At 46.0% G+C, this 209,146-nt stretch overlaps 32 protein-coding genes and 1 long non-coding RNA gene across 53 annotated transcripts in view; 10 read left to right on the top strand and 23 right to left on the bottom strand.

Moving 5' to 3' along the window:
* Positions 1-4,193: 4,193 nt before the first annotated feature.
* Positions 4,194-7,446, bottom strand: actb2 (actin, beta 2). 2 transcript variants are annotated; one of them, XM_061303872.1, is made up of 6 exons: positions 7,286-7,446; positions 6,004-6,133; positions 5,681-5,920; positions 4,924-5,362; positions 4,671-4,852; positions 4,194-4,588 (listed from the first exon to the last, which is right to left on the bottom strand). In XM_061303872.1, the coding sequence occupies exons 2-6, from the start codon at positions 6,124-6,126 to the stop codon at positions 4,445-4,447; spliced, it is 1,128 nt and encodes a 375-aa protein (XP_061159856.1). In that variant the 5' UTR covers positions 6,127-6,133; positions 7,286-7,446; the 3' UTR covers positions 4,194-4,444. The 2 variants fall into 2 exon arrangements, with proteins under 2 accessions (XP_061159856.1, XP_061159857.1); XM_061303873.1 differs by lacking the exons at positions 6,004-6,133; positions 7,286-7,446 and adding an exon at positions 5,568-5,599 and having other exon boundaries at positions 5,681-5,813.
* A 9,390-nt stretch (positions 7,447-16,836) lies between these two features.
* fscn1a (fascin actin-bundling protein 1a) lies at positions 16,837-25,780 on the top strand. The gene is made up of 5 exons (XM_061303871.1): positions 16,837-17,847; positions 22,047-22,203; positions 22,947-23,068; positions 23,475-23,642; positions 23,907-25,780. Exons 1-5 carry the CDS (start codon positions 17,007-17,009, stop codon positions 24,113-24,115), a joined length of 1,497 nt encoding a protein of 498 aa, XP_061159855.1. The 5' UTR covers positions 16,837-17,006; the 3' UTR covers positions 24,116-25,780.
* LOC133170744 (uncharacterized) lies at positions 20,025-22,949 on the bottom strand. The gene is made up of 4 exons (XR_009718620.1): positions 22,616-22,949; positions 22,322-22,431; positions 22,032-22,222; positions 20,025-20,625 (listed from the first exon to the last, which is right to left on the bottom strand). It is a non-coding gene; the product is annotated as an uncharacterized LOC133170744 (long non-coding RNA).
* A 2,213-nt stretch (positions 25,781-27,993) lies between the features above and the next one.
* Positions 27,994-36,991, bottom strand: rnf216 (ring finger protein 216). Of its 3 annotated transcripts, XM_061303869.1 has the most exons (19): positions 36,876-36,991; positions 36,413-36,445; positions 36,275-36,315; positions 35,436-35,605; positions 35,188-35,321; positions 33,932-35,098; positions 33,773-33,849; positions 33,573-33,684; positions 33,314-33,475; positions 33,043-33,154; positions 32,813-32,946; positions 32,688-32,738; positions 32,451-32,588; positions 32,108-32,256; positions 31,959-32,037; positions 29,795-29,892; positions 29,220-29,442; positions 28,840-28,909; positions 27,994-28,760 (listed from the first exon to the last, which is right to left on the bottom strand). In XM_061303869.1, the coding sequence occupies exons 4-19, from the start codon at positions 35,500-35,502 to the stop codon at positions 28,387-28,389; spliced, it is 3,147 nt and encodes a 1,048-aa protein (XP_061159853.1). In that variant the 5' UTR covers positions 35,503-35,605; positions 36,275-36,315; positions 36,413-36,445; positions 36,876-36,991; the 3' UTR covers positions 27,994-28,386. The 3 variants fall into 3 exon arrangements, with proteins under 3 accessions (XP_061159853.1, XP_061159852.1, XP_061159854.1); XM_061303868.1 differs by lacking the exon at positions 36,275-36,315 and having other exon boundaries at positions 35,436-35,607; XM_061303870.1 differs by lacking the exons at positions 36,275-36,315; positions 36,413-36,445 and having other exon boundaries at positions 35,436-35,607.
* A 260-nt stretch (positions 36,992-37,251) lies between these two features.
* smurf1 (SMAD specific E3 ubiquitin protein ligase 1) lies at positions 37,252-46,251 on the bottom strand. Of its 2 annotated transcripts, none has more exons than XM_061303657.1 (18): positions 45,959-46,251; positions 42,694-42,732; positions 42,200-42,308; positions 41,909-42,042; positions 41,734-41,799; positions 41,555-41,630; positions 41,258-41,469; positions 41,096-41,180; positions 40,860-41,006; positions 40,453-40,675; positions 40,217-40,320; positions 40,026-40,140; positions 39,778-39,956; positions 39,571-39,708; positions 39,366-39,486; positions 39,106-39,307; positions 38,817-38,901; positions 37,252-38,743 (listed from the first exon to the last, which is right to left on the bottom strand). In XM_061303657.1, the coding sequence occupies exons 1-18, from the start codon at positions 46,011-46,013 to the stop codon at positions 38,644-38,646; spliced, it is 2,190 nt and encodes a 729-aa protein (XP_061159641.1). In that variant the 5' UTR covers positions 46,014-46,251; the 3' UTR covers positions 37,252-38,643. The 2 variants fall into 2 exon arrangements, with proteins under 2 accessions (XP_061159641.1, XP_061159642.1); XM_061303658.1 differs by having other exon boundaries at positions 38,817-38,892.
* Positions 46,252-47,010: 759 nt separating this feature from the next.
* Positions 47,011-51,352, bottom strand: wipi2 (WD repeat domain, phosphoinositide interacting 2). 3 transcript variants are annotated; one of them, XM_061302977.1, is made up of 12 exons: positions 51,128-51,352; positions 50,542-50,624; positions 50,276-50,445; positions 50,085-50,181; positions 49,880-49,977; positions 49,601-49,693; positions 49,410-49,480; positions 49,210-49,323; positions 48,951-49,115; positions 48,668-48,775; positions 48,397-48,494; positions 47,011-48,259 (listed from the first exon to the last, which is right to left on the bottom strand). In XM_061302977.1, exons 1-12 carry the CDS (start codon positions 51,199-51,201, stop codon positions 48,147-48,149), a joined length of 1,284 nt encoding a protein of 427 aa, XP_061158961.1. In that variant the 5' UTR covers positions 51,202-51,352; the 3' UTR covers positions 47,011-48,146. The 3 variants fall into 3 exon arrangements, with proteins under 3 accessions (XP_061158961.1, XP_061158960.1, XP_061158962.1); XM_061302976.1 differs by having other exon boundaries at positions 48,951-49,130; positions 49,216-49,323; XM_061302978.1 differs by having other exon boundaries at positions 49,216-49,323; positions 51,128-51,351.
* Positions 51,353-51,955: 603 nt separating this feature from the next.
* On the top strand, positions 51,956-56,819 carry mmd2a (monocyte to macrophage differentiation-associated 2a). The gene is made up of 7 exons (XM_061302979.1): positions 51,956-52,314; positions 54,566-54,647; positions 55,184-55,344; positions 55,570-55,644; positions 55,740-55,841; positions 55,903-55,972; positions 56,051-56,819. The coding sequence occupies exons 1-7, from the start codon at positions 52,208-52,210 to the stop codon at positions 56,249-56,251; spliced, it is 798 nt and encodes a 265-aa protein (XP_061158963.1). The 5' UTR covers positions 51,956-52,207; the 3' UTR covers positions 56,252-56,819.
* On the bottom strand, positions 56,332-61,776 carry ap5z1 (adaptor related protein complex 5 subunit zeta 1). Of its 3 annotated transcripts, none has more exons than XM_061302972.1 (18): positions 61,617-61,776; positions 61,325-61,462; positions 61,019-61,199; positions 60,792-60,945; positions 60,569-60,681; positions 60,342-60,504; positions 60,172-60,219; positions 59,671-59,811; positions 59,568-59,605; positions 59,342-59,504; positions 58,693-58,871; positions 58,466-58,608; positions 58,249-58,367; positions 58,057-58,184; positions 57,891-57,988; positions 57,695-57,827; positions 57,252-57,466; positions 56,332-57,183 (listed from the first exon to the last, which is right to left on the bottom strand). In XM_061302972.1, the coding sequence occupies exons 1-18, from the start codon at positions 61,655-61,657 to the stop codon at positions 56,880-56,882; spliced, it is 2,499 nt and encodes an 832-aa protein (XP_061158956.1). In that variant the 5' UTR covers positions 61,658-61,776; the 3' UTR covers positions 56,332-56,879. The 3 variants fall into 3 exon arrangements, with proteins under 3 accessions (XP_061158956.1, XP_061158958.1, XP_061158959.1); XM_061302974.1 differs by having other exon boundaries at positions 60,792-60,906; XM_061302975.1 differs by lacking the exon at positions 60,172-60,219.
* A 445-nt stretch (positions 61,777-62,221) lies between these two features.
* slc29a4a (solute carrier family 29 member 4a) lies at positions 62,222-69,535 on the bottom strand. The gene is made up of 11 exons (XM_061302356.1): positions 67,445-69,535; positions 66,250-66,619; positions 65,963-66,094; positions 65,791-65,904; positions 65,337-65,465; positions 65,145-65,219; positions 64,800-65,068; positions 64,236-64,356; positions 63,968-64,155; positions 63,657-63,897; positions 62,222-63,593 (listed from the first exon to the last, which is right to left on the bottom strand). The coding sequence occupies exons 2-11, from the start codon at positions 66,485-66,487 to the stop codon at positions 63,457-63,459; spliced, it is 1,644 nt and encodes a 547-aa protein (XP_061158340.1). The 5' UTR covers positions 66,488-66,619; positions 67,445-69,535; the 3' UTR covers positions 62,222-63,456.
* Positions 69,504-70,689, top strand: atp5mf (ATP synthase membrane subunit f). The gene is made up of 4 exons (XM_061302362.1): positions 69,504-69,649; positions 70,036-70,143; positions 70,204-70,320; positions 70,558-70,689. Exons 1-4 carry the CDS (start codon positions 69,634-69,636, stop codon positions 70,584-70,586), a joined length of 270 nt encoding a protein of 89 aa, XP_061158346.1. The 5' UTR covers positions 69,504-69,633; the 3' UTR covers positions 70,587-70,689.
* Positions 70,379-73,048, bottom strand: cpsf4 (cleavage and polyadenylation specific factor 4). The gene is made up of 8 exons (XM_061302358.1): positions 72,614-73,048; positions 72,458-72,508; positions 72,179-72,331; positions 72,001-72,096; positions 71,790-71,883; positions 71,619-71,691; positions 71,390-71,548; positions 70,379-71,272 (listed from the first exon to the last, which is right to left on the bottom strand). Exons 1-8 carry the CDS (start codon positions 72,714-72,716, stop codon positions 71,204-71,206), a joined length of 798 nt encoding a protein of 265 aa, XP_061158342.1. The 5' UTR covers positions 72,717-73,048; the 3' UTR covers positions 70,379-71,203.
* Positions 73,049-73,334: 286 nt separating this feature from the next.
* Positions 73,335-76,958, bottom strand: shmt1 (serine hydroxymethyltransferase 1 (soluble)). Its single transcript, XM_061302357.1, has 12 exons — positions 76,476-76,958; positions 75,863-75,970; positions 75,647-75,792; positions 75,444-75,559; positions 75,103-75,263; positions 74,918-74,999; positions 74,604-74,816; positions 74,417-74,530; positions 74,181-74,303; positions 73,997-74,113; positions 73,815-73,925; positions 73,335-73,730 (listed from the first exon to the last, which is right to left on the bottom strand). Exons 2-12 carry the CDS (start codon positions 75,944-75,946, stop codon positions 73,558-73,560), a joined length of 1,440 nt encoding a protein of 479 aa, XP_061158341.1. The 5' UTR covers positions 75,947-75,970; positions 76,476-76,958; the 3' UTR covers positions 73,335-73,557.
* Positions 76,959-77,097: 139 nt separating this feature from the next.
* On the bottom strand, positions 77,098-78,874 carry pdap1b (pdgfa associated protein 1b). Its single transcript, XM_061302359.1, has 6 exons — positions 78,716-78,874; positions 78,349-78,440; positions 78,094-78,180; positions 77,909-78,030; positions 77,587-77,738; positions 77,098-77,504 (listed from the first exon to the last, which is right to left on the bottom strand). The coding sequence occupies exons 1-6, from the start codon at positions 78,726-78,728 to the stop codon at positions 77,440-77,442; spliced, it is 531 nt and encodes a 176-aa protein (XP_061158343.1). The 5' UTR covers positions 78,729-78,874; the 3' UTR covers positions 77,098-77,439.
* Positions 78,875-79,233: 359 nt separating this feature from the next.
* On the top strand, positions 79,234-80,401 carry bud31 (BUD31 homolog). The gene is made up of 4 exons (XM_061302361.1): positions 79,234-79,427; positions 79,569-79,691; positions 79,793-79,959; positions 80,026-80,401. Exons 1-4 carry the CDS (start codon positions 79,334-79,336, stop codon positions 80,074-80,076), a joined length of 435 nt encoding a protein of 144 aa, XP_061158345.1. The 5' UTR covers positions 79,234-79,333; the 3' UTR covers positions 80,077-80,401.
* A 158-nt stretch (positions 80,402-80,559) lies between these two features.
* On the bottom strand, positions 80,560-85,264 carry smcr8a (Smith-Magenis syndrome chromosome region, candidate 8a). Its single transcript, XM_061302355.1, has 3 exons — positions 84,136-85,264; positions 82,435-84,009; positions 80,560-82,367 (listed from the first exon to the last, which is right to left on the bottom strand). Exons 1-3 carry the CDS (start codon positions 84,738-84,740, stop codon positions 81,908-81,910), a joined length of 2,640 nt encoding a protein of 879 aa, XP_061158339.1. The 5' UTR covers positions 84,741-85,264; the 3' UTR covers positions 80,560-81,907.
* A 318-nt stretch (positions 85,265-85,582) lies between these two features.
* top3a (DNA topoisomerase III alpha) lies at positions 85,583-91,523 on the top strand. The gene is made up of 19 exons (XM_061302354.1): positions 85,583-86,064; positions 86,296-86,355; positions 86,437-86,510; positions 86,578-86,653; positions 86,793-86,901; positions 87,015-87,158; positions 87,241-87,411; positions 87,500-87,600; positions 87,670-87,744; positions 87,840-87,922; positions 88,014-88,224; positions 88,298-88,483; positions 88,546-88,675; positions 88,758-88,871; positions 88,946-89,111; positions 89,205-89,351; positions 89,438-89,560; positions 90,348-91,024; positions 91,123-91,523. Exons 1-19 carry the CDS (start codon positions 85,852-85,854, stop codon positions 91,275-91,277), a joined length of 3,015 nt encoding a protein of 1,004 aa, XP_061158338.1. The 5' UTR covers positions 85,583-85,851; the 3' UTR covers positions 91,278-91,523.
* Positions 91,524-94,063: 2,540 nt separating this feature from the next.
* On the top strand, positions 94,064-99,226 carry cbx7a (chromobox homolog 7a). Its single transcript, XM_061303921.1, has 6 exons — positions 94,064-94,363; positions 96,948-96,991; positions 97,133-97,198; positions 97,283-97,349; positions 97,504-97,795; positions 97,885-99,226. The coding sequence occupies exons 1-6, from the start codon at positions 94,295-94,297 to the stop codon at positions 98,328-98,330; spliced, it is 984 nt and encodes a 327-aa protein (XP_061159905.1). The 5' UTR covers positions 94,064-94,294; the 3' UTR covers positions 98,331-99,226.
* Positions 99,227-101,045: 1,819 nt separating this feature from the next.
* On the bottom strand, positions 101,046-103,130 carry zgc:55558 (GTPase KRas). Its single transcript, XM_061303956.1, has 5 exons — positions 102,828-103,130; positions 102,508-102,620; positions 102,106-102,284; positions 101,430-101,589; positions 101,046-101,346 (listed from the first exon to the last, which is right to left on the bottom strand). The coding sequence occupies exons 2-5, from the start codon at positions 102,616-102,618 to the stop codon at positions 101,233-101,235; spliced, it is 564 nt and encodes a 187-aa protein (XP_061159940.1). The 5' UTR covers positions 102,619-102,620; positions 102,828-103,130; the 3' UTR covers positions 101,046-101,232.
* Positions 103,131-104,581: 1,451 nt separating this feature from the next.
* On the bottom strand, positions 104,582-111,649 carry slc17a7a (solute carrier family 17 member 7a). The gene is made up of 13 exons (XM_061303957.1): positions 111,549-111,649; positions 107,396-107,648; positions 107,188-107,306; positions 107,004-107,118; positions 106,840-106,927; positions 106,680-106,766; positions 106,395-106,537; positions 106,169-106,318; positions 105,972-106,104; positions 105,795-105,905; positions 105,599-105,726; positions 105,457-105,526; positions 104,582-105,390 (listed from the first exon to the last, which is right to left on the bottom strand). Exons 1-13 carry the CDS (start codon positions 111,608-111,610, stop codon positions 105,092-105,094), a joined length of 1,758 nt encoding a protein of 585 aa, XP_061159941.1. The 5' UTR covers positions 111,611-111,649; the 3' UTR covers positions 104,582-105,091.
* A 419-nt stretch (positions 111,650-112,068) lies between these two features.
* On the bottom strand, positions 112,069-118,222 carry slc6a16a (solute carrier family 6 member 16a). Its single transcript, XM_061303899.1, has 12 exons — positions 117,950-118,222; positions 116,112-116,325; positions 115,770-115,927; positions 115,232-115,358; positions 114,986-115,161; positions 114,776-114,886; positions 114,462-114,703; positions 114,211-114,388; positions 113,649-113,850; positions 113,413-113,572; positions 112,954-113,116; positions 112,069-112,854 (listed from the first exon to the last, which is right to left on the bottom strand). Exons 1-12 carry the CDS (start codon positions 117,950-117,952, stop codon positions 112,504-112,506), a joined length of 2,085 nt encoding a protein of 694 aa, XP_061159883.1. The 5' UTR covers positions 117,953-118,222; the 3' UTR covers positions 112,069-112,503.
* Positions 118,223-119,028: 806 nt separating this feature from the next.
* Positions 119,029-122,959, top strand: eps8l1a (EPS8 signaling adaptor L1a). Of its 3 annotated transcripts, XM_061303244.1 has the most exons (14): positions 119,029-119,122; positions 119,748-119,865; positions 119,949-120,007; positions 120,231-120,357; positions 120,504-120,592; positions 120,663-120,752; positions 120,815-120,963; positions 121,022-121,192; positions 121,279-121,387; positions 121,458-121,571; positions 121,657-121,783; positions 122,009-122,177; positions 122,327-122,459; positions 122,654-122,959. In XM_061303244.1, exons 2-14 carry the CDS (start codon positions 119,748-119,750, stop codon positions 122,723-122,725), a joined length of 1,527 nt encoding a protein of 508 aa, XP_061159228.1. In that variant the 5' UTR covers positions 119,029-119,122; the 3' UTR covers positions 122,726-122,959. The 3 variants fall into 3 exon arrangements, with proteins under 3 accessions (XP_061159228.1, XP_061159229.1, XP_061159227.1); XM_061303245.1 differs by lacking the exon at positions 119,029-119,122 and having other exon boundaries at positions 119,727-119,865; positions 120,663-120,737; XM_061303243.1 differs by lacking the exon at positions 119,029-119,122 and having other exon boundaries at positions 119,727-119,865.
* A 198-nt stretch (positions 122,960-123,157) lies between these two features.
* Positions 123,158-124,905, bottom strand: nme4 (NME/NM23 nucleoside diphosphate kinase 4). Of its 2 annotated transcripts, none has more exons than XM_061303246.1 (5): positions 124,398-124,618; positions 124,019-124,149; positions 123,852-123,953; positions 123,536-123,648; positions 123,158-123,455 (listed from the first exon to the last, which is right to left on the bottom strand). In XM_061303246.1, the coding sequence occupies exons 1-5, from the start codon at positions 124,570-124,572 to the stop codon at positions 123,335-123,337; spliced, it is 642 nt and encodes a 213-aa protein (XP_061159230.1). In that variant the 5' UTR covers positions 124,573-124,618; the 3' UTR covers positions 123,158-123,334. The 2 variants fall into 2 exon arrangements, with proteins under 2 accessions (XP_061159230.1, XP_061159231.1); XM_061303247.1 differs by lacking the exon at positions 124,398-124,618 and adding an exon at positions 124,647-124,905 and having other exon boundaries at positions 123,167-123,455.
* A 150-nt stretch (positions 124,906-125,055) lies between these two features.
* On the bottom strand, positions 125,056-132,645 carry xpo6 (exportin 6). Its single transcript, XM_061303242.1, has 24 exons — positions 131,884-132,645; positions 131,225-131,315; positions 130,851-130,963; positions 130,470-130,667; positions 130,232-130,391; positions 130,052-130,129; positions 129,460-129,970; positions 129,188-129,314; positions 128,971-129,080; positions 128,786-128,894; positions 128,618-128,710; positions 128,474-128,543; positions 128,238-128,397; positions 128,044-128,136; positions 127,773-127,917; positions 127,525-127,671; positions 127,257-127,446; positions 127,020-127,175; positions 126,818-126,932; positions 126,547-126,718; positions 126,318-126,479; positions 126,095-126,193; positions 125,777-126,007; positions 125,056-125,697 (listed from the first exon to the last, which is right to left on the bottom strand). The coding sequence occupies exons 1-24, from the start codon at positions 131,884-131,886 to the stop codon at positions 125,596-125,598; spliced, it is 3,435 nt and encodes a 1,144-aa protein (XP_061159226.1). The 5' UTR covers positions 131,887-132,645; the 3' UTR covers positions 125,056-125,595.
* Positions 132,646-133,501: 856 nt separating this feature from the next.
* Positions 133,502-135,175, bottom strand: antkmt (adenine nucleotide translocase lysine methyltransferase). The gene is made up of 5 exons (XM_061303496.1): positions 134,577-135,175; positions 134,397-134,501; positions 134,122-134,262; positions 133,999-134,049; positions 133,502-133,925 (listed from the first exon to the last, which is right to left on the bottom strand). Exons 1-5 carry the CDS (start codon positions 134,736-134,738, stop codon positions 133,701-133,703), a joined length of 684 nt encoding a protein of 227 aa, XP_061159480.1. The 5' UTR covers positions 134,739-135,175; the 3' UTR covers positions 133,502-133,700.
* Positions 135,176-135,430: 255 nt separating this feature from the next.
* On the bottom strand, positions 135,431-137,429 carry hirip3 (HIRA interacting protein 3). Of its 3 annotated transcripts, none has more exons than XM_061303492.1 (6): positions 137,284-137,429; positions 136,846-136,904; positions 136,466-136,774; positions 136,105-136,252; positions 135,931-136,029; positions 135,431-135,822 (listed from the first exon to the last, which is right to left on the bottom strand). In XM_061303492.1, the coding sequence occupies exons 2-6, from the start codon at positions 136,849-136,851 to the stop codon at positions 135,647-135,649; spliced, it is 738 nt and encodes a 245-aa protein (XP_061159476.1). In that variant the 5' UTR covers positions 136,852-136,904; positions 137,284-137,429; the 3' UTR covers positions 135,431-135,646. The 3 variants fall into 3 exon arrangements, with proteins under 3 accessions (XP_061159476.1, XP_061159477.1, XP_061159478.1); XM_061303493.1 differs by having other exon boundaries at positions 136,466-136,771; XM_061303494.1 differs by lacking the exon at positions 136,466-136,774.
* Positions 137,430-137,556: 127 nt separating this feature from the next.
* On the bottom strand, positions 137,557-140,667 carry kctd13 (potassium channel tetramerization domain containing 13). 2 transcript variants are annotated; one of them, XM_061303491.1, is made up of 7 exons: positions 140,271-140,667; positions 139,756-140,012; positions 139,508-139,677; positions 139,267-139,356; positions 139,125-139,177; positions 138,829-139,024; positions 137,557-138,755 (listed from the first exon to the last, which is right to left on the bottom strand). In XM_061303491.1, exons 2-7 carry the CDS (start codon positions 139,991-139,993, stop codon positions 138,513-138,515), a joined length of 990 nt encoding a protein of 329 aa, XP_061159475.1. In that variant the 5' UTR covers positions 139,994-140,012; positions 140,271-140,667; the 3' UTR covers positions 137,557-138,512. The 2 variants fall into 2 exon arrangements, with proteins under 2 accessions (XP_061159475.1, XP_061159474.1); XM_061303490.1 differs by having other exon boundaries at positions 139,756-140,016; positions 140,271-140,666.
* Positions 140,668-140,849: 182 nt separating this feature from the next.
* On the bottom strand, positions 140,850-147,942 carry sez6l2 (seizure related 6 homolog (mouse)-like 2). The gene is made up of 19 exons (XM_061303497.1): positions 147,861-147,942; positions 147,010-147,089; positions 146,822-146,942; positions 146,542-146,768; positions 145,338-145,471; positions 145,076-145,268; positions 144,831-145,016; positions 144,566-144,749; positions 144,256-144,419; positions 143,995-144,189; positions 143,760-143,898; positions 143,469-143,665; positions 143,196-143,390; positions 142,882-143,076; positions 142,621-142,812; positions 142,466-142,504; positions 142,228-142,345; positions 142,019-142,130; positions 140,850-141,946 (listed from the first exon to the last, which is right to left on the bottom strand). The coding sequence occupies exons 2-19, from the start codon at positions 147,065-147,067 to the stop codon at positions 141,917-141,919; spliced, it is 2,679 nt and encodes an 892-aa protein (XP_061159481.1). The 5' UTR covers positions 147,068-147,089; positions 147,861-147,942; the 3' UTR covers positions 140,850-141,916.
* Positions 147,943-148,092: 150 nt separating this feature from the next.
* asphd1 (aspartate beta-hydroxylase domain containing 1) lies at positions 148,093-150,912 on the top strand. The gene is made up of 6 exons (XM_061303088.1): positions 148,093-148,165; positions 148,760-149,229; positions 149,300-149,503; positions 149,566-149,773; positions 150,179-150,292; positions 150,368-150,912. Exons 2-6 carry the CDS (start codon positions 148,774-148,776, stop codon positions 150,475-150,477), a joined length of 1,092 nt encoding a protein of 363 aa, XP_061159072.1. The 5' UTR covers positions 148,093-148,165; positions 148,760-148,773; the 3' UTR covers positions 150,478-150,912.
* A 265-nt stretch (positions 150,913-151,177) lies between these two features.
* cabp5b (calcium binding protein 5b) lies at positions 151,178-155,209 on the bottom strand. The gene is made up of 7 exons (XM_061303087.1): positions 153,991-155,209; positions 153,000-153,215; positions 152,306-152,333; positions 152,080-152,223; positions 151,909-152,018; positions 151,681-151,828; positions 151,178-151,594 (listed from the first exon to the last, which is right to left on the bottom strand). Exons 2-7 carry the CDS (start codon positions 153,048-153,050, stop codon positions 151,566-151,568), a joined length of 510 nt encoding a protein of 169 aa, XP_061159071.1. The 5' UTR covers positions 153,051-153,215; positions 153,991-155,209; the 3' UTR covers positions 151,178-151,565.
* Positions 155,210-155,485: 276 nt separating this feature from the next.
* On the top strand, positions 155,486-162,865 carry nacc1a (nucleus accumbens associated 1, BEN and BTB (POZ) domain containing a). 4 transcript variants are annotated; one of them, XM_061303085.1, is made up of 8 exons: positions 155,486-155,755; positions 157,450-157,603; positions 157,740-158,000; positions 158,079-158,664; positions 158,741-158,911; positions 158,992-159,097; positions 159,172-159,269; positions 159,344-162,865. In XM_061303085.1, the coding sequence occupies exons 2-8, from the start codon at positions 157,478-157,480 to the stop codon at positions 159,646-159,648; spliced, it is 1,653 nt and encodes a 550-aa protein (XP_061159069.1). In that variant the 5' UTR covers positions 155,486-155,755; positions 157,450-157,477; the 3' UTR covers positions 159,649-162,865. The 4 variants fall into 4 exon arrangements, with proteins under 4 accessions (XP_061159069.1, XP_061159067.1, XP_061159070.1 ...); XM_061303083.1 differs by having other exon boundaries at positions 158,079-158,670; XM_061303086.1 differs by having other exon boundaries at positions 158,079-158,670; positions 159,369-159,523.
* A 3,295-nt stretch (positions 162,866-166,160) lies between these two features.
* On the bottom strand, positions 166,161-197,618 carry cacna1aa (calcium channel, voltage-dependent, P/Q type, alpha 1A subunit, a). Its single transcript, XM_061303859.1, has 47 exons — positions 197,141-197,618; positions 196,923-197,062; positions 194,186-194,277; positions 193,591-193,743; positions 193,340-193,527; positions 192,616-192,719; positions 192,434-192,549; positions 191,949-191,993; positions 191,569-191,652; positions 191,172-191,378; positions 190,787-190,899; positions 190,573-190,685; positions 190,359-190,490; positions 190,192-190,264; positions 189,961-190,078; positions 189,764-189,831; positions 189,537-189,643; positions 188,854-188,904; positions 188,325-188,493; positions 187,515-188,092; positions 187,146-187,444; positions 186,925-187,060; positions 186,579-186,708; positions 186,463-186,522; positions 186,287-186,393; positions 183,824-183,923; positions 183,585-183,745; positions 183,288-183,428; positions 183,013-183,214; positions 182,769-182,933; positions 182,576-182,686; positions 181,713-181,796; positions 179,795-179,911; positions 179,642-179,707; positions 179,473-179,570; positions 179,248-179,398; positions 179,049-179,176; positions 177,908-178,004; positions 173,900-174,014; positions 173,572-173,679; positions 172,496-172,596; positions 171,524-171,615; positions 171,337-171,457; positions 170,922-171,035; positions 168,327-168,546; positions 167,938-168,197; positions 166,161-166,922 (listed from the first exon to the last, which is right to left on the bottom strand). The coding sequence occupies exons 1-47, from the start codon at positions 197,231-197,233 to the stop codon at positions 166,161-166,163; spliced, it is 6,990 nt and encodes a 2,329-aa protein (XP_061159843.1). The 5' UTR covers positions 197,234-197,618.
* An 8,571-nt stretch (positions 197,619-206,189) lies between these two features.
* alkbh7 (alkB homolog 7) lies at positions 206,190-207,323 on the top strand. Its single transcript, XM_061303945.1, has 4 exons — positions 206,190-206,538; positions 206,592-206,765; positions 206,829-206,953; positions 207,026-207,323. The coding sequence occupies exons 1-4, from the start codon at positions 206,272-206,274 to the stop codon at positions 207,144-207,146; spliced, it is 687 nt and encodes a 228-aa protein (XP_061159929.1). The 5' UTR covers positions 206,190-206,271; the 3' UTR covers positions 207,147-207,323.
* Positions 207,324-207,426: 103 nt separating this feature from the next.
* gtf2f1 (general transcription factor IIF, polypeptide 1) overlaps positions 207,427-209,146 on the bottom strand; it is a 3,733-nt gene continuing 2,013 nt past the window's right edge. Inside the window, exons 7-14 of one of the 4 annotated variants that reach the window (XM_061303940.1) lie at positions 209,028-209,146; positions 208,821-208,962; positions 208,687-208,745; positions 208,467-208,598; positions 208,318-208,391; positions 208,069-208,210; positions 207,855-207,993; positions 207,427-207,788 (exon numbers count right to left, since the gene is read on the bottom strand). The exon at positions 209,028-209,146 is cut by the window's right edge and continues 81 nt beyond it. In XM_061303940.1, coding sequence (XP_061159924.1) covers positions 207,584-207,788; positions 207,855-207,993; positions 208,069-208,210; positions 208,318-208,391; positions 208,467-208,598; positions 208,687-208,745; positions 208,821-208,962; positions 209,028-209,146 — 1,012 coding nt within the window. In that variant the 3' untranslated portion in view covers positions 207,427-207,583. The remainder of the gene's footprint in view (positions 207,789-207,854; positions 207,994-208,068; positions 208,211-208,317; positions 208,392-208,466; positions 208,599-208,686; positions 208,746-208,820; positions 208,963-209,027) is intronic. The other 3 variants (XM_061303942.1, XM_061303941.1, XM_061303943.1) reach the window with 3 other exon arrangements.

Below are 209,146 nucleotides of genomic sequence, written 5' to 3'. Positions count from 1 at the left end.
GTTGTTGGTGGTGGGGTTTGCAAGACGACCCCCACGCTCACTATTTCCACGCTGATTAGAATGCAGAAGGGTCAAAAGGCTGCTGCAGTGCTTTGATTGTCATTTACAGCATCTGCAATATATTAACTTGCGTTTTCAAACGGTTATATGACCGCTTTTCACCTTTTACTGGAGCCTTCACATGCAAATGGAAGGTGACGCAGCGCCGCCGCATGTCGCAGTCAGTGCTTCCTCAAATTTGCACCCAGAGAGGTGGAAAATGTTGTTTTATTTTTGCTTATGCACGAGCCAATCCCGAAACTTGTCACTGCGCGCGCTCCCCACCCTCTCCATCTTTCCACTGCCACTGAAGCTCCGCGAGTGCTCGCGTAATGCAGTTCCAACAAATGTTGATTAAAAAATCCGACACGGTTTCAAGCTCCCCCTGTCACTCCTCCCTTGGCGACTCCTCCAACCCCTCCTCTCTTGGCAGTGTCGGTTTCAAGGCGATCCTCCCTCCCTCCGGTAGCGGGATGCTGCGAGTCCACCAAGAGAGAACCGCATCCTGCTTCGCCAATAAACCGAGGGATAACCAACGCGACGAGATCACGCCTCGTCGCAAAAAAAGGACAACCTATCCTGGATGAGGTAGAACTAGAGGCTGATCAAGCGGAGCCCTCGCGGCGGGGACGATCACCGTCAACATGCAGGAACCGGGGAGGCTGGGATCAGATGTGTGGCGATGTCCTGCGCTGAGCCCTCCGAGGGGGGCTTTTGTTCTGCTCCCTCCAGCCGAGAATCCAGACAATGGGTGCAGATTAGGGTCCCATTGTTGCTCTCTTCACCCCACAAACACTTGGCAGGTTTCATCTTCTCCTTGTTTTCTTGTCAAACATTGCAGCGATGGTCTTAGCTCCACTTTGGAGGTGCATGGGTGCAGCTTTATGCAACGGTTTAGACATGATGCATCCTATTTATTGTGACTCTTGGGAACACATGAATCTGCAGTGTAGAACCGCAACCATTGTGTAACCTTCTCACAGCAAGCGTGCCAAGGAAACCAAACCGTCACTTTTGTAAGATGATGTAAGGCTCTCATATTACACTCAAGGTTATACAGTGGAACATAGGATAGCCTTCCTCTTTTCTGCATTTTTCTTTTCTTCTTTCACACCCCTTACACAAATTCTTCTCGAGTATTAATCGTGCACAAATGCTTTTTCATGTCGGTAAGTAAAAGTCACAAGCAGCACTTGTAAAAGTAACACTTTAATGAAACCCCCTCTCAGAATAATATTGTGTTGGGTTGGTCAATACATGGTAAATGATTAGAGTCGGTGACAAGAATATCTGATTGGGCATGTGGCTGCATGAAGCCACAGGGGACAGAGCACAGAGGCAGCATTGATTCATTCGGTTCGGTTGGGGGGGGGGGGGGTCGCTGCTCTCTGGAAAGGACGTGTAAATAAATAAATACAGGAAGATGTGTCCCCTGCATAAGCACCCACCCCGTAGTTCATAATAAAGCCAGAGGAGACACATTTGCACTTCTTTTTTTTTTACAAGCACGGGAGCAGCAATAAATAACACATCTTATAAGTGACCCCACCCATTCTGCTCACACACTTCCTTCACCATGCATCTCATGCTCCAGTCCGTACCGTTATTGTTATTGAAGCAAGTACCACTGCATTGCAGCACGACTAATCTGAGGAAGCACGGCGTTTTTCTTTCCAAATGGGCTGAAAGATACAAAACACATGAATTGAATAAACAGGAGGGACACCAACCCCCCCATATGAAGCAATTCAACATTCATATACTGGTCTCATGGGGTAGCTGTCAATCACCAGATGGTGCCTTGCAGGGTTTTACTGGAGGTGGGTGCGGTGCGGTGCGGTGCGGTGGTGCTGGAGAACTAACACACACACACACGGTCGCACTGAGTAGTCATGTAATAAAAATATATAGCGATACTTCATTTGTATCAAGTGTAGAAAATTGACAGTTGCATGTTTGGTCTTGTGTTCCTGTCGGTGCACCGTCACAGCTCTGAGAAAGCACAGGGGGGTTCCTGAAAAAGCGACAATCGGCAAACCGCAACACATATCGTGCTGCGGTGCGGTGCGCTACAGTCGTCAAAAGCTTTACTTCCTGATATTCTTTCCATTTTCTTTTATTTGCTCCCAATTTCCCATTAGGTTTGTGTTTCTTCTAATCCTCATTGCTGCTGTAATTATCTTCAACACGCTGCTTCCATGACTGTCTTATCGTTGCCAGGCAACAGATAGATATTAGACTTTCCAGCTCACTGCTTTTAGCTTTGAAAGCTGCGAGAATCAAGACACTCAATCGGGAATCATCAGTACCAAATAACTAAGGCCCATAAGCAATCTATTTGTTCCAATTTAACATTCTCTAGTAGTGATGGCTCTCATGCAGTGTGCAGTGGATTAATAGACTGTTTTTGGTCACTTAACATAGATCGGCCGGCAGGCAGGTCACTCTGTCAAACAAAACCACTGCTGCTACTTTGCATGAGGCAGACGACTATTTACGCTCATTTAGCCCAAATCGTCAATGAAAGGAATATGCGTGTTTTGGGAATGTGGAAGAGTGCAGCAAAAACCTACCCAAGTACATGCAGGTCAAACACAGCAACTCCAAAATTGGGACATACAATGGAGGAGCCCAGGGCAAAAAAAGTGGAGCAAGGCTAAGCAAGTTTACTATTCTTGGAGCTTCACATCTGCTTGCTAGCATTTAATCCAATTAGTGTTTAGAAACACTTCACTGAGGAGGGTGCAATTTCTACATTGAATATATAGCCTTGAGACAAACTTGAGGAAAAGCAACAGCATTATTGTTCGGCCTTCTTCTACCAAAACACGGTCCGTGTGGTGCATTAGCGCCATCTGGTGGTGGAAAGGAGTACTGCATGTTCATCGATTTTGCAGATGAAACAAATAAATCGACGACCACACCAAATTGTCATTGCGTTTTAAAAAAAAAATTATAGGTGGAGCACACCAGAAACGTACACTACACGCCCCAGCAAGCACCGTTCCCCCCACTCGTGAGTGTTTTGCTGGCGGGGCAGTAAAAGGATATGAGGGGGGGGGAAGCAGTCTCAGCACAATCATAGGGCGGTGGGGGGGGGCTGCAGTGGAATAGAATCCATTTCCAATAGTGAAAGCCACTTCACACACAGGCTAAGTGAATGCAGACGCCATCCTGCATGGATGAACTCCGAAAAGCAACACACAAAGCTCTAGCTGCTATATAAATGCGCGGCCACGTCCTTTTGGGTTTGCTCATCAGCCATCTGGGATGATCATATAGCATCAGGGTTACTGCAGCGGTACCGTTCTTCATAAGATGTGTTATTCGAGCTATTGTTGGATGCGATGAGGGTGTGGGTATGGTCATCCATCTTTGTAAAATGTCATTTGCCACCGTTCGTGTTGTGCCGTTTTCTACTGAATGCATTGATGCTTTAAGTCAGAACCATTCACGGACATTAGGTTTCGATTTTTATAATTGCACCTCGTCTGACAGTAGGGTACTTAATACTGTATTGAGCAGGGATATAATCTATAGCGCTACCGGGTGGTCAAATTATGCAACTACATGCATCACGTGACCGCTGAAGTGAGAGTCTAATAGAATTCGGGTGTAGTCCTCCAGTTTAATCTATGTTCTCCAGTATAGCTTTACTCTGTACTGGCCTAAGGTGTGTATTGTATTTTTTAAGAGTTGCCTGTTTGCAAAGATGAGTTTGACCAATTAAAATTGCATGAAATGTTTTGCACACAAATTAGAATAAAAACAGCAAGACAGTTTCTGGTCTGAACACATGTGCACTTTATTGGGATAGTCAGTGTATTCGTCTGGCACCCCACCACCTCTGGACCCCTTGCCCCACCACCCTGGGGATGAAACTGCCAACAGGGGGAAGAACAGGTCACAACTGGGTTTTGCATAACAAAAAGAAAAAAAAAAAAAAAACAGGACTAAGATATTTTTAAGGCTGAAAGTACAAAAACCCAGACATAATTTACATACAAGCGATACTACCACCATGTTAAGTATGCACCAACCCACTGGGCAGCCTTCACAGAGGCGAATACGTGTCTGGACAACGCAGTTACCATTTTGAAAACATGTCGTAATGCAGTTAAACAGACATTTGGAATGACTCAAAGAAATACATGTACATTTAAGTCCCCAGATGCAACCGGGGTGCTTTATTGAACCTTGCCAAAACACATTACTGTCACCATCGTTCCAGTTTCGTTTTTTTTTTTTTAATCCTGAGTCAAGCGCCAAAAACTAACAGAAGCCATGCCAGTGAATTGGTCAACAGGCTCTGCGCTTGAATATGTATGAGAATGTTGTGGTCGTTTTGCACAGAGCTGAAAATGTTGGGCATTTGGTCGGGGGGAGGGGAGGAGGAACAGTCTCTTTAGAAGCATTTGCGGTGGACGATGGAGGGGCCGGACTCGTCGTACTCCTGCTTGCTGATCCACATCTGCTGGAAGGTGGACAGAGAGGCCAGGATGGAGCCTCCGATCCAGACGGAGTATTTGCGCTCAGGTGGGGCAATGATCTGCGCAGAGGAAGACGCAAAATGACAGTTAGCCTCCGGCAAATTTTCAATTGCATTTTGACTACAAGAGCAATGTCCTCACCTTGATCTTCATGGTGGATGGGGCCAGGGCTGTGATCTCCTTCTGCATCCTGTCGGCAATGCCGGGGTACATGGTGGTACCGCCGGACAGCACAGTGTTGGCGTACAGGTCCTTACGGATATCGACATCGCACTTCATGATGCTGTTGTAGGTGGTCTCGTGGATGCCACAGGACTCCATACCTAAGAGCGCAAGCAATGGTTAGTGGGAGAACCCACTCGAGATGCAAGTCAGGCTTCGACTGTGAACATACCAAGGAAGGAAGGCTGGAAGAGCGCCTCGGGGCAACGGAACCTCTCATTGCCGATGGTGATGACCTGTCCGTCGGGCAGCTCGTAGCTCTTCTCCAGGGAGGAGGAGGCGGCGGCAGTGCCCATCTCCTGCTCGAAGTCCAGGGCGACGTAGCACAGCTTCTCCTTGATGTCACGCACGATTTCCCTCTCGGCCGTGGTGGTGAAGGAGTAGCCGCGCTCGGTCAGGATCTTCATGAGGTAGTCTGTGAGGTCGCGGCCAGCCAAGTCCAGACGCAGGATGGCGTGGGGCAGGGCGTAACCCTCGTAGATGGGCACTGTGTGGGTCACACCATCACCGGAGTCCATGACGATACCGGTGGTACGACCGGAAGCGTACAGGGACAGCACGGCCTGGATGGCGACGTACATGGCAGGGGTGTTGAAGGTCTCGAACATGATCTGCAGGGGTAGAAGAGGACAAGTTGAGAATGGCGCTCATTATCCTTTCGTTAACCTTTGGTGACCACTGCATTTCTACATGCAATAAAAAAGTGAGGATCAGACTCTAGTTAGTAGAAACAAGGTGCAGAAAAGATCATTCCGTCACACTTGTGCATGTCACGCTACAACAACATGTTCAGCTAAAGAAAGACATTCAAGAGACCTGTTGATGACAGATCATCTCATAGAAAGATCCTGGAGAGAAGGAAGGTCAATTAAGATCAAATTGGAGGGAGAGGAAATGTGGTGAATTCCTAACGTGTCTTGCGTTCATACCTGGGTCATCTTCTCCCTGTTGGCTTTGGGGTTCAGGGGGGCCTCTGTGAGCAGGACGGGGTGCTCCTCAGGGGCAACTCTCAGCTCGTTGTAGAAGGTGTGATGCCAGATCTTCTCCATGTCATCCCAGTTGGTCACAATACCGTGCTCAATGGGGTACTTCAGGGTGAGGATACCCCTCTTGCTCTGGGCCTCGTCACCAACGTAGCTGTCCTTCTGTCCCATGCCGACCATGACTCCCTGAAAACAAAAAGCCAAACATTACTACCGATGCCATAAACATTTTGGATTATTCTTCATCTAGACAAATTCGTGTCGCTCACCTGATGCCTGGGGCGGCCGACAATGGAGGGGAAGACAGCACGAGGAGCGTCATCGCCAGCGAATCCGGCTTTGCACATTCCGGATCCGTTGTCAACAACCAGTGCGGCAATTTCATCTTCCATGGCTGAACTGCAAAGAAGGGGGGAAAAAAAACAAAAAGCCATTAGCACCCAAGCAGATCCCGAGCTCCTTCCTGATTTGTCACCCCTGCCACTTCCTGCTTGCGTAAGAACGTGACACACAAACTGCCACTAGGGGGAGCGCACGAGCCAAATTCTTGTGGCCAGACAAAAGGAAGTGGCGCTGTGTGCTCTTGTTACCATATAAGGGCATGGCTCGGGTTTTGAGCTGCTTTGCCGCTACCGCCGCCATGGCGCAAAGCCAGGGCGTACTGAGATCACTCAACTGGTACTGCGGCGACCACTCCCTCAATCCATTGTTACGTCGTCCCTCTCTCGTTGCCCCTTTTTTGGGGGGAGGGGGATTATCTAGTAACTCAATAACCTGTCATCACTCATTGCTACGCTTAGGAAATATTTTTGGGAAGTTGACGCCATCTAACTGTAGCCGAGTCATGCTCTTGAATTAAGTCAAGACCATGCCATTTCCCCGAAAGCCACGCCTTAAAACAATTGACTTGAAATGTTACCTTATTTTTGCAGTCTGAATCACAAATTACACGGTGAACGCACAGACGTTGATTAAAACGGCCAAGAAGTAGCAGGAAGCGAAACTCTTTGAACTGATGACGACTAAAGGGCGGTGGCAGGTAGCACGATGGCGGCGCGCTAAGCTAAAAATGCTAAAGTAGGTCACACCCCGCTGCAACGCGCACAAAGGAGCAGCCGGGGTCCAGACACCCAATTAATAAGCACGACGACAACCATTAAGCCGGAAAACCCCCAGACCGGATACTTGCAAGGTTACGACGTTAAATACACGTTAAGCCACCGCTTAACGCAACTCACAAGGTTGCATTCATCATAAGCCGGTTACAAAGCTGATTCAAAAGTGCAGCCAAGCCAAGGCCGGCTAGAGCTAGCTGTTGGCCTTGAAGATCAGTTGGAAATTTTCAAATTAAAGATAAAAGCGAAAAATAGGCACTAAACACTGGCTTGACTAATTCAAACTTTGATCTGCCTTAAGTTATATAGTGTGCAGACAATAGAGCCTCGTGGTACCAAACAGTTGTCAAACTCGTTATACGACTTAAAATATTTGGCACAAGATAAGCATAGCATCGTAAGTAGACAGAAAACAAACAACATTGTGTTTCTTTACCTTTAGGTGGGGGGGTTTTCGCTTTAAGGAAAGATGTTTCAGGCAAATGATATCCCGCACAAGCTGCGTGTGACGGTGCTCAGAGTGAATGAGCTAGGGCTGGGATCGCGGCTTTTATACCGCCTTCGCGGCCCGGCTCATGCCATATAAGGTAAACTTTGGGAATCGCGCTTTCTCATTGGTCCAGCGTCATGCACCGGGCACGTCGCGTGCACGTCGCGCTGCACTGGGCGCTAGCGATTTGAGGGCGACGAGAAAGAGGGAGGCGATCATGGCTGAAGGCTTGAAGAAAAACCAAGTGGCAATGGATTGATGTGGACAACATAGCTAGCATAATCCCGCCATTAGAGCATTTGACACGTTTCACAAGCATGAAGGGGTCATTTTCACATCAAGTGGACAAGACTGCAAAGTCTCAATCAGATTGATCATGAGCTGATGCTGGTTACTGTGCGCTCTTGCAAAGCTGGCATGGGGTCACTGTGGTCGGTCTCACAGTGAGACAGCATCTCCGTCCGGGTGACTCCATTAGAGGGTGACTCGGGAATGACCACATTTGGAGGCCACCCCCTTTCACCTCTATGCCAAGGCCAGCCTGCCTCTCTGCCTCCCTGCCTGCTTGCTTGCTTGCGGCTAATTCTCAATGAAAGCTATCTGCATGATATTTCCATTTCAAGCCGTTTGAAATCATTGCTAGACACAGCCCTTCGATCTGGTACCCCAAGTGCAATCACAGCCAGGCAACAAAGCATCGACTTTACGACCTCCATCTTTTTAACACTTCCTCTTCCTCTCACTGCATTGCAACCATTTCAATGCCTTGTCCAACACTATTTCTCTTTGCGTCAAGCTAGTTTTAAATTGATATGATAATTGGACCATGAAGCTTCCTTCGAATCAGCAACAGTACAAGCCAAGGGAAAACCGCACACAGACAATCTTTGGCACAATAATGACCAATCTCGAGTTAACCCTGTAGGCCGCAGACTAGCGTTAAGTTTAGGGGTAGAAAGAGACATGTTTAAGATGGCCAGAGGTCTACGGGGAGCACATATTGATTTACAGGCCTTCAAGTCGCTAGTTGACCCACTACTGCAATAATCCTATAATGTTATGGGGATGCTATTAATGTGACTTGTGATCATGACAAACGCTGAGAAGAGGATTCCTCCTCTGAGTAAAAAGGATTGGCTGGCAAATGTTTAACCAGGCAAGAGGGAGTGCCCCCGAGGTTTCCACGGATATGTGCGTGACTCATTCGAGCCCACTTTGATAATAATATTAGAGTCCCTGAAAAAAAGGACATTTTGTTACTCGGTGAGTGTTAGCAATAAGGCCTGGGTGCTATTTATACATGAAAGTGGTGTGCTATCAGCTCCTCTTCAAGAGAATTTGATCCATCCAAGTGTTGGGCCCAAGTGGACTCTTCTCGCGTGTCATAACAGTGTGTGAGAATATTTACAAGCTGACTGCCCGCTGACGTCCCTTGCCCCCAACCTGCTCTGGGTAAAGCAGCAGAATATTTCAGCAGTTTACACAAGCCAGCCAGTCAAATGTGTTGAATGGCCACTTGTTGGTGATTGCAATGAAATGAACTGGGGCTCTGGTACATACATTTATTTCATGACAGGTGATTTGTCACGTTAATGTGTAACAAAACACGTGTATTGATACGTGTGCGCCGCAACTCAAAGGGCAACAGCCAATAATAAGCACAAGCCCATTCTGATGACAGTGCACGTGTTTGGATTCTGACAGCAAAGTGAGCCTCGCTTTGTCAGCCAAACAATATATAACCAACGACAAGAGCCGCAGACGCCCGCACAAACAAATATGCGGTGCGGCTCCAATACCGAAACAGTTTCACAGTGATTTATTGAAATGGATGTTGCGACACCCTCGTGCCGGGTCATCAGCTTGAGTCAAGCAAACTAACCAGCTTGGCAGCCAGTACATTCATTCACTGCCACTCCCTGCCTCACGTCACGCACTTGGTCGTAGTTTGCTGTTCTTCTGCAATGGCAGCCGGCTCTTTGATATCAGTATTTTTATAATATAAAAGAAAATATAATGTATAAGAAAATTTATTTACACAATGTTCTATGCTACTAGTCAATAACAAAACATTCGGATTAATATTGCCTTTGTGATATGAATTAAGTGGAAATCCACCTTGGGGGGGCGGCCATTTTGCCACTTGCTGTTGACTGAAAATGTCATCACAGCTCGTGAACGTCACGGCCAAACCCAGAAAACAGGTGAGTCGTGATTGCTCATTACGCTGAGCCCTTGGGCACCGTGATGTCATTTTCAGTCCACAGCAAGTTGTAAAATGAGATATGACTTGCTTGTGCAAACAAAAAAAAATCCCAATTTGTGACAGATTTTATGAGTCTGATTTGAACCCAATTGCACCAATCTCAGGACTTTTTTTTCTTTCCTCATTCAAAGTACTGACTCAATTTCAACACTTGAATGTTGCAAAGCAAGCAAGGAAGTTGCTGCAGGCCTGCCTTATGCAAAGTAACCAAGTCACCTATTGTTTGCCATCTGTGGCTGGTCACAGAGAAATGCCGCCTCACTCGCCCCCTTCCTCCCTCCCTCTTTGTGAAACAAGCCAATAGATCGGTTCTCTGCAGCGTCATTGATCCGTGGGGTCACCACGGCAATAGTCTTACACCAAAGCATGGGCCAGTTACCAGCTGTGCGTACGTGTCTGCCAGCTGGCTTGGAGTTGCTTTCTACAATAGGATTAGCTCCCCATTTACAGCCCAAATTGATCGACCACCACCACCACCACCTCTTTACGCCAAAGACATCAAAGCTGTATCAAGGAAATCAGTCAGCGTATTTCTTTGAATCAAAGCATAAACGTATAAACTTTCATCACATGAATTAGGCCAAATCTGCTTTAACCTTTGATTTTTTTAAAAACAATATTATATAATCATATGACTTGTAGTATGTGACCCGCTTTTGTGAACCAAACTAATGTAAGCGCTTAACGCCTTGGTTCCGCATAAAGTCACAATTCTTGCTCTTGTGTTCCTTATTCCTCAATGTCCACTTGACTTCCTCCCACTGCTCAAGAGCTCCGATTGGCTAAAAGCGAAGCCTTTGGGTACCTTTTAAGGCTCACAAGTAAACCTGATGACAGAACAACTTAATCTATCGCAACCCCAAGCAAACTCAAATGCATTGAGCCGTGTTGAAAAGAACACCGTTTTTTATCATATGTACACATGTAACGGAGAACATAGTAATGTTATGGATGAGTGAGCACACACACACACACACACACACACAGCATGGTGTGGCGAACAAGATGCCTATGTATTCTCTGCCATCTGTCTCCATTGGAAATACTTTTTTTTTTTTCACATGCTAGCATTCCTTCTTGATCTTGATCAACATGTCATCATCAGCATGCCTTGTTCAGCAGCACCAATCAGCAAGTGACACCATCCAGTGTGCTGTTCACTTTTCAAAGCATCATAGGCCCTGGCTTTGTATGAAAGCAATCAAACACATCACTAACAACCAAAGTTCCTTGACATAACTTCAGCTTGATGGGCCGTCATAAATAAATAAACAAAATGTATATTTGAACTTTCATCTATTCAATTTGTTCACTAATAGTCACAATGTACATATAATGTGTTGCATAATATCCAGCTTCTGCAAAACCCAGGGCGTAAACGCTAAGCTCAGAAAGTCCCGATTTCCGAGGCACATTGAATGCATCATAAAAAGTAACGCTTTGCGGTTCTCAATTTTTGCAGTTTGAATGAACAGGACGCTGTGCTCTGATTGGCTGACTGTGCCTGCCATATAAGGAAATGGCAGCAGCGGTCCTAAAGCGGAAGTGGAGAACTGGCGCCCTGCCTCCAAGCAAAGCGTGTCATTCCAGCATTTTCGACATCTTTTTCTGCGCAAATGCTAAGCTTGTCTAATTAAAAAAAATAAAAATAAAAAATCTCCCCATGACATTCATCCTTTATGTGATTCAAAGTCACGTGTTGATTTAATAACAGCAGCCATTTTAGTTGAGTGGATTACACAAAAGCTACATTTTTACAGCTGAGGAGGAGACAAAGTCTGAATTGAGCAATAGAACATTGTGATTGGAGTAACTACTGTAATTGCCTGTGGAAGTTGTGACCATGGAAGAAAAAAAGATCAAATTAAAGTTGGCATCTAAAAAAAAAGTCACGTTAACTTGGTTATAGTGGCTGAGATTATATTGTGAGAAAGTACAAGGGGTCAATTTGGGCTGCCTGACAGTAATGCAAGGCCAGCGTAACCATTTTGAAACAATGCCGCATGTGATCATATTCATGCTGTCTTGTGCTTTTCAATCTTGACTCGTGCTTAATTTGAAATTCTTTCTGCGTGAGACAGTCTTGACCTCAATGAAAAAAAAAACAGGGCAAAGATCATGGCGCTTTTATGCTTGCAAGTTGCGAGCGAGGAGGACGATGTGATGTCACTTTGTCTTTGTTTATTTGTGCTTGGATTAGCAAAGATGTGCGAAACCTTGCAGTGTGCGTCTCTGCAACTTTGCACTATGTTGTCTATTCATTTGTCGACCCGGATGTGAATCAGCGAGGCCACGCCCTTTTGTTCAATCTGACATCCATAAAAGGAAATCTTTAGGTTTGTCACATGACAACAGTGTGAAGAATGCAAGACTTGCCCAAATGGGATGCAATTGCAAGTCCCTTCAGGACTATGAAATGACTCGCACGTCATTTTGTTGCTTGCGAGTTTTCCCGTGTACCTTGAGTGGTGCCTTGAGGGTCCTGCAGCGAGCGGCGTCTTGAGTGCGATTGTAGGCGTGTGAGAGCTCAAGGCTTTCACTTCTCTTTGAGTTGTTGTTCCATCTATGGAAATAGCAGAAGAGGACCTTGCTCATTTCATAACACCATGAGTAATTTTTGCACTTGGCTGTCAGCAAGTAAAGTCATATTAATAGTGTTACCCCCCCCCCCCCCTAATTAAACCAGAGAGAGTTTTGGGTTTGCTCAATGCCGTCCCCTTCAGTTGCTCTAGTGCGGAGCCATGAGCTTGTTGTCATCACGACAGAAGGGGGGCACTTCCTCCTGTGCCTGCATGAGGAGGCACCATATAAGGTTGAAAAGTCAGCAGGTATGGTTTTTACCGCAGGGCAACAGCGACATAGGTGGATCCGGATAAAGTCAGGATGGTCTTCGCTTTTAACCGCTGCGGTGTCAGCGTGCGCGTTAGTCATGAGGAAGGAAGTTTTAGGCAACAACTCTTGACTCAGATCACACTTTTCACCCTTGCTTACACTTTTGTCTTCTTTTTTTTTTCTAGAGTGCTTTCCGTGTTATACGCCAACACCTGTATTTAGGTCAAGAGTAGCTGACAAGTGCATTAAAGCAAAGCACCACTCCCTCCTTGCCTGCCTACCTGCCTGCCTGCCTCCTCTGTTTCGATCTCAAGACATTTGCTTCTCCCCCGGCATAGTTCCCGACAAGTTGGTTTGCACAAGCTGCGGTATTCACTTCCTCTTCGGGGGGGGGGGGTAAAGTGGAAAGTCTTGTTCTACAAAACAGGCACGGCATGTTCTTTTTTCATATGCGTACAAGCGTAGGTATACAGTGAATGTTATTGCGCCATTTAAGGGGGATTTCTCCGGAGGCCCCACAATAGAGGTCAAAGGTCACTTCCCTCGGTTTGTTACATAATATGCAGCGCAATGAAAAACGCGTGTAACTTTAATTTCTGGTATGCTCAGTATGTCTTCTTCAACGTGTCTTATCAAGAGCGGTAAAACAAACCTCCGCAGTGATTGGCTGTTAGCTACAGGTAATCCTGGGCTGGTTTACCTTGTAAGGACAGGTAGTGCTGTAAATCCCGCCTCACACATTTTTTCCTGAGTTTATGACCCTCACCTCAGGCCGCCTGTTGTTTTTTTAATTCATTTGTAACTCCCCTGCTGCTTTTACACACTCTTCTCTCATAAAGAATGCAAACAGGAGGAAGAATATGAGGAGGAGAAAAGTGGGAAGGACGTCAAAATCCAACATGGAGTTTCTTGGCTCATCAGAATGTCAATTGATCATTTGGAACATACCAAGGCTGCTTGTTATATAAGCAGAGCCAGTGTGTGTGTGAGAGAGAGCGAGAGAAAGTGAAAAAGCATGTGTCACCATATTTTGTTTTGTTTGCCTTCCGTTTCTTTGGAAACAAAAGTAAAACTGGGTCAGTGGATTTTATTTTATGTAAAAACTTACACTGCTTTTCATTTATGAGAGCTGAAATTCTCTTTTTAGTCCTGATTTGTATACATTTCAATTGAAACACAGGCCACGCTCATCTACATGCAAATCAGTGATGCGACACTGAAATGAATTATTAACGTTTTGCCTCCCCTACCAACTTCATTGAAAAGTCTCTGCACAAGCAGCTCCGTGTGTTTTAAATTCTCAACCGAGCAATCAAGAATACGCCCAGATCAGGACCGCATCCGCCCCAGAATTTAGATATTTTCCTATATTACAGACAATTGACTCTAATTATAATACAGCTATTTTCTCCGCTTGTGTTTGTGTTGAAATGTGTGTGTTGGCACATGTGACAGCAGTTGGTGTGTGTCTGTCACACATATGCTGTTTTCCATTAAAGATTCACAGTCATCAGTTATTCACACTGTAAGAAAGAAATACACAGACATTTTTGGGGGGGTGGGGGGCAAAAGGGATTGTGTAATAACAAGCCGACGGAGCCCGCAAGCGCTGTGATATTTGCAAAGCTCTCAAGGGGAGACCCCATCAGCTCTTTGTAGCACAAGGGCCCCAAATTCAAGTCCCGATTGCCACTGATGAGAAAGATGAAAAGAATGCAAGGGAGGGGGAAAGAAAGAGGATGAGGGGGGATTCCAAAAGGGGAGGAGGAAGGGAAGTGGTGTGAATGCGATAGCCAACCAACAACACCTGCTCGTGTTTGTCCATTCACAGATGTGCTGTGAAATCTATTCTCAACAGATGCTGTGCGTGGTGCAATGTTCCCTTGTCGCCAGTGGGCGGCACACTAGAGCTCATTTTCAGTAAAAGCAAGCAGACGGTGATGTCTCTTGAATGATCCTAAGTCATGCAGGCAGGATGTGAAAACTATCTTCATGCCTGAACCCTCTGGAGGGTCTTGAATTTAAATTACCTGAAGTCCAGGTAAGACTTACATAAACATTTTAATCCTGGCGCACAAATGGGTTGTTCTGCAGCAGTCCATACATAAGACAAGTAAGGAAATACAAAAGGAAGTGGGAATACTTGGCACTGTTCATTCATGCGGGCAGGATGTGTCAAGAGGAGGAAAAGGGTATTTTTAGAGGCTTCCGATGGGAAGGAAAAGCCATGTGACAGTCCACCTGCATCGTGCTCGGTCACACGCACGTTTTGTTTACGTCAACATATTTAGATGAGTACTATACATGCACTAGTGACCCAGTCATGCCTCGCATTTCTGTTAACTGACCTACATTTCGTTGTCAGCTGCAGGCCCTCCCTTCTATATGCACACGCACACACTAATAATGTGTTAAACAGAGGGGAAAAGCAATGCTTGCTGTTGCCATGACAATAAGCGAAGCTGGCCGAGAGGTAGGGGGGAGGCAAGGCCAAAGCGCACACACACACACGGCTCCATTGTGACCTTTGACCTGACTCCTGTTGGGAGAATGGCCAGTGTGCGGGGTAACCCAGTTGCTCCGGCTTCCAGCTCTTTGTTGGAGGGCCTTGGTTGGGCTGCAGCTGTGCGCACACACACACACACACACACACACACACACACACACACACACACACACACTAAATGCACATTCCTTTGTGATTGCACCGTGAAACACACACACACATATATGGCCCCCTCAACTTTAACCATCTCCTTATACAACACATTTCTCAATGGGTATTATATATTGGTGATGATCCGATTTGATATTGGGAGTTTCACTTGGGGGCGGAGTCACTTTTCTTGCCAGCGGTTTAGAAATAAACGGCTGCGTGTTAAGTTATACACGCTGTACATTGACGACTCGGACAAAATACGAGAGGCGTGCTCACTTTAGCGATTCGAGGTCGATAAAGTTAGACAGCTGCAACTTGGTTATGCTTTGACATTGAACCGGTGCCTCTCGTTTATCCCCGCGGGTCATAAAATGTCCGATGCTAATGAAAGCTGTCTGTTTTGTCTCGTCTTTGGTTATGAGTTCCTGTTGGGGGGGGGTTCTTGCTCGTGAGGAAACATGACCCGCCCGGCCGGCCACATGACACAGGGAAAATAAGGGGGCAGAGGGCTTAGTGGCACCATTAATAAGATCAATACAATCAATCATAAAAACAGCAGCTGTGATTATGGAGTTTCTTTTGGAGGGGGCAAAAATCTTGTGTGTGAGGAAAAAAAGGATGCTAATTGGTCAGCTATGTGTTTTGCTGCAGCAATGCGCCATCTGCGGGTGTAGTGAGTGCAGCAAGTGTGCCACTGGGTCAGTATGTGTACACTATGTGTTTGGCTTGATGACTGCAAATGCATATTTGTCTACAATGATCAGTTCCTACGATGAAAACCAGCCGTCCTCCTATTTTTGAACATAAAATGTTTGATTTACGAGGGCCACTAAGGAAGTCGACAGAAGTCTTCATTGGAATTTCCTCTGGGTTTGCGTGGAATCCTCTAGATGGAGGGGATTTTTTTTTCTTCAGCCCATCACAGAATTTGGAGACTAAATCCAGTTAATGACGGTGTAATACCATTTCGCTCTCGTTAAAGATTGATTTGTTACTGTAGGTGGCGTTCGCTGTGTTTAGGATAGGTCAAAGGTCATGGACCACCGCTGACTTAAAGCAAGTTTTCGCCTTGAGTCTTCTGCATAGCAACAAGGAACATCAATGAGCTGCAGAGTGCCAATCAGCTTTCGAAAACTCCTTCGCTGCACGCAAAGCAAAGCTGAGGAGCATCTGTACTTTTCCTTGGAATGAAATATGGCTCGAAATGCTTCTCGCATGTGTGCGTTTGATTGCAAAATGGCGCACACACGCACGGGAAGGATGCACGCCGGGATCTGTTTGGCCTCTTTGTTTACAGAGCCAGCTCTCGGCTTCTCTCTGATGTGCGTGCCCAAGCCGTGAATGGAGCTTTGTGTGAGGATGCACATCCTCATGACTTGGGAGTCCATCTGATCGGTAAGAAAAGGCGCTGTGATATTATTCAAGGCTGCAGGAAAGCTTATATAGGACCAAAACAAAATTGGCAGCAAAATCGACCCATTTTGATCCCCCTCAGCATTTGAGAAGAAAATCGACCTGGAAGAAAATTCGACCGATTCGAGTAAGCCAAGCTTTATATACTGTGACACGGTAAAGATGAGAAACCCAAAAAAGGAAGCATGATGAAAGGAGCATAAAGGAGCAAGCAGCTGATCAAGCAGTCCCAACAGGAGAACTCTGGTCAAGTGAAACTGCAGTTGTCCATGTACCACAAGGGGCGTGGTCCGTGGCTGACGTCACTGCGCGTATATAAGCTGCAGCTGTGGCGTCGCTCCTGCGCTCATGAGGCAGGCAGAGGAGCGGGGGCGCGCGTTCACGGACACATTCCTCAAACAAAGAGAAGCAAGCAAGCAAGCACGCGAGCGAGCCACCTCAGCATCCCACTCCCCCTCCATCAACTTGCAGACCGAAGCGGACGGAGCGAAGCCACCATGACAACTAACGGCGCTAGCAACGGATCCAGCGACATGCTGCAGATCCAATTCGGGCTCATCAACTGCGGCAACAAATATCTCACCGCCGAGACGTTCGGCTTCAAAATCAACGCCTCGGCCTCGAGCATGAAGAAGAAGCAGATTTGGACCCTGGAGCAGAGCGGCGACGACTCCAGCGGCAACGTCTTCCTCCTCAAATCCCATCTGGGCCGTTACATGGCCACCGACAAGGACGGCAACGTGAGCGGTGATAGCGAGGCTCCGGGCCCCGAGTGCCGCTTCATCATCACGGCGCACGACGACGGCCGCTGGTCCCTGCAATCCGAGCCCTTCGGCCGCTACCTGGGCGGAACCGAGGACCGCATCATCTGCTTCGCCCAGACCGCGTCCGTGGCGGAGAAATGGAGCGTGCACATCGCCATGCACCCGCAGGTGAACCTCTTCAGCCTGACGCGCAAACGCTACGCGCACCTCAGCTCCAAGGTGGACGAGATCGCCATCGACAGGGACATCCCCTGGGGCGTGGACTCCACCATCACACTGGTGTTCCGAGAGCAGCGTTACCACCTGCAGACCTCCGACAACCGCTTCCTGAGGAACGATGGCGCGCTGGTGGCCGCCACGGACAAGAGCACCGGCTACACGCTGGAGTTTCGCTCCGGCAAGGTGGCCTTCAGGGACTGCGGAGGCAAGTACCTGGCGCCGTCCGGCCCCTCCGGCACCATGAAGTCCGGCAAGAGTGCGCGCGTGGGCAAGGACGAGCTCTTCCAGCTGGAGCAGAGCCACCCTCAGGTGGTCCTCACCGCGGCCAACGAGAGGAACGTCTCCACCCGCCAAGGTGTGTGATGGCATTTTTGACTGCCCCCCACCACACGCACCCTCACACACCCTTAGGCTGACCATCTTTGCCACACACACTGATTTGATCATCCTTTGCCACACACACACTGGTTTGCTCATCATTTCCACAGTGCCACCCCCCCTGCACACTGGTTTGATCATCCTTAGTACATAGTGCCACCGTGGCACACAAAAGCAGCAGCCAAATATTTTCTAGAATTCTCCAGTTTGCCAAACGACTGCAGCGGACAAAGGAAAGCTTTTTGTCTGTAGACTCAAGTGTCATTATTCACATGAAATTCCCTGTGGCACGCTCCCAGTTTGATCTTTCTGAAGCTCATTAATATTTTAAGCATATAGTCATACTGTCCTTACATCAATTCTTTTCCAATGATGCTTGTAGGAGCCAATCTGACCCAGTATTGGTTAGGCTAATGTGTGATGCTTGTGGTTACCTGCTGAAGTTGGAGACAAAAGGTGTTCTCCTTCCTTCCTTCTTGCATAATTTCCCTTGTGGTGCACCTCCTCCACCCTCTTCCAGCAGTCAGGCTTGTCTGCTGCGCCTCAAAGGTCATAATCAGGGCCAAGACTTCCTATGATGAACAGTCCCGCTGTATTAGTGTTGGTTTATATTCGGAGTAATAACTATTTGAATCATGCAGGCAATCCTTGAGCAAATAATTGATTAGCAATGGCTTAAAAGTACTATACAGCAAAAGCGGTCACTCCCTAAATGTATATTTGCTGTGTGGTCCGCTGCTGAGGGTTCTTTGTGCTCGGGGAGCTTCTTCAGCTCGTATCGTTTTGTGCCACTGTGAGCCCGTTTGTTCCATGTCGCCACTGTTTACTTGTCAATGGATCATTGATCCACTTTTCTCCTCCTCAGCACTTTTTGTTGTCTGCACAAAATGGAGGCCAGCAACCGCTCTGTCGAAACGACACGGCGGCCTTCTCTGTTCATGCCAGAACTGCGACTATTGCCGTTAACGTTAGGTTTCTGCATGTGACACCATCTTGTTTTTTAATGGCGATCCTAGGGAGGAAGCTAATGCTCAACGCCAAACGGCAGGATCCTTGTGATGGCGGATTAAAAGGCAGATTTGGAATTAAACTGGCTCCAGATGTTTGGGGGATTTAGAGCTGCTCCTAGCTTCCCTCTATTACAGACCGGAGCCAACATGGCGGTTGAAGTGGCCTGGCTTGCATTAGTGCAAGCCGGCAGGATGATGAGGTCACACCAAATGCTGCCTTAGTCTTATCAAAATGTAGATTCTTTTTTTTTTTTATCATCATCCTCACACACTAAAAAAAGGTCAAATACAGCAGAGTGAGTTTTTTGTCAGAAGTGCCCAAGTGTGACTCTCGACATCAGTGTCCCAAGAAACGACCAATCACAGCTCACCTGATTTGGTCATGTGACGTTCGCCACCTGCAAACCGAGACAAAACAATTCAACATTGCGCGTTCAAACGACAAAGCATATCATTTTGTTCAGTTTGCTATCATAATGCTAACTTGGTGAAAATCACAATTGAAATGAGCATACATGTTTGGGTAGTATGGTCAACAACTTTTATGACACTATTTTAGCAATATTGCATACAAACAATATTATTCGGCAGTTTAGTTGTGGACCTTCTCTGCTCATCTCTTGCATCTATTTCTGCATATTCTTTTGAATGCATGTCCGACCGTTTCCTCTCATTAGCAGCCTCCTTAATTGCTAAGAAATGCTCATCTCCATCCTTTGCTAAGCTATTCCCAGAGAGACTCTTTATGGAGTGGGATGGGACGTTTTGAGACCGTTAGCCTTCAACTCGATGGCCTTTTTAAGTGGGGATGATTGAAGGCAGAGAGCAGCTTTAAAGGGGGGGCCAGTCGTCATTTCCTGTTTGCTACTGTTTCTGCACTAACATAATCGCTTAAATGGGGAGGGGGGGGGGGTGAGGTCAGCTTTCTCAACAATGCGTTTTATTGCATTTTCAGAGGAGCGGACTAGACCTTTGAAGGTCTGAATTAATGTCGGTCGTTTAGAGGTAGGTCGTATTAGCTTACGGCGATTTGGCTTTAACGATGGCTTCAATGCGGCCTGGCAACTTGAAGGTTGGTGCGTGTAGCCATTAAAAATGCCAAACGGGAAGCATTTTTTCCTGTAATTGGCTGTAATTGGGCAGCTTTCCAAAATTTGCGAGGAATAATTCCTAATTGGACGTCCTAGTCTGCTGCTCACGCTTTGGAAGCCGCTAGCGCGCTTCGCCAAATGAGCCCTGACACCGGTTCTGTGTCCTTCACCTCCTCCGGCTGGCAGGAAACGAAACATGACACACACAACTCTGTAAAGCGTTAGCGTGCACACACACACACAATAAGGGAAAAAGAGGGCAAGCCATGGCTGTTATCACTTGCTTGTGTTTGCTGGCTGCAGAATGTGTAAAGTGATATGGTTAAAGACCATCTCTAGTTAATGTGTTTTGAGGGGGGGGGGGGGGGGGGATTTGCTCCATGATGACTACTTCATTATAGGTTTGGCTTCCTGCGTGGGTGTATCAGTGCAGAAATGCCCTTCACACTCGGTAGAAAATCAATGTCACTCTGCGTGACCTTACAGGAAGGGTGCGAGTATCACCCACCGTGTGCATGGGTTTCCTTCACTTGAGCTTCTTAGGCGAGACTGGAAGGAGGATGGGATGGGATGGGGGGTGCGAATCAGAACAAAAGGCTGGTGATCTGGCGGCTCCCCCGTTTGTGGCCCAGCTGTCCGCCTCCTCGGTCAGGCCTGCCGAACAATAGCGGGACACGCACGCACACACATTGGCGATTGAAGTGGGTCCAATCGCGTGCGTTCCTCTGCTACTGGCTTGAATGAAAGCTCGGCCAACCATTTGTGCCTTCATCAGGGATGAGGTGGGCAGAAGACCTGTGGTCACTGTTGTGGTGTGCACTTTCTGGATTTCTGGACACACACACGGACATCTGAGCTTTATATCTACAGGCGTCACTGTAATGTTTTGTCTGTGTCAATGTTGTGTGTTTTTTCCCTTCAAGGCTTCCCCCACACCCAAACATTGTTCCACTTCACTTTAGGCCGCAGTTGACTTGATTGTAGGGGGAGCCGTATTATGTTTTGGCTAAGTTGCGAAGAATGGAAAAAGGAAGGCGCGGTTGATGAGAGAAAAAAAAAAAAGCCGTTTTCCAAATGAAAGCAAACGTTGTAGCGCTCCTCTGCTACTGTGCTGTTAGCAAAAGACGTCTGGAGTGGAATTCTTCATTTTGTTCAATCTTCTCTCGGCATGTGCTTTCCATTAAGGTCCGCTATGTTTTCCCTCTCAATCATCTATGCGTGTGCGTCCGCATATCTGCAGAAACTTGATAAGTCTGCAGAGGTCAAAGGTCTCAAGTCTTGGACTTGCTTCTAGTGAGTGTCCAGCCAACAAAGACTAAGATGAGATTGTCTATTCGCCCGCCCACCTAAAAAAAAACATGAACAATAATTCACTGTTGCGTGTTACGCAAGTCAGCGGCGGCAGAAGCCTGTCTGGATTTTATTTTTTTTCTGTTGTAACGGTTTTACATTTGCTATTCGGATCTACGATGCCGTTTCCCGATGTATCGTGTCCAGCATTTGGTCTGTCGGAAGAGTTTTTGATGGAATGCAGCCGAACTAATAGCTTGCTGCCCCACATTTTTGTTCCATCAGTCACTTTTTGAGTTGGAAAGACAGATGTGCTCTTATTGCTACAGTTTAGAATCGTATTAATGACCTCAAATGGCATTCCTGATTTAAAAGAAAAAAAAAAAAAAAAAAGAAATGGAGTGGGAAGTTGTTGGACATCTGCAGGACAAGGTTCCTAATAACTCTTTCATTGTGCTGCTTCGCTTGTGGAATGTTCCGTTTCGATAAAAGTGGTCAAAAAAAAAAAGAGAAGCAAAAAGCACATGATTACATTGGCTTCCTCAGACACACATTTACACAAGAGGCCAACACAGTCCATGTTTCTCTCTGGGCTGGGGGCCTCCAGTCAACTCTGACCTCATAACGCACAATAGCATGTATTGTGCTCTATCAAGTGTGTGCCCGTACAGTTGTGTATACAATCCTGCAGACTGACATTGTTTACTTCTCCGTAGCTCATTGTGAGACTGATGAGGTCAGAGGTTGCGTACCTCCACCCCTGAACGTACCTCTTTTGTGTTCAGGTATGGACCTGTCCGCCAATCAAGATGAAGAAGGCGACCAGGAAGTCTTCCAAGTGGAGATTTGCCGTGAGAACAGGAAGTGTGCTTTCCGCACCGCCGCTGGCAAATACTGGACCCTCACTGCCAACGGAGGCCTGCAGTGCACCGCCTCCACCAAGTAAGGAGGACTTGATCACCTGTTTCAAAGTATCACAGGGAGAATAGACAGTCTTAGTTTGTAGCGCCAGATGGATAACTGAGATATGTGTGTCATGCGTGGGTGCAGGGGTCAAGACCTCTGCACGTCGAGGGGGGCTGCATTCATGTGGAGCCTCAACCTGTGCAGTGATTCTCTTTCACGTCTAGCCAGAGTGCTGCTAGTTAACCTTTGACCCGGATCTTGCGTCTGAGCAGAGAAAAAAAAGCCCGAGTCATCAATCCAAATGAAATTCCATTTCGGTTCCAATCCAGACAGTTTGGCTGGGTGGGATTCTGGAAAAGGAGTACTCCGCCAAATGCATTTGCTTTGTTTTTGAAATCGTGAAAATCACAGGACGGTCAGTGTTGGGGAACATTTTGACTTCACTAACCTTGGTGGCTTATCTCCAAGGCGTCGACTTGAGATAAGACAAAACGGAGACAATGCGGCCGCATTCCATGCGTGCACTCTCACTTTTCTTCTCTCCCGCATGAAACGGCATTTCATTTCCTTTTGCTTTCACCTCAGAAAAGGAAAAGTACACAAGTTTGCCTCTGCCATGTGAAACGGACAGCAGAATGTGCAGGGAACAAATGGGTCGGGTAACAGCGGAGCGTGTTTACACTTTGCCGCTCAATCATTCAGGTGGCGCGTGAATGCGAGAGCGTCCCGTCCTCCCTTCCCCCATCTGACGTTGCCTTTTTTAATTTGTCTGTCTGCAGGTCAGCTAATTGCTACTTTGACATCGAGTGGCGTGGGAAGAGGCTGACTCTGCGAGCCGCCAACGGGAAATATGTCGCCGCCAAGAAAAACGGACAGCTAGCAGCCACCATTGACTCAGCCGGTCAGTTGGATTTAGTTTCCAAAAATATATATTGTTTAATGGTGACGACTGGATTTTTTTGCCAATTATTTTGTTCATAAAATACATTTGGGTGCACACGTAGGTGTTGTACAAACAAATTTCTTTGAGCTCAAATTGACTGAAACTGTCAAAAAAAAATTAACTCGAGTCTGTGAATAAGACTCAGATCAGAAGCTTTTTTTGTTGTTGCCGTGTTTGATGCTATGACAGCAAAGTGTTTGATTTGGAAGGATGTTGGCTATTGTTAGAAACTTTGTTCCCAGATTGGAGATTTTTTTCTTTTTGCTCCGCTTTGTCATATCACATAAGGAGTGTGATGTTAACTCGGCTAAAGGAGGGCCGGCGACAGATCCTATCAATCGAACATAATCTATTACCTCCTCAGGTGAGTCCGAAGAGTTCATCATGAAGCTGATCAACCGCCCCATCATCGTTCTGCGCGGCGAGCACGGCTTCATCGGCTGCAGGAAGGTGACGGGGACCCTGGACTCCAATCGCTCCTCCTACGATTACTTCACGCTGGAGTTCAGAGATGGAGCCTACAGCCTGCAAGGTCAGAAAGCTTCAAAGTTAGCACGCGAGCGTACGGAATTGCGGCTCGTCGAGACGCTTGCGGGCACGAAGGATTACGGCTTTTGTGTCTCGTGCTCGTTATGGATTTACTTTAGAAAGAAGGATTTGATGTGGTTCATTATCTCCACCGAAGGCGGATGTTTTTGTTTGTTGGTAGGATTATGCAAAAACATTTTTTGGGGTGCGGGAAATTGGAGTACAGGTTTGGCCTCCCCCCCAATCATCCTGCTTCTCTTGCGTTTAGACTCCACCGGCAAGTACTGGATGGTGGGCAACGAGCAGGCGGTCGTGAGCAGCAGCGACGCGCCCGTCGACTTCTTCTTTGAGTTTTGCGACTACAACAAGCTCGCCGTCCGCCACGGCAGCGACGGCAAGTATGTCCGCGGCGACCACGCCGGCGTGCTCAAGGCCAACGCGGATGACCTCGAGACGGCCACCATGTGGGAGTATTAAATGGGGAGCGTCGACGCGGCACCCCTGCCCCCCCCCCCCCCCTTCAGTCTTTCCCACACCCGTCCTCATATATGACGTCTTGTATGACTTTATATTTTGAACTGCACAGAGAGAAGAGGAAGGATGGAAGAGGTGATTCTCCCTCCCTCCCTCCCCGTCCTTCCTTTCTATCCCTCCCTTTCCCAGCTGCCGACCTCTGTATGTTGCCATAGTTACCACGGGGCTGTGCACTTTTTCCCCTCCTCATTCCCAACCTGGTCCGCCGCTGCCCCCCCAAATCATCGCTCACCCTTTTCTCGCCTTAGCACCGACTGGTCTTCTTTCTACTCGTCTCTATTGTACATTGATGTTCTTCTACTTGAGCCTAAAAAAAACACACCCCAGATTCTGCTTCCAAGGCATGGGGTCTCTTTTGCTGGCTTGAGTAGAAACAGATTTATTTGTTAGTCTGGAAAGTTCTATCAAAACCAGATCAGGTGTGTGTGTGTGTATTTCCTGGGCTTGTTGGGTGATTGTAAGGCCTTCTCCTTAAGAAGAAATTGTTCTCCTGTAAACTAGCTTCCTGTGTTGTCCTCTAGCTGTGTTCCTATTGGTGGGTGGGGAGTCTTGATTGTTTGGGGACCAAACAGGAGGTAGGAAGTAAATGTACCATCCCCTCCTCCCTATTGTCCCCAGAACAATTTCCAATCAAACCTGGGTGCTATCACTGCATGCGCCTCACTAGAAAATAACATTCTGGGCTTGGAATGATGTAAAAAGCCAAAGTCCAAGGCACAGACATTATCATGACTATTTGAAAGCTGCTTTTTGGATCAGATGAGCACAACGTATGTATGTATGTAGATCAAGCCTCGATTGAAACTGGATTCAACTCTTGTCATCTCGCACAATAACTGGACCGCGGTGCTACTAATGTGTGTGTGTGTGTGCTGTTTGCACCAACTGCTAACATAATATTGATCAAGTTTTTCCTTTAGCCAAACCCAGTGAAGCATCTCATCCTTCACAAAGCACTTGAGAGCCTTGACTAGATCTGCTGCTTGTGTTCTTTTTTTTTTTTCTAACTTTGACTAGTGTCATATCTGCCTTTAAACTGAGGTATGACGAAATATTTTTTGAGTTAATGATTTTTTTGGGGGGGGGGCTTGTCAGTGATTTTGTAAGGTAAGAGATGGAAATAAAAAGAAAGTGCTGTTAAATGGGTTTTTTTTCGACAGTCATGCAGCAGCGAAGACATGTTAGCCTGCTTTCTCCATAGCAATCAATTAAGCGCCTCATTATTTCAATTACGACCATTATAAAAGGAAACCTGATTGTAGCCTGCGCCTCGTGAAGTTTCTTTTCTTTTTTTTTTTTTTTAAGAATCGCCAACAACTAAACGGTGCCCTTATCACCAGAGATACTGTCTCCATGGTAACCAAGGCTAAGACAAACGGATGTGGAATGGCAACTATGTGGTAATGACTGTGCCTTACGCTTACGTTTTGGGCAGTAGAAAATTAGAAGGGTTAAAAAGAAAAAAAAAAAATCCACATCTTTGCTTTGTATAACTGGAACTTCCTTTCGTATAATTTTTGTATAATTTGTTTGATATTGTGGATTCATCTCTCGTGCCATTGGTTCACCTGATATCCAACAACCAATAAAACTGGGATTTGGAAAAAATGTTTGGACTTAATTATTGCCGCAGTTTTAATGCTTATAGAATATTTAGCAACGATTTATCAATGCATTGGAAATCTGAGAAATGGTGATCGTATCACCGAGTAAATAATCCACCTCATTGTGGCTAAATATTCTGACCACATGGAGCAGTGGCGCTAACATGCGGTAAGGCGCTAACTCTCCCCCTTTCGTCTGAATAGAACCTTTGTGTTGAAACGTGAATCTAACACACACCAGTCAAGTTGGTAATGTAATGATGGAAAGCCTCCAGAGCAGCTCTCTAATCCATTTCCCTCCCATCATCTGGCCGATCCCTAAGGGATGCCCAACATGGCAAAACAAACATACATTCTCTCTCGCTCTGGCTCTACCCGACACCTTTCCTGCCCCCTTGCTTCCTTCCTGCCTTTTCTAACCATTCCAGACTATGCCGTCAAGTCATCACACCCGCTTGGTTCCTCAGCCTGAAAAGATGAGTCACACCAAATGTGACCCAAATCCCAGAAATGGGAGCAGTGGTTTGCGGGGAAAGCATCATGCTGGAGGCATGGCCTTTTTTTTTTTTTTTTGTTCTCCCCCCCCTGAGCAAATGTGAAAGGCTGGGGGGAGGGGACGGTAGGGTGTCTGGCTGTGTGAAATGGCCGCCATCTCCACTCCCCCCGTTCGGCAAAACTCATCGCCCTATCTCCACGGCAACCACAAGACAGCGGTGACAGAGCGAGCTGGGTGTCCAGAATGATTTTGGGATCAGGAAGTCAATTTGACATGAGAGTGAATTAAAGGGGCAGCTATGGCTCAGGGGAAACATTTTCTTTTTTCATTATATGCTGCCAGATTGTAAATCAATATTCAACGGTGTGGCACAAAGCCAGCACAGAGCACAAAATGGACTATTGCATATTATGGGTGAAAAAAAATACAAATTCTGTATAGCTACAAAACACACACTCATGATGGGAACAATAACACAGACGCACTCGCACTGAAATCTACACAATCCACAGGAACATGCTGCCAGACGTCCCTGTAAACGCACACACACACACACACACACACACAAATGGTGTAAAGGTCATCTGAAATGGGACATTATACAGTTTGAGTCGGGGGAAGTTGAACCAGGGCGACAGGAAGTGTCAGTTGTTTGTATGGGTCATGTCTGCGCCATTGATTGCTTTTTTTTTTTTTTTTTTGTACATGGGCGCTGTCATCAAATCTATAACATTGCCAACAAATGACCTTGGCAATTTTGCTCTTACGTTTAATTGGCATTTTGGGAAGGACGATTTGGGGGTCACCTACTTTAGAACATTTGTTGGGAAAGAATATCTCCATCAGAGTCCTATTGCACTTTTCAGTTGAATACATAGCGGTTGTCTACGAGTCATTTCCCCTCCTGCCATTTTGGCGTAATGAAGTTATTTGCGAGACACGGCCGGCCGGGCCCACATGCTGTTTTACGAGCTCCGCTGACCTTTGTGATGACCCTTCGCTTCATCTGGATGCCAAACATGGAAAATGCCCACAAGGCATTTGGGAAAGATCATGTGAGCATCCCACAAACTATTTAAATGGGCATAAAATGTTTCACTCAAGTATAATTATTTACTCAATAGCGCACTTTGTCTAAGACAATTCAACTGATAAGTGCAACAAAGTATTTGTACATGTTGGCAATGCTTGGGTCGAAACTACACTTACTAAAAACGTAGCTGCTTTTATTGTCCGCATGTAAAGACGCCGCCACGCTGGAGCGATTGGTCACAGTGGCAGCACACTTGCCTGAACAAAGAAGTCCAGTCATGGACTGTCGCCACGCCGCTTATTGGTTTAAAGCATCCTCTGTCGAGTGATTGGCCAACACCCTCGGGCTGGTTTATCATGACTCGGCGTTTTTTGGGGGGAGGCAGAAAAGAGGAAAGCCCAGGAAATTCATTCATATGTTGTTCTGTACTTGTCTAATTTGCATATTCATGATGGTAACATGTCAATTGGAGCCTACCTTAGCGGACTTGAAGCAACTTGGTCATCAGTGGAGCTAACATGCATGTTTTGAGGATGTGGGCGGGAGCTGGAGGACCTGGAGAAAATGGACATAAGCACAGGAAGAACATGCACACAGATTCAAATCCACGACATCTGAACAAAGAAAGAGAGAGAGAGGCACTTGTGCTCAGTGGGCTACGAAATCAAAGACGTGCATGACAATCATGAAAATGCAAACAGAGAACTTTATTCGAAAAACCGCACAGCTTGAACGCTTTGAACTTTTTTTTTTTGTCAGAAACGTTATAAACTGGATATTTAACAATGTTTTCAGATTTATTTTTCTTTTTTTACACGTGGAAAACACAAGCTGCCATCCAAGATTCAGTGTGAGAAGGCAGCAAAGTGTGCGTGTGTGTGTGTACCTCTACAGATGTAGTTACTTGTGTTTCTTCAGTCAAACTGAAAATGACTGACAGCAGATGAAAGTTGGCTGAAAGCGGGTGCACCGAGAAAATGTTATAAAAAAAATAAAATAAAAGGAAGCTCTGAAAACAAGAAGTGGATCTGTCGAGCGTGTATGCGTGGGCTGCAGCAGACAGTTAACTCACATGCGTGTGCTATAAATGCCTTAAGTAGGGGTGGACGGGGCCATAGTGCATGGGCATGTCAATCATGTTCAGGTTTAGAGGATTCCGCTCGCCGTGCCGATTGTTGTGGTGATGATGGTGGTGGTGGTGGTGGTGGTTATTGTTCAAAGGGAGCAGGTTTGGCAGCGGGGGTACGTAGGGCGCCGGGGGCAGCCGGTTGATCATGTACATCTGGCCTTGAGCTAGGCCGGGAGGGTAATGGGCGCGAGGGGGCACAAAGAGGGGAGCCTGCACCGCTTGGGGATGACGGGGACCCGGAGGGTTTTCAGGGGGCGGACCCACACGAGGACGCTTTGTCTCTTGGACGGCCTCCAGAGGCGGGCCCACTCTCTTTCCCGATGGATCTGAGTCGAGGAGGAGGAGGGGGGGGGAGAGTAAGCCACCGAGCGTGTTGGTCAGTCTCGCGAAATCAGACAAACTCACCTGCAAACTTCTTATTCAGCTCCACTTCTCCCTCCTTCTGGATCTCCTGTATGTTTCGCTCGTCATCTAGCTACGGGTGCACAACAGATACGAACGAGCAAGTTAGCGACATGTGGCGATGAATAAAAAGGATGGAAGGGGGGGGGGGGGGATGGAAAAACTTGGTCAAGTTAGGACTCCAAAACCACAAGCCTCTCTCGCCAGGCCTTGTTGAAAGTATTTCGCCATTTCTTGGCTCCGCCTTAACGACTCGCTTATGAGCCACACGGGCGCTAATTGCTACCGACGGTTGCCAGCGGGACTCCCGCCAGGTCACTGTGGGCCTCTGCAGGGACCAGATGGTCCGGGTCAAGGTGAGTGGGGAGTTAGGTGCCGCATACCGTGGGATCCGTCCAGAGGGAACACTTGCGGCAGTGGCGGCAGGGCGCGCCCGGCGAGCGAGCGTGCTGGCAGAAGTGGCTGTATCCGGTGATGGCCTCTCGACAGAGGTAGCACATAAAGCCGCCGCAGCGACACGACATGCGGTTGCAGCCCTCGGACTTGACCAGGCCCGTGCCGCACTTGATGCACTTCCTCACCCGGGCGGCCGTCATGCGCTCCTCACTGACGAGCACAGAAGGACACGAGTGAGAAGAGACAGAGATCCCAATAGAATGCTCTTCCTGGCTTTACGTGTCTACGAAAACTAGGTGTGCATAAAGATATAGATCTTGTACTAATGATCAAGTCCATCCACTGATCTTTCTACCAGGCTGCTTCCTGTCTCTGTCATCACCAGGAAGAAGGAAGACCTTCTCAATGGCTCAAAACAGGAAGTACGGCCTCGCAGGCCCACGGGAAGCAGCCGGCCCATTTGCTTCCCATAGCGTTGTCCGGGAAACACAGCATGGAGGATTAAAGAGACGGGAGTTTTTTTTTTCCCCGTCTTCATACGTTTCGATGGGCTCCAACTTACATGAGCACCCGCATGCGGATCTCGTCTTTCTCCAGGACTTGCTCGCACGTCTTCCCCGCATGCTGCTTCCACTGCACGTGGCATTTTCGACAGCTTTCCTGCACGTCGAGACAAACACAATCGTTGAATGGATTCATTTGAACTGGAGCCAGAGAAAAAAAATATTGGTCCGCACTGCAGATCCGGTAAGGTGTGGCCCTGCGGCGCGGCGCGCACACGTTGGGCGGGATTTGCCCTTTTACAAAGTGCTTGGTTGCCTAGAAACTGCAAATCCATCCTCTGCGCTTCGGCGTGTACAGCATCGGTCCTAGCGCACGCTGAGGCTGGTGCTAATCCATAGCTATCAATATTTGAGGCATCACTCATGTAACATTCAACACTGACTGGGACGAGAGACTTGCGTGCATGTGCTCTTTTAGCCAAGGTCAGATGGAGGACAAAAGAAAAAGGGAGGAAACTTAAGATGGCATGTGAAAGTTGCCCAAAAATAACATTGAATGTTTTTTTTTTTGTGACGTAGATTAAACAGTATTTGTATCCTGAATGCAAAGGTGACATGTTTCAAAAATGTACTTTCACACAAAAAAGGGTGGCTAACAAAAGAGTGGGGGGGGGGCAAGAGTGTGGTGAACTATCGCCCCCTACTGGCGACAAATGTTTTACCAGGAAACATGGCAGCTTGAAGGCAGACAGATCCAGACGCGTCCAACTCGCAATTTACAATGTCCGTTCTTTCAAGCCTCAGCTCGTGGCTCCGGAGCTTCCGTGCTAACGTATCATTACACGCCGTCCCCCTGGGGCCTTCATTCATAGCATGCCTTTCCTCTCTTCCTCCGTTTTGCACTCTTAGGACTGCACATGACCTTATAAGGTGGTGCAAGGTCTGTTGCAGCGGTGCCGGTGGGGGGTGGGGTCTGCATTGTGCTATGAAACGAGGTGCTTTTTGCCGCCGTCGGGACCGGACGAATGACGGCGAGGCGTAAAACTACCTTTGAATGCGCGGTGACGTTACTGCGTTCAAATGGCTGCCGTTGTGGGACAAAGGCAATTTTTCCACTGGCCTACATTTGTCATGGAGAACTCCTATGCGGGCCAGGAATAAGCTTGTTCAGATGTGCACATGTGGAATACATTAGGGGAGCGCGGGTGAAAGCGGGATGGAGGGGAGGGGAATGTGGGTCAAACTTGATGTGAAGCACATTTGAAACGGAGGAGGAAGTGCTCTCGGCCAATGGGAAAGCGGCGGAGGGGTGCGGGGCGAGCGGCCTGCCAATGATGAAACATCCGAAAAAGGGGCGGGGGGGGGGGGGGGGGAAGAGATGGGCGGGCTTGTGGAAGTGTGTCAATTACATAATAAGGCCCCACCCTGGAAACAGCCCAAGCAAGCCATAGGGGCTGCGACAGCAAAAAAAATATTTTTTAATCATACCCAACTAAGTAAACAAATCAACTTCAGCAATGGTTTAGGTCTAATTTGCATGTGTGGTTTTAGCAAAACTCCCTCAACAAAAAAGCCATCCTTTTTCAGCCAATCTGTTCCAAAGAGAAGTTTTAAAAACAAAAATCGAATACTACCGGACTACCGTTTGCGGCTGTTGGATATAAAGATGAAGAAGACATTACGAGGCGAGAAGGATCTTGGGTGTGCCATGAGCACACATTGTTCTCGAAAAGTAAAGGGCTCCACCTACGGCACCAAACGTTGAACTGCATATATATATATATAAAAAAAAGGAAGAAGAAATATTGCTCCACATACATGGGGGCTATGTGTGCCAAGATACGTTTCATCCTGATAAAGGTGATTTACAGAGTGCACTGCATTGCCCTCCACCTCGGCATTCCTCAAACAGTGGGAGGAGACGGTGATAAGAGGCAGCGACGTCTCCAGATGGAACCGTCTGCTTTGCTCCTCTTCAATAGCAAGCTCTGACACATTAGTTGACCTCTACCCCCATCGTTATTCTGGGTGGACATCTCACGGTCAATACGTTTGTTCACGATGGCCCAGTACATTCCTGTTGTCTCTTACTTCATTCCAAAAATGCCTCTGAAGAACTGAGACAATCTTAATCCAGGGGCCAGTGCAAATTTCTAATTTGATGCTTCAAACTGGTTCTGGCCTGAGCAGAACTTCCACATACGACACAAACACAGGACTGACCTTGCGGCAGCGGGGGTTGGGACAGCTAAAGAGTGACATGTCTTTGTCCAACAAGGCTGGAAAGTTGCAGAAGGGACACCTGGCGGACAGGTGAAAGAGAGCAAAAAGGTCACTTTTCACGTTCAAACCACATCAAACATCGCTCGTACCTGACTAACTCATCCGCGCAGGTGGCAGCAATGGCCTCCTCCGCCTGCCTCTCGTAATATTTGCAAAGTATGTTTTCTGGCAGGACCTTCTCCAGTTCGCAGACTGGGTACGAGCAAAGGCAGCCGGCCTCCATGCAGCTGAGCTCGGACTGCAAAGAGGATGCATAAACATACACAAAGTGGTTGAAGTCATTCCCAAAAAAAAAAAAAGATCCATGTTATAACAACAAACAAAGTCCATCCATTTCCACACTAAGCTTTTTTTTAAAAAAGATTTGAGCAAATCAATTCCAAGCAGTACCTCTCACCAATATCAGATCTGAACATAACACTATCCACATACCTTTCCAGAGCCAAAAACGGCCTCTTGAGCATATTTGATGAGGCACTCTTGGCAGAATAAGTGACCGTCCGAACACTGCGTCATTTTCTCAAAGGCAAACTCTCCGTAGCAGCAGGCGCACTCGATCAGCTGGCCGTCCTGAACGAACAAGAATCAAAAGCATCGTCGGGAAAAATACTTTTTACAAGAATTAAGGGGGGGGGGAGGGTCAATTTAAGGAGAGCGAAATAAACCTACTTTCTTGTATTCATCTTCATTCACTTGCAGCGCGAGGAGGAAGTCCTCATGCTGGAAAGAGAACAAGAAAGAAAGAAACATTTAAAACAAGTGTGTGTGTGGGGGGGGAGTGCTTAAGACAATACCTCTGCCCATTCCTTGGCTTTCTGTTGGAAGAATGTAAGCTCCTTTTGTAAAGAAGGTTCCAAATTGTTGTACATCCTGCAGTAGCGTCGGCCACTCTCCAAAAAGTACATCCTCTTTTCAAACTTCACCTGACCTGCAGCACAGATAAACAAAGGACAAATTCATCCTTCTATGCTTTGAAATCGAGTCGCATGCAGAAGTACAGAGAAAGCTTTTTCTTCCTCCTCACCGTGCTCAAAGCGGAAATCGATGTAGCAGCGCTCGGTGGGTATTCTGCTTCGTCGTCGCTTTCCTGAGGAGTCGCCTGATTCTCGAAACTTCTTCAGAGCTTCAAATAAGGCCTAAGAGAGAGACCGCTGATCAGACATAGATATATTCCTCATGAAAAGAAAAAAAAAGAAAAACAGTACACATAGCTTTCATAAAACCACCAAGCATCACGTCCTTGACAAGGAAAAAAAACAAAACACATTGAACTGAGCAAGAATAAGAATTTGCACCTTGCGTGTGATTGCATAGTGTCCTTTCAGGGCATTGAGCGCCCATTTGATGTCTTGGCAGCTGATCAAGCGGAAGTCCGACATGAGCAAGTCTGCAGCCTGCATCACTATCTCCTGATCAACCTGGCCCAGCTTGTCGTAGTCAAAAAGATCCTCGGTGACCTGAAAAGAGGATGAAAATACGCCATACTACCTCCAGAGACCCAATCCATGACTTGTAGACAACTAATACAATACGGCATGTTGCAGCTCTTTATACCTCTGTTTTATTGTCTCCGGACTCCAGTAAGACGCTGGTGGGCGCGTCTTTGGCTGCGGCAGCAGCCTCTGTCTTTGGATATTCCGGGTTCTCCAACAGTAGGTTACAGATACTTAAAAAGAGCACAGGAAAGGAAGGTGAATGAATGTTTACATGATTTGACTTGCCAAAAAAATAAAAATAAAAAAAGAGCTTCTTACACATTCAAGTCTTGCACATAATTCTTTCGGATCAGTTCTGCTACATAGGCTTCGTGGACATCTGGGAAGAGATCCAACTTTGGAGGGGGGCGATAGAGACAAAAAATATTAGGCCGGTATTTGAATGAGAGCCAAAATGAGGTGTCCGCGATGACTTACGACACCAGTAATGAGGTTTCGGATGTGCTGCTGTGGCTCCAACCTCTCTCGTGGCCGAGATGGACCGGGCCTTGCGTCCTCTATTCTGGGAAGGTCTTCTGGAACGAGAGGGACCCCAACCAGACCGGGAACTGGGTTCCCCCTTTCTGGGTTTTGGCCCACAGCTACATTCTGTTGCGCGGCTCCTCTGTTGTTGGGAACCGAAGGTGCGGGAGCTGGTCCAGCGGGATGGTTTACATTTGCGATGTGGGTTTGTGGAAAGGCATTGGCGGCGCCACCCTGCGGTCGGGGATCAAGAGCGGCGTTCCCAGCTGCCTGGCTCCCGAGCATGATTTGGTGGCCCGCCTCTGCAGGTCCCAACCTCTGAGGGGCCGCAGCTATTAGCACCGCAGACTGGTCCCTAGGCGCCGCTTGATGGGGCTGGGGGGCCTGGATCGGAGCCTGGGCCGGGGCCTGGGCGAGGGCCTGGGGTTCAATCTGACTGAGATTGGTATGCAAAACGGGTTGGAGCACGGTCCGGGGTTTGTGCTTTTGCTGCGTGATCAGAGCAAAGGCTCGGGTGGTCGGTCGCTGTGGAAGTATAACGGGGATCGACTTCGTCTTCTGGAGAAGCTGCGTTACTAATTTCGAAGACCCACTAGTCTGAAGTTCAGTAGATGTGCTCGCTTTAGGCTGCGGCTCTGCACAGGAAGCGCTCGCCTGAGGATTGCCGTCAACGCCGCCGGGCTTTTCTTGAGACGTGGTGGAGACGGGAAGTGTCTTTGAAACAACACTGCGAGACGTGCTTATCTGTGGCCGAGCTAATAATTGTCCTGCGGAGCGTGCCGGTCCAGACGTGCTAGGCCGAAGGTGCTCTGCACCTAGTCTGACGTTTAGAGCTGGTACGGAGGTAGATTGGGCTGGAGTCGAAGAATCGTCTCGGACTTCCACACTTATCTCTTGGGGCGTCCAAGCAGTTGGCTGCTGGGAATTTGTGGTTAGGTTCGGCTGTGTGAGTACCGCTGCGTTGACTGAGGATGCGTGTGCAATAGCATCTCGGGAGGTAGAGGGAGCACAGGGGTCCCTCGTAGCAGTCTCGGAATTTCCACCGACTTTAGTGAGGCCTTGTGAGGCCCCACTCCACTTTGCCGCCGGTCGTATGACATGTTTGCGTGCAGGGGCTATTGGCTAAGACAAAGACAACATTCAATGATTAAAATGATGAAGTAGTATGACATTGATATGATGGTTTCGCCTAGGAGAAAACAAATATTTACCTCTAATATGGTGACCTCGTCATCTTCAGGCGCATCGTCCGGAACTAAAGCATGACTGTGAGGTACCAACGTCACCGTCTCCTCATCAGAATCATCAGAAATGAAGATCAGCTCCCTTTGACGATTGTCAGAGCCTGAAAAAAAACATTCGTTGACATCCCGGGACGGCAATTTAGAAACAAAAGGTTACGGTGTATAAAACTATCAATTTGTTTCTTTTTCTTTTGCTTCCCTTGTATTGTTTTTACCTTGGCTTCGGTGGATGTTGAAGCTGGCCAGATGAATGACATCATCATCATTGCATCCATCTGCCATGATACACAGCTCATCAGCCCTCGAAATGGTCTTGGACACAGTCGCTGCTTGATTTACACCATCTTCAACATCGAAACCAGTTAAAGTACAGGTTCTCCAAAATCTCTGGAAAAGAAAAAGTACTCGCTAAAGGCTCGGAAGTGTTGATTGTACCATAATATGAAAGTAATGTAACTTGATGACTTTGTATTACTCAACTTCCAAATATGCTCATGAAAATATAATTGGTTAAACTTCACTCCTGAATATTTGCACGTGTCTGGTATTTTTGCTCTTATGAATATTTTACGCATAGTTTGGGAACAAAGGTGGAAAGTTGGGTGGATAAATAGTCGGCTAGTCAGACAGACACCATATTCATCCCTTGAGGGAAAAGTAAATTTGTTTGCCCCATGAAGTTGCCATTGATATAGACCGCACAAATGGTAACTATGCCGTGACGATGATGACAATATGTTACATCACTACCACATTGCGTTTTCATTCTTAACGTGGCTTCGTCTGTCCACATGGCAATTGAAAACGTTTTTTTATGTACCCCAATGAGTCACATTATAAATTGAAGAGAAGACTATTGGCACCGTTGGCTATTTTGGGGTGTTCTGTATTGGGGGGTGCTGGTTGGCCGCTGATTCTTTTTTCCTTTGCCTTATAGCTTTGATGGCTTTTATCTTGAGCACTTTTTGACTTTCTTTGTGGTGCCGTTGTGTGGCAGCCTTATGAGAGTTATTGAGTTGCGCTCATGCCATCTGTGTGTCTTTTGTATACCCACTCTGTGGTGTGGATACTGCTGGGGCCTGAATTTCCCCACCCCTGGGGATCAATAAATATTCAATCAATCAATCAATCAATCAATCAATCAATCAATCAATCAATCAATCACTCGCAAATATAGACTGGCGTCACTTACATGCAAAACTCCGAGCTTGACAACTTTTCAGTGCTAAAAGTAAACAAAAGAGAGCAGCGTTGCCGTCAAGGGTGGGACTTTGATTTAGGAAACAAAGACTGTACATCATGCATGATAAAAAGGAAATGACTATCAAAGCTATCCCCGACGTTTCGCTGACAAAATTGAAATTTAAGTCGAATTCTGAATCACGGTGACGTTAGCGCTAACGTCCTAATATTATTAGTGTATACAGAAGGCTTCGGTGGAACAGACATGAAGAAAAGCAAATAATTATTTCCGCGGAGATTTTAAAAAAGAGGAGAAAGCAACGCAGCTAGCTAAGCTAACGTTAACTAGCTCGGCTAGCCAGCGAGCTAGCCAGTAGGTTAACAAGTTAGGGGACTTCTAAGTTAGAGTCCAAAGCAGTGTCTCAAACCGTGTACAAGCAATAGAAAAGAAGAATAACAGAACATGACAATACCGCTGCTTCTTGTTAGAATGCCAGTACCGAACGTCTTGTGTGACTATTGATAAAACACGGAAAAGCCAAACAAGCAGCGAAAACAAACAGCAAAGGGGAAGTATGTGACGTCATCCATACAAAGCCCGCTGATAGCAATGGCGTCCTGGGAAATGTAGTTCTCAATAAATAATGGCCTAAATTAGGAAATTAAATTAGGAATGGACTAAATTCAAATACATTTGAAGGCTCGCGGAATTACTTAGTATTATAGTGGTAATAATATTCTTGAAAGCAATCGTCATTAGTTGGAGTAATAAAAATAAATTTGAAGGTGTTGCTGCGCTGAACAATAACTTTTAAAAAGTAGAATAATTAATCACACTACACAAGGACATTATTTTCAATTTATTTTCTTTTAATATAATCTTATTTACAAGGTATTTTTCCATAAATGTTTTAGTACATAGTAAGTTTCAATACTCTTGCATCCATTACACAGTGAACGCAGAACCTAAAAAAATGCAGATTGAAACTATCCTGCTTAACAGTCATCAATCTACAGTAAAGCCCAATATTTTCCACATTTCTCACTTGAGTTAGTTTTTCTTTTCTTTTATTTTAAATTCATTCATTCACCTCCGTGGCGGACGTAACGGTAAAGAGCGCTTGTTCATTCATGGCTGCCTTGAGGTTAATGAGTACTCGAAAAAGGGCTGGAGGAAAAAAAAACAGATGGGCAAAAAAACAGGGATACGTTGATATTAAAAGTGAAAGGCTTGAGCTTTTATTAAAGAGGTCACAAAAAACTTTCCTGAACCTGACACCTTCTTTGTATTTCCTCGGCTCATTTAGAAACCTGTCACACGGCTGACCTCTCAGTAGAGGGAAATTTTAAAATCAGGGCTTGTAAGATTGATCCCTTTCCCTTCAATGAACATACCATCGCATTCATTTATATACACATAAGGATATTTGCATCATTATGCATGTTAAAAAAAAGAAAAAAAGTATAGAAATGAATCAAAAACCACTTGGTGGATTACTTGAATCGGAAGTGAATTGAGCCGTCAGCGCGGCGACAGGGGATGAAAGGATGAGTGTGAGCTCTTTGCAGAGCATATAGCAGCTTGGTCAGTAATCACTTAGTAATAAATAATAAAACATTAGCGTGGATCAGAGTGGTCGCAGGTACGTACAAATGGGACAGACGTGATCAAACGGAGGCGCGGGCTCATTTGATCGTTTTGCAGCGTAAGCCGGGTGCCGTGCCACACCCACACCGTCTCGCGTGCACGCGTACGGAGACACGTTTGGAAACGCAACAGTGGTCAAAGGTGAACGCATGACAACGAGTCAGTCGATCGGGATGTGTCACACCCCCACCCACACACACACACACACACGTCACAGTCAGCCTCAGCTTTGTTCTCCGTCCAGACATCATTGCACCGCGTCTGTTTACCGGCTCAAGATTGGTGACGAGTTCGCTGTGCCTGTAGACATTCCCAGGAGTTGACATCATAGCTTGTTAAAACCGAAAAGGTAAAAATGCTTCTTCAAAACATTTGAAAAGATTTTAAAAGACTTTGTTCTCCCCCCCCCCCCATTTGACTTCCTTGCTGTGCTTGCGCCTTTAACTTGCCGTGCTTGGCCGCCGGCTGTACTCTGTGTGCATGTTCTGTGCATGTCGTGAACATTAAAAATAAAATTTAAAAAAAGTCAGAGTTGAATGCAAGTGCAAGCACACGTGTGACTGTGTACGTTGGTTTGGTGGGAGGGCCTTTCTTCACTCCACGGCAAAGCCGCAGGTCTCCTCCACAGCAGTCAGCAGTTTCTCATAAAGCTTTTCGTAAGACTCGTAGGGCGGGATGTCTATCCTGTTGAAACTACAACACACAGAGGGACAATTAACAAATATATAAAAAAAAAGGAACGCATCTGTTGGGTCAATGTCTTTACCACGTGTGCGCTTTGGGCAGGTTGTCAGTGTTGGCGTCTATCAAATGGATGGTGAAGAGTCTTGGTCCTGCAGAACCTGTAGAGCCTTACACACATACATTCTAGTTATCACTGCTCTATTCTGCTCCACGCAACATTTTGCCCATGACGTGCTCATCCACTAGATGGCGGAAAACCCGTTCAAGTGTATCCACCTGTTGCCATTCACGCAACAGCATACTACCGGCTTTGTATTCCGTGAAACGGGCCCGAATACGTGCGTGGCCTACTGAACCGGTGCATGACCCACCCTGCAGTGCTTTGAAGCCCTGCAACGGGACCCGGGTGGAGCCTGTGACAAACTGCAGCAGGCGTCCTCTCCTCTCCTCGCTGAAGGCCTCCACCGCCTGCCAGAACCACCGCACCACGTTGCTCTCGCTCGTGCAGTGCTTCAAGCGCGTGTTGCTCTTCCAGTCGGCCAGGTCGATTTTACCCAAACCGCCGATGATCAGCTGTCAAAATAATCAATTAAAAAGCGCTGCCAATTATCTTCAATATAAAGAAACTTACCTCAAGTTCTTTATGGTCGAAAGCTTTCAGGAGATGTTGGGGGATGAGCTCGCTAAATCCCTTCTGGAGAGCCAGAAACTGGGCTTCTATTCCTCGCATAAACCTCCAGTTCACGTAAAGCCTAAGGAGAACCATAAATGTATGTTCCTGAGTGCTCGGTCCTTCAATCTACCAAACAATGAGATGAGTTTCTAGTCTCTTTTACCTCACATATTCCTTCTTGTTTTCCTCCGTAACAGGAATGTTACGGCCGTTAGGTTTGAGTTCATGTTGTAGGAACTTCCCAAAGGCGTTATGCTCCACGCAGAAGGTGTGATCCAACACCGAAGTGATGTCGTTCTCTCTGCAAACATTCTTAGTTGTCAGGCCGGTCTATTTCTTCTTCTCTTCTGTCCTTGCTTCTCCAACTTACAATATCCAGACGAGACTCTTGTGCAACTCCGGGTCGGTTGTCTCCAGGTCATTGAGCTGAATGGGTTTGCCCAACAGCTGTTTGTAGAAGGGCAACGTGAAGCTCCCGTTGATGTAGTGGCCGTGAAAAACGGCCAGCCCCATTACACGGCCCACAAAGTGGAAATATGACAGGTGGTCCTGAAATATGGACAGACAGAAGCTATCAGGTCAATTGTAAAGCGTTGTAACGTGTCGGAGCGGACGCACGGGGTTAATGGAGGAGTCGGGGTTGATCTGTAACGTGTAGATATTGTCGGTGGAGTACTGGAATAGGCCGTAATAAGGGTTGAGCATTTCGTGGCACAGCAGGTACAGCCACTCCCTGCGGAGAACATCATTTGGACCACAAACATTAGTTGAGCAGGTCTTTAGGAATGAAAGATTGAGTGGAGGATCACCTCGCCACGCCGCCGTAGTCGAGGCCCTCCTCCCCTCTGAATTTAACCATCAGACGCTTCTTGAGGTCTTTTGGCCTCATCTTCATGATCTGCCGATACGACTCCTAAAGCGACAAGACGTGCGCAACCTTCATTAGCGACTCCCGTAACAGCGAGGAGGCAAACTTTTGGAGCAGCGCTTCACCTCGTTGCTATTATGCAGATTTTGAATCGCACTCACGAAAAGAGGTGCCCACCTCAAATATCTCTTCGCGGGAGACCTCGATGCGACAGTGTCCTGCTTGGGGCTGCTGCAGGGAGAGCTCGTGGCGCAGCAGCTTCAATTTGTGGACCAGGTCTCGCTCGTAGCGCGCCGCTACGTCCCCCTCGCCCCCGACCACGCCGCCCATTCCTCCGCCCTCGTCCACCCCCACGTCCATCTGGGGGGCCTGCGAGGATTCCTTCACTTGGGACTGCTGGCTGAAAGAGGGAAGACACCATATTAATGGATGCAATCAATCAAATCACACATTTAGTAGGTCAGATGAAGTGTGAGGTCCGCATTGCAGCGGTGAGATTAGCAACAGATTAGTGTGGAAACGATTTATAGCTCTAAATTCCATGCATGCAGCCAGATTGGGATGTATTTTCAGCCCGCCGGCACCTGATGATGGTGTGCAGCCGCGGGTCGGTGAACTGCGTGGTTCTGTTGTTGTGGTCGACAAAGTAAATGCGGCCCGACACCGTGCTTCGGACTTCCCAGCCCACGGGTAGCGGACCGAGCTCCTCGCAGCTTACGCTGGCCAGGTCCCTGCGATCACGCATTAGTCCAGAGAGTCGGGAAAAAAACTCAAAAACAGAGGCTACGTTGATAGCTAGCGACATAGATGGCTCGCTCACCTGGGGATCCGAGGGTCATGCCAGGTGCTGACGCCTGTCTGCGTGTGAAGGAAGTACACCTGGCCCTGCACCGTCGTTCGCTGCTCTGTACGAAAATCAACAAGCCAGAGAATACCATGAGCGGACCGGGCGAGGTGGTACGAGGGGAGATGCCGGACCGACCGTATCCCTCAGGCAGGTCGGGCGGCTGGTGACCGTGAGGTCTGTTCTGAGGGGTGTGGCCATGGCCTCGGGAATCCTGCCCCCGGATTCGCTGGGACTGAAGACGGTTTTCTTGACTCGGCGAGTCGAGACGGCAGTTGCCGCCACCCGCGGCACCGGTGGGGTCGGAATAAGGCAGGGGTTCTTCACTGAAGCATCCCTCTAACACGGGCCTGAACGGAGACAGCCACATAAACTCCTGGCAGAAGACGATATTTTCATCCCGCAGTGTCACTATTTGATGCTCCCAGCGCTCACCCATCATTTTCCAATAGACCTCGACAGTCCACCACAGGGCCTCCGCTACCTATGCGGTCTCGTGTCTGCAGGCTTACTAAAAAGGGAAGAGAGAGGGAAAAAAAAAAAATCAGAGCGTAAATGTCAGCCCATGAATTGGGGCGACTGTACACACGGAGAAAGCGAGAGAGAAGACTCACCTACAATCTGTCCCCGCACTGCGTCACTGTCTGAGGGGTTCAGTTTACAAAGATCTAGCCGCTGGTCTGGGGGGGAAGGGACATAAAAAGACCCTTTTTTATTAAAAGCCCTTTTCAAGATGCAGCAGAGGCTTTGTATACAAGCGGCATCCCCCAAAAAAACAAGAGCGCTTACATCCTGTGTCTTTTAGTCTGCTGATGGCATTTGAAAGAAGTCTAATGCACCCCAAGAAGCCCGCCCCCTGCCGTTTATGGATCTTCTTATGGTTCCATATACTGATGGTGATTGAGTCTGCCTTTCCAATGTAGCTGGAAAAAACAAAAACACAATGCTATTGTAACCAATAGGAGCTAACATGAACTCATTCACTGCCAGCAAAAATAAAATAGAACTTTGACGTCCATATGCGTCAATGGTAGTGAATGAGTTGAGTGACATCAACTGAAACATGATTTGTAAACTTACAGGTCATAGTGCTGATTCCATTTGGGGTCCAGTGTGCTCTTAACTGTGTCTGTCGAGTGGCATTGACCCGATCCGTCCACCACGACCTTGGCAAAAGGATCGGGTAGACCTGTGTGCCCACCATTCACGGCGGCGTTTAATTCAGTGCTTTTCAACATCACTCTGCTTAATCCAGAAAAAGAACCAATGCAAATGTATTCGACATAAAAGTGAAATAAAACTGAACTCTAATTAAAAAAAGAATGTCCTGGATTAATGAGAAAAAAATATGAAGCCACTGTAACATGAAGTTTAAATCTAAAAGTTAAATGTTCAAAGTCCAGCCTTTTGGAGTGGTAGCGCTGGTCCAACAGTGCCACACTGGCCCAGGGCCACCATTAATGTCGGACCCTGAGAATCATTGATCCAACCAAATAGTTGCCAGGGCAAAAACCACACAAAGGAACTCATTCAATCTATAGTCAAGCGTCATGCGAAACAAAAGAGCAACTTACGAAAGAAGTCTTTCTTTGCGAGGTTCTTGGCACATAATACTGCAGGGAAGGAGAGGACATCATTAATATGGAGCAAGTCAAATTGTGTAGGTTGCATGCTGCTATTCAGGGGGGCAGAAAAAGGACCCCTGTTGAAAAATGAAGATATAAATCATGCACAGTGGGAGGCCACCCACAGTCAGAGGAATAATACATTATTTTATTTCAATTGGATACAGTAATGGCATTTTTCTTGCCCCCTAAAGTCGACTGTGTGATGAGGAGGAAGAAAAAAAATAAAAAATAATGATGGCGGGGAGCGATCTGGCCATCTATTGATTGACAGACTAATTGATTTGTTCCACCACGCCCGCCCGCAACGTTATCCCGGGCGGGCTCCGTGTCGCAATTAAAATGGTCGTTTGGCCCAGACGGCCGTTAAGGAAGTCAGTCGGCCGCAGGTTTTTTTTCGGATGTGGTGACTGTGGTGGCGGAGATATGTCTGCCGTGTCCTCATCTGCTTCCTGTGAATAACCCGAGGAGAACGACTGGCTTCTCCCTTGACTCACACATTCCACAGCGAGACATCACCACACCAGAAGCCAGCACACGCAACCGGCAGACGAACGGAATCGCATTTCTTCATCTATCCTGAATCCACTTACATATTTTGTCACTGCTCAAGTAGTCCCCCCCCCCTTTTTACTCATCCATCCATCTCTTGCTAGGAAAACGATTTTTCCCCCCTCAGTCTCTCTCTTTCTCTCTTTTTGGGCTTTTGTCCATCTCTTTGGTGGCAGTAAATGTGTGACGGGGCCTTTCTCTGCATTTCAGGAAATTCCTCTTTCTGCCAAGGTCATGCCTGGTAGACACACACACACACATGGGTTCAGCTGGTTCCCCACTTCCCCACTGCTGCTTTTCCTTTTTGGCATTCAAGACTGGTCTTTTATAGAGAACCTGAGAACCGGTGGGAGCCAGCAGGGGAAGAATCCTTTTCATCCGGTCTTGCTGGGGGGAAACGAGTAGAAACATCACAAGGGTGACGCTGACCAAAGTGAACGTCTCGGGGAACGTAAAAAAAACCCCACAATGTGCTTTTTTTTGGGACTCGCTCTACGGCTATACGAGAGTTTTGCAGCTGAAATGATTTCGAATATATCAATCTTTTTTTTTTTTTAGGGCACCATGTGCAGTTTCCTGATCGATTTAAAGTGGCTTGAGTGAGACGAGAGGAAAACAAACAATCACTTGCGTGCAAACATGGACAGGATTTCATGCAACAAGAAATAAGTAGCTTGATTTCTCTTTCAAACTAGGAGACATGTTTGTGCACATGCTGCTGGCCAGAGGATTCGAGGGGCCAACTAAACATTGTCTCCCCTTCCCTCACTTGCAAGCTACTTGGCGTGATTTGGATTCCTTCCCTCGAGATTGTGTGTGGTCATATTTTTTCCTGATCTATTCCCTTCATCTCCACCCGATCTCGTGAGTGTCCCGTGTCCAAAGAGTCAAATCGGCGCACAATCCAAATACTTGGCAACCAAAGCCAAGCAGCACGTGTTGCCCGAGCCAGCAAACGTTCAGCCGCCAATGTTTTGCGCGGTGAGCCCACGAACATCCCACTCGCCTAGACAAAACAAGCCTTTGTATTACCTTTGACCGAACGACGCTGGAGTTTTTGGGCGGAAATATTCCCTGCATAGGAGGCACTTAAAAGGCAAGCAGATTATTTCATTAGAATTCCGTCCCATCTCGTATCACCTGATCGGATTGAATCAGCAGAAAAAATACAATTTTAGCATCCGACAAAGTGTGTTGCAATCACCGCTATTGAGATAAGAATAAACCCGTATAGGGCAATGAGGAAGAATATTTTATGGACACACTGTCAACGTTGCACGACCGCATTTGACAAAATCCCAACGACTCATCACATGATAATACGAATATCGCTCATTCAGTCAAATGTGTGACAACCAAATCAGAAGGACGGACGCCTTTGTGTGTGTTTGCCTGCCACTATGTAGGCCAAACATCCCCTCAGCATGACAGACTCAACAAAACCACAGCGGCCAGCCAGCCAGCCAGCCAAGCAGCAAAACCGCCATTGGTTCTTCGCTTCAACGCACATTCCTCAGCCAATTAGAATTCCCCTCATACCTGTAGGGGCGGGGCGGGGCATAACCTTTGTTTGCATTCAAGCAAAACTAATGAACGTCTGGGTCAGGCGCACACGCACGAGGGCTCATCTGGCTAATAATGCAAAAACACAACAGACTCTCATTGTCATTCAACAGATTTTTACACCAACAATATTGTTAAATTTCATTGCATTTATATACAATATTCTTAAATATACATTTACTGTAAAAATGCATATCTAATCCAGCAACATCAGGTGACAGGCAGAACGACAAAATGTTTTCCCGACTAGATTGCGGAGGTTTAATAATTAACCTGTATTTAGTTTGTGCCACATCCTTGTTTTAGTGGTACGCCCTGAGATTGTTTCTCCCGCAACATATGTGCATTAAACCCTTTTTAGCATCAGGTGACCAAGAAGTCTGGCCCTCGGCACAGAGTGACATTTCCATTTGAATAGAGGCCCCTGGGAGCCCTGTGGGGTCACAGCGGCTACAGTGAGAAGCCTTTGTTGCAGCTGAGACACAGGAGAGAAAGCAAACATCCTTAAATGGCTGAATTGAGCAGCCAAAAGACAAAAACAAAAAACGGATAAGGATTAGCATTAAGATGCCAATCAGTTACAATGATTCAAATAACTGTCAGATGCAATCGGCTGCGAAAATAAACACACTTTCTGTCCAAATCACTCTTCAATGATTGTGTTATGATGCGGTGAAGTATAAATGTTGTTTTTAGGGTTGGTGCTTGATTAGCCCCCCCGATGGGCGTAGCTAGTGAGCATTAGCGGTCAACGTTAACTACAGAGTAAGCTAACGCCGACTGGCTTGAGTTAATAATTCATCACGTATTCATGGTTTGGAAGAAAGGCTATGTTACCAATGACCCCAGTGGCTAAGAATGGCTCGGGTGCAAGTTCCACGGGACGGTGAATTATTTCTCCATAGTGGTCTGGTTTTGCATTGCGGCTAACAAGCTAGCACTTGTGCCGCTGTCTACGGCACAAAAACCGGATGTTTCGGCAAATAGCAGACCTGCAAAACTAATCCGGCTTGGCTAGCCTCACGATACACCGCAGTGCACCGAAGATCCAAATTGAAAGGTGCAGTTTGTGGTGTCTTACGGTCCCGATTCTTTTTACCTGTCAGTCGGATTTTGATGCTGGAACCGTTCCTCCGAGTCCCAGGATTCGACATCACTCCGAGGAAAAAACCGATCCCACAAACTTCTCCTTCGGGTCTCCTAAAAGAGACCGTTCCACGACTCGGACGGATGGTGAATGTCTTCAGATTACCAACACGCGGTTGCTTTTCCGGTTCTTCATGGATGCGAGTGTATTATTTCATGGCCAAGTCCTGCGCTTCGAGACCCGACAACACGGGAGAACATTTTCGGGCAGGCTCAAGCACGTCATGACGTCACACACTTGACTGTACAGCCGTACGTGCTCGCGTCCGGTGGGCGTGCCCGTGCGAGTCCCTGCACTAAATATATATATATATTTTCTAAATTACCGTCCTAACTGTGCCATTATATTTCTCATTATGAATGAAAATAAAATGAAATACACACCACGCCCTTTAAAAAAATACAAATGTCCTTATCAAATCATTAAACGTCAAGAGTTTCTCTCAACATGATGTATGTTGACCTCTGAAGTGGTTTTGCCTAGAATGCACACACATTTATACCAGTCTATTCATTTAGGGCCAAGACATTATTGAGCCCATCTGCATATAACTTATTCATATGTTTGTGTTCAGGACTGTACGTAGCCCCGAGGCCCATGACATTGATGGTCTATCATATGATGTGCTTCAAATGTTTTTCTGGAAGGAAAGTGCTTGATGTGCATGGACTTGGCTACTGGTATTTGGCTGCAGCAGCATTAGCGGGGGGAACAATGGAGCCTCTGATTAAACTGTTTTCAGGCCACAGGATTCAGTAAATCCACGTAGGATGAGACAAGTAATGCTCACATAAAAAAAGACAAACAAATGTACTGCTGCTCTCTTGCCGGTTGCGCTGAATTTTATAAAGCAGGATCGTATTGTTTCATTTATCTCCTTTTAACAATTTTCTCTTATTCTACTTGACATCAATTCTGTTCCAACTCTGCATCTGGCTAATGTCTGCTTATTTTCACGTCAGCAGTAAATTGATGTAGTAACAGTCATGGCACGACACCGCACGTCGACATGGCCTTTCTCTTTATTGTTGTTTCAAATAAATGTTTCACATTTTATACAAAAGTCAATAGAAAAAGCCCAACACTCCCAATCTCCACAGGTCATCTTTGTTGAGTGGCTTGAGTCATCAAAATGAAAACTGAAACTAACATCTAAGACCAGGAGACGGCCAATTGAATTGTCCAACTGGAGTCTACGGTAAGGGGCAGAACCATTTACAGTGTAAACCTGCCATGACAAGAAATGTACAGACGTGCGGGATTGTAGTTTTTAAGATCTGCATGAGTTCATGATCACCATCCATGAAATGTCTTCAGTGTACAAGGCACAGAACCACGGCAACATCATGCAGGCTCACACAGCATCATCGCGTACAAATGCCAATGTAGCGTTTTAAAAACAGCCAGAATATCAAAATTGGAATCTGACCATTGATTGGAGGGAAAGGAAAGCGAGGGTGTGCAGGTCCAACGAGCCGAGAAGTGATCGAGGATGAACGGAGGCTAATTCACACAAACACGCAACTGCGCCAGCGGAAAGCATCAAGTCACACGTGCTCGGCGTGTGTTTGTGCATGCGCGTGAGAAAGCAAAGCGTCAGAGAAGAGAGTACAGTACACACCCTCGGTTAACATCAGACAAATGAAAATAGATTTTATTAAGCCGATGCAGAGATCTCAAACAGAAAACATGATAGGGAGGCAAGAGGCACTTACACGATGTTGTTGTTTTTTTTTTACACACACAGCTAGAATTTGCACGTGTGTCCTTAGAAGAGCACGGCTACATTTTCTATTTTGATCAAAAGTCCAACGTGCACGCTCACAGACTCTCATTCACATTGGGGTTTTGTTGGAGCGGTTGGCACATGTACATGCAAAGCAGTCAGCTTGGTCCGCGCAGACTAAACTGAGGGGGGGGGAAAAGGAGAACAAGGAGGAGGAGGGAGGGCGATAAAACGCGGAGGTGTACGTAAAGAGACAAACGACAACAGATGGACTCCGGAGCGCTCGGTGTGTTTAGAAAAACGAAACGACAGAAAAATAACTCCCCTCGCTGATCCTGCCCTCCCCCCTCGTGTCACTTATCGATAGCAGCGCCAGAGGAGCCCTCTGATTGGTTGGTGCGGCCGTCAGTTTGGTCATTCGGTTTCCAGGATGAGCGGCGGCTGCTCGTTGTCATCCTCTAGCCGCAAGCTATTGAGATCCTCCTCTAGCCCCGCCCCTCCCACGGCGCCCTGCTCGTCACAGTAGCCTACGACGGTGAGAGTGAGTTCACAGGTCACGTCATGGGCCACACCAAGTACTAAGTTACCCCTTTTGTAAAAGCCTGCGAGGAATATTGCCAATGTACCTCGTCGATGAGCGGGAGCGTACCGCTCGGTGACATACCTTTAGCGACGGCGCCACTGTAGGTCTGCGCCACAAGTGGGCGATCATGTGACCCCTGCTCCAGGATCTCATTAAGCGGCTCGGCACTGCCGTCTAACCTGAGGTCAAGAGCAGAGGTTCCCTTTCACAAAGGCTGAAACGACGGCGGGTGCAAGCGACCCGTTCGGATTTATTCTCCGACATCAAATGAGATATGTGAAGCTTGTGTTTAGATTGACACAGGACATGGAAACCGATTTTTTATGCCACGCGACTCCCAATATGGTCTTACCTGTGCTGTTTCATCAGAGTGCACTCCCCTCCATCTTGAGGATCCAAGTTGTAGAGATACAAGTAACCATCGGCCGCGGCGACCAGCAACCTGGGAATCTTTTGAATCCTACGAATAAAGCAAAAAAGTAAGATTGTGTCCGGTACGTTATGTTGAATTCATCATGTCATCATTTTCATCACTTTCTCCTCCCTCTGAGATTTAAATAAAAATAAACTATAGAAACATTTCTCATCATACTTCTGAATTTACGCAAGAAACAAAAGCACAGAGAGGAACTCACATTGCTAAAGCGCAGATGTTCTTATGACCGCAAAAGGGCAGCCTCACGGTGGCGAAGGCTCGCCCTTGTGTAAACATTTCCGTGACCTGGGCGGGCAAATAGGTGGTTGATGCCATCAGAACCTTACCCAGGTATCCGCCCCATGTGGTGGGCTCCTCTGCTGGCCTAAACACACGCAATATACATGATACATAGAGAAGATACAAAGTGAATTACGATGATAGAGGCAACTTTGAGAGCAGAACCATCTTTTTGAAATACATACTTCTCCTTCTGTGTTTCTAGTTTGAAGATGTGAACCGTCTCTGTGTTGCTGGAGGCCGACAGGTACAAGCCTTCCACGCTGAAGGCCAAGGAGCAGATGCTCACACACCTACGACCGGGAACGCACACCCGCGGAGATAAGAGAACGACACATCGGTGCGGTGGGACATTTTTTTACTGTAGCGAGCGCATCACCTCTTCACTCCTCGTCGAAACTCGAAGAGTTTTTGCCCTTCTGGGATGGAAAAAACGCGGATGACTGTGCCCTGGGACGAGGAAGTGAAACATAAAAGACACGCGGATGAAAATAACAACTGATTTGATTTACTCCAGCGAGCAGTAAGAGAGAAAGAAAAAAACAGGCTAGGGCCTTGTTACACTCCTACCTTCTCTGAAGCTGTGGCCACTTTTGTTCCACTGGCATCGAAAGCTAGAGCCGCTAATGGGCTGTCGTGGGCTGGAATCATGTTTGCGGCTCGCTGAAACACACACACACACACACACACAAGTGTCAAGGGTGGAATGAGCTGTCAACTGAAGTGAAGTAAGCCAGCCTTTTTTAAATCGAAAAAGAAAAACTATTTCGCTACCAAAGCGCTCACAGAAAAGCGAGAAACATGAAGGAAGAAACATTCTGAGGCAGTGTTGTTTTTGTGTTCACCCACCAGGTTGACAGTGTCAAACACTTGAACTTCTCCGATCATGGCACTGCCAGGATATGCCAGGTAACAGTTGTCGTTACTAATGGACAGGGCACACAACCCTGGAGAAAGGTGCACAAACGCAAATTGGCATTCAAGTCGTTCGAAGAAAGAGATCCAGTCAAGGAGTTCTGTCCTAAATACTCAGGTTAAAGGACTTTTTACAAACCTGAAGGGTTGGGTGGAGTCTCTCTGATTGTATGCAGCACTTTCATGTCTCGGATATTGTGAATGTAAAGTGACTCCTCCAAACACACTATCAGCCTCTGTAGAAGAAACCACACACACACACAAAAAAACAACTTATCTTTTCTATTTTTGATCTTAAAACGAGACGGTTGAGTGCCTTTCTCTTCTTACCTGTCTGTTGAGTTTAACAGCCAGTATTGTGTTGGAGTACGAGTAGTTGCAGATTTCAGTTCCCTTCTTGAAGTGACAGACCTTGAGCTTCCTGGGGGCCTTGAGGCTGACGATGGCCACCAGGCTGCTGGAGAACAGACGCTCCACAATACACACATCCTCAGTGTCCGCTGTGTGACACAAACACACGTAGATGAGCTTTTACGTGGCATTTATGAACAGCGTTGGAAGTTTTTACTATAATCAAACAAATACAAGATACTCACGACATTCGTATATCTGCTCCAATTTTTCCACAGAAGACAAAGAAAAAAACTTGTATCCTGATTTGGTGCCAACAGCCAGGGACCTGAAAAATCAACACAATACAAACATGTCATCTGCGCAACAGAAGGATAATAAATAACGTTGTACCGTCCTAGTCTGAAACAAATGTATAAAACCCTGCGTGTCAATACAAAAAAAATGACAAAATGTTGTTTCAAACAGCAGGCAATAGACACGATTGTGTGAGTTTAATGAATGTACGAACCTATTCCGTAAGGTTAGCGTGCCAGAGCACATTACGTTAGCTTAGCAGCTAGCGGCTAACCTCCGACAATATTAGACGAGCTACAGTAATTAAATTAGACAACGGGTAATATTCGGACATTAGCTTCGGCATTCAGAAAATTAGCAGCCAGACCACGTCTCATTTAGCAGTGTCAGTGCGTCATAAAGTAGAAAAGCCCATTAAATGGATGCTAACGTTAGCTAGCTACATAGCACGGCCCACCGTAGCACGGAACATTCCCCGGAGCGTGCCTGTGTTATTCCCCGCCCTGCCCTACATTCGGCCCGGCCTTGGCTTACGTATTGTCCTGGTTAAAGTTGGCGAAGAGGAGCTGGCTTCCGCCCGCATCCCCGCTTAGGCTGGCCAGGTTCATGAGCCCGGCACCATCGACGTATAAAGGTCCAGGGGAAATAGATGGTGCTGGTCTGGTAATGTTTTAAAGGCCAGACACGTTCAGCTGAGCTTCAGGGAGCCATTGCGCTAGCATGTATATCGTAGCAATGCTAACAGGATTGTTGTTGTTTTTCACTGAGGGGAGGGGCAACTGATACATGCATCCACGCATGCGCGGCAACAAAAGCGTGGGTCGCTCTTAAAGGAACCGAGACACATTTTCTATCCTGTATACATGGAAAAAAAATCCTGCCACGGTTATGAATGCTGCACATGCTGCCGCTTAAATTGTTATTTTGGGACAAATATCCGCTCAAGTTTGTAATCATGCGCAAACACAAACCATGATTTCACGTCACAGCGCTATCTGCTGTCGATACATGGTAGTGCAGCAAGTGTACTTATTTGCATCTTTGTTCGGATGTGACATCTGTGTCCTTTGCTCCTGTTGAATGTTCTGCTTCCTCCAGACGTTTGTAAGCACTGGCAAACAAAAGTGTTTTGACGAGTTGGGTTGCACAGAACATCGTATTACAAAGCAACTTTTGCGGTTGATTTATGATGGTGCCACTTTGGATGGGCCCAGTTCCTCAGCTCTGTATTTGCAGTCCATTGGCCAGTGTTTCCTCTCCAAATATTTACAGCTAAAATACAGTACAGACTTGAGGGAGGAGAACATTGTGAGGGGAGGAGTGATGGTTGGTTGCTGGGTTATCATCGGCCAGGAGAGGAGGGGAGGAGGGATTACATGCCCAGTCCGGCGGAACATCCTCCCAGCACATCTGAGACTCTGCACAGAACTCTGCGCAGACCCACAAGACCACCAGCAGCCATGCTTGCGAAATGGAATGCAGCCTGGCTCCACTCTCACGCGGGTGGTGAAAAGTTGTGGTGAAGTGGAGTAGACGCCGCTTCTGTCGTTGTTGTGCAGTAGCATTGGCCGAACCGAACCGAACCTACAGGTTGTTGTTGGGCCGGCTGGACGTATGTGTTTAAGCGCACGGCTGTGGGACATCCGGAATGGCGAGTCTGTAGACGGAGACTCGCACGCACACGCGCAAAAGATGGACGTGAAGGGAACAACATTTGGAAGGTACCAGTCAATCATTCTGAATTCGTTGGTTTTAAAAATTGCAACTGCACCCGAGCGAGCGAGCGAGCTAGCGCGCGCACGGTCCGAACCGGAGATCGGGATGGATTCATCGCGAGCGTGCGTGGGAATGACAGCATCTCAATCTGAACTTTTTTTGCATTGCCTTTTCACTTTAAGATGCTGTTTAATTATTAATTATTATTATTATTATTATTATTATTATTATTATTATTATTATTATTATTATTATTATTATTACTATTATTACTATTATTACTATTATTACTATTATTACTATTATTACTATTATTACTATTATTACTATTACTAATATTACTAATATTACTATTATTATTACTATTATTATTTTATATTATTATTTTAACCTTTCCTGTAAGACGGACGTGTCTAAAGGACAGTTAATTTTGTTAAAAACAACAGAAACATAACGAAAAAGATTCGTTTTTCCACCATTGATGTGACGTACAATTCAAGCAGGGGAAAAAAACTTTTCCAATCAGGAAGTATAAACACTGTACAGGTTATAGAGAACATTAATGGTAGAAAAAGGTTTGAAACAATTTAACTTGGTCAGTTAAATGTTGGTTTTATAATAACACAGGTATATGACATTTGAAAGAGGTGTGTAGACTTTATATTCACCGTCGAAGTAAGATTTTAACGAGAAGAACGGAAACAACAGGTAGGAAAATAGAGATCAGGGCAGCTTCATACCAAATATAATCAAAACAAAACATGCACCATCACGTGCACATGCATGGGAGATTGTGATACTGTAATCGTGAGAATCAGAGTTGGAGTCCCAGTGGATTTGAACTTGAGCATTACTGGAAAAAGAAATCGCTCTCAACACACAAACACACACACACACACAGTTTAAATGTAACTGATCCTATTAATGTACGGAATGTGCTGAAATGGGCAAACATGGCCAAGCACTTAACTTTTTTTTTGTGAGAAGTACGCACATGTACACACATTCATGCACATAATCACACACACACACCTATGGGCATCGACAGTATATGTGTGAGTGTGTGTGTGTGTGTGCCCAAGCCAGAAAAGAGAATAGTTGCGCTGATGCTGACAACAATGTCTCCTCTGATCAGTCTTCCCCTCCCTCCAGTCCAACTACACAAACACACTCACGCACAATTCCGTCAGAAGCAATTAGAGGACATCGCAGTATAACACTCAGGTCCATTGATGGCGAAAAAAAAACACAACAGCGCAAAGTTAAGCGAGCTCCCGGGGCGAACCAAACGGTCACACATCAGTTGTCTTTATTTATTCTTTTTATGACACTGGTTAATATTTACTTTCCTTAACATAACACACACTCGTGTGTGAACCTCCAGGGAGTTTGTGTTGCGCTGACAAATAGGCAGGAAGTGCGGGAAAGGTCTCAGGGAAACATCCTAAACTTCCTTCCCTCGACGTCTTTTCGCCTCGTGTGAATTGTACTAAGAGGCGTTATACAAGAGGCGTTACACAAGAGGCCTTTTGTCTTCCGTACTCGCTCGGCGTCGTGTACCATAAATGGTTACGACAAACAGATGTAGCGGAGGTGTGCTGGGGGGGCCAGACGCAAGATCGGCGGCGTGTTTGCGGGCATGGACATGCTCGCCATGTGTAATTGAATAACACAGCTGAGCCACGCACCTGTGGCCCTGCTGTGTGTGTGTGTGCGAGTTCATCTCGCTGCATTAAGTGTGGTTTTGTAACATCTCCAGATGTGTTTCCTCTTCCTGGGGATTAATATCGGATTAAATGGCGCGCACACATGCAAAGCAAGACGAAGGCCCGGTTAGATAACGCAGCTTTTTCTGCTTCGATATGAAAATCTTGGGGGAGATTTTCTCAAAGGGATTTATGAGTTCACAAACGATCAGGTGATCTATTTGATAATAGTGATTTACAGCTATATTGTTTTTGAACTGTCGTTTGGTTATCTTTTTGAAACATGTGCGTGTAATTATGTTTTATTAAATGATCAGCAAAAAAAAAATAGAAATCATAGAATGTACAGTTTGAGATCAGATTAAATATGAGCTCACAGGTAACCATGGCAACATAGACTCCCAACTAAAAATGGGGCTTTTTAAAAATTCCCACAACGTGATGTGGATTAGCAGCATTTAGAAGAATGAGCCCACATGCCACACAAGTTCCGAAATCACAAGGGAACACCAATTCTCTCCTAATGACCAACTCCCGCGTTCTCTTTCAGGTTTATGAATTGCAGGGCGCCAGCCAATAAGAGATACCAACCGACCGAGTACGAACACGCTGCTAATTGCGCCACGCATGGGGTGAGTGAGGCGAAAAACACACAAATCAATTCTGGAATGGCTACAGTTGCGAGCCGGAGCCTTTTCTGCCGAGCAACTACTGTACATTTGCGCTGAGTGATGTCAGTTGAGGATTGAGGCGGAACAGTGAGGATTTGGGGCTCTCAGCTCGGGACAGTGGGCTGTAATCCGGCATTTGGCCTGTAGCGTTCCCTAATCTGCTGTAATCCCCCAACTCTTTTGGCCCTGGGAGTCACAACAAGATGGAAGAGAGCAGGGAGGAAAGCGCGGTCACACCGACACGACGATATCGCCAATGTTCACCTTGGCGGAGGAGGAGGAGAGGGGCAGGAATGTGAACAATGTCAGGAAAAGCAAGACACACAACTGAGCACAGTGAGAGAGAGAGAAAAAAAAAAAGGAAAACAATGACAAAATCCTTCTCAAGGTTTTTCTATTCAGTATTGTGTTTGTTTAAAAAAAAACTATACTACAGTATTAGTAGATTGCACATTGAGTTGCGGTATAAATTAAGTTTCCTTGCCTGGCTTTCACAGTTGTGGATCCTCCCGAGCCTGCTGGGTGGTTCGGTGCTGTATTTCCTGTCAGGGGACCAATGGCATCGTGTTGCTGCTTGGCTTTACGGCAGCGGACTCACTGGCCTCTTTGTCACCTCAACGCTCTTCCACGCTGCCGCCTGGAAAATCAGCCACCTCAGGTGTGTGTCGAGGTCATGTGCCATTTTACTATGTGCCGTCACACACACAGTTTATACTGTTAATTATGACATAGCCAGAGGTGTTAAGATGCACGCCAGATGTGACCTGGCTATGAACTATGATGAAAAATGAGGCCACTGAAATGTTGAGTCACATTACAGAATTTGAGTTTGATCATATTTGGTCGGACTCAAACTAATATGGAGTCTTCTGACTTTTTGCAGGAAGGTGGAGCAACTTTTCCACATGTGCGACCGCATGGCCATCTACTTCTTCATCGCAGCCTCCTACTCACCCTGGTAAGTCGGTTGACGAGACAAACGAAACGATGATGCGACGCGACGGCCGAGCGAGGTCACGGCGGAGGCGCTGTGACGTTTGACTGCGTGCACAGGTTGATGCTGAGGGAGCTGGGCCCGTGGGCATGCCACATGCGCTGGCTCATCTGGGTCATGGCTTGTTTGGGATCCATCTATGTCTTCTGCTTCCATGAGAGGTAACCACGTCGGTGTAACTCGACTCAATCGAAGGTGCTGACGAACCCGATCTACCTGCAGGTACAAGCTGCTGGAGTTGCTGGGATATGTGGCCATGGGAGCTGTTCCTGCTCTGGTCATTCTGTCAATGGTATCAGACACACAATGGGAAATAATCATTGAAGCTTAAAAATATGATTATGAAAGTATTATGTCACGAATGTTGCAGATGGACCACGCAGGAGTGTGTGAACTTGCCATGGGTGGGTTCTTCTACGCCGTGGGCGTGGTCTTCTTCAAGAGCGACGGCTTTGTCCCGTTCGCCCACGCTATTTGGCATCTTTTCGTGGCAGCCGGAGCAGGGATCCATTACTACGCCATCTGGAGGTACCTCTACTTGCCTCGGCCACTGCTGGAAACCTCCAGGTGATGCGGAGACGTTCTCGTAAGGAGAGAGTTACAGGTTGAGGAAGCACAAGCTCGGCGGTCTGAGATAAATGAATACATGAATCGGTAATCTTAGTTTTATTTCCGAAAGCCTAATCTTAGCTGGTGATCACGCAATCATTTTGTTTCATGACCTCAGTTACAGAATCTAAAGATGTTCAGATGACCAATATTTGGTCAAGTAGTTTTAAGACCAAAAGAAATATTTAGTTTGGTATCCTTTCCACTCATAATGTGCCAACTATTTCTGAAAGCAAATTTCTATTGATTTGTAACAATGTGCATTTGAAGAAGTGATGAGTCACAAAATACGAATAACAGTGAATTGATGACGAGCGTATCATAAATTGCATTTTTCTTTTCTGATGTTTTCGTCAAAGCCCTTTCTCCTAGTCAATGTCTGCATTTCCTGTACGCCTCGAAAATGCTTGACCCATTTTCTAACTGGGCTCTGGAGACTTCGGTTCTTTTTTTACACAAATCAGATGATCTATTTTGTAAATTTTTATTTCTGATATGTCGCAAGAAAGAATAAAGAGATAATATATTGATGGGAAGTATCGTTTTTGATTGCTGTGATGTATTTACAAAAAGTGTCCAAGTGTGAACGTTTACGTGCTTGTGCGGGGTGACGGCGAAGTCGGTGTGTGTTGAGCGTGTGACGCGTGCGCCTGCGCGAGTCTGGTGAGCGCTCGCAGTTGGAGCGGCATGGCCGCGTTGGTGTCTTGATGCCACCGGGGCGCGGTGACGTGCGGCGGTGGGTTTAGGACGCTCTGAGCCACGCCGGGCATCTTCAGGAGAGCGCACAGCTCCTCCCCGAGAGTCAATATGGAATCCAGGTCCTCGTCGTCCTCGCACCAGGAAACGAACCCTCCGCTGGATACGTTCCTCAACTTGGAGAGGAGCAGCGACACCCTACCGTGGACACAACAAAGATGTCCAATTAGGACGGATTCAAAAGGTGCAATCATCTCCAACGCCACCTGGGTATCAGATCGTGTGATCGGGACGCCAGTTTCGCCAGGGCGCTCATTAGAGTGGTGATGGCGCGAGGGGCGGGGCAGCCAGTTCCTGGGCGCGGGGCAGATGATGTGATTTCAAAAAGCACTGCCTCCAAAGTCTCAAAACAGGAAGTGATGAGCTTCGTGGAGCAGCGAGAGTCATATGACACGGAAAGGTATTCCCCGAGCACCAAAACCTGAAAACAGAGGTGGATGATTTTTATTTGGTACTGAAACTGAAAGTACAAAAGTATCGGGACAACTCATAGGAAGTGCAAAGAAGCAATATGGGAGCCCCGTGGTCTCCCCTTTTGCGGCTATGAGGGATTCCACTTTCCTCGTCTAAGAATGTCACAGCAACTTCAAAAAAGGTTGGAGCTGCAGCATCAGTCTGAAACTACACTGATCCATCTCATTCTTCTTACCACATGTGTGTAGACCTCTTGTTTGTTGTACACATTGGCGGTGGCCCCGGCAAACTCCAGCAGCTCGTGGGATTGGTCAATGACCAAAGAGGGGTGGAGTTTGCACAGATTGATCAGCTGACGGCTGAACACTCTGCAGATACAATGTGCAAATTTCCGGTGAGACAGACAGCGGATCGGCACGCTTATTGTCTACCTGTGGATCTCCGTGATGTATTTAGGGATGTTGAGGAGGAGGCTGCTTCTCTCCAGCATCACCAAAAGCACTTGGCCTAAAAGGCTTCTGTCTGCAACCTAAAACAAAGAACCCACCATCTCTGAGGCTTATTCGAACGCAGTTGGAGAACTTTTCTTTTCCTCACATTGACGACTGTGTTGAAAAAAATGTGCAGCAGAATCGGGACGGTCTGGGCGCACTGTACGACTCTCGGCCAATCGGCAGCTTCGGATAACAGCTCAAGGAGCGTGCTCAGTCGGTCTATTGTGTCACCTGTGGAAAACATCAACAATGGATTACACTCGTAATGTTTGGGGTCAAAATATGGTGCGCTCACCTGTGCCCGCTTCACCTCGAAGCAGAAAGAGGAAAAGCCCTCGGAACGTTGGGTTTCGGAATGCGTTCACTGATGCCTGGTTGCGCCCTCCCGGATCAGAAATGGGCAAACACATTGATCTGGGCACAAAGTAAAGAAAAAAGATTAAAAACTCAATTGCCATAACCTAGTACTATTTTTCTTAAATATAGGAAATGCTCATGTGTCAAATGGGCACCTGTGTTGCAAGAGCAGTGTAGCAGAAAGACAGGGGAGATCCAGCAAAGTATGCAGCAGCTCCAATGCAGTACCCGATGTCACCATAGAGGGCAGCAGATCAACAAAGTCATCAATCACTGCGGGGCTGTCCCACGCTAAAAACTGCAGAGACACAAATCAAAAGCTTGAAAACACAGGTATGTATTCACAAGTTGGGGCAGCGATTTTTTTTCTCCGGCATTTCACCTTGAGAAGATTCGGGAAGTGGCGTATGTACTGGGGAACCCGGAGTTGCACGTTCTCCAGGTTCAGTCGTAGAAAGCGCAGAAGCTCATGTGCCAGGAAAGGGTCGTTGAAAAGCTCGGCAGGGAACCGACCCAGAACTAGGTTCCATACACAATCACAGTCCACGGCGGCCATTTCACCTAAACAGAGCAACAACAACAACAACAACAAAAAAGAATTTAGTGCAAAAGAGTTCAACTTACCAGTAAAGCTTACAGTGCATTTAGGTTCATTTTGAAATTTCAAAGGAAAGCCAAATATCAAAAGAAAAACAAAATAATTGGCTGGAGAAGGAGAACAATCTTCCAGCATTTTTGTGTTCTTTCTTCTTGGAAGTGGCTGAAGGCAAGTTTCCTTTCTGACAAGCCACGTCCTGTTTTTGGTGTCACGCGAGGACTGTCTATCAGCTAATCAACACACTGCAGGCGCAAAGAGGGTCAAAAGAGTCATCTTCACTTTGGTCATGGAGATGTGGAGAAAAAAAAGGGACAAAAATATCAGCTCAATTATGAGAATATAATTGGGGGAAAAAAAGGAAATTTCAGAGTGTATTATAAATGACAGTAGTTGGGCCAACACATATGACCATAATGTGTGTGTGTGTACGTGCCATGATTGAGATAGAACTGCGCCACAGGCAGCAGGACTCTAGCGAATGACAAGTCGGAGCTGAGACGACCAAAAAGCGCCTTGATGCACGGGAACACTCGGTAGACAAAAGACGGATCCTCCACGCACACGGAGTCCAGGATACACACGGCTTCCACCAGACACTAAAAGACAGCAAAAACAATTGCAACGTGTCCACGACAGCGGCAAACCAAAGTTGAGCTCACGGCTTTCTGCAGATCGGCATCGGTCTTCTTCTGAGCCTCTGAAAGACACATTGAGAGCTGAAGAGAAGAAGCAATTTCCATTTTTAAGATGACAAACACATACTGCGATCACTCTGCTCGACCAGGCGCTGGCAGTACTGGAAGGCCTTCTCTCTTAGGCGCTCCTTGGGAGGCAGCAGGCGGCTGGACGACGACGTGACGGAAACCACGGAAACCACGGAGCCGTCCATCTCCGACCGATCGTCTGCAAAACAGCAGGTCGCAGGTGGAGGTGATGACGAGTGACTGAGTCGCGCCGTTGCCACGGTAACGGGTTCACTGAAACGACAAAGTGCAATCAGAAGAGGACTTTGCAATTAGAGGAAATGAGGTCTGCGTGGCTTACAGCTCAAAGAAGCAAGTTCTGCAACAATTGTCACTCATGTCGATATAAAAGCAAACTAGAGGCAGTGGGAAAAATAAAAAGTTCCATTTCAGGGTTTCTGGTGAGACCCAAGTGTCATCTTAATGATCAGACACAGAGGGCAGAAAGCTTCCAAGTGTATTATTGATCTGGCCTCATAGTGGCACATGCGGAGGAAGGAAAGTCAAACCCACTTCTTACCATTAGAAATGGAGTGAGAGAGGGAGAAACTTAGCTGTAATCTGTTTGCTGTAGAATCAGAAAAACACAGGTCATCCTGAATGATGTTGTTTTAGGAAAATAATAACGTGGGAATCTTCTATTTTCCTGCCTCGCTGTACAAGTGAACTGCTTTGAATGAAAGCTTTTACCAGTGTCTGCTATGGGCACAGAGTGGAATGTGAGGAGCCAATGTCGGAGCATGGAAAAAGAGTAAACGTTCATCCACTGGTCTTCGGTGAAGCCTTGACCAACACACAGCACGGTGAAGAAATCTCCCGACACCGTCCCGTCCAGCTCGGCAATAGGCAGCGGCTAACGAGACACGGAAAACAAAAGAAATTTGCGGCAAAAGTGCTACGTTGTTGATAATGCGTACCTGACGTGACCTGGACCCGGTGAAGAATCCTCCTGAGGAAGCCCCGCCCCCTTGCGTGGTACTCGCATAACGCAGCCAATCGACAAGCTTTTTACTAAGGAGGGTTACGTTATCTGAAAAGTGATTCACATGCAAGGGAAGAATGGCTCACTTCATTTGAAAAAGTGAACTTTCAACACTAACAATAAAAAAAAAAAAAAAGATATTCATGTGTTCCTGTTACCTTCGGTGAGGCTCTCCGGGCTGTGTGTGAGGATGGAGTTGACAATCGGCAGGGTGTGCGGGAGCAAGTGCGTCGTCGGTCCTTCTGAGGGTCTGCTGTCCAAACCGCGGAGGAGCTGAGTGCAGAGGGCTGACAGATCATCTCCAGATTGAGCCTATTTGGACCAGAATGTGGGCTACCCATTCATAGCGCTGTGACCATTTCAGCCGAATAAGACATGCCCGCACCTGAGCAAGCAGCACGGCAGCCGCGTGAGTGTTCAGTTGACTGTTTCCGTCCTGGTCGTAGTTCTCCGCCTGAGCAGCGAGGGGAAGTGTCTCTCTGAGAACAGCTGAGCTCAGCACTTGAAGTTGCTCCACAGGGGAAGAGAGAAGCCATAATAGGCTCTTGTGAAGCTCAGGGGGCAACCTAGAAAACATTTATCAAACAGGGTCTATTTGGGGAACTACGTAGACAATGCGGGTTTGGAAAGAAACCTTTTAGAAGTGTTCTAAAGTACACGAGTGACCGTTTTGGATAGTTGTCACACTTACGTTCTGGTGTATTTGGTGGCAAAGACGATGACACGGAGTCTTTGCAAGGAATCAATAGTCTCGTGACCATGCTCTTTCCCCTGGAGCAACTTGATTAAGCGACTGTAAAACTTCTGCAACTCAGACTCCTGGATCTCCCTGAAATGTTGACACCCTCACTAGTCAAATGAGCAATGACATTTTGGTTACATTTGAAGGTTTCAAAGATGGAGGCTTCTTTTCGATCACCTAAACAGGGGGCAACATCACGTCAAATAAGTGCATGTAACGAGTAGCTGTTAGGTCGCCTTACCTTGCTTGTTTAATCAAGCTTTCGGTGCCATTAGAATACATAATTCCTGAGTTCAAATTCACCAACTGCGTCTTCCGAAGGTCGGTTTTTCGACCGGTTGTTTATTTTTTAGCCTACATGATGTCATTTCCGGAGCGATTGGACAGCACGTCACGTGACAAACGAATGCAGTAGGAAAAAATATGAAAAAATGACCATGTCAAGCAAGGCTTAAAAAAGAATCCCATGAAATTAATAGGTGGGTTGTGTTCTGGCCGTATTCCCGTAACCTTAAGGCTGTAATGAATTTAAGGATTTCTTTGTCAGCCTGAGGTCATCACCATGGAAACTGTCGAAAGTCATTCGTAGTCCGATGCTGCCCCCTGCAGGTTAGAACGCGTCACAAGCAAGAAAGCGGTTTAACTTAAATTCATCTTTTTTGGTCTAGTTACTTTTTTGAGCACACCACTAAAACAATTAAAGCATCAAAAGTGTTCTTTTTTTTTTAACGGTTCTCAATATTCCTCCTAAAAAATAAAAATAAAATAAAAACACTGAGCCTGTGAGTAAACGAGTCTGGAATGAAATGACATGCTTTGATAATAGATTTTTATTTTTCCCATTCTTATATGCTCAGTTTCAATAAACGCCAGCTGTAGAGCTTAGCTGACATACAAAGTGCACGGCTATTCATCTTTCCACCACCAAATATTACTCAAATATTCCATAAACCCTCAAAACGACACCAAAAGAAAACAACCGAACCAAGACAGCTTGAATAACAGAACACGAAAGAAAAGGAAAAAGCCACAGGAGACAACTTTGGATTCAGCAATATATCATTTGAAATGTTCCTATGTCGACTAAAAGCTATTTGATTAACTTTGCAAACAATGGTGTCATGTTTTGCTCCTTCCGTTGCTCAAATATGGTTAAAATGGACTAAACAAGGCCAACCAGTTCTGAAACGCTTAACTGTTTTTGTCCCACTGCTCCACACGATTATTTAAAAGACAACAATAGGTAGGAAACACAAAGAAAGTTCCACATCTTTATACGTTATACAGAATTAATTACCTAGAAAAATGTCAGTAGCCCTGGCACATCGGCACTCTTTTAAATGTCATTCTTAAATATATTTACAAGGTTCTGACAGTGACACATTTGATTTTACATTCCCTCTTTTCTCAGTTAATAACATTACTTGGAAAAAGGTAGCTATTTTTGGCACATTGTTTTACCCCTCATAATGTAACATTGACCCAGGGGAACCTCCAAAGTTGAACATGAATGTTCTGCGGTGCGGATCGATTTCAAAACAATTTTTCAATAACACCGTGATTTCATTTTTTACAGTCTCAAACTATCGCCATCATTAATTCTTTATAACAGGGGTCACCGACCTTTTTGAAAGTGAGAACAACTTGGTTTGTTCCATCTTGGAGGTTCCACTCACATGGAGGACATTTTAGCTAAAAAAAAATAGATATATCACAAGATACAAGACAAAGAAGACTGAGCAGAAGCTGGTGGGGACAGATGAGCAATACTTCTCCATGAAGAATGGATATGGTTGATGTTAGCTAGTCAGATCAACATTACTTGACTATATAGTTGCTCAGCCTCCAACTTGAAAAATTCAACAAAACATAAGAATGTCATTTTGGATGAGAAAATGTCCCTTAAGACACTTTTTCATCCACTCACAGTGATACACTCCAAAAGGAGGACCAATGAAGATTCCCCGAACTCTTCACTCGCTCATCCTGGCTGGAGATTGGAAAGATATGAAATGTTATTTCCTTCAACTCAGAGAAGGCGACCCTCTCCACGTGTAAACACGGTTAGCATGTGAGGACATTCAAAAGCCGGTAGTGTTAGCCTGTAAGTGGAACGTGGCGAAGCCCGATCCGGGAGGAGCCGTGAAGCTGTAAGCCGCGTACGCCACAACCGAGCCCACCATCAAGCCGGTCATGTAGGAGACCGTCATCACGTTACCTGCGCAAAGAAATTCTTCATCAGGTCTGCAGTGGATTTCTCAGCTAGCGAAGCCTATCTTACCTGCAAGCTCCCTCTGTTCCGGCGCCACTTTGCCAGCGGCCTGAATCATAGGCACGGAACCAAAATAGCCGTTGGTGACGCCCATGAGCAGTGAGAAGAGACACGGCCAGGCGGGGTGGGCTAGGGTGGGCGCGTGTGCCGGGTACACGCACATGATGAAGAGAGGGATGAAGACAACTCTCAGGCAGGAGAAGAAGAGCAGGCGGCCTCCGGACCAGTCGTAGGGCAGCGCGGCCAGGATCTGAAAACACACCATGCTTCTTGAGCTTCTTGTTTTGGTTCCTCAACCTTATTCGTAGGGGTGCCGAGACCTTTCCGACAAAGTCGGACATGTTGAAGGTGGCCATGATGAGGATGGGCAGCCACTCCCCTAAGGTGTGGTTCCTCATCTCGGACTCCAGGCCGGGGAACAAGCACAGGGTGATGCTGTAGGTCACCGCGATGGAGAGCATGTAGGCCCAGATCACGCGGGACACCACGTAACGATGCAAAATCAGGTCTGCTCAGAGAAGACAAGATTAAATACTGAATTAAAAGTGGGTCGAGCACACATGGGAAAAAGAACTTGCCGATACGTACCTCGAACACCGGGCCAGGTTCTTCTGATCTTGATTTTGGGGGCGTCAAATCGCACGTACGTCCCACCGACGTAGTCCTCATTGCCGTCTTCTGTTGCGGGTGGTCCCGTTCCGCCGTTCCCCTGAGGAGGAACCAGCAACAACACTTGATGACAATCATCAGTAGGCTTGTAGGTCTTCTTCTTTTGTTATGTTTGTCCCCCTAATTTGGCTGCATGACTTCATCTTATTTATAATGGCTATTAGCATGTCACTCTGACTGACTGATGTTGATGTCAACACACACACACGCACGCACGCACACACTAATCCATTAGTTGATGAAAGGGTCTCAAGAGCCAGAAGGGAGCACTCGTCCTGATTATAGCCATGATGTGGAGCACTGCCTTGGTTTCCCCTGGCAACCGACAAAATGAAATCCGTGAATCATCCCCTTAAGTCTGTGTTAAACCAAAGTGGGATGCTCCTTTCACACAAAAGAACCAATGTGCCCAAAACAATTTTGGTTTGGAGGCGTCCAGTGAGAAGTGCCAAATCTGGCTGAAAACATCAGGCTCCAACTTACAAATTTAACCTCCTCCGCCGTGACGTCGTGATGAACCCTGTAGCCGGTGGAGTTTCCGTGGGGGTCATGACCCTTTCCCTGACCCCTGCCCTGGCCTTGGCTGGTGTAGTAACGGATGAAGCGGGAGCGGCGCACCAGCAAGTGAAGGAGGAAGCACAGCATTTCCATGCCGATGGAAATGAGGAAGAAGATGAGAGTGTTCCTCCTCTCGTCTGGGATCAGCAGCTTGGTGAAGATGCGCGATAAGGAGATGATGACACCGGCAGTGCCTAGATGAACATTTTGACATGTATGAGAGGAAGTCGGAGGTAAGATAGTGGGACCCTCGGATATTTTTGTACTCACTCTCTCCGGTCATCACCCCCTGTGTGTATCTTTTGGGCAGCATCCCCATGTAACCATAGAAACTGGACTGCTGAACTGGAAATGGATGAGGGAGTGATTAAAACAGTCAATCAAGGGTGAGGTGAGTAAATCTGATGATTTTAATTTTTATTTTATTCTATTAATAATAATGATTTCTTTGATTTCACTTACCTGTACATCCAAAGGCAACTACTCCCACTGAGACCAGGTTGGCGATATAAGCTTGACCGGTAGTGAACTTTGCCAACCAGACATCAAATATGCTGACAAACATCAGGGGTCCCAATGCTAAGATGTAGCCTGCACAAAGAACCAAAAAGCTTAGGTCAAGATCATCCATTCTTCAACCCAAACTTTATTAACCTCAGTGGTGAGTCAAGTGAAATGAACTTAGTTATCCTGCAGGGGGCGCTGTAGTGCCAGATTACTATTACGGGCTACTAATCTAATCTTGTAAATCAAATTCAGCCCAAATGTATTCTTCTATTGTATTCCTCATATGCTTACATATATGCCATTTTATGACCAACTAAATGTTTCATATTTGATATTCCAAAGATGCTGCAACTTTAGACTTATTCATTTTGTATTTTGACGCTCACGTTCGGTTTAATTTGCGACTCACCCACAGTGATTCTGGTGTGCATGCTGAGCCTCTCCACCAGCACGTTGTTGAGAAGGACGGCCAAAAGAGCAACCAGGATGTACGTCAGACTCATGTCGAACACGATGGACGTCCCTGTGTTCATACATTGTTGACGGGCCTTCGTAAAAGTTGCATGACCTTCACATGGTACCTCTGAACTTGTGGTGAAGGTAGTCGACGTCTGTGATGAAGCTGTTGTAGGGCAGCAGGAAGCCCACTCCAGCCAATAGCATGGCAAAGTAGATGCCATGGTAACGGTCGTCAGGGATCGGCTCCTCAAAGTCTGAGCGGGAAGGTAGGGAGAAAAAGAATAGCAAATCACACACTGGCTCCTCATTCAAGTGAATCAAAAGGAAAGACGTGCAGGTTCTTCTCTTCTTCCTTTTTAAACTGTGGAAAATGGCAGACTTGCAAATAACAGGTCCGATGGTTCCTCACCGGGCTCAGACAGCGCCAAGACGCCTCTCTCCGGAACGTCTTTGCTGATCTCCTCCTCCTCCAGCTGGTAGGAGTCAAAACTGTAGCTCTGCACCACTCCGCTCTCTCGTCCATCCCTCCATCCTCCCTCTCTCCCCGCATCCCTCCATCCGGCTCTGCCCCCATCCCTCCACACGTCCCTCTCCTCGGGCGTCTGCGCCGGGGTGGGCCTGCGACGCTCTGCTCCCATCACGTCCATCTTCTGCAGCCAAGTCGGACGCTCGCTAGGCGCTTCCGGGAGCGGGCATGTTGCACACGACTGTTACGGCGGCGGCGGCGGCGGAGAGGCGGGACACTATTGGATGATGCAAGGAGGCGGGAACCATGGGAACTAAATGGAAAAAGAGGTTGAGGGAGAAAAGAAGAGAGCCGTCATAAGTCTTAATAAACGGAGACAAGCCAAGGTTAGACGAGACGTGGGAGCTTTTGTGCGTCTTTGTGTGTCGCTGACAAGCAAAGTGACAAAGCAGCAAAGTCAAACACAAATTGGGTTAGGAATGAAATATTTAGCTACAAATTAACAGTGTGATGTCAGTCTCAGCACTTTTCTGACAGCTTATTTTTTCTTTTTCTTTATTTTTGACAGCTCTCAAATCAAACTACCATCAGAAAATAAACATAGCATGATAAGAATAATGACGTCATGTATAATTATAGCTGCCAGAGAATGAAAATGGACGCAGCTAATTAGTAAAGAGGTCATGTTAGGTTTATTCCCTGAGGCGCGCTGATTGGGTTAAAAGCTCCTGTTTATTTGCAGCTGGAAGCTATTCCAATGACAACCAAGTGTGGGCGCCCGCGAGCTCCTTGCTTTAAATAAAAAAAAAAAAGCATTAATTGAAGCGTAATCAAAGCTTTTGCATCTTTTTTAGAAGAAAACATCATTTGAACACACGCAGATCTATTTTTATTTTTTGTGCCTAATCCTGTGCATCTTGAACAACACCCATTTTTAAGAAGAAAACGCGCGTGCATTCATTCTAGAAAGAAAAGCAAACGCGACATCTGAACGACCAGTGCAAAAGACGATCGTTTGTTTCCTCATCGAACCCGACCAGCTGTGCTTTCTCCAATTATCCTCCCTTTAGTCAAGTTGCACCATCGGATTTTCTTTATTTTAAAGGCAACGACAATAACAACAAAAACAACAGGTTACCTCCGTGCCAAGGCAAGGCCGCTTCTCCCCTGCCCTGGTGGCTGCTCGCTCAGTCGGTCTCCATCCAGGCGGAGCCTCGCGCCTCCTGACGCAGCATCCAGCGGCTGAGGAGGAAGTGGATGAGAGAGAGAGAGAGAGACAGAGAGAGAGAGAGAGAGAGAGAGAGGAGGGGGGGGGGTCGCTGCTTAGTCTCGTCGTCGCTGCAGTTCTTGAAAGTCCTTTTACTGCAGCTTTAAATCATGCACTTTTGACATAGTTATGTAGTGGTGCCATAGTTTAATTCATACTTATGTATATAGTATTTTTTTATAGGAAATTAGTGATGCATTGGATTGGAAGTCACCAATCTAATGCATCACTAATTTCCTTCTTACAATGCTGTCACTGCAGCTTGTGTCACTTTAATCAATTCTTATTTGGACTCCTGCATGCAGTATGGGCTGGAATATGTATTGAAAGGAGAATAAAAAATAATAAGAGACTCCGCATCATTGCTAACAATTAAAAATCAAACAATATTAAAGTGAATGTTGAGTTAAATCATTCTATTCTTTTGGAAGAGGCGAGTTCCAGACACAGTAGCAGCAGGAGTCAACCAGGTGAAGAAGCCAGATGAAAGCCAAGAGAACAGGTGCAGATGTTCGAATGGATAGATAGATAGAGAGAGAGAGAGATCAAGGGTGGGCATGAGGGAGACAGATGGAGGGGAAAAGCAAGAGGTAGTGGAGCGCTAACTTGTGAGCTGATGAATATAAGGCTTGAAAAGATGGGCGAGAGAGGCAGCATGTGGTAGTATAGTCAACAATAGAACAATAATTCAAATCAATAAAATAATCAAAGCTGCACTACCTCACTTTCAAGAGTGTGAGTGAAAGAATTTGATGAAGTGGCCAAGACCATTAGCGCTATTCAGAACAAAATAGTCCCTCGAGAGCTTTCCCATGCGGGCCCCAGTATCTTCCCGTCCGTATCTCTCATGTGGTAAATTGCCTTTCACAGCAGGTTCCGCTGCTCTAATGAGATTGTCGAAGAACTAGGAGACGGTCCCATAGAGCTTCTCTGCGTGACTAATGTGTCCCATGTTGTTTGACCAAACAGAAGAAATTGACAGAAAGTGCTTGCGTATTAAAAAGCACCCCCCCCCCCGCCTTATTTATCGTTCCATCCTTTTTTTTTCATTCCTGTCTACTCTGCTCCCAAATGTCTTTCCTGTATTCTGACCAAGCGCTCCTCCCGCCTCCACCTCCATCTCTCTCCATCAGCTTCAAAGAGCTGTCTCTGTGGCAGACCTCCAGGGCACCTGCCTCTTCGAGTGGAATCAAATCATCCATCTCCCACTGCTTCCCTATGTATGTGTGTGTGTGTGTGTGTGTGTGTGTGTGTATAGCCAGTACAGTGCACTATGGCCCAAGGCGGAGTTGCAACAAACAAGCCAAACATAAAAATACTGGACAAACAAGTCAATCTGGAAAGCAGGGTTATTATTATTTTTGTTCTTATAGAATTAAAACATCTCGCTGCTTACGTTAACAAGCAAAATCAATCTTTTGATTGGTGTGTTTTGATTAGGGTGTAATGTTGTTGTTGTTTACAAATGTCCCATTTTTTAATGCTATTTTACGTGAAGAGTTATGCAATAGTTGAATTGATTTTCTATGCATATGACAGGTAACAATTTCCCATGTACAGCGACAAGCAACTACTTTCAATCAATTTGTGGCTAGTTCTCAGCTGAAAAGCCCAGGCAGACATAAAAAACAAAAGTACTTGTGTGTATAGGAAAATTGTCAAGCAAAAGTAGATTGACTTAAAAGCTGGCAGAGTGTAAGACATTCATAAGGCTTCCATCTAATTAAAGTCATTGCAGAGAAGCTGGCAAATCATTCTAATAAAGGGAAGCGAGAGTCTTGAGAGAAGGCCAAAAGTACGACTTTGCACAAAATGTGTGTGTGTGCATGTATGTGTAATGATCTATCCTTCCCTTGCGCCCAGCCTCCGCTCACACATGACCCAGAAGTTGTGTTTTTTCTTTCTGCATGTGTAGATTCTCAGTCAGACCTTCAATAGGTCGGATTCATCCATGTTGCTGTCCTCCGGTGGAAAAAAAACTACATTAGCTCCCAGAGTGCACCGCGGCTTAGTTTCCCAGCATCCTTTGCAGCTCAGCCAGCCGAACCGCACCGATCAAGATGGCGGACAGACCAGGTAGCTTAGCGTGTCCTCTGCACAAATAGCCACAATCGTGTTACTTTTATGCTTTTTATTAAGGAAACAATTCTGCATTGGTGCATAATTGACGTGATTTATGCGGTCAAACGAGCGTAAATGAATCGGTTTGATGTGGTCGTTAATTCAGAGGCCTTAGTGAATCCTTCGAGTCACGTCAAGGACTTTGCGCGTCTTGGCTAATTCTGTTTAAAAATAATGTAATATGGCCATTGATTAACAGTTTGATATACGTTTTTCATATTCCGATCATCTTGCCAGTGCGTGTATTGCTATTTTGGCTAAGCTGTCATTTAATCATATGTCTCGAATGTAACCTTTGCATTGTAAAATACTGACTTGCACTCCTAATTTTCTCTTAATAGTTCCCTTGGCTGAGAGGCGTCTGATGGATGTTAAACTGGGCGAGTTGGGAAGCTGGCTCGGAGGGCGAGACTTCACCCCCAATGGGATCATCTCCGCTGTCCGCAGAGGTGAGAACATCCACTTTGAACATCCTTAGAGCCTTGCTCCATTTTGCACATCTTTTTCAGGCCACGACAGATACTACAATAAGTACATTAATGTGAAGAAGGGAGGCATCGGCGGCATTGCTATGCTGCTCGTTGGCTACGTGACCATCAGCTACATTTGGGAATACGACCACATAAGTAAGTGACTCGTTTCCATTTTGCGGCTTAGCTGTCCACTTGCGAAAAGATAATACTGTTGAACATAAAATATGCACATTTATTATAGACATCACACAACAAATTCTTTGCCTGCTTGATTGAGAAAATACAGTAGTTGGCAGTGGACCTATGTTGTGATGGTGGCAACAAAACACAAAGCTATTATTATAATGAGTTTAGAAATGGTTTCCATTTGTTTTCGGTCTTCTTTTGTAGAACATGATCGCTGGAGGAAGTACCACTAAGGAGCCATCAGAGCTTCAGGGATGGACCTTCCAGCTCCTCCTACTCTTTGCTTTCTCAGCTCATTGTGTTCAATATTTGACCAATAAACAATATTAAGAGTTATTGTGGGGTTTGTCTTGATTGGGAAAAAAAAGATTGAGGATTTCCTACACATTTGAGAATGAACCATCTATTTACACACTGAGAATTTGTCCTCACACATCATATTAATATGAGCAACTTTTTACTGTATGGATTCGGCGATGAGTGGAGGTGCAGTCTCTTGTAAATTGATTTTTTTGGATTTTACCGGTTTGTGAACAATTCTGCAAGTTTTGAATAGACAAAGGCTAACATAAGCACACGTAATAGAAAACTAGAAATAAGACACTACGGATAAGTCCACACCGCAGGTCTTAATGCTCAATTCAGTGTCCACATATTCTCAGTCTGGCATCTTGATTTTTTCCCCCCCACACTGTATAAAAGACAAGAATACCAATTGAAGCAATGTGAATCTCTCTTTGTACGAGTAGATTGACCAGAAGTGGGAAAGAAAAAAGAAGAAAAAAAATCACAGGTTGTTCCAGGCCATTCTTCAGAGTGTCAACCTGTCAACTGTCCATCTTTCCCGTTGTCACTGGCCACTCAAGAAAGCGAGATGGCCTTTATTACACTTGTTGGCGTAATGGCCCTTTTCTCCGCACTGCAAACGGGACAAAAGTAACAACAGCAAGAATGAGTTTTTCTGTATTTGTGTTTTTAGACAACAAAAGCTCATTTTTCTAGACATGATCCCATTGAGAAAGAAAATCTTCATCACCTTGTAGCAGGTGACCTGGTCCAGTGGTCGAGGCCCTCTGTTGGAAATGAGATGATTCTGTTGAGTCACAGGATTGGAAGAGTTGTTCTGCAACCGCTGGCCCGGGCTGGCGTTGGTCAGGTGGATGACTGAGAATGACGAGCGGCCCATAGACGCCGTCTGGAGCATTATCCAAGCAAGGAGAAATGATGAAACACTCGAAGACCATCATCATTAGCACATGTCTCACCTTTGTCTGATTTTGGTTTTGTAGGGGCAGTGGAGGCTGCTCAGGGGCTCCCATTGGCAATTCAAAACGAGGGCTAGCAACAACAAAAAATATAAACAGAGCGGTGCACATTTGAATTTGTTTTGCTTGCAGAGGAGACATTTTGATATTCAATGCAAAGTGTATACATACTGCATAAATTTGCACGATTTTCCTTCTGGACAGAAGCCCACCAGATAGTTGACACAAATCACCCTTCTTGTGTGTCTGTGTCTACAGTCTGGACCTGAAACGGGAACATGAAGAATCCATTTTGTGCATTCTTTTCTTCTTCTTGTGATTTGACATTTGGTATGACAACATTTGGTACATCACTCAACAAGCGGCTGCATTAAGGACCTACCGTGTTTACAAAAGCCTCGGTCATACCAGGGACAATCCTTAATCTTGGATTCGGGATCGATGTGTAGAAACGGACATTCCTTGTTGCTACACTCACCTAAGGGAGGTGACACACATTGTGCACATCAAAAACACGCTCTCTTATGATGTGTTACAATCCTCAGATCCTGTCAACACACCAAACTTGGAGTAGAAATAGCATTCAGGCATCTTTGTCATGTCGTACTCGTGGAGGAACTCGCACTGGTCTCCTTTTTTGCAAAGTCCTCGGAGCCAGTGCTTGCAAACCACTGTCTTCTCTCCACTGATGTGACGGAAAGGACACATGCCACCTAGTGATGCGATGGAAACAAAACATGATCAATGCACCATTGCATCAGCAGATCATAAATTTAAAAGAATTGAGATATGCAATATTATTGGTTATTGTAGGGTGCGTGACGACGCTTTGTTTTTACCTTTCAAGCATGCAGCTCTCATGAAGAACTCACACACAGCAGACCCAGATTCTAAGGGGGCGGGGTGGGGGGCACATCGGTCAAAGCATCAGGTTTGAGTGGTCCTGATAGCAGATCTGCTGTCAGCAAACTAGCTGTTAGCATGTGAGCACTTACTGTCCATGCCGGGGAATGGCAGAGGCTGAGCCCCCAGCTGTTGCTCCACGGCAATCTCCAGGTCGAACTTGATGTGCTCCGCGCTAGCCAATAAATCCTGCATGGTTGAAGGCGATGATTTCGTCGAGTCCCGCTATGAAACTAAACGGTTAGCTAACTATTGATATTATTAGCCGGTCATTTTTTGTTCCTCCCCCCCCCCCCCTCCTCAGCCGCCAATAAAAAGCTAGCCAGGCTAGCCCTTGAGCTCAAAACGCCAGGTACGCTCACCAAGAAAACAGTCAGACACTGCTTTATTTTGTCGAACAAAAGATTCAAACTCGGGATTGGTTTAAAAGTTTGTTTTTGTCTCAGACCAGTTCTCCGAGTAGCACGAGAGGCGCGCTGAAACAACCTATGACCCAACAAACGCCACTTCCGTTTCCTTCGAGTGACTTTTTTGAGTTAGTTAGCAAGCAGTGTCTAAGCTCGTTACCGCCACCTAGCGGACTGGATGAAACAGAACGGCATCTTGTCCTCTTTTGGTGACAATACTAGTGTCATATTTTTATTTAGGTTTTTACATATATCTATAAATATTTGGACTAGCTCGTTCATATTTCAATTCCAGCAGGGGATTCATATTTCGAGGCCTCTTATAAATTTAACATTAAATGCAGCATGAACTGATTCAGAATAATAGTTCGCCAGATGCTAAAGACCAGATAATGTGCACGACTCATAAGATAAGGAGAACTTTAATGAATATTGAAGCTTAAATGTATCCGAAACATTGAAATCAGCAGCGGATGACGTCACATTAAAAAAAAACATTGTAAGGCTGCTCGTACTGAAATGTGTTTTGATCCGAAGACGTAAGGTGTGTATCAAAGAGATCGTATGCAGGAATTCCACCTGCAAGGTTGTGTGCATTAGTTTGCAAGTATCAGTTGAGTCAACATGATTTATAACTCAGGGAGGCCGGGCATGGGAAAATGACCAGCAAAAGCTTCAACTTCTGCCTTGATCTCAGTCACACGCAGCTGGAACTTTTCTTCCTTGGCCAATGCCTGAATGAACTCCTTTAGAGTGGCCTTAGGATCCAGATTTCTCTGCACCTCCAAGGTCAGCTCAATACCTGAGAGGTAAAACAAAGGGAAGATGTGGGGGCTCTCTCCATTGGAATTCTACTCCCTCCATGGTGGAGCTGCACATTCCTAACCTCTGTGAAGGAAGTCTGCCACTTTCCTAAAGTCATCTTCTACCAAGCCTCTGGAGGTCAGAGCTGGAGAGCCAAACCTCAGTCCACTGGGGCGCAAAGCACTTTTGTCTCCTGCAGGAAAAGATCACTCAGTATAAAAGCAAAGTTGCAACATCAGCCCTGACCTATAAAACAAACCTTACCTGGACAGGTGTTCTTATTACAAGCAATAGCGCAAGCTTCCAGAACCTTCTCAGCTCGTCCTCCATCGGTTCCTTTGTTGCGCAGGTCCAATAGGATCAGATGATTGTCCGAACCACCTTAATATGTAAATAAAATCATGAGGTTGAGAGATTTCTCGCCAAGCGATGTGTCAGTGGCACCTACCGGTGACAATCTTGTAGCCGTGCTTAACGAGGGCAGCGGAGAGAGCTTTGCAGTTGACAAGAACCTGCATCTGATAAGCTTTGAACTCTGGTGTCATGGCTTGTTTGAGAGCGACGGCGACACCTGGGAACAGAAAGACCCAGCGTTGATATGAGCACATTCTACACCTCATTCATTCTTTCTTTCTTTTCCAACATGGCTCAACATCTGGCATTTAGCTCGTGACGTAAATGGACCTGCGATGGCGTGGTTGTGCGGTCCACCCTGCAGCCCCGGAAAGACGGCCTGATTGATTAACGACTCAAGATTGTACAGAATCTCCTTCCCCTTGGCGTCCACGCTGCGCACACCTGAAGACAAACGGATGAAAATAAAACGACTTGCTCGGTAACTCAAAAGATTTGATGAGGGAAGAGATTCGACCTTTCCTGAAGAATATCAGTCCGGCTCTGCAGCCGCGCAGCGTCTTGTGCGTCGTCGTGGTAACCATGTCACAGCAGTCAAAGGGGGACGGCACGACTCCGGCGGCCACCAGTCCGCTGATGTGCGCCATGTCGCCCATCAGGTACGCGCCGTTCTCGTTGGCGATCTGCCTCATACGGGCGTAGTCGAGGTTACGGGAGTAGCAGCTTGTTCCTGTTAGCGGAAGGAAAGGAAACGTTTGTCCGAATTCTCATTTGCGGGTTCATGTTTTCATTCGTTATATGTATGACAAGTTTCCAAAGCAAACGAGAAACCTGCAATGATGAGTTTGGGATGGAAGAGGCGAGCATTTTCTTGCAGTCGATCATAATCGATGTAACCGGTTTCGGGATTCACCTGCAACCAAAACATCTAGTATGAGCAACAATAACTCTCTCTGACAATTCAGAACTTAATCAATGACCGAGGTGAGCGTAAACCACTTTGAGCAATCAATCACCTTGTACGGCATGGACTCAAAGAAGATGGACGTTGCGGAGATTTTTTTCTTTTCAGTCATGAAACCATGTGTCAGATGACCTCCATCAGGAAGGTCCAGGCCCATGATTCTCCCATGCGGTTCCACAATGGCGGTGTAAACAGCAAAATTGGCGGGAGAACCTACACGGAGAAGAATTGACATTTCTTATGATGCCATTTGAGAGCCATTCATTTTTTATATTGCTTATTCCCATAATTTGGTGGGCAACCTGGAGAAATAAGCGCAGGAAGAACAAGCAAACCCAGATTTGAAGCCACCTAATCAAAATATAAAACGTTACATCATATTTTTACGGTTACCTGAATATGGCTGCACGTTCACGCCCCATTTGTCAGAGTCCAGACCGTAGGCCTCAAGCGCCCTCTTCTGGCAGAGTCTCTCCAGCTCATCAACATGCTCAGTTCCACCATAGTATCTACATTGAGACCATTGTGAGCGTAAAAAACATTTTTTACTCTAAAATCTCACTCTACCCCTTCTTTAAATAATTTCACAAGTGTACCTCTGACCAGGATAGCCTTCAGAGTACTTGTTGTTCATACAAGACCCCAGAGCCTCCAGAACAGCTCTGCTGGTGAAGTTCTCGGAGGCAATCAGCTCCAGGCCATACGTCTGTCTGTGCTTCTCTTTTTTAATAATAGAGAAGACCTGAAACACACATGTGACAGGTTAATAGCATTTTTCGCAAGTAGTCAAAAATATTGACATAAACACTGACCTCGGCGTCATTGACAGACAGAGGTTCCAACATCATCTTGTTGTGCGAGTCCCACGCTTCATTGTCGCCATTTGTTAAAGACATGGTCGTTGTTGTTCTTGCACAGAGCTGATCCAAACAAGATGACATACATTCCATTTACTATCCATGAGTGTGAGAAGAGGCCGCAGCAATATCATGCAATATAAAAAAAATGCCTTTTTTTTGCATTTATTAGAGGTTCATTGAGGTTTGCAAGCTTCAGTTCACAGCTGACTGTTACAAAACTTGAAGTTGCGTTAGGTAAACTTTGGACCCTTGCAAGGGCAAAGCAAACATGAGCGTTCAAAATATTATGCGCAATCTGGTATCTTGTGTAACTTGTACTCATAACTTCTTTAAATCCCTAGATGTTGTTTACATTTGCAGGGAATCGTCAAATCCTATTAGGTTTAAATGTCATAAAAGGACAGCCATTGCAACATGAAAAAAATAAAAAAATAATCACATGGTCAGAGACGTTCAAAGTACAAAACCTGTCTGGTGTTTTTGTGCGTCAATCATGATCAGATTTATTTATTAACTTTCAAGATTACCCTGGCACTGAAATGTTCTAGTCAACGCTACAACTCACCCTCCAAGGAAAAAAAGTAGCGGCTGAAGTTGTCAAAAGCAAAAGTAGAATCACGGGGTGGGCGGAAGAGGGAGGGGAAATAATCCCACGCTGACGGAAGGTTAAAATCCGCCAAAATTTGGACCAATCAAATGCGTAGTTCTTCTTCGCTTGTTATATAATATATGCCCTTGAGCGCCACTATAGACCGGGAGTGAGATTACTTGCTGCTACAGCACTTAGTAACTGTGATTCGAATATGTCCTCCCTCAAATTTAGGTCAACAAGGTTACCAAAAAATAGAAAGCCCTTGGTCCGATTGCATACTATCGACATGATACTATTTTTGCTTATGCTAAATAATGAAAAGTATCAATATTAATATTCTAGAAGGACACTACTTACCTCACATTCAATTTAAGTTGACTTGATATCTATACTAGTCTACAATAATCATAAAAATATAAATGTTGTCATAAAAGTAATCAAGTCTTTTAAGGTGACCTTTTGACCACATCCCTGATCATAATTGTAGTGACAATTTAAGAATCAACCTGATTAAGGCAACAGTTACTGGAGAAACAAAACACACAAAAAAATGGCTGTATTATCCCATCAAATATTCATACCAGTTGACTCCAAATGAAATGAATGTTTCAACATTTTTATCGTATTAATCTGAAATATTTTCACGACTCAGTTATTTACAGTGTAAAACCCAAAGAAAACAGTGCCGATGCTCAATAAGCAAAATGATCATCGTAAAATGATACGTGTGATCCATTCCATGTAAAACCTCGTAGCTTCATTCTAACTGTGTGCAACCCAGCTGGAGCTTTACCAATATGGCCGTTATTCCATGCCATAATGCACCACCGGTAAGGTAAATACTGTTCATAGGACTTTTTCCCCCCTTTCAAAATAGTCTAATTCATATTGCGTCAGTCCACAAAAACGGGGAAATGGTTCTGATAAATACTCTGCATCATTTCAGTGAGAGGGAATTTAATCCTTTCGCCGCTGCTGCTGCAGCTTCTTTTGCCTCTTTAGCTGCAAGAAAGAAAACATGTGGTTAGTAATAATGTGGTATTTTAAATATACGAGGCACCACTGTGCGTAGATTCTTTTCTACCTTTTTTCTCTCCCTCTTTCTTTCTCGCTGCCTCCTCTCTCTGTTTCTTGACGATGGCGAGGCGGGCGAGGTCAGCTTTAGCCTGGTCTGTCTTTCCTGCGAGATGCATCTTCATGTAGCGCTCCTTTGCTTTCTGCTTCTCAATTTCCTCTCTGTGTGCACACAAGTGGAAAGAAAATCAAGGGAAGAAATCCCGACAGAACTAATGGGCAAACTTGTGACACTGCACTAGAGCAACACTTTGGTCCTTTTCTAAACACTTTAATTTTTTCAGTAGAATTTATGTGGACCAAAAAAAATTGGACTGAGAGTGTACACAGACCTTTCTCTCCTTGACAACTGCTTGGGCTCGTCTAACTCGATGTGTGTCACCTTCTTGGACTTCTGAGCAATTCTGTTGGGGTTCTCAATTTCTATCAAGCCCTCCACACCGACTCTCTTCCTCTGCAAACACATCACAACAGCTCAGAGCGCTTTCTTGAAATGTGACAAATATCGGCCACATACCTGTGAACCGTCATCATCACTATCATCTGACCCTGACGCTTGTAACTTCTCGGTCACGTCATTCTGAGCTGCGCCCTCTTCCTCATCCTGAAACAAAGAAGATCGAAAGTCATGCATTTCGAACACAAGTTAATATTGATACAACCACATTAGTCACTTATTGTAGCTATGCCTCAGAGCACCAACGTAAATAAACCTAAACTGGAACTATATATAATATAGATCCACTAATGGGTGATTTTTTTTTATAAGCACCGTCTTCCTCTCCTTCTCCGCCTTCATCTGGGCGTCAATCTCCTCTGGACTTGTGTAGGTCCTCATGCGACCCTTGTGGCTCCCTTTCCGACCTGCAGTGAAGATGACGTATGTGAACAGATTTATCCTGTTTACAATTCGCACAGTGACAAGGAAAACCATTACACCCGCATCGAAAGCAAACGTTTTCACACACATGACATCGGTGTAATGTTATAACGCAACTAAGCGAATAAAAGCGTAAACTGATTCCAGTCTATGTTTTCTTCCAAGACATTCGTTACCTGTCTTCAAGTGACCAACGTGTGCTAATACGGTAATATATGCAAATTCACTCAACAATTAACCTTATACACAATCATCTTACCTCCTTTTGGCATTTTGATCAATACTGTACGTGAATATCTAACAGTTAGTAAATAAAAGAAAAGACATTGGAGGCCGAAGGAAGCTGACAGCTGGCTAAACTCGGAGAGGAGCAACACAATCCAGGAGTTGTGCCCTAGGATATGCCTGTTCAAATATCCTCAAAATGAAAACACGGTCGGGGATATGTCAAACACCTGTCCCCGGAAAAACACATATTGCTCATTTTACACCATGGTTCGACTTTAGTGTCTGTATATTACGAGTCACAAACAAAAAAACAAATCAAACGGTATTTATGTCTTCTAAACGGCATTTAATTTGTGCCCTAAAGTGATGCAATATCGCGAAAACGATAGCAGGATAGTTGCTTCAATTTTGCCACAGAAGAGTTGGATAAATTACCTAACTCCACGCTTGGGAATAATTTGGTGCCCAGTTATTCCGAAACATAAAAATAAAATAGGTATCAATAAATTACGAAAACCTGATGTGACGTCAAACGTGTGCTGCGCTTGCAATGGACCCCAGTGACGCCCAATTCAAGGGTCAGAGACGATCGCGCTAGCCAAATAGGAAAACAGAAGGTTTTGTTCCGAGTTGGACAAAGTGTAAGAAAATGCCAAAAGTTAAGAGAAGTCGTAAGCCACCACCAGATGGCTGGGAACTCATCGAACCTACTTTGGATGAGCTGGATCAGAAAATGAGGGAAGGTAAGGCGAAACAAGATCATTTAGCTATCATCGACAACGGCCCCGCGGAGCAAATGTTTTCAAATGCGTCCAATCCGTCATTTGAAACAGTCGATTCCACAAATGTCTGACATTTCTATCCTCTTTTGTGCTTCCTCTCAGCTGAAACCGAACCTCATGAGGGTAAGAGGAAAGTGGAAGCTCTTTGGCCAATTTTCAGACTGCACCATCAGCGCAGTCGATACATCTACGACCTGTTTTTCAAAAGAAAAGCCATCAGCAGAGGTAAGGATGACCCTACGTATCTGTAATATTTTGCTAACTATGTAAATTGTGTTTGTAATATATATGAAATCGTGTTTGTTATCCTGTGTGTGTCCTCGCAGAGCTGTACGAGTATTGCATCAAGGAAGGCTACGCTGACAAAAACCTGATTGCAAAGTGGAAGAAGCAGGGCTACGAGAACCTGTGCTGCCTGCGATGCATCCAAACGCGTGACACCAACTTTGGGACAAACTGCATTTGCAGAGTTCCAAAAAGCAAGCTGGAAGTTGTAAGTCTTTTACAGAGTTTCAATATTCTTCATTTTCAAATGAATTTCTGACTTGTGTCTTTGTAGGGAAGGATCATCGAATGTACCCACTGTGGATGCAGAGGATGTTCCGGTTGAGTGGAGGACAGAAAGACGTGCCCGGCCTCCATCTTTGTTGTCATGCATCTCGTCACCTACTATCATTCCCTGCAGTCTTTCTAGGGCTCAGAAATACGCTGAAAGGGGCCTTCTTGTATTCATTACAATTGTTTTTCTGCAAAATGTACTGTCTGTAACCTTTCTTTAATACCTTCAAGACCTCTGAAGGGGAAGGTGTCTTTGAGTTAATTGCTTCAGGCGTGACGTGTTTCATTTCATTCATTAGAGGGCTAAGTGTGGGTTGATTTTGTTTTTAAAACCTCTTGGTGTTGTAATCATTTGAATAAAACAATTCTGATTGACATCCTTTGTCCCTACGTCCCACCTTCTTTAATTGAATATTCAGTCAATTAGCCACCGAGAGCAGCTTAGAAGATAATTAAGATGATTTAGTATTCATGCCACCTCAGAAGCTAGCACATATGTACGTCATCACGGAAACAAGGCACACAAACACAAGTCTCTTGGAGCACTTCATGTTTAATGAGCTGTCTGTTGAATTAGTTGTTCAGTATCAGGAGAAGGGTCCTCGACGACTCATTTATCTCCTTTGTGACCTAAACGTTAGTGCAAAAAATGTTAATGGAATTTCAATAATTTAATGGCAAAAAAGACTTCAAAGCTTGTAAATCAATATACACGATGTGATACAGACATGATGCAGATGTAACTTAAGGACACTGAGTGTTTACACGTTAAGCACACTGGTATGGCTTAGATTACATTCTTTTTGCATGACAGGGAGAAGTGGCAATAACAGCTGAAGTGTATTTAATAGGGCACATGCAGCAAATGGGGTTAAAAAGTGGCAAGTGAAATTCGACATTCTCAAAATGGAAATTAGTGTTTGAGACAGAAAAAAATGCATCCAAGATCAATTTGTTCAAAGTAAATGTGACAGAAACGCCGCCATGATATCTGAACCCATGCAGTCACATGTAGAGAACTATTAGTGGATACAGAATTATGGCAACACCACATAAAAACATGTATTAAAAAGATAGCTTTGCTTCAATGGCTGATTTCAGATTTCCACGATACATTTATGGACTAAATAAAAACAACAGATGAGTTTTGTGATGACATCCAACAAAGACCACTGATCAGGCAACAGTAAATTGGGTCTTTATAAATATGCAACAGTCATCCAAACCCGAGCATTCCGTCTCACTTTTCTTTCACGCACGATAAAGCCCAAAACATTACAATATTTCACTGGTGGCACAAAACGGTCTCATGCTGACAGCACAACACTCACACCTTAAGACAACAGTGAAATTCAATACATTAAGGTTAAATAACTTGGAAGTTTTGCTCAACAGCGGATCACGTCACCAAGTTTTTGGCGCTGTTGGGAGAATATTTGTGTAACCGCTTATTTTTCAGGACATGCACTATCACGTGGATTCAATTCTATATGGCTGAAACAGCCAATGGGAACGTTAGTGGACATGGTGCAAATGAAGTTTCATGGACACAATATCAGCAGAATGCACGTTTGTTTCGGACCAAAAAAGCTATTCTTGGACACAAACAGTGTGAATATCATCTAGAACAATAAAAAAAAAAATTGAGCTACTACTCACATATTGTGTGTGTTTGGGAAGGGAGTGATCCAGCATTGTAACCCCAATAATACCGTTTCCTTGCTTCCTACACACACACGAGACGGCTCTGCAGAGATAATACGATAAAAATCAGTGCAGTTTGATCTGAAACTAAAATGATCATCCTCAGGATCAGGATCATCTCTAGTCCATTAAAAATAAAAGGGTAGCGGTTCCCTGAAGAGAAAAAATAAATAAATAAATCAGATTTTGTATAAAACGCTGCTGGTGTAGTTGAAATTAAAAGAAGGCGCTGCTGCGGCGCGGCCATCAGCGGCGTGCAGGTAGTGCTGTGTGATCAGGTAGCTGAGGTAGAGCACTATCTGTCTGTCCTCCTCTCCCAGGCCCAGCTGCTCCTGCAGGAAGAAGGTGCGTCGGGCCAGAACGCCATCCATCCCCTCTGTGGTGTTGACCGGCAAGTGGAGGTGGTGGGTGAAGGTGAACAGAAAGGCCTTGGCCGCCAGGTGACACAGCGTGCTCTGGACGTGAAGGAAGTAGGTGGAGCCGCGCCGGACGTAGGTGCGGTGGTCAGCCATGTTGGCTAGCAGTTGGCCATGATAAGGTGGACAGCGTAAGGTCTTCTGGTCGGCGTCCAAGATGGAGATATAGCGACTGTAGCGGGACAATGAGTACAGCGTGCTGGAACCGGCAGGAGATGCCACTCTGAGGGACAACAGGAGAAATATTTGTCAATTGCCGTGGCCGTTAGGAAGTCAATAATTACTTGTACCTTTGCAATCCAATAAGTTTCCATCTGTGCAGGTCCGTAAGGCTGAAAGGGCAGGCCAGCCACGCCTGGACTCGCTCTCCACCCCTCCCTGGTGCAGGTACAAAGAGGGCTAGAGCAGAAACCAGCCGACGAACTCTGGCCTCGTCGGCGCCGAGCACCACCAGCGTCCTGCCGCTCAGCAAAGACCACAGAGCCTGTATAGCAAAGGGGTACTGTCGCACAAACCTCAAGGCCCCTTGTCCGGCCTTCTTCTTCTGACGCAAGGTCAGCATCCCCCCATTGCCGACAGGAGAAGCGGTCCAATCGGAACCGGTGGATGTACACGTGGTACAATCCGAGTTGTCCTCGGCCGATGTACGGGACACGGCATCTCCCAGGAGTCCGGCTGTGAGCTTTTCTGAGCATGGTGATCCTACAGCATAGTCATCCTGGAGTGGAAGTAAGGCCTGGGGCTCCTGGTTGACCACCAGGACTTGAGCATTCTGCAGGTGGGCGGTGAGACGAGGCACCGCATCAGGCGGATTATCCAGAAAACCTTCGTGAGTCATACAGCATGCGGCATCCATCGGAACAAAAGTAGAGTCCTTCTCGCATCCTTCCTTCCTTATTGGTTCCTCCAACAAAACCTTGGGTTCCCCGTCTTCATCAGTAGCATCATCATCCAGATCGGTTTTATGGTCACAGTCTGGGGTCGAGTCGGACTCAGGATCCAGAACTTCTGGCTTCAGGCTTGCCTGGTTGCCACGGTTTCCGGTAGGTTTCTCAGCGCACTTCTGGGTCTCCGATTCCTGGTCGAAACAGGAAGTCTTGAGATGGTCGTCTTCAAGCTTGAAGTCTCCAGTACGGCTAGTCTCAGAGGCAAGTTCCAAAAGCTTGGGAGGTTCCGGTCCAAGCACGACTGGATTGATGAGTTTGGAGTTGTCTACAGCATGATTCACAGCACAAAATGGTCGTAATGTCGCCCTTCCATCCAGGTCATCGTAGTCGTCTTCACAGAGGTCCTCCTCAAACAGAAAGTTCATAATTCTCTGCTTTCTGCGGAGGGCTAGGTCCAAGCGACGTGTGTGCAGGTAGCACAGGTCGCCTCGGAAACTCCTTTCCGTCTCCTTCAGGAGCTCCACGGTGGCCTGGTAGAAGGTGTCATCGCACAGCTCTTGGAGGGTCTTGAGGCGCTTGTCGAAACATTTGGCCGACTTCGCTTTGATCAGCTGCGGCGTGTAAGACGGCCTGCGTGCAACACGCTCGTCGTCTTCCTCGCCAACGTGCACTTGGGCCGCGTGACCATTTTGTTCCTCCCCTGCGTCAGCGCAGGTCGAAGGCAGAGCTAGCTCGGCGTACTTGCCGAAGAGCTCTTCGCACTCGCTCCTACACTTGTGACACGTAACGGCCTGAGGGTCTCGGCGGGGACGATGATGGTACGAGCTGATCTGTCTCAGAAGGTCTCTGTGTTCATAAATGCTCTTCTCCACGTTGGCGAGCTCGTTGGCCTTCTCCACGGCATGAGGCGAGTACATGCAGTGAGGCCCCGCCTCTCTCTGCAGGCCCTCCTCCCGCTGTAGAACAGAGCGAGTGTACCTAAGAAAAAAGAAAAAGCCTGGAATTAAGTTTTGCTCCACTGTCTTCTGGAATTCAATGATGAAGAAAGTGTCAATAATTTTCCATTTCAATTTATTGCTACTACAGACTCAAGAAGGCACCTACTCTAGGTCTCGAAGCTTCCTCTGGAGTTCTTTGGCGAAAGCTCTGCGGTTGCCGGCCTTCAGGCACTCCGAGGCCTTGGAGAAGCGGCCGGACATCTCCTGAAACTGCAACATGATCTTCCTCTCATCCGCTGAAACATACGCCATGCAGAAGGGACGCACAAAGCCCCTGGCCTCCAGGTCGTACAGTGTAAGGTGATGGACATAGGCAAAGGCGCCCTCTTTAGAGTCACCCAGGACAACCCTGGAGTCCTCCACAAAACTGAGCCGAGGGTATCCGCTGCCTGGGGGATGCCCCACGAAGGAGGCCTGGTAGTCCACTGACATGATGCGTAGGGAGAAGTAGTTGAGATCAAAAGTGCCACAGACTTTGGGGTCATCAGGAATGGTGAGGAGAGGCTGAGGACCCACTTGCTCGGAGAACTCCGAAATGAGGATGAAGTCTTTTGTGAACTTAGCGTACGAGGTTTTGGCCCAAGGGTTGGAGTCAGCCAGAGGGTGGAGGGGAATGGAGAACTCTTCTGGAATAGCCCATGGGTCAGGAGTGGACTGACCATCATCATCATCCTCTTTTGTGAAAGCCACCACGTCAGGTGAGCCTATCATAGTGCTGTTGTTGAACAAGACATGAGAGACACCACTCTGTGCAGCTCATCTATCAATTATGAAGAAGCAGCCAGGGAGCACCACTCAAATGCAAGATAGACAAGTCACACCTGATCACCGTGCTCTCATCGTCCATGCACTGGAGCTCCGCCAAAAAACATGATGTGGAGTTTGTGTCCCAGGGTCCAATTTTTCCATCGAGGTTTCAGTCCAGAAGATATGATGCTCGATGTTAATACTTCTCATGCACACAGGTCAGCGTCCAACGAACAAAAGCAGCAATCCGTGCATCCGGCTATCATCAGATCGTTCAAGCAAAGTCACGCATCGGCACAATGAAATTCCGCGACTCTCTCCGTCTTTTCTTCATGTCTTCATTTCCATCACGTTGGCGTGTTTGCTCTGCAGATGCGTCCAGCGATCACGCTGCTAGCAGGCAAGAACGACATCATCATGATTACACCGTGAGACTGACGCCATGTTTACCCAGCTGCTGGGAGTCGTGTCATGTGACTCAACCACCAATCCGATGCAAGAATTCCACACCAGCATAAATCGCGAAAAAATGTCATTGTTTTCACCACTGTACACAAAATAAAATCTCTAAAAATGATAACAACCTGGACGCAAATCATGGAGCAACGTTACCGTCGCGGTAAACTTGTTTATTTGTGACCATATTACCTTATTGTTATTTCTTGAAATCAATGTAAATATTATAATGTCATATATACAATCGGTTTTACCTAGATGGAAGTAAATATTTTTGCCACGTGAAACTTGTGTCCATAAGTTTGTTCAGTCGAATGAATTACGTCATTTTCTGATTTTACGACATCACGACAGAATACGGTAGAATTTGACGGGCGGGCGCGCGTTTTGTAAACATTGTGAAGTTGAACTTTTATTTCTAATAACTATGAAGAAAGAGTATGTCGGGAAGTGTATTTTGCCAACGGGAAACTTTATTTACTCGATGGAGTAGTTGATATGGTGACATGTTATGATTTCAAAATGGTTATAAAGTCTGTACTGGAACTACCTAGCAAACATGCTAATACAGACGAAGAACAGTGGAAAAGAAGCCGCTTTATGTGAATAGCAGCCAGGTATGCGAGTCGTGAACCTCCTCACAAAACATCTGCTTCGACTGGGACAACAAAGACGACGTATCCAGTTGAGGTGTTCCTCTACAGTGCACGATTCATTGGCAACATTAGACATGATGCGGAGGGGTCACATCAAGAGGGTCCTCTGCGTAGCCGAGAAGAATGATGCCGCCAAAGGCATCTCGGAAATTATGTCCAATGGCAGGTCCATGCGGGTTAGTTTCCGAACTTGTCAGTGTCATTTTTGTATGGATGCTGTCATCAAGTTCCTATTCCAAACTTGGGCTCCAGAGCAAGAGGGTTGTGCCTGTTTAAGCTTATAAATGGAATGGCAAGAAAATTGAGCTTCTTTCTGTGTTTGTCTTTATTATGCTTCAATGCGCTCTCATGTTTTTATTTCTACTTGGCTCGCAGAACTGTAATGCCCTTCCATTTGATTTTTTTAGAGGGAAGGACTGTCCAAATTTAACAAGATCTATGAGTATGAATATCATCTCTTTGGTCAGGTATGTATAAGCGATGAAACGGATAATACACCTGTTTCTTTTGCTTCCTCTAATTGCCTGTTTCTCTACGTTCACATCTAGAATGTGACGGTAGCAATGACATCAGTCTCGGGACATTTATTGGGTCTTGAGTTTAAAGCCCCTTATGATAAATGGTAAGCTTGGATACGATGTGGCTTTGCGTTCAGCAGCTGATTTCATGTTTACATTTTCTTTCCGAAGGCGCAGTTGCAATCCAGTGCTGTTATTTGACGCCGAAGTCGAGAAGTATTGCCCGGATGGCATGGTACAAATTAAGGTACGTCTCCTTACCTTTCTAAGCAATTACAAAAAGAAGGAAGATCCTTCTTTGCTTTGAAACATATTATCGAGCCTTCTACTGCAGCTTCCCTCTGTTATTGTGTTGTTACAAACTTCTTCCGTTGCTATCGTTCCAGCGTACACTGGAAAAGGAGGTGAGACAATGCCAGGCCTTAATTATCTGGACTGACTGTGACAGAGAAGGAGAGAACATTGGCTTTGAAGTAATCAACGTCTGTAAGGCAGGTAAGGTTAACCGAAAGTTTAACAATACAAAACATCTGAAAATAAATGAAGGTACAGTTGTGGATATGCACATATCCTGAATAAGTTGGTGTAAAAGATTTTTTTCTTTTTAGTGAAACCTAATTTGCAAGTGTTTCGGGCAAAGTTTTCTGAAATCACCCCCAACTCCATTCGGAGGGCTTGCGAGACACTAGCCGAGCCGGACGTGAACGTCAGTGATGCCGTTGATGTCCGCCAAGAGCTCGACTTGCGGATAGGTGAGGAAGCGCATACGCAGATACCGCGATGCCGCAGATGATACGTCGGTAGCCTTACGAACGTCTCTCTGAACACACACAGGTGCATCCTTCACAAGATTCCAGACCCTTCGCCTCCAGAAGATCTTCCCAGAGTCTCTGGCCAATCAGCTCATCTCTTATGGTAGCTGCCAGTTTCCCACTCTGGGTTTCGTGGTGGAGCGTTTCAAAGCCATCCAGGCTTTCATTCCTGAGACTTTCTACAAGATTAAAGGTGCATGCGAATCCAGTTTAGGTTTGGTGTTAGATTAGGGGAATATACATTTGATTTAAACCTGGGTCTTTCTGCTTCTTTGTTAAAGTGCTACACGAAGTTGAGGAGGACACTGTGGAATTTGGATGGAAACGATATCGGCTATTCAACCACACAGCTTGCCTAGTGCTCTACCAGATTTGCATGGAGGTACACTGGTTAATTAAGTACATGATGTTGATTCAGTGTGTCTACTCTCAGTTTTCACTTCTTTCCTAGGATCCCATAGCAACAGTCACCTCAGTAACCAGTAAGCCCAAGAGCAAATGGAGACCAATGCCTTTGGACACTGTGGTAAAGTCGAGCAGCCGCGAGTACCCTCGCCTCGACCGCTCTCGCTTCCCCGAGGCTGATCATGTGTATTTTCTCCCGCCACCTCCCCGCATCAGGAATTGGAAAAACTGGCATCTCGGAAGCTGAGAATCAGCGCGAAAGAGACAATGAAAATTGCAGAGAAACTTTACACACAAGGGTGAGTGTGAGTTAGTATTTTTTTCGCCTGCCCACCTATTTGCCATTTGGGCCGAAAGTTGACTTGAAATATTGCGGCTGTTTCTGTGAAGGTTTATCAGCTACCCTCGCACGGAAACCAACATTTTTCCAGCATCCCTCGCTCTCAGCCCCTTGGTGGAAGAGCAGATGCAAAGCCCTGAATGGGGGGCATTTGCTCAGCGGGTGCTTGAACAAGCAGGGGGTCCCAACCCACGGCAGGGCAAAAAGTCGGACCAAGCCCATCCCCCTATACACCCAACGAAATACACGGGCGCGCTACAGGTAGACACACTTCATTTCCTTTACACAAAATTATTTCACCACCATTGTTGTTGATTTTTTTTCCCCATTTCAGGGAAGTGAAGGACGTGTGTATGAGTTCATTGTCCGACACTTCCTGGCTTGCGTATCCCAGGATGCTTTGGGACAGGAGACCATTGTGGACATAGACATTGCTCAGGAGAGGTTTTCCACGTCGGGCCTCATGATCGTCGCGAGGAATTACCTAGATGTTTATCCTTATGACAAGTGGAGCACGAAGGTAAGGTGTTAGAGGGCGAGCATCAATGGTTGGAATCTGTCAAAATGAATTGTGTGTGTTAGGTGATTCCAGTATATGAACAAGGCTCCCAGTTCCAGCCGTCTGCTATAGAGATGGTGGACGGTGAGACGAGTCCTCCGCAGCTGCTCACTGAAGCTGACCTCATATCGTTGATGGAGAAGCACGGCATTGGTACATCACAAATGCACATTTGGTTGAGGGCAATATAGACATATATAATAATAATGCACTGATCCAATTTTTCTCATGACAGGCACCGACGCGACACACGCAGATCACATTGAAACCATAAAAAGTCGCAAGTATGTGGGCTTGACAGCTGATCAGAGGTTTCTCCCTGGGGAGCTTGGCATGGGACTTGTGGAAGGTGAATCACACTCTCGTGCTACAATATGAAGTTGTTTTTTTGACGCAAATAATTCTTGCCATCTCTTTGCTTAGGGTACAACGCCATGGGCTATGAAATGTCCAAACCACACCTACGGGCAGAATTGGAGGCAGACCTCAAGCTGGTATCAGAAGGAAGGAAGGACAAAAGGAGCGTGTTGCAGCACCACATCCAGAAATACAAGGCTGTTTTCATCGAGTCGGTCAGGAAGGCAAAAAAGTTCGTGCTGCGTTTATATTTAGACATCCCAGTCACTGTAGGCTGCTGCTTGTAAGCCAAACTATGAAGAAGTAAACGTCAATGCCTCCTTAGGTTAGATGAAGCTCTGTCGCCGTATTTGGGTGCTGCTCAGGAGATCCCTGAAACTGAGCAGCAAGATATGGAGATCCCGCTGCCCATCAGGAAGTGTCCCCACTGTGGACGGGACATGGTGCTCAAGAAGAGGAAGGAGGGAAACGGGTGAGAGGATCAATGCCGCGGAGCTCATCATAATGTGCCTTTTTTTTTTTATCCCTAATATTTTCTCTCCCATCTTCGTATCGTAGTAAGTTCCTGGCCTGCGTGGGCTTCCCAGCCTGCAAAACAGCCGTATGGTTTCCTGACACGGTGCTGGAGGTGGGTCGAGACGACAGCGTTTGCTCCATCTGCCGGCCGCGGCCTGTTCATATGTGAGTATTTTAAACGGATGAAGGTACAAAGAGTTCAAGAAAGGCAGGTGCATGCTGAGAAAAGAAATGTGAAAAGCAAGTGGCTGCCATCAGTAGAGATGTCATCAGAGCAATTAGACGACTTATAATTAGCTGAGTGACTTTTAGTGCTGTAGCAATGTGACAAAGGTGTCTGGGTTGCAGTTCTTTAGGGCATTTTAACACGGCAAGGTGTATGAAACGCCGGCGCATCTGGCAGAGAGCCTGGGAAACGATTCTTAGCCCATTGCGAACGACCATCTCTGAAGGTGAACCTATTTATAGCTCTCCGTGAAAGTCATTTGGACAACCAATAAGTTGTGACTTGTGGGTAATGATGCACACCTTTTGTCTCGCTTGTGTGATCAAATTCTTTGCATCAGTGGGCGTTGAACCCTCTGACCAAGTGCCGGAGCACGGTCCAAATATAGGACACATTTGGCAAGCAGTGAGATCGAGTCCTTCACACCAGTCAGTATCTGTTGCCACAGCAACTCTTCACATCTTAAAGCTCAATCACAACGCTTCAACGAAAACGCTTCACCCGGTAGTTTGTTCTGTAAATAACTATAAATGCAAAAACTTTTAACGTTGCGGTCTCCTGCGGAAGCTACTTTACTGATCACCATGGCAACCCGCTCTTAGGGTAACTTTTGTTTTTAGACATGCATTAAAAAAAGATCATCGCATCCATCCATTTTCTGAAGCACTTTATCGCAGGCGCGCTGAACTGATCATCGGCCAATCGCAGCTACTCTCTGTCCTTCAGGTTAAAGTTCAAATTCCGAAGGGGCAGTCTTCCCCCCATGATGCCTTTAGAGTTTGTCGGCTGCATCGGTGGATGTGACGAGACTCTCCGAGAGGTGCTGGACCTTAAATATCTTCGAGGAGGAGACGGGGGAGGAAGAGAGGGTCCCCCAAGGCCAGCGCCAGCCCGCGGATCAAATGCAAGGCCTTGTGCGCCACCCTCTGCCCCCTCTTGGACCGCACCGCCTCGTCCACCACCAGGGGGCGATAACATTGGCCCACCTAGCAATGATGTCATTGTGTGTAACTGCGGTCAGGATGCCATCTTGCTGACCGTGCGCAAAGACGGTCCCAACCAAGGACGGCAGTTCTACAAGTGCAATTCGGGATCTTGTCATTTCTTTCTGTGGGCGGATCCGCCCAGCCATCAGGGGGCGCAGCAGAATCATTGGCCTCCGCCGCCACCGCCGCCAAGGGCACCGACGCCGCCGCTGGGGTTTCGGAACACAGCTGGAGGAGGTGGCAGCAGGCCTAAAGGGGGCGCTGGAGATACCAAGTGCAACTGTAACTTGGCCACGGTGATGCGCACTGTGCAGAAGGACGGGCCCAACAAGGGACGGGTGTTTCACACCTGCGGGAAACCCAGAGACCAACAGTGTAACTTCTTCCAGTGGGCTGATGAAAACATGGAAGCACAAGGTAAGACACAAAAAGACAATCAAAATGTTTGGAGCAGACTCACAAGTTGTAGGCCGCAGTTCACGTCCAATGTTTTGAGCGCTTTTCCTCTCCGTCAGGTGGCTTCCAGGACGGCGGCTTGAATAGCAACAGAGACGGAGGGAAGAAGGGAAGGAAACAAAAAGAGGATAAACCCCCCGCTGCCAAGAAAGCTCGTTCCTGCGGCATATGCCACATGCCGGGACACACCCGCGTCACTTGTCCTCAACGGTGACAGCGGCACATTGATTGAGCCACCTCCTCTTGTGACAGCTAGTCCAAGTGGGCGGGGTCAAATGAAGTCAAGGGACTTGGACCAGATGAACACATAGGTGTCAAATTGTTTGCATTTAGTAGAATTCCCGTATGAATACCGGGTCTAAAAAGGAGGCCTTTTTATTCGACTTTTCTTTTGACACTGTGGATTCAAATTCTGTCCCTTTTTATAGTAAATGATTGATAATAAATTGGATGTTTTCTATATTCTGTTGTTCTTTACTGAGAGGTTTGCTTTTATTTCTTGGACCTTTCCGCTGAAATGATTCATCTCAAGTTGGGTTTCGTTGTGACTCATTTGTCTTCAACCGCAAGCTCACAGCGAAGCACAGTCAACTGGAAAATGACCTTTTAATCTTCTGCTACAATACTGATGAAACCTTAAAGACACTAAAGTCGATTTGGAGATTTGTTTGTAAATACTCATTTACAAGATATTTTTTTAATAAGTCAAAAGACAAAAAAAATCATGGCGAGATAGCGTTAATTATGGTTTAATTCGTTTTTCAACATTTCAGTTTCTCAGATTTTTGAGGCGTGGTTACTTTTTTTATTTTCAAGTCTTATATTCATGAAATTCTTTTTAATCAAAATACTTTTGACATTTTTGCTGCATGTGTTTGAGTGTTTGGGTATTCAGGAAGAGATTTTTGTGAGTGAGTTTTTTTGGTGTATGTAAGAGCAGCTAAGTGTGATCTCGAATGCTTTTTTTTTTTTTTCTTTCAGATTCACTAAGTGAACTATGGAAATGAATGTGCCTTCTTCTGCTATGACTTGAACGTAGAAATGACAAAGCACATAGTGGCGATGCTCCACAAAGTTTGTGCAGCTCACTGCAGGGACCCCCCCCCCCCCCCCCAGGGACCCCCCCCACCCGTTGCCCTCTCGCTCGATCCCGATTTAACGGGAAACGCATAGATTCCCGTATAGGGGAAATTGATGTGTTTTATTTTGTTGATCTTCCAAGGAAGTAAGTAGCGCGGATCTTACTGGCACGTTCGGTGAGTCACGCGTGACTCATCACGAGTGGGCGCAAATGGTCCTGCCGTGTTGTTTTTGCGCTCCTTACTACACGCGCACGCACGCACGCACGCACACACACTGTCGGTATCCGGGCAGATAACAAGTCATGTGATATCGTTTTTTTAATATTTTTTTCCCCGAACTGCAGTAATAACCGACTTTCGGGAAGTGTCACATCGCTACCTTGTAAATGTTCCTGCAGGAGGAAGGCTCTCGAAGCGCCGTAAGCGTGAACACGTCACCGAGTCCTCATAAAAGTCAATACCACAACTTATAGATGATGAAGGAGAGCACATTGGACCACGCACTTCCTAACCTAATGTATAATAAAAATGCCATTTAATATATAGGCAAAATACAGGCCTGCAAAAAAAAAACGCCCATTGCAATCAATTGGTTGGGGAACTGAGTCATACAATTATAATAAATATACTTTCCCCATGAAAAACAGTTGTTCACATAATCATAACTAACTAAAAAATCTTTACTTTCCAACTTTATTTCAAAACTTCTGTAGAAGCAGCTCTTTCAATTCTTTTTGCTGATGAGTGCTTTGCTTCCTGTCCTATTTGGCTCAGAATGTATTTTTGTGGCTATTCCAAATGATTGCGTTATTGGCTATGCTCAGTGTTTGTGCAATAGCACTGAACATTTATAGGTGGACACAAGAATTAGAGCAGACTTAAAATAGACTCCGTTGCAAATCCTTCATTTGTAATTACCCAATGACTCATTGTTATCACTCAATTTCTGCATTCACTTTTGTTTTGACTTACTAATGATTCTTTCCTTCCGGGTAGTTCAAATCACACTTTGCTGAGAGAGCGTAAGTGAAAAAGGATCATTTCCTGTGGCAACTGTCGTCGCTTGACTTCTATTCTAGACGTCACACCAGACCCTGATGGCGTCAATTATTATCTCATTTCATTTATGGGTCAAAGTTCACGGTCAACATGGATCACTGTTCATCCCCTGAGCTGCTTATCAACTCTTCCTGCTGGCTCATCATCATCATCATCCAGCTTTTCAGTGGTTGCTGTAGAAACAGTTGTCATGGCGACCAGTGCCAGTAAGTGATGCAAGCATTCCAGGTGCATGCAGACCATGACTGTAGACCCTGTGCATCCTATACAGCCTTGGTTTTAACTGTAAATGATCCAGCTTCCTAATGGGTTGCTTATCTGGGCCCTTAGCAAGTGTCCGCAAGATGAGAAAGAGGTGTTGAGCTTAAGATGCTCTTTTCCCATCCAAGTCAACACACTTTTGAAGCACAACTCTCCTCTTTGTGGACATATTGCTACGCTTTAGGATGTACAATTATTTCTATGTTGTCTTGCACTTCTATATTTGGACAGAACGTGGATGGGGAGGTGAACAATTCACCCAAGTGAGTGCCTCGAGGCTTCTTTTCAACCGCAGATTGTGATCTTTAGCGGACTCTGAGAAGTCCCTCCATTGATGCTAGAGAACTTAATGAGAGGGTAGAGTCATGTAAACAGTAGTTTGAAACTATCAACTTGATGATTAATGTTACCTGTACACAGAAGTATAAAATGTCACGGTATTTTCTATAACTAGCGATCAATATGCAGATTCTAAGAGATTTTTTAAAAGTTACATTTCTTAATTTGAACAGTGACCTTCTCGAAGTCTCTCTCTCGCGCGCGCTCGCTCGCACTCTTTCTCTCTTGCGTGCGCGGCCACGTACTTGGGGGCTCGGCCCTACGTAATGGCGTCGGGAGCGCGCGCGCCACTTAAAGCAACGCGTCGTCCCGTGTTGATGTGTCGCAGATTTGGAAAAAGTGAGCCAGGAGAACACTTTGTGCATCGAGAAACATCGGAGGCATTTTAGAAGCCCGAACGAACATTTTGATTTCATTTTGAGCCTCCTTCTTTTCGCTCCTTCCTTCTTCTCCTTCCTGCCGAAACAGAGGCTGCTTGCTTCGAGCGGCGATGGAGCTGTCATCCATTGGAGACCAAGTGTTCGCAGTGGAGTCCATCACAAAGAAGAGAGTGCGAAAGGTGAGCTCCGACACTTTAATCCACTCTACTCAACTTACATAAGTTATTTTTCCTGTGCTTTCCGGAGAACCGTGTGGTGTGTCCGTGAAAGAGAAACGAGGCCACGCACTTTCCATTCACTCTAAGACGCATTCAAACTCCATTTTCCTTTCGCTGTTGCGTTTTATTTCTGGTGGTCATATATTCATCATGATGCCATTATGGCGCTCTACTTTAATTTCTGGAAGTTGAGTGTTTGCTCGCTGCCGGAGCGTGCAACGATGCTGCAGCATGTTTGTGCACGAGCCCACGCAGATACGGTACACAACAAGAAGGGGGTGTGTACGTTTAGTCAGTGTGCTCGGTGCAAGGTGACCGACCGACCAAAGGCAAAACACATTTTTTACCTTCCCATGCAGGGCTTGTTTCCATTTAATACACACTTAAATAACAAAAAAAAAAAAAAAAAAAAAAGTAACGGTCTTACGTAAAGTTGATCGTAGTACGCAGCGAGGCTGCAATGAGACGTAAAGATTGCGCAACAGCACGTTGTTTACATGTTCCCGTGGCCCCACCTATCCTATCCGAGCCCTGCACGGTGTAGGGCAGGGGTCACCAAACTACGGCCCGCGGGCCGGACACGGCCCGCGGGACCGTTTAATCCGGCCCGCCAACCCTGAATAAATTGTATTATTAAACTTTTTTTTTTTTTTTTTTTGCTCATTTTGCCTGCAATGACTGCGTTTCCCCAGTAGATGGGGGAAGCGCTCGCCTGCGCATTTACTACCGGAAGCCGTGTCAGAAAGCTCGGTGCACACTCACAAGTGCGTGTACGGACATGGCGCACTCGCGCTCTATTTGTATCAGTCCCGAATTTAGAGCGTGGGCTGTGACGACAGCATTCTTGTAATTTGCGCGCTGAGCTTTCAGATGCAGTTTTGCCCTAAGGCCACCCACAAACCTTCCCCTGGAATCCTTCCGTTAAAATGTCGCCCAAGTAAAGCAGGGTGAACACAGTGCCGAGCGTTTAAAAGAGCCAATTTGGCTCGACGTACGCGACGTGACGTTCAGCCACATGAACGTCAACATCTACCCGTCACAGATCGAGGTAAACGGACCAACACCTCGGATCTCGCGTAAGAATTGCCACAACAAATTTTACTCCAGACTATGACGCACTATCAAACTTTAACAAAAAAGACAGCGGTGTCTACAAGCCTACTGGAACCTACAAAAGGATTATAAGGAAGGAACACAAGAACTTTAAGAGACTGCTCATATGTGTCAGAGAGGTTCTGCTCTGACAACTGAGCTGAACTTTTATCTGTTAAGATTGTGCATGGCACAACAGAAAGTTAATGTTCCATGGTTTTTTTTCTATGAAGAACCCAGAGAGAGTTATTTAGTTATTTATTTCCTGTTTTTTCTGTGAAGAACTCAGAGAGGGTTTAGTTATTATTTATTTCATTAATAGTGTTATTTGTTTCCTGACTTTTTTTCTGTAAAGAACCTGGAAAGGGTTATTAAATAACCGTTATTTGGTTATGTGTGGCTTTCTGGAAAACAATAATTTTTTTAAGCTCCCCTACGATCGTCACACTTTTTCTGTTACAAACTGCCACCGGCCCGCCATCAGAGAAGGGAAAGGTTATGTGGCCCTCACAGGAAAAAGTTTGGGGACCCCTGGTGTAGGGTTCTAGAAGAGTCGCTCGTGTTGTGTCCGTGCACCGTCACGTCACGCGCAACTCTACCGGGAGAGAGAGAGAGAGCGCGCGCGAGAGACTGAAAGGGGGCGCTCACTGACGTCACTCCTCCAGAAGAGCACCATTTGATAAGGAGACTAATACCCCCGCCTCTCCACATTTGCACACTTTAAAGTGGCAGACATCGCCTAACACACTAAAGTACACGTTGTACTTTTGCTGGTTTCATGTGTTGTTATACACTCAAGGGGAAGAATTTGGAATTGTACACTTGTGTACATGGAAAGCATGCTTCCTTCATTTGCATTGGCCACCATGTTTTATCTGTCTACATTTGTTAATTGTGTTTAATTGAAGTGGTCATAACACCACTACAATGATGCTATTTGTTAGCCTGTCCAGAGCATTTAGCTTTTTTTTTTAGCGTTAAGCTAAATAGACTTTGCGTGGTTGTTTTTAATCCACAATGTATACTTTTTAGTTTTATAGTAAAGGTTGAACTGGGAGTGACACTCAACATCTTGAAGCGTGTTTTTATAAATGTCATTTGAAGATGTCTGCCAGCTTTTGAGTTTACTGCCACCCTACAGATTTTGGCTCTCGAATTTTTACTCACAATACAGAGCAAAAAAATGGGGTCACTCATACCTCATGGCACATTGAAGTCCTACACTCACTTTTAAATGAACCACCAACAATCTTAAATGAACAAGAACACACTGTTACATCAGTCATGATTCATGCAGACATCCTAAAATGAAATACTGCATTTTTTTTTTCCTTTGCTGGAATTTTCCAAATGGATTATTTGGGATGACATAAGGCCAAAAAAATCATTTTTTCCCGTGAGGCTAATCGAAAAAAAAGTCCCTTTTGCCATTCTCTCCCTCTCTTGTCTGCAGGGTAATGTGGAGTACCTGCTTAAGTGGCAAGGATGGCCTCCAAAGTGAGTAATCACTGAGTCATCACCCAGTGACATCATCCCTTAAATAAACGCTCACATCCAGCTTGATAAGTGACCTGCTCTTCCATACAAAGATGGGCGGGCGTGACAAATGTTCATGTCTTCTTGTGTGGCCCTCGGCAGGTACAGCACTTGGGAGCCGGAGGACAACATTTTGGACCCTCGTCTGGTCCTGGCCTATGAGGAGAAGTGAGTCAAATCTCTTTTCGTTGCTTCCCCAGTTGTTGTTCTTTTGCTTATCTCTTTGTCTTTGTGTTTTGCTGACGTTACCAGTCAGCAGAAGCTAAGAGCTCTGGCCTATCGCAAGAAAGGGCTCAGACCCAGAAGCCTCGTCCTGCGGGTAAACTCATATTTCAAGTCTTGCCTGGCTTCCATAAATGTCAAATGTTGGATATGTGTCAACAGTCAGTTGCGGTGTCACTAATAATAAATGTATTCATGTATGCAGATGGTGAATCCAACCTAGTGTCCTCCAATCTTCTATGTCCTTGTAGAACATCTTTGCCATGGACCTCCGGAGCGCACACAAGGCCCCCGACAAGCCCCGGCTCCGCCTCTCGCTCACCCGCGCTATGAGCACCGACGTGGACCATGTCGAGCGTGGATCCGCGCACTCTCGCAAAGTGACGAGGAGGAGGAGGAGGAGCAAGCAGCTGGCGTCCAAGAGGAGCCGCTCCAACATAGCCGTCGGGGGCAAGAAAGGGCAGGACTGGGAAGACACCAGCGAAGAAGACAAGCAAGAGTCCGAAAGCAACACAGAGGAGAGACGGGCAGACAGCTTATATGGTTTGTTGAATGACCTTTGACCTCTTTGTCATGCTCAACTTCTCTTTAGGCAAGAAAAATAGTACTTAATTGAACTCTCTGCCTTCAAGGTCATTCCGAATGCAGCTCGCCTCCCCACATACTGGAGCGGCAAGATCTAGAGTTGGACGTGGAGGAGAGCGTCACCAAAATGTGGTTGGAGCCGCGAGACACAAGTGCGGAAACAGTCGTGTGTGACCAATCAAAGGACAGCGCCGCGGGGCTCCAAGATGGAGGAGAGGATGCGGTTACCAATGACAACAGGTCAGACGGTGACACGGGAGAGGAGGAGGAGGCGCTGTTGGGGCCAGAGAGTCCCGACATGTACCTGAGAAATGACCCGAGTCCGGAGGGAGCGGGCGGAGATGCGGCTTGCCACAATCAGAACGTTACCGCGGCCACAGCCGCTCAATCAAAGCATCCTGGGAAGGTGATCATGACCGAGGTGACCATCAATTCTCTGACGGTGACTTTTAAAGAGGCCACGGAAGCGGAGGGCTTCTTTAAGGACTGGTAGCTGAAGGCACGTTCATTCGACAAGAATAATCAGACTCGCCGCTCATTTTGTAACTCGTTGAAATAGTCATGTACGTATGTAACATGTTTACAAAGATCAATTCCTGCTGATTATTATGTTTGAATTGAAAAACAAATGGGTGGTGATATTCACGATTGAGGTTCTTTTATTGGGAACTTCTGAGACTCAAATAATGAGACAGTAGTCCCTTCTTCCATGGGTTACCCCTAAACCTAACTAACCCTAACCAACCCCAACCTCTTCCATGCAGCTACTTTTCGTTTTGATTCTTCAGGGTCTTTTTATTTTTTTTTAGAAATCCCAGAGTTCCATAACGAGGCAAAGGTCAAACCAACTCACTTCTTCCATGCAGCTACTTTTCTACTAAGAATTGAAGTGCTTTCCAGCAAGACATCACACTCGCATAGTGTGTGTTCTTATAGATGTCTCATTTCATGATTACAAATATGTTTGCTGAAGACATCGGCGCCTTTGCGAGGTTATTTCTGTCGCAACAGAAATAAAACAAAGAGATGTAATGACTGATGCTGACATGAAGAGGAATGCACAAAAAAAAAAAAAAAAAGTACTGTCGTGTTTGCCGTCTGTCCGTTCCAAGCACTATAAATGCTACTTGGTTCTATTTTTGTATTACCAGTTGATAGTCCATTCTTTACTCTACACTAACCTTTGTGCTTTTCAAAGGAAGTATCATTTTACACTGCTGCTGTTAGCTTTGTACAATAATGTACACTAAGCAGATGTTCATTAGATCACACAGTAAAGAGCTTTTGTTATTTATTGCATGTCATGTGCAGAAGCTAAACTAACTTACAGTCATGTCTTAGAAAAATGTTTTTATTTTGACTGTTTCCAATAAACATGAACTGAAATGACCTTGATTTTATTTCGCTCCATCAGTAGTAGTAACCACGGTGAAGATAAACAAGTACCGTTTTTTCCATGTATAATGCACCCCCATGTATAATACGCACCCCAAAAATGGCATGTTGATGCTGGAAAAAAGCCTGTACCCATGTATAATACGCACCCAAATTTTGACTCCTACTTAAGTCCGTAAACGTAAAATTATTTCAGAAAAAAGATCATCTTTGGGAACAACCGGATGTTATTCTGCCGGTCAGTATCACTGCGCATGCGCTAGCAAACTCGATAGCGAAGAAATGTTTCGGATTTGTGTAGGGTACATTGTGACAGCAAACGAGCAGGTGATCGAGCAAGCGTCTGATACGAGAGCATTGTGTTCGTATGGAGCGTGTTTGAAGTGAACGGCAGAGAAGAAAGCGCATCTGTAATGGCGGCCTCCGTATGATATTAGGATTAAAAAAAACAAAAAAATTGTGCCCATGTATAATGCCCACCCCAGATTTTAGGACAATAACTTAGTTAAATTTTGCCCATTATACATGGAAAAAAACGGTAAATTCAACGACCAAATGCACGTGTGTGAAGCTGCCACCCCACGCAAAATTCAAGGAAAATAGTTTGGGCTTCGTTTGCAGGTAGTGCACCTGCGTGAAATTTACAACGCGCAAAATTGAAGCACAATTGTTTCGTTTGTGCTCCGTTTGTGCCGTAAAAAAAATTCAAGTTATGAAAGATTATTTTATGGGTCATCCAGAGTTCACCCAGCACCCCAATCTGCTCCAAATGAACTCAAAATGGTACCGTTCGTTTGCGCTGCAAAAACCTTTGCTTGTGCTGCTACGGTTCCGTACATACGACACAAAACCGTAGCAGCCCAAACGACAGTTTTTGCAGCACAAGCGAAGCACAAACGAACGGTACTATTTTGGCTCCATTTGGAAGTAAATGGGGGCTTGGGTGAACTCCTATAAAAGAATCGTTCATAACTAAAACACAGCTGCAACACAAACGAACATTTCTTTACGGCCCACACCAATTTTGCGTGGGGCGGGGGGCCACTTTCACGCAGGTTTAAATACAAGACAGCTAACGAGAGGTAGGTGAGGATGATCCCACTGATCAGGGCAAAGGAGGGGAGGGGAGGGGAGGGGAGGGGAGGGGAGGGGAGGGGAGGGGAGGGGAGGGGAGGGGAGGGGAGGAAACGAACTGTGGCAGATCTTGACATCAATATTCCAGACATAATATTTACCATGTAGATTTTGACATAACCAGGTTTAAGTTGTAGATTTTTATATGTCCACTAGAGGGCGCGCTGTTCTTAGAAATACTGTAATGCTACCAAACGGTTGCCACCTCATAATTGGGAGCTCACTGTGTTTTATAAAAGTCAATAATGCTACTTTATCTGCAAGTAGTGACCACCAGAGATTCTGAAACAACTGTCTGTGGATCCCAGACCAAAGGATTAAAAGATTAACACCGCACAGCCGATTACTGTATTGCACAGTACAAGGTTACTGTTTGGCAAGGTATAGGGTTAGTGTTGGGGTTAGTGTTTCAAACTAGGGTTTGAAGCTAGTATGAAACCCTAACCCTATGCTATTTCATTGGCTTAAAAAAAGGAGGACACTACATGTGTTGATAACCACGGAATGAGGGACATGGAAGGAAATGATTTCAACAAACAACACAAGAGATGAAATCAGTAGGAAATAGTTGGATGTATTTGCGTCAAAAATGTCAGCAGGGCTGGACCGCAGCCTATTTGGCCCAAATGAGTCATCAGTGCAAAGTGTAGCGACACGGCGCATGAAGCACACGTACAAGTCAATCAGAGAAATGTTTATTTTCTTAAAAAAAAAAAAAAAAAAAAAAAAGATTGAATGCTGCTGGTAAAAACCTAGCGAACAATACAGTTTGGTCTGGACATTCACAGCATTGAACGGATAAACGCGGGAGAGCTGCTGGTCCACCTGACATATTGGAGGGGCTTGCTTGTGTGTATGAAGACGTGCTATAATATCATGCAACGCCTCGGAGTGTTCTTCTTGCTCTTCTTGTTGCTGCGGTTGGTCTCCTTGTATCTTCTGATCTCTCTTACTAGTGAATAGAATGCTTCCTCCACTCCCTACAGGGAGCACAAAAGCAAACCAGAGGTCAGGCTAATGTAGATGCATGAAAAACAACAACAACAAATTCACTGCCGCACACCTGTCTGGTTTTGGCCGAGGTCTCGACGAAGGGCACGCCGTAGCTTCGGGCCAGTTCCTGCGCTTGCCGCGTTTCCACAGAGCGTGAGCTCAAGTCACTTTTGTTGCCCACCAGCACCATGGGAACGCTATCGCTGTCCTTCACTCTGTTGATCTGCTCTCTGGAAGATAATGACATCATCTCAAATTTGCATCCCGACAGGCTCTTCCTCCTCGGCCAGTATTTTTGAGCCAACAGCCGAGTTAGCAGTAGTCTCATATTTCTCTCTATGATGAGCAACATTGTGATACTGAATCACAATCATCTAACAGTACGTGTTAGTGTCAGATCCTTTTGTTGCGTTTCCTTGGATGTTTAATAATGAAATGAATCACTGGTACAAATATAACCCAAAAAGCGACATTACATCCAAACCCGTCTATGACAGTTCAGACACTTTATATTAGCTTCATTTCAAGGATCACAAGACTGCATGGCTGCAAAAGTGTGAAGCTTTTGTTCTATTTTAGTGTCTTTGGTTTAGAACTAAAAAAGAAAAATCGGCCAGGAAACTTTCAAAGACTTATCGTTGCTCCTTTAGCACGTTAGCATACATAATGTCGCTGACGTGACATGGCGTGTGCACAGGGATGACAACTGGCCGTCTGGTTGAAAAGACTCTTGATGTCCCAAGTACCTGTATAGGTGAACGTCCTCAAATGACTTGATATTGTTGATGGCGTAGACGCAGAGGAAACCTTCGCCCGTCCTCATGTATTGGTCCCTCATGGCGCTGTACTCCTCCTGGCCCGCGGTGTCCAGGATGTCCAACAGACACGTCTCTCCATCGATCACCACCTGCTTCCTGTACGAGTCCTGCAGCACACAAGGACGCCATTGTGACTTTGTACCTTACAGAAGTGATTCTCAACTACTACTGTGACATCAGTTGATGGAACAGATAGCCAGGTGCATTTGTTTTTTGCCATATCGTCTAATAACCAAGACATGAAATGAGAACATTGAGCACGAAATCACACGCATGCAGCCGTGGAAGTGATTTCCCATGGAAAGGATGGCCCAGGTAGGGAAGTCCCACCTCGATGGTTGGATCGTATTCATCCACAAAGTGATTCTGGATGAGCTGGATGGTAAGAGCGCTCTTCCCCACGCCTCCTGCACCAACCACCACAAGCTTGTACTCGGTCATGTCTGCAAAGTGAGGCGAAAGCAAAGCAATTGAAAGCAGACAGCTTCTGCAAATAGCTGCTAACATCTGATACAGCGCCGTGACATGGCGACCCAGATTTAACTTGAACACTCATGTCCATACATGTCACCTCGAATTGACGTCACCACGCTAGCTGCCTAATGGAAGTAAATCCCCTCGCCCCCGTGTTATGCAAGAACGAGGCTTACCTTAGTAAATGATTTTTGAATAGCGTCCGGAGTTCCCGCATCGATGTATATGACATTAGCTTGCTACATAGCGATAGCTTGAGGACAATTTCCTTCCTCAAACTGCATGCAAAACCCCCCCGCTTTAAATCCTCGAGCGTTTTCCCAGATTGAGCATCAAAACGCAAAGTGAAGATTTATGACGACCGGCTAATGGTGAAGCACATCCGCAACTTGAAGTTGTAAATAAACGCCAACATCTGATGTAGACCTCATAAAACCTCCATTGCGAATCATTGGGAAAGTCACAATTATTGCGTCAATGCTCACGCTCAACGACCAATAGGACGAGGACTCTTTCATTACATCCAATCATCGTGGAGAGTTTAATATTAGTCCCGCCTACCCCAAAATGTCATTGGTATGTACAGTACAGTAATGCAACCATGGCAAGTAACAAAATAGAACTTTTTTTCCTGTTTGTAGACGCGTGTACTTTGTCAAAATTGGCTAATTCCTTTCTTTTTTAACCTGGAAAACAGCTGACAACGCAGTAAAGAAGATTTGCATGCTCCCGGTGCTTCCCAACTTTATAAATGTACATCACATGCAACTTTAGCCTTTACATGACTTACTTACAACTTTGACTACATTCCAATTCTTTTTTTTGGAAAAAGACCATGTATAGTAAGGCTTTGTTTCTTTGACAAAAAAGAATTAACCATACAAATAAACAAACAAGCAAAATCAAAAACGTGTTTAATTTCCTACGTCTACTGCCCTCTAGTGGGCATAATAAGGAACTAGCGCCCACGATATCCCGCATTGTGACGTTCATGTTACTGCCGCGTTCTCCCACTGAGTACATCTGCTATTTTATCTCATCTTTGCATGAAATCGCAGCAATAATCCCTTTTCCGTCTGCCCCGAGCGAAAGAGACAGAAACGAGACACTTATATTACCCTATATCTTTGAAAAAGATTGACTCATTAAAAAAAAAAAACATACTGTTGACACTTGGAAAACAGCTGCTAAGGTTTTATTATAGACAAGGATATTTCACATTATACATCCTCTGTACATCCATTTTTTTTGCATCTTAAAATAGTTAAGATTGAATTGTTTAGTTTCCATCACGTTTCAACACATTTCATTGAGATTGAGGAAAGCAACAATGGAACGGCCATAAACTGAGACAAAGAAGAAAAGTGGATTAAAAACACACCGATACAACACTGAAAATGTTCCCTGGAATAATCATTCATCTTTTTTGCAACATTTCAATTGGACAACGAAAGAAATCCTTGTAAATCCTTAACATTCCAAAATCACCATTTCAAGATCGGAAATTTGACAACAGACCTGAAAAAACAAACCCAAATGTCAAATAAAAAATGTTGCGTGCATGCAGAGTGCAGCTTTGTGCCTTTTGTGTCCTCCTGTCTTGGCTCTGTCTATGTGCTGGTGCTGTGACTCCAATACCCAGCTGCCACTGCGTCCAAATTCCTTTCACTTTGGACTTTGCCAAATGGTGCACACTGCATGGCATGGAAGTCTGCTCACATCATGAGACCATCACCTTGTGTGTTAAAGGAGTTGACGGGGGATTTGCACCGCATTACAACATGCTCACTGCACAACACATCAGCACCTGTACCCAACTGACGGAACAACACATTTCAAATGGCTGCCTTCCAGGAATCAGACAAAGAGCGCTGAATGACAAAGTGGAAGAGAACAAGAAGACTTAACAACACCCCCCCCCCCCCCACACACATTGTGTTTGGACAATTTTGCACATTCGATGACAAAACAGTTGACAACACTCTGTGCTTGTCCCCACATCAAATAAAGAGTCCCGAGTGTCGGCTGATTACTCATCGTATGAGTGACCCGTGAGACTAGATAGGCATGACCTAGTTAGGTCAGACACAGGTGAGCTTCATCTAGACTCCACATGGCAAATATGTATTGATTTCATGGAGGGGCGGGGGGGTCCACCATGAATATTATTCTTATTTCAAACCTCTACATGCGCTCCCTGGAGAAAAAAAAAATAGTGCAGCTTAAACATTAGACTCAAAATACAACACAAGGGAGATGTTGCCGTACTTCCTGGTCGAGAGAGAAATGGACCAATGGCAGCGAGCTGTGCGTCAGGGAGGATGAGCTGAGCATATGAATCGTGTAGGTGTTTATGTATATTGTCAAAAAATCTTTCTTCCCTTCCTTTTCCGGCTCTTTGTCAAGTTTGGTACACGCTCGTATTAGGTCCGTCTCTTTTCTACGTCACCTTCAGCTCCTCGACTCCGCTGCACTTGTACGAGTTGCGTCCAGGCGGCTGCACGTACTCTTCCGATTTATCCCAGTCCGACACCCATCCGGCCCCGCCTCCTGCGGCCCCGCCTCCTCCGTTTGAACCGACCACCTGCTGTTGGCTCATGGCCCCGTATTGGCCGGCGCCGGTGCGGTAGAGCTCCTCCGTCTCGTTGGCCAGCTCGTCTTCGTCCATGATGCCGCACTTCTCCTGGCTGGTGTCTTCGATGTCGGCCCAGGGTTGCTTTTCTCCAGATGCAAAGAGTCCTGAGAGGAACAAGAAATGCATATTTTGAAGAGCATTTTTAATTTTTTTATTTCCCAGGCACTTACCGTAGAAAACAACTCCTCCATAGTGAACCAGCGACGCTATAAGGAAGACGTACTGCCACTCGTCGCGTGTCTGAAATGAAGAAGAAAAAAAAATCCCTTTCCAATCTTGCTATTTTCCTTCCAAGCCTCGCATTTTCTTTACCTTATGTTTGGTCATGGCTCCCACGATAAGAGGACACACCATTCCGGACAATGTTCCCACCCCGTTTGAAATGCCCATCAATATGCTGGCGTATCGAGGAGCAATGTCCAAGTGATTGACGTTAAAACCTGAATGCCACGAAACAAAAGGAAAATTCAACACGAGCATTTACACAGAGGTCATCTCTCTCTCGTACCTGAGATAGCAAAGCCGCTAAAGCCAACGGCAAGCACCAGGAAGGAGATGGCGATGCCTTTTGTGTGAGAATATCCCACCACTAGTAGGAGGGTGGCCTCCATACCAAAACCTGTAACCATAGTAACAAAACATTCAACACTAAAAACATATCTGGAGACAAAATGTAAATGTTCACCTCCACAGTTCATGAGTTTCCTGACGTTGGTGGTGGTCATCAGGTTGTGGGTTCGAAGGTAGTCCGCCAGCTGGCCTCCCACTGGAACGATGATGGTCATTACTAGATGGGGCAAAGCTGACACCATGCCCACCTGATAAAAGGAAAAGGCACAAAAGTGACAATAATCATCAATTATGCTCAGGGCCCGTCCGTACCTTGCTGATCTCAAAGCCAAAGACTTCTTCGAAGTAGGCCGGCTGGCTAATGAGGAGCAGGTAGAAGGTCCAGCTCCTGCAGAAGTTGGCCACAATGATGGCGTAGACAGGCATGGAGGTGAAGAAATGTCTCCAGGGCGTCTTAAATTTCTGCCAATGAGAATAAACCACATGAGATTGTGTGGACCCGTATTGGTTTTCGACCAAAGTGTCGGCCCAGACACACGTGAAGTGGGTTGAGAAACGACGCCGACTCTCCAATGGCTTCTTCGATGTACTTCCTCTCCTCTGGTGTGATGGTGGGATGGGCAGCTGGACTCTCGTAGGACACCAGGACCCAGAACAAGTACCAGAATATTCCAAAGCTGCCTGGAAGAGTTCGAAAGGGATGTAAGAAATTGAAACGGATCAACTCCTTCCCTACCATTGACGGATATAGACGTCGAATGACTTATTAATCCTAACCAGGCCACCTTGGACAGACGTTAGCAGATCATTGTTTCTTGCTCACCATAGACGTAGAATACAGAAGGCCACCCAGTGTATTGCACCAGTATCCCAGCTAAAGGCATGGCCACGACAGCCCCGGCGTACGATCCTACAAGAGCAACAACGAGTTATTTTCAGACAGAGCTTACAAATGTAGCGAAGGTGAATTAAGAGAAACGTACCGCAAAAGGCCGTGGTGGCTAATCGACTTCTCTCCAGCGGAGGAGCCCACTTCGCCCAAATGCCGTGGCAAGCCGGGTACGACACGCCCTGCAGGATATAAAGCGGTCAGGGGAGGAAGCTCCACCCACCTTGGCAAGCTTCCACAGGATGGACCGGACGCTACCTCAACAAGGCCTTGACATATTCTGACCAGTATGACGCAGCTGTAATGGCAGCGAGCGGCAGATGGGATCAGCATGTTGAGGGTGGACGTGGCCACGATGGCAAAGCCGAACACTCTTGAAGAGAAAGAAACAATTATTTTGAACAGCTCATAGTCACGGATGGATGAAATGAAATGAAATCACCTGTTGGCTGCAAATTTCTGACATATAAAACCTCCGGGGATCTGCGTGACAATGTAGCCCCAGAAGAAGGAGCCGTGGATCATGCCCACCGTCTCTGGATCCCAAGTGAACTGCGCAGCCTGAGGAGAAGTCAAAATGACCTTTGACACTCAATGACTGAAGCTACTCAAGGCTTGTTGGGAAATGTCCAAAAATGAAAATAGCTTACCACGAGCACTTCCTTGTTGCCTTTGTAGACGGTGTGGTCGTTGACCATGCTCACAATGGCCACGCCCAGATTGCAGCGGATGCCGAAAGAGATGCAGAAGCCCAGGCCGGACAAGATGGCGATGATGTAGCGTCTGGGTAAGCCGAAGCAGGTGCAGTCCACCACCGGCAGCTCCTTCTCCTGAACCAGCTCGGGACGGCCCTCGGCGGACAGCTCGATGGTTTCTCCATTGAGCTGCTGCTTGTCAATCAACCTGATAGGTTGGACAGGAGAACATTGATTGGAAAGCTTATTCTTTTTTATTTTATTCTTTTCTTTCCTCCTTTTTCTTTTTGCTATACATTTGAAATAAAAAGAAATTTGTTGCTGACTTGGCAACTGATTCACCCTTGTGGAAATAAAAAGGACAATTTTATGTTATCCAAATCCTGAATTCTGCCTATACTGGTGTATTTTTCTTTTTTTTATGGCTGCATTTTCTTTTCTTTTTTTTATATATGTGCATCCATATTGAGCACACTTGTGTGTGTCACATGCCAACTCTCCGTGAAGCTTGATCCAGTTAGTCAGTGAGCTGGACGGCGATGTATAGAAACGAGTGCAGTCGTCACATTTTGGTCTTTATTCTTTACATGAGAAAAAAGAAATGGCGGAAGGTGATTCGGATCTTTTATGCACTCAGCACTGCCGCGTGATTCTCACACACACACACACACACACACACACACACACACACACACACACACACACAACATGGGGCTAGTCACACTGACGCTGGTTCATTATTGATGCGTTTTTGGATGAGATAAATAATTCAGTGTAGCTTTTTATACTGTAATGTGTCACTATGCATCCATCCTCCTGCATGGCTGTCTGTCCTGTTCTTACTAACATCTGCAGTTAATACCCCCCCCCCCCACCCCCCACCTCACTGCAGGCTCAGCATCACTTTTGCTTCAAATGTAACGTATACATAAAAATGAAAGAAGTGTGAATGATATTATACTTTGTAAAAGCAGCATTTTAGATTTGGTCGGAGATTATCTACATGTGCGTCCTCCCTCTTACTCGCTCTGGCCCTACCTCTTAATCTGTCACAACATTGAGATTAGGATTATAAAAATGATTTACTTCCGGAAATGAATATGGCGTTCTTACCCTATGACCACTGCATTGTGGCCTCACGTTTACAATTTGTGTGCAGCAAATATTTCAAATTTGATAACATTTTCTCTCATTGTTTTTTTTGGGGAAGTTTTTTTTCCCATCAAAAGCACTGACGTTATCGGTACTTAGTATCGGTGACAATTCATAATTCACACTGGTATTGGTCTGAAGAAAAGTGATATCGAACATCCCCAGTTTAATATATTTAATACTTAATATCCATTGTTTCTACAAATAGATTCTAATTGTATAAACAAGGAGCCGAGGGGTCTCCTGAAATCCGACTTAAGCGCAGCGAAAGCATTCTCATTAGACGCTGGGACAGATTGCAGCCTGACACTTCCACATATGCTACCAGCTAACGAGGCTAGCCCACAGCTAAAACTACTCTTAATTACAGCTGCTTCACACTAAAGTGTGATCAAGTGTGCTCAGAAAAATGTTCCAAAACAACCCGTGAAGACGGGAAACAATACGTCACATGTTGTGTACAGCTTTTACAATGTGAGAACATTTCCAAGGCCATAAGAACACAAAATGTTCCCGGATTGGAAAGGGTAAAAATAAATAAATAAATAGCTGCAGTCTTTACGTAGTCAAGTTAACAAAGAGGCAGGAGCTGCTTCTACTAGCTCTCAGCTGGTCGCAACTAATGAGCAAGGTAGGAGGCCTGCGACCTGGGGCCTTTTGGAATATCTTAATTACAACAACAGCAAAGTGCCTGGAGGGATTCCGCTCGTCCGCTGGTCCGCTCGTCCGCTGGCTGGCTGGCTGGCCACTCCAGCAGCGGCAGGAAGTCTTTCAAACTTCAACTTCTGACGACGTCATTGCGCTGCGACTGTCAGATCATTTTACAACGGCGACCATGACACACATGTTGGCCGATGACCTATGACCTTTGTTCTCCTGTATATTAAATCACAAATTTACTGAGTGTTCTCTGTAATCCTCTCATAAGAGGATGATGGGGAGAGAGAGAGAGAGAGAGAGAGAGAGAGAGAGAGAGAGAGAGAGTCAGGAAGGCTGACAGCAAATATATTATATAACAGCAGACGCCTTGCTCATTACTAGTTGCCCTGTGCTGCAATTGATTGTGCATTGTTCTCAATCTAAACTTGGTTTGGATTCACACTCAAAGCGCGTCTAGGAATTTATTTTGCCTTTTTTTCTTTTCCATAGTTGCCGTTTGACTGGCGCTCCTTCCGTGAGCCATGCGCGCTCCCTGAAGTGAACAGATTGGGTCTCGGTGGGGAAAGTGTCACCCAGGGAGACACCCTCCCCTTGCACATCCTGTCACACCACTCTTCCCTCCTGTCACTAGCCCACCAACATACACATATGGACTATTCTTCCATCCCAAATCTTCATTTCAGTTACACACCCATGCATCAAACAAACTTGCAAAATTCTGATTGAAAAATTTCAAAGTGAGCATCAAATGAACATTTGAGCAAAGCCACGATGGCTGGCGCCCATCCACTGTGCATCATAAAGGAAATGGTAGCACTCTGGCGGCTGTAAACTGGATTAAAAATGGATCACCTGCTACTTTCTGCATTGCCGTGACTAACCTCTCCTTGCGGACGCAGCCAATCCACAGGGCCTTGTTGGCAACTTTCCAAACACCATACGTGCCAAGCAAAAGCATTTTGGGCGCATGCTTGGTCATGTTATGTCCAAAGTGTGAAGTACATTTGACCTTACAGCGCTGCTGTTTGTGCTTACCCAGTGGAGTTGAATATAGAAACAGGAGATGCATTCTGATGGAGAAAATGTTTAAATAATAAATGAACTTCTGGCTGCTTTCATCATGGAGAGATCACGCTTTTGTCTGTGAGCTGGTGAGATTGCTCCAACTCCAGCAAGGCGGGCGGGCGGGCGGGCAGGCCCTCGTCACAAAACACACACATCCAGAAAGCGCGCAGACAAAGATTTGCCTTGCGTGTCGCCTATTTGGACCGAAAGATACGCCTTCAATGTCTGTTAATCTGCAAGTGCGATGGAATGAAAGTTGTCTCAATGGACGGACGGACGAGGAGGGAGCGGCCGGAGGAAGTGACATGGGCGAGGATGGCGCAAGTGGGAGGGGAGAGTTTAGGGATTTGCGGGGCGCAACATCTGGACCGAAAAACAGGCTATTTCAGGACAGGATTTATACGTTTGCTCGCTCGCTACCTCAAATCCGAAGAGAACGGAAGCTTAAAGCAAAGGTTATTGCACCAGACGCTATCATTGATTCTCATCTTTTTTTTTTTTTTTATCATGATTTAATATCTTCCAATATTGTCCATACAGCATCACAATTTTGTTTTGACACATATCAATGTTTCGGGGAGCTACTTTAATGTTTTTTATGAGTGACATACATTTCTGATGTCCGCAAAAATATGATCCACGCACCTGTCTGCATTATGGTGGAGTCGCAATTTGATAATGTGCTTTTAATATAATATGGTTTTGTTTTTTTTAGGAACAAGACCATTTTTTTAACATGACCAATTTATCTGTAATTTTTATTCGGTTTTTGATAGGACATGATCGTCTTAGCGAGAGTTCTTTCTTTTTTCTTTTTTTCTTCGTCTTAGCGAGAGGTAGAAGGCACGCACTATAAATACTTAAAAGTGGTGGGTGGAGGGGGCAATACCACTGAAAGTGTTTCTTGTAGAATTTCTCTCGGAATAAAGTCAATTTTGCACGCATTTTTGGACCAACCAAACCCAATTTTGCATCTTTCATTGACACTGTTGGCATTACATGCGCTGCACTAAATGAACTGGACTTTTTACCGTTATCTGCGTTATCCTTTCCCCACGAGGTATGCATCTTAAAAACTTCACCGTCTTCGCATTTTACTGGTTAAATGGGTCAGAAATGAACTTTTGTCGCCATTGCAAAGAAGAACTGGAGTGCTTGAAACTCAAATTTGCTCTTCATGAAGTCCAACACAAGGATTTACACAAATGGGTAAAAAAATGAAATAAAGTACCTGTTAATTCTGCCGAGAGTTTTGGCCGCGACCGCTTTGAATCTGTCAGGTCGGACCTCCATCCTTCTTGCTGCTCAGCCGGCCCGTGTGCTCCTCTCACGTGAACGCGCACAGAACACGCGCACATGGCCGCCTGCTCGCTCGCCCGCCCGCTCGCTCTCGTGGTGAGAAGGGAGGCACAATCATCGGAGTGGACTGTAGAGATTTAGACGTGGCTTATCATATGTATTAACACAGTATAGTATAAATTACGGCATTCATACAGCCATTTTGCAAAAAGAAAAAAAAAACGGGCTAGAAAAAGTCTAAAATTGCTCTTAAAATTAAAACATTTATTTTACAATACAATACCTACCCGGATGCAAGTGCTCATACTGACAATAAATAATGCGAAATTATCATATACTGAGGATAAATAAAGCTAAATGTAGTATAGGTCAATTCAAAATGATTAAATAAAAAAATATTGAAAATTTGTAGGGTTTTTTTCTTAATAGAAAAATAACAATTAGTATAAAAACAATTCAAAATTGTTTAATAAAATCTACATCTATACAACAGGAATAATTAAATTGACACTATCAACATAGGAGGAGAAACGTAAGAAGTTCATTTGCACTCCAGTTATTACGTCTACAAGTATAAACTGCCATGCACATCGGCCCAGACATGATCAAGATCACTCTTAGCAAATGAAAATGCTCAATAAAACTTCAACAAGAGGAATAGGAGGTGGCTTTGACCCAATATTGGTCATTTCACAGATGCAGGCCGCCAGACCTGAGAGAGGGAGTGCTGCGCTGTAGTGTGGGTGCTCACAATCATGGCCAGTCATAGCAGCTCCTTTAATTGTCTTTTAAGGCAGCATGCTAGTCATGCGCCCAGGTCTCGCTTCTTTGCTCGCCGAAGACCTACACTTGAAAACTATCTTCTACCCTGACGGGCCCTCATATCCTCACACTCCAGTGTCCTGCTCCTCCCCGTCCTCCTCCTCGTCCTCCTGCTGGGGCAAGAGGTGGTAGTGTTCGCTGCCCACCGGCAGGAACGCCGTCCTGGGACAGACGGCGTCTTCTTCTGTGGCCGCTTGGTGGGAGTTGAAATCCAGCTGTTCGACGGAACTGCACTTGACGTATAAGTCACGGTTGACCTCCTTGCCATCGCCCTCCACGAGGTCGGCGCCAAGAAGCCTGCGGTTCTGCAGTGTCGAATATATGTATCCGATGGGTACCGGCAGGCTGGCAAAGACGATGAGGAGCACGATCATAGCCAGAGCCCAGCTCGGGTATTCCAAAGTCATCTCAGAGGCCTGTCCAGAGAACGACACGTAATCCTTATTTATGGACCACATACGTAAATGCTGTCAATCCAAAAATAAAATGAACATTCAACTCAAATAAATTCTTACCGTGCTTTCATTCCAGGCGGTGTATGTGGGCCCTTTGAAGACCATTCTCAATAAACTGGCAGCCAGAAGACCAATCATGGCCAGTAAACACACATATTTCCAAAGATATTTGTACACCACTGGAGGGCGCCATTTCAGCATGTCTTCAATATCGTCAAGGAAGCTGCAATGCAGTGCCACCACAATTAGAAGATAATCTAAGTATGGACCTTTCATAAATAAATAAATAAATAAATAAATAAATAAATAAATAAATAAATAAATAAATAAATAAATAAATAAATAAATAAATAAATAAATAAATAAATAAATAAATAAATAAATAAATAAATAAATAAATAAATAAATAGTAGTTTTAAAATTGAAAAAAAAAGTCTATTTTTGGAAGGACTGACATCTGCAATGTTGATGCATTCAATCAGTGCATAGTTAGAAAAACAAAAGTTCTTCATCACTTACCGATCAGTGCCATAAACCCAGGAGACGCTGATGGTTTCAAAGATGACAACAATGACTAAAGGCAGCGTGGCCGAGTAGTCGTCAAACATGGCCACAAAGTAGTTCCCCGATCTCTGAGTGAACAGAAGTCCTAGCAGGAATCCCAAAGCACAGCTGCACACTGAAAAACAAAGGCAAACATTGACACCTGGACCGACCAAAACATGCCCTATTGTCATTCCGTTGGACCGGCGTACCAGTGAGTAAGGTGCGGTGGCGTCCCAGCAGCTGGAAATTGTCCATGAGAGGCGTGAGAATTCCCTGCATGGTCCCAAACATGGTGCTCATGCCCAAGTTGAGCAGCATGAGGAAGAATAGCGCTGACCAAAAGGGACTGGCTGGGAACAGAGCCATCACCTCAGTGAACGCGATGAAAGCCAAGCCTGTGCCTTCCACTCCCTGAGCCAGAACATTAGATCAAAGTCAAGTGATGTTCGGAAATGCAACAGAGGCACATGCTGAACTACATCGGAAAATACACTTTTCATATTTGGCCTCAGGACTACTCAGCGCAAAGTTTACATTTCGACATAAATGATAAAGGCTGAATGGAAAAGCCGCCGTTTATTTGGTTTCCCTGCTCGCTCGTCTAACACAGCTTGCTTCCATCTTTCCTGGAAACCTTCGCCCAAGAAAACATGTCAGGTTTCATCTTGCTACGCCAAACAACAATTTCTGGAAACTGCGATTCCTTGTTAGTTGTCGCAATCCACCAAGTCACTAATGAACTTTTTTTGTTCTTTGTAAATTCCCGCTCACCTTTTTCATCTCCTCCTCCAGATTGCAGTCGGTAACGTTGAGACCCATGGAGGATCCATAGTGGCCGTACCACTCTCTGTAGTCCGATACAGACACGGAGGTCGGCTCGCTCACGTTGAACCTCGGCCAGCCGTGATGGTCCTCCTGGATCCACGTGTTGCTTAGGAGGCCAACGTTTCTGAAAAAAAAACAGACTTCACATAAGATTGTTTTTTTTTTCCCCAACAATGCAATCAAACTTTGATCCATACTCAGCCACGCAGTCCTTGGCGATGTTCTTGGCCCGGAAACCCAGGATGACAAAAACAACCAGCGAGGCCAGGACGGACGTCATGAAGTTGATGGCCGACACCATCAGAGCGTCTCTGTGGCAGTTATTTTGGACCGGATTGTAGGAGGAATACGCAATGACGGAGCCGTAGCCCAACCCCAGGGCAAAAAACACTTGAGTAGCAGCCTGCCGCCATACTTGCATGTTCCCCCAAATCTCCAGCTGAGAAGAAAAAAAAACTCCTTCTCATTTCATTTCCAGTGAAGCAAACAGAAGATGAAAAAGCCTGCTTACCCTGGGATAAAACATATACGTGATTCCTTCTATTGCTCCATCCAATGTCACGCCTCTGATGAGGAAAATGAAGAGCACCACATAGGGAAAGACCGAGGAGAAGTACATCACCTGAAATTGGGAACGTTTTAATGTGATGATGCAGGGCAGGGCAGAAGAAAGCACATAAGATATATTTGGCGTCAACAAAATAAAATGTGTCCTCCTCACCTTTGCAGACGACTTGATGCCTTTAATCATGGCCAAGGAGACGATGGTCCACGCGGCCAATAAGCAGCCCGTCATGACGGAATTAAACTCTCCCGATTCCTCGATGGAATTTGTGATGTTCAGAGCTTTCCGAAACCAGAAATAGGATGTGGCCGAACTCTCTGCGCATTCTCTCACTGCGGACGAGAGCGCACGAGGCAAATATCAAATTGCATTTCTGGTCGGAGCAGACGCAATCAGGTCTACCTGTGTCATTAGTGGCCTCATCGATGGGACAGTTCTCCCACGGGAGAGGATACTGGAAGGAGTTGCCCATGTAGAAAAGGCTCCATGCAATAATCACATTGTAGTACAGAGCCACGTAAAAACAAACCTGAGGAGAAAATGATGTCATAGGTCACATGTAGGTACTTACAGCGGATATACAAATTCCACTCTGCTGGAAAAGCATATTTCAGGGGGGCAATGCCCCTGTGGCCCCCCTCTAGCTCTGCCAATGCTACGCCCCCCTTTTCCAAAGCCATGTTTTTGTGCTTTTGTGATATGTTCTTGTTCGCGCTCAGTGCCAGTGGGAGAAAGTGTTACGCAACACTTCTCATGTTACAACCACTCTTGACGTTTTCCTCACAGATTGTCCAAGAGAAAGCCTTGAGCGGAGGCTTTTCCAGGAAAAACCCCAAACAAAAACAGAAGTCCAACTCGTCAATATCGCTGAAGCCAAACATATTTTGCACGACGGGAAGAGGCCCACAGCGTGTGGGAACGCACTTCTAAAAATTCTCACCAAGCAGCTGGAGTAGCCGATGCCGGCCAGTTTGGGGGAAATGTGCTTCCACACGCCGATGCTTCCTTGCCGGATGCTCTGTCCGGCCGCCAACTCCATGAAGAAGAGGGGAACGCCAACCACAGCCAGAAGAAAAACATACAACAGCATAAAGGCCCCTTGCGAGGGAAGAAAAGAAAAGTGCCCATTACTTTTAGAGCTACCGAAGCGCATCGCTCTTCAAATCGAGACCATTGGCAGACATTTTAACCCAAGGCAAACAAACGGCAGGATGAGGCGGCCATTTTGCATTTGCACAATGGCAGACAGCAAAAGATAGGTTTGACAAAATGAAATACCCACCGCCACCGTTCTGATGGCACAGATAGGGGAACCTCCACACGTTCCCCAAGCCAACACTAAAGCCCACCTGGGCCAACACGTACTGGATCTTGGAATCCCAGGCTGGCCTGTCTCCATCGCCGGCTTGGTTGGCGTCGGAACTGAGGGCCACTTGAGACTGACTCTCAGTCAGCCATGCGCCGTCCTCGTCTTCATTCAGCGTGGCTTTCTCTGTCTTGGGATAGAAGTAGAATGTTTCTTTATTATCAGTAGCTCTGTTTGAATGCATTTCTTTACCTCAAGTGTGTAGCTGAGTCAAACTATATGAAAAAGGGTCTCTCTCTATAGTGCAAATTTGTTCGGAACGTATAGCCGTGATAAGTGGGGGTTCACTGCATTTGTTTAAAAGTCTGTCAGCTCATTTAAGGGGCCTTGTTTTGGTTATCACAGCATCACGTGTGCGTGTGCGGAGCTCTCGTTCTCGCCGCCCACCCGTCATCTGGCATGTGAAAAAAAAAAAGCACATAGACTCCGTTTGGTACACAAACAAGCTGGGAGGGAGGGGATTTGATTCGGAGGCCCATCTCAAATATCGCCTTTGCAGCAGATGGAAAACGTGCAGGATATTATTTGACTGGCGTACAGGAGCATGAAATGTGACTTTGCCATTCAAAATAAATAAACACCAAATTATATGAGCGTGTTGAGTGGTAAGAGTTCAAACACTTCACTTCCAGTAAGTAGAGGCTATTTGGAGAATGATGAGACCTCAACTCTTAAAATGGATGCTAGCATGACATTGGTCAAGCCCGTGGGTGTTGGCGAGGTGTAAAAGGCGAAGGGGTGCACGTGGCCAGGAACTAAACTAACCTTCAAATGACTGGATTGAGACATTATGGCAAGTTGTCATTGTGCTGCTCAGCACTGTCCAAATGAAAAATGATACAAATGTGCTTTTGCGTCATTTAAAGGCATTCCGACTGTTGCAGCCATTGTCACACCTATACTGACTTGTCAAGGGCACCCAGGAACAAAGAAGAGGGCAAATGACTTATGTCGTCCCCATGCAAAGTGCACAACATTGTGGAAGAACATAAAAATACAACGTGAATCCGGAGCTGGATTTTAAAGCACTGAAGAAAGTGATTGTGGTTTGCTCCGTTGAAGAGAAATTGCGCTGAATCATACCGAGGCTTGTTGCCAATGTTACTTTATTTAGAGTGGCACAATATTGGCACCTCTTTGTACGATGCAGTGCAGTTAGACACCAATAGAGTGGGGGGGGAAAAGAAACCCGAAAAATGAATAGATGCTAAATTGTACCTTCTAGTGGAAGAGCAATTTTTTTTTTGCTCTCACAGGTAGATGACAAATACGTAACGATTTTCAGGCCACTGGAGAGAATCACTGCTGGAATTCTCACAGGGATTTAAGCAAGTGTTCTCACTTTGTCGTCAAGTTTATTAATATTTACTTTTTTTTTTATTCAAAGAACAATTTGTTGAATACACTTTAAGTGCCATTTTTAAATTTAATTCATGAACAATATACTTATATTGATCATGACTGCGCATAATGTTAAGTGGCTTAATGATGAAAAGGTTAGAGTTTTAAAAGTGGTGCCAAAGTATTTCTAGAGGTAGTACCAAAAGAGAACCATTTCGTATGAACACGCTCCACGTATAATATTCCAAACATTATTGCACCAGTAGAACAGCATGTTCTATTCCCACAAATTGTATCTGGTAATGGTATGCAGCTTTGGTCGCGTGGTCAACCACAACAAGAACAACATGAGAGCAAGGCAGCAGCAGCAGCAGCATCATATTTTCAAGTGCGTATGAGTGTGTGGAAATTACCATGATTGACAGACAGCACGCTCCAACGACGCACTCAAGTGACAAAACGATCCTGATCTTGCTTTTCTTTCAATTCTTATTATTAGGACAATTCTACAGACGGTACTTCTCCTGAAAACTTGTCCTTCTGCCCCGAACTCGTTTTTTCTTGATAACTTGAGTTGCGTCTGGTCACTTTGGAATCGCCACGCGGTCACTCACGCGTTTGGAGCAAACCAAATAAGAGCAGGCGAGAGCAAGCCAGGGCAAGTGAGAGCTGACTTTTACTACAGCCAATGCCCACGTTGCAAGCTTTGGAGGCTGGACTACACTAAAATACACACAACTTCATTGTTGCGCAAAAGCAACAAAGAACAGCAGAGGGCGCTGTTGCACCATGTAAAGTACAGCAAGTCACAAATGGGCCTTCCCTTCTATAAAAACTAGAAAACGAGTACGTCATGAAAATAACACCTTTAGCAAGCCCTCAATAATAGAAGAAGGAAATATTTTCATCAAAACGAACCAGAAATATTAGGGGACAAAAGATGAATGAAAACAAAAGAATGTAAATAGAAACTAAACAATTGGCAATTTTGAGAAAAGGTTTGAAAATGTGAAGGGCTTTTTAGAGTATTTTCTCACAGCCAATCAAGAAAAAAAAATCTAAACAGCTATCAATATGACACACTTCCTCTACTACAATGTCTTCCACTGTTTACATTTTCAGATCAGGTCAGTTCGACAACATTCCTAGGAAATCACACTGTCCCATTCTTGGTGAGCTATTTTTAGACCAGGCCTGAGAGTTACTTATGTGCTTCCTATGTGGTACCTGGCACTTGTGGAAACCAGCATTTTGAAAAGGTAGTATGAAAAACAGCATTAAGTTATATTTGAGTTAATTGTCAGGCTCGGAGTGATTGATCACACTTCACTGATTAATACAGCACAATGTTTAAAAAATTGAAAAAAAGATATTTATGCCAGAATTTTGCCCATCCCTGTGGAGGTGGTCATCATCACGCAGTGAGGTGGGAGGAAGAGTAAAAGCGGCACTGATTTAAGTCTGACTGGTTTTTCTCGTTTGTGCATTTCTCGAGTAGGTGGGACGTGCTCGTGTAAACAGCCCGGCTCAGTGAGTGCAACTACATTTGTGTGACTTGGACTTAAAGACGCAGAGCACAACAAAAGGTACAGTAATGCTTTGTAAATATGTGTGTGTTGGGGTGTAATGAGTGAGTTTGGCTCAAATGTTCTCACTTTCATCAATAAAATGTGTGATGAGGGACTGCCTGATATGCTTTGACAATTCCTCCAGCTTGAGAGAAGGAAGAATTTGTCTTAATTGTCAAATACAAAGGCAGTGAGGATGAGCCAACGTTGGCATGATTCCAGGATGAGGTTTTTCCTCACTGAATTTGGAGAGGAACTCTCTGGAGGATTGTGTCATCCACATACTATGCAGCCAGTGTCGGTGGTTTTTCCTGTCGAGCGGAGCTGGCACTTTCGAGCAGCGGCGTTTTAAAATTCTCCACATTCTTCCAGATTGCCTCATCAATCTAATATCATATTGCAATGTTTTATTGGACTTATTATGTGGTTGCACAAAAAAAATCTGGATCCAGATGATTTTATTTTGTGCATAATAAAATTGAAAAATTGTCTCAGAGTTGAATAGGATTTTTTTCAGGTATATATTTCTTTTTCTAGGGGCTTTTTGTTTTTATAGTACCTATTATAATTTAATTTCAGAGTTTGTTCTGTTTTAGAGGCTCCCCCACGCTGCAATTTTTTTTATTTATTTCTAATGTATCAGATGTCGGCACGGCCTCCTCCAGTGATCCCTCGGAAGCATTCGGGTGTCCGAGTCATGCCCGTCCCTAAACGGCAAGCTGCCTTGGATGAGCTCCCTGAAAGCGCTGATTCCGATAAAGGTATTGTGGACTCATCTCTTTGAAAACAAATTGCATGTGTGACTGAATTTTTTACTGAGGCAAAGATGCTACTATGTGCTCAGGGAACCATGCCAAATTGGAGTCCAACTCTGCCTCACAAGTGAATGAAGAAAGAGAAGTGGTAAGTGCTAACCGGTGCGCTGCCGTCATTTGCATATTGAATTTCCACCTCAGCTGTCAAACTTGTTTGCCAAATCATACCAGTGAGGCCCTCTGGGCATGGATTTGACAGTGCACCAAATATGGTGGCTTAGGCTTCGAAACATCAACAAGAGAAATCAATCCTTCATTCCTTTTTGCTGCATCAATCAAATGAGCTGTCCCCCCTCTCAATCTCTCCCCAGGAAATTCTGAACCACTGCTTTGACGACATTGAGCGCTTCATGCTGCGTTTGCAGCAGACGGCCGATGCCCAGAGCATTCTCAACCAGAGGAAGAAAAGAAGCAGGAAGAGCAAGAAGCAAAGCCAAGGTAGGTAGCAAGCACACCTTTACCTCCTGCTGCTCCTGCTGATGTCGTCACTTTTTTTTTCTTTGCCACTGCAAGTACACAAAAAAGTTGTTTTTGTTGTACAAATTCAGAACGTAATCATTTTATTCGATTGTATCGGTTTATAGATGATTTGATTACCATGAAAGCGGTTCCTCCGTCCCAAGAAGAATTTGTAGACCTCTTTCAGAAAATCAAATACTCCTTCAGTCTGCTGGTGAGAAGCCACTTCTCTGATAAGTCGCTCTGGAAATATCACGCGTGTGACTATCACTTGGTTATTTCAGGATCGTCTCAAGTCAGCCATAAGGGAACCCAGCGCACCAGAGTTGCTCCATCACATCTTTTTCCCACTGGAGCTGGTGAATCCACGTCAGGTGTTGGATGGTGGGCTCGTCCGCTGGGGCGCTTTGACTGACTGCTGCTGCCTGTGTCGCAGATGATGAAAACCACAGGGGGGCCACAATTAGGGGGGTCTGTGGTCAGTCCTGCATTGACCACTGGAGCCGTTTCGCTGCTCCAGGAGCATCTGACTGCGAAGGAAAAACGGCTCTGGACTGAGTTAGGCCCCAACTGGACTTCCCCCTGGTACGTATGCTTCCCCTCTTTGTGTCTCACCACTCATTTGAATGAGCCTTTCCTCCAGTTCCGAGCTGGGTGTGTCCGTCCCTCCTTACTCGCCCGTCTTCCTGGACGGGTGGCAGCCGCAGGCGTTTGACTCGTCCGGTTTGCCTCTGGAAGATCCTGTCGAGTCGCAGCACAAACGAGACTCATACGTGCGGAGTGAACACGCGGCGGCAGACCCCGTCGATGAAGTGTGAGTACATAGCCAAGATGTTGCAGAAATCGTCCGAGACACGAGACCATCAGATGATAGATAGAAGAACCTGATTCTCATTCCAGTGAAGGAAATGGACTTCCGCCACCAGGGGAGAGAAATTACTACTGCACTTACGACTTTGTGGCAAGAAACAGCAGCGAGCTGTCGGTGCTGCGGGGAGAAACCCTGGAGGTACAACACATAATTAAAAAACGGAACGTACCTTCACCACAGAGGAATTCTTCAAATACAATCTCTGCAGGTCATCGAGTCATCAAAGAGATGGTGGAAGTGTCGCAATCGCTTTGACCAGATCGGATTTGTTCCAAGTAATATCTTGGAACCGCTAAACAACAACGGTGGAGAAAAAACAATGGCACGTGTCCAATTTTGCATCCACTTGTTCGGGTTCTCCCAAAGTTCTTCATGACTTACTTTATTGCTTCTTTTGTGCATTGGAGATGTCACCCGTTTTGTACGAACCCTTGAGTCCAGTTGGCACTTCTTCGATCGTGATGAGGCCGACGGCGAGGTCTCAGAGCATGTTGGCGCGTTCTTCGACCATACATGGAGAAAATGGAGATCGAGGTAACAGCTAAGATCGATGATGTTACATTGGCAACAAATATTTGAACGAATATACACAGATAACAGAACAACCACAAGCATATATTCTTTATCCTCTGGGAAGATTGACAAACATTACTGTGGCTTATATCCTTTGCCCATAGGGGGCGCATGCCAAAAGTAAAAAAAGATTTTTTACACTATAGAATTGAAAAGAACGGATGATGCAAATGCGTGTTTGTGCAGTACTGATCATGAACGACGAGTTTCTCCAACGAGTGGCGCAGAAAAGAGCCTCAGTCAGCCATCCTCCTCTCAGGACGTCTCGCTCGTTGGAAACTTCTCTGGTGCTGAACTACCAATCTCCAGCGTCAGAGGTGGAGGCCTGGCTCGTAGCAAAGGGCTTCAGTCAGCAGTAGGTGGCTGCTCACTTTTTAACACAGGGAAATCCCTCTGCACTGCCCTCTAGTGTCAAAACGTCTCAACACATCTTGAGCTTAATTGAACAGAAGGAAAGGAACGGCAGGAATGTGAAGACTTTGCTTCTCCTTCCTCCTCTGTTAGGACGGTGCAGAGTCTGGGCGTTTTAACCGGGGCGCAGCTTTTCTCCTTGAACAAGAGGGAACTCTGTGAAGTGGCTCAGAATGAAGGGAGCAGAGTGTACAGTCATGCTCTGATGCAGAAGGTCATGCTTGAGGTTGGTCAATTTCTTGGTATGGAATCTGTCACCGTTCCTTCCCATTTGGCAAATAGCGGGGTTAAGGTCCCAGAATGTCCGTCGGGACAACTCGGTATGTTTCCAAAGCCGCTTTGTTTGCCTAACCCTGACTTGCGCCTTTTGACCGAGCGAATTGTTAGCGACCTACTTACAGTGACATCCATTTCCCTCAGGATGCACGAAAGGTCTCCGAATTGGAGAAGGCCATGGAGAGGCAAAAGCTGAAGATTGGCACGACGGAATGAGTCGGCGTACGTGTTTAGACAACACGTCATAAATGTGAATCGTGTTTTACGAGCAGTTGATCCCGACTGCGGATTGGCTACATAGCTGGTTTGGATGTTAAGTATTTTCATGTGCAAGCAAAAGCAATTTTATTTTCGTGTTGTACGAATAGACTGAGATAGGTTGCTAGAAACCCATGAAATGTGCATTGTTAATTTCAAATGACTGCTGCAAATAAATACATTTGGTTTTAATTTAGTATTCATATTATAATTGCTATATTGACTGTAGCGGATGCATGAAAACAAGAAAATGGCTGATTTTAAAAGTCATTATAATTATTTATCAAGTTAAATTGCAATCATTGACCATATCAAATGTCATTTTACATCACTACTTGTATTTTAAAATGTTCACCGTTCCCTACTTGCATGCTGACCTGTGAAATTCCAAACTGATTTCCATCCAATAAGACAAAAGCTAAATGCAATTAAAAGAGAAAAAAAAAACTCCACTATTTTGTTTGTTTGAACCAACACATTTCCTGAGGTAAATTTATTATGTAAATACTGTACATCTTTTTCTAAAGACCTTTAAAGCAGCGAGCGGCGACAGAGGTAACGTTCTTTTTACTTCTCGCATGTTAACATCTGGTCCAGGCAATCCCACTTGACAAGATCCTTCCCCTGGAACCAGAGCTCAATCTCCCTTTGGGCTCCCTCCAGAGAATCGCTGGCATGGACCACATTCCTTTGCACAAAAAAACCCCAAAACACAATTAGGCCTCCAGAGATGAGAAGACACACCCAGAGATGAGAAGGATATTTTACCTGCTGACGTGAAGACTGAAATCTCCTCTAACGGTGCCTGCTGGGGCCGCAGCAGGGTTGGTGGGTCCCACCATCATTCGTGACGACTGGACCACATTGTGCCCTTCCCACACCTCGAGTTCAACCCAAAATGGATATTCATACAGTGGATCGTTTTAGAACAGCTCACAAAACTCAAAAATGAAATTTCAGGGAATAAATCCTCGGTCTTCTTTTTTGAACACGTGGGCCTACTATGCTACTGTATTCTTAATGTTGCATAACAAAGAACTTTTAACGTCTAGGAATCTTCAAGGATGTTGTTTTGGGCTCTTACCATGGCAACCACAGGCCCAGAAGTCATGTAGTCCACCAGACTGGAATAGAAAGGCTTCTGCGTCAACTGACAGTAGTGTTGAGACAGCAGCTCCTCGGACACCTTCGACACATCCAAAAGGCAAACTACAAATAGATCCAGTGAACACATGCAAGTGGAAGATGTACCTGCAGCATTTTCAGGCCCACCAGCTTGAAGCCCCTGCGTTCAAAACGCCGGATGATCTGCCCCACCAGACGACGCTGGACGCCGTCTGGTTTGACGGCAATGAGAGTCCGCTCCTGAACGTTGGCCGCACCTGCGATGGCATTACACGTTTCTCACTCCAATGTGGATTTTGGATTATGAATTGTGTGTTGAAATCAAGGGAAAGAGTGGCATCCATTTTAGGATCCATTTTTCATTGTCAGTTTATGATATTCTTGGCATGGCTCAAAACTAACAAAGACCAAAAAGTATTTGGGTTTAAAACAAACTTCCAATGTTTGCTTGTCGAGAAGAAGTGTTCCCATGAACGGAAAGCTGCATGCTGCCAATTAAACATACATGTGACAAGAAGACTGCACACCAACAGAATTTTGAGTCTGGCCTGGGAGTTTAGTCTGAATAGCAAAGGTTGGATTATTTTAGGAGGTGCTGTAGGTCTAGAAGGGGGCAGGAAAATGGGATGGTCTTGTTGGAGAAGAGAATGGAGAAGTGTGGGACAGTAGAAATTGATCATCTGTGAGAAAAATGATGTCACCAACACATGACACAACAGGAAAAAAAAAAAAAGAAAATAAATAAGCTACTTACTGGAGTTGCTCCGGAAGTGTGCCAGCTGCACAGCGGGGAAGCGAGCAATCACATTTCTGCTAGTTTGCCTGCTCCATGGAGACAACAGTGGGAGGAACATAACGCGCTGCAACAACATGCTCGTGCCTTAGAGTCAGCTGGCGCCAACGACAGACTGGCAATTTAAACTCAGGACCCCTCCCACCTCTCCTGACCCGCTTGGACTGTTGACGGTCTACAAACATTTAACTCAACTGATGCCAGGAGTACGTCCGCTGTTGGACAATTGGCTTGTTTCATTTATTTGTTGTGGGCTAAAGTTCTTCCAGTGCTCATAGACTGCCAGTGCTTGTGAGTTTTAGTTCCAAATCTCAGTTAATAATTAAACTAGCTGAAGGTTTTTGTACGAAAATCTATCACACGAATGGCATTTACAAAAAAAAAAGCACTTTATTAAATCAAGCAAGTTTTGTCTTTCAGAATGGAATGATGTCAAAGACTAAGTTGAGAGTCTGTCTCCTTTGGAGATGAAAAAACCTGAAGGCAAAAACGAACAGAAGCAGACAATTCAAGAACTCAAAATGAGTTAAAAGTGCTCAGTCCCAGCTCGGCGTCGCGGCCGAGACCAGGGAAAGAAGGCCTGGCTCAGAGTGGTCCGGGTCTGGGGCAAAAAGACCAAAAAAAAAAAAAAAAAATAGCCAACTGCAGACCAGGTGATCTACCAATTTTCTACCAATGAACCATTGGCGACATAAGGTGGAGGCTGCTTTGAACAACGACAAAAACAACAATGCGCCAAATGTCTACAGTAGAAGTCCAAAAAAAGAAAAAACAGCAGCATCCGCAACCTTCCCACAACTTTGAGCACGTGAGCGAGTCAAAGCCGTGTTTGGAGTGTTGGGCAAATTGGTCAGCGCGGGCAGGCGCTCCTTAATGAAAGAAACGTCCCGGGTCAAGTGGTTCAGTCGGGCTATAGCTTGATGGTGCCGCTGGGCAAGCTGCTGTTGCACAGTCGGTAGTAGCGGAGGTCGTTGACCAGCCGCTGCACGCTCTGAGTGAACGAAGGCAGGTCCTTTGGAAAGGGGGGAAGAGAGAGAGAAAGAAAAAAGATGTTCATTTCATTCAAGAAGTTTCAGGCTGGTTGTTCTTACCCGTTCTATCTTGAAGTTGCGTGCGAGGACGGCTCGCTGGTTGGTGTCCACACCCTGGCAACCGTTGAGGAACTCGGGCATGAAGGCCGAGTAGAAGGCATCAAAGTCCACGGAGGCCATGTTATAAACGGCCAGGGTGATTTCCTCCTGGAGTAGGTCGTGACTTTTGTGGAGGAGGACCTGCAGCAGCACGTTGATGAAGTGGAAGAGCATGGAGGTCCGGAACAGCTTCTGGAGGGACACCAAGCACCGGCACGTATCAGACGGATGAGTCGCGGCCTACGACTGCTATGCTATGCTATGACTGCTGTCCCTTACTCTGTGATACAATTTGTGCTTGCTGTTGAGGGACTCCAAATAGGAGAGATTCTGCTTGAAGATGTGGATGTCGGGCTGCAGGAAAGACTGGCCGAAAGCCTGACGGAGACAATAAGGCGCAAGTTGCGTCCCACTTGAAGATAAAAAAAGGCTACATTTGGCGTAGAAGCTATAAAACGGTCACGTGGCTAACGGCAGTCGCTAACAGCATCATAAAACGTACCTGCATGGCAGCTGTGAACTGGGCCTCGTTTTCCATGGCGTCCTCGGGCGCTCCTCTTTGGACGCTTGTCAGAATAGAAGTTTTGAAAAAGTACCTCCAGTTTTGGTGAAGTATTTGGTATAAAAGCTCAAACATCTCCGCTTTGACATCAGGAGAGGACCGCTGCCAAAAGATGAGAGTCTGTTAACAAACTAATGCTAGCTTTGAACCCATATTGCTTCCAACTGACCTCTGCCACAACTGGGTAGACCTGCTCCATGCATAGAGAGAGAATGCTAGGTAGAAACGGTTTGAAAGCCTGACCGGGTTCTTGTACCACCACCTGCAGGATTTTCAAGAACTTCTGTACCACTCGACACCCCGCGCTGCCCTCCTGCAAAATACTGGCTGCCAGCTGCTCCCTAAAACACACATCAATGAGTAACTTAAGTCCCTCAGCAATCAAGCCGTTTGACTTCCACGCCAGTCCTTCAATCTGGACAGCACACAAGAGAGCAAACCTGGTGAACAAGCTGAGGAATGTCTGGAGGATCTGTCCAGTGAAGGCGACGCCCATCTGGACTCGCAACGCCTGAAACAGCGTCAAGAAGAAGGCCAACATCTCATCCGTCACATCTGAAAGCAAGAAAGAAAGAAAGCGGGACCATCGATGAAACCATCTTTTTATAATTCAAAGGAGGAGAAAGAGAAGGAAACGCAAACCTGGTTGCTGAATGAACACGGGGAACAGGCTGAGGGACACTTGGACCGACTCCTGCAAACTCTGATAGCAGATCTGACGGGATTTGGTGGACTCTCCAGATATGCTGTCCACTACGTCTCGAAGGACGGGCAAGGTCTGCTGTATCACTGCTTTTACTGATTAAAAAAAAACAAAAACAAAAACATTAACAGGGCAGAAAAAAGTACATTGGGCAGTTAAAGAGAAAAAAGGCCTACAGTCGTGCATTTCTGGTCGTCGTGGAGTGATGTTGACTGTCCCTCTCAACATCCGATATTCCCTTGTGAGGGCCGCCAGCATGCTGGCGTGGCTGCTGGAGCGCGTCTGCCACTGCTGCTCGTTCTCTGCTAAATTTGGCCACGGGAGAAGCAGCATGTTGGACAAAGCCCGGCAAACCAGCAAGTGAGCCTGCAACCGTGCAAAAATGAGGAGCCAGCCCTTGCATTGAACCAGTGGGTCAAAGACGATCATGCAACACGTGGTCACCTCCGGGGGGAGCCTGTGAGTCTGATTCTCGGTTATGAGGTTAAAGATGTTCTGAACAGCAGGTAACGTCACCATGAACACGGGTCGCACCGTCAAGGTTATGGAAAGCATCAGATGGCATGCGCACATCCGTAACTTCTCCGGTACCTGCGCGCAACAACAACTGTTAGTCCTGACAAAGAACTTTTTTTTTTCTTAACCAAGAAAACATGACTATTTACATCATATTTAGGATCAGGAAAGGTTACCTTGGCAGTGATGAGGGGGCTACTGGCGTCCACTGCAGACGTTATGAGGTTGATAAACTGGCTCTGGTTTTGACTGTGGACTTCGCTGTAGAATTGCGCCAGCCAATGAGAGTAGGCTTGCAAAGCAGCAAGGGCCTGTGCATGTCTGCAACGCAAATTTATTAGATTTTTTTTTTTTGGTAACCGTGAGCTGTGCGTCATTAGCTTTCGGCAAGGCCGTCGTGCATTTTGAAAAATTGGTGAGTAGGAGAATAGTTTCAATGTTGCTTACACATCAATGAGGTCTGGTTTGAGTACAGAAGGCACTGCGGTTTCCAGGTCGTACAAGCTGGTCTGGGACCCGTAGCAAGTCACTTCTACCAGCCTGAGGAAAGAAAGAAAGAAACAAAGGAAAAAAAATCATCACAAAAGGAGAGTTTTTGTTTCGCTGAGAAAAACGATCAGTAAAGAGAAGCTCCGACACACCTCTCAACAACTGCCAGGGCGTCGGCGAAACGCGCTGCAAAAATCTCCCCGATGAAATGTTCGGCCAAGCGCCCGACGGCTTGGAGAAGGGAGCTGAGGTCCCTGAGAGAGCAGTGGAGTCGCCGGCAGTCATTCTCAGCGGTGATGTTTAGCCTGCGACCTGCAAGGTTACATTTGACATTTGGAACCAGAGCACGACAACACACGACCACGATGTCGTTCAAACGCTTTCTCACTTGTGCCGGTGGTGACGATAAACTGCTGCAGACCCAAGTACACGTCCAAGTTTTCTTGAAGAATGGGAAACTTATCGGGGAAAAATAAGGAATTCATCGGGATGGAGATCGCAGTCAAACAGCAAGTGATAAACCATTTCTTACCAAAGTAGAAAATGCATGAGAAGGGAGCAACTCCATCACCTTGGCAACAACCTCCAGACTCTGACGCAGGTACTTCTGCCATTCAGTCTGTTGCTATGGTAACCAAATAAAACCCCATTAGCGTGCCATTTGACAGATTCCTCCGCCGTTTGAAACGGGAGCTCTTACGTCGTCGTCCAGCGTCTCGTCATCCAGTTCCTCCAACTGAACCTGGTTGTAGCGAAACTGCACGCGGTTCAGAACTTCTCTCAACAGAAGCACTAAGGCGTCTTTGTACCTGCGAGCAAAACAAATCGACACCCTTTACACTTGACTGTCCTCGCGCAAAACAAACGGAGTGGGAATTGTGGTACCTGTTGAGAAGACTTTCTCTGTCGGCCAGTCTGCTTTTGATTTTGGTTGTAAGAAAATCCAGGAAAACACTCCAAATATCCAAACAGGCAAAGTAGCCCTCGTGGGTGGGCTGGGGTGGGGTGGAAAGACACCAAACAAAAGAAGCTTATGGTTTGGACCGCTCCGAGTCTCATGCAGATGTGGAAAATAGATAGCACCAATTGAAAAGATCCTTACCTGGTTGAAAGTGTACTTGAAAAGCAGGGCAAGGAACTCGACAATTGGGAACTGAGGACTGGACTCAATCCGCCTCAAGTGAACACTGACAAAAAGACGCAGGAAATCGGTGAACTTCTCCAAGTAACTGGAAAAGAGAAGAAAAACGTGTCACAGCGCAGCCTGGAATTCAAAACATGAAGAGGTGCCTGCCGTGTTTAAACTAAAAGGGGAATGACACACATGGGACTGACCATGTCCAGAAACAAAGTCACGAGAGAGAGACCACAAACCTCTCGTCCAGTTCCTGTAGCCTACTCTTGACTGTGTGAGCGTTATTCTCACGGGTGAGCCTCTGTAGAAGAAAGAAGGTCTGCTGGAACATGCGCAACAGGTACTCCTCAAAATCCACAGGCACGCAGTTCTTGGACACCAGCTCGTTGATGCAGGTCATGGCGAGGACGCCCAGGCGGGAACGGTCAACCTTGCCGCCGCCCTCGCCGTTCGACGAGGGCGCCAACGTCCCGGCGTCCAGGTGTTCGTTAGAAGACGACGAGGTGTAGGAGATGAAGGAGCCGGACTTGGCTTTGGTCTGGAGATCGCAGCCAAAGCGTGCAAAGTGGAAGATGGATGCCAGCAGAGTGGGGGTGATGTGAGTGGACAGCGGAATCCAGCTGAACAAGTGGGCCAAGCACTCCAGAACCAGACAACACAGCTGCTGGCTCTCGTAGTCCAGCGCCGCCATGGGCTGGCACAGAAGCTTTGAGTATTGACTACCCTGAAACAACGTGCCCAAAAGTTCCACTGGAAGATTGAAAAGAGAGTGATGCATGAGCTCACGGCTGGATTTGGATCCAGTTGACAAAGCAATAACAATCCACCCACCGCATTCTCCCGATGTGGGTGAGGGCGGCGGCGTGGAAGCGATGATACTGTGCTTGTCCCAATACGTCTCCAAAATGCCTAACAAATAAGGTCAGACAGCGAGGTCAACTTTACACAATGACATCACAGTTGCACAGACCAATCAGCTTGCCAGCAAACTCGGAAAACAGCCTTTCTTACCTGTCAACAGTCCGAGCATGGTCGGTACCTGATCCAGCAGCAGTTTACGCAGCTCGTCTTTCCTGGCAACGCTCAAGTCTTCCCGAGGACACGCCAGTTCCTCCGATGTGGTTTTCAGCATTACCAGGCCTAACTGGGCCACAGCTGGGGACTGGATCAACTACAAATGACATCCGCCGTTAAGTCCCGCAATGGGCCGGAGGCAGCTAAAGCGCCCGTGAACATCAACGGGGTTTACCTGAAGCGTATTTGTAAAGAAATCGTGATAGAACATGGGCCAGTCCTGGCGACCGATGTCCACGATGACTTTGGAGAGTTTATTCCGGATGAAATAGGGCACCGATTTGTGGTGTTCAAGTAGGAGTTTGGGCAAACAGCTGCGAATCTCCATTTTGTCTTGCGACGCTACACCCATCCACATCTTGTTCACCAGGTTCTGAGAATCAACGAGACAGTGGGTCCGATGACTTTGATTTCGGGACTTTCTGAAGAACGCTCGACTTCGAGACATGTTTTGTCATGGTGGAATCAGATTGAAAATGCAGCACACCAGAGCGGCGCGCTTGTGGCGGAGAGCCGAACCACACGCTCCACTCAACTGCTCTACTTTACGACTTACTTCAAATACTGTGAGACTGTACATCATGACGTACTCATTCCGGGTATTAGAAAGGAAGAACAAGCAATGGCGCCACGCTCCAGTCTGCTGTGCAAAGTTATTCAGCAATTCTTCTGCAGAAACAAGGAAGTCGCAATGATCACTTGATAAGGTGTACTGCGACACTTCATTTGTACACAGTGGAGGAAGCGCAGTACAAAGGAAATGCAAACAATTGTAAATAAGACGGGTGAGTATGTAGACAAACTAATCTGTATTTAAAAAAAGAATACAAAAATGACTGCACTAGTATTTGTCGACATTTCAGATGCACCTCTTTTTAAATGGAATTCTGCCAGTGTGCATCGATCCGATTGGATGAAAGGCACACGTACCTATTTCTCGCTTTCTTTCGTTGGTTGTGCAGCTGTGAAAAAACTCCGTCATCAGGTTCTCCAGTGCACGCAGTGATGCCTCGCCAGAAGCCTGATGAATGCAGGAGAAACAAAACAAGACATATTTCTCAAAAAAAAAAAAAAAAAAACCTACAGAGATTGCCTTTCAAGGCCGTATTTGCATAACACTAAGTCAAACGAGTACAATGCAGTACTTGCAAATATTTATTACAATTCCAGTTGACATGAAGTCATCCATTTGTGTTCCTAGACTGTGGCGTATATTATAGAGGCACTTTTGTGGCACGCGTGGAAATTCCTCACATGGGCCACAACTTGCCGGGGCTCAACATGACTAAGGAAGTGTTGACTTTTGCAAGATGGGCGTCTTGTTGTGGAATGGCCCAAGGAGCTTTCGCATCTTGCGCCTTACCTGCAAACCGTTACGTGATTAAAACGCCCACGTTCTAATATTCAAATGGAACTAGCTTTATGGAAATTAATTTAACTATTTTAAAACGCGATCTCTTTTTTTCGGCTTTAAACATGTGATTTTATGACCCATGTTAGCTTTTAGCATTAACGACAGGAAGAGGACATATTGCGACAACAAAAAACACAAACTTATAACAAGAATAATTCATGTACATTGCACTTACCATGTTGTGCTACCTCGGATGTGTCCTTGGGTTCTTTTAGTCACGGATTAATTACACTAATAAGACAACGTTAAGTTACCGAGCTAGCCAAAAACTGCAGCTAGCGTTAGCTAAGGTGTAGCTCGCTAACGTAACCGCAAAGGGGGCTCGTCATGGTCTGCTCGCTTTTATTTGCGACTCCACGACCAAAACACTGATATTCACTTTGCACACACTCAAAAAACAAAACAAAAAAAAAACATTCACTGACTCGAATCTCGCTCGACTTGTACTGGTTCTTGCATATGATAAATAAAGCATGCTACGTGCAACTGTTCTACATGCTCGTGCGATTTCATTACCCGTTGATTTTCTAAAAGCATTTCTTTAAGCTGACATGCACCACTGGTCCCGACCCATGTGCAGCTCTGGTTAGCGTGTTGTGTTCCTGTATCAAGTATCGGGACGCGAACGTCAGTTGAGGCAAATGCTAACATTGGCTAACTCCCTCGCTCTTCTCGAAGGATGAAGGCATCGCTTTCGTTCACCGTGCTAGCTTGCCAGATGTAGACATGGCTGGTGCTCGCGATAACTCGACGGAACCGTTGCTAATTAAACGAGTGTGTCACCACGTGCACGTTAGATTATTATGACCATTTCGGAATCATTGAGATGGCTCCTCGCGGTGTTCTTCTGCTCTTTGGGTGGCGCAGGAATTCGTTTCGATTGAAAATCTCACAGCTCACTTTGCCACTTCCTATTTTGAAGCAGAATCATCCAGTTAAAGGCAGTTTATGTCAAGTTACCTAAGACAGTAAAAGCACCAATATCCTTGACTACCTTTCAAAGTTAAACACATTCAAATTATAAATTGGATTTGAAGACAAACGCCAAATTTACGGAAGAGGATTAGGGCCAGTGAAGAAAAAAAAAACGAGGGGTGAAAGGATTCTGACTTTATTCTCAGAATTCTGACTTTAAAGTGGGAATTCTGACTTTATTCTCAGAATTCTGAGAATAAAGTCAGAATTCTGAGAATAAAGTCAGAATTCCCACTTTAAAGTCAGAATTCTGAGAAAAAAAGTCAGAATTCTGACTTTAAAGTCAGAATTCTGACTTTAAAGTCAGAATTCTGACTTTATTCTCAGAATTCTGACTTTAAAGTGGGAATTCTGACTTTAAAGTCAGAATTCTGACTTTATTCTCAGAATTCTGACTTTATTCTCAGAATTCTGACTTTATTCAGAATTCTGAGAATAAAGTCAGAATTCTGACTTTAAAGTCAGAATTCCCACTTTAAAGTCAGAATTCTGAGAATAAAGTCAGAATTCTGACTTTAAAGTCAGAATTCCGACTTTAAAGTCAGAATTCCCAATTTCTGACTTTAAAGTCAGAATTCTGACTTTATTCTCAGAATTCTGACTTTAAAGTGGGAATTCTGACTTTATTCTCAGAATTCTGACAGAATTCTGAGAATAAAGTCAGAATTCTGACTTTAAAGTCAGAATTCCCAATTTCTGACTTTAAACTCAGAATTCTGACTTTATTCTCAGAATTCTGACTTTAAAGTCAGAATTCTGAGAAAAAAAGTCAGAATCCTGTCACCCCTCGTTTTTTTTTTTCTTCACTGGCCCTAATCCTCTTCCGTACAAATTACAGTGACATTATTTTAGCAGTGCCACTTTTTTTTTTTTTAATGAAACATAGTTACTGATGACACATACAAGCATTCATTGCATTATTAACAACCATCCCTCTTCAGACAGTTAAAAGTTCTTAAAATAACACATTTACATAATAAAAGTGCGTTCGTTGGGAGGGCGCCCTACTATGATCACTCAAGCGCTGTCTGGTTTTTCTTTCATATTAAGGTCCCCATCTGTGCTCTTGTTATTTTCATTGGAAGTGAGCAGTCTTTGCGCTTTCACGTTGTATGCCCAGGCTCTGTCCACACCATGTCCCTCGGTTCTGCACGGTGTCCAGTCACGTATGGGGAAACGGCCAGCTACCACCAAGGCATCATCAGGAAGCTCAGCCTCCATCTTCTTACGCAGTGGCGAAAGCTAAGTAGAAATACATAGCAATGATGAAACACAAGATTAAATAAATGGACTCGTAGCGGTTTGTTCCACTTACCACGCTAGGAGCTAAAAACACAGTAATATTCTTGCATTCTGTCAAGTCCACCTGCAAGGATGAACAAGGCAGTCAGGCATTCTCCCACTCTTCATATGTATAATAATTTCAAGAACGTCAAACCTTCCATAAATCTTCTCTTCGGTAGGACACGCTGCCGTGACGACCCGCTCTCCACGCATGGAAGCGGGCCAGGCGAACAAGCCAGGGGTTGAGTTCATAGCCAACAGCAGAAGTGAAGCCTTGCCGGTGTGCCTCCAAGACCTCCATTGGATGATTTCAAAGACAATCATTAAAACTAGTTCTCATTAGTGTGAGCGACTGCACCGTTATGAGGTGCATAAGAACAAAACACACGTACAATTGACAAAACAGATGTGTCGATGAGATGCACTTACAATGCGACCGTCACCAGATCCTAAATCCACAAGGACCCCTTTTCGACCTCTTAGCAATGTCATGACATTCCGCACTTGGGCGCTACTGGCAGGTATGTAGGGTACCTGGGGGACATCATTAAGAAGAACTCAAGTGTAAGATGATAATTAATGAACAATATATAGTCAAATAGACCACACCTGTAACCTCAATGGGACTTTCCTGAAGCCTGGCTGGAGGACTCCTATCCACATAGCGTAAACAGCGAGACCAGTTCCAGCTGCAATCTGAGCAACATCCCAAATTCGGAGTTCCCTTGTCTTGAGCTCAGCAAAGGCATGGTCTGGACCATCCTCATCCATTTTTACGCAACAGGATCTTTTTTGTTGGCTTTGTAAACCTCACTGCAGGATCAGTATCTTGTTCTCATGGTATTTCATGGACGTGAATAATTATTAAAAGAGCTCTCTATAAATTGTTTCAGCTTGTAATTATGACATCGAAATAGAGTAGATGTACCAATGAGTGAAAATATTAATACGTAGTATCCGTCAGAATAAAAACTTAACATATATCAAAATCATTCGTAACTGAAGTTACGTCAATAAATGTCAGAAGGGCTGACAGTCGGGTGCGTAGTATTTTTTTCGTAGGTTATAAGCATGTCAAATGCTAATATATATATATTTTCATTAAATTTAAAGTTAAACCGAAAGTCCGTATTTACACATCACATCGCCACTGACCTCCTGGCGTGCGGACACATTAAGCGATGGACAAGTCCGCCTAAAAACGATTCCGTGTCTGCGACATTTTATTTCCGGCACATAACAAAACTTTAGTTCCGGTACGATCATATGGACTATTATACAGGTGACAATCACTTTAAAACCAGAAAGCTGCTTCTTGTTTACTGATAAATGTGATGGGTTAACAATTTGATACACATTTTTAGAAAAAATGGCTCAAATTACCTTGAACAATTAGTAGTTTTGATCATCTATGTGATATGTTAATAAAATTCCTAATACATATGAATGATTGGACAAAGGGAAATACGTAAAACTTTAATTCTAAAACGTTTTTGCAAATATTGGCATTTTCAAACGATAACTTTATTAAATTACAATGTCATATGATGCCGAACTATCCTGCAGGCTAGTCAGGTGGTGCCTCCCTGCTGTAATATATATAACATGAATACAGTTTGAAGAAAAGAAAAAAGTCAAAGGATTGTCTTTTTCAGAACATTTGCATTAAGAACCATGCCTCAGTCGCTGTCAGCATCATCACTGATGATTCCCTTGAGGTTGTCCCAGTTTGTTGCCCTTCTACCTTGCTGGACGTTTTCTTCGTCGCTGTCAGAGCTTACCAGCCGCCGGACCGCATCGAGCGGGGATTTGTGTTGCTGCTGTTGTGCAAGGGCTCCTCTTCGTTTAGGTCGGCCTGAGTAAAGGAATTTTGAAAATTCTTAATGAAATCAATTTTTACATCGATATTTGCCCTATTGTTAAGTCATCTATTTGGAGAGCAAGAAATAATATTCGTAATCACCTTGACAATCAATTATGTTGCCGACATCCAGTTCAGCAAGCTCCCGAGCTTCTTCTTTCTTCAGGCGTACCTTTTTACATTTTTCCAAGGATGCCTGACCTGTGTAAAAGTGTAGTGCGCTAAACAACTGAGACGATATCAGCCGGTCTCAATTATGAAGACCCCCCCACTGACCGTGAACACCAATATCTTCCAGCTCCTTCTTTAGTACATCCACCATGGCGCGAACAGAGCGACATTCACCGAGGAGCTTCTTATAATTGCGTCTCTCGCCACAGAGAGAAATGTAGCGCTTCAGCCTTACCACCGCTTTGTCGTTTTCCTGTACAAACAACCAGAGGTATGCCATTTACGAGAGCACAAGAGCCAAGTTCAAGTTAGTTGATGGTTTTGAATTGATGTTAAAAATTAATGTTCTGTTGTTGTTTTTTTTTTTTTTTTTGTATTAATGTTAGTATACATTTTTGTTTTACTGATTGCAAAGAACTTAAGGCAATTTCATTGATGAGATTTTATGGAATGACTCAAAGATCACCTTCTGTTTTTTTGCGGCATCGTCTTTGTCTTTTTTGGTCGACTTCTTTTTTCCGCTGCTCTTCATCCGCTCGGACGCAACTTCACTTTCACTCTCACTTGCAGTGTCATTTTCCGTGTCTCTTTTTCTTTTGTTTTCGATGTCCTCAGCCCCTGACTCAGCGCCGCTTTCGTTCTTCTTGTTTTCGCTGCTCTTTATCCGCTTGGACGCAACTTCATTTTCACCCTCACTTGTAGTGTCATTTTCCGTGTCTCTTTTTCTTTTGTTTTGGATGTCCTCAGCCCCTGACTCGGCACCGCTTTCGTTCTTCTTGAAAGCAAAATAAAAGATTTGGTTGTCATCTTGACTCATGATGATAACATGGGAAGTTGCATACATACCTGCATTTTTACCAGCTCCTGTTCAATATGGCTGTTTTGAAATCCTCAAAGTCAGCGATCTGAATAACATATGGATACATGCAAGAAGCACGAATTACACAGAACCAAGCTTGACAAACATGTTCATGTCAGTTGTTCATCCTGTTGTGTGGACAGGCACAATGAGTAACCAGCAGGTGGCGCTAAAGTACAGCTTCCACCGTATTTGGTGGCTATCGTTATTGAACTTATCCAAACTTGAGCTCTGATGCAACACATCGTAAATGAGTTCTTAATTTTCACATGTAATGTGTTTTTAGCAGCTCCCGCTTATCGTTGTAGCATCCTGAAATACCTGTTTAGCTTATTGTTGTGCTTGTACGAGTCAAGTGTTTTTATAAGCGTTATCGGCTATACACTACTCACTTTAAATACACGTTTAAATAGCCACATGCGTACCTTTAATATTGCTCAGAACGCAGATGTCCTCGTACAAAGAAACTGGCAAACACTTTCGAATTCACACTCACGCGCCTTTAGCAGTGGCGGCAGAAACAGAACGGAAGTGATGTGACGCGATATCCGCTTTAACTACGTAGTTACACGTTTACAAAATGAACGAGCTGAAATTTACTTTAGCCTTTTTGTTTTACAGTCCTTTGCAAATTATGCACGAGTTTATTAGAAAAAACATTCCACCAAAAATAGATTAAATAAATTAGATTAAATAAATTAGATTTCTTATTTATTCAATTTATTCAGAACATGTCACCACAGTGGGACGGAGGTTGGATGGTGAAGTAGTGCATTCATGTTATTGGTTAATTTTAAAAGGAGACAGACACTGTTCAGTGTTTAAGAATGACATGCACACAAAACATCCTTCAATTAACTGAAACGGGGGTGGGGGGGCGTAATAAAAAAATTACATAAAAACCTTGGACGTATTAAACGACTGCTAGACCAATAACTTGGATCAAGTATCAGTGGTTTGGTATAAGACATGAAGAAAAGTGGAAAAATCATGGCTCAGAATAAAATACAATGCAATCACTTTCAAACCAACTTAAATAACAACATCACAATTTAGTCATTACAAATCTAACGTGTGCTAGAGTGCAAATGTATAGCCACCACTGTTTTAACGCTGGGATTGCATACAAAAGTTAAATACATGACAATAAATTAGGTTCATAAATTAATTAAAACGACATCCCAAAGCGGCAGCGGGAATAATTTAAATACGGAAAATTAGAGCTGCCCAGCAATCTCATCCTTAGACAACTTCACACAAAAAAATGGCTACACAGACTATTCCAGTGTTAACAGATCTAAGCTAAACTTGAGAAACAAACAAAAATCACCTCATCTATTTATGCAAAGTTGGGCAACCTGACAAAATACGAGCAGATCGAGCCTGAAAGTGTTCCCGTCACAGCAGAGGCTGCCAGTGCATATCATCAACACCCAAGAAGGCGAAGAATATTGAAGTCATATTTCTGCCAGTTTTGCATCCCAGTCTATGTTTTTCCTATGTCAAAGCGATACACAATCATTTATCTTGTAAACAACTTCTCCTCTCTCCAGTTACACCTTAACTTAATGTTTTGACTACAAACAACGAAAGATATTTCCATCATCCCATGGAACGACGGGTTGTTGCGACGTGCCGTTTTGTCTTCACATTTTTAATCCTTGTACACAGTTTGCTGGCCGTGGCCTCTTTCGTCATGCATGATGTGCCTCCTGACGTGGATCCTTCTCACTCGCCTGTCTCCTCCCACAGCGCCCTCTTCCTCCGATTGGCCCAGCGAGGAACCGGGCCCTCGAGAGTCCAATAGGTGCAACCCACCTGGACCGGATCGTCGGCCGGTCTCATAAATGAGGATGTTGAGGGTTTCTTCAAAAATGCGAGCTTCGGGAAACTCAACCTGAAACCACAAAGGCGACGCCAAAAGTAAGAGATTTGTCGTCATTTCCGAAGAACGACTTTGTGAGGCTTACTTTGGTCTGCTTCTTCTCCGTGGCGTAGACGATGGACGTGCAGCACACTTCCGCAATCTTACGACCTTCGCCGTAAAAAGACCAGCAGCAAATCTCGTCCCCCAGGACATCTTTGACAAACAGGACTCGGCCGTTAAAGCGGAGGACCAGTTTATCAAAAAGTTCGATGTTCTTCAACAGGTTGTCATCTGAATTGCTGGTCCAACAAAAAGATGTTTGATTTACTCTATGTAAGCAGGATTGGGCAACATCTATTATTTGACTTCATGGGTAGCTCGTGTTCAAAACCTTTTTACCTGGTATATGAGTACTTGTTATTTCCTCTGTTGTTCTGCAACTTAACCACAGGCTGGTTGGAGGGGGCCGGGGGGGGACAATCAATTTAAACAGTCTGCTCATTTACAACACAATATCAAAGAGGTAAGCAACACAATGCACCTTTCTACAGGTAGCAATCATCTTCTGCTCTTCTTTGGCCGACGTGATCATTGGGATGCGACACACACTTTCAAATACGTCCGTTTGCTTCTAAAGGGGGACCAAGACACATTTGTGAAACATTCAATCATTTAGTTGAAAGCATTGACTAAAGGAACTGACTACTGCTATTATTACTAACCCAAGGATGGCGTTTGAAATTGGTCCTTGGTTTGAAGTACAACCAACAACCACTTTTTACCTGCATGGCAGTGAGGCAGTGTTGGATAAGTCCCTGGACCCTGTAGTACTGAGCCTCTTTCAGGATCTCATCAAGTTCTCTGTGGTCGTCAGGGAGCGGTACCGAGCCATCCCGCAGGAAGTTCAAAATGATCCCAAAATGTCGACCGCTGCGATCTAAAATGACCCAGCCTGATGCAGAATGAGAAAGTGTTGGAATTATCCTCCAAAGGTTGACGTGGTTGATAAACATTTTTCAGATCCATTCACCGTCTGAGTCAATGGTCACTTCGGTTCCTCCATTGCAAATGCTGTGCAGCAGGCTTTCCTCCTTGGTCAATGTCTGGACGGTCGTGTAGTGGAGTGTCCCGCCCACATTTAACTTGACATATTTGCTTCCCAACAGACCCTGATGTCGGTCTTCGACAGTGCTCTGGAAAACAGGTTGGGAGACAGCAGACTGGGTGGAGTTTGCAGCATGACTGCTGACTGACGCCTCAGCAGACATGGGATTGATTGGTTCCTTTCTGGCTGGAATGACACAGGAAGAGTTTTTATGCAACAAGGGTTGAGAATACTGTGTCAGATTAGCTGGGGCCAGGGTTAATGTGAACTGAACAAAATAAGCCGTTTATTTATTTTAAGTAAACAATAAATCTACCCTAGCTTTAGAAATAGAATCAACACTCATCTTTGGTACCAGAATATGAAAACATGACGCAGCAGTTCGTCTGGTCGGGAATCATTATTTCGCAGTTATGTTATTAATAATAGATTGTACTTACCACACTGAACATCAAAGTGATCTGATGAATAGAAGTGTCCTTTAATTTTTTTGATTACTAATCGGCCCGAGAACAAAAAACAACGCGTGAGGACAAGACAAATCTTTCTAGTTAATCGAGAGCGAAGCTAACGTTTGACACTTCATTTTAATGTTAGCATAGCTAATCAAAACAACAACATTGACTATTCCATTTTGCTTCGCAAATTCTTTTCACATTACTTCTGCTCCTGACTCACGACTTCACAAACGAGACATTATAAAAACAAATCTTTACAGCTCGAGTGACCCAATGAATTGTTTGCCATTAGGATTTTGCTCAGTTAATCTTGACAGCTAACTGGGTCACTCGGAACGAAGGATCGACAACTTCCGCTATTTTCTTCTTCTACGATTTCTATGACGCAGCCCAAAAGAACATTTGTCACGTTACTGCCCCCTGTCACATTACGAAGGCATAACACCCTTCGCCTGTCAAACGCAGAGCTTCCTAAACACTACACCAGGGATAAATATTGATATATTATATCATAATCTATCATAATTTGCAAAAACGACATCACAACAGATTTTACACCATTCAACAGAGACTTTATTTCCAACTCAGCAATTAAATTACTGCGTTCAAAAGAATGTACTCATATATGAAGCAAAGAAATGCTACTGATAATAATTACGTCTACCACGCCACAGTCTCCAACTGCTCCCATTTGGCACAGGGAATGAGCCAAACAATCCCTTTTCAATAAATACATAATGCATTACAGCAAACAGCCAGGGTTGTCATTTTCTATCAACATAGTGCATACGACATCAAATCTGATATGTCAATAACTAGAATGAGAATGGCAAGATTGAGCAGAAGCAATAATTTACAATCAGTGCATGCTATAAGCATAATGACATTCATGTCCTCACCTTCCCATGTACGATATGTTGTGATGAGACACTGGCTGTTTTGGCAGAAACAGCAAAGCATAAAAACAAAACACTGCCTTTGGAAACACTACTTCAACAACAGATGAAAACACTTCAGGACATTATTTTACATTTTATTTTGGCACTGAATTTTCATTATCTAATTAATGAAAATATACAACCTCCCATCACTATTTAGAAGTGTAAATACGTATGAGGTTTATATGTATAGATCTTTAATTTAGCACTGTATATATATCAATCTCAGCCAAAATCAAGTCGTATATTTACATTCATTGTGTTTGTGTATATTTGACACAGAGACGGCGTGAGAAAGAGAGAAAACGGTGAATCAACACATCGTGTTTGCGACCTTTGCCGCAAAGAAATAAGCACGAAACATTCAAGTGTTTGGTCAAGAGTGTCAAATTTGCGCATTGTTTATATTGCAAGATTTTGGCCTCACTATAATTGAACTAAATCAATCAACAAGACTGCCCTTGTGAATTTGTTAACCATTGTAAGGCACAAGTCCCAATGCAACACTGACTGAGCTCAATTCCACCCACCAATCAAAGTAGGACTTCCACAATTAAGAAAATAAACACATGGTGCTAATATAATAAAAAGATGACAAATGAACCAAAAGGGGATTTCATGGTGTCATAGTAATAAACATTTTCTCCTCCAAAACAATTGAATTGCTTTTTACATCTCACCAAGATACCTTCAAATGGAAACTTCATACTCCCGTGTATCCTGTGGTCAAAAAGAGGGAGCAATTAGGAACAATCTGTCAAAATAAAGGAGAGAAATGGAACATTTCCTCACCCCAGCCTCATAAAGAGGGTTGTTGAAATCCGACTCGACTGTGATGGGACTGTAAGAGTGTGTGTGAGAAAGAGACTTCCAGAAGAGCGGCTTCCATTCTAGTCTGCAGATGCTGGGGGGGGGGGAGCGAGAACATTTAATAGAACCCTGTAAATTCCCGACACAATATCCGAGCATGGAATGTACGAGTCGACACAAGCGGTGCTCACTTTGTATAGTACATGTAAATTCCTCCAATCAGTAGGATGACCAGGATGATGGGCAGAATTATGGCAAGAGCGATGTTCTCACTCAGAATCTGATGGGAGGGCTCAAACGATTGCGACACTGTCAAGTCAGAAAAAAGCCTGAATTAGTTTCTGTTAGAATTCAAATCAAGTCATAGCTGTCGTGGAATAGTTATCGAATACAAGGCCTAAGAAAAGGGAAGAGGAGAAATATAACCACCCTCTAATTTGTGATCATCCAGAAGTTCCTCATAGGCCACTATGTGAAATAAAAAACAAAATGATCCATAGTCAAGAAAGACCGAGTGATGGAAATCATGGATTCAAAGCAGCAGAAAAGAAACAAACGAACGAAGGAACGGCGGAGAGCTTTACCTTTACAAAAGGGCGGCGGGCTGTTCCACTGAGACGGGTGTCCGGGCACACAGGTGATAATAACCTCCCCGATGAGCTCATAGCCTTCATAACAGAAGAAACGCAAGGTTTCTCCTGCCTGGTAGCTGTGCTTGTACAGTGTTTGGTAGCCATTGTCCGGGACGCCGGGATTTGGGCACGGGTCGTATTTTACTGGAAAGAACACAGAGAGGCTAGTCGTGCATCGGCGATGAAAAATGGAGCAGAACAATTGCTACTTACAGACACACTTTGGGCTGTGGTCACTCCATTTCGGGGTACCGGTGTCTCGTCCGTGACAGGAGATTTGGTTGGGGCCTTCCAGTTGGTAACCTTGGTTACAGGAGAAACGCACAACGGTTCCGACTGCAAAACCGGCTTCAGGGCGCACTGAGCGCGCTCCGTTTACCACCTCTCCCGGGTCGGGACACTGCTGGACTGGATGGGGAACGCAAACAGCGTCCGACGATGAATGACAAAGCATTTTCATGTGTCAAGGAAGTCAGTTGAAGAGAGTTTCATTTGGACAAAAGTAGTGCTTGGCCAATGACTCTGACCTTTGACACAGATGGGTGGGCTGCTGCTCCAGGAAAGGTCCCACTGACAGGTGATGATGTCAGAGCCATTGATGTCATATCCCGGTTGACACTGATAGGTCAGCACGCTTCCTCTCACCGGGGAGGAATGGGACGAGCTGATCCACCCAAACTCGATTTGCGGGAGAGCGGGGCAGGTATCGTTTGGCTCGACCTCTACACAATAAAGAAACGTGACGTCGAGTTGAAAGTCCAACCATCGACTTTCTATCAAATACTATATTAGAACCATACCGCGATAATGAATGAGGAATCCCTGACTCAAGATGAAACTGGAGTCTTCCGGATCACTTTGAAACTGAATAGTGACCTCCGACCCCCCGGATACAACTTGGAAGCGCTCTTTGGAACCCAGGTACTGGCCGATGGCATGGGACATGAGATCGCGCCCGTCAAAAACGGTCAGCACGTCAGTGTGGCGAATATTTAAGCTATTGGATGGATCAAAAGAAAACACAGAGAAGAGGAAATCACTCACTTAAACAGAGCAAGATTGTTGACACTAAATGAAGAAAGCAAACTCACATATGGATGTCCAGTTCAATGCGCTTCTCTTCATTGCCGTGGATCTGCCATAAACAATCCAGGCCCTTGGAGTAGCTCTGAGGCCAATCGGGAGATAGGATGGTACCTGAGGCCTCAGTCAGTTCCCCTCCACACAGAGCTGAGGAAACAAGGAGAACCATGTCCAGCAAATTAGCAAGATGGACAGAAAAATGAGTTAGTCTTTTTGAGAATAATTAAAAAAAAAAAGTTCTACCTTTGCACACAGGCTCACTGTCATTCCAGTGGGGGTTGCTGGGGTCCACACACTCAATAGTGGCTGACCCCTGTTCCATGACAAAACCCGGCGAGCAGCTAAAGGTAACCGTGGTGCCCAACTGGTAAGTGATGTCACTGCTGCTGAAGTTTCCATGGGGCATGTAAGGCTCCCAGCAATGCTCATCATCAAAAGCTAGGGGGAAGAAAAAGAAAAATACAACCCGATGCCAAATGCATGCTAGGGAATGTGGTTGCTCACCCTCATATCGCAGTGCCAGAAGTAGAGGGATAGAGGACGAATCGGCCGTGAGCTCCAAGTACAAAGACGTGCCCTCGCTCAGCAGTCCGTGCTCCGGCACGTCATCCATATCGGAGTCGAAGAGAGGCGGCGACAGCGAACTGTTTCCGCTGCGCACAATTAACCTAAGAGGACGAAATGCAGAGTGACATTTGATCTTCTGGACACTTTCACAGTATGATGTCAACAGATTCACATAAAAAAAAAAAAAAAGACCACAGATTACAGTTTTACTCCAGCTACAGATGTTGCGCAATCATTTCCGTCTCACTTATCGTCATCTTCATCCAACGCGATCCTCTCAAAATGCAGGTGGAGCCTGTGGCCCTCTTTGGCCTCGAGCAACCAGTGGCAGCTCAAGTTGTTTCCGTTACTGTGGTTGGCGACGGACGGAGGAGGTGGCGACAGAATCCGACCCACTGTTGCATTACGGATCCAGCCCCCGCAAGACACAGCTGAGGAAACATCACATGGCAGACATCGCTCTCAGAAAAGCAGAACATTCACAAGAGCGAGCTCTTAAAGAGGTCACCGACCCACACACTGAGGTTCCGGCGTGCTCCAGCGTGGTCGTGTGGTGTTGACGCAAGTGGCCACCTCGTGACCGCGGACTTGGAAACCCGGATCGCAATGGAAGTGCGCCTGACCCCCGGGATGGATGTCGGTCACGGTCACCCCGCCGCTTTCGGGGGAATGCGGGAAGGTGCAGGACAGCACGAAAGCTGCAAGACAAGGCCCTCGCTGGGTGCTATTGCAGAGAAATGGCACAGGTGGAACTTACCTTGATAGTGCAGGATGAATTTGCCGTGGTTGTTGGACTGGCGACTGCGGTAGTGGATGTGCACCTGATTGGTCGTGCTGCGAATCACCTGCCCCTCCCTCATTAGCGTCTCATTAGCTAATAGCTTTGGTGCCGAATCCCCGTGGCCCATAATGGTCAGGGATTCCTCCTTGGACAGATTCACCTTCCTCACCTGTATGGTTTTTTTTGTCAAAATAATTGATGTGTGTTGGATCCTAAACAACAAAAAAAAACTGTTTACCTGAATCTCCACACCATAGCCTGCATACACTGTAATGCTGTAGGTGCATTCCAGCGGGGAAGCAGATGATGATGATGCAGAATCTGGTGACTCCACAATATCCTCCATCGCGGACAAGGATGCGTTGCACTGAACTGCAAAATGACAGCGGGGAAAACATTTCATCATATTTATGAATCTGTAGATAGATGCCATAACAATACATTCATGTTTTCAGCCCACCCAGATCGGCGCAAAGCACTTGTGTACAAGTACGACTGTTGCCATGGTGATGTGTTGTTAATCTGCAGCACTTTGTTCAATAAAAGCAAAAGACAGATTGTCAAACTGCCAGACGCTTACGCAACTCTACAGTCTCACAAATATGCATGGAAAGTGACGATTCGGCCTCACCGACGTCCTTCAGAAGCCTCGGTGATCAATATTTGGACATATTCAATTTCTGGATGCACTTAGAGATTGAATTTGCGGAATCTTCACGTTAAGTGGCTACTCTGGCATTTCCTCCATACTAGCGTTAGCGGACAGGCATCTGGGTCAGAGATGCTCATTTAGGGCACTTGGCATCATTTTCATCACCAGTGTGACCTTATTCCTTCTCGCAGGACCTGACTTAAATATACTTATGCTTTTTAATGCTGGAGGAATATTCAAAAAGTACAAAGAATCATAGTGAATTATTTATCAAAATAGTGTTGTAGCTTTACTCCTTTTGGGATGAAAGATATCTCAAGGCTACTCAAAAACATTATTTGTTATTGTTATATAACACATTACTAAAAAAAACCGAAATGACTTATATAAAATTTGAAATATTCAAAATAACTAGCTAGATTTACACGCATGTTGACATGTCCATTCAACCGGCGTCACGTTACCTTGTTGCTATTCAGCGTGAGGTTGCGCTCAAAATCCGACACCAGGAATTGATATTCAAATGAATTCCATTATTGGTGTCATATATTTTGTTCAGTAATCTATACCTGGTAGATTCAAAAGAGAACAACGTCTTAAGGCATTCTAGTGTCGTCTTGCAAGCTCCGCAAAAAAACTGCAGTAAGCTCTTTGGTCTCTTGACATATTTTGAGAAGTAAGCTGCTTTACCCTCAGCCCAAAGGAGACATTCCACATTTTGACTGCATACTGCTGATCATATTAAAAAACAGGACCCCCCCCCCCCTCCACTGTGGCAACCTGCAGTTACCTGGCATGTGCATTGTGGTTATAGTGGTGGTGGTGATTAGAGTGGTGGTCGTCTCCTCTTCTATGGGAACGAAGGACACGCGGCTCCTCAAGCCGGCGTGGCCGCCCGCAGACGAGGAGCCCAACGCCGTGGTGAGCAGTCCCGGCGAAATCACCGTGGCGGTCGACTCGCTCTGCTTGACCTCAGGCGCTGCCCGTGTCGGATTGGACGTTGCGCCTGCCGACGTTTCATGAAAGATTTTTCATCCTCAACCATTGTTATTATGATCCTACCTGTGTTGGCGGAAGAGTGACCCAGGTATTCCTTACTCTGAAGGGAAGCGTGACTCAGGTCACCCACGGGGTAAGAGTCTGAGGGTGATGTTGGTGGTGTATCACTTTGGGGAATCATCAAGCTCATGGCTGCGACCACAACAAAATCTCTTTTGTTAAACAACGAGTCAAATGCAGAAGCGCATGCATCTGTTACCTGAAAGTTGATGGATCATGGTGACAGACAGTATCACAGCAAAGGATGTCAACGCCATGGCTCAAGAAGAATCCAACGATCTAAAAAGGACAAACTGGTTCTCATATGAAGTGGGTATGAACACGGATGTCGGATTTTTATTTCGTTTTTAAAATCGATTTGATCTCATTTTAATCTAATTCTCAAGCCCTTGTGGTACATGACGTAGAGGAACTCTTACACCCCATTTGTTTGTTTATGTAGTGTGTGTGTGTGTATAATGTAACACATATTAATAGTGACGGTTATAGCAAAAGGAAGTAGCATTGCAGGTTTTTTATTTCTATCTAACAGCCAATGTGCAGATTGGGATTAGGGAGGCATTGCTATGCATGGAAAGATGCATTCATTAGGGAAATAATGAATTCCTTTACAAATCAGCCAAATCAGAATCATGGGCCAAACGAACGGGTGCAAAATGCATCAAAAGGAAAATACCCATGCTTGCACTTGCGTTCCCTCCCCCCAACCTGCAAACGCATGTTCCGAAAAAAAAAAAAGCGCCTCTTTCTGCCGCTACACCGCAAAAGGTTTTTACTGCCATCATTTTGTGATTCCAATGAAACAAATAAAGGTACATCGAGGCGTTCCCTTCCATCCTCGCAGATGCCAGCCGTGGATGTCACAAAATGATGGGTGCGCTGCTCTGCTCTGCTCTGCAAGGCAGCAGCATCAGCAGCAGCAGCAGCAGCAGCATCCTTCGCACCTCCTCGGCCCCTCTTTTTGTCGAGGACCATTTTGGGACATCAGTCGTCCTGACGATGAGAGGAGTGAGTGGGGGGGGAGAAAAAAAAACATGCACCGTTACATACCTTTACCTCAGCTCCGACGATGGCTTTAATATGTGCTATCCTGTTGCTGTAGGCCCCCGTCAACAAGGTTCCGAGGTGCCCCCTACGGCTGCACACTAAAGGCTTGACGCATTCGACTCGGCATCTGTGGAGAGGCGCCAAGCGCCCTCTAGCGGCCGTTTACTGGAACTGCGGGGAGCCGAACGCGCAATAAAAAATACAAATAAAAAAAAAAACAACAGCTCGAGAGGAACCATCTAGCTTGCTCGGTGTTGCAGAGGCGTGTGCGTACGTGCTTGTGACACATCTCGCCACGGTCTATCAAGGTAATAAGATGTGAATTTTGTGTCATTTGTCAAATGCGCACCTTGTGATGTGGGTGGACGTTTGCGCCGTTAAACATTGCGGACCTTAAGTAGGAACGGACGGAGCTGGTGGGTGATGGAGAGAGAGATCACAATCGCCACAATTTTTATACGTGTGATGTATGCATGTTCCAAATGACCCCCCCAAATGCTTGGGCCCCCCCATAAAGCCATTACGTTAATAGTTAAGGGCTTGCCAATTGACTCAAACAAATTCAAGACCTCGCCACGTGAGTAAGATCATAAACCTGCACAAGCAACTAGAACAAAAGGTCAGTGTTGGTCATCAAAGAGTGACCCGACTTGGATCAAGTCATGCCAGGCAAGAGCCAGAAGGGGATTAAATAAAGAAAATAAGTGAATAAAACCAATGGGCCGGGCCAATGGCGCCTTCGGGCTCTGCTTGTCGGTCAACAGCAGATTATCGATTTACACTGACCCAACATTTATACCTCCATTTTGTAAATAAATGATTTTTCCTTTACGTGGTCGGTTCAGTCCGTCTCTCCTCGTATCAATATATCCCCTTAATCTCTTAATCTGTTTCTATTTCAGTATTCTGGCGCCCCATGGTAAAGATGCACTGGTCCTTGGACATGCTGCCCTCGCCTCCTTACGTTGAGCTGGGCGTCCACTCACTATGCGGCCTTTTGTGGACGCTGGCCTTCTTGTTCCTGTGGCACTGTTATCGGATGGGCTCGGACCTCCCGATGGCGGGTCACGCGCACGGGGGGAAAATCAGCTCGAGAAGATCCGCCATGTCTCTCGGGGGAAGCTGCGCAGGAGCAAAGTATAAATCGCAGTCCAAGCTGTTCAGGGGGGATCAAAAGAACCGCTTTATAAGCATGGAAACAGAAGAGGACGAGGAGCTGGGGCGAGGCTACCTCGCCCCGGTCCTGAGCCACTCCTTGTTCCCGGCGCAGGCTTCTGCACAGGCCAGGAAGCTTTACTCAGCCCTGCAGGAATACGCCAAACGCTACAGCTGGGTGGGAATGGGCCGCATTCACAAAGGCCTTCGGAAGCAGGTTGGGCCTCGAGCGATATCATTTCTTTTTCCATCCTATTTGATTTGAACCTCCAATGTCCTCTCTTTAGATGAAATTAAACGAGCACTCGGCCATCCAGAAGCCGCACCTCTTCTTCCTGCCTGACGTCCCAAGCGTTCCCTTTTTCCCACGGGATGCTCATCGCCACGATATCGAAGTCTTGGAAGCCAACTACACGGTCATCCTGGCTGAGTTCCAGGCGGTTTACCAGAGAGGCATTGACTCCAAACTGGGCTGGAGCGTGGGAGCAAAGGTACAAAACGAGAGCGAAGCGTCAGGAGAAGAGCAATCATAGAACGTGTCGTCCCCTTTCAGGGCCAGGCCGTGTTCCCGCTGTACAGCGCAGGCGTGTACGTGACGGACAATTGTCGCGCCTGTCCTTGCACCTACCGGACACTTCTGTCCCTGCGCACGTTCATAAGCAGCAACTCCTTGGGATCGGCCGGATTTTGGTTGCTGGGGCCCGGTGCCGCTCTGGGGAGCTCATATGGACCCACTAATACGCGGCTGCGCTGTCATCTAGGTCGGTAAATAAATGAGGCCCGAGGGAATGGAAAGTTGACTTAATAGTGTCTGGAAGACTTTTAGGAACAATGCTCGGTTTTTGTTATTATTTGTATTGTTTTATTATTTTCTAAATTAAAAAAAAAAAAAAGTATAATATATAATATGATTTCATTATTTTGATTTTATTATAATTTTATTATTGTTATTTATTTGATGACATGCTGCATGTCACTGTTGAAATATTAAAAAAAAAAAACACATCCTAATGGAATAACCCAACCGCTGCTAAATGGTTGTTTAGTAGGTACATTTCGACTTAGCCCATTTAGCGGTGCTACCCAGCTGTTTTCTAATCCTCTTGCCTTCAAAAGAGACCGACAGGGTGACTTTCAAATCATTTCGGAGCCCGTAACTCTTGCAGGTCTGCAAACGCCCCCTCTGTGTGAGCTGGTGGTGGGAGGGGAGCCTCAATGCTGGTCTGAGGGACACTGCCTGCTGATTGATGACTCCTTCCTTCACACAGCGGCTCACAAAGGTTGCTGATGCAAACAAATGGTCAACCTTCAAATAAAATCCCAAAGCAGTAAGGTTCTCTCATCTTGTTTTCAAGGGCCCCCAGATGCCGGACCCCGAGTCATTCTCAGCGTGGACGTGTGGCATCCCAACGTGGCTGCGGCCGAGAGACAAGCCTTGGACTTCATGTTCAGTCCTGATGTCTGAGCAGTGCCTTGCTGCATGGAAATATGCATCCAAGTTCTTTCACTCACGTGATGTAATATTCTCACCAACTTGACTGCATGCATATTGTGGAAAATCAAATGAAATAGAAATGCCACTTTTTCATTTGTTTACAATTGATGGATAGGTCAACTCATTTGCATGGCTTTTCCACGAATAAGTTTAGCAGGAAACTGAAACTCTATTTAAATTGCTTTTTGGAAGGCTGCCTTACCGGTCCCAATTTTCCTTGTGACTCATTTTTAGTCAAATGGATGTACTCAATCAATTTGAATCATCAAGTGATTTGAAGTGGAGAACAAAATGGATGGTTCTTGGATTTTGTTTTGATTTACATCGCTGACAAACATAATAAGGACATAAAAGAGATATCTCCATATTTTGAAATGATTAAACCTTCTCTTTGTTTACATTTGACAGGCAGTGAGGTCATTTTGTCTTATCGGCCATCTGTTCATGTCGGGGGTCCCAGTCTGAGGATTACGCACGCAAGGAAGGCAGCCAGATCTAATCTGGGCCTGAGTGACAGATTATTCCTCACATATGTACTTTATATATTGTGTGACATGATCGCAAATGCTTCATTTTCACCTTTCAATGGAAAAGTATTCATTTAATTGCTTCTGTACGATCTCGACAGGATCAAAAGGGAGTTTTTTTTTTGCATCAAAAGCATCATGCATTCATTTGACTTTTTATTCATTTATTTTTTTTCTCAGTGTAAGACCCCAAAATTGATCAAATATTTGATGACTTTTTCTCATTAGAAACTTGATGTTATCCCCCCCCTTAAAAGTCTGTATACAAATATATTTGGATATATTTACAATTTTTCTTTTAAATTGATGTATACAAATGATTCAGCACATGAGGGGAAAGGAAAGGAAAGGAAAGGAAAGGAAAGGAAAGGAAAGGAAAGGAAAGGAAAGGAAAGGAAAGGAAAGGAAAGGAAAGGAAAGGAAAGGAAAGGAAAGGAAAGGAAAGGAAAGGAAAGGAAAGGAAAGGAAAGGAAAGGAAAGGAAAGGAAAGGAAAGGGGGGGGGGAAATGAATCCGCAGTTGTTTGTCGTCTTCACTTCTGTGACATCATTTGCACAAATTCTAGAATGACAGAATTTGGATGATTATTTTTTTCCTTTTGAACTCATGCTCTGTATGTGTTTTTGCATAATGCTATTATTCCTCACCCTCAAAGTCAACAGTCCCATCGCCATTGTTGTCCACTTCGTTCACCACGGCGTCAATTTCCTTTTTGCTGGCTTGCTCACCCAGCAACTTGAGCATGGCGTTCCTCAGCTCGTCGGACGTGATGGAACCATCGCCGTCCATATCAAACTGGAAGAGGCGGGTGCGAGGGGGGGGGGGGAAGGTCTTTAGACATTCAAACGGAGCGACAACACAAAATGGGAGCTCACCTCTCTGAAAGCGTCTTTAAGTTCTTTGAGGCCAATCATGCCTGCCGTTTCAGCCAGGAGTTTGGGGGTCATTATTTCTACAAAGTCCTCCAAGTCCACATGCCCCCCCACTGCCATGAGACAAAAATATGAAACATCTTGATTTCCAGAGCGTGCTTAGTGTTAACTTACAATTCATGTTGATGTTTTGGCTTAATTCGATCAACTCCATTTCCGTTGGCATGTAACCCATCGTCCTCATCAGGTTGCCCAAATCTTTGCAGTTGATGAAGCCATCTTTATCTTTGTCAAACTCCACAAAAGCCGCACGTAACTCTAGAGAGCATGAGAGAAAGGTTAAAAGTTGCAGACTCATCTAAAATGTGCGGGGGGAGGGGGGGGGGCAGCGTCAAATTACCTTCTACTTCATCAGGAGTCAGAGATCTCTGTGAAAAAGTAAGGATGGACACAAATAGCAATAGTTTACTTTTATATCTTGGATTTATGATGCATAATGATTACTTGTAAAAAAAAAATCTTCCACTGAGTCAATTCCTCATTCATTACCGTATTTTCCGCCCTATAAGGCGCACCTAAAAACCTAAAATTTTCTCAAAAACCAACAGTGCGCCTTATAGCCCGGTGCGCCTTATATATGGACCAAATTCCTAAATTTAAACTGGCCCAAAGCATTGTGTCATGAAATCAATCATAAGTGGCCCGCTGAAGACTATGAATCATGACTCAAAAAGACTATGGATCATTATTTTGTGATTATAAAGTCATTTGTTGCATTTGAAGTTGAAATAAAAAAGATAAAATGGAGAATGATTTGATTTGGATTAAAAATCTGACATGATGCATTAATGGTGCGCCTTATAGGCCGGTGCGCCTTATATAAGGATAAAGTTTTAAAATGGGCCATTCATTGAAGGTGCGCCTTATAGTCCGGTGCGCCTTATAGGCCGGAAAATACGGTAATTATATCAAATAATATCAGCCCAAACTATTACACTGAGATCAAAATGTTTTTTACAACAGCAGCTACTGAATTTGCATGAAAAAAACCATTTAGTGGTAAAGTCAGAAAAAATCCGATCCGCATGACTTACTTGTCTCTGTTTGCCACCTCTGAGGAAGATGCAGGCTTGTTTCAGACTCATGCTTGCTTTTTGTGAAGAAAACTCAAGGAATTGAGGAAGGAAGCGCGATGGCACCTATTATGGATGGCAAGTGCGGGCGTTTGCACAGGGGTGGAAAATGTCATCACTGGTGAATGTCAAAGAGGAGGGATGAAGGCTCTCATGGATTAAGTCTGCAGATTTAGTCTGCAATATAAACACGAGATTAATGATGTGCAATATTATATACAGTGTACATTCACATGTGTTTTTTTACATTGATTATAACATAAAAAATATGTTCCAAAACAATTCTATTTATTCAAAAAAATATGTTCCAAATATTATTAAAATGGCAGATAAGAAGACTCCAACCCAAGTCAGCCATTTAGATTAGGATTTACAGACTGATAAATCCTCAAATCACTTTTAGATCTTTTTACATAACGCCAATGATCCTCGGTCACATATGTACGATATGCGCATAATATAGGAAACCACTGTCACATAGCAGAACAATAGAGATGGTTGTTGATTGCGGACTAATCCAATACCTCGGACTGTCTCGTTACTTTTATTGTTGATCTTAACAAGTCGAATTTGGCTTTCCTATTTTCCAATGAGAAATGACAATGGATATGACTCATACGGTCATTTTAAAAAGCGAAAATCAGAAAGAAAATGCAGTTATTCCAAGTGACCGCCAGAGGAAGCCAAAAGTGGCGCTTCAATGCTTCATGAGAAAGCAATCAGTTGAGACGCAATGGAGAAAAGAACGGAAGGCCTCAACCGGTTGTGCTCTGGAGTCGAAAGAAAAGCATTCACTTCCAACTCCAGATTGTTATTTGATCTCTTCTTTCCATCACGCACACCACTATGTGCACACTCCCACTATGTATACAACGTCTGCGTTTTGTGTACACGGTGGGTTGAAGGAATTTCCATCAGGGAGGGATGACACTCCGGCGTCACTATTGGCTACCTCCAGAATGATTTGCCTCCGTCTGTGTATGATTGGCCGGGGACCTGAGGGAGCCGGCCCAAATCACTGACGCTGTTGCTGGGATGTGGACACAGCACACGGATGCCAACCCAAGTGCCAAGGGGCCGGCCGGCGGGCAACTGGGAAGCATGGCATCGGGCCCAGCAGCCTTCCCTATGAGCACTGTGTTGTCCCATACTCGGAATAATGGCAACTTTCGGTGTCATTGTCAAACAAGGAAACCCGTGCATGAGTTTGTCGGGTGGAGAAAGGTTCTGCAAATGTCCGGTGACCAACATGAGTGGCTCTGCTTTCTCAAGTGAACCAGTTTGAAAAGGGTTGGCGCCCTCTAGTGTACATACTGTGTCTGCACACAGAGGATTTGAGTGGGCTCGTGCAAAAAAATGAAAATTGATACATCACAAGAGATTTTTTCAAAATCTGCAAAAAGGGAGGGGCATGTTTACCACACCATTTTCAAAAATGTCTGGACAGTACAGGATTTGAATGGGTACTGCACTTCCACTTTACCATGGGTAACTTGGCTGACCTGGTCTCTGGGTTTGGTCTTGTGACATTTGCAGGCTGACCCCTCTGGGACCGATGTGTCTTTCTCAGTCGATAGCCAGTGGCAGCGCAGGACAAAATGGCCGTCCCCTGAGATGGAGAAAAACAGGTCCATTTGTCATCTTAATTCATCTTCTACAAATACCATATGAATCAAAATGCTGTGTTTAGAAGAGTGGAGGTGCATGGAACACAATTTGGTTCAAACATTTTTGGACTTGATTTCCAACTACTTGGAGTACTTTTGCAAACTCTGGTTAATAACGGGAATAGTTGGGCCTGTTTTGGTGGAGTGGGGAGCATTGAGCTTCTGCTCGTGTCAACAGTCTTTAATGACACAAACAATTGTGATGATTGGCAGGCATGAAAATAGAGAATGGAATTTTCCTTGGGATGGGCCAGCATGCTCGTGAGTCTTCTGGCCTGCCAGCCATGCGATGGAATGAGGCGCAAGAAGTGTCGAACTCTGCGCCATCGGTGTTCCGCAGTCACAGGGGATCCCGACAATCGCTCCAGTTCCAATCGAAGGGGGGCGAGCGAGGGTCTCGCGTGCGAGGTAGGAGGAGGAGGGGGTCGTCTCAGAATCCGGCGGCGACGGAAGAAGAGGAGGAGGGAGCCAAGAAGGACGGATGGATGGATGGAGGGGACGGGAGGGGGTGCCAAGTGTGGGAAGGGCCAGTCTGCGCTTCACGTCAAGGTTGCTGACGCTGATGACGCGGAAGAATCCGGATGATTTAAAGTTCGGGGGAAAGTAGGGGACGAGTCGGGATTGTCTGCGACTCCCCCCCTGCCGCACAAAGCGAGGCGGACAAATCCCTGCCCTGCGCCATGCAGCTCTTTGTCACAATCACGCCAAAAATGCGGCGGCGCTCAGGTGTGCGCCAAGGCAGCCCTCGCTAGCGGGCGGGCGCGCAGGTTTGGCTGGCGGTCGCCACTTGGGGAAGGAAGAATCGCTCGTTGTTGTGCGCCGTCCGTGCGTCCGTCCGTCGGTCCGTCCCTCCCCCACCCCCGCTCGCTGCCGCACTGGTTCCGTCTGGCTCGCACTCAGCTGCTGCGTGTCCCGGGATGACCTGTTGATGTCGGTAGAATGGAGACTGGCAGGGGGAGCGATTTCCCCCATCACCAAAATATTTAAATAAGCCACGTTTGGGTGCATGAGAAGCGACGTCGCAGCCGAGTCACCTCGCCCGCGTTGACAGTAAGTCCCCTGCGTGTCTTTACGACTGTGCACCGTCGTGGAAGTGTTTGACATTTTGTTGGATTGAGTGTGCACGCCGTGGATGGTCCGCCCAAAATATTTAACAGTTAGCTTTAGCCGTTAGCTACCTCTCCAGGCCCGCTGCGGAGCGGAGCGGAGCGGAGAGGACGATCAACGTCTCTTGCAGTCAGTCCCACGAGACTGGCGCGACGAATTAGTCAGTCGCGGGCGGGCGAGGGTCTTTAGCGGTCACAGGCGTGCAATCGTCCGGGACAACCTGGCCGGCCGGGCTCTCGCTGCCTGCCAGCCCGTGCCGCCTCCCTCGCGTCGCCTCCGGTGCCAGCCGACAGTCGAGAGACCCCGGCCGGCCGGGACTGGCACCGTGCGGAGTCCTCGCGTGCCCGTGTTTACCCAGCAGCCCTTTCGGGTAAACCACATCAGCGCGGTTGCTTGTGCACAATGTCTCAGTCATAATAATGCTAATATGCACATCAGCGCAGTTGCTTGTGCACAATGTCATAATAAGGAGAATAGAACGTCTGCAATAAGTTGATGAAGCAGGAAATGTCTGCAGAAAGTCAGCATCGTGTGCCAGCTGCAGCAATGACAGTCCGGCAGTCGGGAAAAAAAAGGCTGCTTCGGTTTAGAAGCGCTTTCAAACGGAAAAAAAAAGCATGCAAGTCATTTAGCAGACGTGATGGAAAGCTTTTGAGCGTGCTTCGTTGTCCCACTTTTCCCAGTAAGGCCGCCTTGAACGTTCTCTTTTGCGACCTGGGATGATCCCTCTATTCGCTTCAAGACTCATTTGCCCCTCCTTGGTGCATGAAGACGCATGCACACTCCGTCACATCTCTTTCACTGTCAGAGCAAACTGTGTGCCCCCCCCGCCCCCTTCCCCCCCCCCCCCCCCAAAGCCTGTGTTTGTGTGTCTTCATGTGCAAGCATGTGTGCTCACTGCGGCTCGCCAATCCGTAAACAAGCTGTATTGTCTGTGTGCGAGTCAGTGTGTGCCTTTTGTGGGTTTGTTTGAGTTGGTGTGTGCGCATCTGTGTTTTAGTATGAGGGAGAGGGAGCCGGAGGGAGGGAGACAAAGAGAGCATTTCTCTTTACCCTGGAGCTTGGCTAAGTCCCAAATGAAAGGCTTTGGATATGATGGGGCTGCTCTCTCTCTGGTCACTCCTGCCACACATGCATTTGGTTTGCTTTTGACATCAAAAGTCAAGGAAGGCTTTGGGCTTTTCGTTCCCGCACGTAAATGGCGATCTGCTGAATGGCCTGCCTGCAGGGCAAGATGTTTGCTTTTGGGCGTTTGGCGTACAGCGAATCGACTCATGCTAGGTGCGCTTTGTCGTCGCCGCCGCCGCCATGCAGAGAATAACAGCACATGACCCAGTTATCTCAGGACACTGGATTTTCAGGCTCATAGAAGACAGAACATAAAACAGGCTTTCATTGAGCTCCGGGCTCCTGAGAGGCCGACGTGACGTCTAGGATTAATGGAATGCAGATTATCCGCCAAATATCGTCATTTCGTGAACCGTCTGCGATAGGACTGTGTGAAGAACTGCGTGTGCTGAGTAGCAAATGTACAGTGAGGCCCAGTGGATCCCAAATAGGACCTGACTTTGTCCAAATTTAAAGGTGCCACTTGTATGCACTGATGTCTATTCTGGTGTCTCTTCCCACCCAAACAGAGCCTTTGTTGGTGTGCATTGGCGCACCATGGCCCAGACCCTCCAGATGGCGATCCCAAACTTTGGCAACAACGTTTTAGAGTGTTTGAACGAGCAGCGTCTGCAGGGCCTCTACTGTGATGTCTCTGTGGTGGTAAAGGGGCACGCCTTCAAGGTAGGCCTGTGCAATTTCATCCAAAAGTTCCCAACCACTTCACAATCACTAAGATGGAGTTACTATTATTATTTATTTTGAGAGGAACATTGTGTATGACGATGACTTTGTTATGTCAAATGTAATCCGACTCCAGGCTCACCGTGCTGTCTTGGCTGCGAGCAGTTCTTACTTCCGGGACCTTTTCAGCAACGGCGGCGCTAGCGGCAACGAGGCCAGCCCGACGGTGGTGGAGCTTCCACCGGCCGTGCAGCCCCAGAGCTTCCAACAGATTTTGGCCTTCTGCTACACGGGCCGTCTGAGCATGACGGTGGGCGACCAGTTCCTCCTCATGTACACTGCTGGCTTCCTGCAGATCCAACAGATCATGGAAAAAGGCACCGAATTCTTCCTCAAGGTAAAAAAAAGACAAAAAAAAGCTGCTGTGTGTTTTATGCAACCAGTGTCCAGAATTTGTGTTTACGTTCATCTTCAGGTCTCCTCCCCCAGTTGCGACTCCCAGGGACTTACTGCCGAGGAGGCTCCGCCATCTGAGCCTCAGAGCCCCGTCACGCAGACGGCTAGCGGTGCAGCCCGGCCCGCCGCCTGCTTAACGCCTCTCCCGTTAGTGTCGCGGGTGAAGACGGAGCAGCCTGCCAGCCAACCGGAAGCCGCCGCCGCCGCCGCCGCTCATTCCGTGCTCTGCACTCCCGTGGCCAAGCGCTTGTGGGAGGGTGGCAGCAGCCGTGACGGCGGCGGAGGCGGCTCCGGGGCAGGAGGGGGCGCCAGAAAGGCGGCGCGTTACTCCCAGGAGGCGGTGCGAGGCAGCACCATCCAGAGCCCCGGAGCGCTCGGGCTGGCCATGGGGATGGGCGCCACCGGCGCGGGCACCAACGGCACCTCGGCGGGCGTGTCCGAGGGCGCCAGCCCGGGCACCCTGAGCACCTACGCTAGCGACTCACCCATCAGCTACCACGACGATGAAGAGGAGGAAGAAGGCGCGGAGGACTGCGCCGAAGAGCAGTACAGGCAAATCTGCAACATGTACACCATGTACAGCATGCTCAACATGGGAGCTGCAGGTAAATGTGTGTAAACGCCACGCCGCCGCACCACCCGTGTGCTCGCCGCCCCCTCCGACCTTTCAGCTTTCCTCAGCCGCAGGCGAGCGGGTGGAGGCGCTCCCCGACCACACGGAGACGCGGGGGCGTATGCGCGGCCGAGACCTCACCTGTCTCCCGGCGGAGCTGATCGCTCAGATCGGCAACCGCTGTCATCCCAAACTGTACGAAGAGGGAGATCCCGCTGAGAAACTCGAGCTGGTCTCAGGTAAGCGGGAATGAACTGCAATCTTCAGTCGGAATGAACCATAAAGAGGGTCCAATGAATGAATTTTTTCGTGTCGCCAGGTACCTCTGTCTTTATTTCCCGGGCCCAGCTGATGAACTGTCACGTGAGCGCAGGGACCAGACACAAAGTGCTGCTGAGGAGGCTGCTGGCCGCCTTCTTTGACAGGTCGGTCCCCGCCGTTTTCTTTTCACGCTTGAATCAATCCTGTGAAATGGAAACATTCTTTTTTTGAAATGTAGGAATACGCTGGCCAACAGCTGCGGGACGGGCATTCGCTCTTCCACCAACGACCCCAGCCGCAAGCCCCTGGACAACCGAGTGCTGCACGCAGTTAAATGTGAGCCCATTTGAAAGGCGCCATTCCCGCCGACGGCCACGCTAACGTCGCCGCGCTTGTCTTCCTGGCCTCAGTTTACTGCCAGAACTTTGCCACCAGCTTCAAAGAGAGCGAGATGAACGCCATCGCCGCCGACATGTGCACCAACGCCCGGCGAGTGGTGCGCAAGAGCTGGATCCCCAAGCTCAAGCTGCTCATCGCCGAGAGCGACGCCTACTCCGCCTTCCTCTCGGACGGCGTCAAAGCCGAGGACGACACCCTGGGCGCCGAGCCGGCCTTCGACCCCGCCTCCCTGGAAGCCTCGGCCGGGGCCGAGTCGGGCGGCTCTTCAGGTGAATCGCTCCCGGGCGTGAGCGGGGACGTCGGCGCGTTATTTTAAGCGTGCGCGGCCAGCCACTTGCGCTCACCTCCTCACTCTCACGCGTGACTGTCGATACGCCCCCCCCCCCTCCCCCTCCCCCGCTACGGCTGTAACCGGGCCATAGAAACGACTTTTGCTTTTCTTTTCTGCCTCTATAACGGCGCTTGTGGAGAGGAGGGAGAGCGTCCGAGGGCGCCTCTCCTTCTCCTTTTAAGGTGTGTAAGCACATCGATTGTTGCATACGAAATACATTCCCACTGGTGCTGGTGGTACGAGTTGACGAGAGAACCCGAGGTTGCGCGGCAAGCCGGTCGCTTAGCTACGGAAAGGCCCTCGGAGCATCGATTCCGTGCACTTCATATCCAGCTGGAAGTCCGCGCACTACTTTTGGCCGATCGGTTTGCAATTACACTTAGTACTGCACTAGTAACACGACTAGACTCAACTAGTATTAGCTATTGAATAAATGCTCAAACAGCTTGATTTCCATCTTAACGTCCAGGCATTAAATCTGTTTTGGTCACATCACTACTCGTTTTTGCGAAGACTGCTGCCACTTTTGGCTTCCCAATCAAACCTTAAGATGGAAATCATGTCGGAGCTTTAAAGCTGTATTGAATTGAACCTCTGTGCTACTCGACAAGTACTAGTTGGGCTGTCTTACTAGTAACGCTTTATCAACTAGTACAAGGACCTTAAAGTGGATATCAAGGCTATCGAATGCTCAAAAGTCTTTCCATAGTTAGTGTGTATTGAATGTAAGCGTTGATGGCATTTTTTCCCCCCCCCCAGTGTGAATGTCGACTTGTATTCCAAATTGCCAGTCAATGTTAAAAAAAAAAAAGAACACTACTTTGTCCTCCTCCAACGTCATCTTCCACTCCCCACAAATGATTTTGACCAAATCTATCTTTGTTGCGATTCGCCGTGCACTGTTACATAAATCCACCCCAGCGTTTGTTTTTCGATATTTTTAGCAAGCTTGATCAGAGAGCCGGCGAGCAGACGATTCGAATGAAAATGTTACGGTCATATTTTTAGAAGACAAGTTCTATTTGTACGCGTGCCAACGCCCGCTGTGACGCACGCGCGAGCGAGCGAGGACGGGGATTGTTTTAAATTCCCGCCGTTTTGTCCGAGAAGAAGCAGCGGAGAGTAGAATACGGACGGCATCACGGCGCCCTTCATGATTTGTGCTCACTTTTGTTTTTTGGGTGCAGAAGGATGGAATGGGCAGTGGAACTGCTACTTTTTGACGCATTTCATCTTCTGTTCACGAGCTAAAAAGCAGAAAGACGCCATTGGATGGCTTGACTGTTTTTCGACAATGATGTGCAGGGAAGTTAAGGCCCCCCAAAACGACTACTGTACTTTGTATTCTAATCATGTTACGGGTGAAGGGGGGGTGGTGGGGGTGATATTTATGGAATGTGCCTTTTCAACGGAGATCAATAAGCAGAATTTTGCTAGGTACAAAGAAGTCGGAAGCAATATTGCTCCAGTCGGGTGTGTGTGTTTGGGGAATCGGTGTGTTTGTGCGATTTTTATTTGGTTGATACGAGGCAGGGTGGAGCTTTTGCGCACCTTAAGGAGAAGAAGCGGCAGTTTGTGCACCTTATTGACAAGTCGCAATTGGAGCCGAATTTGGTCCTTTCCTCCCTCCAAATCTGCACCGTTTTTAGCGGCAAGGTCGAATTCAATGTTTGCGACTTTTGTTAGCGAGACTGCGTCTTCAGGAAAGGCGCTGACTTCTTTTTTTTCCATTCCTGGCCAGTTCAACCTCACTTGGATATGCATCACCCTGTTCATTCTTTCTGAAACCACAGGAATGCATGTTATGAGATTTACAAAAAAAACTAAACAGAGATGCAGTACTTGGTATTAAGCAGTAAATAACTACAAAACCTCACATAAGCACTCCACTTACCTCTGTAGTATCCTTTTGAAGACTGTTGTGCTTCCAGGCTTGGACTCAACTTTCAATTGCTCGCTAGCTTGCTACATTTTCGTTGACATTTATTTGTTGTCTGCTTTTGAAATGACCTCCGAATTTGGCTTGAGCAGAAAAGCAAGAATCTAGTTGACTGTATGGAATTGATAGTGAATTGCTGGAGTCAAGACAAGTCCCCCAGTCACCTTTGTTCTGCTACAAATCTCCCACTATTCTTAATAATATTCAACTCCCTCAGAATAATTGGAAAATAATTAATGCAAGGCAATTATCTGGCCTGAGGAGTCTGAGCATATTTAGAGGGGGGGGCAGTACCCCCACCGGCCCCCCACTAGCTCCGCCAACATCCTCAAGTGATCCTTGGTTGTCCAATTATTCAACAATCAATTCCTTCCAATCAGCAGAACTCTTTCCAATGACTTGTTATTCTATTGATCCCCTTTTAAAAGTTGTCACTCTACCTTCACTGTGGATTGTAAATGTCTAATCCCAAAATGCCCTTCAGTTTTGCACTGAAATTTTCTTCCTTTTAAATTGCTTCAACCAAGAATATTTCCAAGTGTGACTTGGTCCCAAATCAGCATGGCACAGACGGACGGATCCATTTGAAACGGATGACTCATTGGCTCTCACACTGCAGTAGTAGCTGTGAATCAGCACTATTTTCCTTCGCCTGTTGTCTTTTACGTCAGCACAGTGCAAGATATTCCACTGTGGCCTCGCCCGCTCCAAACTTTTCGGTGACATCATCATTAGTGCGCATCGAGTAGAAGCTTTGCGAAGGTGTTTTTCTTTTTCGTTCTCAAACTGCGTTTACACTTCTCACGCGTAGACCTACACACTTGAAGTGTGGCATGGCATGGACATCCTTGTGTCACACAACGGTACATATATAAATATGATACAGGTATAGAGGAATACTGTATATAAATGCATAGACACACGTAGAGGTAAGATTGTTTGTTGTCCACTCAGAGCATGAGCTATATCCAGTATTTACCCAAACCCCCAAATGGCGCTGCTCGTTGACAACCAACCCGCGCAGTACAGTACTGGCTTGGGCCCCCCCCCAACCCGACCCAACCTGACCCCGACCCCCGTGTTAAACCCCGCAGCGCCTATCCACCTCTTCTTTCTGTGTTCCAAGTGCCAATAACTTTGTGAAAGCCCCGTAACTGTGACCCAACATTATCGACGGTAATTGCACATTAACAAACTGTAAAATAAAGAGAACGTGTCCAAATGGAGTCAATGATGAATATCTTAATAAAAGATTTGTAACAAGTTCTGTCTTCAAGTTTGCTTTTTCCTACACAGTGACAAGTCATGAGGGGAACCCATCCATCTATTTCATTCTCCCTTATTTGGTAAATGTTTATGTGTGACCAGTGACGACAAAGTGTCATCTACGTTTTGGTTCGACACTTACTCAGTCAGTGCCGCCATCTGCTGGCCGCCTTCGAGAATGCAGGCAATTTCAACTGGCAGCTTTTCTCTATAGCTTGGTGGCTAAAGAATGAAAGACAATAAATAAAAATGAACTGAAATAAAGAGACAATAAAAATAATAAACTATTCAAAGTCATTAAACCCTTCTTCATATAATTGTAACATTGTAGTTGTCAAATCTCATAACAATGCGACTCAGAAATGACTCCCAGACAACCCAGTGTGCATTCTCTCAGGTTATTTTTTTTTTTGGTTATTTTTTTTATTATTCTTTAGGAAGAGTTCTGTTTGGAATTACAAAATGCACTGGTAGAAATCGTGGTGAGACAGGTTGAGAGTGACAGGAGAGCGAGAAGAGCGTGAAAGAGAGAACAGGAGAGAGAGAGAGAGAGAGAGAGAGAGAGAGAAAAGGACAGAGTGGTTGAGAGATCAGCACTTCCATAGCTACTCGTCTCCCCACAAGAAAAAGATCAACAAAACACATTATCATCATTGGATCTGCACTTTTCTTTTTTTTTTTCATATTCTGTGGTGTCTTCAACATTCAACATTGTGTTGTGCCTTGAGCCCATAACAAGAAAAAAAAAAACTCTCACCAGTCTCTTTTGTGTTTTGATCCCCCTTTTTTTGGTCCTTTTTTTGTAATATTTTTTGTTTTCAAAAATAGAAGAAAAAAAAGGTTGCTTTTTTTTTTTTTTTAAAAACATCTATTTATATATCTTTTTTTCCCCAATATCTATGAATTCATTAGTCTGTTTTTCTTTTATGTCCTGAAGATGACTGTTAACCCACAGTGTGGCATGCACATAGCACATGCAGTTCTTGAACTAGGTCTTTTTAAAACTTTTTTTCTTTAAACATTTCTATTTAAAAAAACAAAACAAACAAAAAGACATTTTCTTCTCATTTGCAGCTTTACATTGCTCTTTGAATACTTGCTATGGTTAATTAGTGTGGCTTTCACTGCAGCATAGACAAAAGAAAAGAAAACATAGCGAGCGAGTGATCTGAGCTTTGCGCGTTCCATTAAATTTGACATCTCACACATACGTACACACCTTTTTTTTCCTTTTTTTTAAGGTTTCAAAATATCCCCCCCAAAAAATTCTCCACACTTATGTCAAGGATTGTGCCGCACAAACACCGAAAGACAAACACACCCACGATTTTTTGGGAGGCAGAAAGAAAAATATGCAACCAATGAAAAATAAAAAAAAAATTGTAACTCTGTGTTACACGTGCACAGACACACACACACACGTACACACATACACACACACTCACCACATGTATTCGCTACATACCTTGTGTGCTATCTCATTCCAAAGTGTTGTGAAAAAATACTTGTCCGTGACATTCCGCTGAGGTTGGAAAGACACTGATAGGTTTATATCTATTTTTTTGTCTTTACCTTTTTTTTTCCTGGGATGCATTCTGTGGTCAATATATGTGCTCAAACCGAAAAGAAGAGTTACACGCAACGCTAAAAATGCTGACAGCAGTGTTATAAAATGTGTTAGTCGGAGGCACACGTAGAAACACAGAAAGAAATTCGGTATATACACAAGTGTTTTCTTGGACCATAACAAAGCCGTGAGCGACATCTTTTTAGCCTGTGACCCTTTGTGACCTCCAAGGCAGATTGGTAGTCGTGGCAGATTGAGCTCAAATGTTTTTCCATGTGGGCTGAGGGACGCTCTCGTGAAGGTCACAGGTGGAACTGCCTCAGTGCACGATGGGAATTTGGAAAAAAGTTTACTGTCAAAGTAAACGGAAAAGTAGGAGAATTACACGTGTAGGTATTTCAAATGATTTGCGCTGAATGCTAACGTTAGGAAAACAAAGTGAGTGAGTGATTTTAGTCCTATTTTGGAAGGCTGGAGCAGATTAATGGCATTTCCATTCATTTCAATTGGGAACGATTACTTGAGACGCAAATTCTTTGGGCACCTTCATGAATTTAAGATTGTGACTCACCCGTTGTCAGGCCGTTCCACGTTCCCACGTATGGGCTCCCTTTATTACGGTCAAAGAAAACAACCAGTTTCTCTCCTTTCTCCACCTTTCCCGCCCGTCAACATCTCCCGCTCGGAAATCCACTTGACCCTGCTTGCCAGATTATCACCCTTGTTAGAAAAGTTCCGAAGAAAAAAAGTGCATTTCCATCGTGTATGAGTGGCAGGCATTTGGCACACAACATAGAGACACGCAAGCAAAAAGTCTTTTTTTTTTTTCTTCTCTTACTTACAATGACACGTGACTTCTCTATATGACCTTTTCGAGTGAATATGAGGTTACCAAGAGAAGAGCGTCAAAAGGGGGAGAAAGAGAGAGAAAGCCAAATTTCACCCCCGATGGGCGGAAACCTACAGGCTACAACAGGAAGAAAAATGTCCCTCCCCCTTACATACAGTAGATTCTCATTGTTGCTAGTATTCTTCTTCTTTTTTTATTCTGTTATCATTCATGCAGGATCACAAGTCTTAGAAAAGCTGTGTGAGGGTGCAACAGAAGATTCAAGCTTGTGTGTTTTGAAGAAGGAGAAGAAGAAGAAGCGGAAGAAGCAGCCGCTGCAGGAAGAGAAGAAGAAAGGCTGCAGAATCTGGTTGGTTTGGTGGTTAAACCCGTCATGGTTTTGTTTTTCTTCATCATGGCGGAGGTGGGCGTCAATATTCTGTTCCCAGGCAGAGGGTGTTCTCCAAATCCTCGAACCCAACATCTCCAATTCTCGTAGCCACTGCCTATGGCCTCGTGCAAGGCGGAGGGCTCGTCGTCATTTTTGTTCTCATTTAAAAAGAGATGATAAAACTCATCAATATTCAACAGGTGGCTGGGTGGGCTTGGGCTTGGGCTTGGGATCGGCTTCCTTTCAAGCTGACACATTTCAAATCAGCTTGAGGAAGCAAAACAAAAAACACATCTTTTTTTGTTTTGAGTTGCAACTCTTGACATCTTGTAAGTGGCTGTAGCTCTTGACCTACTTGCGTCCCATCAATGCACGTTTGGTACCTCTTTCGGTATTATTTTTTTTTGCTTGCTCTCCATCGCCAATCGCGTCTGAGCATTCTCATTTGATTCGTGTCCCGGTCTGCCCCGGTGTCGTCGGGACGTTCCATCCCCATCCCCGAGGGCTAGCACCAGTCGTCCTGCTCCTTCTCGCAGTAGGGTTCATGCAGACCCTTGCGGGGTCCTCTAGGGTGTCCCCCTGGGGGCGGGACCTTGTGAGGCCCGCTATGTTGGGGTCCGTGGAGATGTGTGGAAGGTGACGAAGAGCGGTAACCGTTGGGCAGGCGGCGCTGGACGCCCGGCTGCACTTGGCCCTGATGGGGCGTGGCGGCGTTGGCTGAAGGGGGCACGTGGTGGACGGTCCTCGCCGAGGTACGGTTTGGCTGGGGGTGTGGCGGCAAGGGGAGGGGGTGAGGGTTGGGAGGGGGGAGGGGGTGCAGGTTGCGTGGCTGCCCTTGGGGAGGAGGTGGCAGTGGGTGGCCGGCCAAAGGGTGCGGGTGGGGGTTGACGCCCGGCTCGTGAGCGGGCGCTTCGTGGTGGGGCACGTAGTTTTGGTTGTGAAAGCAGCCGTCGCCTTCTATGGAGCCTCCGTCTGCGTCCGCCCAACGGAGCGGCGGGTGATGACCCTGGCGGGGCACGCCGTGGTGGCCCGGCGGAACGCCACCCATAGGGACCTGACTTTGGGGGGCTTCCGGAGATAATCGGCGGGGCGCGGGGGCCGGAGCCCGCCCCGCCGCTTGCGAGGGCACGACCTTACGGACTACGGGGGAGTACGTAACGTGGGGGCGGGGCGTCGCCGGCGTCTGAGGCAACTGACGGCGGCCTCGGCGCGGCGTGCTAGTCCCCGAGGTTGATGGAACAGGACTTCCACTGACCGAACTACTGCCCTACACGAAAAAGTGAAATAAAGCAAATAAAAGTACGAACCACAGATTCAACGACGGAACATAGAGTCGAGGATGGAAGACCAAGAGCCAGAAGGAGGGAAGGAGACATTCTAAGAAAATGCATGAGAAGACACGCACACAAGAAAAGCACAGGTGTGAGGAATGCGGATAGATGGATGGATGGATGAAAAAGACATGCCATGCAAAGGAGAGAAAACAACAAGGAGGAAAAAGGGTTCATTTCTAGAACATCCATTGTGGTACACAATAAATTGCTATACATGCAAGTACTGTACATTTATTATATTTCTATAACTTATACTGTGCAACTTTGCATGACAGGAGATCTGAAGTAATATATAAATCAATATATCTCGACATTGATATTGATGCATAAGGTTGCAGTGCATACATTTGTTTTTTCAACCAAACGTAAATGATGTTGGAATGGAGGAAAAGGGAGTGGGGGGAGAGGAAGTTGAACAAATATACAGTACTCCAAGTATGCATATTTGTTGCCATCAATTATTAGCTGACTCAGCTCATATCTGCACGTCATCCGTTCACCAGCCACAACATTGTGCAGCCCTGCCTGCCTGCCTGCCTGCCTGCCTGCCTGTCTGCCTGCCTGGCCGGCTGCACAATGTGCCAATGGGATCCAATACAAAGGCCGGAGCAAACATCCGTCACTAAGACAGTAAGGCTCGCCTCCGATTGGTGATGTCAGAGATGATTAGTTGCTGTCGCTTGTACTTTGCAGTTTGGGTTGATTGATTTTGCTTGATGCCAGCAGCAAGCACTACATGTAATTCCCAAGTCTTGCAAATGACATCCACATTTATACACATGTAAAAATGATCATTGAACATTACTATCTTTGCAAAGATGTTGGTTTTGTATTGGTTCCTATTAGCCAGGGAATTGATATGCCAAGACAAGTCAATGAAAGGAGTTGCATATTTTTGTGCATGCACCGACCGAGACGACCGCTCGAAACTTGCGACCATCAAATTACCTGTCTGTGTGCGATGCAGTCGCGACCCTCGCTGGGGGATCGCGACCATCGCGGGTCCCGTTCTCGTTCCCTGTCGGGCTCTCTGTCACGAGAATGCTTGCGGGCGTAATCGCCGCCTCGCTCTGCCGCGTAACGTTCTTTGTCCACGGAACCGTGATGGTGGTGATGATGGTGATGGTGCTTGCGGTCTTTGGAGCGGCCACGATCTCTGTCCCGATCCCGATCCCTGTCCCTGGACATCAGGTCACCTGACTGGGCGTCTGTGCCAAAACCCCACGGGAGAGAATTAGTATACGACATGTGTGAGGCCACCAATGCTAATGCTAAGAACCAGAGTTGGTAGCAGACGTTCTAGGAATACGCGTGTGGCGCCGTGTGCCGCCTCCAACCTGCGTCAGCCTCCGCGTAGCGACTCAGCGACCTCTCGGAGGCCCGATGACCGCGTTCTTTTCTCCTGTGCCCGTGCCTGGAAGGCCGACCTTCCTCGGGTATGACGCGCTCGGCGGCGTCGTAGACGTCCGGGCCTCCCTTGTCTCTGCTGCCACGTCCCGACCTGCTGTGACCTAGCGAGGAGGCCGAGCGCTTCATGGGGCTGTTGTCGCTGATGGTCTACGGCGGAAAGACGGAAGGACGCGTGCTGGGAGATTCATTTCAAGTCTTGACTCATTTCGTGTGTTTGTGTTGTGTTTGGTTTTTAAACACAAACGCCTCCACCTTGCATCATTTCAAAACTGGGAAGGAATGCAACACATCAGCTCAGCAAGAAAGTCAGACATGATGGCAAACGGCCATGCCTTCATGCTTCCTAAAAAAGTCATAAAAGGGTCCGTGTGACTTGCATCATTACTCTATCCTCATTTCAAAGAAATCCCCTGAACATGGAACATTCCAGGCAGTAGGAAAGTGCTTTTCTCTGGCCATGCACGCACGCACATGGAGGCTTGGCGTGGATCAAAACAGCAGGACAGAGCCAATGTCGCCTAAGTTGCCTACAAAGTTGCTAAGTCAAGTACACTATATGGACAAAGACATTGGCAGATTTGCTGAGGACAATTCCAAGGAGGTGGGGTGGGGGGTCTGTGTTCAGAATCCGTCCGTCATTCCCTACTCCTTAATCACTATAATAGAGGTCGGTCAAATGAAATATAGTTTTCAAACGCTAATGGGCTCCGGCATTAATTATGTCAGTGGTGTTGCATAACGCGCCAGATCAACGTCAGCTGCTTCTATAAATGGAGATGAACATTTACGGCGGCGGCGGCTGAGCGGACAAATTGTTCTCGTTCAGCCCAAAAGGTGTTTGATGCCAAAGTCGTCTAACCGCAACTGGAAAAAGAACGGAAGGGCATTTCTCAATCTATCGTCACAAAGTTGGGAATGAAGACATTTTCCAATGTAAATATTGTCCATATAGTGTACGTTTGATAAGAACCGTATTATCTGAGCGGCGCCAACGATCCCAGCATTGGCACTCACGTCATTCCTCATCTGGCACACAGCATGCGCCCATCAACGGGCACACATTCAATACAAACTTGCATGCAAGACTTCGAAAGGAACAAAACATTCATGGCATGGAGGCATAGACAACGCCAGAGCAATCACCCCGTTCGTTAGTAAGCGGGCACACGCTTGTTAATGACGAGAGGCGGCGTGCTACAAATCTGCAGCCGGCCGGCCAAGAGGCTCAAATTACTCGTCAGCGTCACCAGATAAGCTCATGCTGGACAAATTTGCACTTCACAAAAGGGTCCGAAGAATTGTAGCAAGGTGACCACAGACCAAGACCAATCAAATCATACTGTCAACCTATTCTACATCATCCACACTCTTCTCTTTTCCATGGATCAAATTTGTGGGTCATTTTTTTTCCCTGATGGTCCACTCAATCATAATAATAATAATAATAATAATAATAATAATAATAATAATAATAATAATAATAATAATAATAATAATAATAATAATAATAATAATAATAATAATAATAATAATAATAATAATAAATTAAAAAGAAAAATAGTTTAAATTTTTTTAAAGAATGGTTCCAACAAAAATGCAAGCAAGTCCCTACTAATCAGAACAGAAGCAAATTGAACTTCTTGGTGGGAATGAGTCTTCAGCCCAAATCAGAGTGACATGGATGAGATGAGAAGAGCGGGAAAAACAAAGACAGGGAAGACAGGGTACATACACTGAGGTGACTGCCACGCTGCTTCCCCTTCCTCCGCTTCTGTGAGCACAAAGAAAACACACACACACACACACAGCCACAAATGAAGCAGAACCAGGACAACACAGGAGCATGGGGAGACAGACGGGAGAGAAAGATGAGCAGATTCACAATGGAAAAAAAAAATAAAGACAGTAGTTGGGGGGCCAGCTCAAAAAAGGAAGTCCACTCAAGCAGCAGGGTTAGCAAACACTCATTTATAGGAAAAAGAAAATAAAGCAATGATAAAATATACTTACAAGATCCGCACAATCACACACTACCACAATCGGACAGAAGCAGGGTGAACTCCTCTATACACACGCGCACACAGACACACACACACACACACGGAGCGCATGCTAGCTGGGGACGAGAGAAACTCCTCAACCTTCAGCGGGAAGGAAGAGAAATAAACCTTGAAGTTTAGTAGAAACAAGGGTCCGACGACGTAGTGTGTGCGCATTGTGCGTCAGTCTCAGACATGGTTTGTGCATTGACAACCAGAGCACAAAATGAGTGAGGGTGCTGGCATGGAAAGGACCATCACATGCAAGATATGAGAGGAAGAGAGGAGAAGACCACATGGAAAGGTCGTACTTTGCCTTGCTTGTGGTTCTTTTACAACCAGAACCAAACATCCTGGCAACAATAGTCAATCTTTAAGATGGGTCCCATTCCAAATGCATTAAGAACCACAGCAATCATTGAGCAAAGACAGAAGATGGTGAGGAGGGAGACGCAAGATGGAGGAGGTGACAATGCTGCTCACTTGGTTGTCGCCTGGTAGGCGGGGCATGGAAGCGGCCCTGCCGTGGCCTTCCATTGGTGGAAAGTGCTCAGTATCCGAGTAACCATCCTGCCCCATCTCTCTCATCTCTACCGTCTGTAAACAGAGCAGGAGAGCAGGAGATGATGATGTGACATCAGGGAGGAAGGAACAGCCGGGCCGAGCGAGCAAGGGAGGTCATGGTCAGATGAGTATCATGGCAAGCTTTCCCATTTCCAACTTTGGAATTCTAATTTGGCTGGGGGACACTGTATTAGGTACACTATGTTCGAAAGTGGTGCTCATGATTGAAAATGGAGTTTCCAAACAAATGGTGGACTGGACAGGAGAGACCGGAGATTTACCATGTACGCTTGATTGCAGTACCTGCGTGTGAGCCCACCCTGCACCCTTTTACCTGGGAGGTGGTCATGCTTCCCAGGCCATCTTCAGGACTCCAGCTTCCGACCTTTTGGGACATCTCCTGAGCACGAGCCGTGACCCACGAGTGGCTCTCCGGCACCCTTCTTTCCACCGGGCTGTCACACACGAATCCGCGCCGTCAAACGCACGCACACAAACGTTCTGTCCCAATCCAGACTCACAGGCTGCTCGTTGCGTCGGTCGTCTCAGGTGGAGGGAGCGCGTTGTTGAGGGCCGGGGCCCCGTCCTGGCTGGGGGAAGGCGGTTCCACGCGCTGAAACAGTAATGGCGTTCGATTCTGTGTGAGATATACGACACGGCCATCGCCGGCTATCAGGCAGACCGACAGGGAAATGGGGCATGGCAAGGAGCAAAGCAGGACCACAGCTGAGGTGCCGTGCCGTGACGTGACGTGCAGGGCTGCTGGCATCCGACAATGCCGAAATTAAACGTCTCATGGCCTTGCTCGGTCATTAAACGAAAGAAACACAGGCAATTTCAGGCGATGCAGAACAAGGCAGCGTTGCGGGAACAAGTCAAAGGGAAGAGGAGCGATTGACGCTGGCCAGAAAAAGTGCAAGGTCGAGGGATTTACGTTTCAGACGTGTTAGAATTGAAATATGCCGCATGAAAAGGTATCTTCATGACAGGCCCATAACAGCAATTCCAAAAAAATGCAACCAATGGCTGGAGGTACAGTATACGCACATTATTGTATCATTAGTATGGGATTGTGTATCGCTTCAAAATAAGATGAAAAAAGAAAAAGTTATTGCTTCTGCCTTATGAAGAAATTGGGGGCTGAATTTAGAAAGAAAAAATACATCTCAATAGGTAACAGAAAGAAGGGAAATCTTTTAAGCAGCAGATGGCAGCACTGTTATTTCTACAACGAGGAGGTGCTTCCATTTGAACAATCAGTTCCTTCCATAAATATTGGGACATTTCTACCATTCTCTTGGTTTGCTCTAAGCAGCTAAAAAGAGCGTCCATGTCCCAATACTTATGGATTTGACTGCAAATGTCTCTTTTCCTTTTTCACGCGAGATTTCCTTTGGCACATACTGTAGACCCAGCCTGTGTGTGTGTGTGTGAAGATGAGCCCATTTTGTGATGCTCTCCCGACAGGTCCAAGTGGGGCAAACATGCATTACCTGCTCGTCCCGGAGTGCCTGCGAGCGCTTGGTCTTGCTCTGCCGGTAGTACTCCATGATCATCATGGCAGCATAGATTTTGCCAACTGTCAGGTCTGTCGCTGCTGAGAGAATGACAAGTTATCCTGCAAGATTAGACCCTTTGGTATGGACCCTGAGCGCCAGAAATGGTAGAGAAAGGCGAGTGAGGCATGCACACCAACAAAGACACCAGTACACACACACGGACATTGAGCAAAATGTCTTTTCACAGGCAGATCTTTTTTTTTTTTTTTTTTTAAACAGCAGAAGCAGCATCACAGACTTGTGGTGCGCTTTTTAAAGTTGGCCACATGTGTTCTCTTTTATTTTCTTGCTTTGAGTTAATACTACAGCGGTGCCTTGAGATGAGAGTTTAAATTGAACGGAAATGCCGGTAATCCAAAACAGCCCCAAAAAATGAAAGGTCTCCAATTTAGTTTCTTTTGAAAAAACTGTAATAATATGAAATAAATACGTTGTCAAGAATCGAATTACATGACCACTGTTGGGCAGTCGAATAGAATATGCCTGAATTTTGTTGTATTGCTTGTCTACATGAGTTGCTCCGCCAACAGTGGCGTTTTAAAAAAAACAACTTGATTTTATTTTGCAGAATTGCTCCTTGCATCTCAAGGCATTACTGCATCGTGATCAAGAGCATGCATTAAACAAACGGCAAGAATCGTCGTACTTCAGCTTCACGTTTTTGATCATTTTGAAGAGAACCATAATATTCCATATTTGACATATGCACAACTCTGACTGGCCCGGAAGTGAAAAGACATCTATAGAGAGTTGCTCTATAGAAAGGCACCCTCTGATTTGAGGCTTTGCAGTTGCTAGCCTCGTTCCTTGTGTGCCGTGTTGTGTTGTGTTGTGTTGTGTGTCAGTTGTATCAGAGGGTGCAGCAGTGAAGAGAGACTGGAAGAAAGAAGCGATCCTCAGGTGGCGTGGACGAGAAACAACGTCGCTCAAGTCGGTGACGCGGGGCGGCCGGGCCGGGCCGGGCCGGGCCGGGCCACGTCGTGCACGCGCCCTTGTACACTGCAACTTACACTTATGGGGAGTAACCAGCAAGTCCAGATGCTTCTGGGAGAGATTGGGCCAGATTGCCATCATCTCTTTCCTCAGCTCTGCATCCATCTGGTGCTTGTCAATACCACCTGGGACAAAAACACCCACCCACACACACACAGTGTGGACATTCACACAAAGAGACAAAAACAAAACAAACACAAAGAAAGATGCTGTTACTAGATGAGTCCATTTTACAAAAAAAAAAATATATCTTGATGTGCTACCCATCAAAAGATCAAATCATCATCAAAAATACATTTTGGGACAGCAATATATCTTCCAAAGAAAGTAAGCGAGATTGTGCACCTTCAGAAATCTTGGCGATCTTGATGTCCAGCGCCGTCCGGATCAAAGCCATGAGGGTGGAATTAAAGTGGACCGTGTTGTCGTCAGCCACGGGCAGATCCATGCGGAGCAGTCTCTGCGGGGAGGGTCAATCGGGCTGAGTAACAAATACGCTTTGAAATGTTTGCGGAACCTCCAAGTGACACGGCCAGAGGCTACTGGGAAGGGGCTCAGGGGTTGGGTCGGGGTGGGGGGGGCCAAGAAGCTGTTGTGAGTTTCACCCAAATTTGGCAAAGTCAAATTCGTCTTCAGTTTGACAAGACCAAATTAGTTGTACGGCTGAGAAGTAAAGCCACAGCTCCTCAAGTGGGGATTGGAGGTTCTCAACAAAGACCTGCTCCGAACCAATAAACCAAAATCAAGCGTGAGACATCTTGTGGGACGGGAGGTGGGTGGGGGGGGGGGGGCAGAGGGTGCGCTTTGGTTTCTGCTTATTGGTTCGTTCTTTCCGAGGCCTTGTTGGCTCGTAACGTTCACAAATACAAACATCAAGTCACACAACAAACACATTGAGTGTGTTTGGTAAGAGGAAGACGGCGAGCACCCACACATGCAGCAAAGCATGCAACTTACAAAGGCTTCTCCTTCATCGCGAGGATATTTTTTCAAATGTCAACTCCCCACTAACCAAAGTCCCCCATGCAAGCATGCAACGCACACACACTCACAGAGCATATGGCTCACGGGACAAGCAGCTGCGCAGCCGTACACACAAAGCATCCCGTGTGGGGCGAGACATTCAAATGAATTGGTGCATTATTTTCATCTATTGAAGAGAATTCCGCTATGCTGGGATGATAGAGCAAAGGGCTCTTTTCGTAAATCTTTGCTGTCCTACGTGTGGATAAATGAACACAGACTTGGGGGGTTAATAGGTGAGAGAGAGCAGCATTCTGCGGAAAAAAGATGCAAACAAATAAAATGAAGCAGAAAGGTGCATTTTAAGTGAATCAATAATGCAACAGTCAAAAGTGGGGAGGCCAAAAGAGATGATGGAGATAAAAAAAATCAAATAAAGAGCAAATAAAAAAAAAAATAATAATAATATATATATATATATATATATAGAGAGAGAGAGCAAGTAAAAAAAAAAAAAATATATATTTAGGTCAAGTGTTAGTTGATGTAGCTTGAGAAAGTGAGTAGAAATGATGAGGGAAAGCAAAAGAAGAAGAGCGAGCAGCCATGTCGGTCAGAAAGCCGTCCTGCCCGAAGACCTTGTCGTCATCCTGTCAAGACGGACAAACTAAACTTGGCCACGTTTCCGTTTGGCCTCATGCTTTGCTTATGAAATGAAAACAAAATGTCACTCGCAAGGCAGATTAGCATTATTGAGCGGGGAAAAGTTTCGGGGTCGGAGGTGGGGTTCAGGGAGGAGGCTTTAAGTGGATCATTTGGCAGATTGGGACAAAAGTACTCCATGAACCTGGTGGTAATTGATCGCTTTCTATGAATACAATCAAATTTGGATGAATGTCATTATACTTCACGTTTAGTAGCCAATGGAAAATACATTTGAATATTTGCACGATGCGCTTAATAAAACCCAGAGGAGACACAGCATACGTTCTGGTGACTCATTCAAATGACCACGGTGTGCTAATAATCGCCTTTGGGTTCTTGTATACTTCTATTCGGACAAAAAAAATGTGTTGGTGCAGATCATTTGGATTAGCACGTTCATGGAAAAGGTAGCTACGCTGATGGGCCATGCAGAAGGGCAGGTGAGTGGCAGGATGCAGAGATGTGGAGGAGCAGCGGGAGGAGCAAGAGGGGGAGGAGGAGGGGGCTGGAAACAGAATAGAACTGCATTGACGACAGAACCAAAGGACAAAGAGACGATTGGACTTGCAGATAGAGAGCGAGAGAGAGCGAGAGAGAGAGAGGGAGGAAAAAAAAAAAAGGCAGCTCGGGGGCTCGGCGCTGCTACATGAAGGGTGACAGAAAAAGAAGTGCTTCTGTATGGCAACCAAAGGCTCTCGGAGGAAAACACATCACTGACACAAGCCCTTCTGCTCTCTCTACCATAGCAAAGAACACGTAGCGTCTCTCCGTGCGTGCGAGCGAGCGACCTCATTCTTTGCACGCACGCACGGACGGATGGATGTATGAATGCGTTTTGCCCCATCCGCAGGAAGGAACGAGTCAGAGGACACAAGTCTGGCGGACTTTCCAAGCACTGCTGCACATGCATGCTTTTTTTGTGGAGGTGGGATGTGTCTGTCTGTCTGCCTGTCTGTCAGGGGCGGGGTGCTTTTGGAATACTATCTTTCCCTTTTGCAATTTGCGGTGTGTCCAAGCAGCATGGTGCAAACGAGCTGAGAAGGTCCCTCTTTTCGTTCCTTCCTGTGGACAAGCGTCCCTTGTGCCAGCCCACCTGCTACTATTTGTCTTCCCTACCTCCCTCCACCCAAAATGTCCACACTGCCACACAAACAACCACAACAATGACCAGCCCACCCACCCCCACTTTCCACAAAACAGAAAAAATAGAACCAGAACCAAACAAAACGACACCAGTAAAGATTACACCATCTTACTAGCACCTTCTAGCGCCCCGCCCACCCTTGCCCACACCCGTTCATCCCCCATGGGAGATTTAGGGCGGGGTCCTCTCTAACCTTGTAGGCCACCCGTGCAGGACACCTCTTCCCGAGGCCTAGTGGAGGACACATGTGCCTCAGCATGTCATACATTTGCCTGCAACTGATCCTGCCACTGCACCGTCAGCCAGTGCCACCAACCCGTTAACCAAGCCAGAGAAGACATGGAGGAAAGCAAAGAGAAGGAAAGAGAGAGACAGGATGGAGGTTTAGAAATGGCCATCAAGTGAGCAATGATGTGAAGGAGAGAGTGGGAGAAATACCAAAAGAAAAAAAAAAAAGAGACAAGGTTATTGGGCTGATTTGAAGACACTGTTGAGGCTTCTTCTCACTTTCAGGTTATTGAGAACGGCACAAAAGCATCTCCTTTACTTTCAGAATACAAGTATGCTTGGGATCTAGTATGTGGATTGTCTTCTCGTGAGTAGGATTTCCGAATTGCAATTCCAAGGGCCTTGAAAATTTTTTTTTTGTAAATAGATTAGGGCCATCAATCCAGTCCCAGTGGAATATAGGATACATGAGGTGAACTGGGAATACTAGGTCAATACATGACATTTAGCCATAGGTAAACCTAGCCCAGCCCATTTTTGGGGGTGCTGAAGCACTCCTAAAATCAATCCAAGCATTCCCAAATTTGACAGATTATTTTCAAAAATGCAATGCACACTTTTTTCCCCCTCACAAATGGTTTGATTCATCTTATCACTTTTAAAAATGCGTCTGAAGGGATTTTTGGGCCATCACATACATCACATTCAAGTCAGTTATTCTTTGAAAACTATTTTCCAACTAGATTTGTGCGAGAGCGCTTTGGCGAGCAGGTTTGTGTGTGTTTTGTACATGAACGTGTGTTTGCACAGGGCAGAGCTTGACAGCACCAAGCCATTCCTGCTCACGTGGGGAGGGAGGAAGGGGAGGGGGGGGGAGGAGGAAGGGGTGTCAATGCAGTTTCTGTCTTTCCCCAAACCCCCCCCAAACCAAGAACAATGCAACACTACAGTGGGCCACCGTAGTTTGCCGTATTAGAGCCGCAACTAACCAACAAAATAAAACTAATGAAAAAATTGATGATCCTTCAAATAATGAAGAATCCTTCTTATTTTGGTATTCTATGACACTTTGAGCACTTCACATGCATCTCAGGGTGTGATCTGCATTGTCCCGCACATTCTCTCAGCATTTCAGAATGCAAGTTGATAATGGTGGAAAAGTAGATTAAAAAAAATGAAATGGAAAAAGGACCCCACCCCCCGCCCCTCTCCCAAAAAAAACCCCCCAAAACAATAAAGCAGCATTCATTCCATTCCTGGATGCTGTCACTAGCAAGTGTGCTTGAGAAGTTTTGTTTGAATGAAAGTCAAACCTTGCAGGCCACCCTATGGGGGCATTTCTTGCCTAAGCCCAGAGGCGGGTCGATAACTCGTAATAAACTGTACATGTCCTTATAATGAATGCGCCCGCTGCAAGAAGAATACAGGGGAGTTAGGAGACGCTCACGCACAGGAAAACACACAAACAAACACTTATAAAGAAGAGAAAACATGGGAGGGAGGGAGGAAGAGCACAAGATTCACACAGTATTTCAACATACTTTGCAATACGTTGACCGCAACAAAAATACTGTGCTAAAATGCACCAAACAAATAGAAAGGCCACGAACTATGCTACACACGGTTCAGTGGTCCGTTTCAAACCACCGTTATCACAAAATGGATGCGGGGACCGACGCGTTCATTAAGTTAAGGTTGAGAAAAGTCGGTGACGCAAGCACACACTCGTAGATTGATTCGTTTTAATATGGATTGGGATTAAAGTCCCTGTAAAGTGAAAATCAAAGTCAGCATCTTTTGACCATTCCTGGTCCATTTCAACCATGATAAAAAGATGGCGGGTTATAGTAGAGTAGAATCAAACTGACAATCAAATAGCAACTAGAAGCAAGAATGCAGCTAGCATTTTCATCATGTTGACCCCTTGACATGTTGGAGTGACAAAAACGGACGGCATCAAAATCTGTGAATTCACTTTACAGGGCCTTTAAGCGGTCCGTCCGAGAGTCACCGTTTACCGTCCGCCTCATATTGTTGCCGTCTGGCGCATTGGCATGACAACACGAGTAACGAGCACACACACATTGGAATACAGATGCCATGAAACTTAGCGTGTCTACAGTCGATGTCCAAACTGTAGACTGAGACAAAGGGGTCCTTGGAAAACAAATTGCCACAGTAAGTTTTTGGCTGTATTCAGATACCAGGGAGAGGATTTGGGATTGGATTTAAAGGACAACTTGCATAGAAGGAGGGGAAGAGGAGGAGGAGGAGGGAGAGAGATAACCACATGTCCATTTTGGGTTACCCTCACCTCCATCGCAACCGTTTTTGGCAGAAAAGGAGAAAACCCTTGCCTAAGAATTGATGATTAGACACGACGGCTTGGCGCTTAGCACCGATCAGACGTCGTTAAGGCTACAGAAAAGAAAGAAACTTTCTTGCATCACTTACCAGGCGGCAGGATCATACTCGGCCCATATCCTGACATACTCATCCAAGTGGTGAGGTCCAAGTATGGAAGAATCTCTCGTCAAGTACTCAAAGTTGTCCATGATGACGGCCACAAACAGATTCAGCATCTGCGTGTCGACGCAAGCCAGCTCAGGGAGGGAAGTTGAATGCATGAGAAAGAGAGAGAGAGAGAACTCACCAAAAATGAACAGAAGAAGATGAACGAGACAAAGTAGAGGTAAGCCACTTGGCTGCCACATTCGGGCTCCGGATTCCCAGCTAGCTCGTCGCAATCCTTGCCCCCTAAACATGCTAGCATGATCTCATGCCACGCCTCCCCTGTGGCGCTCCTGAAATACAAACAATCACCGATTGAAAAACACAATCCAAACAAAAACATTTGAGCTAAGCTCAAGAACGGCACCTGAAGAGCAGCATGAGAGCCTGAACGAAGGTTCTGAAGTTGTTATGTTGGTCGATGGCACCTTCTCCGTCTTCTTCGATGGCGATATTCCCAAAGAGCTGCACAAACGCAATCACAAGTCAGAGAGTCTTTCCATCCCCGCTTCGCTTTCAGGTCATGCTCCGCCCACCTGCATCCCAATGATGGCGTAGATGAAGAAGAGCATGGCAATAAGGAGGCAAACGTAAGGCAAAGCCTGAGGAAAGACAAAAGCACTCAAGCATCTGAACGCACTTAGGAGTCTTCCAAATATTTATCATGGCTCGTAGGCTTGCGGACAGACCTTGAAGGACTGAACGAAGGTCCAGAGCAAGATCCGAATGGTTTCTCCTTGCCTCAGCAGCTTGATGAGGCGAGCTGCCCTGAACAGCCTCAGGAAACTCAGGTTGATGAAGTTATTCTACAGCACATAATCAGGGAGAGAGGGTTGGAATCCAATTACAATTGGTCCGTTGCGACGGGTGAAAAGTTGGGGAGGCGTAGAAGAAGGTACCAAACCAAAGGAAACCAAATCAAAGGAGGATTCAAACTCAAAGCAAACCAAAGTCAGCAAGGCTCCAACAAGCGTTTCATGAACCAAACAAGACAAAAAGAGAAGAGGCAAATCGACACGGTTCCATCCAAATTGGGTTTCATAATCCAAATGTGGTCGTACGGGTGAGTAGTTCAAAGTGCAGGGACGCGCCGCGTTTGCGAGGAAAAGACAACCAAATGCACTAATTCTCTCAAGGCAACAAACGCTCTTTTTCATTCCATGAGGCAAGTCCGGAGCATGCGCATGGGGCGAACAAATACAACACATCAGTAGGATGGGGTGGGGGAAAAGAACCAAAAGAAGAATCAGAGATGAGCGTGGTTGAAGCACAACTAATTGGCGCTTTTAAGAATATGTTCTTCCACCATTTTGAATTGCAAAGATGGGGATACAGCTTCTATCCAGATATGATGACAGGATCATGCAAAGTTAAGGCGGCATGCACTTTTGGTTCTCTCTGCCACAATGGATAAGTTCCAGAGAAGCCCTCCCAGTCACTCTCTGCGTATATAGATAGATACATAGCCATCCAAAAAAAAAAAAAAAAAAAGAAATCACCCCATGTGATAGATGTGGCAATCTATTCGGGTTGATACAATTCAATCCTTTACAACGCCGGATCTTAGTAAAGGATAACTAGTATGGATGGGATAGTCAAGAAAAGAATGTCAAGAGGACTGCAAGGGGCAGAGGAATTAGGAGAATTCCATTCAGAGTTTGCATCGTGCACATTCCACATGCCATTGAAGCAGATGCAGAACAAAAAAAAACCAAAAATTACAAACCATCTACATGTAGATGTTGCAGACACATGGTTTAGAGCAGCACATTTTTTGGGGGTTGTTTGGAAGACACAACCAGAGCCAGTTATCATGGGTTGACACAGAGGATTCATAGTGCATTTTGATTGGACGGTAGCACAGGAAGTAGATCGGTTGGGGGTCAAGGGCAGAAAGGGGAGGGGAGGGGGAGGAGATTACAGCAGATCGCCATTAAGTTTGTGGAAGATTTAATGAAAGCATGTAAAAAAAGATAAAAACAAGAAATAAATCAATAGTCAGTACAACAACAACAACATAAGTGCGTGATGAAACGTAATCACAATATAATGATGTGGTGCATCGTTAGAAACTTGGATTTGTACCTGAAGACGTCATGCAAAACTTGCACGCAATATTGTTTCATTTCATTTTTGCGGCACAAAAAAAAAAATCTATTTCATGCAAAACGTCCCAAAAAAAATCGAATCCCGCAGCCCATTGACACGACATTGAGTACCATCTGATGTTGTCATTTGAACCACTTCCAAAACTTCCGAAAGTAAAAATGACTTTTGAGAAGACCGATTCGATTTGAGTGCAAGCGCTACAGTTCCAACGTAGTCAGTGGCAGATGCAAACGCCGCTCGGCGCTTTCTTATTTGATTGCCTATTACGTTGCTGGAAGCAGCTGGCAGGGCATTAGCATTCCTCTCGCCCGCCGTGGTCTACCCGGCCGGGTCCCGCCAAGCGCCGGCCGGGGGACATTTATATAAGCCTTTCAATCATATTCAGGCATGGCTGAACAATACGGGCCTCAAGAGCACCCCCGTGTCCCCTCCCCTGCTTTACATTCAAAGTCAATGTGCAACTATTGTTCTCGTCACGGGTCGGAATGAACTACTTACCCCGAGTTCCGTAACCAGAATGTCAGTGATGCTGCCTAGAACAGTCACACAGTCGAAAATGTTCCAGGCGTCTTTAAAATAATTCTGTGAGCAGGGATGGACAGGAGAGATAAAGAGAGAGAGGGGAAAAAAAAAGAACTTTTAATAAAAGTTTCCCGCTTTCCATCCTCTAATTAACGAAGCCCTATCTGAACATTAATCCTTCTTAAATGCTGAATTCCCCCCGCGTGCGCACAATTAGGGGATTTCTTCTGGGAAAGCGGCTGAGCCGAGTGGCGTCGACTCCGCTCGCTCGCTCGCTCGCTGGTTTGGCTGGCTGGCTCTCCCACACTTTGCTTGCCTGCAGCCAAAGTGTGCATTAGAGCGGCGGAGGGCCGCACAAGCAGGAAGGAGGCTATCAGCACCTTGAGACACACTCACCCTGGATATTATTTGTCTGGAGGCCTGCGTAATGCGTCTGCGCCGTTTTGGACTCCGTTCTGGGAGATTTAAATCCTCTCTCCCTTAAATCTCCCCTCCCGCTTTCATAATCCGTGCTCCTCTTTATACCACATATCTGTCATTCACCCTAATGCCTCTAATTATCACTACTGTCGCCTTAATATTTATACCTCGGACTATTAGTCTCGCCCGCCCCGCCCCGGCCCGGCCCGGCCCGCCTTCGTCTATTGCAGCCGGCGGAGGACGTTATTTTAAAAGCAGCTTTGCGGCTCGTCGTTCCGCTAAACATGTAAGTGCCATTAAACATTTGCTGTTGTATAGCCCAGTTTAACAATAAACAAGAAAAACAAACCTCATGTGTCAATTTGGCAAAACCATAACTGACAGGAACATTTCACACACACACACACACACTAGCTCACCAGTGCTCCAAAGGCAATAATCTTGAGTACGCATTCCATGGAGAACAGTGAGGTAAACACAATGTTGAGGTTGGCCAACACAGCTTCGTAGGTATCTGAAGCTCCATCATACTAAAAAAAAAAAAAAACCCAAGGAGAGCACATCATCAGTGTCACAGATAATAAAAAATAATGATAATGTGGTGGTTCTTACCTTCATCATAAGGACAATGGTGTTGAGCGCAATCATTGCCATGATGGTGTACTCAAACGGCGGCGACACCACAAACTCCCACATGCGGTACTGAAAGCTCAGCTTGTTCTTGGGCATGTGGCGAGTCAAAGGCTTGGCGTTGATGGCAAAATCGATACAAGCTCTCTGCAAACATAAAACACAAAGATGAAGTTGGGCTCTCGGGGCCGCCGTCACCTTTCCTGCAACCTCTGTCGCTCCTCACCTCATTCTTTTCTAAACTATAGTCCTCCATCATTTTGTCACCCTGCTCCTGGAAGGTGATGATGATGAGAGCCACGAAGATATTGACAAAGAAAAAAGGGAAGACCACAAAATACACCACATAAAAGATGGACATCTCCATCCGGTATCCCGGGCTGGGGCCCTGATTCTCGTAAGTGGCGTCCACGGAATGTTTCAGCACCCTGAGACAAAAGGGGCGGAGCTTAGACGACGCCACGTTTCCGACTTGCCGCCTGACCCTGCACGCGTACTCACTCGGGCCAGCCCTCTCCGGTTGAGACGGTGAAGAGCGTGAGCAGGGCCCAAGCCACGTTGTCGTAGTGGAAATCGTATTTCTTCCACTCCCGCTTCTGCGCCTTCACTTCGTTATCCCGCCCGTACACCAAAAACTCGCCTCTGCACGAGTACAAATGACAGCGTTAGCACGTATGCAGACGCTCGAGATCTGTTTCCATCATTCATATTAGAAGATAACGAATAGAAAAAATCAAAATAACATGTGACCTCTGACCTTTTTGAATACAACATTGAGCAAAATGCCAATTTTCTGACCTGCAGTCCCGCTCAAATTCTTTGGATTCATCGCTGCAGTGAAAGAAACGTCCCTTGAAAAGCTGCACGGCCACCACGGCAAAGATGAACATGAAGAGAAGGTAGACGATCAGAATGTTGAGGACGTTCTTCAGAGAGTTCACCACGCAGTCAAAAACAGCCTATGAAGAAGAAGAAGAAGAAGATGGCGTGAACAAGATTGATCCCACTCCAAGTGTTTCAAACCAAAACCCACACACCTTGAGTTTGGGAAGGCGCTTTATGGTCTTGAGTGGCCGCAGCACTCTCAGCACCCTCAGAGACTTGATGGTGCTGATATCTTTCCCTTTGCTGCTCCCCCTGAACGTGCAAACACAGAGCGTTACAAAGAGTCAGCAGGTGCGCTCCGATCCCCCAAAATAGCAGCAGGCCGACACAATTTCCTCTTATTTGTGTCCTAGTTAACTCACAATGAGTAACTGCGTCATGTTAAGTACATAGCAACACATGCGGCGGGCGGGGTTTGCTAGTGGTTTACACTTTAGCCTATTTCCAAGTGTAAAGTGTTGCGCTATCTAACATGCTCTACTTGGGTCGATATTCTGCAACGACAGCGGCATGCTAAGGCTAACAAAGTCCGCAATGTATTTCAATGCTGTATAAAGATGACTCGCGGGAAGTCAAAAGTCACGGTGAATGCAATATACTCATGCTGCATTGAAACCTTGCCAGACACGGGGCGTCTTCCGCTAAGTCCAAATGCTATGCCCCAACTGGACGTTTGCAGAGAGAGTTTAGTCATTGTCATGCTATTAAAAATTTGAAAATAAAAAGTCCCAATTGGGCACTGGTAAAAAAAAAAAAAAAAAGACAAACTCTCTCCTTTTCTTATGAAATTTCTACGCGTCAAAAACAACCGCCGGGACGATTGTTTCCACTGCATTGTTCAGTAAGCATGGAATCGTGTCGTCTCCTCGGCACTAACTTTTAGGGAGATTTCCTTGGAGTACACATGATTGAGAAGAAAAAAAATTCTGGTGCTGAAAAAAAACCCCTCACAAAACTGGCACCGCAAAATATTTGCTTTGTAATTTCCTGTACGAGGTCAAGAGGTCATTGAGGGCGGCCTGAGGGGCAGCGGCACGTGTGTGTGAGCAGCTGGCCGGGCGTCTTGCAGATGTGAAGCCAGATGGTCCACGGCTGGCTTTTGCGAGTGTGTGCATGCTGTACAGTAGACCCCCGCATTCACCTATTTGTACAGTTCATTTTTTTAATGTTCTGTGGAAAAGACTTATATAGGATGTCAAAAAAATCTTTATAATGGAAGTCAATTATGCGCACATTTTGCTAATTACAGAGGTCAACTGTTTACTGTGCGTGCATGTGTGCTTTCCAAAGCCTTTTGTAAGTTGAACCATGCATTTAGTTTTTTTTTTTTTTGGGGTGTGCTGTTACATAGTTCTTGGTAAGCATCCATCATTCTTATGGGAAACTAATCTGGGTCAGAGCTCTTCCATGGTGAACAATGAAACAGAAGGACAGACTATCTGTTATGGATGGAGAGGTAGTGAGTGTCATGTGTGTCTCAAACATTGAGAAAGTAGAGAGAGAGGAGAGCCAGAGAGAGAGAGAGAGAAAAAAAGACAACTTTACCCTCCGCCGCTGCTGGTAGGTGGTCCAAACGATATTGAAAAGACGGAGAAGGACAGGGACAGAAAGACAGGGGTGGGAGGTAGAACCAGAATGGGATTCAAAATGAGATGAGAAAGAGAGAAAGCAAAAAAGAAGTGAGGGAGGCCTGTAACACTCAAATATTTGGGGAAAACAGTTGAGGGGAGAAATAGGCTGACATTTTGGGGAGTTATTCTCATGCACCTTTTATTTATTCTCACATTAGTCCAAGTCCGACGCCCTGGCAACCCTTAGACAGACTAATTTGATTTCAAGGAGTGATAAACATCTCCAATGAGATTGCAGAGCCTTTCTGGAGTGCTGTTTGAATTCAGTCCATTGAGTTAAGACACCATCAGGGATGGGCATGAGACTGCAATGCCCGTCCGTCACTTTTTGCCTTCCAACATGTCGAGAAGATGGCAAGCGCTCACGACGTTGCTTCGAAGCGACGGAATAGTGCTAGCGACCAAACGGAGCAGCGGGAAATAATCAGCACAAACAAGCACCCCAGGGGAACGTCATGCTACATTCCAGAATCTATGATGATGTTGAAGAATCAAATTGCAGCTCTGAGATATTTGTAGATCTTTTTTTTTTCCCATTAAAGGCACATTACATTTATAATTCAAGGTCATCTTGATTTGAATTGGCGAAAGATATTTTTTGTTTCGATGTGTGTCACTTGATCTGTCAATGGACATCAAATAAATATGAGATAAGACGCAAACACTCTTTTCAATCATTTCAACGTGTCGAATCGTCTTAAAAGTAAATTCCGCATAACCTTCGCTTCACTCCAGAATGTTCTGGCACGAAAAGGTTACTGCTAGGCGGAGTGGTCATTGCCTCTTGCACAACAGACAGGAAGGAGAAACTGTTCCAACGTGTTTACAAAGGACAGGATGGGGAAAGAGAGGAAAAGGTCAACTGGAGAAGAGATTAAGTTTAATGGAGAAGGACAGGAAGCAGTGTGTGAGAGACGGACGGAAAAACGCTCTTGGAGGAGGCACGGCGGATGATTATACGGGAAGGGAGACATTGGGACTTACGTGAAGGCGAAGGCCACCAGCGCGCCACTAACCACAATAAAGTCCAGGATGTTCCACAAATCACGGAAATAAGAGCCCTGATGCAAGACCAAGCCCAGGTCCACCATCTTGAGATGAAAGACGGAACATGATGAGAAAGTCGTCTACAAGCGCTGAAGGCAAATCCCCCCCCTTACCTTAATTAGCATCTCAAAGGTGAAGACCCCCGTGAAGACGTAGTCGAAATAGCGCAGGACCTACACAGGGAGGAATTAGACCTTCTTTGATCCGTCAAAGCAAACGACGGTCTTACATTGTTGCGAGCGGAATCGGGCCAGACGGGGTCTTCGGCGGCAAGGGCGATGCTGCTCATGGCGATGACCAGCAGAATACACATCTCAAAGTAGCGCAGCGTGCAGATGTAGTGACAGGCCCGGCGAAACCTTACAGGAGACAAAGTTGTTCTTTTCATTGTTCTCCGTATCGCCCCATCCAAGAATACGCTGCGCTAATAGAGTCGATCCGCTTTCCGTCTGAGATTCCAATCTAAATCCCACCATCAAGCAAGGCCAAGTAGGGCTCCAAAGCCATTTTGAAGTCGAGCACTTCAGTCCTACAAAGCTTCATCTGGCTGTTGCTGAGACAAGTGTCCTACTCACGGGTTGGTGGTGCTCAGTATGAACATGGAGGTGAAGGGGGGCATGGGCTTGGGTCCCCCGTCACCTCCCTTTGCGTCGTCGTCATCGTCCTTGTCCTCCTTGGCTGGTAGCGGCTCGGTGTTTGCATTTTTATTGACTGCGTTGGAAAGAAACACACGGCGGGCGGAGGTTGTGAGTCAGGACCAAGGTGGCGCTTGAAATGATCTGCTTGCCGTCCTTACCCTGCAGGATGGCGTTGGCGGATGGAAAAACCGGCATGTCCACCACTGTGTGGTCCAGGTGGGGCGCGTTGTTGGCGCGCCGATGCGCCACGTTCCCGTAGCCGTCCAATCGGACTAAGCTCCCTCTTGTGGCGCTTTGGGCGAGCTGCAGGGCGGATTCGAAGCCGGGATTTGCGGGCTGCTCGTTGGAGCCGGAAACCAGTTTGGTGTTCATGAGGTTGTCCATATCTTCGCTGTCCTGCCTGGACAGCCTCTTCTGGATGGGCCTTGTGGTGGACAGGTTCAGAACACTCCCATCCCTAAAGGGCGTCACATTTTTGAGATCCGTCGGGAAATATCGAACTTATATCGTCGGCGTGTTCTACTTACTTGCGTCGACGCTGGCACGTCTTCTTCCCTTCTCCTTCCATCTGGTTGCTATGGCGATTCCTTCTGGGCCTCTTCTCGCTTCCGTCACCGGCCGCTACCTTCTCTCCTCCCTCCCCGCCTCCGTCGACGCCCTTGCTCTTGCGTCTCGCGGCTTTCCCGCTTCCTTCTCGACCGTCGTCGTCGTCGTCATCGTTCTTGCGACGCAATCTGGGTTTCCGGTGTTCCGACTGGCCCGTCCCCCGACTTCCGCTGCGATTATGATGATGGCGCCTAGCGGGCCTCTCTTCCGACCCCGGCCCGGCGATGACAGTCGTATCCAAGCGCGCATGGGAGCCACGATGGTGGTGCGTACTTTTCCGGCTCCGCCTACTCTCGGTGGACTCGCCTCGCTCGAGAGGAGCTTTGACTCCTTGAGCTCCGTGGCCGTCGTCGGCGGGATGCTTCTGGCTGAAGCAGAGGTCCGGATTGTTGTCGGTGTTCTTGTTGGTGTTGTTGTTGCGGTTCTCCAGGGGGTCAACCACCAAAGGTCGATCCAGGTGAGTTTTCATATCTGGTCGGACGTGGCGTGAGTAGTTGACCTGAGCATAAAAAGGTGACTATGTTCAGACCTGCATTGCTGAAAAAGTGTCAAAATATTTCTGGTTGAACTTCTAAAGTTTTGGACCAGATTCCAGTGACTTCGACAATGTCGATGGACGACCTGGTTTGACTTGAGAAGTTCCACCGTAAATCAAACATGTACGTCGCCGTTACTTGTGTACACTGATAACACAAGTCTAAGGGCCTTTTTTGTTTTGCCTTGTCCTTTACATTGTTTTGTTCCTCCCTCCCTGCCCTTGCCTTCCAGCGGTCTTCGGGGTCCAGCTCATTGTAGAGGGCTTCTCGGCTGGACGCCAGGGTCTGTTTCCTCAGCTCCTTGGTGCGCTGCTCCCACACGGACTTATTGATTCCCTTATTGTGGTTCTTCTGCTGCTCCTTACTGGGAATAAGCAAGCAGAGTGGAGAATGAGTGGAGGCCATTGACACCACACGCTGAGGAAATACGTGGGGGATGGTGTGGAAATAAACACCAACGTTGGAAAAGTGACATGCAAATATTTTGGAAGTCATGGAGGGGCAACACGTGTGAGTTTATTAGCCAACCAAGTTTGACTACAAAAATTAGCAGTGGCCACGCTTTCATCGATTTGGGTCAAGTGACGAGCGTGAAGGTGCAACAACGCAAATTTGGCTTCATGGGACAAAGTGACAGAGGGAGGAGGAGACGGAAAATTTCTTGTAAGCTCATTGAACAGAAGAGATTCAGAAAGAAATAAACAAAGAAAAAATAAATAAATACCAGTCCAGTAAGGAGTCAGTAGCGTTGTGATAATCACTGTGTACTTTGTTGCTGAGGAGGGAAACAGTTGGTGAGCGTGATGGCACAAAAAAAACCCCCGTGAACATTTCATTCCAAAATGGAGCCACCTCAGCTAATTATTATTATTATCATTATTATGCGAGTACGTCACATTTTGGAATGCAACCTCACAGGTACATGCAGACATGCAAACCCAAACACGCTCTCATTAGTATATCATCTGTTTTTTTTTTTTTAATTAAATCCACCATTCCTTCACTTTCACGCACAATTAAATGAACGAAAGAAAATATTGAACCTAGATTAGACTTATGTGTAAAATAAAAAATCCCCCCTGACAAACTGACGCATACAACGACGCCAATTTCGGGTGATGTGACATGACGCACGCCTTTGACTTGTCCCCATTGATTGTGCGTGTGATACGAAAAAAAGGCCGAGCTTGTTGTATCAAACGCGGAAAGGTCACTGCGAGTTGGGAGTCCTCGTGCTGTGTTCCCCTGTTCTTGTTAAACCTTTATGAGGCTAAGTTTATGTGAGTGAATGTCATTATGTATCAAATGTATAAATTGCCCTGTAATGCAATAGCTTGAAAAACATTTGGACACACACACACACACACACAGACACGTATATATATACTTGTGGGGATTGCAACTCACGCTGCTATGGAGAGGTTGGCAGCTGAAAGGGGGCTGACTTCCGCTACCTCCTTGGCTTTCTGCAATGCGATCTTCTGACTGGCAGCCTCCTCCTCCTCTTGCTCATCCTGCCAGGAAAGAGACGAGGAAGCATGAAAAGGACGTCAATGGAGGAAGTGGAGTGGAGGAGAGAGAGAAAAAAAAAAGGGTTGATGATGAGGATGAGGTCACGTCCAGCTGGGTCGCACCTTGGTTAGCTCCTGTGCGTTCGCCAAATTGTCCACAGCGATAGCCAAGAAGACATTCAGCAGAGTATCTGAGGAAAGAGTTAGAGGAAATCTACCGTGTGGGGGCGTTTGGCCTTATTTTCACATTTTTTAAATGGAGGAAGTGAATCATTTCTTCACATGCATCTTTTGACTCGGCCAAGCAAAGCAAAGGATACAGTTGCCAAAAAGTGTAAGCACAATGAAGAAGATGGAGAAGGCCATCCCCTTGTTGACGCCGCCCTGAGACTTAATGCCAGAGTACATCACCATGTTCCAGTCTTCACCAGTCAGAATCTGGACACCGGTATGGACAAAAACATTTTAGAACCAGTGGCGGAGCTAGAGGTGGGCTGCTGGGGCACTGCCCTCCCCGCAGGTTCCAGATCATTTCGGCTGGCACCGCTTACCTGAAACACTGTCATTATTGCTGCCGGGAAGGTATCAAAGTTAGTTGAAGGAGTTCCATTTTCAAAATTAAACCTGAGAAGGGAAAAGGAAAAGATTGATTTGACTTTTGAGAGAAAGGCCAAACAGAAATATGAAAGCATCCTGAAAGGAAGAAAAGTGCACTGACTGTCCTCCGAAGAGCTGCATTCCCAGTAGGGCAAAGACAACTATGAAGAGGAAGAGGAGGAAGAGCAAGCTGATAATGGACTTCATGGAGTTGAGCAAAGACACGACAAGGTTCCGTAAAGACGCCCAATACCTGGAAAGAAATAGAAGCCAGAATTAGATGTGTTTTGGAACAAAGGCCTCTCCGTACCAAAGTAACAACACAAGACACTCACTTGGTGACCTTGAAGATCCTCAATAACCTGAGAGCTCGTAAAACACTGATGCCGAATGATGTGCCCGGTTGGATAAAAGACCACAGCACTTCAAATATGCTGCCGCAGATCACCTTTTGGAACAAAAGCAGATCGGTAGCCATCATTCGCTGCTTGCATCTTCACAATTTGGTGGACTTCATCGCTGGCCTTTGTGTGACATTTTGGTACTCACGATGCAGTCGAAGCAGTTGAAAGAAGAGTTGAGGTAAGCCTGCTTTCCCAGACCGTACATCTTGACAAACATCTCCGTCAGGAATATTCCCAGGAAGAGAAATTCGGCGTAATCTAACAGGAGGGAAGCAGGGGAAAAGAAGTTTCTTAAAATGGACTCCAGGACAATGGGTGACCAAGGATCACATTAGCACACTAAGGGGGGGCGGGCCCAGGTGCCGGGCCAATTAATTCACTTTTGAATTTTTTATTTTTCTCGACATTTCTTGACACATTTCCACCCACTCCCCATGAGAAACCAAATAAATGTTTATCTGAATAATCATGCCCATTTAGTTTGATCTTATAAATTCTATAGGTTGTATTTCACACATTGATCTACTCACTTAAAAAATCGGAGAGTGGTTCCGGCTGGTCGTAGTGCACGACAGCCACACACAGCGTGTTGAGTCCCACCAAACACAGAACAGTCCAGTAGAAGGCCTGCGACTTTACAATGTGCCTGATTAAAAAGCGCAAGCGCCTTTCTCTCCTCTTGAAAGTTGACACTTCAAGCTTGGAGCTTTTTAAGCTAGCGCGGGCAAACGGCGAAGCTAAGGAGGTAAGAAACACATCGGCGTTAGTCTCAGCGTCACCTGGAGAGCGCAATGTCGCGGCCGAGGGGAACATGAGAGGAGGAATAAAGGAACGACAAGGTGAGATGGCTTGATGCCGATATGCAAGATCTGTATGTTCTGTACCTGTACTTTGTGAGAGAGTGTGTGTGTGTGTGTGTTGTCTCACCAACTGCCAGATCTCCCTCCCCCTCCTCCGGGTTGAGAAGCTCAGCTTTGCTCTTGTGGTTCTTGGTGGCTCTCCTGCGGGAGCCTGGAAAAAAAAGCAGCGGCAGCAGCCTGTATTGAATTGATTGATCTGCATTCTGTTCATTGTCTGAATGCTGAGAATGCTAATGAAGCCTAAGAAATGAGAATTCACATTATTTGGCCGATAAACAGAGCTATACTGCTCATAGCCACTAGGGGCGCCTTTGCTCATTGCTATGATATGCTGTGATCAGTCCCTCTATTCATTTCTTGTCAGCGTTCACACACTTTTGCAGAGTAACGTGACATTTAATTGTAATTAATAGAACAATAGATGAGCACAGTAGAAAGAATTCCTACCATCGTAATCATTTTCATTTTCATCGTCTGCCAAGAGAACCTCTTCTGCAAAAAAAAACAACAACACAGGAATCATTCATCCATTTTTCAATAAAGGCACACAAGTAAACACAAATATTTCGTAAGTGTAAGGATTTAAAAAGTAAAAGGTGTCTTGACAGCTTACGATTGAAATCCGTCTTTTGCTATTGCCAATGCAAATGAAATTGGACCACCTTTTGTGTTCAAGCCTCCCTGTACGTATTTTCATCCTGGACTTATTTTGATGTCAATTGTCTATTGAAGAAGATGAAAGGCCTCAATTTGCACTGCACAAGCCTCCTTCATCTTCTACTTGCAGAAGATGCCCCCGCCGCAAGCTTTAACGCTAACACCACTAACTGCGGGCCACAATGGTCAAAGACGATATTTAACAGTGAGAATATTTCATTTCAGAAGTTGGAATGGCATGATTTCTATTATTTTTTGGGTCCCAATTGATTTACCAGCTTTGCAGATCCATTCCAAGTAACCATTGAGTTCCCTTTCAATCTGCTGCTGCCTTCTCAGCTTTAGGAACTCGCTTCTGTTTTCCACCCGCTCTCTCTCTTTGGCAAACTCCCTGTGAGGAGGAAATACACAAATCAAAGATTTGAAACTGCATTTTATTTTTTCATGCCTCTCTTACCCGGACAACACACCCAGCACCAGGTTGAGCATGAAGAAGGAGCCGATGATAATAAGGGGGATGAAATACATCCAGTTCCATGCGCTCCCTGAGGCATCGTTGCTCTGGAAACGCACACACACATAAATAGTCATCAGAGGTTTGTGACCTTCCACTGCTAGCATTGATGCTAAGACAATGTCACGTTACTAATAACAATGTCCCTGGGAAAATAAATAAAAAGAATGACCCCGGGGAAAAAAAATAAAAACATTGCCCCTCCTTAAGCTTAGCTCTTGTGCTGCTCCTTTCTTCCCCACTATGGCGTATTGCCCTAATAGCCCCTTGCCTTGCTTCCTGCGCTCCCTTCCCTCAGCCCAACTTGGAAGCTGGCATGGCTGCTGTGCACCCAATGTAGCGCAAAGCCTTTTTTTTTGTCTACCATTAAACTTTTATCACCTCTCTCTCCGGCAGCTGCAAGAATAACTTGGGCTCAACGGGTCCTTTTAAATATAGAGCAGCCACGGGAAGGAGGGACACAAGGAGCGAGACACATCCGGGCAAAAGGAACAGCACGCTACAAGGATGACGACAAACTTGAAATTGGCAAAAGAAAAAATAGCATAGCATTTCTTGGTCCAGAAAATCCAAATCCCAGGTGCTTCCAATCCACCAGCAGGACAACAAGTCCATTGATCCACCTGAAGCTAAACTATGGCAGGAGGTCTTGACTTTCTGGACTTACATAGTAGAGCAGTTCCGTCCAGCCCTCCATGGTGATACACTGGAAGACGGTGAGGATGGCGAAAAGGATGTTGTCAAACTGGGTGATGCCGTAATTTGGACCGAGCCAGTACTTTCGACACGTGGTACCCTCCGGACACAATCGCGACGGAGGTTCCGTCCCGCATGGGAACTCTTCTCGGATCTCCCCTGGATTTGAAATGGAGAGTTATCTATCTGGAGACGACGAGTCAATATTTCCATTGAGCGTACCTGTGTGATTGTCGAAGCAGGTGGTGTGGAATTTGCCCATGTAAAACTCCAAGCCGATGATGGCGAACATGAGGATGGCGAAGAAAAGCAGGAGGCCAATTTGGAGCAGAGGAATCATGGCCTTCATGATGGATTTCAGCACCACCTGTAAGCCTGTGACACATCATCAGTTCTTCAGTAAAAAAAAAAAAAGAAGCACACTAAATGAATGGGAATTTCCAATATGACATGCATAAGTGGATTATTTAAAAAGGCAATCTGCTTTGGAATTGTTTCTGCAAATCTTCATGCGCTTAGAAGATCCAATTTAAGATTTGACTCAACCTTACAGCTGTAAAAAATAAAACGTCTCTATGCCATGCAGTAGAATAAAAAAAGCAGAGTGCTACAGGAGAACCACTTGAGTTGGATGCATCATGCAGAGCAACAAAGAAGCTGAATAAAACCCAAATTCAAAACACTTCTCTGTGCTATTTTTAAACCTTCAGTAGAACTTTCATTTCTGGCTCTTTTCATTTCATAACGACCAATCTCAGGGACAAGAAACGAACCAAAAAAAAAAAAGCAACACGGTTCATTTCAGTGCAACACTTACTAGGAATACCCGAGACCAGTTTGAGGGGCCTCAAGACTCGGACAGCTCTGAGGGTCCGCAAGTCAAAATCGGAGCCCACAGTGGATAGAATCCTAGAGTGGAACAGATATCATCAATATATTTCTGAATACATGTATGCAGAAACATACAAAGTCACTACGGGCCATTCTGTAAATTCCGCAGAAGCCGAGCTGATCAATAAAGGTGGAAAGCGAAGCCGGACGGCAAAGTGTATCGGGAAGAGGGAGGGGCGGGTGACGGAAGGGCTATAAATTAAAACCAAAACCAAAAAGATGGAGTGATGGGGAGGAGAAGGACGACAAAGCAAAGGCGGGAGAAACGTCACATGATGAAAATGCGAGATGCTGACTTGTACGTTTCAGTCATTTTTTATTCATAGTGTTTCCAGACTGGAGCGGAATTGATGTTGCGCTCGACAACGGAAGGCGGATAGAGAATGGTAAACAAGACGGTGTGTGTGTGCACGCGCCAGAGTCCAAAAGATGCTCCCCTGTGCCGCCAGACTTCCAGTCGCTCCCTCGTCTGACGCACAGAGTGAATCATCCATCCCTCGCTTCTCGCTTCTCCCTCTTTCTTTTCTTATTCTGTCACTCTGACACATTGCCACTCTCCTCTGTGCCAGTGACACAGCAGAGGCTTAATCACCGCAAGGCTTCGAATCAGTCCGTCCGGCTCGGAAACGCGCTCAAATAGCAAGTAACGCACACGTTTGAATTATGGGAGTGTCATTTTTTAAATCTCAGGTTGTGTGGTCACTCGAGCGTAACGTAACGTGACATAGTGTAACTTTTTTTTTTTTTAAATGTAATGTAACGTAACATAAATGTAATGTAACATAATGTACTGTAACGTAACGTAACATAGTGTAACATAATGTAACATAATGTAACAAAATGTAATGTAACATAGTGTAACATAATGTAACGTAACATAAATGTAATGTAACATAATGTACTGTGATGTAATGTAACATAATGTACTGTGATGTAACGTAACATAACGTAGCCTCAAAATGTCATAGAGGCTGGCAACAATAGACATTTCGAACCCCAAATAGATTCCTATTTCTTGTATAATCCATATTTATCTCACAGCGTTTACAAACACTCTGCTATGACAAACGTCAAGTTGATCGGGCACTTCCTCATTCACGCCGTCTCCACGGTTACTCTGCCCTTTCTCATTCATAAGCGTTTCCATGGCAACTGCAACCTTGGCTCATTGATAGAAGCTCTGCATCACCTTGGTAACAGAGCCAGAGGAGGAGTCTGGGTGTTTTCCCCCCCCATCTATCTTTTCTGCGCATCAACAACTTATGTATACTAAATATACAGATAGAATATATTGCACATATGTGCCACACACACACACACCTGCAGAACAAACAGACATGCCGGTAGCAGAACAAACATTGCCTACTGAGTGGGAATCATTTCCCCTCCTGGAAAGTAGGTCATCAAATAAAGCTGGTAGAACAAACAGAAGATGATGAATCGACCAATGATGATGATGATGATGATGATGATGATGATGATGATGATTATGATCAGAGGCACATCCATCTGGCATCACCACAAAAGGTACGTTTTCATTTATAAGTTCTGATTATTTGGAGTAGAGTTAAGCGCTATTGCTGCCCCTTCTCACGGGAATGTAAAGCGTTCTAAAAACATCATCTTACGCGCCGTGCCCACTTGCCATCTGCGTTCCTGCTGACTTCAGCTGAATGAGGCTAATGAGTTGACCAAATACGCTCTCCACTTATCTTTTGTTGTTCTTATGAAAGAAAGGCATTATCCATAATGCTCTCTCAAGCTATATTCACAGCATCCAAAAAACAATGACTGATAGCTAGGCAGCACGCTTTACTCCTTCTCCTTATAGTCACTAAAAGCAAAAGCTTTCCATTTATTTTCATTTGATTGCAAAGTCATTGGAAAGACGCTTGTCTTTTTTTTGTTTTTTTTTCCCACTTCCTTCATTCATCACTTGTATAGAAAATGAGCTGAAGGTGCAGAGCTGCACTGTACCAAGGCTTGTAAACTAAGCGTAATTGGACTAATAATCAATAGCGGGCATAAAAAACAACTCTTTTATTCCCAGGGCCAAATCACTCAGGCAATTGATGCAGGTCAACACACACACATATATATCAAACAACCATCCAATAAAGTGCACAGCCCATCTATTCACAATCATGTTAATTGTGTTTGTCTTTGAATTTCTGTGAAGAAAGCAGCCAATGGAAAAGGAATTTTTGAAGTGGAAATGTCCGCCGCCGCACACACCGCTCTGTCTGTGTGTTAGTTATCAAAGAGCCGGAAATAGGCGGAAATGCCAAGTACCGCTACCATGTTCAAAAGCAGCCGTGCACACGAATATATGTACGTGGATTATATATCATATCATATATAGGGCCATCCATGTGATGGCAATTGATGTCTTGTTTGCCAGCTTCTTCACCTGCTTGTGTGGTCGCTCTGGCATGCTGAGCCCCCCTCCCCCTACAGCAGCTCTGCGTGCACTATAGTGTCGTGGCATTTGTTCACTACCCGGGCTGCTGGCTGCCTGCGGATCTGCTCTGTGATCTGACTGCTGCCTTGCTCGGGATGGGGCCGGCCATTAGAGGAAAGGGCACACACACACACAAGACAACACACTGGAAAAGACAGCATGGCTGATCCTGACCTGGTCTATTTAGGTGCTCCTCACTTACCCTGTGAGCACCACCACAAAATCCATGACGTTCCATCCGTTCCTCAGGTACGAGTTCTTGTGGAAGGCAAACCCAAGGGCCAAGATTTTGATACCGGATTCAAAACAGAAGATCCCAATGAAATACATCTCCGTGGCGTCCTGACGACAGAGAGACAAACACACATGTAGCGGCCGGCTTGAGGAGAGAAGACGGAACAAATGTCGCGTTGGCCTTACCAGACGTTCGGACAGCGGCGTCTTGTCACCGTCAGGCAAGTGTTGCTCCAGCGCCAGGACGATGCAGTTGGCAATGATGGTGGCGAGAATCATCCACTCAAATGGAGTGAGGGACGTCAGTTAAGGGAAAAAAAATCATAAAAACACACACAGCACACAAATGCATTGTGGCACACCACCATGCCCCATGGACTGATTTCTTGTGACATCACCATTTGGCTCCGTGTACATAACGTCTGAAGGGAGAGTGGCGGATAGAGCGACATGGCGAAATAAGACCAACAACATGGAACTGCTCTGGTGCGCCAAATGTCTTTGGCTGTTAACACTGCTACTTCAGCTGTGGATGAGCACAGAATTGGTCCGCCTGAGCCACAACTTAGACCTGCCTTTAGTTGGTCTAAGGTCTAGCCTACCTTTCTCTCACAAACTGCTGGTTCAAAAGCATTCAGATTAAAAATCGGACCTCAATTCATCCCTCAAGGTAGTCCGAGTTTATCCCGTGTTTGACGACGCTCCACCCAGTGGCGCATTTTTGTCAAGCTGACCAAACACAAGATATGCCGAGTTGGAAAATATTATGATCTCCATCTTTACCTGGCTAAGTGTGCACCCACACAAGATCTTACACATGAATAAATGACTCTCACTTTGCCATAAAGCTTCAATAATGAATTGTTTCCTGCGCCTTTCTCGCAACTATATATAGCCGTGACTCGAAAAGCCAGGAAAGAATCGAGAGGAAGGGAGATGAGATGTTCTCTCTTTAAGCTTCTTTGTCAAATGTTTTGACGTCCCCGCTGTGTTTCACTCTTGCCTGTGTTTGCGGGGACGTCGGTAGGTCGAGCAAGCCCCCGGAATGTTCTCCGTGATGCAAACGGGAACAATTTTTCCGGGGGATTAAATATTTTCCTTTGTCATGTTGCTCCTCCTCTGCCTCAAAACTACCGATTTTCCTGGCCTTTTCGTCTTTTCCCTTCCCGTCACTCCGCCGTTCTCTGAGCCCATCAATCATCTCTACCATCCCATCTCTGTCCAATATCTAAGAACAAAGAGAGAGGGAAGGATGGGAGAGATGCCACGTCAGCAAATGCAGAGGCAGCCAAAAAGAGAGTGGAGTGGGGGGGTGATGTACATAGAGAGTAAAATGAAAGAGAGAGAAAGAAAATGACCTGTGGGCACAGACGTGATTGAAAAGAGTAAGGGGGGATAAAAGAGGAAGAGAAGTGGTGGAGGGGGGAATCAGAGAAAAGCAAAAAGAGCGCTGAGATGTGAGATAACGCAAGACGGAGAGGGGTGTGAGAGGATTGCGGTATTTTTTTTTTTCTCCTCAGCCGTGTTGAAAGTAGGTTAGTGGCAGAACACACACAAGGACTGTGAAAAAAAAAAAAAAAAGGGGGGGGGGGATTATATGTCGGAGAGTGGGAGGGAAACGGTACAGTATGCTGCATATGACACTGCGCTAGCGTGCTGTGTGTAATCGCCGCACGACTCCATCTTTAGACGCACTCGGCACGTTTCCATCCGCAACACGCCGCAAGAGCATATGTTGCGGAAAAGCCAACGTAAGGCACGCTTGCAAATTGCTAACTGGACCAATTTCTTTTGATTGATCATTATTTCCAGCATTTGAAAAAAAAATTAACTTATGGAATTCCTAAATCAATCGGAGGCAGCGAAATGCTTGCCGTTGATCTGAAACACCGTAACATGTCTACCCTTGAATAACCTTGCCAGTCCTGCCCCACTCCAACGGCCCTCCTTCCTTCAAGCATCACGCATGCATGGATTCCACCTGACTACACAAGCCAAGCAAGAGTGGTCTGCCAATGGACGACGGAGCAGCTGCTACCATTTGGGAAGGCGCCAACCTTCGTATTAAACTAAGCGAGCGAGTGGCCTGCCTTCTCGTGCTCTTACACAAACGACCATGTCTGACGTTACGACTCTCTTTACGATGTTGGCAAGACGTCGTAGGAATCACTTCATTTGGCTGTCACGAATTCCGCAGAAGGACGACCGTGCAAATCCGAAATACACGGCTATCAAATGTTTACCTTCACAGCACCACGTCTAAACAAATGGCTGAGCCCAAAGGCCACTTTAGCCCTGCTTGGCCTTTCTCGGAAGGATTTAACATCAATCAGTGTTTTAGTCCTTGCAGACGACTTCCTCGATCTGCTCCGTCGGTATATTCTATCCTGCGTGCGTTGTGCCTGCCTCAGCCCTGCCTGCCGCCGCCGCCGCCGCCGCCGCCGCCTCTCGTCACACAAATACAGCTGAATTGCCACTTTGGCAAGTTGCTGATGGTGCTAAGTGTGTGCAGAAACTTGCTCTGGCGGGTTTCTTGCCATAATCTTTGCGGTGATGCTAACTGGCAGTGTGCTGATCTAACCATGCGTGTTTACCTTCTTTGTGCTTCTCTCGTGTGTGTGTGTGTGTGTCAGCACAGCATGCATGCAGGTGGAAAGCAGATTGTTTTCAAGTAGCAGCCATCGCACGTGACCAAAGAACACAGGCAAGCGAAAAATCAATCCATCACACACAATCTGCCTGTATTTCGTAGCCCCAAAATAGCTCCGTCCCACGTCACGACCCGCCCTCCCTCCCTCCGACCATAAAAACACTTTCCAAATGTCATCTTATGTGGATATAAATGTACAAGATAATTTTTTTTGCCATATCATTGTGATCTATAATCTCTCCAACCCATTTATGAAAAGGACAAAGACAATCCAGACAATTCATTAAATGATATCAATTCAACCATCTTTTTTGAAAGAATTATGCTTTCAAAATGTCTGAAAAAACTATTGGCCCCCGGGCCCCTTCACTTTATTAAATCTGGCCCTCCTTGCAAAAACTTTGGACACCCCTGGCTTACAGTGTACCAGGTGTAAATGACGTACACAAGCATATTTTAGAAAAACACACACACAGCACAGCCAATATTTGCTAAAATGTGTGAAATGAAAAGATGACAACGTTCACCGGGATGTGATATTTGAGTTTCAATGAGCTCGGCAGCGCCTGATGAAACTCAGGCCATGGATCAATTCACACATTTATTATTAGCAGAAAGTGAAAAGCTATGACTTAGCCATATTGAACCTTGAGGGCATGCACACACAGTAAGTAACACACACGGTAACACACACACACACACACACACACACACCAATCTACTGACAGGACGTTCAGTGGGTACCAACTGACACTTGCAAGCGGCACAAAAAAAAAAGAAACAATCAATAATTTAGATTCTGCAGTAAACACACAACTTGGAGTGCCAAAAACAAGCAGGCCTCGCTCTCTGTCTTTCATTTTGGGCGTGACCGCCTTTTACCGTCCAACCCTTCTAATCATTTTCTCCTCATATTTCTTTGGAGAGTGCCTCCACAAAGCAACGGAGACCTCGTGAGATTTGTAAAAGGATCAAATAAAAGGTTTTATGTATGTCTGGAGAGTTGCTATGGAGGACTTGAGCAGACTGACTCGCTCTCTATTTTCAACAAGAGACAAAAATAGTTTTTGTGAAGAGAAAAAAATACAACAGGATGTAGAAAAACCTGGTTGCATAAATATGCACACCCCAAACTAATACTGCATTACAGCACCCAACCTTTTTGTGGGCAGATTTTTTCTTTCTTTCTTTTTAAACCACAATTAGTAGCCCAATGTTCCATGTGTCTATCGTCTCCCCCTCTTAAATTGCATCCTTCAAGTATGCCAATTGTAATTAAACAGCCATAAAAACGAGGACGTGCGCACATTGTTATTTACGTCTCGCTCCCCTGGTGTCCAAAGTCAGTTCACAAATAAATAAAGGCTCTCAACGAGTCCACCGAGACACATGACGACATATTTTCCTACCATAAATTCATCATCACGCTCGGGTCTGCTCAGTGGCTGCAAATGGAATGGCTTGAAAAAAAAAAAAAAAAAAGTTGGCGTTAACCATGTTGCAAGACACACTTTTCAGTCACCTGACATGGCCTTATAATTGATAAGGAATCATCTCCAATTTCCTCCTTCCACTTGAACCCACAAATGCTTACTGGAAGTAATCGGAAGCAAACAAAATCCGACTCCTCAGACTCGGTCGTTTACTTAATAGACTGTGAGTCATAAGCATAACTAGCTCCTGCATTTCACCGGAGCAGCCCAATTAGTGTTGCGTGTCACAGCTCAAGCATCGTCAGCGATCGATACAATCATGACTCCAATTTCCACTCGGGTTGTTAACGCTCACAAAGTTTCATTTGCGCACATTTGGATGAAGATCACGCACAATTTCAATCACTCCCTATTCATTTCATGATTTGTGAAAAGATGGCCCTACTTTCGCACACGTCATAACTGGAACGACACCTGCAGAATTGTGATGCCAAAGCTTGCGTCATACACACACACACACACACACACACACACACACACACACACACACACTTTGGAACTAGTCAATTTTCATTGCTCTTATGGGGACCTCCGATTTTCTGTCCCCATAATGTAATATGGAATAAAGCAGCAAACACACACACACACACACACGCCGAATCTGGTTTTCATCCCTCCCATTTTTTTCTCCCACTCTGTACTTGCTGACATCAGCACCCAGTAGCGCCCCCTAGATACCTCCTATCTGCATCAAAACACAATCTCACGGAGACTATCCAAGGATTGTATATCAGGCGGGCGGCCACGTGATGTGACGTGGAATTACGAACTCAAGTGATTGATGCAGATCAACAGCTCATAAAAAGGCGGTTCCTGCCGCCGCCGCCGCCGCCGCCGCCGCCGCCGCCGTTTCATTAAGCGTAAATTACAAGTCCAGCCTCGCATTCTCGTTAGACCTCCCGTCATTCGCTCCACGTTGACGAGCCAAGTGGTTGTGTACTTACGGTAGTGCAGAGAGAAAAATCAAAAAGGATATGGCCATTCGGTGATCTTTTTGGCGTATTTTCTCACAAAGTTGTCTTCGCTGAAAATAAACAAGGAGCGGTTGACTGTGAAGCAGTTCTGGCGCACCGGGATGGGGTTGTACAAGGCCATAGTCCGGGCTCTCTGAGCCATGGATTGCTTGTACACTCTCTGGGCTCCCGGCCCCGGGGGCGGACCGTGGGCCAGCCCGTGCCCATGGCCGTGGCCGTGAGCGTGTCCGTGGGGTCCTCCTTGTCGGCCTCCGCCGCGACCAGCGGGCCCCCCTCCACCGGGCCCTCCGCCGTACCTGGCTGGTACCTCGTCTCCGAAGCGCGCCATTCTCTGGAAACCAGAAGCCAATCTTGACGAAGCAGCGGAGAAGGAGACCGGTGCTCAGCTGCACAGCCGCACATTACATCCCATCCGGATCAGAACATCTCATATGTTCAAACGGTTCTGCAGCTTCTGGGGGGGCTAGGGGGGCCCTGCACGTAGAGACCACCTTCCCTGTCCGTCTCTGCCGGGGGAATCAGACGTTTGGGCTTTTGGCTGGCGCCGAAGGGCGTCTCAAGTCCTTACGGTCTCGTCGGATCCGTCCGAGGACGAAGCCCCGCCGCCGGATGGTGGGTACTTATTCAACAGCAAGCGTGGCCGGTCATGGCTGCTGCATCAGTTGGCTCCACCGAATTGACTTCTTCACTGTCATGACAACATGTCTTGATAGTAGCGACGCCTCGAAAAACGACAAGGGGCCTAATCAATCACATTCACGGCATGTGATGTTAAAAAACAGCTGGAAGCTTCTGTGGCCAGATGGTGCAATTGTTCCTCCCTGAAACCGCCGTGTCGACTTAAAAGACAGTGGACGTCAAATGCTACCATTATTTCATTATTTCCAAAACATCCGCAATTGCCATAACGTGGCAGCGTAGCACTGCTAATTTTTACCTTCAAGTGGACGAGCTGACAAGCCTCAAACGCGAGTGAGGGGGGAAAATGTCATTGGTTTCAAATGACGAGACGTCGTGCAAAAAAAAGAAAAAAAGAGGAGAAATCCATGTTTGCTTTAACATGTCCATGCCGTCGGAGTGGAGACGATGAGAGCAGCGAACGGCAGCGAACGGCAGCGAACAGCATCCTCCTCCTCCCTGCTTGCAACACCTGCCTCGCCATCCACGGACACGGCGTCAAAGACAGGCGTGGGACGGCCTCTTCTTCCCCGCCGTCTTACAGCCGCCTCCCATGGACAGACTCTCTCACCGTGTCCCGATAAAGTCGAACCTCCGTCCTCTTGGACCGCTTGGATGTCCTGCTCGAGCGTCCGTTCTCCCGCTTTCTCATTGGAGTGAGTGTACGGAGGAGGAGGAGGTGGAGGCGGCGGCTGGGGGTGATGGGTTCCTCCACCAGCAGCCCCGAGGGGAGGAGAGAAGGAGAGAAGGAGAGGGACGCAGGAATGGAGGGAGAGCTGGATGGATGGATGGATGGAGACAATAAGCAAAGAAAGGACAAAAGCAGCGTGTCTATGCACAGCCGCACAGCTTATGCGTGCGCCATACCGGGAGCGCACACATGATGACGCAAGCAGCCAAAGCCATTTGCAGCCCGCTTCACTATTGCTCAGCACTCGAACCAAGCCCCGATTCACAATGCCTTTAGTATTGATCGCCCTCCCTCCCTCCGTCAATCTCGATTTCGAAATTTGCTTGAATGCGCTTAGAAATTGCAAGAGGGGGGGATTGGTGATATGCGGCGCGTACACGTGCGCACCTGCAACGGCGCCAGGAGGACGTGCGCGCGAGTGGTGTGTTTGTTCGAGATGGAAGGAGGAGAAGGAGGGGAGGCGGCTATTCTTAGTAACAGACATTTGGAAATTAATGGAGGAGGAGAGCGCTCGCTCGCTGGCTGGCTCGCTCTATACTACAGCCCCCCCCGCCCTCTCCAAGTTGGCCACCTCGACTCGCTCAGAAGGCGTCTGAAGGTGTGACCATTCGCCATTACATGCATGCACAACATCCAAGGCTCCTCCAACGAGGAGAACGCCCAAGAATTGTAGTAGACTGCAAGTATAGCTTTTCTCTCGAGCAGAAAAGTCTCAATTTCTGAACTAATCCCAAAATAGGGTTCGACCTCCGCCCGGTGAAGAAAAGTCTTTCATTTCGGTCACGATGGCAAAGAAGAAAAGTGAAACAATAGAATAAGCAAATGAGTGCACGAGCTGCTGACTATATTCCTAATTCATCCATCCATTTTCTTTTCTGTTGATCCTCATTAAGATTGCAGGTAGGCTGGAGCCCATCCCAATCCACAACCATGGAGTGGAACCGAGACAAACAACTATTGATGCCAGATCAGCAATTGGGCACCAGCGGCAGTGCAAAATGTTGCAGATGACATGCAGGAAGACATTTGGTGGTGCTCTTAATTCTATTGAGCGCCTTCACGGTGACAACTTGTAACCCTGAAGCCGTAGCCATTAAAGTGCCTGTCCACCAGGGCCATAACTAGCATATGCGTGGATGGAAATGCAAAGAGTGATGGGCCATGCCACATCAACATTTCATCTTACAATCTACACAAATGTAAAGCTAATAACTCCATTTGACAATTTTCAACTTAAGCGAAAAGGCCCATTCATTTTGTATGAGAAGAAAAAAACAGAGAAGCCACAAACATCACTTTGGTGAAAATCTCTTCTGTTTCCTAATTGATTGACTCCACAAATAGCTGCCTCGGTGAATGGGAAATGACGATACATATTTAAGGGTGACCGGGAGAAGGAATCCAGCCCGTGCTGGAGATTGAAACGGGACAGAAACCTTCCTCGTGCAGACGCCAATCGATAACGGCACGACCTTAAACATCTATCTGATACGCCGGAAAGCAAAGCGATCGTTTAGCTTTGTGTCCATTTAAGCAAAGCTTCCGACTGGGAGAGGCTCCGCGACCCCGCCGCAAGGGCACGTCCGCAGCCAAAGACAGACGGACAGACAAAGAAAGAAAGAAAGAAAGAAAGAAAGAAAGAAAGAAAGAAAGAAAGAAAGAAAGAAAGAAAGAAAGAAAGAAAGAAAGAAAGAAAGAAAGAAAGAAAGAAAGAAAGAAAGAAAGAAAGAAAAGAAAGAAAGAAAGAAAGAAAGAAAGAGAGAGAAAGAGAGAAGAGAAGAGAGAAAGAGAGAAAGAAAGAAAGAGAGAAAGAAAGAGAAAGAGAGAAAGAGAGAAAGAGAAAGAGAGAGAAAGAGAGAAAGAGAGAAAGAGAGAAGAGAGAAAGAAAGAAAGAAAGAAAGAAAGAAAGAAAGAAAGAAAGAAAGAAAGTTGGTGAAGGCAAGCTTAGCCTTCAGACCGCTGCGTATGTATTTCTCGCTCGCTGTAAACGAAATAAAAATGGTGGCTAGCTGGCTGGCTGGCTGGCTGTTTCTGGAGATGTGAGGAGAGGGCCGAAAAAGGAGCGGATCGTGACTCAATGATTCATAAGACTGAATAATTCAATGGCTGGATGCTTGGAGTGCACTCCGCCCCTGCTGAACCTGCTCCATCCCATGCAGACTTGAGATGTAAACCTCTGCCAGATGAATCCACATCCGTGCAACAAACAAAAAAAGGAAGCTGGATACTAATATCAGTCAACAACACATTGCTGGAGGAAAAACATTCAATAAAGAAAGCAATTGGGGACCGCTGCTGGGTTTTCTTCAAATACTATATTTGGTACAAGGTATATCGTCTATTATTCTCTACAGTCTATGTGTGATTGTCCTGAAAAAACGCAGTGAGTAGAGAAAAGGGTAAAAGTCCTGAGTCCTAAGTAGGTCATTTTTTTTTCTCAGGGAATCTTTTGTAAGGATGAAGTCATCAGTTTCTCAAAAATGTTACCATCCACGCACGCATATTGACAATAGCGCCATAGTGTTTATTTTGGGTCAGAACCGCAACGCAATCAGGTGCTGTGCGTCCATTAGCAAACTTCTCTTCTTTTTAGTGTCATCTAATATAGAAAGGTACCGTGAGACTTTAAAAAAATCAAAAAGAATCAAAAGAACGCACAGTTGACGTTGAAATAATGAATTTTACTGCCCTCTTGTGGCCAAATTGAAGAACTGCAGCAGCACTATTTTCCTCTGACTACACTACACTACCCAGAATGCATCACGTTTTACATATGGCCCCCTCCGCTGACAGCAACATAACAGTGCAGAACTTGGATTTTCAACTCGAATATGAAACTATTACTTACCGCGGTGGCAGCGAAAAACGTCCACAAAGCAGCTTTTTACAAAAGTTCCGCTTGTTATCTGAACTCTTTGGCAAACCTGAAAGCGGAACCGCTACTGCTGGTCGGCTCAAGCCGGGCTCTGGTGCACAGACTCGGAACACAGGTGGAGGTGAGGTCGGCCTTTATCACCGAGGAAGAGGAGGCTGAACTTCTGCGGGAGCTGGAACCTGGTTTAAAGAAGAAACGTTACGAATTTGATCACTGGGATGATGTAAGTACTTCGGATTATTATTATGATTCGTGTGCTCACCTGTTTTCTTTTAGGCTATTCATGGCTACCGAGAAACGGAACGTGTGACGTGGGGAGGAGCATGCCAGACCATCTTAGCCCGTGTCCGGTCTGTAGCGTTTGCGTCTGGAAGCTCACTTCTTGGGCCGGTCCACGTCCTGGATCTGGACAAAACCGGTTATATCAAACCTCACGTTGACAGTGTGAAGGTAAATGACACATGTCAATTGGAGATGTACAGGATGTATGATGATCTTTTTTTTTCTTCATAGTTCTGTGGCAGCACCATCGCCGGATTAAGTCTTCTCTCAGATTGTGTCATGCGCCTCGTCAAAGCAGATTCCCCCAGCGAGTGGCTTGACCTGCTCCTGCCCAGGCGCTCCCTCTACATTCTGAGGTCGGTCACGGATTAGTCGGAGATATACATCCGCTTGGCTTTGGCACCGACGTCTTTCTTTTCATATTTCAGGGAGCAGGCCAGATACGACTTCACCCATGAGATCTTAAAAGATGAGCAGTCTTTGTTTAATGGACAGAGAGTGCCTCGGCAGCGACGCATTTCGGTTATTTGTCGGAACCTTCCGGCTTAAAATGCACTTGAGGCGAATTCTACCTGAGATCCAAAGACAATGAAAATGGTTTTCACTGCTCGATGTCGTCCAGTGAAGTGTGAAAAGACTTGGTTCGCATTTGACAAGTGTATAGTGTGAGTCCATATTTTCATGGGTTCCTTCATAAATAAATATTTCATGAAATATTACCCATTAGCATGTTTATCAAAATGCAGTCCTCTTTTTCTTGCCAAGTTAAATGTGTAGGTAATGTGACATGCATTCAAAATTGCCAGCACCAAAAAATGCCCAAACATGCTTCATTGTTTTAAGTTTTATTAGAAAACAGACTAATTCCATTATCAAGTTCTTAGTTGTCAAGTATTTTTTCCTTCAATACAATACTTTTGTTCATCACCACAATAGCAAAACATCCCGAAATGGTTCTTTGACCTTCCTCCAGCCCCTTCTGTCGTTCACTCCGTGAGATAAAAATGCATTTTATCGTTGACGTTTTTGCGCTCGGGATTGAGCCGTTTCAGAATCTGCGCCAGCACATTGACGGTCTGCTCACTGCTCAGGCCTGTGCGCTTGGTTTGGAACTTCTTCAGCAGGTCTTTGGTGGTCATGGGTTTCCGGATCAGGTAGCGGCGGACCGCTTCTTCTGTCAGCTGGACGTCGCTGTGGGAGCCAAAAAGAGCCTTTGATGCCAGCTCTGGAGGTGTCGTTGATAAATGAGAACAATACCTGGAACTGGGAGTTGATTTTCCTGATGGGGGTTGAGGTGTGCTCTTCCCAGAGGGGGCGGGGCTCTGCCCACTGGGGTCCATCTTGAGCCTTTTAGCGGCCGGCGAGTCGGTCCCCGGACCTTGCGTCTGTCTTTTACCTGTTGTAAAATCAAATCTGCTTGGCGCAGGTTTTTTGCGGGGGACCACCGCAGATGTCACCCGAACGTACGTACCTTGCTCGAGCTTGCTGGCCGCGGCACGGAGTGTGTTGGAGGTGGCGGCGGGATCGATCGACGGCGTACCCGGCCGGCTGCCGGTTCTAGAGCTTCCGGCGGAGCCGCGCCCGCCTGCGCGTTTTGGAGGAGTGCGCTTCTTCTACCAGACGGACGACGGACAAGAGTCAGTTTGGGTAAGTCACATCTCTTCAACATGTCGGTTTTTTTTAACATGAGTCACATTTATTCAACCACACACACACTAACCACCATAAACAAAGCAGAGGCCGTTTCTCCCTCGATGTCGCTGTCGTCCGAGCTGTCCGATTCGCCGCTGCTGTCTGCAAAATGCATTTTTGGAGTGTCGCCATGAAAGCTGCTTGGACTATCTTTCTAACGTTGAAGAGACTTTGTACCTTTTTTCTTCTTCTTTTCTGTCTGCGCTGGTGTCTTCTTCCCTTCCTCATCCTCTTCCTCTTCTTTAGTTTCCTCCTCGTTATGTTTCTCCTCTTCGCTCTCTTCCTCGCTTTCTGAGGCCTCATCAATCCCTGGAAAGTTAAAGAAAAGAAAAAAAAAACCCCTCACATGAACTACATATTGCTTCAAAATGTGAGCATCATAATATCGTGGTTTGACCTTTCGGGACATCTTCTCCTTTGCTGGGCCTTCCTTTTTCTGGCTCTTCATCCGAACTGCTTATAGAAGAGCACACAAGGGATTCATTGGAGACAAAATGGCAACAAAAGATTTTCCTCTCCTCGGGATCTGACCTGCTTTCATCCGACATGTAATCCACCTCGAGCCCCTCGTAGTCGCCATCATCGCTGTCTTCCAAAGCCTCCTTGTCATTGCGCTTCTTCTTGGATTTTCCTTTCCCCGCGTCGCTCTTTGTCTTGGTCTTGCCTTCTCCATCTACAAGCCAGAACCTTGTCATCACGGCTGCGTGACGAAGAAGAAGCGGTGTTTGACAAACTCACCTTCGCCCATACTGTTGTCGCTATCGTCGCTGCTCACGTCAAAATCGTCTTCCATATCGTGGATGCGCAGGTCGTTGCCTCGGCCCTTCTTCTTCTTCTTGGCCGATTTCTCACTCTCT

The sequence above is a fragment of the Syngnathus typhle genome, linkage group LG17 (assembly GCF_033458585.1).
Source record: "Syngnathus typhle isolate RoL2023-S1 ecotype Sweden linkage group LG17, RoL_Styp_1.0, whole genome shotgun sequence".
Taxonomy (NCBI): Eukaryota; Metazoa; Chordata; class Actinopteri; order Syngnathiformes; family Syngnathidae; genus Syngnathus; species Syngnathus typhle.
Note: the sequence above shows the minus strand (reverse complement) of the source record. Positions and strands in the feature narration are given on the sequence as shown.

Coding starts and splice junctions, on each gene's coding strand:
- fscn1a (XM_061303871.1), top strand. CDS start 17,007: ATGACAACTAACGGCGCTAGCAACGGATCCAGCGACATGCTGCAGATC. Junction 17,848..22,046: donor GAACGTCTCCACCCGCCAAG/GTGTGTGATGGC, acceptor TTTTGTGTTCAG/GTATGGACCTGTCCGCCAAT. Junction 23,069..23,474: donor AGCCACCATTGACTCAGCCG/GTCAGTTGGATT, acceptor TTACCTCCTCAG/GTGAGTCCGAAGAGTTCATC.
- slc17a7a (XM_061303957.1), bottom strand. CDS start 111,610: ATGGAGGTCCGACCTGACAGATTCAAAGCGGTCGCGGCCAAAACTCTC. Junction 107,119..107,187: donor CAGAAATTTGCAGCCAACAG/GTGATTTCATTT, acceptor TTTCTCTTCAAG/AGTGTTCGGCTTTGCCATCG. Junction 105,727..105,794: donor TAGCGGCTTTGCTATCTCAG/GTACGAGAGAGA, acceptor CGTGGCATTCAG/GTTTTAACGTCAATCACTTG.
- antkmt (XM_061303496.1), bottom strand. CDS start 134,738: ATGGATGAGGATGGTCCAGACCATGCCTTTGCTGAGCTCAAGACAAGG. Junction 134,502..134,576: donor AAGTCCCATTGAGGTTACAG/GTGTGGTCTATT, acceptor GATGTCCCCCAG/GTACCCTACATACCTGCCAG. Junction 134,050..134,121: donor GAAGAGAAGATTTATGGAAG/GTTTGACGTTCT, acceptor TCATCCTTGCAG/GTGGACTTGACAGAATGCAA.
- rnf216 (XM_061303869.1), bottom strand. CDS start 35,502: ATGGCAGATGGATGCAATGATGATGATGTCATTCATCTGGCCAGCTTC. Junction 32,739..32,812: donor AAGCCAAGGAATGGGCAGAG/GTATTGTCTTAA, acceptor TTCTCTTTCCAG/CATGAGGACTTCCTCCTCGC. Junction 28,761..28,839: donor GCTGAATAAGAAGTTTGCAG/GTGAGTTTGTCT, acceptor TCCTCGACTCAG/ATCCATCGGGAAAGAGAGTG.
- top3a (XM_061302354.1), top strand. CDS start 85,852: ATGCGAGTCGTGAACCTCCTCACAAAACATCTGCTTCGACTGGGACAA. Junction 86,654..86,792: donor ATGGCATGGTACAAATTAAG/GTACGTCTCCTT, acceptor CTATCGTTCCAG/CGTACACTGGAAAAGGAGGT. Junction 89,352..89,437: donor AAGAGGAAGGAGGGAAACGG/GTGAGAGGATCA, acceptor TTCGTATCGTAG/TAAGTTCCTGGCCTGCGTGG.
- cacna1aa (XM_061303859.1), bottom strand. CDS start 197,233: ATGATTCTCGCCACCATCATTGCCAACTGCATCGTCCTGGCGCTGGAG. Junction 189,832..189,960: donor GCTTACACTTTTTGGCAACT/GTATCCTTTGCT, acceptor CTCTTTCCTCAG/ATACTCTGCTGAATGTCTTC. Junction 188,093..188,324: donor GGAGGGAGGAACAAAACAAT/GTAAAGGACAAG, acceptor TTTTATGCTCAG/GTCAACTACTCACGCCACGT.
- eps8l1a (XM_061303243.1), top strand. CDS start 119,739: ATGTATCAGATGTCGGCACGGCCTCCTCCAGTGATCCCTCGGAAGCAT. Junction 121,388..121,457: donor TGCGGGGAGAAACCCTGGAG/GTACAACACATA, acceptor CAATCTCTGCAG/GTCATCGAGTCATCAAAGAG. Junction 122,460..122,653: donor TGCAGAAGGTCATGCTTGAG/GTTGGTCAATTT, acceptor CATTTCCCTCAG/GATGCACGAAAGGTCTCCGA.
- wipi2 (XM_061302976.1), bottom strand. CDS start 51,201: ATGAACCTGGCCAGCCTAAGCGGGGATGCGGGCGGAAGCCAGCTCCTC. Junction 49,481..49,600: donor TGGCCACAGCTTCAGAGAAG/GTAGGAGTGTAA, acceptor TCCTCGTCCCAG/GGCACAGTCATCCGCGTTTT. Junction 49,324..49,409: donor TTTCGACGAGGAGTGAAGAG/GTGATGCGCTCG, acceptor TCCCGGTCGTAG/GTGTGTGAGCATCTGCTCCT.
- shmt1 (XM_061302357.1), bottom strand. CDS start 75,946: ATGTCTTTAACAAATGGCGACAATGAAGCGTGGGACTCGCACAACAAG. Junction 75,793..75,862: donor TGTCTGTCAATGACGCCGAG/GTCAGTGTTTAT, acceptor TGTGTGTTTCAG/GTCTTCTCTATTATTAAAAA. Junction 73,731..73,814: donor GGCAGACTTCCTTCACAGAG/GTTAGGAATGTG, acceptor TTTACCTCTCAG/GTATTGAGCTGACCTTGGAG.
- nacc1a (XM_061303083.1), top strand. CDS start 157,478: ATGGCCCAGACCCTCCAGATGGCGATCCCAAACTTTGGCAACAACGTT. Junction 158,001..158,078: donor GCACCGAATTCTTCCTCAAG/GTAAAAAAAAGA, acceptor GTTCATCTTCAG/GTCTCCTCCCCCAGTTGCGA. Junction 159,098..159,171: donor CTGGCCGCCTTCTTTGACAG/GTCGGTCCCCGC, acceptor TTTGAAATGTAG/GAATACGCTGGCCAACAGCT.
- actb2 (XM_061303872.1), bottom strand. CDS start 6,126: ATGGAAGATGAAATTGCCGCACTGGTTGTTGACAACGGATCCGGAATG. Junction 5,921..6,003: donor TCGGCCGCCCCAGGCATCAG/GTGAGCGACACG, acceptor TTTTGTTTTCAG/GGAGTCATGGTCGGCATGGG. Junction 4,589..4,670: donor CATCCACCATGAAGATCAAG/GTGAGGACATTG, acceptor TCCTCTGCGCAG/ATCATTGCCCCACCTGAGCG.
- asphd1 (XM_061303088.1), top strand. CDS start 148,774: ATGGTAAAGATGCACTGGTCCTTGGACATGCTGCCCTCGCCTCCTTAC. Junction 149,230..149,299: donor ACAAAGGCCTTCGGAAGCAG/GTTGGGCCTCGA, acceptor TCCTCTCTTTAG/ATGAAATTAAACGAGCACTC. Junction 150,293..150,367: donor TCACACAGCGGCTCACAAAG/GTTGCTGATGCA, acceptor CTTGTTTTCAAG/GGCCCCCAGATGCCGGACCC.
- cabp5b (XM_061303087.1), bottom strand. CDS start 153,050: ATGAGTCTGAAACAAGCCTGCATCTTCCTCAGAGGTGGCAAACAGAGA. Junction 152,019..152,079: donor CCAAAACATCAACATGAATT/GTAAGTTAACAC, acceptor GTCTCATGGCAG/TGGGGGGGCATGTGGACTTG. Junction 151,595..151,680: donor TGGGACTGTTGACTTTGAGG/GTGAGGAATAAT, acceptor CTGTCATTCTAG/AATTTGTGCAAATGATGTCA.
- smurf1 (XM_061303657.1), bottom strand. CDS start 46,013: ATGTCGAATCCTGGGACTCGGAGGAACGGTTCCAGCATCAAAATCCGA. Junction 42,043..42,199: donor TGGAATCAGCACTATGACCT/GTAAGTTTACAA, acceptor TGTTTTTTCCAG/CTACATTGGAAAGGCAGACT. Junction 40,676..40,859: donor CGGCTGCACACCATCATCAG/GTGCCGGCGGGC, acceptor TCCCTCTTTCAG/CCAGCAGTCCCAAGTGAAGG.
- hirip3 (XM_061303492.1), bottom strand. Junction 136,030..136,104: donor GGAAGATATTGGTGTTCACG/GTCAGTGGGGGG, acceptor ACTTTTACACAG/GTCAGGCATCCTTGGAAAAA. Junction 135,823..135,930: donor CAACATAATTGATTGTCAAG/GTGATTACGAAT, acceptor TCCTTTACTCAG/GCCGACCTAAACGAAGAGGA.
- pdap1b (XM_061302359.1), bottom strand. Junction 77,739..77,908: donor CAGTTGTCAAGGAGAGAAAG/GTCTGTGTACAC, acceptor GTGTGCACACAG/AGAGGAAATTGAGAAGCAGA. Junction 77,505..77,586: donor GAAAGAGGGAGAGAAAAAAG/GTAGAAAAGAAT, acceptor TCTTTCTTGCAG/CTAAAGAGGCAAAAGAAGCT.
- smcr8a (XM_061302355.1), bottom strand. CDS start 84,740: ATGATAGGCTCACCTGACGTGGTGGCTTTCACAAAAGAGGATGATGAT. Junction 84,010..84,135: donor AGGAAGCTTCGAGACCTAGA/GTAGGTGCCTTC, acceptor CTTTTTTCTTAG/GTACACTCGCTCTGTTCTAC. Junction 82,368..82,434: donor AAACTTATTGGATTGCAAAG/GTACAAGTAATT, acceptor GTTGTCCCTCAG/AGTGGCATCTCCTGCCGGTT.
- alkbh7 (XM_061303945.1), top strand. CDS start 206,272: ATGAAACTATTACTTACCGCGGTGGCAGCGAAAAACGTCCACAAAGCA. Junction 206,766..206,828: donor CTCACGTTGACAGTGTGAAG/GTAAATGACACA, acceptor TTTTCTTCATAG/TTCTGTGGCAGCACCATCGC. Junction 206,954..207,025: donor CGCTCCCTCTACATTCTGAG/GTCGGTCACGGA, acceptor TTCATATTTCAG/GGAGCAGGCCAGATACGACT.
- kctd13 (XM_061303491.1), bottom strand. CDS start 139,993: ATGTCTGCTGAGGCGTCAGTCAGCAGTCATGCTGCAAACTCCACCCAG. Junction 139,678..139,755: donor AGTGACCATTGACTCAGACG/GTGAATGGATCT, acceptor ATTCTGCATCAG/GCTGGGTCATTTTAGATCGC. Junction 139,178..139,266: donor TGATTGCTACCTGTAGAAAG/GTGCATTGTGTT, acceptor CCCTCCAACCAG/CCTGTGGTTAAGTTGCAGAA.
- atp5mf (XM_061302362.1), top strand. Junction 70,144..70,203: donor CATCTCCGCTGTCCGCAGAG/GTGAGAACATCC, acceptor CATCTTTTTCAG/GCCACGACAGATACTACAAT. Junction 70,321..70,557: donor TTGGGAATACGACCACATAA/GTAAGTGACTCG, acceptor CTTCTTTTGTAG/AACATGATCGCTGGAGGAAG.
- slc6a16a (XM_061303899.1), bottom strand. Junction 113,573..113,648: donor CCACCGCACCTTACTCACTG/GTACGCCGGTCC, acceptor TTTGTTTTTCAG/TGTGCAGCTGTGCTTTGGGA. Junction 113,117..113,412: donor TGGGTTTATGGCACTGATCG/GTAAGTGATGAA, acceptor ACTGCATTGCAG/CTTCCTTGACGATATTGAAG.
- cpsf4 (XM_061302358.1), bottom strand. CDS start 72,716: ATGCAGGATTTATTGGCTAGCGCGGAGCACATCAAGTTCGACCTGGAG. Junction 72,097..72,178: donor CTATTTCTACTCCAAGTTTG/GTGTGTTGACAG, acceptor CACCTCCCTTAG/GTGAGTGTAGCAACAAGGAA. Junction 71,692..71,789: donor AAATCGTGCAAATTTATGCA/GTATGTATACAC, acceptor TGTTGTTGCTAG/CCCTCGTTTTGAATTGCCAA.
- nme4 (XM_061303246.1), bottom strand. CDS start 124,572: ATGATCAATTTCTACTGTCCCACACTTCTCCATTCTCTTCTCCAACAA. Junction 124,150..124,397: donor GTGCAGTCTTCTTGTCACAT/GTATGTTTAATT, acceptor ATGCCATCGCAG/GTGCGGCCAACGTTCAGGAG. Junction 123,954..124,018: donor TGGGCCTGAAAATGCTGCAG/GTACATCTTCCA, acceptor GATGTGTCGAAG/GTGTCCGAGGAGCTGCTGTC.
- ap5z1 (XM_061302972.1), bottom strand. CDS start 61,657: ATGTATTCTAATGGCACCGAAAGCTTGATTAAACAAGCAAG. Junction 61,200..61,324: donor GCCACCAAATACACCAGAAC/GTAAGTGTGACA, acceptor AATGTTTTCTAG/GTTGCCCCCTGAGCTTCACA. Junction 58,872..59,341: donor GCAGTTCTATCTCAATCATG/GCACGTACACAC, acceptor TGCTCTGTTTAG/GTGAAATGGCCGCCGTGGAC.
- bud31 (XM_061302361.1), top strand. CDS start 79,334: ATGCCAAAAGTTAAGAGAAGTCGTAAGCCACCACCAGATGGCTGGGAA. Junction 79,428..79,568: donor GGATCAGAAAATGAGGGAAG/GTAAGGCGAAAC, acceptor GCTTCCTCTCAG/CTGAAACCGAACCTCATGAG. Junction 79,692..79,792: donor AAGAAAAGCCATCAGCAGAG/GTAAGGATGACC, acceptor GTGTCCTCGCAG/AGCTGTACGAGTATTGCATC.
- xpo6 (XM_061303242.1), bottom strand. Junction 130,668..130,850: donor ACAGTCTCACAGTATTTGAA/GTAAGTCGTAAA, acceptor GTTGATTCTCAG/AACCTGGTGAACAAGATGTG. Junction 127,176..127,256: donor ACGACCAGAAATGCACGACT/GTAGGCCTTTTT, acceptor TTTTTTAATCAG/TAAAAGCAGTGATACAGCAG.
- mmd2a (XM_061302979.1), top strand. CDS start 52,208: ATGTGTTTAAGCGCACGGCTGTGGGACATCCGGAATGGCGAGTCTGTA. Junction 52,315..54,565: donor AAGGGAACAACATTTGGAAG/GTACCAGTCAAT, acceptor GTTCTCTTTCAG/GTTTATGAATTGCAGGGCGC. Junction 54,648..55,183: donor CTAATTGCGCCACGCATGGG/GTGAGTGAGGCG, acceptor TGGCTTTCACAG/TTGTGGATCCTCCCGAGCCT.
- cbx7a (XM_061303921.1), top strand. CDS start 94,295: ATGGAGCTGTCATCCATTGGAGACCAAGTGTTCGCAGTGGAGTCCATC. Junction 94,364..96,947: donor CAAAGAAGAGAGTGCGAAAG/GTGAGCTCCGAC, acceptor TCTTGTCTGCAG/GGTAATGTGGAGTACCTGCT. Junction 97,199..97,282: donor GTCCTGGCCTATGAGGAGAA/GTGAGTCAAATC, acceptor TGACGTTACCAG/TCAGCAGAAGCTAAGAGCTC.
- sez6l2 (XM_061303497.1), bottom strand. CDS start 147,067: ATGGCGTTGACATCCTTTGCTGTGATACTGTCTGTCACCATGATCCAT. Junction 145,472..146,541: donor AACCACAATGCACATGCCAG/GTAACTGCAGGT, acceptor GTCATTTTGCAG/TTCAGTGCAACGCATCCTTG. Junction 144,420..144,565: donor TTGGATGAAGATGACGATAA/GTGAGACGGAAA, acceptor TCGTCCTCTTAG/GTTAATTGTGCGCAGCGGAA.
- slc29a4a (XM_061302356.1), bottom strand. CDS start 66,487: ATGGACGTGATGGGAGCAGAGCGTCGCAGGCCCACCCCGGCGCAGACG. Junction 66,095..66,249: donor CTTGGCGCTGTCTGAGCCCG/GTGAGGAACCAT, acceptor CTTCCCGCTCAG/ACTTTGAGGAGCCGATCCCT. Junction 63,594..63,656: donor GGAACAGAGGGAGCTTGCAG/GTAAGATAGGCT, acceptor TTCTTTGCGCAG/GTAACGTGATGACGGTCTCC.
- zgc:55558 (XM_061303956.1), bottom strand. CDS start 102,618: ATGACCGAGTACAAGCTTGTGGTGGTTGGTGCAGGAGGCGTGGGGAAG. Junction 102,285..102,507: donor AATACGATCCAACCATCGAG/GTGGGACTTCCC, acceptor TGTGTGCTGCAG/GACTCGTACAGGAAGCAGGT. Junction 101,590..102,105: donor GAGGACGTTCACCTATACAG/GTACTTGGGACA, acceptor ATTATCTTCCAG/AGAGCAGATCAACAGAGTGA.